The 235,131-nt window shown below is 47.8% G+C and overlaps 1 protein-coding gene across 3 annotated transcripts; it reads left to right on the top strand.

The window, feature by feature from the left end:
* Nucleotides 1–36,663: 36,663 nt before the first annotated feature.
* adgrg4a (adhesion G protein-coupled receptor G4a) lies at nt 36,664–209,481 on the top strand. Of its 3 annotated transcripts, XM_063061468.1 has the most exons (22): nt 36,664–36,798; nt 39,093–39,192; nt 112,293–112,384; nt 119,982–120,043; nt 120,634–120,673; nt 133,443–133,471; nt 133,562–133,713; nt 134,319–134,436; nt 150,706–150,815; nt 155,198–155,402; nt 156,471–156,636; nt 158,022–158,162; nt 158,818–158,940; nt 159,821–159,866; nt 160,202–160,305; nt 182,861–182,982; nt 185,878–186,146; nt 186,240–186,333; nt 187,803–188,086; nt 193,996–194,097; nt 197,822–197,962; nt 209,104–209,481. In XM_063061468.1, exons 2-22 carry the CDS (start codon nt 39,117–39,119, stop codon nt 209,433–209,435), a joined length of 2,808 nt encoding a protein of 935 aa, XP_062917538.1. In that variant the 5' UTR covers nt 36,664–36,798; nt 39,093–39,116; the 3' UTR covers nt 209,436–209,481. The 3 variants fall into 3 exon arrangements, with proteins under 3 accessions (XP_062917538.1, XP_062917539.1, XP_062917540.1); XM_063061469.1 differs by lacking the exon at nt 158,022–158,162; XM_063061470.1 differs by lacking the exons at nt 36,664–36,798; nt 39,093–39,192; nt 112,293–112,384; nt 133,443–133,471 and having other exon boundaries at nt 120,015–120,043.
* Nucleotides 209,482–235,131: the final 25,650 nt, after the last annotated feature.

Below are 235,131 nucleotides of genomic sequence, written 5' to 3'. Positions count from 1 at the left end.
TCTCTAATCGGTCCTACCTTCACTCCTGTCATCCTTTTGTTCTTCACATCATTGAAGAATGCCTTGGGGTTTTCCTTTACCCTACTCGCCAAGGCCTTCTCATACCCCATTCTTGCTCTTCTCAGCCCCTTCTTAAGCTCCTTTCTTGCTACCCTGTATTCCTCAATAGACCCATCTGATCCTTGCTTCCTAAACCTCATGTACGCTGCCTTCTTCCACCTGACTAGATTTTCCACCTCACTTGTCACCCATGGTTCCTTCACCCTACCATTCTTTATCTTCCTCAACAGGACAAATTTATCCCTAACATCCTGCAAGAGATCTCTAAACATCGACCACATGTCCATAGTACATTTCCCTGCAAAAACATCATCCCAATTCACACCCGCAAGTTCTAGCCTCATAGTCTCATAATTTGCCCTTCCTCAATTAAAAATTTTCCTGTTCTCTCTGATTCTATCCTTTTCCATGATAATGCTAAAGGCCAGAGAGCAGTGGTCACTGTCCCCCAGATGCTCACCCACTGAGAGATCTGTGACCTGACCCAGTTCGTTACTTAATACTAGATCTAGTATGGTATTCCCCCTAGTCGGCCCGTCAACATACCGTGACAGGAATCTGTCCTGGACACACTTAACAAACTCTGCCCCGTCTAAACCCTTGGAACTAATCAGGTGCCAATCAACATTGGGGAAGTTAAAGCCACCCATGATAACAACCGTGTTATTTTTGCACCTTTCCAAAATCTGCCTTCCAATCTGCTCCTCGGTATCTCTGCTGCTACCAGGGGGCCTATAGAATACTCCCAAATGTGTAACTGCTCCCTTCCTGTTTCTGACTTCCACCCATACTGACTCAAAAGGGGATCCTGCTACATTACCCACCCTTTCTGTAGCTGTAATAGTATCCCTGACCAGTAATGCCACCCCTCCTCCCCTTTCCCCCCCTCTCTATCCCTTTTAAAGCACTGAAATCCAGGAAAATTGAGAATCCATTCCTGCCCTGGTGCCAGCCAAGTCTCTGTAATGGCCACTACATCATAATTCCATGTATGTATCTAAGCTCCCAGTTTATCACCTTTGCTCCTGATGCTTCTTGCATTGAGGTACACACACTTCAGCCCTTCTACCTTACTACCTTTATGCCCTTTATTCTGCTTTTCTTTCCTGAAAGCCTCTTTATATGTTAGATCTGGCTTTACTCCATGCACTATACTTGCAGTTCTCGCATGACCTTTATCCTCCTCCACCTCACTATCTGCTCTAACACTCTGGTTCCCCTCCCCCTGCAAGTCTAGTTTAAACCCCCCGGAGCAGCACTAGCAAACTTTCCCTCAAGGTTGTTAGTGTCCCTCCAGTTCAAGTGCAACCCGTCCTGTCGGAACAGGTCCCACCTTCCCTGGAACAAGGCCCAATTGTCCAGAACCATGAAGCCCTCCCTCCTGCACCAACTCCTTAGCCACATATTTAGCTGCATTATCTTCCTATTTCTAGCCTCACTAGCACGTGACACAGGTAGCAATCCTGAGATTGCAACCCTGGAGGTCCTGTCCTTCAACTTTGCACCGAACTCCCTAAACTCTCTTTGCAAGACCTCCTCCTTCTTCCTATCCATGTCATTCGTCCCTACATGGACCAGTTTCATTCACACAGTGATTCCTGTCTTGGTTGCTCAATGATTCAAGTTTCGGTCTCACAGTGATTCCAGTCTCAGTCACAAAGAGATTACAGTTTCTGTCACATAGTGATTCCAGTCTCAGTCACTCAGTGAATCCAGTCTCGGTCTCACAGTGATTCCAGTCTCATTCACACAGTGATTCCAGTCTCAATCACACGGTGATTCCAGTCTCAGTCTCGCAGTGATTCCAGTCTTGGTCAGCCAGTGAATCCAGTCTCGGTCTCACAGTGATTCCAGTCTCAATCACACGGTGATTCCAGTCTCAGTCTCACAGTGATTCCAGTCTCGGTCTCACATTGATTCCAGTCTCATTCACACAGTGATTCCAGTCTCGGTCACTCAGTGAATCCAGTCTCGGTCTCATAGTGATTCCAGTCTCAATCACACGGTGGTTCCAGTCTCGGTCTCACATTGATTCCAATCTCATTCACGCAGTGATTCCTGTCTCGGTCGCTCAGTGATTCCAGTCTCAGTCATACAGTGATTCCTGTCGCAGTCATTCAAGGATTCGAGTTTCGGTCACACAGTGATTCCAGTCTCGGTTACACAGTGATTCCAGTGTTGGTCACACAGTGATTCCAATCTCAGTCACACAGTGATTCTCATCTGAGTCACAGAGTAATTCCAGTGTCATTCTCACAATGACTCCATTCTCGGTCACACAGTGATTCCAGTCTTGGTCACATGTTACTGGACCTAATCCTGAGGAATGAGTTTAGTGTCTTATCTTTCGATTTTTGGAGGTGGTGGATGTTTCTGAGAATTATGTGCTGGCGCAGAGGCTGGTGGGTGGTACTTGGCAGGTGAGGACAAGAGGGACCTTGGGGTAAGAGCAGATATGCCTGACCCCCCTCCATGGGATCCCACCACCAAGCACATCTTTCCCTCGCCCCCATTTTCTGCTTTCCACAGGGATCACTCTGTTCATGAATCCCTTGTCCACTTGTCCCCACTGATCTCCCTCCTGGCACTTATCCGTGCAAGCAGAACAAGTACTACATCTGCCCCCACACCTCCTCCCACCCTACCATCCAGGTCGCCAAACAGTCCTTCCAAGTGAGGTGACACTTGACCTGTGAGTCTGCTGGGGTCATCTACTGTGCTCGGTGCTGAGGAAGGCAAATTCCATGTTAGAATTCATTTCAAGAGGTCTCGAATACAGGTGCAAAGATGTGATGCTGAGGTTTTATAAGGCTTCACCTTGAGTATTGTGAACAGTTTTGGGCCCCTCATCTTAGAAAAGATGTGCTGGCATTGGAGAGGGTTCAGAGGAGGTTCACAAAGATGATCCCAGGAATGAAAGGGTCACCATACGAGGAATCTTTGATAGCTCTAAGTCTGTACTCACTGGAATTTAGAAGAATGAGTGGGGATCTCATTGAAACCTTTTGAATGTTGAAAGGCCTAGACAGAGTGGACGTGGAAAGGATGTTTCCCATGGTGGGAGAGTCTAGGGCAAGAGGGCACAGCCTCAGGATAGAGGAGCGCCCTTTCTAAACAAAGATGCGGGGTAATTTCTTTAGCCAAAGGGTGGTGAATTTGTGGAATTTTTTGCCCCATGCAGCTGTGGAGGCCAGGTCGTTGGGTGTATTTAAGGCAGAGATTGATAGGTTCTTGACTGGACATGGCATCAAAGGTTATGGAGAGAAGGCTGGGAATTGGGGTTGAGGATGAGATAGAAAAGGATCAGCCATGACTGAATGGCGGAGCAGATTTGATGGGCCAGATGGCCTAATTCTACTCCTCTGTCTTATGGTGTGGCCTCCTCCACATCGGTGAGACCTGAAGTAGATTCGGAGACCGCTTTGGCAAGCATCTACACTCCGTCTGCCCGAGCAAGCGGGATCTCCCAGTGGCCACCCATTTTAATTCCACCTCTTATTCCCATTCCGATATGTCCATCCATGGCCCCATGTTGTGATGAGGCCACATTTAGTTTGGAGGAACAACACCATGTATTCCATTTGGATAGCCTCTAACCTGATGGCATAAACATCAATTTCTCAAACTTCCAGTAATGCCCACTAACCTCCCCCTCCCCGCTTCTCCATTTCCCATCCCCTTTGCCCTCTCTCTGCTCATCTCCTGGCCTGCCCATGTTCCTTCCTCCTTTTTCTTTCTTCCATGGCCTCCTGTCTCTTTCACCAGTCAAATTCCCAGCTCTTTACTTCATCCCTCCCCCTCTAGATTTCACCTATTACCTGGTTGTTCTGTCTCCCCTCTCCCCACCTTTTAGATCTACTCCTCAGCTTTTTGTGTCCAGTCCTGCCGAAGGGTTTCGGCCCAAGACGTAGGTTGTACTTTTTTTCGTAGGTGCTGCCTGGCCTGCTGAGTTCCTTCAGCATTTTGTGTGTGTAGCTCGGATTTCCAGCATCTGCAGATTTTCTCTTGTTTTTTATTCTGGGTGGTGGGTATCCTTAATGAAGGGCGCTGCCTTTCTGAGGCACCACTCCTTGAAGATGTCTTGGAAGCTACAGAGGCTAGAGTCCCTGATGGAGCTGACTAATTTTACAACTCTCTGCCGCTTACTTCGATCCTGTGCAGTAGCTCCCACCCGCCTGCCCCCAAATACCAGACAGTGATGCAGCCTGTCAGAAAGCTCTGTCAGAAATCTATAGAAGTTTTTGAGTATTTTAGCTAACATGCAAAATCTCCTCAAACTCCTAATGAAATATAGACGCTGTCTTGCCTTTGATATGTTGGGACCAGCGGTTACCTAGGTGACAGAGCGGATAGTTCGGTCAAAAGCTTAATTATTCTATTGAAATGAAAAGAAGGCAGCATATCATAAACGGAAAATTTAAATCATAACTAATACTTTCCAGCTTTGAATGTAAAGTGAGTTGTTGGCTGTTAACTGACACTTTTAACATTTATATAATTTTCTGTGTCATAAGACAATGATGTGAGCTAATTGCTTACACAAGTAACGACAGTTTGCCACGATGATTGGTGTTGTTATCATCTATATTAAAGATCTGGATGAGAATGTGGTGAACTGGATCAGCAAATTTGCAGATGATGCCAAGATGGGGGTGTAGTGGACACTGAACAAGACTATCAAAGCTTGAAGGGGGATCTGGACCAGCTGGAAAAATGGCAGATGGAATTTAATGCAGACAAATGTAAGGTGTTGGGAGGACAAACAAGGATAGGACTTGCACGGTGAGAGGCAGGGCACTGAGGTGTGAGGTAGAACAAAGGGATCTGGGAATACAGATCCATAATTCCTTGAAAGTGGTGTCAAAGGTAATTAGGATTGTAAAGAAAGTTTCTGGCATATTGACCTTCATAAGTCATTGAAGGATAGGACCTCCAGGGTTGCAATCTCAGGATTGCTACCCATGCCACGTGCTAGTGAGGCTAGAAATAGGAAGATAATGCAGCTAAATATGTGGCTAAGGAGTTGGTGCAGGAGGGAGGGCCTCATGTTTCTGGACAATTGGGCTTTGTTACAGGGAAGGTGGGACCTGTTCCGACGGGACGGGTTGAACTGGAGGGGTCTAACATCCTTGCGGGTACATTTGCTAGTGCTGCTCCGGGGGGTTTAAACTAGATTTGCAGGGGGAGGGGAACCAGAGTGTTAGAGCAGATAGTGAAGTGGAGGAGGATAAAGGTCATGTGAGGACTGCATGTATAGACAGAAATCAAAGGTTTGTACCTGATAGAGATGTTCTCAGGTGCATCTGTTTCAATGCAAGGAGTATTGTAGGTAAGGCAGATGAGTTTAGGGCGTGGATTGGCACATGGGATTATGACATTATTGCTATTAGTGAGACTTGGTTGCAGGGGGGCAGGACTGGCAGATTAATGTTCTGGGATTCTGTTGTTTCAGATGTGACAGAGGGGAAGGGATGAAAGGGGGAAGAGTGGCATTACTAGTCAGGGAGAATATCACAGCTGTGCGTAGGCAAGACAGCCCAGAGGGCTCGTCTACAAGAGGCCATGTGGATGGAGCTGAGGAACGGGAAAGGGGTTACCACACTCAACGGGTTGTATTATAGACCGCCCAAAAGTCAGAGAGAATTGGAGGAGCAAATCTGTAGAGACTTAGCAGACCAATGTAAGAAACAGAAAGTTGTAATAGTAGGGGATTTGAACTTTCCGCATATTGACTGGGACTCCCACACTGTGAAAGGGCTAGATGGCTTGGAGTTTGTCAAATGCGTTCAGGAAAGTTTTCTATATCAATGTATAGAGGTACCAAGGAGAGAGGATGCAATACTTGATCTCCTATTAGGGAACCAGGCAGGTCAGTGACAGAAGTATGTGTAGGCCAGCATTTTGGGTCTGGTGACCATAATGTCATTAGTTTCAAGTTAATTATGGATAAGGATAGGTCTGGTCCTCGAGTTGAGGTTCTAAATTGGAGAAGCGCCAATTTTGTGGAAATGAGAAAGGATCTAGGAAGAGTGGATTGGGATAAGTTGTTTTCTGGCAAGGATGTGTTCAGTAAGTGGAAAGCCATCAAAGGTGAAATTTTGAGAGTGCAGAGTTTGCATGTTCCTGCCAGGATTAAAGGCAAGTTAACAGGCATAGGGAACCTTGGTTTTCAAGGGATATTGGCAATCTGGTTAAGAAAAAGAGAGAGGTGTATAGCAGGTATAGGCAACAAGAAACAAATGAGGTACTTGAAGAGTATAGAAAATGTAAGAAAATTCTAAAGAAGGGAATCAGGAAGGCAAAAAGAAGACATGAGGTTGCTTTGGCAGATAATGTGAAGGTAAACCCGAAGGGTTTCTACAAGTATATTAAAAGTAAAAGGATAGTAAGGGACAAAATTGGTCCCCTAGAAGATCAGAGTGGTCATCTATTTGTGGAGCCTCACGAGATGGGGGATACCTTAAACAGTTTTTTTGCATCAGTATTTACTCAGGAAACTGGCATAGTGTATATGGAAGGAAGGGAAACAAGCAGTAGTGTCATGGAATATTTAGAGATTAAAGAGGAGGAGGTGCTTGCTGCCTTACAGCGAATAAAGGTAGATAAATCCCCCGGGCCTGACATGATATTTCCTCGGACCTTGAGAGAGACTAGTGTAGAAATTGCAGGGGCCCTGGCAGAAATATTTAAAATGTCCTTAGCCACGGATGCAGTGCCAGAGGATTGGAGGGTAGCTCATGTTGTTCCGTTGTTTAAAAAAGGCTCCAAAAGTAAACTAGGTAATTACAGGCCAGTGAGCCTGACATCAGTAGTAGGTAAATTATTGGAAGGTGTTCTGAGAGATCAGATATACAACTATTTGGACAGCCAAGGACTGATTAAGGATAGTCAGCACGGCTTTGTGCGTGATAGATCGTGTTTAAAGAATCTTGTAGAGTTCTTCAACAAAGTTACCAAGAAAATAGATGAAGGAAAGGCTGTGGATGCTGTCTATATGGACTTTAGTAAGGCCTCTGACAAGGTCCCACATGGGAGGTTAGTTCAGAAGGTTCAGACACGAGGTATCCATGGAGAGGTTGTAAACTGGATTCGAAATTGGCTGCGTGGGAGAAGACAGAGAGTGGTAGTGGATGATTACTTCTCAGACTGGAGGCCTGTGACTAGTGGTGTGCCTCAGGGATCTGTGCTGGGACCATTGTTGTTTGTTGTCTATATCAATGATCTAGATGATAATGTGGTAAATTGGATCAGCAAGTTTGCTGATGACACTAAGATTGGAGGCGTTGTGGACAGCGAGGAAGGCTTTCAAAGCTTGCAGAGGGATCTGGACCAACTGGAAAAATGGGCCAGAAAATGGCAGATGGAATTTAATGCAGACAAGTGTGAGGTGTTGCATTTTGGAAGGAGAAATCAAGGTAGGACATATACAGTAAATGGTAGGGCACTGAGGAGTACGGAAGAACAAAGAGATCTGGGAGTTCAGATACATAATTCCCTGAAAGTGGCGTCACAGATAGACAGGGTTGTAAAGAAGGCTTTTGGCATCCTGGCGTTCATAAATCAAAGTATTGAGTATAGGAGTTGGGATGTTATGGTGAGGTTGTATAAGACATTGGTGAGGCCAAATTTGGAGTATCGTGTGCAGTTCTGGTTACCTAACTATAGGAAGGATTTCAGTAAGATTGAAAGAGTGCAGAGAAGATTCACTAGGATGTTGCCGGGTCTTCAGGAGTTGAGTTACAGAGAAAGATTGAACAGGTTAGGACTTTATTCCTTGGAGCGTAGAAAAATGAGGGGGGATTTGATAGAGGGTTACAAAATTATTATGGGTATAGACAGATAAATGCGAGTAGGCTCTTTCCACTTAGATTAGGAGAGATAAATACGAGAGGACGTGGCTTTAGGGTGAAAAGGGAAAGGTTTAGGGGGAACAGTAGGGGGAACTTCTTCACTCAGAGAGTGGTGGGAGTGTGGAACGAGCTGACATCTGATATGGTAAATGCGGGCTCACTCTTAAGTTTGAAGAATCAATTGGAAAGATACATGGATGGGAGAGGTCTGGAGGGTTATGGACTGGGAGCAGGTCAATGGGACTAGCGGAAAAAAGTTTCGGCATAGACTAGAAGGGCCAAATGGCCTGTTTTCTGTGCTGTAGTGCTGTCAGAATATTGAGTATAGGAATTGGGATGTTACATTGAATTTGTATAAGCTGGTGGTGAGGCCTAATTTGGAGATTTGCAACCTACAGGACAGACATCGATTAGATTGAAAGAGTACAGAGAACATTTACAAGGATGTTGCAGGGACTTGAGGACCTGAGTCACAGGGAAAGGTTGGGGCTTTATTCCCTGTGGTGTAAGAGAATACGAGGAGATCTGAGAGAGGTATACAAAATTATGAGGGGTAGAAATAGGGCAAATGCTTGCATAATTTTTCCTCTGAGGATGGTTGAGACTACAACTAAAGATCATAGGTTAAGATGAAATATTTAAGGGGAACCTGTGGGAGAACTTCTTCACTCAGAGGGTGGTGAGAGTGTGGAATGAGCTGTCAGTGGAAGTGGCGGATGCAGGTTCAATTAAAACACTTAAGAGAAATCTGGACAGGTACATGGATGGGAGGGTTATGGAGGCTATGGTCCAGGGGCAGGTAGAGGGAGTAGGAAGAAAAACAGATCTGCACAGACTAGATGGGCTGAAGGTCCTGTTTCTATGCTGTTGTGATCTTCCCTGCACATTGGCCATACCCCTCCCTACTCTCCATGTCCATATGCTGAGGGTTTAAAACTAGATTGGCAGGGGATGGCAAACCAGAGGGCCAGGTCACAGAATGGAGGGGCTGAGGCGAAGTTAGATGTCGAGAGCATCAACACTGTAAGGAAGGTTTACTAGAGCTGTCAGGAGTGGTTTAAACCAGTATGATAGAGATGAGGATGATCCAGCAAGTTTACAAGTAGATGATGTGTGTTACGTGAATGTAAGGAAGGACAAGCCAATGATTAGATACAAATGCAGACAGAGCAAAGAGTTAGATTGTACCACAGAGGTAAAATTTGAAAGGGCGAAGAATGCAGGACTGAAAGTGTTGTATTTAAATGCCTGTAGCATTTGGAATAAGGTGGACAAACTTGTGGCGCAATTACAGATTGGTCGATTTGACGTCGTGGACATCACTGAGTCGTGGCTGAAAGAAGGCCATAGTTGGGAGTTTAACATCATATACTTTGAATCAAAAAGGCAGGCAGGAAGGCATGGTGGTGGTGTGTCTCTGTTGGTAAAAGGTGGATTTACATCTGTAGAAAGAGGTGACAAAGGGTCAGAGAATGTTGAACCTTTGTGGGTGGAGTTAAGAAACTGCAAGAGTAAAAAAAGCCATAATAGGAATCATATATAGGCCTCCAAATAATATCCAAGATGTGTGGTTGAGATTACAGAGGGAGCTGAAAAAAAGCATATCATTAGGGTAATACACATCAAAGTTGCTGGTGAACGCAGCAGGCCAGGCAGCATCTCTAGGAAGAGGTACAGTCGATGTTTCGGGCCGAGATCCTTCGTCAGGACTAACTGAAGGAAGAGTGAGTAAGGGATTTGAAAGTGGGAGGGGGAGGGGGAGGGGGAGGGGGAAGATCCAAAATGATAGGAGATGACAGGAGGGGGAGGGATGGAGCCAAGAGCTGGACAGGTGATAGGCAAAAGGGATACGAGAGGATCATGGGACAGGAGGTCCGGGGAGAAAGACAAGGGGGGGGAACAGAGGATGGGCAAGGTGTATATTCAGAGGGACAGAGGGAGAAAAAGGAGAGTGAGAGAAAGAATGTACGTATAAAAATAAACTCTTAATAATTTCTCCTTTGGCTCCTCCCACTTCCTCCAAACTAAAGGTGTAGCTATGGGCACCCGTATGGGTCCTAGCTATGCCTGCCTTTTTGTTGGCTTTGTGGAACAATCTATGTTCCGTGCCTATTCTGGTATCTGTCCCCCACTTTTCCTTCGCTACATCGACGACTGCATTGGCACTGCTTCCTGCACGCATGCTGAGTTCGTTGACTTTATTAACTTTGCCTCCAACTTTCACGCTGCCCTCAAGTTTACCTGGTCCATTTCCGACACCTCCCTCCCCTTTCTAGATCTTTCTGTCTCTATCTCTGGAGACAGTTTATCCACTGATGTCTACTATAAGCCTACTGACTCTCACAGCTATCTGGACCATTCCTCTTCTCACCCTGTCTCTTGCAAAAATGCCATCCCCTTCTCTCAATTCCTCCGTCTCCGCCGCATCTGCTCTCAGGATGAGGCTTTTCATTCCAGGATGAGGGAGATGTCCTCCTTTTTTAAAGAAAGGGACTTCCCTTCCTCCACTATCAACTCTGCTCTCAAACGCATCTCCCCCATTTCACGCACATCTGCTCTCACTCCATCCTCCCGCCACCCCACTAGGAATAGGGTTCCGCTGGTCCTCACCTACCACCCCACCAGCCTCCAGGTCCAATATATTATTCTCCGCAACTTCCACCACCTGCAACGGGATCCCACCACTAAGCACATCTTTCCCTCCCCCCCTCTCTCTGCATTCCGCAGGGATCGCTCCCTACGCAACTCCCTTGTCCATTCGTCCCCCCCATCCCTCCCCACCGATTTCCCTCCTGGCACTTATCCGTGTAAGCAGAACAAGTGCTACACATGCCCTTACACTTCCTCTCTCACCACCATTCAAGGCCCCAGACAGTCCTTCCAGGTGAGGCGACACTTCACCTGTGAGTCGGCTGGGGTGATATACTGCGTCCGGTGCTCCCGATGTGGCCTTCTATATATTGGTGAGACCCGACGCAGACTGGGAGACCGCTTTGCTGAACACCTACGCTCTGTCCGCCAGAGAAAGCAGGATCTCCCAGTGGCCACACATTTTAATTCCACATCCCATTCCCATTCTGACATGTCTATCCATGGCCTGCTCTACTGTAAAGATGAAGCCACACTCCGGTTGGAGGAAAAACATCTTATATTCCGTCTGGGTAGCCTCCAACCTGATGGCATGAACATTGACTTCTCTAACTTCCGCTAATGCCCCACCTCCCCCTAGTACCCCATCCGTTATTTATTTTTATACACACATTCTTTCTCTCTCTCTCCTTTTTCTCCCTCTGTCCCTCTGACTATACCCTTTGCCCATCCTCCATTTCCCCCCCTTGTCTTTCTCCCCGGACCTCCTGTCCCATGATCCTCTCATATCTCCTTTGCCTATCACCTGTCCAGCTCTTGGCTCCATCCCTCTCCCTCCTGTCTTCTCCTATCATTTTGGATCTCCCCCTCCCCCTCTCACTTTCAAATCTCTTACTAACTCTTCCTTCAGTTAGTCCTGATGAAGGGTCTCGGCCTGGAACCTCGACTGTACCTCTTCCTAGAGATGCTGCCTGGCCTGCTGCGTTCACCAGCAACTTTGATGTGTATTGCTTGAATTTCCAGCATCTGCAGAATTCCTGTTGTTATGTTAATTAGGGTAATGTCACTATTGTAGTGGGAGTCTTCAATATGCAAGGGGATTGGGAAAATCAGGTTGGTGTCAGAAAATGCCTACGAGATGGCTTTTTAGGGCAAGCTGTGCTTGAGCCTACTAGGGGAAAGGCTATCTTAGACTGGGTGTTGTCTAATAACTCAGATTTTATTGGGGAGCTTAACGTAAAGGAACCCTAAGGAGGCAGTGATCATAATATGATTAAACTCCTACTGCAATTTGAGAGGGAGAAGTATAAGTCACATATGTCGGTGCTGAGGAAGGCAAATGCCATGTTTGGATTCATTTCAAGAGGTCTAGAATACAAGAGCAAGGATGTGATGCTGAGGCTTTATAAGGCACCGGTGAGGCCTCACCTTGAGTATTGTGAACAGTTTTGGGCTTCACATCTTAGAGAAGATGTGCTGGCATTGGAGAGGGTTCAGAGGAGGTTCACAAGGATGACTCAGGAATGAAAGGGTATCATACGAGGAACATTTGATGGCTCGGGTCTGTACTCACTGGAATTCAGAAGGATGAGAGGGATCTCATTGAAACCTTTCGAATGTTGAAAGGCCTAGACAGAGTAGATGTGAAAAGGATGTTTCCCATGTTGGGCGAGTCTAGGACAAGAGGGCACAGCCTCAGGATAGAGGGGCACCCTTTCAAAACAGAGATGTGGAGAAATCTCTTTCTTTTCTTTTCAAATCTTTTTATTATTATTATTATTCAAAAAAATAACACGAGTACATTGAAGTAAACAACACTTATAATGTCGCAAGGAAAAAAAACATTATTTTAAAGACTGAAACATTTTTGTGATAATAGGAAAACCCTACTAAGCAGAAAAGTGGGGGAAAAAACCCATTAGATGTACAACCCTAGAGCCATGCATCATACAAAAAGCTTCTAGAGATAAACATCAAACGGTCAGCAAAAAAACCCAGAAATTTACAATGAGATCATGGAGAAAATCTATCAATTAACTCAAGTGATAATAACGAGCAATGAACCCCCTCTTTTCTCAAAGTCAAATAAAGGTTCAAAGGTTTGACTTCTAATTTTCTCCAAACTAGCATCACTTGAGAGAACCATTGTGACAAAGTGGGAGCTGATGTATCCTTCCACTTCAACAATATGGCCCTCCTAGCTACCAATGTAACAAATGCAATAACATGTTGGTCAGATAAAGAGATACCACGGATATTTTGAGGAATTATTCCAAAAAGCACAGTTAATTTGTTAGGTTGTAAATTAATTTTAAGTGCTTTAGAAATTGTCAAAAAAACTGACTTCCAGAGCTGTTCCAGTATAGAACAAGACCAAAACATGTGTGTCAGTGTAGCTGTCTCCGTTTTACATCTATCACAATGACTATCAGCATTAGGGAATATTTTAGACAATCTCTTCTTCATCAGATGGTAACAATGTACAATTTTTAAAAGTAATTTCAATAAATTAAACTAAAAGGTTTAAATTTTTTAAGATTAAAAAAATTGCAGAACTGGAGCAAAATATGTAAAGAATACTTAACCACAGAGTATAGGTTTAAATTAGCAACTTTAGCTAATTGTATAGGTAAAGCAACTCCCGATAACAAGGTTAAGTAAACAGTTTCTCAGCTTTCAATTCCAAGTCTACCCAAATTGGCCGATCGTTCTTATCAACCCACTATAACCAAAAGGACATATATCGCACATTAACAGCCCAGTAATACATTCCTAAATTAGGCAAAGCAAGACCTCCATCCTTTTTCAACTTTTGTAAGTGACATTTACTAATTCTTGGTTTTTTATTATTCCAAATAAAACGTAAAATAATAGAAACAATCTGATAAAAAAAACTTAGTCAAAAAAACAGGGATATTCTGAAATAAATATAAAAGTTTTGGTAAAATCATCATTTTAACTATATGGATACGAGCAACAAGTGAAAATGTAAGTGGACTCCATCTACTAAATAAATACTTCATAGAGTCTACCAAAGGAACTAAATTGACTTTATAAAGATCCTTATATTTTTCAGTAATTATAACACCTAAATATCTAAAAGAATCCATGACTTTAAAAGGAGCATTATCATATGTAGAGGCAGATTCATTTAAAGGAAACAATTCACTTTTACTAAAATTTATTTTATATCCTGAAAAATCTTCAAATTCATTGATTAGTTTTAGCAAGGCAGGAATAGATTCTTCGGGATTAGATATATAAACCAATAAATCGTCAGCGTAAAGAGAAATCTTATGAATGGTCTCACTCACAAAAATCCCATGGATATTTTTAGCTTCACGAAGAGCAATAGCAAGGGGTTCTAATATTAAATTAAATGACTAAGAACTTAATGGACAACCTTGTCTTGTCCCCTGTGAAAGCTGAAAAAAAGATGTACAGTATAGGACCTTTATATATCATTCTAATCCAATTATTAAAATTAACACCAAAGCCAAATTTCTCTAAAACATTAAATAAATATTTCCATTCAACTCAGTCAAACGCTTTTTCAGCATCCAAAGAAACGACGCGTTGTGGAGTTTTAAAAGAGGACAAATATATAATGTTAAATGGTCTCCGAACATTTGAAAAAGAATAACGACCCTTTATAAAGCCTGTTTGATCTTTAAAAATAATTTTACCCAAAATATTCTCCAACTGATTGGCCATTTTCTTTGACAGAATCTTAGCATCGACATTCAATAATGAAATAGGTCTATATGAGGCACAATCAGTAGGATTTTTATCCTTTTTAAGAATTAAAGAAATAGAAGCATCATAGAAAGTAGAGGGTAAGTCACCTTTCACAAAAGAATCCTTAAACATTTCCAACATATATGGAGAAAGCAATTTTCCAAATTTTTTATAAAGTTCTACAGGATAGCTATCAAGTTCAGGAGCCTTACCGGATTGCATTGAAAAGATAGCTTCATGAATTTCGGCTTCAGTAATTTGGGCATCAAGAGTTTTTTGATCCTCAACAGAAATTTTAGGAAAAGCAATCTTTCGTAAGAAAGCATTCATTTCAGAAGAATCTACTGGACATTGAGATTTATAAAGTTGAGTATAAAAATCTTGAAAAATCTTATTAATTTCTTCATATTCCCAAGCCAAGGTACCATCTTTCCTACAAATTTTCAAAATTTGCCTTTTGGCTCTAGCCGTTCTTAATTGAGGTGCAAGCAGTTTGTTACTTTTATCTCCAAACATATAAAATTGGCTCTTTAACTTAAGCAAATAGCCTTCAATGGGATGAGTTAGTAATAGGTTATATTGTGATTGAAGTCCCACCCTTTGTTTGAATAAATCAATATTAGGGGAAATTGCATAAATATTATCTAAGTCTTTAATTTGTTTTGAAATCTTATCTAATTCTGCTTTAGTCTGTTTTTTAAGCTTAGCCGAATAAGAAATGATCTGACCATGTAAAAATGCTTTAAATGTATCCCATATAATTAATTTGGACGTGCCCCCTATATCATTAAAAAGAAAAAATTCTTTTATCTGGGTTTCAATGAAACTGACAAAGTCAAAATTTTGCAATAATATCTGAGACATGCGCCATGGTGGGCGGGCAAGAATGACATCATCAAATTTGAAAGACAAACTCAAATGGGCATGATCAGATATAGCAATAGCGTCATATTAACAATTTTTAACACTAGGCAAGAAGCGGGGATCGATTATAATATAATCAATCCTCGAATATTTTTATAAACTTGTGAAAAGAAAGAATATTCTCTGTTATTGGGGTGCAGATACCTCCATAATTCAGTCAATCCACAATCGGTCAAAATGGAGTTAATAAGTGATGCGGAGCGATCTGGAAGTCGCTGATTGGTTGAGTTCTTATCAATCATAGGATTTAAACAACAGTTAAAATCCCAACCCATTATCAATATATATTCATTTAAATCAGGCAGTAAAGCAAATACCTTTTTAAAAAAGGAAGGATCATCTAAATTAGGACCATACAGATTGACGAAAACAACTTTTCTGTTACAGATCACTCCTTTAACAATTAAAAATCTACCATTAGAGTCTGACTCAATATCCTCTTGAATAAATATATTGGATTTAACAAAGATGAACACACCTTTAATTTTGCTCTGAGAAGCAGAGTGGAACTGCAAAGCTCTCCACCATCCAAAAAATCTATTTTGATCTCTTGCCCCGATACGTGTCTCTTGAGCAAAAATTATTTCAGGTTGGAATCGATTGATAATTTTAGAAGTCTTTTTTCATTTGATAGGATGATTCCATCCATGTACACTCCAACCTATTACATTAATCTGTTTAAATATAATACTATAATTTTATTCTACTTAATACATGCGCGGAATACATATCAATACGGGATGATCAAAAATGGCGGGGATGAAGAATACAAACACATAGAAAACACGCATGCTCCGGAACCACCCAATGGGAAAAAACTTGTAACTCTAACCCCACCCCTTCTCTGAAAGCCCAAAGGAAAGGCAAGCAACCTATGACAGAATACAAAGCCAGGGACCGCTCTGTCTGTACAGAATAAAATTTTTTTAAGGATTTTCTTTCCCTCCCCCAGTTAGTTAAAAAAAACTGAGTGACCTTGTAAGAAAAACAATAAAGTCTAAACCAAGAAAAGTGTTTACATTCCAGCATCTATTAAACAAGAAAGAAGCAAAATAATGTTATCACTTAAAAAGAAAAACCATCACCATTTTTAAGTTTAACATTAAATCCCTGAACATTAAATCGCTTATAAGACGCTATAATAAAGCAGCAAAAAAAAACATCAAATCAGATACTAGGTTAAAGAAACAAATCCCTTTATCTTCTTTTCTCAGTTGAATGTCCGAGTAACCATTTAAACAGTCATACTTGATCCATAAATCGTCTTTCCAAAAGAAAACCGGTAGCGGCAGCAGATATGGTTTGAATGAAGTCCAGTGCAGCTCTTGGATCAAAAAATGTACGAGGAGGAGAATTAGGAGGGAAAACTTTAATTCTTTTCAGGTAACGCAAAGAAGGAAACAATTTCTTATCATATGCTTGTTTCATTACCAAAGCAAATCTTGATTTTTGTTCCATTACCTCCTTTGGATAATCTTCATAAAAACGGAGCTCAGATTCCTTAAATCTAAAAAATCTGTTTTCTTGCCTGTCGCATTATTTGATCTTTAATTTTAAAGTGATGAAAACAAACGAAAACAGATCTTGGCTTATTTGGATCTTTAAATTTCGAAGTAAAAGCTCTGTGTGCTCTTTCTATAGCAGGCGGCTGTGATACTATGATAGGAAATAAAGTATGAAAAAGCTTACCAAAGTAAGCAGTTAACTCTCTATCTTCTGCTCCTTCTTGCAGCCCAACAATTCGTATATTCCTTCTGCGAGACCTAGTTTCCAGGTCTATAATCTTGTTTTGATATCTTTCTAAATGGGTTGTAGCTTCAAACAGTTCTTTCTTAGTTATCTTCAATTCCTCTTTGTGTGTAATAACTTGAGTTTCCAGATCTTTAAGTTTTCCCAGAAATGACTTTATTTCATTACTATTCTTTTCCAGTTGATCTTTAATTGATCCACTCTGATCTTTAATTGAATTCAGTGTCTGATCGATATCTTCAGCCCATGGTGGCATTTCATCAGATCTTTCCTTTCCCATTACCTTTGTCACTAGGTTCAGACAAGTTCTTCCCACTCCTCGTAGACATAGACATATTGTTCCCCCTCAAAAATCAGCAAATAAAAATTTTAAATTTGAAGTTTAAACTAGGGGGAGAGAAACAAAATTAAGAGCAGCACAAGATTGCTTCTACTCCATTTCCAGACAGGCATGGTCTCCCAGAGAAATTTCTTTAGCCAAAGGGAGGTGAATTTGTGGAATGTGCCACATACGGCTGTGGAGGCCATGTTGTTGGGTGTTTTTAAGGCAAAGATTGATTAGTTCTTGATTGGACATGACATCAAAGGTTACGGGGAGAAGGCCTGAAACTGAGGTTGAGGAGGAGATAGTAAAACAGGATCAGCCATGATTGAATGGCGGAGCAGACTCAGTGGACCAGATGGCCTAATTCTGCTCCTACGTCTTATGGTCTTATGGTCTTATATATCAGTATCTGAATGGAATGAAGGGAATTACAGAGGCAGGAGAGAGAACCTCGTCCAGGTGGATTGGAGAAGAATACTGGCGGGGATAATGACAGAGCAGAGGTGGCTGAAGCTTCTGGAATAGTTCATAAGTTGAAGTAATGATATGTCCAACAGAAGAAGTTGTTCTCAAATGGCAGGGGTAGGCAACCATGCCTGACAAAAGAAGTTAAGGACTGCATAAAAACCAACAAAAGGGCATATAAGGTAGCAAAAGAGAGTGGTAAGTTGGATGATTGGGAAGCTTTTAAAATCCAACAAAAAACAACTGAAAAAGCTATAAGAAGGGGAAAGATGAAATATGAGGGCAAATTAGCCAATAATATAAAGCAGGATACTAATTTTTTTTCCAGTTATATAAAGAGAAAATGGGAGATGAGAGTTGATCTTGGACCACTGGAAAATGCTGTCGAGGTAGTAATGGGGGACAAAGAAATGACGGATGGACTTAATGAGTACTTTGCATCAGTCTTCACTGTGGAAGACACTAGCAAAATGCCAGAGGCCCGTAAGTGTCGGGGAGCAGGAGTGAGTGCTGTTGCTATTACAAAGGAAAAAGTGCCAGGCAAACTCAAAGGTCTTAAGGTAGATAAGTCACCTGGACCAGATGGACTACATCCCAGAGTCCTGAGAGAGGTTGCTGAAGAGATAACGGATGCATTGGTCATGATCTTTCAAGAATCACTTGATTCTGGCATGGTTCCAGAGTTTGTATACAAGAAAGATACTAGCATGGATAGAGGAATGGCAGGGGGCAGCCAGTGGGTATAAAGGGGGCCTTTTCTGGTTGGCTGCCAGTGACTGGTGGCATTCCTCAGGGGTCAGTATTGAGACTACTACCTTTCACATTGTTTGTCAATGACTTAGATAATGGTATTGATGACTTTGTGGCAAAGTTTGTGGATGATATGAAGATATGTTGTGCTGAGGAAGCAATGTGATTGCAGCAGGACTTGGACAGATTGGAAGAATGGGCAAAAAACTTACAGGGAATACAGTGTTGGGAAATGTATGATAATGCATCTTGGTTAAAGGAACAATAGTGTGGACTTCTATCTCCTATGTCTTCTTGTCTTCTGGAAGGATTGGTAGGAAGACAGAGATATAAAGAGCATGGCAGAGGGATTGTGATGTGTTTATTTCAATACAACGAGAATGAAGAGAAAGGCAATGCACCTTTCTAGCCTGGATCAGTGCATGGAACTGTGATTTTGTGGCAGTTACAGCATCTTGTTTGAGGAAGGGACGGGACAGGCTTTTCAATATGCTCAGGTTTCTCTGTATTAGAAGAGGGAGGGAGGTAAAAGGAGGTGGGGTGGGTTGCATCACCAGTCACAGACAATACACAACCTCTCTGAGGGGATAAACCGGAGGGCTCATCAACTGAATCTATATAGGTAGAACACATAAATAAAAAAGGTGACATCGTTCCAATGGGTTTATGACACAGATCTGCAAATGGCTGCAGGTACACTGAGGAGCAGATATACAGGCAGATTCTGGAAAACTGCAAGACCAACAGGGTTGACTGTGGTTGACCAAAAGCTCTCCGACACAGACTGGGAAATCCTTAGGGCAAAATGTTTAGCTGATGCAGAATGTGTCAGGTGTCCAAGGATGCTCCTGAAAGAGGTGTGGATCGTCCAGCTAGAGGGGAGGCTATACTGGAATTTGTATTGGAGTATGGGCCTGGGCAGGTGAGTGACCTTTCAGTGGGTGAACACTTGGGGAAAAGTGATCACAAGCTTTAAGGTAGCTACGAACGGACCTCACATTAAACCGTGTCCCTGATTTGGGAAAGAGGTAGTGTTAGATATCTGGAAAAACATTGACATGGATAAGTCCATAGGGCCTGATGGGATATACCTGAAGTTACTGAGAGATAAGAGATGAAATTGCTGGCACTTTGACCAAGGTCTTTGTATCTTCGCTACCTGCCCAGATCTGGCGATCAGCTAATGTTATTGAAGATGAAAGTGAGAATAATCTTGGAAACTACAGATGGGTGAGTCTCACACCACGGGGGGCGGGGGGTGGGGGGTGGAGAGAGATCTCTTGGCCAGTGGTGTAGTCACTGATAATGTCAGTGTCAGATACTCCCTTTCCCTAGTTACAGTGTCTTGTGGCCACAAATGAAGGCTGTCTCCAGGACAGACTGCAGAATCCAATCTGCTGCTGTTTGCACAAGCTTTATTGAGAAACAAGTTAAATATTTGAGTGATTTTCTACACAAATTATTTGTTTGTGTTCCTGTGTTTATACAAGCCTCTGATGTTGGGCATTGTGTCATGGCCAGCCTTTATGACTCCTCACTAATTACATTGAAGAAGGAGATAGTGATCTGCTCAAGTGCTTTGGTTAATGGGGCTCCTACTCACATCTCCTCCCTTTCCCCACGTCTGTGCTCAGCCCTCCCCAGACAGAACAGAGACAAAGATTCCCCAGTCCTAACCTTTCCCTCCACCACCCTCTGTATTCAGCACATCACCTTCACCAGGTCCCGCTAACTCCGATGTCGTCCCACCACCACTCATACCTTCCTTTCTCTGCGCCTTTCTGCTTTCTGCAGGGTCAATTCACCCCTCCCCTTCCCCAGGCGCTCACCCCACTCCCTTGCCCCTTCACCACTCCCCTCATCACCATCCAGGGTCCTAAACATCTCTCCAGCTGAGGCAGTGAATCACCTGAACCTCCTCCAACCTCCTGTCCAACATCTGGTGCAGTGATGTGGCCGTTGGTGAGAGCAGGTGCCGTTCTGAGGGGCACTGGTACTCAGCCTGCGGCAGATATCCTGAGCTTCCTGCTGCAGGTTATGTCCAATCCTCCTACCATCCCCACACTGATGGGTCCACCTCCAGAAATCTCCACTGCTCAGCTGAGGTGAAATGCTGGCTCGAATAGGTCACCTCAGCAGTCAAAGTGAAAGTAAATTAGTTATCAAAGTATGAAACCAATACAACCCTGAGATTCATTTCCCTGCAAACATTCACAGGAAATTAAAGAGAAACAATAGAACTTATGAAAAGTTTATACGAAAGGTTCAGAGAGCTAGGTTATGTTAGAGATCCAGAAGATTATAAGGCTAACGGGAATGAAATTAGGAGAGCCAGAAGGGGCCATGAGAAGGCCTTGGCGGGCAGGATTAAGGAAAACCCCAAGGCATTCTACAAGTATGTGAAGAACAAGAGGATAAGACGTGAAAGAATAGGATGTATCAAGTGTGACAGTGGGGAAGTATGTATGGAACTGGAGGAAATAGCAGAGGTACTTAATGAGTAATTAACTTCAGTATTCACTATGGAAAAGATCTTGGTGATTGTAGTGATGACTTGCAGCGGACTGAAAAGCTTGAGCATGTAGATATTAAGAAAGAGGATGTGCTGGAGCTTTTGGAAAGCATCAAGTTGGATAAGTCGCCGGGACCAGATGAGATGTACCCCAGGCTACTGTGGGAGGCGAGGGGAGAGATTGCTGAGCCTCTGGCGATGATCTTTGCATCACCAATGGGGACAGGAGAGGTTCCGGAGGATTGGAGGGTTGCGGATGTTGTTCCTTAATTCAAGAAAGGGAGTAGAGATAGCCCAAGAAATTATAGACCAGTGAGTCTTACTTCAGTGGTTGGTAAGTTGATGGAGAAGATCCTGAGAGGCAGGATTTATGAACATTTGGAGAGGTATAATATGATTAGGAATAGTCAGCATGGCTTTGTCAAGGGCAGGTCATGCCTTACGAGCTTGATTGAATGTTTTGAGGATGTGACTAAACACATTAATGAAGGAAGAGCAGTAGATGTAGTGTATATGGATTTAAGCAAGGCATTTGATAAGGTACCCCATGCAAGGCTTATTGAGAAAGTAAGGAGGCATGGAATCCAAGGGGACATTGTTTTGTGGATCCAGAAATGGCTTGCCACAGAAGGCAAAGAGTGGTTGTAGACAGGTTATATTCTGCATGGAGGTTGGTGACCAGTAGTGTGCCTCAGGGATATGTTCTGGGACCCTTACTCTTAGTAAATGACCTGGATGAGGAAGTGGAGGGATGGGTTAGTAAATTTCCTGATGCACAAAGATTGGATAGTGTGGAGGGCTGTCAGAGGTTACAGCAGGATATTGATAGGATGCAAAACTGGACTGAGAAGTGGCAGATGGAGTTCAACGCAGATAAGTGTGAAGTGGTTCATTTTGGTAGGTCAAATATGATGGCAGAATATAGTATTAATGGTAAGACTCTTGGCAGTGTGGAATGTCAGCGAGATCTTGGGGTCTGTGTCCATAGGGTCCTCAAAGCTGCTGTGCAGGTTGACAGTGTTGTTAAGAAGGCGTATGGTGTGTTGGCTGTCAACCACCGTGGGATTGAGATCAAGAGCCGTGAGGTAATGTTACAGCTATACAAGACCTTAGTTAGACCCCACTTGGAGTACTCTATTTAGTTCTGGTCACCTCACTACTGGAAGAATGTGGATGCTATAGAGAGAGTGCAGAGGAGATTTACAAGGATGTTGCCTGGATTGGGGAGCATGCCTTATGAGAATAGGTTGAGTGAACTCGGCCTTTTCTCCTTGGAGCGACGGAGGATGAGAGGTGACCTGATAGAGGTGTACAAGATGATGAGAGGCATTGATCGTCTGATAGCCAGAGGCTTTTTCAGGGCTGAAATGGCTAACATGAGGGGCCATAGTTTTAAGGTGTGGAAGTAGGTACAGGGGTGATGTCGGAGGTAAGTTTTTCAGACAGAGAGTGGTGGGTGCTTCGAATGCCACTGCCAGTGGCAATGGTAGAGGCGACAGTAGGGTCTTTTAAGAGACTCTTACAAATGTAGATATGTACATGGAGCTTAGAAAATTATACGATAGGGAAATTCCAGGCAGTTTCTAGAGTAGGTTACATGGTAGGCACAACATTGTGGGCCAAAGGGCCTGTAATGTGCTGTAGATTTCTATGTTCCATGTTTCTATGAGAGTGATTGAAAGTGAGTTTATACAGGAGCCTGATGGCTGAAGGGTAATAACTGTTCCTGAACCCAATGGTACTGACGCTGAGTTTCCAATTTCAGGTCACCCACTCCCCTGTTATTCCTTTCCTATTCCCACCTAGGTTTGAATGTAGGGAACAACAGTCCAATGATGCAGACAGGGCAGAGAGTTAATTTGTACTACAGAGGCACAAATGAAAAGGACAAAGAATGCAGGACTGAAGGTACTGTATTTAAATGTGTGTAGCATTCAGAATAAGGCGGATGAAGTCATGACGCAATTACAGATTGGTCGGTATGATGTTGTGGCATCACTGTGTCGTAGCTGAAAGAAGGTCATAGTTGGAAGTTTAACATCAAAGGATATACTTTGTATCAAAAGGACAGGCAGGAAGGCATAGACAGTGGTGTGGCTCTGTTGGTAAGAGATGGAATTACATTTTTAGAAAGTGGTGACATAGGGTCAGAGAATGTTGAATCTGTGTGGTTGGAGTTAAGAAACTGCAAAGATTAAAAAGCTTTTATGGAAATCATATATAGGCCTCCAAATAGTATCCAAGATGTGGGGCTGAGATTGCAAAGGGGGCTGGAAAAGGTATGTAATAAGGGTAATGTCACAATTGCAAGTGGAGGGGGTCTTCAATACATAAGGGGATTGGTGTCGGATCGCAAGAGAGGGAATTTGTTGAATGCCTACGAGATGGTTTTTAGAGCAGTTTGTGCTTGCGCCCACTCGGGGAAAGGCTATCTTCGACTGGGTGTTGTGTAATAACCCAGATGTTATGGGAGAGCTTAACCTAAAGAAACCCTTAGGAGACAATGATCATAATATGATTGAATTCATACTGCCATTGGAGAGGCAGAAGCACAAGTCACGTGTATCAGTATCGCAATGGAATAAAGGGAATTACAGAGGCATGAGAGAGGAACTTGCCCGGATGGATTGAAGGCGGATACTGGCGGGGATGACGACAGGGCAGAGATGGCTGAAGTTTGTGGGAATAGTTCACAAGGTAAAGGATAGATGTGTCCCACAGAAGAAGTTGTTCTCAAATGGCAGGAGTAGGCAACTGTGGCTGACAAGGGAAGTTAAGGACTGCATAAAAGCCAAGGAAAGGGCATATAAGGCAGCAAAAGTGAGTGGGAAGTTGGATGATTGGGAAGCTTCTAAAATCCAACAAAAGGCAACTAAAAAGCTATAAGAAGGGAAAAGATTACATATGAGGGCAGACTAGCCAATAATATAAAGCAGGATACCAATTTTTTTCCCATTATATAAAGACTAAAAGGGAGGTGAGAGATGATATTGGATCACTGGTAAATGATGTTGGTGAGGTAGTACTGGGGGACAAAGAAATGGCAGATGAACTTGCATCTGTCTTCGTTGTGGAGGACACTAGCAGTGTGTCAGAGGTCCATGAGTGTCTGGGAGCAGGAATGAGTTCCATTGCTATTACAAAGGAAAAAAGGGCCAGGCAAGCTCAAAGACTGAAGGTGGATAAGTCACCTGGACCAGATGGACAACATCCCAGAATCCTGAGAGAGGTTATTGAAGAGATAGTGGATGCACTGGTCATGATCTTTCAAGAATCACTTGATTCTGGCATGGTCCCAGAGGGCTGGAAGATTACAAATGTCACTCCACTCTTAAAGAAGGGAGAAAGGCAAAAGAAAGGAAACTTTAGGCCACTTAGCCTAACCTCAGTGGTTGGGAAGTGTTGGAGTCCATTATTAAGGATGAGGTCTCTCAGTGGGAGAGCATTTTGGAGATAGTGATCACAACTCTATCTCCTTTACCATAGCGTTGAAGAGGAATAGGAACAGACAAGTTAGGAAAGCATTTAATTGGAGTAGGGGGAAACATGAAGCTATCAGGCAGGAACCTGGAAACATAAATTGGGAACAGATGTTCTTAGGGGAATGTACGGCAGAAATGTGGCAAATGTTCAGGGGACATTTGAGTGGCATTCTGCATAGGTACGTTCCAATGAGACAGGGAAAGGATGGTAGGGCACAGGAGCCGTCGTGACAGGCTGTTGAAAATCTAGTCAAGAAGAAAAGCTTACGAAAGGTTAAAAAAACTAGGTAATGATAGAGATCTAGAAAATTATAAGGCTAGCAGGAAGGAGTTTAAGAATGAAATTAAGAGCGTTAGAAGGGGCCATGAGAAGGCCTTGGCGAGCAGGATTAAGGAAAACCCCAAGGCATTTGACAAGTATGTGAAGAGCAAGAGGATAAGATGTGAAAGAATAGAACCAATCAAGTGTGACAGTGGAAAAGTGTGTGTGGAACAGAAGGTGATTGCAGAGGTACTTAATGAATACTTTGCTTCAGTATTCACTATGGAATAGGATCTTGGTGATCGTAGGGATAACTTACAGCGGATTGAAAAGCTTGAGCATGTAGATATTAAGAAAGCAGATGTGCTGGAGCTTTTGGAAAGCATCAAGTTGGATAAGTGTCCAGGACCGGATGAGAGGTACCCCAGGCTACTGTGGGAGGCGAGGGAGGAGATTGCTGAGCCTCTGGCGATGATCTTTGCATCATTAATGGGAACAGGAGAGGTTCCGGAGGATTGGAGGGTTGCAGATGTTGTTCCCTTATTCAAGAAAGGGAGTAGAGATAGCCCAGGAAATTATAGACCAGTGAATATTACTTCAGTGGTTGGTAAATTGATGGAGAGGCAGGATTTTAGATTAGATTATGAGGACACGCAGTCCTCTTTTATTGTCATTTAGTAATGCATGCATTAAGAGAGTTATATCCGGTGTGATATCACAGAAACACAGGATAGACCAAGACTGAAAACCTAACAAAAACCACATAATTATAACATATAGTTACAACAGTGCAAGCAATACCATAACTTGATGAAGAACAGGCCATGGGCACGGTAAAAAAAGTTCAAAGTCTCTCGAAAGTCCCACATCTCACCAGACGGGAGAAGGAAGAAAAATCTCCCTGCCATGCCCGACCCACTTCGAGCCTGCGACCAGCCCTCCGACACCGAGTACCATCTCTGCCGAACGGTTCGACCTCAGCCTCGGTCGCCAGCAGCAGGCAAAGCCAGGGATTTTGGGGCCTTCCCTCCGGAGATTCTCAATTGCACTGTAGCAGTAGCAGCGAACCAGGCATTTCAGAAATTTCCGGATGTTCTTCTGTGCCTTCTCACGTCTGTCTCCATCAAATCAGAATTGTGCACGGTACCCTATTTAACAAATACGATATCATTTCGCCGGAGGGCTGCGCGCGCTGCGTCACGCTGCCATCTTCTCCTCCTGCCGACTATGAATATTTGGAGAGGCATAATATGATTAAGGATAGTCAGCATGGTTTTGTCAATGGGAGGTCGTACCTTACGAGCCTCATTGAATTTTTTTGAGGATGTAACTAAACAGATTGATGGAGGTAGAGCAGTAGATGTCTTGTGAGACCATGGATCTGTGCCTGGAAAGTCTTCACTCTCCAGGGCACAGGCCTGGGTAAAGTTGTATGGAAGACCGGCAGTTGCCCATGCTGCAAGTCTCCCCTCTCCACGACACCGATGTTGTCCAAGGGAAGGGCAAGGGCTGATGCAGCTTGGCACTGGTGGCGTCACAGAGCAGTGTGTGATGAAGTGCCTTGCTCAAGGATACAACACACTGCCTTGGCTGGGGCTCGAACTCACGACCTTCAGGTCGCCAGTCGAATGCCTACTTGGCCACGTGCCCACACAGATGTAGAGTATATGGATTTCAGCAAGGCATTTGATAAGATACCCCATGCAAGGCTTATTGAGAAAGTAAGGAGGCATGGGATCCAAGAGGACCTTGCTTTGTGGATCCAGAACTGGCTTGCCCACAGAAGGCAAAGAGTGGTTGTAGACGGGTCATATTCTGCATGGAGGTCGGTGACCAGTGGTGTGCCTCAGGGATCTGTTCTGGAACCCCTCCTGTTCATGATTTTTATAAATGACCTGGATGAGGAAGTGGAGGGATGAGTCAGTAAATTTGCTGATGACACAAAAGTTGGGGGTGTTGTCGATAGTGTGGAGGGTTGTCAGAGGTTACAATGGGACATCGATAGGATGCAAAACTGGGCGGAGAAGTGGCAGGTGGAGTTCAACCTAGGTAAGTGTGAGGTGGTTCATTTTGGTAGGTCAAATATGATGACAGAATATAGCATTAATGGTAAGACTCTTGGCAGTGTAGAGGATCAGAGGGATCTTGGGGTCCGAGTCCATAGGACACTCAAAGCTGCTATGCATGTTGACTCTGTGGTTAAGAAGGCATATGGTGTATTGGCCTTCATCAACTGTGGGATTGAGTTTAAGAGCCAAGAGGTAATGTTACAGCTATATAAGACCCTGGTCAGACCTCACTTGGACTACCGTGCTCAGTTCTGGTCACCTCACTACATGAAGGATGTGGAAACTATAGAAAGGGTGCAGAGGAGGTTTACAAGGATGTTGCTTGGATTGGGGAGCATGCCTTATGAAAACAGGCTAAGTGAACTTGGCCTTTTCTCCTTGGAGCGATGGAGGATGAGAGGAGACCTGATAGAGGTGTATAAATTGATGAGAGGCATTGATCGTGTGGATAATCAGAGACTTTTTCCCATGGTTGAAATGGCTAACATGAGAGGCCACAGTTTTAAGGTGCTGGAGAGTAGGTACAGAGGAGATGTCAGCAGTAGGTGTTTTTACGCAGAGAGTGGTGAGTGCGTGGAATGGGCTGCTGGTGATGGTGATGGAGTCGGAAACAATAGGGTCTCTTAAGAGATTCCTGGATAGGTACATGGAGCTTAGAAAAATAGAGGGCTATGGGTAACCTTAGGACTTAGACAATTTAGAAGAATGCACAAAAAGTGGCAGATGGGATACAGTGCTGGGAAATGTATGATAATGCATTTTGGTAAAAGGAACAATAGTTGGACTATTATTTAAATAGGGAGACGTTTCAAACATCAGGAGTCTTAGGAGTCCTCCTGCAAGACTCCCAGAAGGTTAATCCACAGGGTGAGTTTGTGGTAAAGAAGGCAAATGCAATGTTGTTACTTATTTTAACGGAAATAGAATATAAAGCAAGGAGATGCTGAGCCTTTATAAGACACTAGTCAGGCCGCACTTAGAGTATTGTCAACGGTTTTGGACTCCTTATCTAAGAAAGCATGTATTGTCTTTGGAGAGAGTCTAGCGGAGGTTCACGAGGATGATTCCAGGAATGAAAGGGTTAACATATGAGGAGCGTTTGGCAGCTTTGGGCCTGTACTCACTGGAATTTAGAAGAATGTGTGGGAATCCCATTGAAACCTACCAAATGCTGAAAGAACTAGATAGGGTGGATGTGGAGAGGATGTTTCCTACTGTGTATCCAGAGCAAGAGGGCACAGCCCAAAATTGAGGGGCGACCCTTTGGAATAGAGGCAAGAAGGAAATTGTTATCCAGAGAGTAGTAAATCTGTGGAGGTGCTCTGACACAGACTGTGGTTCTTATAATTGAGGTGGAAGTTGATCATCTCCTGATTGGTCAGGGCATCAAAGGATATGTATAGCAAGAAGGTTGAGTGGGATCCGGGATCAGCTATGATGGAATGGCGAAGCAGACTTGATGGGCTGAATGGCCTGATTCTGCTCCTATGTCTTAAGGACTTATGTTCTAGGTTCTCTCTCCCCTTGTTCAACTTTTCCATCTTTCCCTCCCTCGCGTTGTTACGGAGAGTCTTCACCCCTCCCCCTCCTGTTTACGTGCCTATCACCTGCACACCAAGCTGTCCTGATGAAGAGTCTTGGCCTAAAATGTCAAATTTTACAGATGCTTCTGCCCTGCTGAGACCCTCCAGCAAACTGTACGTGTTACATACCTAACTGCCTCTCCCTTGATTCATTCTTCCTATCCCCTCTCCTCTTCATACCTTCCATTCCGTCCTCCATACCCTCCATCCCTCCCCTTCCCCTCTTTGTATCCTCCATCCCTCCCTTCCCTTCTTCAACCTTCCATCCCCCTTCCCCTCCATACCCTGCATCCCTCCACTTCCCCTCTTTGTATCCTCCATTCCTCCCTTCCCCTCCTTGTATCCTCCATCCCTCCCTTCCCCTCTTCATTCCCTCCACCCCTCCCTTTAAAGTTCACCTCTTTATACTTCTCTTTTCCCTCCTCGTTCTTGGTGTTAGTGCAGGGGTTTGACCTGAAACGTGAATCATGCTTAGCCTCCACAGAGGCTGCTCCGCCTGCAGAGCAGTGTGTTTCTGCTGCTGGGGTTGACTTGTCTTCATGAGCTGCTTTTACACTGCTGGAGGGAGTGCTACCTTAGCTGTAGGGACAGAGTGCCCGCATTAACCCAGCGGAGACAAAATAACCACATTCTGTTTCCATGGTAGGACGGTGTGCCACTCCGAGGGGGACCTGGAGGTGGTGATCTTCTTATGTACTGTCCCAACTTCCTCTCCTTTCGGGTGATTTGGGAGGTTCTGCAGAGTAACCAGGGCAATTCACTGCTGTGTTTTGTCATGGCAGCCAGTGTTTATCATACTACAGCAGTTCAGCACAGGCCTACCTGCCATCAAGGACAGATATGCAGAAAAATGCCAGAAGAGGGCCAGTAACATCATGAAGGACCCCCTCCCCTGCCCCACCCTGCTTATGGACTGTCTGCCATCAGAGAGGATGCTACGTAGCATCCACACCGGGACCACCAGATTCAAAAACAGTTACTTCCTCCGAGCAGTAAAACTGATTAACACCTCCACACCCCAACCACCACTACTTTATCATTTCCTGTCAGTCTCCTTATGCACAGACACTCCTGTGCCTAGCGTCACTTTATGGACATACAATCAATCTATGTATATAAGCTGCCTTATGTACTTGTATTGACTGTAATTTTTACTATTGTGTTTTTTTTATCTTATTGTGAAGGTTGGTCCTTTCTTCAAGGTTCAAGATTCAAAATGTTTAATGTCATTTCCAGTACACACGTGTAAAGGAGTATTAGAACCATAGAACCATAGAAACTACAGCACAGAAACAGGCCTTTTGGCCCTTCTTGGCTGTGCTGAACCATTTTCTGCCTAGTCCCACTGACCTGCACATGGACCATATCCCTCCATACACCTCCCATCCATGTATCTGTCCAATTTATTCTTAAATGTTAAAAAAGAACCCGCATTTACCACCTCGTCTGGCAGCTCATTCCATACTCCCACCACTCTCTGTGTGAAGAAGCCCCCCCAATGTTCCCTTTAAACTTTTCCCCCCTCACCCTTAACCCATGTCCTCTGGTTTTTTCTCCCCTTGCCTCAGTGGAAAAAGCCTGCTTGCATTCACTCTATCTATACCCATCATAATTTTATATACCTCTATCAAATCTCCCCTCATTCTTCTACGCTTCAGGGAATAAAGTCCTAACCTATTCAACCTTTCTCTGTAACTGAGTTTCTCAAGTCCCGGCAACATCCTTGTAAACCTTCTCTGCACTCTTTCAACCTTATTTATATCCTTCCTGTAATTTGGTGACCAAAACTGAACACAATACTCCAGATTCGGCCTCACCAGTGCCTTATACAACCTCATCATAACATTCCAGCTCTTATACTCAATACTTTGATTAATAAAGGCCAATGTACCACAAGCTCTCTTTACGACCCTATCTACCTGTGACGCCACTTTTAGGGAATTTTGTATCTTTATTCCCAGATCCCTCTGTTCTACTGCACTCCTCAGTGCCCTACCATTTGCCTTGTATGTTCTACCTTGGTTTGTCCTTCCAAAGTGCAATACCTCACACTTGTCAGTATTAAACTCCATCTGCCATTTTTCAGCCCATTTTTCTAGCTGGTCCAAATCCCTCTGCAAGCTTTGAAAACCTTTCTCACTGTCCCCTACACCTCCAATCTTTGTATCATCAGCAAATTTGCTGATCCAATTTATCACATTATCATCCAGATCATTGATATAGATGACAAATAACAATGGACTAATAGATTGGTTAAACGTGACCTACCATGCACAAGGCCATGTTGACTCTCCCTAATAAGTCCCTGTCTATCCAAATACTTGTAGATCCTATCTCTCAGTACTCCTTCCAATAATTTACCTACTACCGACGTCAAATTTACCGGCCTATAATTTCCCGGATTACTTTTAGAGCCTTTTTTAAACAACGGAACAACATGAGCCACTCTCCAATCCTTCAGCACCTCACCCGTAGGTACTGACATTTTAAATATATCTGCCAGGGCCCCTGCAATTTCAACACTATTCTCCTTCAAGGTCCGAGGGAATACCCTGTCAGGTCCTGGGGATTTATCTACTCTGATTTGCCTCAAGATAGCAAGCACCTCCTCCTCTTCAATTTGTATAGGTTCCATGACCTCACGACTTGTTTCCTTTAATTCCATAGACTTCATGCCAGTTTCCTTAGTAAATACAGATGCAAAAAACCCGTTTAAGATCTCCCCTATTTCTTTTGGTTCTATACATAGCTGACCACTCTGATCTTCAAGAGGACCAATTTTATCCCTTACTATCCTTTTGCTCTCCTGATTTCTTTCTTAAGTATTTTTTTGCACCTTTTATACTCCTCAAGCACCTTGTTTGCTCCCTGTTTCCTATACATGTCATACATCTCTCTCTTCTTCTTTATCAGAGTTCCAATATCCCTTGAGAAGCAAGGTTCCTTATTCTTATTCACTTTGCCTTTAATCCTGACAGCAACATTCAAACTCTGCACTCTCAAAATTTCTCCTTTGAAGGCTTCCCACCTACCAATCACATCCTTGCAACAACCTGTCCCAATCCACGCTTTTTAGATCCTTTCTCATTTCTTCGAATTTGGCCTTTTTCCAGTTTAGAACCTCAACCTGATGACCAGATCTATCCTTGTCCATGATCAAGTTGAAATTAATGGCGTTATGATCACTGGAACCAAAGTGTTCCCCTATGCACACTTCCGTCACCTGTCCTAACTCATTTCCTAATAGGAGATCTAATATTGTATCCTCTCTAGTTGGTTCCTCTATATATTGATTTAGAAAACTTTCCTGAACACATTTTACAAACTCTAACCCATCTAGACCTTTAACAGTATGGGAATCCCAATCAATATGTGGAAAATTAAAATCCCCTACTATCACAACTTAATGTTTCCTGCAGTTGTCTGTTATCTCTCTGCAGGTTTGCTCCTCCAATTCTCGCTGACTATTGGGTGGTCTATAATACAACCCCACTAATGTGGCCATACCTTTCCTGTTTCTCAGCTCCACCCATATGGCCTCGGTAGACAAGCCCTCTAATCTGTCCTGCCTGAGCACTGCTGTAACATTTTCCCTGACAAGCAATGCTACTCCCCCACCTTTCATTCCTCTGCCTCGATCACATCTGAAACATCGGAACCCTGGAACATTAAGCTGCCAGTCCTGCCCCTCCTGCAGCCAAGTTTCACTAATGGCTATAATGTCGTAATTCCATGTGTTAATCCACGCTTTCAGCTCATCTGCCTTACCCACAATACTCCTTGCATTGAAATAGACACACCTCCGAAGATTATTACCACCACACACAACCCTTCTATCTGTGACTTTGCATGAACTTTTAACATCATTTATTTTCACCCCCACTCCACTATCTGCTCTGGCACTCTGGTTCCCACCTCCCTGCAAATCTAGTTTAAAGACTCCCCAATAGCACTAACAAACCTCCCTGAAAGGATATTGGTCCCCCTGTAGTTCAAGTGTAACCCGTCTCTCTTGTACAGGTCCCACCTGCCCCAGAAGAGGTCCCAATGATCCTGAAATCTGAAACCCTGCTCCCTACACCAGTTCCTCAGCCATGTGTTCATCCTCCAGAGCATCCTATTCTTACCTTCACTGGCAAGTAGCACAGGTAGCAATCCTGAGATTACCACCCTCGAGGTCCTGCTTTTCAACTTCCTACCAAGCTCTCTATACTCACTGTCCAGGACCTCCTCACTCTTCCTTACTATGTCATTGGTACCGATGTGCACCACGACATCTGGCTGATCACCCTCCCACTTCAGAATGCTGTGCACGCGGTCAGAGATATCCCTGACCCTGGCACCCGGAAGGCAACAAACCATCCAGAAATTGTTACTGCTAAACTGATGCAGCACAAAAAAAAAATAAGATAAAGGACACCATTAACCATGGGCCTCTAACTAGAATAAGTCCCATTGACTATTAACCTCTGTCTTCTGTGGCCTAGTCAGTTATGTATCCAAACAACCAATTCACTATTGATCCCATGCATGCTAATCTTCTGGATGAGCCTCCCATGAGGGACCTTGTCAAACACTTTACTAAAATCCGTTATAGACAACATCGAAGCTCTACCTTCATCAATCACCCTTGTCACCTTGTCAAAAACCTTAATCAAGTTAGTAAGACATGACTTGTCCTGCACAAAGCCATGCAGCACACACAAAATGCTGGAGGAACTCAGCAGGCCAGGCAACATCTATGGAAAAAAGTACAGTCCAGGTCTCAGGCCAAAACCCTTCGGCAGGACTGGAGCGAAAAAGCTGATGAGTAGATTGAAAAGGTGGGGGAGGGGAGAGAGAAACACAAGGTGATAAGTGAAACCTGGAGGGGGAGGGATGAAGTAAAGAGCTGGGAAGTTGATTGGTGAAAGGAACAGAAGACTGTGGGCGAAAGAAAAAGGTGGAAGGAGCACCAGAGGGAGGCGATAGGCGGGCAAGGAGATGAGGGAGGGAAAAGAGGATGGAGAATGTTGAAGGAGGTGGGGAGACATTACTGGAAGTCTGAGAAATTGATGTTCATGCCATCAGTTGGAGGCTTCCCAAACGGAATATAAGGTGTTGTTCCTCCAACCTAAGTGTGGCCTCATCATGGCAGTGGAGGAGGTCATGGATGGAGATATCAGAATGGGAAATGGAATTAAAATGGGTGGCCACTGGGAGATCCTGCTTCTTCTAGCGGATGGAGCGTAGATGCTTGGTGAAGCGGTCTCCCAGTCTACGTCGGGTCTCACCTGTAAGCCATGCTGGCCTGTCCTAATTAGGCCAGGTTTTTCCAAACACTCATAAATCCTATTGCTAAGAATTCTCTCTGGTAACTTCCCTACCACTGACGTGAGACTCACCCGTCTATAATTTCCAGGGTTATCCTTGGCTCCCTTCTTCAATAATAGAATGACATTGGCTTCTTGCCAGCCCTCTGGGACCTCGCCTGTGGCTAGAGTGGATGCAAAAGTATTGGTCAAGGTCCCAGCCATCTTTTCACTTGCCTCTCTGAAACCTGGGCTATATCCCATCAGGCCCTGGGAACTTATCCACCTCAATGCCCTTTAAGATACCAAACCCCATCTCCTCCTTTACCTCAAAATGCCCCAGCACTGATCTCCCTATCCTCCATGTCCTTCTCCTTGTAAATACTGGTACTAATATAGGACCACTCCCATATCCTCTGCCTTCAAGCACGTATTCCCCTCTTTATCCTTGAGTAGTCCTTGATACTACTTGCCAAGGACTCTTCATGGCCTTCTGCCTTTCCTAATTCCCTTCTTGAGTTCTTTTCTGACTTCTTTGTAAATCTTCTGTTTGAGCTTAGCTTCTTAAATGTTGCATGCATTTTATTTTTCTTCTTGACTAAATTTACCAATTCTCACAACAACCAATGTTCCCTGATCTTGCGTCTGCTGGTAGTGGAGAGAGTGTGGGGAGGGGATGCTAACTGAATCCTGGGTGGGTCACGAGCTTTGTAAGTTTTATTGGAGCCAGGCTGACCCAGGCAGATGGTAATTGTTCCATCACACTCCTGACTTGTGCTTCATTAATGGTGGAGCATTTGCTGTGGGCCGCCAGCTTCTACCCCTGTCCTGTAGCCACGATACATTTGCGGCTGGTCCTGTTCACCTGGTCAATGCTGAGGCTCGTGACCTGGTGATGGTAAAATCACTGTATGTGCATGAGAGGTGATTATTTTCTCCCTAGTAGCCGATGTCAGGACTGAGGGGATGTGTAAGGGACTGAGGGAACTGAGGGGATGTGTAAGGGACTGACCATCATGCAGTCACCAGTGAACATTCCCAGCTGTCAGCTGACAAGGGAGGACAGTCAGTGGGGAAGCAGCTGGAGGAACTGGCCCCGAGAAATCTTGGGGTGGAGCTGATTGACCACAACCACCTTCTCACATAAGAACCAATACCAAAGTTGTGGCATTCACCCCAGCCCGGAATAGACTTTGAGACCATGTTTGTAGCTCTGGAGACATATCCTTTAGGCTACGAAAGAGCGGATGGCTGGGGCCTGACACCTGGTGAATTGTGGCAGATCAGGTGCTAGACAGTAGGGCAAAAACCATTAAACTTGGAGCTCAGGTAGCACTGAGGGAGGCAGCACATAGAGAATACCTAGCCGGTTCGATAGCTGGGGCAAGGAAGATCATGGGAGGTCATGGTACAACTTTATAAAAGGTTAGCTGCAATCTAGCTTGAGTACTGGTCAGCATACCCGAGGAGGGACGTGACTGCATTGCAGAGGGCAGAGAGGACGTTCACCAGTTTGTTGCCAGGGATGAAGCACTGAGACTGGACGGACATGGGCCTGTTTTCTTAGTGGAGGAGGCTGAGTGGTGGGGGATGGGGGGTTGATTGGTTTGTATTTTGAACACACTCCTGAGGATGTGGTGAGGCAGAAACATTTCAGAACTATCTGTTCAAACACTTGAATCCTCAAGGCAGAGAAGCTCCGGACCCAGTGCTGGTCACTGGGATTGTCTGGGTGGGTAAATGGTTGTCATGGACATGATGAGCGAAGGGGCTGTTTATGTGCTGTGTAACCTACGACACACGAGGTGGAGCAGCATCAAAGACGAAGATGTGTTTATATCTTTACACATGGGTGTGGGTTCTGGAAAGGGTTCAAATATTATTCAAATACCATTGCAAATGTGCAGTGTTGGCTGAAAAGCATGTTTCCTGTTTCCTGTTTCTAGGGAATGACGCTGTAATTCTTCGTCAGTGGATGGTCAAAAGTGTGCACACTAAGGGCAGGTCTGGACACACATCCACCCAGACCAGTAAATGCAGGTGGACTGTGGATGGACATGAACTCACTGAGGCACGTCTGATATTCCTGGCCTAGTCTGCTTGTGAAAAGTGGGTTCAGTACATTCAAGCTTCCCCGAGGATCATCACCTTGTCACGGTAGAGAGGCTTGTGAGTTCCTGCAACCCCGAGAACAATGCTGTCTGCACTGGGAGGATCACCCAGTGATCACCCAGAACAATGCTGTCTGCAGCTTAATTCCTGGGAGGATCACCCATGGTGATAAAGTTAAGGGGAACGGTCCAGACAAACAGCGATCCAACCAAGACCTCAACGGTGGAGCTGGCAGAAGGTGATGATGCACCACGACAGCAGTGAAGGTGGGGGAAGACTGCAGCAGTGAAGGGTCCACAGTCGTCTTGCACTCCATGCCAATGGACCCCAAGCCCAATCTGTCAAGGAGCATGTGATGGCTGTTCTTACATCAGCCTCCCACTTGAACAAAGTCAAGCACAGGCCTTCTCCATGAAGGGAATAATCCCTCAGAACAGGGGTTCCTGAATTTTTCATGCCATGGACCCCTACTATTAACTGAGGGGTCCCTGGATGCCAGGTTGGGAAACCTGCCTTAGAACATTATTCTGGTCTTGAGTGATCGCACTGCTACAACTATGGGATGTAACTAGGTGCATTTGTAGGAAGGTAGATTTAGAAGGGCAGACAGACATGGGACATTTATGTTTACAGATGCGTACACTTTTATGAAAGTAAATACAGGAAATTGGAAATAGTGATTAGATTTGTGACAATAAACTGTCTGAATGATAACACAACATGGAGAGAGAAAGCTCTCACAGTAGGAGAAAATCATGTAAACTTTGGGATGTTTTATGATGTGGTGAATTGCTGTTCCATTCTGGGAACCAAGGCAACACGCTGTAATATTTACTGAGGCTGAACTGCTCTGAACAATCACGAGTAAGCCTGGGAAACACGACGGGGGCTTTTAGAATGGACAGATCTGCTGTGGTTTACACAGAGCAGCTGCGATCTTATCGCCTTGGGACTGAGAGTTATTGGAAGTGAGCAGTGAAGGAAGACGTCAGGTGTTCTTGGGCTGACTAACCTGGGCCATCAGCAAAGCAGTGAAGGTTAGTGCTGTCAGAACATTCTGGAACAAGAAACTCAGCAGGAATTTCTCTTCTTCCAAATAACCATGGAATGTTACTTGTCGTCTATATTGATGAACTCGATGATGATGTAGAAAACTGGATCAGCATATTTGTGGATGACACTAAGATTGGGGGTGTAGTGGACAGTGAGGAAGGTTATGGAAGCTTGCAGTTGGAAAGAATGGCAGATGGATTTAATGCAGACAAGTGTGAGGTGTTGCCGTTTGGGAGGACAACCCTGGGTAGGATTTACACAACGAGCAGCAGGGCACTGAGGAGTGCGTTAGAAGAAAGAGATCCAGGAATATTGATCCATAACTCCTTGAAAGTGGTGTTACAGGGAGAAAGGGTGGTAAAGAGAGCTTTTGGGGCTGACAGCCTACCTTTTGATCGCTGCTGGAGAAGGAATATGTGAGCAGCTATTGCTGTGGCTCGTGAGTAGACCCCTGCACTGGTGTGGTATCTCTCCCTCTCTCTTTCTGTGATGTCGGTGAGGTCAGAGGATGTTCTGCGTTTATGGATTGTGGACATTTTCAGACTTATGGTTTGATATTCCGTGTTATTCGCCTGTTCCTTTTCATTTAGTTGTGTGAGGGGAAGGGCTTTGGGAGTCAAGGTGCTTCTGCACCAGTGGGGAAGGGGAAGGTGCTTTGGCTGAGAGGGGGACTGGCTCCCATCCCATCATGGTGGGTGTCGGGGAGGCTTGGGAATGCAGAGGGCTCCTGGCTGCACTAACACCCAGTCAGCCCGGTCAGGCTCATCGCATCCAAGGCCTGAGATACCTCTCAGGAGAGGGTCCCACATAATGAGTGCCATCTTGCAGAGCTACCACCATGCCTTTCCATGATGCACTGATGTGCTTCTTGTACAGGCTGCTCCGCACACATTTCACTTCCTCGCCTTCGTCTGGCACCAGACTCGCCTTGGCAGTCTATTTTACCATCTGCCGGCAGGGGAGGTCCCCAGTGGAAATCTCTTTATGCTGGGGTCCTTCCCCTGTACATTGGGGACCTGGGGTGGAAGGGGTTGTATAGGACAGTACCGTGCAACAGGTTTTTAAGCAGGTCCACTGACACCCCGTCCACCTGTCCATTCTGTGGCCGGGAGGAGTCATGCTTATATGGAGTGCGAGGGGTTGTAACCTCTGTTTTAATATCAGGGGCTGCCTGTCTGGTACTGGTTACACATCAGCCTTGTGCTCCTTATATACAGTATGGGCACCCAGTACAGAAAGGGGCTGCTCACAAGGAAAATCTGCTCGAGTGTTTTCTCCAAGACCTTGCCAAGATGGCCATTCACAGGTCAAGATGGCAGGCAGTCAAAGGCTCTGCCTATCTTCTGGGAGAAGGTTTGTGCCCAGCTGTCCTTGGAGAGGGAACACGCTGTCGCACTGGGCACATTGGGGGATTTCCGGGAGTGATGGTCCCCCAGGAAATTGACTGTTTTATAGAAACTAATAATCATATTTTAATTTGAGTTTGTTTGCTGTCATGTAAATACTTGATGTTTGTATTTTGTGTAGTTTTGTGTGAATAAACATAGAAACATGGAAAACTTACAGCACAATACAGGCCCTTCAGCCCACAAAGCTGTGCCGAACATGCCTTTACCTGAGAAATTACCTAGGGTTACCCATAGCCCTCTATTTTTCTGAGCTCCATGTACCTGTCCAGGAGTCTCTTAAAAGACCTTATTGTATCCACCTTCACCACCATCGCCGGCAGCCCATTCCACACACTCACCACTCTCTGCGTAAAAAACTTATCCCTGACATCTCCTCTGTACCTACTTCCAAGCACCTTAAAACTATGCCCTCTCATGCTAGCCATTTCAACCCTGGGGAAAAGCCTCTGACTATCCACACGATCAATGCCTCTCATCATCTGATACACCTCTATCAGGTCACCTCTCATCCTCCATCGCTCCAAGGAGAAAGGCCAAGTTCACTCAACCTATTCTCATAAAGCATGCTCCCCAATCCAGGCAACATCCTTGTAAATCTCCTCTGCACCCTTTCTAAAGTTTCCACATCCTTCCTGTAGTGAGGCGACCAGAACTGAGCACAGTACTCCAAGTGGGGTCTGATCAGGGTCCTATATAGCTGTAACATTACCTCTCGGCTCCTAACCTCAATCCCACGATTGATGAAGTTTTGAAAAAACTTTTGTCGGTCTGAAAAACAGGGGCGGTATGAAGGGAGTGATTGCTCAAGAGGCTCCCAGACCCCTGAGGGAATGATGTTTCACTCTCTGACATTAGACTCTGACTTTCAGGAGGATTTTCTGTGAAGAACGGAAATGTTTGACGCACCCTATTCATCGCAGTGGCCCCTGTTCCTTGGAATTCTCATCTCAGTCCACCTACAGGTGACAGGTAACAATCAGTTTGTTAAGAGAACCAGGGAGTTCCTTTGGTTTTGAATGCAAGGCATTCTGCTATCTTTTCAAATCTTTTTATTATTATTATATTATTCAAAAATAACACGTGTACATTGAAGTAAGCAACACTTACAATGTCTCAAGAAAAAAACATTACTTTAAAGATTGAAAAAATTTTGGTGATTTAAAAAAAAGAGGGAAAAAACCCTACTAAGCAAGAGAAAGTGAGAAAAAAAAACCATTAGGTGTTCAACCCCAGAGCCATGCGTCATACAAAAAGCTTCCAAAGATAAAAAATCAAACCGCCAGCAAGAAAAAAAATGTACCAAAAATTTACAATTAGATCGTGGAGGAAATCTATCAATTAACTCAAATGATAATAATGAGCAAATGAACCCCATCTTTCCTCAAAGTCAAATAAAGGTTCAAAAGTTCGACTTCTAATTTTCTCCAAACTAAGATATAGCATCACTTGAGAGAACCATTGTGACAAAGTGGGAGCCAATGTATCCTTCCACTTCAACAAAATGGCCCTCCTAGCTATCAATGTAACAAATGCAATAACATGTTGGTCAGACAAAGAGATACCACGGATATTTTGAGGAATTATTCCAAAAAGCACAGTTAATTTGTTAGGTAGTAAATTAATTTTAAGTGCTTTAGAAATTATTGAAAAAACTGACTTCCAGAGCTGTTCCAGTATAGAACAAGACCAAAACACGTGTCAGTGTAGCTGTCTCAGTTTTACATCTATCACAATGACTATCAACATTAGGGAATATTTTAGACAATCTCTCCTTCATCAAATGGTAACGATGTACAATTTTAAATTGAATCAGTGAATGACTAGCACAGATCGAAGAAGAGTTAACCAGCTTCAGAATCCGCATCCAATCTTCTGTCGTAAAAGTCAAATTGAGTTCCTTTTCTCAATCTTGTTTAATCTTAAATAAAGGACACTTATCCCATTGTAATAGTAAATTATAAATTCTTCCAATGGAACCCTTCATTGAAGGGATCATACTCATAATAACATCTAACAGGTCGGCCTAAATATGTAAGGAAAATTACTTAAATACTTTTGTATGAAATGTCTAAATTGAAGGTATTGTAAAAAGTGTGATTATGAAAGAGAATATTTATGAACAAATTGTTCAAAAGACATCAATCTATCTTCTTTAAATAAATCAAAAAAAGAATTAATACCTTTATTTTTCCAAAGTAAAAAAATTGGATCACTCAAAGAAGGCTTAAAAAAGTAATTTCGATAAATTAAACTACAAAGTTTAAATATTTTAAGATTAAAGAATTGCGGAACTGGAGCCAGATTTGTAAAGAATACTTAATCACAGGGTATAGGTCTAAATTGGCAACTTCAGCTAATTGTATAGGTAAAGCAACTCCCAATAACGAGGTTAAACAAAACTCTTTCAATCCTAGGTCTACCCAAATTGGCCAATCATTCTTATTAACCCAATATAACCAAAAGGACATGTATCGCACATTAACAGCCCAGTAATACATTCTTAAATTAGGGAAAACGAGACCTCCATCCTTTTTCAACTTTTGTAAGTGACATTTACTAACTCTTGGTCTTTTATTATTCCAAATAAAAGATAAAATAATAGAATCAATCTGATCAAAAACTTCTTAGTCAATAAAACAGGGATATTCTGAAATAAATATAAAAATTTTGGTAAAATCATCATTTTAACAATATGGATATGATCAACAAGTGAAAATGTAAGTGGACTCCATCTACTAAATAAATACTTCATAGAGTCTACCAAGGGAATGAAATTGGCTTTATAAAGATCCTTATATTTTTTAGTAATTATAACACCTAAATATCTAAAAAGCATCTGTGACTTTGAAAGGAATATTATCATATATAGAGACAGATTCATTTAAAGGAAATTTCTACTAGAATTTATTTTATATCCTGAAAACTCTCCAAATTCATTGAATAATTTTAGCAAGGCAGGAATAGATTCTTCGGGATTAGATATATAAACCAATAAATCGTCAGCGTAAAGAGAAACCTTATGAATGGTCTCATTCACAAAAATCCCATGGATATTTTTAGCTTCACGAAGAGCAATAGGAAGGGGTTCTAATATTAAATTAAACAACAAAGGACTTAATGGACAACCTTGTCTTGTCCCCCATGAAAGCTGAAAAAAAGGAGACCTATAGTTATTAGTAATAACAGTAGCAATAGGAGCTTTATATATCATTCTAATCCAATTATTAAAATTAACACTAAATCCAAATTTCTCTAAAACTCTAAATAAATATTTCTATTCAACTAAATTGAACGCTTTTTCAGCATCCAAAGAGACGACGCATTGTGGAGTTTTAAAAGAGGACAAATATATAATGTTAAATAGTCTCCGAACTTTTGAAAAAGAATAACGACCCTTTATAGAGCCCGTTTGATCTTTAAAAATAATTTTACCCAAAATATTCTCCAACCGATTGGCCATTATCTTTGACAGAATCTTAGCATCAACATTCAGTAATGAAATAGGTCTATATGAGGCACAGTCAGTAGGATCTTTATCCTTTTTAAGAATTAAAGAAATAGAAGCGTCATAGAAAGTAGAGGGTAAGTCACCTTTCACAAAAGAATCTTTAAATATTTCCAACATACACGGAGAAAACAATTTTCCAAATTTTTTATAAAATTCTACAGGATTGCTATCAAGTCCAGGGGCCTTACCAGATTGCATTGAAAAGGTAGCTTTATGAATTTCGGCTTCAGTAATTTGGGCATCAAGAGTTTTTCGATCCTCAACAGAAATTATAGGAAAAACAATCTTTCGTAAGAAAGCATTCATTTCAGAAGAATCTACTGGACATTGAAATTTATAAAGTTGAGTATAAAAATCTTGAAAAATCTTATTAATTTCTTCATATTCCCAAGCCAAGGTACCACCTTTCATATGAATTTTCAAAATTTGCCTTTTGGCTCTAGCCGTTCTTAATTGAGATGCGAGCAGTTTGTTATTTTTATCTCCAAACATAAAATGGGCTCTTTAACTTAAGCAAATAGCCTTTAATGGGATGAGTTAGTAATAGGTTATATTGTGATTGAAGTTCTACCTTTTGTTTGAATAAATCAATATTAGGGGAAATTGCATAAATATTATCTAAGTCTTTAATTTGTTTTGAAATAACCATATAACCATATAACAATTACAGCACAGAAACAGGCCATCTCGGCCCTTCTAGTCCGTGCCCAACTCTTACTCTCACCTAGTCCTTTTCAACTTGATCATGGACAAGGATAGATCTGGTCCTAGGGTTGAGGTTCTGAACTGGAAGAAGGCCAAATTTGAAGAAATCAGAAAGGATCTAAAAAGCGTGGATTGGGACAGGTTGTTCTCTGGCAAAGATGTGATCGGTAGGTGGGAAGCCTTCAAAGGAGAAATTTTGAGAGTGCAGAGTTTGTATGTTCCTGTCAGGATTAAAGGCAAAGAGAATAGGAATAAGGAACCTTGCTTCTCAAGAGATATTGCAACTCTGATAAAGAAGAAGAGGGAGTTGTATGACATGTATAGGAAACAGGGAGTAAATAAGGTGCTTGAGGAGTATAAGAAGTGCAAGAAAATACTTAAGAAAGAAATCAGGAGAGCTAAAAGAAGACATGAGGTTGCCTTTGCAGTCAAAGCGAAGGATAATCCAAAGAGCTTTTACATGTATATTAAGAGCAAAAGGATTGTAAGGGATAAAATTGGTCCTCTTGAAGATCAGAGTGGTCGGCTATGTGCGGAACCAAAGGAAATGGGAGAGATCTTAAATAGGTTTTTTGCACCTGTATTTACTAAGGAAACTGGCATGAAGTCTATGGAATTAAGGGAAACAAGTAGTGAGATCATGGAAACTGTACAGATTGAAAAGGAGGAGGTTCTTGCTGTCTTGAGGAAAATAAAAGTGGATAAATCCCCGGGACCTGACAGGGTGTTCCCACGGACCTTGAAGGAGACTGGTGTTGAAATTACAGGAGCCCTGGCAGAAATATTTAAAATGTCGCTGTCTACAGGTGAGGTGCCGGAGGATTGGAGAGTGGTTCATGTTGTTCCATTGTTTAAAAAAGGATCGAAAAGTAATCTGGGAAATTATAGGCCAGTAAATTTAACGTCGGTAGTAGGTAAGTTATTGGAGGGAGTACTAAGAGACAGAATCTACAAGCATTTGGATAGACAGGGACTTATTAGGGAGAGTCAACATGGCTTTGTGCGTGGTATGTCATGTTTGACCAATCTATTGGAGTTTTTCGAGGAGGTTACCAGGAAAGTGGATGAAGGGAAGGCAGTGGATATTGTCTACATGGACTTCAGTAAGGCCTTTGCCAAGGTCCTGCATGGGAGGTTAGTTGGGAAAATTCAGTCGCGAGGTATACATGGAGAGGTGGTAAACTGGATTAGACATTGGCTCAATGGAAGAAGCCAAAGAGTGGTAGTAGAGAATTGCATCTCCAAGTGGAAGCCTGTGACTAGTGGTGTGCCACAGGGATCAGTGCTGGGTCCATTGTTATTTGTCATCTATAGCAATGATCTGGATGATAATGTGGTAAATTGGATCAGCAAATTTGCTGATGATACAAAGACTGGAGGTGTAGTAGACAGTGAGGAAGGTTTTCAGAGCCTGCAGAGGGACTTGGACCAGCTGGAAAAATGGGCTGAAAAATGGCAGATGGAGTTTAATACAGACAAGTGTGAGGTATTGCATGTTGGAAGGACAAACCAAGGTAGAACATATAGGGTTAATGGTAAGGCACTGAGGAGTGCAGTGGAACAGAGGGATCTGGGAATACAGATACATAATTCCCTAAAAGTGTCGTCACAGGTAGATAGGGTCGTAAAGAGAGCTTGTGGTACATTGGCCTTTATTAATCAAAGTATTGAGTATAAGAGCTGGAATGTTATGATGAGGTTGTATAAGGCATTGGTGAGGCCGAATCTGGAGTATTGTGTTCAGTTTTGGTCACCAAATTACCGGAAGGATATAAATAAGGTTGAAAGAGTGCAGAGAAGGTTTACAAGGATGTTGCCGGGACTTGAGAAACTCAGTTACAGAGAATGGTTGAAGAGGTTAGGACTTTATTCCCTGGAGCATAGAAGAATGAGGGGAGATTTGATAGAGGTATATAAAATTATGATGGGTATAGATAGAGTGAATGCAAGCAGGCTTTTTCCACTGAGGCAAGGGGAGAAAAAAACCAGAGGACATGGTTTAAGGGTGAGGGGGGAAAAGTTTAAAGGGAACATTAGCGGGGGCTTCTTCACACAGAGAGTGGTGGGAGTATGGAATGAGCTGACAGACGAGGTGGTAAATGCGGGTTCTTTTTTAACATTTAAGAATAAATTGGACAGATACATGGATGGGAGGTGTATGGAGGGATATGGTCCATGTGCAGGTCAGTGGGACTAGGCAGAAAATGGTTCAGCACAGCCAAGAAGGGCCAAAAGGCCTGTTTCTGTGCTGTAGTTTCTATGGTTTCTATGGTTTCTATGGGACGAGGAAACTGGGAACAGGAGTCAGGAGACAGGGAATGGGATGAGGAGTCTGGGAACAGGAGTCAGGAGACAGGGAATGGGACGAGGAGACTGGGAACAGGAGTTACGAGACAGGGAATGGGACGAGGAGACAGGGAATGGGGTGAGGAGACTGGGAACAGGAGACAGGGAATGGGACGAGGAGACTGGGAACAGGAGTCAGGAGACAGGGAATGGGATGAGGAGTCTGGGAACAGGAGTCAGGAGACAGGGAATGGGACGAGGAGACTGGGAACAGGAGTTACGAGACAGGGAATGGGATGAGGAGACTGGGAACAGGAGTCAGGAGACAGGGTATGGGATGAGGAGACTGGGAACAGGAGTCAGGAGACAGGGAATGTGACAAGGAGACTGGGAACAGGAGTCAGGAGACAGGGAATGGGTCGAGGAGACTGGGAACAGGAGTCAGGAGGCAGGGAATGGGACAAGGAGACTGGGAACAGGAGTCAGGAGGTAGGGAATGGGACAAGGAGACAGGGAAAGGGATGAGGAGACTGGGGACAGGAGTCAGTAGACAGGGAATGGAAGTGAGGAGACTGGGAACAGGAGTCAGGAGGCAGGGAATGGGACGAGGAGACTGGGAACAGGGGTCAGGAGACAGGGAATGGGATGAGCAGACTGGAAACAGGAGTCAGGAGGCAGGGAATGGGACGAGGAGACTGGGAGCAGGGGTCAGGAGACAGGGAATGGGATGAGGAGACTGGGAACAGGAGTCAGGAGAAAGGGAATGGGATGAGGAGACTGGGAACAGGAGTCAGGAGAAAGGGAATGGAAGTGAGGAGACTGGGAACAAAAGTCAGGAGACAGGGAATGGGACAAGGAGACAGGGAATGGGACGAGGAGACTGGGAACAGGAGTCAGGAGACAGGAAATGGAAGTGAGGAGACTGGGAACAGGAGTCAGGAGACAGGGAATGGGACGAGGAGACTGGGAACAGGAGTCAGGAGACAGGGAATGGGACAAGGAGACAGGGAATGGGACGAGGAGACTGGGAACAGGAGTCAGGAGACAGGGAAGGGGACAAAGAGACAGGGAACAGGAGTCAGGAGACAGGGAATGGGAGTGGGGACACTGCGATTAGGAGAAAGTAGAGTAGACTGGGAACAGCACAGTGGACTGGGAACGGGAGTGAAGAGTCTGGGAACAGGATGGGGAGAGTAGACTGGGAACATGAGTTTCGAGACAGGGAGCAGGAATGAAGAGGCGAGACTGCAAACAAGAGTGAGGTGAGTAAACTGGGAACAATAATGAGGACAGTTGACTGGGAATAGGAGTGGGGAGACTGGGATCGGGGGTGGGGAGACTGGGAATAGGAATGGGGAGACTGGGAACAGGAATGGGGAGACTGGCAATAGGACTGGGGAGACTGGGAATAGGAATGGGGAGACTGGGAACAGGAATGGGGAGACTGGCAATAGGACTGGGGAGACTGGGAACAGGAATGTGGAGACTGGGAATAGGAGTGGGGAGACTAGAAACAGGAATGGGGAGACTGGGAAGAGGAGTGAGGAGACTGGAAACAGGAATGGGGAGACTGGAAACAGGAATGGGGAGACTGGGAATGGGAGTGGGGAGACTGGGAATAGGAATATGGAGACTGGGAAGAGGAGTGGGGAGACTGGGAATAGGAGTGGGGAGACTGGGAACAGGAATGGGGAGACTGGCAATAGGAGTGGGGAGACTGGAAACAGGAATGGGGAGACTGGGAATAGGGGTGGGAAGACTGGGAAGAGGAGTGGGGAGACTGGGAAGAGGAGTGGGGAGACTGGGAAGAGGAATGGGGAGACTGGGAACAGGATTGGGGAGACTGGGAATATGAGTGGGGAGACTGGAAACAGGAATGGGGGACTGGAAACAGGAATGGAGAGGCTGGGAATAGGAGTGGGGAGAATGGGAACAGTTGATAGGCGAGTAGATAGGGAATGGGAGTGAGGGAGTGTCACAGACTCACGGCATCAGAGAGACAGTGTCACAGACACATGGCATCACATTGGCAGTGTCACAGACTGACGGCATCAGAGAGACAGTGTCACAGACTCACGGCATCAGAGAGACAGTGTCACAGGCTCACAGCATCAGAGAGACAGTATCACAGACACATGGTATCAGAGAGACAGTGTCACAGACTCATGGCATCAGAGAGATGGTGTCACAGACACACGGTATCAGGGAGACAGTTTCACAGACACGCGGCATCAGAGAGACAGTGTCACAGACACACGGTATCAGAGAGACAGTGTCACAGACTCACGGCATCAGAGAGACAGTGTCACAGGCTCACAGCATCAGAGAGACAGTGTCACAGACACACGGTATCAGAGAGACAGTGTCACAGACTCATGGCATCAGAGAGATGGTGTCACAGACACACGGTATCAGGGAGACAGTTTCACAGACACGCGGTATCAGAGAGACAGCGTCACAGACTCATGGCATCAGAGAGACTGTGTCACAGACTCACAGCATAAGAGAGACAGTGTCACAGACTCACAGCATCAGAGAGACAGTGTCACAGACACATGACCTCAGAGAGACTGTGTCACAGACACACGGCATCAGAGAGACAGTGTCACAGACACACAGCATCAGAGAGACAGTGTCACAGACTCACGGCATCAGAGAGACAGTGTCACAGACACACGGTATCAGAGAGACAGTGTCACAGACTCACAGTATCAGATAGACAGTGTCAGAGACACACGGCTTCAGAGAGACAGTGTCACAGACTCACAGCATCAGAGAGACAGTGTCACAGACATGGCATCAGAGAGACAGTGTCACAGACTCACGGCATCAGAGAGACAGTGTCACAGACTCACGGTATTAGAGAGACAGTGTCACAGACTCACGGTATCAGAGAGACAGTGTCACTGACTCACGGCATCAGAGATACAGTGTCACAGACACACGGTATCAGAGAGACAGTGTAACAGACTCACGGAATCAGAGAGACAGCGTCACAGACACACGGCATCACATTGGCAGTGTCACAGACTCACAGCATCAGAGAGACAGTGTCACAGACTCACAGCATCAGAGAGTCAGTGTCACAGACACACGGTATCAGAGAGACAGTGTCACAGACTCACAGCATCAGAGTGACAGTGTCACACATTCACGGTAACAGAGAGACAGTGTCACAGACACATGGTATCAGAGAGACAGTGTCACAGACTCACGGCATCAGAGAGACAGTGTCACAGACTCACGGTATCAGAGAGGCAGTGTCACAGACACACGGCATCAGAGAGACAGTGTAACAGACTCACAGCATCAGAGAGACAGTGTCACAGACACACGGTATCAGAGAGACAGTGTCACAGACTCACAGCATCAGAGTGACAGTGTCACACATTCACGGTAACAGAGAGACAGTGTCACAGACACATGGTATCAGAGAGACAGTGTCACAGACTCACAGCACCAGAGAGACAGTGTCACAGACTCACAGCATCAGAGAGACAGTGTCACAGACTCACGGCATCAGAGAGACAGTGTCACAGAGACACGGCATCAGAGAGACAGTGTCACAGACTCACGGCATCAGAGAGACAGTGTCACAGGCTCACAGCATCAGAGAGACAGTGTCACAGACTCACGGCATCAGAGAGACAGTGTCACAGACACAGGGTATCTAACCAGCAGCGTCACAGACTCACAACATCAGCTGGACAGGTTCACTGCCTCAGCATTACAGGGCCACAGCCTCAGATACTCAGCATTCAGAAGAAGTACATAATCAGTCATTATCATTGCAATGGAGTGTAGAATCGGTAAAAACAAATCCACTTCTGTACGAGGTGGAAGATGATTTTTTTCAGCATGAGAGTGATGAATCTGTGGCATTCATTTCCACTGCCAGCTCCTACAAAATGGCCCAGTCGAGGAAGGGTAAGGTCCTTTCCTCTATCAAGCTCATCTACACGGACTTCTTTTGCAGCAAAGCAGCATCCATCACCAGGGCCTCCATCGACCCGGTCATACCTCTTCTCATTTCTGCCGTCAGGAAGATGGTACGGGAGTCTCAGACTCCTCAGCACCAGGTTCAGGAAGAGTTATTACCCCTCAGCCGTCAGGCTCTTGAACCAAAGGAAATAACTTCACTCAACTTCACTTGCCCCATCACTGAAATGTTCCCACAACCTATGGTCTCACTTTCAAGAGCTTTTCATCTCGACTTCTTGATACTTACCGCTAATTTATTCATTATTGTTATTCTTCTCCATTCTATTTGCACATTTTGATGTTTTTTCACATTGATTCTATTATAGTTCCTGGATTTACTGGGTATACTGACAAGAGAATGAATCTCAGGGATGTACACAGTGACAGAATCAGAATCAGCTTTATTATCACCAGCATGTGACGTGAAGTTTTTTAACTTAGCAGTAGCAGTTCTATGCAATACATAAAATAGAAAAAAAAAGTAAATCAATCTGGGGTAGTGGAGGTATAATTTGTCCATCAGTGCTGATCACCCCATCTTTGGCCAAGCTGTTCCACTGCGAACACGATCTGTTATGAGTCAACATGATGCTTTCAGATCAGGTCATGCGACAGTGGGGCCGCTCTGCTCAGGTGTGTTTCTGGGGTACTGCTCAGGTGTGTTTCTGGGGTACCGCTCAGGTGTGTTTCTGGGGTACCGCTCAGGTGTGTTTCTGGGGCACTGCTCAGGTGTGTTTCTGGGGTACTGCTCAGGTGTGTTTCTGGGGCACCGCTCAGGTGTGTTTCTGGGGTACCGCTCAGGTGTGTTTCTGGGGTACTGCTCAGGTGTGTTTCTGGGGTACCGTTCAGGTGTGTTTCTGGGGCACTGCTCAGGTGTGTTTCTGGGGCACTGCTCAGGTGTGTTTCTGGGGCGCCGCTCAGGTGTGTTTCTGGGGTGCCGCTCAGGTGTGTTTCTGGGGCACCGCTCAGGTGTGTTTCTGGGGTACTGCTCAGGTGTGTTTCTGGGGCACTGCTCAGGTGTGTTTCTGGGGTACTGCTTAGGTGTGTTTCTGGGGCACTGCTCAGGTGTGTTTCTGGGGTACTGCTCAGGTGTGTTTCTGGGGTACGGGGGCTAGCGACCCTTGCGCCTGTTCTATGTACTTGCTACATATGATTTTTTGTGTTCTATCGCTGAACGGCAGTGAACCATCTGATTGGCCTATCTGAGTTCTCTTTGGGAACTAGTTAACTTTATCAGCATTTCCGGTCTGGCTATTGTTCACGATTGCACTTAATTAAAAAAAAAAATTACAGTATATGTATATTGGCTAGATTAAAAATTGTGCAAAAAACAGAGATACTGTATATTAAAAAAAATAAGGTAGTGTCCAAGGGTTCAATATCTATTTAGGAATTGGATGGCAGAGGGGAAGAAGCTGTTCCTGAATCACTGAGTGTGTGTCTTCAGGCTTCTGTACCTCCTACCTGATGGTAACAGTGAGAAAAGGACATGCCCTGGTGCTGGGGATCCTTAATAATGGACGCTGCCTTTGAGACACCGCTCGTTGAACATGTCCTGGGTACTTTGTAGGCTAGTACTCAACATGGAGCCGACTAAATTTACAAACCTCTGCAGCTTCTTTCGGTCCTGTGTAGTAGCCTCCCCAATACCAGACAGTGATGCAGCCTGTCAGAATACTCTTCACGGTACAACTATAGAAATTTTTCAGTGTATTTGTTGACATACCAAATCTCTTCAAATTCCTAATGAAGTATAGCCACTGTCTTGCCTTTGTTGTGACTACATCAATGTGTTGGGACTAGGATACATCCACAGAGATCTTGACAGCCAGGAACTTGAAACTGCTCACTCTCTCCACTTCTGATCCCTCTATGAGGATCGGTATCTGTTCCTTCGTCTTACCCTTCCTGAAGTCCACAATCAGCTCTTTTTTCTTACTGACGTTGAGTGCCAGGTTGTTGCTGCAGCACCATTCCTGTACCCCAGCTCATCACCACCTGAGATTGATAATAAATTTACTCTGAGGTTTGACCTGCCCTCCTGTATCACACCTGTAGGTAGTGAAAATGCAAGTATCTTTGTTATGGTCCCAGCGATCTAATGTCTCATCTCTTTCAGTAACCTCAGGTATATCTCATCAGGCCCTGGGAACTTATCCATTTCAATGTTTTTCTAGATATCTAACACTGTTTCCTTCTTCAATAACATTAGCTGCTCGCCAGATCTCCAGCACCACGTCTGCAGGTAGTGAAGATGCAAAGATCTTGGTCAAAGTGCCAGCAATTTCACCTCTTATCTCTCAGTAACCTCAGGTATATCCCATCAGGCCCTACGGACTTATCCATGTCAATGTTTTTCCAGATATCTAACACTACCTCTTTCCCAAATCAGGGACACGGTTTAATACTTTACTGTGAGGTCCATTCATAGCTACCTTAAAGCTTGTGATCACTCTTTGCCAAGTGTTCACCCACTGAAACGCCACTCACCTGCCCAGGCCCATACATAGGACATAGAACATAGAATAGTACAGCACAGTACAGGCCCTTGGGCCCACAATGTTGTGTCGACCCTCAGACTCTGCCTCCCATATAAGCCCCCAACTTAAATTCCTCCATATACCTGTCCAGTAGTCTCTTAAACTTCACTAGTGTATCTGCCTCCACCACTGACTCAGGCAGTGCATTCCACGCACCAACCACTCTCTGAGTAAAAAACCTTCCTCTAATATCCCCCTTGAACTTCCCACCCCTTACCTTAAAGCCATGTCCTCTTGTATTGAGCAGTGGTGCCCTGGGGAAGAGACGCTGGCTATCCACTCTATCTATTCCTCTTATTATCTTGTACACCTCTATCATGTCTCCTCTCATCCTCCTTCTCTCCAAAGAGTAAAGCCCTAGCTCCCTTAATCTCTGATCATAATGCATACTCTCTAAACCAGGCAGCATCCTGGTAAATCTCCTCTGTACCCTTTCCAATGCTTCCACATCCTTCCTATAGTGAGGTGACCAGAACTGGACACGGTACTCCAAGTGTGGCCTAACCAGAGTTTTATAGAGCTGCATCATTACATCACGACTCTTAAACTCTATCCCTCGACTTATGAAAGTTAACACCCCCTAAGCTTTCTTAACTACCCTATCCACCTGTGAGGCAACTTTCAGGGATCTGTGGACATGTTCCTCGAGATCTCTCTGCTCCTCTACACTACCAAGTATCCTGCCATTTACTTTGTACTCTGCCTTGGAGTTTGTCCTTCCAAAGTGTACCACCTCACACTTCTCTGGGTTGAACTCCATCTGCCACTTCTCAGCCCACTTCTGCATCCTATCAATGTCTCTCTGCAATCTTTGACAATCCCCTACACTATCTACAACACCACCAACCTTTGCGCCGTCTGCAAACTTGCCAACTCACCCTTCTACCCCCACATCCAGGTTGTTAATAAAAATCACGAAAAATAGAGGTCCGAGAACAAGTACTCCAATACAAACTCCAGTGTAGCCTCCCCTCTAGCTGGACGATCCACATCTCTTTCAGGAGCCTCTTGGACATCTGACACATTCTGCATCAGCTAAACATTTTGCCCTAAGGATTTCCCAGTCTGTGTCGGAGAGCTTTTGGTCACCCACAGTCAACCCTGTTGGAAAAATGAGGGTGGGTCTCATTGAAACCAATCAAATATTGAAACATATAAAATCCTAAAGGGATTGGACAGGCTAGATGCAGGAAGATTGTTCCCGATGTTGGGGAAGTCCAGAACGAGGGGTCACAGTTTGAGGATAAAGGGGAAGCCTTTTAGGACCGAGATTAGGAAAAACTTCTTCACACAGAGAGTGGTGAATCTGTGGAATTCTCTGCCACAGGAAACAATTGAGGCCAGTTCATTGGCTATATGTAAGAGGGAGTTAGATATGGCCCTTGTGGCTAAAGGGATCAGGGGGTATGGAGGGAAGGCTGGTACAGGGTTCTGAGTTGGATGATCAGCCATGATCATACTGAATGGCGGTGCAGGCTCGAAGGGCCGAATGGCCTACTCCTGCACCTATTTTCTATGTTTCTATGTTTCTATGAGACGCCTAGACAGAACGGATGTGGAGAGGATGTTTCCCAGAGTGGGACATTCTAAGACCAGAAGGAACAGCTTCAGAATAGAGGGACATGCATTTCGAACAGAGCTGAAGAGGAATTTCTTTTGCCAGAGGGTGGTGCATCTGTTGAACTTATTGCCATGTAGACATCTGCGGGGGCTAGTCATTGGGTGTATTTAAAGAGGAGGCTGATAGGTTTTTGGTAAGTCAGGGTTATGGGGGGATGCAGGAGAATGGGGTTGGGAGGAATGATAAATCAGCCCTGATGGAATGGTGCAGTAGACTCGATCAGCTCAGCTGCTTGATTCTGCTCCGATGACTCATGGGGATTGTTGGAAAGTCGGGGTAGTGCGAGGTTCTGGGACGACGCTGACAATCCTTTTGCTTTTACGGACGGTGTCTCCCTGAGCGGACAGAAGGCTAGTTTCAGCACAGTGTCCAGATACGGCCAGCTGCAGGAAGGAGTATGGGTGCCACACCTCCACAGCCTCACCGCCTGCATTGACATCCGCTGGACGACCAACCGCAGCAACTGGGCGGCCTTCACCTACAAGGCAACTGCAGCGGGCGCCGGCCAAGAGCTAGGCATTGGTGGTTACGGCAGCGGCCTGCGGGTGTGGCTGGCCGGAGCGGAGATCGACGTGCGCTGTTCGCTGCCGCTCCACACCTGGCACGATTGTGTGTTAGCTGGAGCGGAGCTGCCGCCCGTCTTGACATCTATCTCAACCACTTGATCATCCTAAGGGAGCAGTGGGCTGCAGTACGGCCGCTGCGGGCCGGGGGCTACCTCACCCTGGGCCAGTACCAGCTGTGGGCGCCTTGCGCCTCGCGGCCTCTCTTTGATGCGTCCTAGGCCTTCCCGGGTGAACTCTACTACTTCAGGCTGTGGGATGCAGCATTGAAGCCGGCGCCTTCCTGCGCTCCCGGCTCCGTCCTCCACTGGTCTGACAGGCACCTCAACTTCACTGGCAACACCCTGAGGACCAACCCCACACTTCGCTGTGGTGAGGTGGTGGGGTGTGATGGGGAGGGAGGGAGGAATGGGTGGGATTGGAGGGTGGGGGGTTTGGTAGGAGGAGTGGGGGTGTATTGGGGAGGAGCTGAGGGATTAGGGTGGGGTAGGGCAGGCAGAGGGTGGGGTCAGTTTGGTGGGGGTGTGTTGGGGAGCTGGGGGGAGTGAGAGGGTGTGACTGGGTTCGGGGGTGACGGGAGGGGTCTCATCGGATCGGGGGGGGAGAGAACAAGATGAGTAAAGTAAACCCAGGGCTCACTGATCAGGGTGGGGGAAGGACTGCATATCCCACAACCCCTTCCAGAGGGGTTGGAGGGAGATGAGGGTGGAGAGGTGATTAGGGAGGGGGAGTGTCCCCAGCCTCGACAGCACTGTCTGGGACCGGGAGAGATCTGAAGCCGAGGATGTTGCTGAGTCAGGTCAACACCTGATGCTGCGTTTCGGTGATGATTTAACACAACCTGTCCCTCTGAGCGTCCCTACAGATGGCTGTGTCCGTGGAATGGGGCAAAGCTAAGCACAGGCTTTCTGCATTGCTGCTGTCTAACACGTGTCATTTAATGGTTTCATGGTCTTCTCTTTGACACCAGATTTTGCTTCAGGCAGCCAGAACCTGGTCCCACCCACAGGTAAATGCACCCTGAACCCTGTTTCTCCCACAGGTAAATACAGATTTCTCTTAACCCCATCTCTCCCCCAGTAAATGCACCCTGAACTGTGTCTCTTATAGAAAGAAACACAGAAAACATACAGCACAATACAGGCCCTTCGGCCCACAAAGCTGTGCCCAACATGTCCCTACCTTAGAACTACATGGGCTTTACCCATAGCCCTCTATTTTCCTAAGCTCCATGTAGCCATCCAGGAGCCTCTTAAAAGACCCTATTGTTTACGCCTCCCACTGCCGACACTGTCAGCCCATTCCACGCACTCACCACTCTCTGCATAAAAAACTTACCCCTGACATCTCCTCTGTACCTACTTCCAAGCACCTTAAAGCTATGCCCTCTCATGCAAGCCATTTCAGCCCTGGGAAAAAGCCTCTGACTATCCACACGATCAATTCCTCTCATCATCTGATACACCTCTATCAGGTCACCTCTCATCCTCCATCGCTCCAAGGAGAAAAGGCCGAGTTCACTCAACCTATTCTCATAAGGCATGCTCCCCAATCCAGGCAACATCCTTGTAAATCTCCTCTGCACCCTTTCTAAAGTTTCCACGTCCTTCCTATAGTGAGGCGACCAGAATTGAGCACAGTACTCCAAGTGGGGTCTGACCAGGGTTCTATATAGCTGCAACATTACCTCTCGGCTCTTAAAGTCGATCCCACGGTTGATGAAGGCCAATGCACAGTCTTCCTTCTTAACTAGAGAGTCAACCTGCGCAGCAGCTTTGAGTGTCCTATGGACTCGAACCCCAAGATCCCTTTGATCCTCCACACTGCCAAGAGTCTTAAACCATTAATACTATATTCTGCCATCATTTTTGACCTACCAAGATGAACCAGCTCACACTTATCTGGGTTGAACTCCATCTGCCACTTCTCAGCCCAGTTTTGCATCCTATTGATGACCCGCTGTAACCTCTGACAGCCCTCCACACTATCCACAACACCCCCAACCTTTGTGTCATCAGCAAATTTACTAACCCAACCCTCCACTTCCTCATCCAGGTCATTTATGAAAATCACAAAGTGTAGGGTTCCCAGAACAGATCCTTGAGGCACACCATTGGTCACCAGCGTCCATGCAGAATATGACCCGTCTACAACCACTCTTTGCTTTCTGCGGGCAAGCCAGTTCTGGATCCACAAAGCAATGTCAACTTGGATCCCATGCCTCCTTACTTTCTCTATAAGCTTTGCATGAGGTATCTTATCAAATGCCCAAATCTCCCACAGGTAAATGCAGACTTCCCTTAACCCCATCTCTCCCCCAGTAAATGCACCCTGAACTGTGTCTCTCCCACAGGTAAAAACAGACTTCTCTTACCTGTCCTCCCATTGTGACCACCCTTCATCTGTTCATCTTCTCCCACTGTGACCACCCTTCGTCTGTTCATCTCCTCCCACAGTGACCACCCTTCAATCTGATCATCTCCTCCCACTGTGACCACCCTTCATCTGATCAACTTCTCCCACTGCGACCACCCTTCGTCTGTTCATCTCCTCCCACAGTGACCACCCTTCATCTGATCATCTCCTCCCACAGTGACCACCCTTCGTCTGTTTATCTCCCCCCACTGTGACCACCCTTTCCCAGGGGCGTCCCCCCCAACCATGACCACCAATTTGCAGGGACATTATTACCCACCATGACCAACATTCCAATGGGACATCTCCCACCTTGACCACCCTCTCCTGGGACACCTGCTTCCTTTATGACCATCTTTAGCCTGAACATCTCCCATCGTGACCACTATACCGCTGGGTCATCACTTCCACTGTGACCATCTTTCCTATGGGACAAGTCCACTGTGACCATCCTTTCCCTGGGGTATCTCCTGCAACTGTGACCACCCTACCCCTGGGTGATGAACATCCTTCCCCTGTATCGTCACCTCCCACCGTAACTACACTTGCCCTGGCACCTCCTCCCACAATGCCTGCACTTCTCCTGGACATTTCCCCCCAACGTGACCATCCTTCTCCTGGAACATCACCTTCCACCTTGACAGCCCTTCACCTGAGTGATGTCCTCCCGTTGTGACCACCCTGCCCCAGTGCATGGAACATAAAACATAGAAAGCTACAGCACATTGCAGGCCCCTCAGCCCACAGTGTTGTGCCAACCATGTAACCTACTCGAGACACTGCCTAGAATTTCCCTACTGCATAGCCCTCTATATTTCTAAGCTCTATGTACCTATCTAAGAGTCTCTGAAAAGACCCTGTTGTATCCACTTCCTCCACTGCTGCTGGCAGTGCATTCTACACACCCACCATTCTCTGTGTAAAAAACTTATGCCTGACGTTCCCCCTGTACCCACTTCCAAGCACCTTAAAAGTACATCCCCTCATCCTAGCCATTTGAGCCCTGGGAAAAAGCCTCTGACTATCCACACAATCAATGCCTCTCATCATCTTACAGACCTCTATCAGGTCACCTCTCATCCTCCGTTGCTCCAAGGAGAAAAGGACGAGTTCACTCAACCTATTCTCATAAGGCACATTCTCTAATCCAGGCAACATCCTTGTAAGTCTCTTTCTTTTTTCTTTTTAAATCTTTTTATTAATTATTATTGAAAATCAACAACAGAAAAAAAATACATCAAAATAATCAAGACAACATATCCACATATAGAATAAGAGTTAAACTATCAACCAGGCTGAACAGTACATCAATAATAATCAAAAAACAAAGTATTAAAGCTTTTTTTATGGAAAAAAGGAGAGAAAGAAAAAAAAGAACCCCTACTAACTAAAACAGAAAACCCCTAATAACTAAAAAAAAGGGGAAAAGCCCATTTGGAGCACAACCCCGGAGCTATACGCCATACAAGCTTCCATAAAAAAAAGCCATCAAACCGCCAAAAAAATCCATATACCCAAGCATCAGAAAAGGACCATCTTTATTAACTCAAATCAAATGATAATAACGGGCAAAAGAACCCCACCTTTTCTCGAAGTCAAATTTAAGATCAAAAGTTCAACTTCTAATTTTTTCCAAACTAAGACATTAACATCACCTGAGAGAACCATTGTATCAAAGTGGGAGCAGAGACATCTTTCTATTTTAATAAAATAGCCCTTCTAGCCAATAATGTGACAAATGTAATTACGTATTGGTCAGATATAGAAATACCATGAATATGTTGAGGAATTATACCAAACAAAACCGTCAATTTATTAGGTTGTAAATTGATTTTTAAAACTTTAGAAATTACAAGAGGACATGGCTTTAAGGTAAGGGGTGGGAAGTTCAAGGGGGATATTAGAGGAAGGTTTTTTACTCAGAGAGTGTTTGGTGCGTGGAATGCACTGCCTGAGTCAGTGGTGGAGGCAGATACACTAATGAAATTTAGGAGACTGCTAGACAGGTATATGGAGGACTTTAAGGTGGGGGTGTTATATGGGAGGCAGGGTTTAAGGGCCGGCACAACATTGTGGGCCGAAGGGCCTGTACTGTGCTGTACTATTCTATGTTCTACGGAGGTAATTTTTTAGCCAGAGAGCAGTGAATCTGTGGAATGCTGTTCCAGAGACAGTAGTGGAGGCCAGGTCCGTGCGTATATTTAGGACAGAAGTTCATAGTTTCCTGATCAGTCTGGACATCAAAGAATATGATGAGAAGGCAGGTATATGGGATTGAGTGGGATCCAGGATCAGCCATGATGAATTGGCAAAGCAGACTTGATGGGCTGAATGGCCTAATTCTGCTGTTATGTCTTAAGTCTTCAGCATCATATTCATCGTACCGCTGTCTAACGTCTCATCACCGTACCGCTGTCTGCCATCTCACTCTCACCATACCGCTGTCTGCTGTCTCATTCTCACTGCACTGCTGTCTGCTGTCTCATTCTCACCGTATCGCTGTCTACTGTCTCATTGTCACCATACCGTGTCTGCTGTCTCATTCTCACCGTACTGCTGCCTGCTGTATCATTCTCACCATACCGTGTCTGCAGTTTCATACTCACTGTACTGCTGTCTGCCGTCTCATCACCGTACCGTGTATGCTGTCTCATTCTCACCATACCGTGTCTGCTGTCTCATTCTCACAGTACCGCTGTCTGCTGTCTCATTCTCTCCGTACCGTGTCTGCTGTCTCATTCTCACCGTACCGCTGTCTGCTGTCTCATTCTCACTGTACTGCTGTCTGCTGTCTCATTCTCACCGTACCGTGTCTGCTGTCTCATTTCACCATACCGTGTCTGCTGTCTCATTCTCACCGTACCGCTGTCTGCTGTCTCATTCTCTCTGTACCGTGTCTGCTGTCTCATTCTCACTGTACCGCTGTCTGCTGTCTCATTCTCACCATTACGTGTCTGCTGTCTCATTCTCACTGTACCGCTGTCTGCTGTCTCATTCTCACCATACCGTGTCTGCCGTCTCATTCTCACTGTACCGCTGTCTGCTGTCTCATTCTCACCGTACCGTGTCTGCTGTCTCATCACCGTACCACAGACTGCTGTCTCATTCTCACCGTACTGTGTCTGCTGTCTCATTCTCACCGTACTGCTGTCTGCTGTCTCATTCTCACCGTACCGTGTCTGCTCTCTCATTCTCACCGTACTGCTGTCTGCTGTCTCATTCTCACTGTACCGTGTCTGCTGTCTCATTCTCACTGTACCGCTGTCTGCTTTCTCATTCTCACGGTACTGTGTCTGCTGTCTGATTCTCACGATACCGTGTCTGCTTTCTCATTCTTACTGTACCGCGGTCTGCTGTCTCATTCTAACCGTACCGGGTCTGCTGTCTCATTTTCACCATACCGTGTCTGCTGTCTCATTCTCACTGTACCGCTGTCTGCTGTCTCATTCTCACCATACCGTGTCTGCCGTCTCATTCTCACTGTACCGCTGTCTGCTGTCTCATTCTCACCATACCGTGTCTGCTGTCTCATCACCGTACCACTGCCTGCAGTCCCATTCTCATCATACCGCGTCTGCTGTCTCATTCTCACTGTACTGCTGTCTGCTGTCTCATTCTCACTGTACTACTGTCTGCTGCCTCATTTTCACCATACCGTGTCTGCTGTCTCATTCTCACTGTACCGCTGTCTGCTGTCTCAATCTCACCGTACCGTTTCTGCTGTCTCATCACCGTACCGCAGACTGCTGTCTCATTCTCACTGTACCATGTCTGCATTCTCATTCTCACCGTACTGCTGTCTGCCGTCTCATCACCGTCCCGTGTCTGCAGTCTCATTCTCACCGTACCGTGTCTGCTGTCTCATTCTCACGATACCGTGTCTGGTTTCTCATTCTTACTGTACCGCGGTCTGCTGTCTCATTCTAACCGTACCAGGTCTGCTGTCTCATCACCGTATCACTGTCTGCTGTCTCATTCTCACCATACCGTTTCTGCTTTCTCATTCTTACTGTACCGTGGTCTGCTGTCTCATTCTAACCGTGCCATGTCTGCTGTCTCATTCTCACCGTACCGCTGTCTGCTGTCTCATTTTCACTGTACTGCTGTCTGCTGTCTCATTCTCACCGTACCATGTCTGCTGTCTCATTCTCACCATACCGTGTCTGCTGTATCATTCTCACCGTACCGCTGTCTGCAGTCTCATTCTCTCCGTACCGTGTCTGCTGTCTCATTCTCACCGTAACGTGTCTGCTGTCTCATTCTCACAATACCGTGTCTGCTGTCTCATTCTCAACGTACCGTGTCTGCTGTCCCATTCTCACCAAACCATGTCTGCTGTCTCATTCTCACCGTACAGCTGTATGCTGTCTAATTTTCACCATACCGTGTCTGCTGTCTCATTCTCACCGTACCGCTGTCTGCTGTCTCATTCTCACTGTACCGCTGTCTGCTGTCTCATTCTCACCATTACGTGTCTGCTGTCTCATTCTCAATGTACTGCTGTCTGCTGTCTCATTCTCACCATACCATGTCTGCCGTCTCATTCTCACTGTACCGCTGTCTGCTGTCTCATTCTCACCGTACCGTGTCTGCTGTCTCATCACCGTACCACAGACTGCTGTCTCATTCTCACCGTACCGTGTCTGCTGTCTCATTCTCACCGTACTGCTGTCTGCTGTCTCATTCTCACCGTACCGTGTCTGCTCTCTCATTCTCACCGTACTGCTGTCTGCTGTCTCATTCTCACGGTACTGTGTCTGCTGTCTGATTCTCACGATACCGTGTCTGCTTTCTCATTCTTACTGTACCGCGGTCTGCTGTCTCATTCTAACCGTACCGGGTCTGCTGTCTCATCACCGTATCGCTGTCTGCTGTCTCATTCTCACCATACCGTGTCTGCTGTCTCATTCTCACCGTTCTGCTGCCTGCTGTCTCATTCTCACCATACCGTGTCTGCTGTCTCATACTCACTGTACTGCTGTCTGCCGTCACATCACCGTACCGTGTCTGCTGTCTCATTCTAACCATACCGTGTCTGCTGTCTCATTCTCACCGTACCGCTGTCTGCTGTCTCATTCTCACTGTAACGCTGTCTGCTGTCTCATTCGCTCCGTACCATGTCTGCTGTCTTATTCTCACCGTACTACTGTCTGCTTTCTCATTCACACCGTACCGTGTCTGCTGTCTCATTCTCACTGTACCGCTGTCTGCTGTCTCATTCTCACCATACCGTGTCTGCTGTCTCATCACCGTACCGTGTCTGCTGTCTCATCACCGTACCGTGTCTGCTGTCTCAATCTCACCGTACCGTGTCTGCTGTCTCATTCTCACCATACCGTGTCTGCTGTCTCATTCTCACCGTACCGCTGTCTGCTGTCTCATTCTCTCTGTAGCGTGTCTGCTGTCTCATTCTCACTGTACCGCTGTCTGCTGTCTCATTCTCACCAATACGTGTCTGCTGTCTCATTCTCACTGTACCGCTGTCTGCTGTCTCATTCTCTCTGCACCGTGTCTGCTGTCTCATTCTCACTGTACCGCTGTCTGCTGTCTCATTCTCACCATACCGTGTCTGCCGTCTCATTCTCACTGTACCGCTGTCTGCTGTCTCATTCTCACCATACCGTGTCTGCTGTCTCATACTCACTGTACTGCTGTCTGCCGTCACATCACCGTACCGTGTCTGCTGTCTCATTCTAACCATATCGTGTCTGCTGTCTCATTCTCACCGTACCACTGTCTGCTGTCTCATTCTCACTGTAACGCTGTCTGCTGTCTCATTCTCTCCGTACCATGTCTGCTGTCTTATTCTCACCGTACTACTGTCTGCTTTCTCATTCATACCGTACCGTGTCTGCTGTCTCATTCTCACTGTACTGCTGTCTGCTGTCTCATTCTCACCGTACAGTGTCTGCTCTCTCATTCTCACCGAACTGCTGTCTGCTGTCTCATTCTCACTGTACCGTGTCTGCTGTCTCATTCTCACTGCACCGCTGTCTGCTTTCTCATTCTCACGGTACTGTGTCTGCTGTCTGATTCTCACGATACCGTGTCTGCTTTCTCATTCTTACTGTACCGCGGTCTGCTGTCTCATTCTAACCGTACCGGGTCTGCTGTCTCATTTTCACCATACCGTGTCTGCTGTCTCATTCTCACTGTACCGCTGTCTGCTGTCTCATTCTCACCATACCGTGTCTGCCGTCTCATTCTCACTGTACCGCTGTCTGCTGTCTCATTCTCACCATACCGTGTCTGCTGTCTCATCACCGTACCACTGCCTGCAGTCCCATTCTCATCATACCGCGTCTGCTGTCTCATTCTCACCGTACTGCTGTCTGCTGTCTCATTCTCACTGTACTACTGTCTGCTGCCTCATTCTCACCATACCGTTTCTGCTGTCTCATTCTCACTGTACCGCTGTCTGCTGTCTCATTCTCACCGTACCGTTTCTGCTGTCTCATCACCGTACCGCAGACTTCTGTCTCATTCTCACTGTACCATGTCTGCATTCTCATTCTCACCGTACTGCTGTCTGCCGTCTCATCACCGTCCCGTGTCTGCAGTCTCATTCTCACCGTACCGTGTCTGCTGTCTCATTCTCACGATACCGTGTCTGGTTTCTCATTCTTACTGAACCGCGGTCTGCTGTCTCATTCTAACCGTACCAGGTCTGCTGTCTCATCACCGTATCACTGTCTGCTGTCTCATTCTCACCATACCGTTTCTGCTTTCTCATACTTACTGTACCGTGGTCTGCTGTCTCATTCTAACCGTGCCATGTCTGCTGTCTCATTCTCACCGTACCGCTGTCTGCTGTCTCATTTTCACTGTACTGCTGTCTGCTGTCTCATTCTCACCGTACCATGTCTGCTGTCTCATTCTCACCATACCGTGTCTGCTGTATCATTCTCACCGTACCACTGTCTGCAGTCTCATTCTCTCCGTACCGTGTCTGCTGTCTCATTCTCACCGTAACGTGTCTGCTGTCTCATTCTCACAATACCGTGTCTGCTGTCTCATTCTCAACGTACCGTGTCTGCTGTCCCATTCTCACCAAACCATGTCTGCTGTCTCATTCTCACCGTACAGCTGTATGCTGTCTAATTTTCACCATACCGTGTCTGCTGTCTCATTCTCACCGTACCGCTGTCTGCTGTCTCATTCTCACTGTACCGCTGTCTGCTGTCTCATTCTCACCATTACGTGTCTGCTGTCTCATTCTCACTGTACCGCTGTCTGCCGTCTCATTCTCACCATACCATGTCTGCCGTCTCATTCTCACTGTACCGCTGTCTGCTGTCTCATTCTCACCGTACCGTGTCTGCTGTCTCATCACCGTACCACAGACTGCTGTCTCATTCTGACCGTACCGTGTCTGCTGTCTCATTCTCACCGTACTGCTGTCTGCTGTCTCATTCTCACCGTACCGTGTCTGCTCTCTCATTCTCACCGTACTGCTGTCTGCTGTCTCATTCTCACGGTACTGTGTCTGCTGTCTGATTCTCACGATACCGTGTCTGCTTTCTCATTCTTACTGTACCGCGGTCTGCTGTCTCATTCTAACCGTACCGGGTCTGCTGTCTCATCACCGTATCGCTGTCTGCTGTCTCATTCTCACCATAACGTGTCTGCTGTCTCATTCTCACCGTTCTGCTGCCTGCTGTCTCATTCTCACCATACCGTGTCTGCTGTCTCATACTCACTGTACTGCTGTCTGCCATCACATCACCGTACCGTGTCTGCTGTCTCATTCTAACCATACCGTGTCTGCTGTCTCATTCTCACCGTACCGCTGTCTGCTGTCTCATTCTCACTGTAACGCTGTCTGCTGTCTCATTCTCTCCGTACCATGTCTGCTGTCTTATTCTCACCGTACTACTGTCTGCTTTCTCATTCACACCGTACCGTGTCTGCTGTCTCATTCTCACTGTACCGCTGTCTGCTGTCTCATTCTCACCATACCGTGTCTGCTGTCTCATCACCGTACCGTGTCTGCTGTCTCATCACCGTACCGTGTCTGCTGTCTCAATCTCACCGTACCGTGTCTGCTGTCTCATTCTCACCATACCGTGTCTGCTGTCTCATTCTCACCGTACCGCTGTCTGCTGTCTCATTCTCTCTGTAGCGTGTCTGCTGTCTCATTCTCACTGTACCGCTGTCTGCTGTCTCATTCTCACCAATACCGTGTCTGCTGTCTCATTCTCACTGTACCGCTGTCTGCTGTCTCATTCTCTCTGCACCGTGTCTGCTGTCTCATTCTCACTGTACCGCTGTCTGCTGTCTCATTCTCACCATACCGTGTCTGCCGTCTCATTCTCACTGTACCGCTGTCTGCTGTCTCATTCTCACCATACCGTGTCTGCTGTCTCATACTCACTGTACTGCTGTCTGCCGTCACATCACCGTACCGTGTCTGCTGTCTCATTCTAACCATATCGTGTCTGCTGTCTCATTCTCACCGTACCGCTGTCTGCTGTCTCATTCTCACTGTAACGCTGTCTGTTGTCTCATTCTCTCCGTACCATGTCTGCTGTCTTATTCTCACCGTACTACTGTCTGCTTTCTCATTCACACCGTACCGTGTCTGCTGTCTCATTCTCACTGTACCACTGTCTGCTGTCTCATTCTCACAGTACCGTGTCTGCTGTCTCATTCTCACCATACCGCTGTCTGCTGTCTCATTCTCACCGTACCGTGTCTGCTGTCTCAATCTCACCGTACCGTGTCTGCTGTCTCATTCTCACCATACCGTGTCTGCTGTCTCATTCTCACCGTACCGCTGTCTGCTGTCTCATTCTCTCTGTAGCGTGTCTGCTGTCTCATTCTCACTGTACCGCTGTCTGCTGTCTCATTCTCACCAATACGTGTCTGCTGTCTCAATCTCACTGTACCGCTGTCTGCTGTCTCATTCTCTCTGCACCGTGTCTGCTGTCTCATTCTCACTGTACCGCTGTCTGCTGTCTCATTCTCACCATACCGTGTCTGCCGTCTCATTCTCACTGTACCGCTGTCTGCTGTCTCATTCTCACCGTACCGTGTCTGCTGTCTCATCACCGTACCGCCGACTGCTGTCTTATTCTCACTGTACCGTGTCTGCGTCTCATTCTCACCGTATTGCTGACTGCTGTCTCATTCTCACTGTACCGTGTCTGCTGTCTCATTCTAACCGTACCGTGTCTGCTCTCTCATTCTCACCGTACTGCTGTCTCCTGTCTCATTCTCACGGTACTGTGACTGCTGTATCATTCTCACGATACCGTGTCTGCTTTCTGATTCTTACTGTACCGCGGTCTACTGTCTCATTCTAACCGTACCAGGTCTGCTGTTTCATCACCGTATCGCTGTCTGTTGTCTCATTCTCAACATACCTTGTCTGCTGTCTCATTCTCACCGTACTGCTGCCTGCTGTCTCATTCTCACCATACCGTGTCTGCTGTCTCATTCTCACCGTACCGTGTCTGCTGTCTGATTCTCTCCGTACCGTGTCTGCTGTCTCATTGTCTCCGTAACGCTGTCTGCTGTCTCATTCTCACTGTAACGCTGTCTGCTGTCTCATTCTCTCCGTACCGTGTCTGCTGTCTTATTCTCACCATACTGCTGTCTTCTTTCTCATTCACACCGTACCGTGTCTGCTGTCTCATTCTAACTGTACCGCTGTCTGCAGTCTCATTCTCACCATACCGTGTCTGCTGTCTCACCAGCGTACCGTGTCTGCTGTCTCATCACCGTACTGCTGTCTGCTGTCTCATTCTCACCGTACTGCTGTCTGCTGTCTCATTCTCACCGTACCGTGTCTGCTCTCTCATTCTCACCGTACTGCTGTCTGCTGTCTCATTCTCACGGTACTGTGTCTGCTGTCTGATTCTCACGATACCGTGTCTGCTTTCTCATTCTTACTGTACCGCGGTCTGCTGTCTCATTCTAACCGTACCGGGTCTGCTGTCTCATCACCGTATCGCTGTCTGCTGTCTCATTCTCACCATAACGTGTCTGCTGTCTCATTCTCACCGTTCTGCTGCCTGCTGTCTCATTCTCACCATACCGTGTCTGCTGTCTCATACTCACTGTACTGCTGTCTGCCGTCACATCACCGTACCGTGTCTGCTGTCTCATTCTAACCATACCGTGTCTGCTGTCTCATTCTCACCGTACCGCTGTCTGCTGTCTCATTCTCACTGTAACGCTGTCTGCTGTCTCATTCTCTCCGTACCATGTCTGCTGTCTTATTCTCACCGTACTACTGTCTGCTTTCTCATTCACACCGTACCGTGACTGCTGTCTCATTCTCACTGTACCGCTGTCTGCTGTCTCATTCTCACCATACCGTGTCTGCTGTCTCATCACCGTACCGTGTCTGCTGTCTCATCACCGTACCGTGTCTGCTGTCTCAATCTCACCGTACCGTGTCTGCTGTCTCATTCTCACCATACCGTGTCTGCTGTCTCATTCTCACCGTACCGCTGTCTGCTGTCTCATTCTCTCTGTAGCGTGTCTGCTGTCTCATTCTCACTGTACCGCTGTCTGCTGTCTCATTCTCACCAATACGTGTCTGCTGTCTCATTCTCACTGTACCGCTGTCTGCTGTCTCATTCTCTCTGCACCGTGTCTGCTGTCTCATTCTCACTGTACCGCTGTCTGCTGTCTCATTCTCACCATACCGTGTCTGCCGTCTCATTCTCACTGTACCGCTGTCTGCTGTCTCATTCTCACCATACCGTGTCTGCTGTCTCATACTCACTGTACTGCTGTCTGCCGTCACATCACCGTACCGTGTCTGCTGTCTCATTCTAACCATATCGTGTCTGCTGTCTCATTCTCACCGTACCGCTGTCTGCTGTCTCATTCTCACTGTAACGCTGTCTGCTGTCTCATTCTCTCCGTACCATGTCTGCTGTCTTATTCTCACCGTACTACTGTCTGCTTTCTCATTCACACCGTACCGTGTCTGCTGTCTCATTCTCACTGTACCACTGTCTGCTGTCTCATTCTCACCGTACCGTGTCTGCTGTCTCATCACCGTACCGTGTCTGCTGTCTCATCACCGTACCGTGTCTGCTGTCTCAATCTCACCGTACCGTGTCTGCTGTCTCATTCTCACCATACCGTGTCTGCTGTCTCATTCTCACCGTACCGCTGTCTGCTGTCTCATTCTCTCTGTAGCGTGTCTGCTGTCTCATTCTCACTGTACCGCTGTCTGCTGTCTCATTCTCACCAATACGTGTCTGCTGTCTCAATCTCACTGTACCGCTGTCTGCTGTCTCATTCTCTCTGCACCGTGTCTGCTGTCTCATTCTCACTGTACCGCTGTCTGCTGTCTCATTCTCACCATACCGTGTCTGCCGTCTCATTCTCACTGTACCGCTGTCTGCTGTCTCATTCTCACCGTACCGTGTCTGCTGTCTCATCACCGTACCGCCGACTGCTGTCTTATTCTCACTGTACCGTGTCTGCAGTCTCATTCTCACCGTATTGCTGACTGCTGTCTCATTCTCACTGTACCGTGTCTGCTGTCTCATTCTAACCGTACCGTGCCTGCTCTCTCATTCTCACCGTACTGCTGTCTCATTCTCACGGTACTGTGACTGCTGTATCATTCTCACGATACCGTGTCCGCTTTCTGATTCTTACTGTACCGCGGTCTACTGTCTCATTCTAACCGTACCGGGTCTGCTGTTTCATCACCGTATCGCTGTCTGCTGTCTCATTCTCGACATACCTTGTCTGCTGTCTCATTCTCACCGTACTGCTGCCTGCTGTCTCATTCTCACCATACCGTGTCTGCTGTCTCATTCTCACCGTACCGTGTCTGCTGTCTGATTCTCTCCGTACCGTGTCTGCTGTCTCATTGTCTCCGTAACGCTGTCTGCTGTCTCATTCTCACTGTAACGCTGTCTGCTGTCTCATTCTCTCCGTACCGTGTCTGCTGTCTTATTCGCACCATACTGCTGTCTGCTTTCTCATTCACACCGTACCGTGTCTGCTGTCTCATTCTAACTGTACCGCTGTCTGCAGTCTCATTCTCACCATACCGTGTCTGCTGTCTCACCAGCGTTCCGTGTCTGCTGTCTCATCACCGTACTGCTGTCTGCTGTCTCATTCGCACTGTACTGCTGTCTGCTGTCTCATTTTCACCATACCGTGTCTGCTGTCTCATTCTCACTGTACCGCTGTCTGCTGTCTCATTCTCACCATACCGTGTCTGCTGTCTCATTCTCACCGTACCGTGTCTGCTGTCTCATTTTCACTGTACTGTTGTCTCATTCTCACCGCACCGTGTCTGCTGTCTCATTCTCACCATACCGTGTCTGCTGTCTCATTCTCACCGTACCGTGTCTGCTGTCTCATTCTCACTGTACTGCTGTCTGCTGTCTCATTTTCACCATACCGTGTCTGCTGTCTCATTCTCACTGTACCGCTGTCAACTGTCTCAATCTCACCATACCGTGTCTGCTGTCTCATTCTCACCATACCGTGTCTGCTGTCTCATTGTCACCGTAACGCTGTCTGCTGTCTCATTCTCTCCGTACCATGTCTGCTGTCTTATTCTCACCATACTGCTGTCTGCTTTCTCATTCACACCGTACCGTGTCTGCTGTCTCATTCTCACTGTACCGCTGTCTGCTGTCTCATTCTCACGGTACTCTGTCTGCTGTCTCATTCTTACGATACTGTGTCCGCTTTCTCATTCTTACTGTACCACGGTCTGCTGTCTCATTCTAACCGTACCGGGTCTGCTGTCTCATCACCGTATCGTTGTCTGCTGTCTCATTCTCACCATACCGTGTCTGCTTTCTCATTCTTACTGTACCGCGGTCTGATGTTTCATTCTAACCGTACCGTGTCTGCTTTCTCATTCTCACCATACCGTGTCTGCTGTCTCATTCTCACCGTACAGCTGTCTACTGTCTCATTCTCTCCGTACCGTGTCTGCTGTCTCATTCTCACCGTACCGCTGTCTGCTGTCTCATTCTCACTGTACTGCTGTCTGCTGTCTCATTCTCATTGTACCGTGTCTGCTGTCTCAATCTCACCGTACCGTGTCTGCTGTCTCATTCTCACCATACCGTGTCTGCTGTCTCATTCTCACCGTACCGCTGTCTGCTGTCTCATTCTCTCTGTACCGTGTCTGCTGTCTCATTCTCACTCTACCTCTGTCTGCTGTCTCATTCTCACCATACCGTGTCTGCTGTCTCATTCTCACTGTACCGCTGTCTGCTGTCTTATTCTCACCATACCGTGTCTACTGTCTCATTCTCACTGTACCACTGTCTGCTGTCTCATTCTCACCATACCGTGTCTGCTGTCTCATCAGCGTACCGCAGACTGCTGTCTTATTCTCACTGTACTGTGTCTGCTGTCTCATTCTCACCGTACTGCTGTCTGCTGTCTCATTCTCACCGTACTGCTGTCTGCTGTCTCATTCTCACCGTACCGTGTCTGCTCTCTCATTCTCACCGTACTGCTGTCTGCTGTCTCATTCTCACGGTATTGTGTTTGCTGTCTGATTCTCACGATACCGTGTCTGCTTTCTCATTCTTACTGTTCCACGGTCTACTGTCTCATTCTAACCGTACCGGGTCTGCTGTCTCATCACCGTATCGTTGTCTGCTGTCTCATTCTCACCATACCGTGTCTGCTGTCTCATTCTCACAGTACTGCTGTCTGCTGTCTCATTCTCACCGTACCGTGTCTGCTGTCTCATTCTCACTGTACTGCTGTCTGCTGTCTCATTTTCACCATACCGTGTCTGCTGTCTCATTCTCACTGTACCGCTGTCTACTGTCTCAATCTCACCATACCGTGTCTGCCGTCTCATTCTCACTGCACCGCTGTCTGCTGTCTCATTCTCACCGTACTGTGTCTGCTGTCTCATTCTCACCATACCGTGTCTGCCGTCACATTCTCACTGTACCGCTGTCTACTGTCTCATTCTCACCGTACCGTGTCTGCTGTCTCTTCACCGTACCGCAGACTGCTGTCTTATTCTCACTGTACCGTGTCTGCAGTCTCATTCTCACCGTACTGCTTTCTGCTGTCTCATTCTCACCATACCGTGTCTGCTGTCTCAATCTCACCGTACTGCTGCCTGCTGTCTCATTCTCACCATACCGTGTCTGCTGTCTCATTCTCACCATACCATGTCTGCTGTCTCATTCTCACCGTTCCGTGTCTGCTGTCTCATTCTCACTGTACTGTTGTCTTATTCTCACCGCACCGTGTCTGCTGTCTCATTCTCACCATACCGTGTCTGCTGTCTCATTCTCACCGTACCGTGTCTGCTGTCTCATTCTCACCGTACCGTGTCTGCTGTCTCATTCTCACTGTACTGCTGTCTGCTGTCTCATTTTCACCATACCGTGTCTGCTGTCTCATTCTCACTGTACCGCTGTCAACTGTCTCAATCTCACCATACCGTGTCTGCCGTCTCATTCTCACCGTACCGCTGTCTGCTGTCTCATTCTCACCGTACCGTGTCTGCTGTCTCATTCTCACCATACCGTGTCTGCCGTCTCATTCTCACTGTACCGCTGAATATTGTCTCATTCTCACTGTACCGTGTCTGCTGTCTCATCACCGTACCGCAGACTGCTGTCTTATTCTCACTGTACCGTGTCTGCAGTCTCATTCTCACCGTACTGCTGACTGCTGTCTCATTCTCACCGTACCGTGTCTGCTGTCTCATTCTCACCGTACCGTGTCTGCTCTCTCATTCTCACCGTACTGCTGTCTGCTGTCTCATTCTCACGGTACTGTGACTGCTGTATCATTCTCACGATACCGTGTCTGCTTTCTCATTCTTACTGTACCGCGGTCTACTGTCTCATTCTAACCGTACCGGGTCTGCTGTCTCATCACCGTATCGCTGTCTGCTGTCTCATTCTCACCATACCTTGTCTGCTGTCTCATTCTCACCGTACTGCTGCCTGCTGTCTCATTCTCACCATACCGTGTCTGCTTTCTCATTCTCACCATACCGTGTCTGCTGTCTCATTGTCACCGTAACGCTGTCTGCTGTCTCATTCTCTCCGTACCATGTCTGCTGTCTTATTCTCACCATACTGCTGTCTGCTTTCTCATTCACACCGTACCGTGTCTGCTGTCTCATTCTCACCGTACTGCTGTCTGCTGTCTCATTCTCACCGTACGGTGTCTGCTGTCTCATTCTCACCGTACCGTGTCTGCTCTCTCATTCTCATCGTACTGCTGTCTGCTGTCTCATTCTCACGGTACTGTGTTTGCTGTCTGATTCTCACGATACCGTGTCTGCTTTCTCATTCTTACTGTACCACGGTCTACTGTCTCATTCTAACCGTACCGGGTCTGCTGTCTCATCACCGTATCGCTGTCTGCTGTCTCATTCTCACCATACCGTGTCTGCTGTCTCATTCTCACAGTACTGCTGCCTGCTGTCTCATTCTCACCATACCGTGTCTGCTGTCTCATTCTCACTGTACTGCTGTCTGCTGTCTCATTTTCACCATACCGTGTCTGCTGTCTCATTCTCACTGTACCGCTGTCTACTGTCTCAATCTCACCATACCGTGTCTGCCGTCTCATTCTCACTGCACCGCTGTCTGCTGTCTCATTCTCACCGTACTGTGTCTGCTGTCTCATTCTCACCATACCGTGTCTGCTGTCTCATTCTCACTGTACCGCTGTCTACTGTCTCATTCTCACCGTACCGTGTCTGCTGTCTCATCACCGTACCGCAGACTGCTGTCTTATTCTCACTGTACCGTGTCTGCAGTCTCATTCTCACCGTACTGCTTTCTGCTGTCTCATTCTCACCATACCGTGTCTGCTGTCTCATTCTCACCGTACTGCTGCCTGCTGTCTCATTCTCACCATACCGTGTCTGCTGTCTCATTCTCACCATACCATGTCTGCTGTCTCATTCTCACCGTTCCGTGTCTGCTGTCTCATTCTCTCCGTACCGTGTCTGCTGTCTCATTTTCACTGTACTGTTGTCTCATTCTCACCGCACCGTGTCTGCTGTCTCATTCTCACCATACCGTGTCTGCTGTCTCATTCTCACCGTACCGTGTCTGCTGTCTCATTCTCACTGTACTGCTGTCTGCTGTCTCATTTTCACCATACCGTGTCTGCTGTCTCATTCTCACTGTACCGCTGTCAACTGTCTCAATCTCACCATACCGTGTCTGCCGTCTCATTCTCACCGTACCGCTGTCTGGTGTCTCATTCTCACCGTACCGTGTCTACTGTCTCATTCTCACCATACCGTGTCTGCCGTCTCATTCTCACTGTACCGCTGTATACTGTCTCATTCTCACCGCACCGTGTCTGCTGTCTCATCACCGTACCGCAGACTGCTGTCTTATTCTCACTGTACCGTGTCTGCAGTCTCATTCTCACCGTACTGCTGACTGCTGTCTCATTCTCACCGTACCGTGTCTGCTGTCTCATTCTCACCGTACCATGTCTGCTCTCTCATTCTCACCGTACTGCTGTCTGCTGTCTCATTCTAACGGTACTGTGACTGCTGTATCATTCTCACGATACCGTGTCTGCTTTCTCATTCTTACTGTACCGCGGTCTACTGTCTCATTCTAACCGTACCGGGTCTGCTGTCTCATCACCGTATCGCTGTCTGCTGTCTCATTCTCACCATACCTTGTCTGCTGTCTCATTCTCACCGTACTGCTGCCTGCTGTCTCATTCTCACCATACCGTGTCTGCTGTCTCATTCTCACCGTAACGCTGTCTGCTGTCTCATTCTCTCCGTACCATGTCTGCTGTCTTATTCTCACCATACTGCTGTCTGCTTTCTCATTCACACCGTTCCGTGTCTGCTGTCTCATTCTCACTGTACCGCTGTCTGCTGTCTCATTCTCACCATACCGTGTCTGCTGTCTCACTAGCGTACCGTGTCTGCTGTCTCATCACCGTACCGCTGTCTGCTGTCTCATTCTCACCATACCGTGTCTGCTGTCTCATCACCGTACCTCTGCCTGCAGTCTTATTCTCACCATACCGCGTCTGCTGTCTCATTCTCACCGTACTGCTGTCTGCTGTCTCATTCTCACCGTACTGCTGTCTGCTGTCTCATTCTCACTGTACCACTGTCTGCTGCCTCATTGTCAGCGTACCCTTGTCTGCTGTCTCATTCTCACTGTACCGCTGCCTGCTATCTCATTATCACCTTACCGTGTCTGCTGTCTCATTCTCACCGTACCGTGTCTGCTGTCTCATCACCGTACCGCAGACTGCTGTCTCATTCTCACCGTACCGTGTCTGCTGTCACATTCTCACCGTATCGTGTTCGCTCGCGCATTCTCACCGTACTGCTGTCTGCTGTCTCATTCTCACGGTACTGTGTCTGCTGTCTCATTCTCACGATACCGTGTCTGCTTTCTCATTCTTACTGTACCGCGGTCTGCTGTCTCATTCTAACCGTACCGGGTCTGCTGTATCATCACCGTATCACTGTCTGCTGTCTCATTCTCACCATACCGTGTCTGCTTTCTCAGTCTTACTGTACCGCGATCTGCTGTCTCATTCTAACCGTACCGGGTCTGCTGTCTCATCACCGTATCGCTGTCTGCTGTCTCATTCTCACCATACCGTGTCTGCTGTCTCATTCTCACCGTACTGCTGTCTGCCGTCTCATCACCGTACCGTGTCTGCTGTCTCATTCTCACCATACTGTGTCTGCCGTCTCATTCTCACTGTACCGTAGTCTGCTGTCTCATTCTCACCATACCGTGTCTGCTGTCTCATTACCGTACCACTGCCTGCAGTCTCATTCTCACCATACCGTGTCTGCTGTCTCATTACCGTACCACTGCCTGCAGTCTCATTCTCACCGTACCGTGTCTGCTGTCTCATTCTAACCGTACCGGGTCTGCTGTCTCATCACCGTATCGCTGTCTGCTGTCTCATTCTCACCATACCGTGTCTGCTGTCTCATTCTCACCGTACTGCTGCCTGCTGTCTGATTCTCACCATACCGTGTCTGCTGTCTCATCCTGACTGTACTGCTGTCTACCGTCTCATTCTCTCCGTACCGTGTCTGCTGTCTCATTCTCACCGTACTGCTGTCTGCTTTCTCATTCACACCGTACCGTGTCTGCTGTCTCATTCTCACCATACTGCTGTCTGCTTTCTCATTCACACCGTACCGCTGTCTGCTGTCTCATTCTCACTGTAACGCTGTCTGCTGTCTCATTCTCACCATACTGCTGTCTGCTGTCTCATTCACACCGTACCGTGCTGCTGACTCATTCTCACCGTACTGCTGTCTGCTGTCTCATTCTCTCCGTACTGTGTCTGCTGTCTCATATTCACCGTACCGCTATCTGCTGTCTCATTCTCACCGTACCGTGTCTGCTGTCTCATTCTCACCATTCCGTGTCGGCTCTCTCATTCTCACCGTACTGCTGTCTGATGTCTCATTCTCACGGGACTGTGTCTGCTGTCTCATTCTCACGATACCGTGTCTGCTTTCTCATTCTTATTGTACCGCGGTCTGCTGTCTCATTCTAACCGTGCCGTGTCTGCTGTCTCATTCTCACCGTACCGCTGTCTGCTGTCTCATTCTCACTGTAACGCTGTCTGCTGTCTCATTCTCTCCGTACCGTGTCTGCTGTCTTATTCTCACCGTACTGCTGTCTGCTTTCTCATTCACACCGTACCATGTCTTCTGTCTCATTCTCACAGTACCGCTGTCTGCTGTCTCATTCTCACCATACCGTGTCTGCTGTCTCATCACCGTACCGTGTCTGCTTTCTCATCACCGTACCCCTTTCTGCTGTCTCATCACCGTACCGCTGTCTGCTGTCTCATTCTCACCATACCGTGTCTGCTGTCTCATTCTCACCGTACTGCTGTCTGCCGTCTCATCACCGTACCGTGTCTGCTGTCTCATTCTCACCATACTGTGTCTGCCGTCTCATTCTCACTGTACCGTAGTCTGCTGTCTCATTCTCACCATACCGTGTCTGCTGTCTCATTACCGTACCACTGCCTGCAGTCTCATTCTCACCATACCGCGTCTGCTGTCTGATTCTCACTGTACTGCTGTCTGCTGTCTCATTCTCACTGTACCACTGTCTGCTGCCTCATTCTCACCGTACCGTGTCTGCTGTCTCATTCTCACTGTACCGCTGTCTGCTGTCTCATTATCACCGTACCGTGTCTGCTGTCTCATTCTCACCGTACTGCTGTCTGCCGTCTCATCACCGTACCGTGTCCGCTGTCTCATTCTCACCGTACCGTTTCTGCTCTCTCATTCTCACCGTACTGTCTGCTGTCTCATTCTCACGGTACTGTGTCTGCTGTCTCATTCTCACGATACCGTGTCTGCTTTCTCATTCTTACTGTACCGCGGACTGCTGTCTTATTCTAACCGTACCGGGTCTGCTGTCTCATCACCATACCGTGTCTGCTGTCTCATACTCACTGTACTGCTGTCTACCGTCTCATCACCGTGCCGTGTCTGCTGTCTCATTCTCACCATACCGTGTCTGCTGTCTCATTCTCACTGTACTGCTGTCTGCTGTCTCATTCTCTCCGTACCGTGTCTGCTGTCTTATTCTCACCGTACTGCTGTCAGCTTTCTCATTCACACCGTACCATGTCTTCTGTCTCATTCTCACAGTACCGCTGTCTGCTGTCTCATTCTCACCATACCGTGTCTGCTGTCTCATTCTCACCATACTGTGTCTGCCTTCTCATTCTCACTGTACCGTAGTCTGCTGTCTCATTCTCACCATACCGTGTCTGCTGTCTCATTACCGTACCACTGCCTGCAGTCTCATTCTCACCGTACTGCTGCCTGCTGTCTGATTCTCACCATACCGTGTCTGCTGTCTCATCCTGACTGTACTGCTGTCTACCGTCTCATTCTCTCCGTACCGTGTCTGCTGTCTCATTCTCACCGTACTGCTGTCTGCTTTCTCATTCACACCGTACCGTGTCTGCTGTCTCATTCTCACCATACTGCTGTCTGCTTTCTCATTCACACCGTACCGCTGTCTGCTGTCTCATTCTCACTGTAACGCTGTCTGCTGTCTCATTCTCACCATACTGCTGTCTGCTGTCTCATTCACACCGTACCGTGCTGCTGACTCATTCTCACCGTACTGCTGTCTGCTGTCTCATTCTCTCCGTACTGTGTCTGCTGTCTCATATTCACCGTACCGCTATCTGCTGTCTCATTCTCACCGTACCGTGTCTGCTGTCTCATTCTCACCATTCCGTGTCGGCTCTCTCATTCTCACCGTACTGCTGTCTGATGTCTCATTCTCACGGGACTGTGTCTGCTGTCTCATTCTCACGATACCGTGTCTGCTTTCTCATTCTTATTGTACCGCGGTCTGCTGTCTCATTCTAACCGTGCCGTGTCTGCTGTCTCATTCTCACCGTACCGCTGTCTGCTGTCTCATTCTCACTGTAACGCTGTCTGCTGTCTCATTCTCTCCGTACCGTGTCTGCTGTCTTATTCTCACCGTACTGCTGTCTGCTTTCTCATTCACACCGTACCATGTCTTCTGTCTCATTCTCACAGTACCGCTGTCTGCTGTCTCATTCTCACCATACCGTGTCTGCTGTCTCATCACCGTACCGTGTCTGCTTTCTCATCACCGTACCCCTTTCTGCTGTCTCATCACCGTACCGCTGTCTGCTGTCTCATTCTCACCATACCGTGTCTGCTGTCTCATTCTCACCGTACTGCTGTCTGCCGTCTCATCACCGTACCGTGTCTGCTGTCTCATTCTCACCATACTGTGTCTGCCGTCTCATTCTCACTGTACCGTAGTCTGCTGTCTCATTCTCACCATACCGTGTCTGCTGTCTCATTACCGTACCACTGCCTGCAGTCTCATTCTCACCATACCGCGTCTGCTGTCTGATTCTCACTGTACTGCTGTCTGCTGTCTCATTCTCACTGTACCACTGTCTGCTGCCTCATTCTCACCGTACCGTGTCTGCTGTCTCATTCTCACTGTACCGCTGTCTGCTGTCTCATTATCACCGTACCGTGTCTGCTGTCTCATTCTCACCGTACTGCTGTCTGCCGTCTCATCACCGTACCGTGTCCGCTGTCTCATTCTCACCGTACCGTTTCTGCTCTCTCATTCTCACCGTACTGTCTGCTGTCTCATTCTCACGGTACTGTGTCTGCTGTCTCATTCTCACGATACCGTGTCTGCTTTCTCATTCTTACTGTACCGCGGACTGCTGTCTTATTCTAACCGTACCGGGTCTGCTGTCTCATCACCGTATCGCTGTCTGCTGTCTCATTCTCACCATACAGTGTATGCTTTCTCATTCTTACTGTACCGCGGTCTGCTGTCTCATTCTAACCGTACCGTGTCTGCTGTCTCATTCTCACCATACCGCTGTCTGCTGTCTCATGCTCACTGTACTGCTGTCTGTGGTCTCATTCTCATCATACCGTGTCTGCTGTATCCCTCTCACCGTACCGCTGTCTGCTGTCTCATTCTCTCCGTACCGTGTCTGCTGTCTCATTCTCACCGTACCGTGTCTGCTGTCTCATTCTCACCATACTGTGTCTGCTGTCTCATTCTCACCGTACCGTGTCTGCTGTCCCAATCTCACCATACCGTGTCTGCTGTCTCATTCTCACCTTACTGCTGTCTGTTGTCTAATTTTCACCATACCGTGTCTGCAGTCTCATTTTCACTGTACCGCTGTCTGCTGTCTCATTCTCACCATACCGTGTCTGCTGTCTCATCACCGTACCGTGTCTGCTTTCTCATCACCGTACCATTGTCTGCTGTCTCATCACCTTACCGCTGTCTGCTGTCCCATTCGCACTGTACTGCTGTCTGCTGTCTCATTTTCACTATACTGTGTCTGCTATCTCATTCTCACTGTACCGCTGTCTGCTGTCTCATTCTCAGCATACCGTGTCTGCCGTCTCATTCTCACTGTACCGCTGTCTGCTGTCTCATTCTCACCGTACCGTGTCTGCTGTCTCATTCTCACTGTACCGCTGTCTGCCGTCTCATTCTCACTGTACCGTAGTCTGCTGTCTCATTCTCACCATACCGTGTCTGCTGTCTCATTACCGTACCACTGCCTGCAGTCTCATTCTCACCATACCGCGTCTGCTGTCTCATTCTCACCGTACTGCTGTCTGCTGTCTCATTCTCACTGTACCACTGTCTGCTGCCTCATTCTCACCGTACCGTGTCTGCTGTCTCATTCTCACTGTACCGCTGTCTGCTGTCTCATTATCACCGTACCGTGTCTGCTGTCTCATTCTCACCGTACTGCTGTCTGCCGTCTCATCACCGTACCGTGTCCGCTGTCTCATTCTCACCGTACCGTTTCTGCTCTCTCATACTCACCGTACTGACTGCTGTCTCATTCTCACGGTACTGTGTCTGCTGTCTCATTCACACGATACCGTGTCTGCTTTCTCATTCTTACTGTACTGCGGACTGCTGTCTTATTCTAACCGTACAGGGTCTGCTGTCTCATCACCGTATCGCTGTCTGCTGTCTCATTCTCACCATACCGTGTCTGCTTTCTCATTCTTACTGTACCGCGGTCTGCTGTCTCATTCTAACCGTACCGTGTCTGCTGTCTCATTCTCACCATACCGTGTCTGCTGTCTCATTCTCACCATACTGCTGTCTGCTGTCTCATTCTCACTGTATCGCTGTCTGCTGTCTCATTCTCACCATGCCGCGTCTGCTGTCTCATTCTCACCGTACCGTGTCTGTTGTCTCATACTGACTGTACTGCTGTCTGCCGTCTCATCATCGTACCGTGTCTGCTGTCTTATTCTCACCATACCGTGTCTGCTGTATCATTCTCACCTTACTGCTGCCTGCTGTCTCATTCTCACCGTACCGCTGTCTGCTGTCTCATTCTCACTGTAACGCTGTCTGCTGTCTCATTCTCTCCGTACCGTGTCTGCTGTCTTATTCTCACCGCACTGCTGTCTGCTTTATCATTCACACCGTACCGTGTCTGCTGTCTCATTCTCACTGTACCGCTGTCTGCTGTCTCATTCTCACCATACCTTGTCTGCCGTCTCATTCTCACTGTTCCGCTGTCTGCTGTCACATTCTCACCGTACCGTTTCTGCTGTCTCATCACCGTACCGCAGACTGCTGTCTCATTCTCACCGTACCGTGTCTGCTGTCTCATTCTCACCGTACTGCTGTCTGCTGTCTCATTCTCACTGTACCGTGTCTGCTGTCTCATTCTCACCATTCCGTGTCGGCTCTCTCATTCTCACCGTACTGCTGTCTGATGTCTCATTCTCACCGTACTGCTTTCTGCCGTCTCATCTCTGTACCGTGTCTGCTGTCTCATTCTCACCATACCGTGTCTGCTGTCTCATTCTCTCCGTACCGCTGTCTGCTGTCTCATTCTCTCCGTACCGTGTCTGCTGTCTCATTCTCACCGTACTGCTGTCTGCTTTCTCATTCACACCGTACCGTGTCTGCTGTCTCATTCTCACTGTACCGCTGTCTGCTGTCTCATTCTCACCATACCGTGTCTGCTGTCTCATCACCGTACCGTGTCTGCTATCTCATCACCGTACCGCTGTCTGCTGTCTCATCACCGTACCGCTGTCTGCTGTCTCATTCGCACTGTACTGCTGTCTGCTGTCTCATTCTCACCATAACGTGTCTGCTGTCTCATCATCGTACCACTGCCTGCAGTCTCATTCTCAACGTACCGCGTCTGCTGTCTCATTCTCAACGTACTGCTGTCTGCTGTCTCATTCTCACTGTACCACTGTCTGCTGCCTCATTCTCACCGTACCGTGTCTGCTGTCTCATTCTCACTGTACCGCTGTCTGCTGTCTCATTCTCACCGTACCGTGTCTGCTGTCTCATTCTCACCGTACTGCTGTCTGCCGTCTCATCACCGTACCGTGTCAGCTGTCTCATTCTCACCGTACCGTTTCTGCTCTCTCATTCTCACCGTACTGTCTGCTGTCTCATTTTCACGGTACTGTGTCTGCTGTCTCATTCTCACGATACCGTGTCTGCTTTCTCATTCTTACTGTACCGCGGACTGCTGTCTTATTCTAACCGTACCGGGTCTGCTGTCTCATCACCGTATCGCTGTCTGCTGTCTCATTCTCACCATACCGTTTCTGCTTTCTCATTCTTACTGTACCGCGGTCTGCTGTCTGATTCTAACTGTACCGTGTCTGCTGTCTCATTCTCACCATACCGCTGTCTGCTGTCTCATTCTCTCCGTACCGTGTCTGCTGTCTCATTCTCACCGTACCGTGTCTGCTGTCTCATTCTCACCATACTGTGTCTGCTGTCTCATTCTCACCGTACCGTGTCTGCTGTCCCATTCTCACCATACCGTGTCTGCTGTCTCATTCTCACCTTACTGCTGTCTGCTGTCTAATTTTCACCATACCGTGTCTGCTGTCTCATTCTCACCGTACTGCTGTCTGCTGTCTCATTTTCACCATACCGTGTCGGCAGTCTCATTCTCACTGTACCGCTGTCTGCTGTCTCATTCTCACCGTACCGTGTCTGCTGTCTCATTCTCACCATACCGTGTCTGCCGTCTCATTCTCACTGTACCGCTGTCTGCTGTCACATTCTCACCGTACCATTTCTGCTGTCTCATCACCGTACCGCAGACTGCTGTCTCATTCTCACCGTACCGTGTCTGCTGTCTCATTCTCACCGTACTGCTGTCTGCTGTCTCATTCTCACTGTACCGTGTCTGCTGTCTCATTCTCACCATTCCGTGTCGGCTCTCTCATTCTCACCGTACTGCTGTCTGATGTCTCATTCTCACCGTACTGCTTTCTGCCGTCTCATCTCCGTACCGTGTCTGCTGTCTCACTCTCACCATACCGTGTCTGCTGTCTCATTCTCATATTACCGCTGTCTGCTGTCTCATTCTCTCCGTACCGTGTCTGCTGTCTCATTCTCACCGTACTGCTGTCTGCTTTCTCATTCACACCGTACCGTGTCTGCTGTCTCATTCTCACTGTACCGCTGTCTGCTGTCTCATTCTCACCATACCGTGTCTGCTGTCTCATCACCGTACCGTGTCTGCTATCTCATCACCGTAACGCTGTCTGCTGTCTCATCACCGTACCGCTGTCTGCTGTCTCATTCGCACTGTACTGCTGTCTGCTGTCTCATTCTCACCATAACGTGTCTGCTGTCTCATCACCGTACCACTGCCTGCAGTCTCATTCTCAACATACCGCGTCTGCTGTCTCATTCTCACCGTACTGCTGTCTGCTGTCTCATTCTCACTGTACCACTGTCTGCTGCCTCATTCTCACCGTACCGTGTCTGCTGTCTCATTCTCACTGTACCGCTGTCTGCTGTCTCATTCTCACCGTACCGTGTCTGCTGTCTCATTCTCACCGTACTGCTGTCTGCCGTCTCATCACCGTCCCATGTCTGCTGTCTCATTCTCACCGTACCGTGTCTGCTCTCTCATTCTCACCGTACTGTCTGCTGTCTCATTCTCACGGTACTGTGTCTGCTGTCTCATTCTCACGATACCGTGTCTGCTTTCTCATTCTTACTGTACTGCGGACTGCTGTCTTATTCTAACCGTACCGTGTCTGCTGTCTCATTCTCACCATACCGCTGTCTGCTGTCTCATTCTCACTGTACTGCTGTCTGTAGTCTCATTCTCATCATACCGTGTCTGTTGTATCACTCTCACCGTACCGCTGTCTGCTGTCTCATTCTCTCCGTACCCTGTCTGCTGTCTCATTCTCACCGTACCGTGTCTGCTGTCTCATTCTCACCATACTGTGTCTGCTGTCTCATTCTCACCGTACCGTGTCTGCTGTCCCATTCTCACCATACCGTGTCTGCTGTCTCATTCTCACCTTACTGCTGTCTGCTGTCTCATTCACACTGTACTGCTGTCTGCTGTCTCATTTTCACTATACTGTGTCTGCTGTCTCATTCTCACTGTACCGCTGTCTGCTGTCTCATTCTCAGCATACCGTGTCTGCCGTCTCATTCTCACTGTACCGCTGTCTGCTGTCTCATTCTCACCATACCGTGTCTGCTGTCTCATCACCGTACCACTGACTGCAGTCTCATTCTCACCATGTCGCGTCTGCTGTCTCATTCTCACCGTACTGCTGTCTGCTGTCTCATTCTCACTGTACCACTGTCTGCTGCCTCATTCTCAGCGTACCCTTGTCTGCTGTCTCATTCTCACTGTACCGCTGCCTGCTGTCTCATTCTCTCCGTACCGTGTCTGCTGTCTTATTCTCACCGTACTGCTGTCTGCTTTGTCATTCACACCGTACCGTGTCTGCTGTCTCATTCTCACCATTCCGTGTCGGCTCTCTCATTCTCACCGTACTGCTGTCTGATGTCTCATTCTCACGGGACTGTGTCAGCTGTCTCATGCTCACGATACCGTGTCTGCTTTCTCATTCTTATTGTACCGCGGTCTGCTGTCTCATTCTAACCGTGCCGTGTCTGCTGTCTCATTATCACCGTACCGCTGTCTGCTGTCTCATTCTCACTGTAATGCTGTCTGCTGTCTCATTCTCTCCGTACCGTGTCTGCTGTCTTATTCTCACCGTACTGCTGTCTGCTTTCTCATTCACACCGTACCATGTCTTCTGTCTCATTCTCACAGTACCGCTGTCTGCTGTCTCATTCTCACCATACCGTGTCTGCTGTCTCATCACCGTACCGTGTCTGCTTTCTCATCACCGTACCACTGTCTGCTGTCTCATCACCGTACCACTGTCTGCTGTCTCATTCTCACCATACCGTGTCTGCTGTCTCATTCTCACCGTACTGCTGTCTGCCGTCTCATCACCGTACCGTGTCTGCTGTCTCATTCTCAACATACTGTGTCTGCCGTCTCATTCTCACTGTACCGTAGTCTGCTGTCTCATTCTCACCATACCGTGTCTGCTGTCTCATTACCGTACCACTGCCTGCAGTCTCATTCTCACCATACCGCGTCTGCTGTCTGATTCTCACCGTACTGCTGTCTGCTGTCTCATTCTCACTGTACCACTGTCTGCTGCCTCATTCTCACCGTACCGTGTCTGCTGTCTCATTCTCACTGTACCGCTGTCTGCTGTCTCATTATCACCGTACCGTGTCTGCTGTCTCATTCTCACCGTACTGCTGTCTGCCGTCTCATCACCGTACCGTGTCCGCTGTCTCATTCTCACCGTACCGTTTCTGCTCTCTCATTCTCACCGTACTGTCTGCTGTCTCATTCTCACGGTACTGTGTCTGCTGTCTCATTCTCACGATACCGTGTCTGCTTTCTCATTCTTACTGTACCGCGGACTGCTGTCTTATTCTAACCGTACCGGGTCTGCTGTCTCATCACCGTATCGCTGTCTGCTGTCTCATTCTCACCATACCGTGTATGCTTTCTCATTCTTACTGTACCGCGGTCTGCTGTCTCATTCTAACCGTACCGTGTCTGCTGTCTCATTCTCACTGTACTGCTGTCTGTGGTCTCATTCTCATCATACCGTGTCTGCTGTATCCCTCTCACCGTACCGCTGTCTGCTGTCTCATTCTCTCCGTACCGTGTCTGCTGTCTCATTCTCACCGTACCGTGTCTGCTGTCTCATTCTCACCATACTGTGTCTGCTGTCTCATTCTCACCGTACCGTGTCTGCTGTCCCAATCTCACCATACCGTGTCTGCTGTCTCATTCTCACCTTACTGCTGTCTGTTGTCTAATTTTCACCATACCGTGTCTGCAGTCTCATTTTCACTGTACCGCTGTCTGCTGTCTCATTCTCACCATACCGTGTCTGCTGTCTCATCACCGTACCGTGTCTGCTTTCTCATCACCGTACCATTGTCTGCTGTCTCATCACCGTACCGCTGTCTGCTGTCTCATTCGCACTGTACTGCTGTCTGCTGTCTCATTTTCACTATACTGTGTCTGCTGTCTCATTCTCACTGTACCGCTGTCTGCTGTCTCATTCTCAGCATACCGTGTCTGCCGTCTCATTCTCACTGTACCGCTGTCTGCTGTCTCATTCTCACCGTACCGTGTCTGCTGTCTCATTCTCACAGTACCGCTGTCTGCCGTCTCATTCTCACTGTACCGTAGTCTGCTGTCTCATTCTCACCATACCGTGTCTGCTGTCTCATTACCGTACCACTGCCTGCAGTCTCATTCTCACCATACCGCGTCTGCTGTCTCATTCTCACCGTACTGCTGTCTGCTGTCTCATTCTCACTGTACCACTGTCTGCTGCCTCATTCTCACCGTACCGTGTCTGCTGTCTCATTCTTACTGTACCGCGGACTGCTGTCTTATTCTAACCGTACCGGGTCTGCTGTCTCATCACCGTATCGCTGTCTGCTGTCTCATTCTCACCATACCGTGTCTGCTTTCTCATTCTTACTGTACCCCGGTCTGCTGTCTGATTCTAACCGTACCGTGTCTGCTGTCTCATTCTCACCATACCGCTGTCTGCTGTCTCATTCTCACTGTACTGCTGTCTGTAGTCTCATTCTCATCATACCGTGTCTGTTGTATCACTCTCACCGTACCGCTGTCTGCTGTCTCATTCTCTCCGTACCGTGTCTGCTGTCTCATTCTCACCGTACCGTGTCTGCTGTCTCATTCTCACCATACTGTGTCTGCTGTCTCATTCTCACCGTACCGTGTCTGCTGTCCCATTCTCACCATACCGTGTCTGCTGTCTCATTCTCACCTTACTGCTGTCTGCTGTCTCATTCACACTGTACTGCTGTCTGCTGTCTCATTTTCACTATACTGTGTCTGCTGTCTCATTCTCACTGTACCGCTGTCTGCTGTCTCATTCTCAGCATACCGTGTCTGCCGTCTCATTCTCACTGTACCGCTGTCTGCTGTCTCATTCTCACCATACCGTGTCTGCTGTCTCATCACCGTACCACTGACTGCAGTCTCATTCTCACCATGTCGCGTCTGCTGTCTCATTCTCACCGTACTGCTGTCTGCTGTCTCATTCTCACTGTACCACTGTCTGCTGCCTCATTCTCAGCGTACCCTTGTCTGCTGTCTCATTCTCACTGCACCGCTGCCTGCTGTCTCATTCTCACCGTACCGTTTCTGCTGTCTCATTCTCACCGTACCGTGTCTGCTGACTCATCACCGTACCGCAGACTGCTCTCTCATTCTCACCGTACCGCTGTCTGCTGTCTCATTCTCACTGTAACGCTGTCTGTTGTCTCATTCTCTCCGTACCGTGTCTGCTGTCTTATTCTCACCGTACTGCTGTCTGCTTTGTCATTCACACCGTACCGTGTCTGCTGTCTCATTCTCACTATACCGCTGTCAGCTGTCTCATTCTCACCATACCGTGTCTGCCGTCTCATTGTCACTGTACCGCTGTCTGCTGTCTCATTCTCACCGTACCGTGTCTGCTGTCTCATCACCGTACCGTGTCTGCTGTCTCATTCTCACCATTCCGTGTCGGCTCTCTCATTCTCACCGTACTGCTGTCTGATGTCTCATTCTCACGGGACTGTGTCTGCTGTCTCATTCTCACGATACCGTGTCTGCTTTCTCATTCTTACTGTACCGCGGTCTGCTGTCTCATTCTAACCGTACCGGGTCTGCTGTCTCATCACCGAATCGCAGTTTGATGTCTCATTCGCACCATACTGTGTCTGCTTTCTCATTCTTACTGTACCGCGGTCTGTTGTCTCATTCTCACCGTACCGCTGTCTGCTGTCTCATTCTCACTGTAACGCTGTCTGCTGTCTCATTCTCTCCGTACCGTGTCTGCTGTCTTATTCTCACCGTACTGCTGTCAGCTTTCTCATTCACACCGTACCATGTCTTCTGTCTCATTCTCACAGTACCGCTGTCTGCTGTCTCATTCTCACCATACCGTGTCTGCTGTCTCATTCTCACCATACTGTGTCTGCCTTCTCATTCTCACTGTACCGTAGTCTGCTGTCTCATTCTCACCATACCGTGTCTGCTGTCTCATTCTCACCATACCGCGTCTGCTGTCTCATTCTCACCGTACTGCTGTCTGCTGTCTCATTCTCACTGTACCACTGTCTGCTGCCTCATTCTCACCGTATCGTGTCTGCTGTCTCATTCTCACTGTACCGCTGTCTGCTGTCTAATTCTAACCGTACCGGGTCTGCTGTCTCATCACCGTATCGCTGTCTGCTGTCTCATTCTCACCATACCGTGTCTGCTGTCTCATTCTCACCGTACTGCTGCCTGCTGTCTGATTCTCACCATACCGTGTCTGCTGTCTCATACTCACTGTACTGCTGTCTACCGTCTCATCACCGTGCCGTGTCTGCTGTCTCATTCTCACCATACCGTGTCTGCTGTCTCATTCTCACTGTACTGCTGTCTGCTGTCTCATTCTCTCCGTACCGTGTCTGCTGTCTTATTCTCACCGTACTGCTGTCAGCTTTCTCATTCACACCGTACCATGTCTTCTGTCTCATTCTCACAGTACCGCTGTCTGCTGTCTCATTCTCACCATACCGTGTCTGCTGTCTCATTCTCACCATACTGTGTCTGCCTTCTCATTCTCACTGTACCGTAGTCTGCTGTCTCATTCTCACCATACCGTGTCTGCTGTCTCATTACCGTACCACTGCCTGCAGTCTCATTTTCACCATACCGCGTCTGCTGTCTCATTCTCACCGTACTGCTGTCTGCTGTCTCATTCTCACTGTACCACTGTCTGCTGCCTCATTCTCACCGTACCGTGTCTGCTGTCTCATTCTCACTGTACCGCTGTCTGCTGTCTAATTCTAACCGTACCGGGTCTGCTGTCTCATCACCGTATCGCTGTCTGCTGTCTCATTCTCACCATACCTTGTCTGCTGTCTCATTCTCACGATACCGTGTCTGCTTTCTCATTCTTACTGTACCGCGGTCTGCTGTCTCATTCTAACCGTACCGGGTCTGCTGTCTCATCACCGAATCGCAGTTTGATGTCTCATTCGCACCATACTGTGTCTGCTTTCTCATTCTTACTGTACCGCGGTCTGTTGTCTCATTCTCACCGTACCGCTGTCTGCTGTCTCATTCTCACTGTAACGCTGTCTGCTGTCTCATTCTCTCCGTACCGTGTCTGCTGTCTTATTCTCACCGTACTGCTGTCAGCTTTCTCATTCACACCGTACCATGTCTTCTGTCTCATTCTCACAGTACCGCTGTCTGCTGTCTCATTCTCACCATACCGTGTCTGCTGTCTCATTCTCACCATACTGTGTCTGCCTTCTCATTCTCACTGTACCGTAGTCTGCTGTCTCATTCTCACCATACCGTGTCTGCTGTCTCATTCTCACCATACCGCGTCTGCTGTCTCATTCTCACCGTACTGCTGTCTGCTGTCTCATTCTCACTGTACCACTGTCTGCTGCCTCATTCTCACCGTATCGTGTCTGCTGTCTCATTCTCACTGTACCGCTGTCTGCTGTCTAATTCTAACCGTACCGGGTCTGCTGTCTCATCACCGTATCGCTGTCTGCTGTCTCATTCTCACCATACCGTGTCTGCTGTCTCATTCTCACCGTACTGCTGCCTGCTGTCTGATTCTCACCATACCGTGTCTGCTGTCTCATACTCACTGTACTGCTGTCTACCGTCTCATCACCGTGCCGTGTCTGCTGTCTCATTCTCACCATACCGTGTCTGCTGTCTCATTCTCACTGTACTGCTGTCTGCTGTCTCATTCTCTCCGTACCGTGTCTGCTGTCTTATTCTCACCGTACTGCTGTCAGCTTTCTCATTCACACCGTACCATGTCTTCTGTCTCATTCTCACAGTACCGCTGTCTGCTGTCTCATTCTCACCATACCGTGTCTGCTGTCTCATTCTCACCATACTGTGTCTGCCTTCTCATTCTCACTGTACCGTAGTCTGCTGTCTCATTCTCACCATACCGTGTCTGCTGTCTCATTACCGTACCACTGCCTGCAGTCTCATTTTCACCATACCGCGTCTGCTGTCTCATTCTCACCGTACTGCTGTCTGCTGTCTCATTCTCACTGTACCACTGTCTGCTGCCTCATTCTCACCGTACCGTGTCTGCTGTCTCATTCTCACTGTACCGCTGTCTGCTGTCTAATTCTAACCGTACCGGGTCTGCTGTCTCATCACCGTATCGCTGTCTGCTGTCTCATTCTCACCATACCTTGTCTGCTGTCTCATTCTCACGATACCGTGTCTGCTTTCTCATTCTTACTGTACCGCGGTCTGCTGTCTCATTCTAACCGTACCGGGTCTGCTGTCTCATCACCGAATCGCAGTTTGATGTCTCATTCGCACCATACTGTGTCTGCTTTCTCATTCTTACTGTACCGCGGTCTGTTGTCTCATTCTCACCGTACCGCTGTCTGCTGTCTCATTCTCACTGTAACGCTGTCTGCTGTCTCATTCTCTCCGTACCGTGTCTGCTGTCTTATTCTCACCGTACTGCTGTCAGCTTTCTCATTCACACCGTACCATGTCTTCTGTCTCATTCTCACAGTACCGCTGTCTGCTGTCTCATTCTCACCATACCGTGTCTGCTGTCTCATTCTCACCATACTGTGTCTGCCTTCTCATTCTCACTGTACCGTAGTCTGCTGTCTCATTCTCACCATACCGTGTCTGCTGTCTCATTCTCACCATACCGCGTCTGCTGTCTCATTCTCACCGTACTGCTGTCTGCTGTCTCATTCTCACTGTACCACTGTCTGCTGCCTCATTCTCACCGTATCGTGTCTGCTGTCTCATTCTCACTGTACCGCTGTCTGCTGTCTAATTCTAACCGTACCGGGTCTGCTGTCTCATCACCGTATCGCTGTCTGCTGTCTCATTCTCACCATACCGTGTCTGCTGTCTCATTCTCACCGTACTGCTGCCTGCTGTCTGATTCTCACCATACCGTGTCTGCTGTCTCATACTCACTGTACTGCTGTCTACCGTCTCATCACCGTGCCGTGTCTGCTGTCTCATTCTCACCATACCGTGTCTGCTGTCTCATTCTCACTGTACTGCTGTCTGCTGTCTCATTCTCTCCGTACCGTGTCTGCTGTCTTATTCTCACCGTACTGCTGTCAGCTTTCTCATTCACACCGTACCATGTCTTCTGTCTCATTCTCACAGTACCGCTGTCTGCTGTCTCATTCTCACCATACCGTGTCTGCTGTCTCATTCTCACCATACTGTGTCTGCCTTCTCATTCTCACTGTACCGTAGTCTGCTGTCTCATTCTCACCATACCGTGTCTGCTGTCTCATTACCGTACCACTGCCTGCAGTCTCATTTTCACCATACCGCGTCTGCTGTCTCATTCTCACCGTACTGCTGTCTGCTGTCTCATTCTCACTGTACCACTGTCTGCTGCCTCATTCTCACCGTACCGTGTCTGCTGTCTCATTCTCACTGTACCGCTGTCTGCTGTCTAATTCTAACCGTACCGGGTCTGCTGTCTCATCACCGTATCGCTGTCTGCTGTCTCATTCTCACCATACCGTGTCTGCTGTCTCATTCTCACCGTACTGCTGCCTGCTGTCTGATTCTCACCATACCGTGTCTGCTGTCTCATACTCACTGTACTGCTGTCTACCGTCTCATCACCGTGCCGTGTCTGCTGTCTCATTCTCACTGTACTGCTGTCTGCTGTCTCATTCTCTCCGTACCGTGTCTGATGTCTCATTCTCACTGTACCGCTGTCTGCTGCCTCATTCTCACCATACCGTGTCTGCTGTCTCATCACCGTACCGTGTCTGCTTTCTCATCACCTTACCGCTGTCTGCTGTCTCATCACCGTACCGCTGTCTGCTGTCTCATTCGCACTGTACTGCTGTCTGCTGTCTCATTTTCACTATACCGTGTCTGCTGTCTCATTCTCCCTGTACCGCTGTCTGCTGTCTCATTCTCAGCATACCGTGTCTGCCGTCTCATTCTCACTGTACCGCTGTCTGCTGTCTCATTCTCACCATACCGTGTCTGCTGTCTCATCACCGTTCCACTGCCTGCAGTCTCATTCTCACCATACCGCGTCTGCTGTCTCATTCTCACCGTACTGCTGTCTGCTGTCTCATTCTCACTGTACCGCTGTCTGCTGTCTCATTCTCACCTTACCGTGTCTGCTGTCTCATTCTCACCGTACCGTGTCTGCTGTCTCATCACTGTACCGCAGACTGCTGTCTCATTCTCACCGTACCGTGTCTGCTGTCTTATTCTCACCATACCGTGTCTGCTCGCTCATTCTCACCGTACTGCTGTCTGCTGTCTCATTCTCACGGTACTGTGTCTGCTGTCTCATTCTCACCATACCGTGTCTGCTTTCTCAGTCTTACTGTACCGCGATCTGCTGTCTCATTCTAACCGTACCGGGTCTGCTGTCTCATCACCGTATCGCTGTCTGCTGTCTCATTCTCACCATACCGTGTTCTGTCTCATTCTCACCGTACTGCTGTCTGCCGTCTCATCACCGTACCGTGTCTGCTGTCTCATTCTCACCATACCGTGTCTGCTGTCTCATTCTCACCGTACCGCTGGCTGCTATCTCATTCTCACCATACCGTGTCTGTTGTCTCATACTCACTGTACTGCTGTCTGCTGTCTCATTCGCACCGTACCGCTGTCTGCTGTCTCATTCTCACTGTAACGCTGTCTGCTGTCTCATTCTCTCCGTACCGTGTCTGCTGTCGTATTCTCACCGTACTGCTGTCTGCTTTATCATTTGCACCGTACCGTGTCTGCTGTCTCATTCTCACTGTACCGCTGTCTGCTGTCTCATTCTCACCATACCGTGTCTGCCGTCTCATTCACACTGTACTGCTGTCTGCTGTCTCATTCTCACCATACTGCTGTCTGCTTTCTCATTCTCATAGTGCCGTGTCTGCTGTCTCATTCTCACCGTACCATGTCTGCTTTCTCATTCTCACCATACTGTTTCTGCTGTCTCATCACTGTACCTCTGTCCGCTGTCTCATTCTTACCGTACTGCTGTCTGCTCTCTCATTCGCACCGTACCGCTGTCTGCTGTATCATTCTCATCATACCGTGTCTGCTGTCTCATTCTAATCGTACCGCGTCTGCCTTCTCATCACCGTATCGCTGTCTGCTGTCTCATTTTCACCATACTGCTCTCTGCTTTCTCATTCTCACTGTACCGTGTCTGGTGTCTCATTCTCATCATACCATGTCTGCTGTCTCGTTCTTACTGCACCGTGTCTGCTGTCTCATTCTCACCATACTGTGTCTGCCTTCTCATTCTCACTGTACCGTAGTCTGCTGTCTCATTCTCACCATACCGTGTCTGCTGTCTCATTACCGTACCACTGCCTGCAGTCTCATTCTCACCATACCGCGTCTGCTGTCTCATTCTCACCGTACTGCTGTCTGCTGTCTCATTCTCACTGTACCACTGTCTGCTGCCTCATTCTCACCGTACCGTGTCTGCTGTCTCATTCTCACTGTACCGCTGTCTGCTGTCTAATTCTAACCGTACCGGGTCTGCTGTCTCATCACCGTATCGCTGTCTGCTGTCTCATTCTCACCATACCGTGTCTGCTGTCTCATTCTCACCGTACTGCTGCCTGCTGTCTGATTCTCACCATACCGTGTCTGCTGTCTCATACTCACTGTACTGCTGTCTACCGTCTCATCACCGTGCCGTGTCTGCTGTCTCATTCTCACTGTACTGCTGTCTGCTGTCTCATTCTCTCCGTACCGTGTCTGATGTCTCATTCTCACTGTACCGCTGTCTGCTGCCTCATTCTCACCATACCGTGTCTGCTGTCTCATCACCGTACCGTGTCTGCTTTCTCATCACCTTACCGCTGTCTGCTGTCTCATCACCGTACCGCTGTCTGCTGTCTCATTCGCACTGTACTGCTGTCTGCTGTCTCATTTTCACTATACCGTGTCTGCTGTCTCATTCTCCCTGTACCGCTGTCTGCTGTCTCATTCTCAGCATACCGTGTCTGCCGTCTCATTCTCACTGTACCGCTGTCTGCTGTCTCATTCTCACCATACCGTGTCTGCTGTCTCATCACCGTTCCACTGCCTGCAGTCTCATTCTCACCATACCGCGTCTGCTGTCTCATTCTCACCGTACTGCTGTCTGCTGTCTCATTCTCACTGTACCGCTGTCTGCTGTCTCATTCTCACCTTACCGTGTCTGCTGTCTCATTCTCACCGTACCGTGTCTGCTGTCTCATCACTGTACCGCAGACTGCTGTCTCATTCTCACCGTACCGTGTCTGCTGTCTTATTCTCACCATACCGTGTCTGCTCGCTCATTCTCACCGTACTGCTGTCTGCTGTCTCATTCTCACGGTACTGTGTCTGCTGTCTCATTCTCACCATACCGTGTCTGCTTTCTCAGTCTTACTGTACCGCGATCTGCTGTCTCATTCTAACCGTACCGGGTCTGCTGTCTCATCACCGTATCGCTGTCTGCTGTCTCATTCTCACCATACCGTGTTCTGTCTCATTCTCACCGTACTGCTGTCTGCCGTCTCATCACCGTACCGTGTCTGCTGTCTCATTCTCACCATACCGTGTCTGCTGTCTCATTCTCACCGTACCGCTGGCTGCTATCTCATTCTCACCATACCGTGTCTGTTGTCTCATACTCACTGTACTGCTGTCTGCTGTCTCATTCGCACCGTACCGCTGTCTGCTGTCTCATTCTCACTGTAACGCTGTCTGCTGTCTCATTCTCTCCGTACCGTGTCTGCTGTCGTATTCTCACCGTACTGCTGTCTGCTTTATCATTTGCACCGTACCGTGTCTGCTGTCTCATTCTCACTGTACCGCTGTCTGCTGTCTCATTCTCACCATACCGTGTCTGCCGTCTCATTCACACTGTACTGCTGTCTGCTGTCTCATTCTCACCATACTGCTGTCTGCTTTCTCATTCTCATAGTGCCGTGTCTGCTGTCTCATTCTCACCGTACCATGTCTGCTTTCTCATTCTCACCATACTGTTTCTGCTGTCTCATCACTGTACCTCTGTCCGCTGTCTCATTCTTACCGTACTGCTGTCTGCTCTCTCATTCGCACCGTACCGCTGTCTGCTGTATCATTCTCATCATACCGTGTCTGCTGTCTCATTCTAATCGTACCGCGTCTGCCTTCTCATCACCGTATCGCTGTCTGCTGTCTCATTTTCACCATACTGCTCTCTGCTTTCTCATTCTCACTGTACCGTGTCTGGTGTCTCATTCTCATCATACCATGTCTGCTGTCTCGTTCTTACTGCACCGTGTCTGCTGTCTCATTCTCACCGTACTGCTGTCTGCTGTCTCATCACCGTACCGTGTCTGCTATCTCATTCTCACTGTACCGTGTCTGCTGTCTCATTCTCAGCGTACCGCTGTCTGCGGTCTCATTCTCAGCGTACTGCTGTCTGCTGTCTTATTTTCACCGTGCCGTGTCTGCTGTCTCATTCTCACCATACTGCTCTCTGCTTTCTCATTCTCACTGTACTGTGTCTGCTGATTCATTCTCACCGTACTGCTGTCCGCTTTCTCATTCTCAGTGTACCGTGTCTGGTGTCTTATTCTCATCATACAATGTCTGCTGTCTCATTCTCACCGCACCGTGTCTGCTGTCTCATTCTCACCGTACTGCTGTCTGCTGTCTCATTCTCACCGTACTGCTGTCTGCTGTCTGATTCTCACCGTACCGTGTCTGCTGTCTTATCACCGTTCCGTGTCTGCTGTCTCATTCTCACCATACTGTGTCTGCTGTCTCATCACTGTACTGTGTCTACTGTCTCATTCTCACTGTACTGCTGTCTGCTGTCTCATTCTCACCGTACTGCTGTCTGCTGTCTCATTCTCAACGTACCGTGTCTGCTGTCTGATTCTCACCGTATTGTGTCTGCTGTCTCATTCTCACCGTTCCGTGTCTGCTGTCTCATTCTCACCGTACCGTGTCTGCTGTCTCATTGTCACTGTACCGCTGTCTGCGGTCTTATTCTTACCGTACCGTGTCTGCTGTCTCATTCTCACCGTACCGCTGTCTGCTGTCTCATTCTAACCGTACCGCGTCTGCTGTCTCATCACCGTACCGCTGTCTGCTCTCTCATTCTTACCGTACCGTGTGTGCTGTCTCATTCTCGCCGTACTGCTGTCTGCTGTCTTATTTTCACCGTACCGTGTCTGCTGTCTCATTCTCACCGTACTGCTCTCTGCTTTCTCATTCTCACCGTACTGTGTCTACTGTCTCATTCTCACCGTACTGCTGTCCGCTTTCTCATTCTCACTGTACCGTGTCTGCTGTCTCATTCTCATCATACCGTGTCTGCTGTCTCATTCTCACTGTACCGCTGTCTGCTGTCTCATTCTCACCGTACCGTGTCTGCTGTCTCATTCACACCGTACTGCTGTGTGCTGTCTGATTCTCACCGTACTGCTGTCTGCTTTCTCATTCTCATTGTGCCGTGTCTGCTGTCTCATTCTCACTGTACCATGTCTGCTTTCTCATTCTCACCATACCGTTTCTGCTGTCTCATCACTGTACCGCTGTCTGCTGTCTCATTCTCACCATACCGTGTCTGCTGTCTCATACTCACCGTACCGCTGTCTGTTGTCTGATTCTCACCGTACCGCTGTCCGCTGTCTCATTCTCACCGTACTGCTGTCTGCTCTCTCATTTGCACCGTACCGCTGTCTGCTGTATCATTCTCATCATACCGTGTCTGCTGTCTCATTCTTACTGTACCGCTGTCTGCTGTCTCATTCTAACCGTACCGGGTCTGCTGTCTCATCACTGTATCGCTGTCTGCTGTCTCATTCTCACCATACTGCTCTCTGCTTTCTTATTCTCACTGTACCGTGTCTGGTGTCTCATTCTCATCATACCATGTCTGCTGTCTCATTCTTACCGCACCGTGTCTGCTGTCTCATTCTCACTGTACTGCTGTCTGCTGTCTGATTCTCACCGTACTGCTGTCTGCTGTCTCATCACCGTACCATGTCTGCTGTCTCATTCTCACCGTACCGTGTCTGCTGTCTCATTCTCAGCGTACTGCTGTCTGCTGTCTTATTTTCACCGTACCGTGTCTGCTGTCTCATTCTCACCGTACTGCTGTCTGCTTTCTCATTCTCAGTGTACCGTGTCTGGTGTCTCATTCTCATCATACAATGTCTGCTGTCTCATTCTCACCGCACCGTGTCTGCTGTCTCATTCTCACCATACTGTGTCTGCTGTCTGATTCTCACCGTACCGTGTCTGCTGTCTTATCACCGTTCCGTGTCTGCTGTCTCATTCTCACCATACCGTGTCTGCTGTCTCATCACTGTACCGTGTCTACTGTCTCATTCTCACTGTACCGCTGTCCGCTGTCTCATTCTCACCGTACTGCTGTCTGCTGTCTCATTCTCAACGTACCGTGTCTGCTGTCTGATTCTCACCGTATTGTGTCTGCTGTCTCATTCTCACCGTTCCGTGTCTGCTGTCTCATTCTCACCGTACCGTGTCTGCTGTCTCATTGTCACCGTATCGTGTCTGCTGTCTCATTCACAGTGTACTGCTGTCTGCTGTCTCATCACCGTACCGTGTCTGCTGTCTCATTCTCACTGTACCGCTGTCCGCTGACTCATTCTCACCGTACTGCTGTCTGCACTTCTCATTCTCACCGTACCGTGTCTGCTGTCTCATTCTCACCGTATCGTGTCTGCTGTCTCATTCACAGCGTACTGCTGTCTGCTGTCTCATTCTCACCGTACCATGTCTGCTGTCTCATTGTCACCATACCGTGTCTGTTGTCTCATTCTCACTGTACCAGTGTCTGCTGTCTCATTCTTACCGTACCGTGTCTGCTGACTCATTCTCACTGTACTGCTGTCTGCGGTCTCATTCTTACCGTACCGCTGTCTGCTGTCTCATTCTTACCGTACCGTGTGTGCTGTCTCATTGTCGCCGTACTGCTGTCTGCTGTCTTATTTTCACCGTACCGTGTCTGCTGTCTCATTCTCACCGTACTGCTCTCTGCTTTCTCATTCTCACCGTACTGTGTCTACTGTCTCATTCTCACCGTACTGCTGTCCGCTTTCTCATTCTCACTGTACCGTGTCTGCTGTCTCATTCTCATCATACCGTGTCTGCTGTCTCATTCTCACCATACCGTGTCTGCTGTCTAATTCTCACTGTATTGTGTCTGCTGTCTCATTCTCACCGTAGCGCGTCTGCTGTCTCATTCTCACCGTACTGTGTCTGCTGTCTCATTCTCACCGTATCATGTCTGCTGTCTCATTCTCACCATACCGTGTCAGCTGTCTCATTCTCGCCGTACTGTGTCTGCTGTCTCATTCTCACCATACCGTGTCTGCTGTCTCATTCTCACCGTACTGCTGTCTGCTTTCTAATTCTCTCTGTTCCGTGTCTGCTGTCTCATTCTCACTGTACCGCTGTCCACTGTCTCATTCTCACCGTACCGTACTACTGTCTGCTTTCTCATTCTCACCGTATCGTGTCTGCTGTCTCATTCTTACCGTACTGCTGTCTGCTGTCTCATTCTCACCGTACTGTGTCTGCTGTCTCATTCTCACTGTACCGCTGTCTGCTGTCTCATTCTCACCGTACCGCTGTCTGCTGTCTCATTCTCACCGTACCGCTGTCTGCTGTCTCATTCTCACCGTACCGTGTCTGCTGTTTCATTCTTACTGTACCGCTGTCTGCTGTCTCATTCTCACCGTACCGTGTCTGCTGTCTCATTCTCACTGTACCGTTGTCTGCTGTCTCATTCTCACCGAGTTCAGTGGAGGTTAACTGCAAGACTACTTTCTGCCTTAGATTTGTTCACACCAACCTCCTTGGATTGCACCACCTTATGAACATAATCCCCTGACTGGGCGAACTCATCGACCTCATCCTCTGACTGGTCCAACTCATCGACCCATCCTCTGACTGGGCCAACTCACCGACCACATCCTCTGACTGGGCCAACTCATCGACCTCATCCTCTGACTGGGCCAACTCATCGACCTCATCCTCTGACTGGGCCAACTCATCGACCCATCCTCTGACTGGGCCAACTCATCGACCTCATCCTCTGACTGGGCCAACTCATTGACCTCATCCTCTGACTGGGCCAACTCATCGACCCATCCTCTGACTGGGCCAACTCATCGACCTCGTCCTCTGACTGGGCCAACTCATCGATCTCATCCTCTGACTGGGCCAACTCATCGACCCATCCTCTGACTGGGCCAACTCATCGACCTCATCCTCTGACTGGGCCAACTCATCGACCTCGTCCTCTGACTGGGCCAACTCATCGATCTCATCCTCTGACTGGGCCAACTCATCGACCTCATCCTCTGACTGGAGCACTTCATCATCAGCGATCTCAGGAATGGTCACTAGTGCCAGCCTATCTTCGGGTTTGGTCCCTAACTCCTCAACCGTGATATCATTACAGTATCTCCCAGTGTCAGTGTCTCTATGGAAGTTGTATCTTACCAATACATCTGGGTTACGCGGCATGGTACTGGTATGAAGGTTCTGATACTTTCCATCCCAACTCTGCACTGATGCATGAATACACAGGGGTCAGTCATCAATGGTTCTGACAGGAGATTGATGACAATGTCCCATTAGTGACACTGGGGCTAGCACTTTGCGGAATGCCTGATGAAAAACAGGTAGAGCTGGAAATGTTCAGCAGCTTCAGACTGAATCAATGTGGGAAACAGACTCAATGTCCGGTCACAGGTGCCTCCAACAATACAATGACTTGTGGTCCATGCAGGTACCAATGACGTGGGTAGAAAGAGTGATGAGATTCTGCATAGGGAGTCCAGGGAGTTAGATGCTAAGTTAAAGGGCGGGATCTCCGGGGCTGTGATCTCAGGATTCCTATCCATGCCACGTGCTAGTGAGGCCAGAACTAAGAAGATTGTACAGTCTAATACGTGGCTAAGGAGTTGGTGTAGGAGGGAGGCATAAGGATTTTACATTATTGGGATCTTTTCCCAGGGAAGGTGGGACCTGAACTGGAGGGGGACTAATATCCCAGCAGGAACGTTTGTTAATGCCGCATGGTGGGGTTTAAACTAGAGTTGCAGGGGGGTGGGAACCAGAATGCCAGAACAGATCGTGGAGAGGTTGTGGAGGCAGATGTTGGTAACACCTCAAACAAAGTCAGGAATCAAAAGGTTGAGCATGGAGCAACTAGTGTCCTCAGCTGAGTATATTTCAATGCAATAATTATCGGAGGAAAGGCGGATGACAGTGCTGAAGATGAGGTGGCTGGTTTACAGACAGACAAGGAGGACAGGCTGTTGATTGGCAAAATTGCAGTTAACAGGATGAGTCGCAACGTAAAAGGTGGACAAAATCGAAAAGGGTGAAAACAGGACTGATGGTGTTGCATTTGAGTGTGTGCAGAGTACAGAATAAAGTAGATGAACTTGCAGCACAGTTGCAGATTGGCAGGCATGATGTTGTAGGCATCACTGAATCATGGCTGAAAGATTATAGCTGGGAGCTTAATGTCCAAGGATGGGCAGGAGGGCAGAGGGGGCTGTGTTGCTCTGTTGGTAAAAAATGAAATCAAATCATTAGAAAGAGGTGACATAGGGATGGTGTTGAATCATTGTGGGTAGAGCAAAGGAACTGCAGGGGTAAGAAGACTCTGATGGGAGCTGTATACAGACCTCTGAACAGCGGTAAGGATGTGGTCTACAAATTACAATGGGAGATAGAAAATGCATACCAAAAGGGCAATGTTACAATAGTCATGTGGGACTTCAATGTGCAAATAGATTGGGAAAATCAGGTTGGTGCTGGATTCCAGGAGGGGAAATTTCTGGAATGCCTATGAGAATAGGAAGTTAAAGGAATGGGAAGCCTTTAAAAACAGAGACAATTAAAAAATTATTAAGGAGATAAAAATGGAATATGAAAGTAAGCTAGTCAATCATTTTAAAGAGAATGCCAAAAGTTTCTTCAGATACATAAAGTGTAAAAGAGAGGCAAGAGTGGAAAATGATGCTGAAGAGGTAGTAATGGGGATGATGAAATGGTGGACAAACTGAATAAATACTTTGTATTGGTCTCCACTGTGGAAGGCACTAGCAGAAAGGTGGAAGTTCCAGGTGTCGGTGGCATGAAGTGTGTAAAGTTATCATAACTAGAGAGAAGGTTCTTGGGAAACTGAAAGGTCTGAAGGTAGATAAATCACCTGGACCAGATGGTATACACCCCAGGGTTCTGGAAGAGGTGCTGAAGAGATTGTGGAGGCATTAGTAATGATCTTTCAAGAATCACTAGATTCTGGAATAGTTCTGGAAGACTGGAAAATTGCAAATGTCACTCCGCTCTTCAAGAAGGGAGAGAGGCAGAAGAAAGGAAACTATATGTCAGTTCGTCTGACCTCAGTGGTTGGGAAGAACTTGGAGTCAATTATTAAGGATGAGGCCTCAAGTACTTGGAGGCACATGATAAAATAGGCTGTAGTCAGCATGGTTTGCTCAAGAGAAAATCTTGCCTGACAAATCTGTTGGAATTCTTTGAAGAAATAACAAGCAGGATAAACAAAGGAGAGTCGGTTGATGTTGTGTACTTGGATTTTCAGAAGACCTTTGACAAGTTGCCACACATGAGGCTCCTTAACAGGCTTTGAGCCCATGGAATTACAGGAAAGATTCTAGCATGGATAAAGTGGAGGCTGATTGACAGGAGGCAAAGAGTGGGAATAAAAGGATCCTTTGCTGACTGACTGCCAGTCACTAGTGGTGTTCCACAGGTGTCTGTGTTGGTTGACTTTTTTCTCAATGGAGAGAAAATACAAAAAACTGAGGCACAAAGGGACTTGGGAGTCTTTGTGCAGGATTCCCTAAAGGTTAATTTGCAGGTTGAGCCTGTGGTGAGGAAGGCAAATGTGATCTTAGCATTCATTTCAAGGAAACTAAAATATAAAAGCAAGGATGTAATGTTGAGACTTTATAAAGCGCTGGCGAGGCTTCACGAGGAGTATTGTGAGCAGGTTTGGGCCCCTTACCTTAGAAAGAATGCACTGAAACTGGAGCGGATTCAAAGGAGGTTTACGAAAATGATTGCAGGATTAAATGGCTTGCCATATGCAAAGCGTTTGATGGCTCTTGGCCTGTATTCAGTAGAATTCAGAAGAATGAGGGGTGACCTCATTGAAACCTAATGAATGGTGAAAGGCCTTGATAGAGTGGTTGTGGAGAGGATGATTCCTATGGTGAAAGTGTCTAAGACCAGAGGGCACAGCCTCAGAGTAGAGGGGCGTCCCTTTTAGAACGGGGATGAGGAGGAATTTCTTTCCCCAGAGAGTGGTGAATCTGTGGAATTCTTTGCCATGGACAGCTGTGGAGGCCAAGTCTTTATGTATATTTAAGGCAGGAGTTGATAGATTCTTGATTGGTCAGGGCATGAAGGGATGCGGGGAGAAGGCAGAAGACTGGAACTAAGAAGAAAGTTGTATCAGCTATGATAAAATGGTGGAGCAAACTTGATGGTACAAATGGCCTAATTCTGCTCCTATATCTTATGGACTCCACTCAATGTCAGGTCCCCAGTACAAATTCTCCTTCAGAATCATCCTGCCACCACACTTTCTTCCCAAATGTTTTCACCGCTTTGCCCTACTTTCTCCCCTACCCACGCCTGCCCCATGATGATTAATCTTTAGTGAGTCATTCCACTTTGTCATCTTATTCCCACATCCAAATGCTGAAATCTCCAGCCGTCAGCCTATGTATGGACCACGACCCTCATCTTCAGTGCTCCCCTCCGCCCATCAGAGTCTGCTCTCCATCCAAGTCAAGTTTATTGTAATTTAACGATATACATGTACGTAACATATATAACCATATAACGTATATAGAATCATAGATCATAGAATAGTACAACACAGTACAGGCCCTTTGGCCCACAATGTTGTGCCGACCCTCAAACCCTGCCTCCCATATAAGCCCCCACCTTAGATTCCTCCATATACCTGTCCAGTAGTCTCTTAAACTTCACTAGTGTATCTGCTTCCACCACTGACTCAGGCAGTGCATTCCATGCACCAACCACTCTCTGAGTAAAAAACCTTCCTCTAATATCCCCCTTGAACTTCCCACCCCTTACCTTAAAGCCATGTCCTCTTGTATTGAGCAGTGGTGCCCTGGGGAAGAGGTGCTGGTTATCCACTCTATCTATTCCTCTTATTATCTTGTACACCTCTATCATGTCTCCTCTCATCCTCCTTCTCTCCAAAGAGTAAAGCCCTAGCTCCTTTAATCTCTGATCATAGTGCATACTTTCTAAGCCAGGCAGCATCCTGATATATCTCCTCTGTACCCTTTCCAATGTTTCCACATCATTCCTATAGTGAGGTGAACAGAACTGGACACAGCACTCCAAGTGTGGCCTAACCAGAGTTTTATAGAGCTGCATCATTACATCGCGACTCTTAAACTCTGTCCCTCGACTTATGAAAGCTAACACCCCATAAGCTTTCTTAACTACCCTATCTACCTGTGAGGCAACTTTCAGGGATCTGTGGGACATGTACCCCGAGATCCCCCTGCTCCTCCACACTACCAAGTATCCTGCCATTTACTTTGTACTCTGCCTTGGAGTTTGTCCTTCCAAAGTGTACCACCTCACACTTCTCCGGGTTGAACTCCACCTGCCACTTCTCAGCCCACTTCTGCATCCTATCAATGTCTCTCTGCAATCTTTGACAATCCTCTACACTATCTACAACACCACCAACCTTTGTGTCGTGAGACAACTTTACTTTGAACCAGGGTGTAAAGCACATAACACACATAATACACAATAACATGAATGCAAGGATAAAATCTGCAGAAATCTACATAAATAACAAACTAAAGTGCATTAATTTAAAATACTGGAAGGTATGGAACGGATTAACCAATGACACTTTGAATTTGATGTGGCCGGGAGTTCAGAAGCCTAATGGCTGGGGGGAAGAAACTGTTTCCCATCGTGACTGTTCTTGTCTTTATGCATCGCAGTCTCCTGCCTGATGGTAGAAGGTCAAAGAGGATGATGGATGGATGGGTGGGATCCTTAATAACCCTCCGTACGCAGAGCTCCTGATAAATGTCCCCGATGGACCCCTATGATCCTCCCAGCTGTCCTCCCAGTTCTTTGTAGGGACTTCTGGTCTAGTGCTTGACTGTTCCTGTACCAGATGGAGATGCAGCTTGTCAGCAAGCTGTCAATGGTACTCATGGAAAACACAGTTAAGCTGGAAAGGGGATGGGGTGTGGGAGCCTTGCTTGCCTCAATCACTACTGTGCCTTCTTGTTTCGGGAGGTGATATTAAGGGACCAGGTAAGTAATTTGTGATGTGAACTCCGGGAACTCGGTGTGTTTAACTCTCTCTACAGAGGAGCCATGTATTGGCCTACGGGATGGTTTACCTACACTTTTCTGAATTCCACAAAGATTTCCTTTGTCTTCTCCAAAATCAGGCTTAGGTTGTTCTTCTCACACCAGTCCATTTTCCAGTTGGGACAGGACAGAGTGGAGGGAAGAGGCTATTAGATCATAAAACCATAAGACCTAGGAGTAGAATTAGGCCATCTGGCCCATCGAGTCTGCTCCGCCATTTAATCATGGCTGATTTTTTTTTGTTCTCCTCAACCCCAGTTCCTGGCCTTCTCCCTGTAACCATGTAACCTGTAACCATGTCCAGTGAAGAACCTATCAATCTCTGCCTTAAATACACTCAATGACCTGGCTGCCACAGGTGGGCGTGACAACGAATTCCACAAATTCACCACCCTTTGGCTAAAGAAACTCCTCTGTATCTGTTTTGAAAGGGTGCCCCTCTATCCTGAGGCTGTGCTCTCTTGTCCTAAGCTCTCCCACCATGGGAAACATCCTTTTCACATCTACTCTGTCTAGGCCTTTCAACATTCTAAAGGTTTCAATGAGATCCCCCTCATCCTTCTAAATTCCAGTGAGTACAGACCCAGAGCCATCAAACGTTCCCGTATGATGATACTTTCATTCCTGGAATCATCCTTGTGAACCTCCCCTGGACCCTCTCCAGTGCCAGCACATCTTTTCTAAGATGAGGGGCCCAAAACTGTTCACAATACTCAATGTGAGGCCTCACCAGTGCCTTATAAAGCCTCAGCGTCACATCCCTGCTCTTGTATTCTAGACCTCTTGAAACTAATGCTAACATAGTCACCACCAACTCAACCTGCAAGTTAACCTTTAAGGTGTTCTGCACAAGGACTCCCAAGTTCTTGCAATCTCAGATTTTTGGAGTTTCTCCCTGTCTAGAAAACAGTCTGCACTTATGTTTCTACTATCAGAGTGCATGCCCATGCATTTTCCAACATTGTATTCCATTTTCAACCTTCTTGCCCATTCTCCGAATCTGTCCAAGTCTTTCTGCATCCTACCTGTTTCCTCAACACTACCTGTCCCTCCACCAATCTTCATATCATCTGCAAACTTGGCAACAAAACCATCTATTCTATCATCTAAATCATTTATATATAGCATAAAAAGGAGTGGTCCCAACACCAATCCCTGCGGAGCACCACTAGTCACTGGCAGCCAACCAGGAAAGGATCCTTTTATTCCCACTCACTGCCTCCTACCAATCAGCCAATGCTCTAACTATGTTAGTAACTTTCCTGTAATACCATGGGCTCTTAACTTGGTAAGCAGCCTCATGTGTGACACCTTGTCAATGGCCTTCTGAAAGTCCAAATGTACAACATCCACTACATCCCCTTTATCTATCCTGCTTGTAATCTCCTCAAAGAATTCCAACAGGTTTGTCAGGCAGGATTTTCCCTGAAGGAAACCATGCCGAATTTGTACTGTCTTGTCCTGTGTCACCAAGTACTCCATCACCTCATCCTTAACAACTGACTCTAACATCCTCCCAACCACTGAGGCCAGGCTAACTGGTCTATAATTTCCTTTCTGCTGCCTTCCTCCTTTCTTAAAGAGTGGAGTAACATTTGCAATTTTCCAGTCCTCTGTCACCATGCCAGAGTCCAATGATTTTTGAAAGATCATTTCTAATGCCAGCACAATCTTTAACGCTACCTCTTTCAGAACCCTAGGGTGCAGTTCATCTGGTCCGGGTGATTTATGTACCTTTAGGTCTTTCAGCTTTTCGAACACCTTCTCTGTTGTAACAATAACTGCACCCACTTCTCTTCCCTCACACCCTTCAACATCAGGCACACTGCTAGTGTCCTCCACAGTGAAGACTGATGCAAAATACTCATTTAGTTCATCAGCCATTTCCTTGTCCACCGTTATTATTTCTCCTGCCTCATTTTCTAGTAGTCCTATATCCACTCATTTCTCTTTTATTCTTAACTTTTACAATCCATTTTGATATTATTTGCTAGCTTGCTTTCATATTTCATCTTTTCTATTCTAATGATTTTTTTAGTTGTTCTCTGTAGGTTTTTAAAAACTTCCCAATCCTCTATCTTCCCACTAATTTTTGCTTTGTTGTATGCCCTTTCTTTTGCTTTTACAATAGCTTTGACTTCCCAAGTCAGCCACAGTTGAACGATTTTGCCATTTGAGTATTTCTTCATTTTTGGAATACACATGTCCTGCACCTTCCTCATTTTTTCCAGAAACACACACCATTGCTGCTCTGCTGACGTCCCTGCCAGCAGCTCCTTCCAATTTACTTTGGCCAACTCCTCTCTCATACCACTGTAATTTCCCTTACCCCACTGAAATACTGCTACATCGGACTTTACTTGCCCCCTAACAAACTTCAAGTTGAACTCAATCACATTGTGATTACTGGTTCCTAAGGGTTCTTTTACCTTCAGCTCCCGAATTGCCTCTGGTTCATTACATAACATCCAATCCAGTATAGTTGATCCCCTTGTAGGCTCAGCGTCAAACTGCTCAAAAAAGCTCTCTCTTAGGCATTGAACAAACTCTATTTCCTTCTCTATTTCCTGTTGTAATCTGTGGTCCACCTCCCAGCCGCTGTTATGATAATTGTGGGGGATTTTAACATGCGAGTGGATTGGGAAAATCAGGTGGGCATTGGATCTCAAGAGAGAGAATTTGTGGAATATCTACGAGATGGCTGGATTAGGTATTGTGTAATGAACTGGAGGTGATTAGAGAGATTGAAGTGAAGGAACCCTAAGGACGCAGTGATCATAACATGATTGAGTTCACTGTGAAATTTGAAAAAGAGAAGCCAAAATTGGATGTGTTGGTATTTCAGTGGAGTAAAGGAAATTATAGTGGCATGAGAGAGGAACTGGCCAAAGTTGACTGGAAAGAGACACTGGTGGGAAGGATGGCAGAGCAGCAATGGCTGGATTTTATGCGAGAAGTGAGGAAGGTGCAAGACAGGTATATTCCAAAACAGAAGAAATTTTCGAATGGAAAAAGGATGCAACCGTGGCTGACAGGAGAAGTCAAAGCCAAAGTTAAAGCAAAGGAGAGGGCATACAAGGAAGCAAAAATTAGTGGGAAGATAGAGGATTGGGAAGTTTTTAAAAGCTTACAAAAGGAAACTAAGAAGGTCATTAAGAGGGAAAAGATGAACTATGAAAGGAAGCTAGCAAATAATATCAAAGAGGATACTAAAAGCTTTTTCAAGTATATAAAGAGTAAAAGACAGGCGAGAGTAGATATAGGACCGACAGAAAATGATGTTGGAGAAATTGTAATGGGAGATGAGGAGATAGCAGAGGAACTGAACAAGTATTTTGCATCAGTCTTCACTGAGGAAGACATCAGCAGTATACCGGACACTCAAGGGTGGCAGGGAAGAGAAGTGTGCGCAGTCACAATTACGACAGAGAAAGTACTCAGGAAGCTGAATAGGCTAAAGGTCGATAAATCTCCTGGACCAGATGGAATGCACCCTCGTGTTCTGAAGGAAGTAGCTGTGGAGATTGCAGAGGCATTAGCGATGATCTTTCAAAAATCAATAGATTTTGGCATGGTTCCGGAGGACTGGAAGATTGCAAATGTCACTCTGCTAATCAAGAAGGGGGCAAGGAAGCAAAAAGAAATTATATAGACCTGTTAGCTTGACATCGGTGGTTGGGAAGTTGTTGGAGTTGATTGTCAAGTATGAGGTTACGGAGTACCTGGAGGCAGAACTCAGCAAAGGAAAATCCTGCCTGACAAACCTATTACAATTTTTTGAGGAAATTACAAGTAGGCTAGACAAGGGAGATGCAGTGGATGTTGTGTAATTGGATTTTCAGAAGGCCTTTGACAAGGTGCCACACATGAGGCTACTTAACAAGATAAGAGCCCATGGAATTACGGGAAAGTTACATACGTGGATAGAGCGTTGGCTGATTGGTAGGAAACAGAGTGGGAATAAAGGGATCCTATTCTGGTTGGCTGCCGGTTACCAGTGGTGTTCCGCAGGGATCAGTGTTGGGGCCGCTTCTTTTTACGTTGTACATCAACGATTTGGGTTATGGAATAGATGGCTTTGTGGCTAAGTTTGCTGATGATACAAAGATGGGTGGAGGGGCTGGTAGTGCTGAGGAACCAGAGAGTCTGCAGAGAGACTTGGATAGATTGGGAGAATGGGCAAAGAAGTGGCAAATGAAGTACAATGTTAGAAAGTGTATGATTATGCACATTGGTAGAAGAAATAAACGGGCAGACTATTATTTAATTGGGGAGAGAATTCAAAGTTCTGAGATGCAACAGGACTTGGGAGTCCTCATGCAGGATACCCTTAAGGTTAACTTCCAGGTTGAGTCAGTAGTGAAGAAGGCGAATGCAATGTTGGCATTCATTTCTCGAGGAATAGAGTATAGGAGCAGGGATGTGATGTTGAGGCTCTATAAGACGCTGGTGAGACCTCACTTGGAGTACTGTGGGCAGTTTTGGTCTCCTTATTTAAGAAGGGATGTGCTGACATTGGAGAGGGTCCAGAGAAGATTCACTAGAATGATTCCGAGAATGAGAGGGTTAACATATGAGGAACGTTTGTCCGCTCTTGGACTGTATTCCTTGGAGTTTAGAAGAATGAGGGGGGCACCTCATAGAAACATTTAGAATTTTGAAAGGCATGGACGTGGCAAAGTTGTTTCCCATGGTCGGGGAGTCCAGTACGAGAGGGCATGACTTAAGGATTGAAGGGCGCCCATTCAGAACAGAGATGCAAAGAAATTTTTTTAGTCAGAGGGTGGTGAATCTATGGAATTTGTTGCCACAGGCAGCAGTGGAGGCGAAGTCATTGGGTGTATTTAAGGCAGAGATTGATAGGTATCTGAGTGGCCAGGGCATCAAAGGTTATGGTGAGAAGGTGGGGGAGTGGGACTAAATGGGAGAATGGATCAGCTCATGATAAAATGGCGGAGCAGACTCGATGGGCCGAATGGCCTACTTCTGCTCCTTTGTCTTATGGTCTTGTCTTATATAACCGCCATCAACATTCTTTTATCTTTGCAGTTTCTTTACTCAGCCTACAAGTATTCCACATCTTCTGATCCTATGTCAATCTTTCTACTGATTTGATGCCATTCTTTACCAGTAGAGCCACACCACCCCCTCTGCCTACCTTCCTATCCCTCTGATATAACGTGTAACCTTGGACATTCAGCTCCCAACTACAACCAACTTTCAGTCACGATTCAGTGATGGCCACAACATCATACCTGACAACCTGTAACGGTGCAACAAGATCATCCACCTTATTTCTGATACTACACACATTTAGATGCAACACCTTGAGAACCATATTTGCTATACTTTCTGATTCTGCATCCATAATTATTTGATACTCAGCCTGTTGGCTGTAACTAAGTCCCATCACCTGCCTGCCCTTCCTGACAACCTGACTGCACACTAAATTTACTTTTTTACCATCCGTTCTATCTTGAGTCCCTTCACTCCGGTTCCCGCCCCTCTAACAAGTTAGTTGAAATCCTCCCCAACAGCTCTAACAGACCTGCCGTGAGAATATTCGTCCCCCTTGAGTTCTGGTACAACCCGTCACTTTCAAACAGGTCATACCTCCCCCCCAAGAGATCCCAATTATCCAAGAACCTGAAGCCCTGCCCCCTGCACCAGCTTCCCAGCCACGCATTTATCTGCCAAATCATCCTGTTTCCACCCTCACTGGCGCGTGGCACAGGCAGCAATCCAGAAATTACTACCCTGGAGGTCCTGCTTCTCAGCTTTTTACCTAGCTTTCTAAATTCTCATTTCAGGACCTCATTGCTTTTCATTCCTATGTCATTGGTACCTTTATGTACCAAGACATCTGGCTGCTCTCCCTCACTCACCAAAATGTTGTGGGTGCGATCTGAGACATCCCTGACCCTGGCACCTGGGAGGCAACTGACCATCTGGGTGTGCCGTTCACATCCACAGAATCTCCTGTCTGTTCCCCTCACTATCAAATCCTGTACCACTAGCACTTCCTTCTCTCTCTTTCCCTTCTGCACCACGGCCCCATGCTCAGTGCCTGTAACCCGGTCTCCGTGGCATTCTCCCGGGAGGTCATTCCCCACTAAAGTATCCAAAGCAGTATACAGTACTTGTTTCTGAGGGGAATGGCCACAGGATGCTCTGCTTTAACTGCCTATTTCCATTTCTCCTGACAGTCACCCAGCTACTCGCCTCCTGCGACTTCGGGGTGACTACCTCCCTGTAACTTGATCAATTATCTCCTCACTCTCCTGTACAAGCTGAGAGTTGCTGCTCCAAATCTCTAACATGGTCCTCAAGCAGCTGCAGATGGATGCACTTCATGCTGATGTAGTTCCCTGGGAGACTCTGAGTCCCAGTTCTCCAACATCCAGCACGAAGAGCACACAACAACCATTTAAATGGTATGGTAAGAGAGGGGAAAAAACAAGAAGGAAACCTTAACAGATGCTTTACACAGAGCTGCACCTATTCAGAGCCCACTGTCCCACGCTCTCCCCACGGTCTGTGTCAGACCCCACACCAATCCCACTGTCCCACGCTCTCCCCACGGTCTGTGTCAGACCCCACACCCATCCCACTGTCCCACGCTCTCCCCACGGTCTGTGTCAGACCCCACACCAATCCCACTGTCCCACGCCCTCCCCACGGTCTGTGTCAGACCCCACACCAATCCCACTGTCCCACGCTCTCCCCACGGTCTGTCAGACCCCACACTAATCCCACTGTCCCACTCTCTCCCCACAGTCTGTCAGACCCCAAACTAATCCCACTGTCCCACTCTCTCCCCACAGTCTGTCAGACCCCACACTAATCCCACTGTCCCACTCTCTCCCCACAGTCTGTGTCAGACCCCACACGAATCCCACTGTCCCACTCTCTCCCCACAGTCTGTCAGACCCCACACTAATCCCACTGTCCCACTCTCTCCCCACAGTCTGTCAGACCCCACACTAATCCCACTGTCCCACTCTCTCCCCACAGTCTGTGTCAGACCCCACATTAATCCCACTGTCCCACTCTCTCCCCACAGTCTGTCAGACCCCAAACTAATCCCACTGTCCCACTCTCTCCCCACAGTCTGTCAGACCCCACACTCATCCCACTGTCCCACTCTCTCCCCACAGTCTGTCAGACCCCACACTAATCCCACTGTCCCACTCTCTCCCCACAGACTGTCAGACCCCACTCTAATTCCACTGTCCCACTCTCTCCCCACAGTCTGTCAGACCCCACACTAATCCCACTGTCCCACTCTCTCCCCACAGTCTGTCAGACCCCACACTAATCCCACTGTCCCACTCTCTCCCCACAGTCTGTCAGACCCCACACTAATCCCACTGTCCCACTCTCTCCCCACAGTCTGTCAGACCCCACACTAATCCCACTGTCCCACTCTCTCCCCACAGACTGTCGGACCCCACACTAATCCCACTGTCCCACTCTCTCCCCACAGTCTGTCAAACCCCACACTAATCCCACTGTCCCACTCTCTCCCCACAGTCTGTGTCAGACCCCACACTAATCCCACTGTCCCACTCTCTCCCCACAGTCTGTCAGACCCCACACTAATCCCACTGTCCCACTCTCTCCCCACAGTCTGTCAGACCCCACACTAATCCCACTGTCCCACTCTCTCCCCACAGTCTGTGTCAGACCCCACACTAATCCCACTGTCCCACTCTCTCCCCACAGTCTGTGTCAGACCCCACACTAATCCCACTGTCCCACTCTCTCCCCACAGTCTGTGTCAAACCCCACACTAATCCCACTGTCCCACTCTCTCCCCACAGTCTGTCAGACCCCACACTAATCCCACTGTCCCACTCTCTCCCCACAGTCTGTCAGACCCCATACTAATCCCACTGTCCCACTCTCTCCCCACAGACTGTCAGACCCCACACTAATCCCACTGTCCCACTCTCTCCCCACAGTCTGTCAGACCCCACACTAATCCCACTGTCCCACTCTCTCCCCACAATCTGTCAGACCCCACACTAATCCCACTGTCCCACTCTCTCCCCACAGTCTGTCAGACCCCACACTAATCCCACTCTCCCACTCTCTCCCCACAGTCTGTCAAACCCCACACTAATCCCACTGTCCCACTCTCTCCCCACAGTCTGTGTCAGACCCCACACTAATCCCAGTGTCCCACTCTCTCCCCACAGTCTGTGTCAGATCCCACACTAATCCCACTATCCCACTCTCACCCCACAGTCTGTGTCAGACCCCACACTAATCCCACTGACCCACTCTCTCCCCACAGACTGTGTCAGACCCCACACTAATCCCACTGACCCACTCTCTCCCCACAGTCCTATATGATTCCCCACACTAATCCCACTGTCCCACTCTCTCCCCACATTCTGTGTCAATCCCACACTAATCCCACTGTCCCACTCTCTCCCTATAGTCTGTGTCAGTCCCCACACTAATCCCACTGTCCCACTCTCTCCCACAATCTGTGTCAGAACCCACACTAATCCCACTGTCCCACTCTCTCCCCACATTCTCTGTCAGACCCCACACTAATCCCACTGTCCCACTCTCTCCCCACAGTCCTGTATGATTCCCCACAATAATCCCACTGTCCCACTCTCTCCATACAGTCTGTGTCAGACCCCACCCTAATCTCACTTTCCCACTCTCACCCCACAGTCTGTGTCTGACCCCACACTAATCCCACTGACCCACTCTCTCCCACACTGTGACAGACCCCACACTAACCCCACTGTCCCACTCTCTCCCCATAGTCTGTGTCAATCCCACACTGATCCCACTGTCCCACTCTCTCCCACAGTCTATGTTAGTCCCCACATTAATCCCTCTGTCCCAATCTCTTCCCACAGTCCTGTATCATTCCCCACAGTAATCCCACTGTCCCACTCTCTCCCCATAGTCTGTGTAAGACCCCACACTAATCCCACTGTCCCACGTTCTCTCCCACAGTCTGTGTCAGAACCCACACTAATCCCATTGTCCCACTCTCTCCCCACAGTCTCTGTCAGACCCCACACTCTCCCACTTTCCCACTCTCTCCCCACAGTCTGTCAGACCACACACTAATCCCACTGTCCCAATATCTCCCAACAGTCTGTCAGACCACACACTAATCCCACTGTCCCACTCTCTCCCAGTCTTTTTCAGAACCCACACTAATCCCACTGTCCCACTCTCTCCCCACAGGCTGTGTCAGACCCCACCCTAATCTCACTTTCCCACTCTCACCCCACAGTCTGTGTCTGACCCCACACTAATCCCACTGACCCACTCTCTCCCACACTGTGACAGACCCCACACTAACCCCACTGTCCCACTCTCTCCCCATAGTCTGTGTCAATCCCACACTGATCCCACTGTCCCACTCTCTCCCACAGTCTATGTTAGTCCCCACATTAATCCCTCTGTCCCAATCTCTTCCCACAGTCCTGTATCATTCCCCACAGTAATCCCACTGTCCCACTCTCTCCCCATAGTCTGTGTAAGACCCCACACTAATCCCACTGTCCCACGTTCTCTCCCACAGTCTGTGTCAGAACCCACACTAATCCCATTGTCCCACTCTCTCCCCACAGTCTCTGTCAGACCCCACACTCTCCCACTTTCCCACTCTCTCCCCACAGTCTGTCAGACCACACACTAATCCCACTGTCCCAATATCTCCCAACAGTCTGTCAGACCACACACTAATCCCACTGTCCCACTCTCTCCCAGTCTTTTTCAGAACCCACACTAATCCCACTGTCCCACTCTCTCCCCACAGGCTGTGTCAGACCCCACTCTAATCCCACTGTCCCACTCTATCCCACAGTCTGTGTCAGACCCCACAATAATCCCACTGTCCCACTCTCTCCCCACAGTCTGTGTCAGACCCCAGACTAACCCCACTGTCCCACCGTTTCACTGCAGCCGAACATCAGTTGAATACTGATCCTAACACCCCATTTTGTCTGTAACGAATGTAGTTACAGAACACCAGTATAGATCACGTTTGTGTTAGCCCAGAGAGCACTGTGTCAGCGGCTGAGGTCTATGTGGGAAAGGGGTTATGGAATTGCAGTGGGAGAGCTGTGAGCCTGTGTTATTAATTTTTCCTGTTGGTTTTACAGAGAATTTCTTCCGTGCCTCAATGGTGATGGTGGTGACCCCTGCAGCTGATGGACTCAATAAAACACTGGTGCACAATGAGACCGATACCTGGGTGAGTGGTTCAGTCAGAGGGTAGACGTGTGGTTCAGTCACTGGGACAGTGTTTTTTTTCGGTCGGTGTGCCAGTGTGTGGTTCGGTCGGTGTGTCAGTGTGTGGTTCGGTTGGTGGGTCAAAGTGTGGTTCGGTCGGGGGGGTGAGTGTGTGGTTCGTACAGTGTGTCAGTGTGTGGTTCGGTCGGTGTGTCAGTGTGTGGTTCGGTCAGTGTGACAGTGTGTGGTTCGGTCAGTGGGTCAGTGTGTGGTTCAGTCCGTGTGTCAATGTGAGTTTCAGTCGTTGTGTCAGTGTGTGGTACGGTCGGTGTGTCAGTGTGTGGTACGGTCGGTGTGTCAGTGTGTGGTTCGGTCGGTGTGTCAGTGTGTGGTTCAGTCGGTGTGTCAGTGTGTGGTTCGGTCGGTGTGTCAGTGTGTGGTTCAGTCAGTGGGTCAGTGTGTGGTTCGTTCGGTGTGTCAGTGTGTGGTTCGTTCGGTGTGTCAGTGTGTGGTTCGGTCAGTGTGTCAGTGTGTGTTTCGGTCACTGGTCAGTGTGTGGTTCGGTCAGTGGGTCAGTGTGTGGTTCGGTCGGTGTGTCAGTGTGTGGTTCGGTCACTGGTCAGTGTGTGGTTCGGTCAGTGGGTCAGTGTGTGGTTCGGTCGGTGTGTCAGTGTGTGTTTCGGTCACTGGTCAGTGTGTGGTTCAGTTGGTAGGTCAGTGTGTGGTTCAGTCGGTGGGTCGGTGTGTGGTTCAGTCGGTGGGTCAGTGTGTGGTTCGGTCAGTGGGTCAGTGTGTGTGGTTCGGTCAGTGGGTCAGTGTGTGGTTCGGTCGGTGGGTCGGTGTGTGGTTCGGTCAGTGGGTCAGTGTGTGTGGTTCGGTCAGTGGGTCAGTGTGTGGTTCGGTCGGTGGGTCGGTGTGTGGTTCGGTCAGTGGGTCAGTGTGTGTGGTTCGGTCAGTGGGTCAGTGTGTGGTTCGGTCGGTGTGTCAGTGTGTTGTTCGGTCAGTGTGTCAGTATGTGGTTCAGTTGGTAGGTCGGTGTGTGGTTCGGTCAGTGGGTCAGTGTGTGGATTGGACAGTGGGTCAGTGTTTGGTTCAGTCAGTGAGTCAGTGTGTAGTTTGCTCACTGGGTCAATGTGTGGTCCGGTCGGTGTGTCAGTGTGTGGTTCAGTCGGTGTGTCAGTGTGTGGTTCGGTCAGTGTGTGTTTCGGCAAGTGTGTCAGTGTGTGGTTCGGTTGGTGTGTCAGTGTGTGGTTCGGTCACTGGTCAGTGTGTGGTTCGTTCAGTGGGTCAGTGTGTGGTTCGGTCAGTGGATCAGAGTGTGGTTCGGTCACTGGGTCAGTGTGTAGTTCGATCTGTGTGTCAGTGTGTGTTTCGGTCGGTGTGTCAATGTGTGGTTTGGTCGGTGTGTCAATGTGTGGTTTGATCAGCGTGTCAGTGTGTGGTTCGGTCAGTGTGTCAGTGTGTGGTTCAGTCAGTGGGTCAGTGTGTGGTTCAGTCGGTGTGATGGTGTGTGGTTCGGTCGGTATGTCAGTGTGTGGTTCGGTCAGTGGGTCAGTGTGTGGTTCGGTTGGTGGGTCAGTGTGTGGTTCAGTCGGTGTGTCAGTGTGTGGTTCGGTCGGTGTGTCAGTGTGTGGTTCAGTCAGTGGGTCAGTGTGTGGTTCGGTTGGTGGGTCAGTGTGTGGTTCGGTCAGTGGGTCAGTGTGTGTTTCGGTCGGTGTGTCAATGTGTGGTTTGGTCAGTGGGTCAGTGTGTGTTTCGGTCGGTGTGTCAATGTGTGGTTTGGTCGGTGTGTCAGTGTGTGGTTCGGTCAGTGGGTCAGTGTGTGGTTCGGTTGGTGTGTCAGTGTGTGGTTCGGTTGGTGGGTCAGTGTGTCAATGTGTGGTTCGGTCAGTGGGCCAGTGTGTGGTTCGGTCGGAGTGTCAGTGTGTGGTTCGGTCAGTGGGTCAGTGTGTGGTTCAGTCAGTGGGTCAGTGTGTAGTTCGATCTGTGTGTCAGTCTGTGGTTCGGTCCGTGGGCCAGTGTGTGGTTCGGTCGTTGTGTCAGTGTGTGGTTGGGTCACTGGGTCAGTGTGTGTTTCATTTGGTGGGTCAGTGTGTGGTTCGTTCGGTGTGTCTGTGTGTGGTTCGGTCGGTGGACCTGTGTGTGGTTCGGTCAGTGGGTCAGTCTGTGGTTCGGTCGGTGTGTCAGTGTGTGGTTCGGTCTGTGGGTCAGTGTGTGGTTCAGTCAGTGGGTCAGTGTGTGGTTCGGTCAGTGGGTCAGTGTGTGGTTCGGTCGGTGTGTCAGTGTGTGGTTTGCTCGGTGGGTCAGTGTGTGGTTCAGTCAGTGGGTCAGTGTGTGGTTCGGTCAGTGGGTCAGTGTGTGGTTCGGTCGGTGTGTCAGTGTGTGGTTTGCTCGGTGGATCAGTGTGTGGTTCAGTCAGTGGGTCAGTGTGTGGTTCGGTCGGTGTGTCAGTGTGTGGTTTGCTTGGTGGGTCAGTGTGTGGTTCAGTCAGTGGGTCAGTGCGTGGTTCGGTGGGTGGGTCAGTGTGTGGTTCGGTCAGTGTGTCAGTGTGTGGTTCAGTCGGTGTGTCAGTGTGTGGTTCGGTTGGTGTGTCAGTGTGTGGTTCAGTCAGTGGGTCTGTCTGTGGTTCAGTCAGTGGGTCAGTGTGTGGTTCGGTCGGTGTGTCAGTGTGTGGTTCGGTCAGTGGGTCAGTCTGTGGTTCAGTCAGTGGGTCAGTGTGTGGTTTGGTCAGTGTGTCAGTGTGTGGTTCGGTCTGTGGGTCAGTCTGTGGTTCAGTCAGTGGGTCAGTGTGTGGTTTGGTCAGTGTGTCAGTGTGTGGTTCGGTCTGTGGGTCAGTGTGTGGTTCAGTCAGTGGGTCAGTGTGTGGTTCGGTCGGTGTGTCAGTGTGTGGTTTGCTCGGTGGGTCAGTGTGTGGTTCAGTCAGTGGGTCTGTCTGTGGTTCGGTCAGTGGGCCTGTGTGTGGTTCGGTCAGTGGGTCAGTCTGTGGTTCGGTCGGTGGGTCAGTGTGTGGTTCGGTCGGTGTGTCAGTGTGTGGTTCGGTCTGTGGGTCAGTGTGTGGTTCAGTCAGTGGGTCAGTGTGTGGTTTGGTCGGTGTGTCAGTGTGTGGTTTGCTCGGTGGGTCAGTGTGTGGTTCAGTCAGTGGGTCAGTGTGTGGTTCGGTCACTGGGCCAGTGTGTGGTTCGGTCACTGGGTCAGTGTGTGGTTCGGTCGGTGTGTCTGTGTGTGTTCGGTCAGTGAGTCAGTGTGTGGTTCGGTCGGTGGGTCGGTGTGTGGCTCGGTCGGTGGGTCGCTGTGCGGCTCGGTCAGTGTGTCAGTGTGTGGTTGGTTCGGTGGGTCAGTGCGTGGTTCAGTTAGTGTGTCAGTGTGTGATTCGGTCAGTGTGTCAGTGTGTGGCTCGTTCAGTGGGCCAGTGTGTGGTTCGGTCAGTGGGTCAGTGTGTGGTTCGGTCACTGGGTCAGTGTGTGGTTTGGTCGGTGTGTCAGTGTGTGGTTCGGTCGGTGTCTCAGTATGTGGTTCGGACAGTGGGTCAGTGTGTGGTTCGGTCAGTGGGTCAGTGTGTGGTTCGGTCGGTGTGTCAGTGTGTGGTTTGCTCGGTGGGTCAGTGTGTGGTTCAGTCAGTGGGTCAGTGTGTGGTTCGGTGGGTGGGTCAGTGTGTGGTTTGGTCGGTGTGTCAGTGTGTGGTTTGCTCGGTGGGTCAGTGTGTGGTTCAGTCAGTGGGTCAGTGCGTGGTTCGGTGGGTGGGTCAGTGTGTGGTTCGGTCAGTGTGTCAGTGTGTGGTTCAGTCGGTGTGTCAGTGTGTGGTTCGGTTGGTGTGTCAGTGTGTGGTTCAGTCAGTGGGTCTGTCTGTGGTTCGGTCAGTGGGTCAGTGTGTGGTTCGGTCGGTGTGTCAGTGTGTGGTTCGGTCAGTGGGTCAGTCTGTGGTTCAGTCAGTGGGTCAGTGTGTGGTTTGGTCAGTGTGTCAGTGTGTGGTTCGGTCTGTGGGTCAGTGTGTGGTTCAGTCAGTGGGTCAGTGTGTGGTTCGGTCGGTGTGTCAGTGTGTGGTTTGCTCGGTGGGTCAGTGTGTGGTTCAGTCAGTGGGTCTGTCTGTGGTTCGGTCAGTGGGCCTGTGTGTGGTTCGGTCAGTGGGTCAGTCTGTGGTTCGGTCGGTGGGTCAGTGTGTGGTTCGGTCGGTGTGTCAGTGTGTGGTTCGGTCTGTGGGTCAGTGTGTGGTTCAGTCAGTGGGTCAGTGTGTGGTTCGGTCGGTGTGTCAGTGTGTGGTTTGCTCGGTGGGTCAGTGTGTGGTTCAGTCAGTGGGTCAGTGTGTGGTTCGGTCACTGGGCCAGTGTGTGGTTCGGTCACTGGGTCAGTGTGTGGTTCGGTCGGTGTGTCTGTGTGTGTTCGGTCAGTGAGTCAGTGTGTGGTTCGGTCGGTGGGTCGGTGTGTGGCTCGGTCGGTGGGTCGCTGTGCGGCTCGGTCAGTGTGTCAGTGTGTGGTTGGTTCGGTGGGTCAGTGCGTGGTTCAGTTAGTGTGTCAGTGTGTGATTCGGTCAGTGTGTCAGTGTGTGGCTCGTTCAGTGGGCCAGTGTGTGGTTCGGTCAGTGGGTCAGTGTGTGGTTCGGTCACTGGGTCAGTGTGTGGTTTGGTCGGTGTGTCAGTGTGTGGTTCGGTCGGTGTCTCAGTATGTGGTTCGGACAGTGGGTCAGTGTGTGGTTCGGTCAGTGGGTCAGTGTGTGGTTCGGTCGGTGTGTCAGTGTGTGGTTTGCTCGGTGGGTCAGTGTGTGGTTCAGTCAGTGGGTCAGTGTGTGGTTCGGTGGGTGGGTCAGTGTGTGGTTCGGTCGGTGTGTCAGTGTGTGGTTTGCTCGGTGGGTCAGTGTGTGGTTCAGTCAGTGGGTCAGTGCGTGGTTCGGTGGGTGGGTCAGTGTGTGGTTCGGTCAGTGTGTCAGTGTGTGGTTCAGTCGGTGTGTCAGTGTGTGGTTCGGTTGGTGTGTCAGTGTGTGGTTCAGTCAGTGGGTCTGTCTGTGGTTCGGTCAGTGGGTCAGTGTGTGGTTCGGTCGGTGTGTCAGTGTGTGGTTCGGTCAGTGGGTCAGTCTGTGGTTCAGTCAGTGGGTCAGTGTGTGGTTTGGTCAGTGTGTCAGTGTGTGGTTCGGTCTGTGGGTCAGTGTGTGGTTCAGTCAGTGGGTCAGTGTGTGGTTCGGTCGGTGTGTCAGTGTGTGGTTTGCTCGGTGGGTCAGTGTGTGGTTCAGTCAGTGGGTCTGTCTGTGGTTCGGTCAGTGGGCCTGTGTGTGGTTCGGTCAGTGGGTCAGTCTGTGGTTCGGTCGGTGGGTCAGTGTGTGGTTCGGTCGGTGTGTCAGTGTGTGGTTCGGTCTGTGGGTCAGTGTGTGGTTCAGTCAGTGGGTCAGTGTGTGGTTCGGTCGGTGTGTCAGTGTGTGGTTTGCTCGGTGGGTCAGTGTGTGGTTCAGTCAGTGGGTCAGTGTGTGGTTCGGTCACTGGGCCAGTGTGTGGTTCGGTCACTGGGTCAGTGTGTGGTTCGGTCGGTGTGTCTGTGTGTGTTCGGTCAGTGAGTCAGTGTGTGGTTCGGTCGGTGGGTCGGTGTGTGGCTCGGTCGGTGGGTCGCTGTGCGGCTCGGTCAGTGTGTCAGTGTGTGGTTGGTTCGGTGGGTCAGTGCGTGGTTCAGTTAGTGTGTCAGTGTGTGATTCGGTCAGTGTGTCAGTGTGTGGCTCGTTCAGTGGGCCAGTGTGTGGTTCGGTCAGTGGGTCAGTGTGTGGTTCGGTCACTGGGTCAGTGTGTGGTTTGGTCGGTGTGTCAGTGTGTGGTTCGGTCGGCGTCTCAGTATGTGGTTCGGACAGTGGGTCAGTGTGTGGTTCGGTCAGTGGGTCAGTGTGTGGTTCGGTCGGTGTGTCAGTGTGTGGTTTGCTCGGTGGGTCAGTGTGTGGTTCAGTCAGTGGGTCAGTGTGTGGTTCGGTGGGTGGGTCAGTGTGTGGTTCGGTCGGTGTGTCAGTGTGTGGTTTGCTCGGTGGGTCAGTGTGTGGTTCAGTCAGTGGGTCAGTGCGTGGTTCGGTGGGTGGGTCAGTGTGTGGTTCGGTCAGTGTGTCAGTGTGTGGTTCGGTTGGTGTGTCAGTGTGTGGTTCAGTCAGTGGGTCTGTCTGTGGTTCGGTCAGTGGGTCAGTGTGTGGTTCGGTCGGTGTGTCAGTGTGTGGTTCGGTCAGTGGGTCAGTCTGTGGTTCAGTCAGTGGGTCAGTGTGTGGTTTGGTCAGTGTGTCAGTGTGTGGTTCGGTCTGTGGGTCAGTGTGTGGTTCAGTCAGTGGGTCAGTGTGTGGTTCGGTCGGTGTGTCAGTGTGTGGTTTGCTCGGTGGGTCAGTGTGTGGTTCAGTCAGTGGGTCTGTCTGTGGTTCGGTCAGTGGGCCTGTGTGTGGTTCGGTCAGTGGGTCAGTCTGTGGTTCGGTCGGTGGGTCAGTGTGTGGTTCGGTCGGTGTGTCAGTGTGTGGTTCGGTCTGTGGGTCAGTGTGTGGTTCAGTCAGTGGGTCAGTGTGTGGTTCGGTCGGTGTGTCAGTGTGTGGTTTGCTCGGTGGGTCAGTGTGTGGTTCAGTCAGTGGGTCAGTGTGTGGTTCGGTCACTGGGCCAGTGTGTGGTTCGGTCACTGGGCCAGTGTGTGGTTCGGTCGGTGTGTCTGTGTGTGTTCGGTCAGTGAGTCAGTGTGTGGTTCGGTCGGTGGGTCGGTGTGTGGCTCGGTCGGTGGGTCGCTGTGCGGCTCGGTCAGTGTGTCAGTGTGTGGTTGGTTCGGTGGGTCAGTGCGTGGTTCAGTTAGTGTGTCAGTGTGTGATTCGGTCAGTGTGTCAGTGTGTGGCTCGTTCAGTGGGCCAGTGTGTGGTTCGGTCAGTGGGTCAGTGTGTGGTTCGGTCACTGGGTCAGTGTGTGGTTTGGTCGGTGTGTCAGTGTGTGGTTCGGTCGGTGTCTCAGTATGTGGTTCGGACAGTGGGTCAGTGTGTGGTTCGGTCTGTTGGTCAGTGTGTGGTTCAGTCTGTGTGTCAGTGTGTGATTTGGTCAGTATGTGAGTGTGTGGTTCGGTCAGTGGGTCAGTGTGTGGTTCGGTCACTGGGTCAGTGTGTGGTTTGGTCGGTGTGTCAGTGTGTGGTTCGGTCGGTGTCTCAGTATGTGGTTCGGACAGTGGGTCAGTATGTGGTTCGGACAGTGGGTCAGTGTGTGGTTCGGTCTGTTGGTCAGTGTATGGTTCAGTCTGTGTGTCAGTGTGTGATTTGGTCAGTATGTGAGTGTGTGGTTTGTTCAGTGGGTCAGCATGTTGTTCAGTGAAGTGGTCAGTATTTGGTTCAGTGTGTGGTCAAGGTGTAGTTGATATGGTGGATATGTGGGTGGTTTGTTTAGTTGTTCGGTGGGTCAGTGTGTGGTTCAATCAGGTGGTCAGTGTTTGGTTTGTTCATTGGTTATGTTGTGGTTCAGTCAATTATTCAGTGTGCTCTCTGGTCAGTGTGTCAGCGTGTGCTTTGTTGGGTGTGTCCGAGTGTGGGTCGGTCAGTTGGTCAGCCTGTGGGTTTGTCAGTGACCTGTCAGATTTTGGCCATCAAGTCCCATGTGTGTGCATTTGTCCGTGAATTGCTCAGTTTCTGTTTCCCCTCCTCCCAACAGCTGAAGAGCCTCTTCCATACTGACATCGTCCTGCTGGACCTGAAAGTGACAGACCAACACAGGTGGGCCAGACGTGCAGTGGGGAGTGTCTGTGGGGCCAATACAGCATTGTCCTTCTCCCAGCCATTCCCATGTGCAAGCTCCTTTCTCACTCCGCCCCATCGATGCTTCTCTGTGTCTTGGGCCGGAGGGATTTGTGTGCTCTTGATCCTGGTCCTGTCCACTGACTCCGTTTCCTGTGCCACACAGTGGGACACAAGCCCCAGAAATGAGGTCTGGTCCGCAACTCCCAGAATACACAGTTCTGATGACCCAGTGCGGTCCATCGCAGAGAAACACCTTCGCCCCGCCGCTGACCAGTTCACTGGGTCTTTTCAGATCTCCCTCAGAAGAGTCCAGCATCCCCAAGACAGGACATCCGTCCACACGGACCACTCCACCCCCACCCCCCGATGGCCCACCCACCTTGTATCTCCACAGTTCAGGTGTGCTCTCATGCTGTTCCACACTTCCTCCACTCCAACTTGGATCCCTCAGGCCTTTAACCTCGAGTTTCGGTTGTCCCTTGTTCCAGTGTAGTTGCTGAAGTATGGCAGTGGTATGGCACCTCCAGGCAAACAGCCCCAATAACTAAACCTATGGTTTCTTCCAGGGACTCCAGGGTCCGAGGGATAACCAGCAACTGTCTCATGGTGAGTTCCAACCCCACCCACACAACACTGCCGGGTAGCTCAGGGCCACGCACATTACTGACTCCTACACCACACACGGCAGGTCTGAGAACACACGCACATCCTCCCACACTCCCTCTCCTCTTCTCCCAAAACTACAAAAGTACACAAAATACAAACATCAGGTATTTACAAGACAGTGAACAAAGTCTATAAAACTGTTGCCGTAAATCCCCCACTGTAGCCATCGTGATGGCAAGCTCGCTCTCCAAGGACAGCTGGACATGAACTTATCCCTGGAAGAGAGGCAGGCAGTCGGCTCCAGCAGAGCCCACGACTTTCTGCCTCCTGGACCCTCGACTAGTCGTCTTGGCCAGACCCAGGTACAAGCCCACCAGTCGACCCTGCAAAAGACCTTCCCCCTTCAGTACTGAGTGCCTCTTTGCAACCTGCCCGCTTTTGGACTGAGTGTCCATTGTTACGTACCCCGTAACTGGGTTGCCAAACCAGCAGAAATGGACCACTCAGTTGGAGTCTGGATTACTGGAACTAAGAAAGCTTTATTAAAGAAATAAGCAACACAGTACTCTAATCAAAAGGATAATAAATGCAACAGTTCAGCAATGAATAAACACACATGTACACAGAACTAGGATAATAGGATCAATCAAGCTCTATCGCCGTCTTGACCAGTTTCAAGTGACGCAAAGTTCAGTTCAATTGAGTTCAGTTCAGTTCACAGTAATCACTGTTGTGCCGTTGGGGGTGGGGGGGGCGGTGGAGAGAGAGAACGAATGAATATTCAAATCGGATTCCAAACAGACCTTCGATATTCCTCGCAGTCAGCTTTTGGGCGAGCCCTTTGTAATGTCTTCTGAGGTCACCGACTGTGACCCCTCCGTTCCAGACACGATCGTTCTTCAGCGGTGAACCCAGCACCCAGGCAAGGGCGGACACACACCAGGTTCCCGCCAACCGTATCTTTCTACCCTGTGCGTCTATGGCTGGTCCCGTGACCAGACCTCCAAAATACTCCCACCAACTAGTGGGGGGAGCTCACTGCTTCCAGGGTCTCGTTACCTCGTGGTGTCGTGTGTCGTGTCTTAGCGAACCTGCCCCTTTTTATCCCCCTGCTGGGGTATCGCCTGTTCATCACACTTCAAACAGTTCAGGGTTCAAAAGGAGCCGGTCTTGACAATACTCAGACTGGTGTCTCCTTCTGTTAAACTCTCTTGTCTCTTCATTAACATTTCCAAATGCTGCTCCATTGTCTTACTTACCTCTCTCTCCTGAAGGCAGGTGGCAGATCAACTGTTGATCCCACTGGTGCTAGCACAGGACAGTTAACATCTTAATCTATGTGTACTTTTGTAACCCTCTTTCGTCACACCATATATAAGGAGTGCGGGTTTGAAGTGCAACCAGAGTCTGAGGAACAGCCCCTTCAGGTGTTCAAACCCGGGCTGCAGCCTCTCACACTCCATATATGCATGGTACACTGACTCCCCCCGGACACAGACTGGACAGGTGGACGGGGTGTCAGACAACCTGCTTAAAAACCTGTTGCACGGTACTGTCCTATGCAACACCTTCCACCCCAGGTCCCCAGTGTACAGGGGAAGGACCCCAGCATAAAGAGATTTCCACTGGCGACCTCCCCTGCCGGCAGATGGTAAAACAGACTGCCAAGACGAGTCTGGTGCCAGATGAAGGCAAGGAGGTGAAAGGTGTGCAGGAGCAGCCATACAAGGAACACTTTGGAGCTTCACAGCAGGAGACATTATGTGAGACCCTGTTGCGCAAAGGTACAATGAGCCATTCCAGCCATTCATGTGGTAGCACAGCCAGGTTCCCTCCAAACCCCCAAGCTTCCTCAGCACTTGCTGTGACAGGATGGGACAGCCAGAACACTATCCCCTGCCTGCACAGGAGCACCCTGTTTGGACGTAACTAAATCCCGTACACAGAGCCGCATTCAATAAAACCGGTGCAGTTCACACCTGCCACCTGCCGCTGGAAGCTGCGTGCCCTCTGACAGGCAGCGTCCCCCGCAGAGAAAGGGTGTTGCCAGCTCATGCCAGCTCAGAGAGAGGTCTATATAGGTATCTCTGCCGCTTCCTGAGGTGGAGAGCCACCAGCTGGGTACATACGCACACCAGGACTGCAGGAGACCCGATGCCTGTTATTGTCCCAGAAGAAATCCACCAGCCTCTGCTGGGTCCTGGAGACAATAGCAGAGGATGGAACTGAACTAACCAGCCAGTACCATTTCATGGAGGCAACCAGCTGATTTTTTAACCAATATCCTTCTCCAGTACAAGATTGCACAAAGCATGCCCTACCAGCATCCAAGCTGTGGAGAGATTTTTGACTGCAAGCCCCACCAGCTCGCCAGCCAGGCCTCCTCTGCCAACCTCCAGTAGACCCCCCCCCCCCACAAGTAGAGGAGGCACTCAACACAAAAGGTCTCAACCCTTCCAGTCGGGATCCGCCTGCCACGGGCCCACTGAGAGGCCTGCACATTTTTCCCAGTTGACCTCTGCAGAGGACGTGGCCGAGAAGATCTACTGACAGTCTCGAATCCTCTACAACATGGTCAGTGGCCATGAGGACATCATCAACGTAAGCCAAAAAGACAACCTCCATGTCTGGGTAACCTCTTACAGAGAAGGCACAGGAATATTCCATGCAGACAGAGTACAACTGCCCCGACAACACACAAAATGCTGGAGGAACTCAGCAGGCTAGGCAGAGAGTTCTTCGACGTTTCAGGCTGAGACTCTTCAGCAGGGACAGGGCAACCCTTGACACACTCCCCTCCCAAAGCAAAAGGACCTATTACCTTTAATGAGGCACTCCTCAGCAGTGTAAAACAGTCGGGTATGGGCCACAAAATGTGGCCTGAGCTTGAATGTGTGCAGAGACCCAAAAAGAACTCATGGTCCATCCTGTCAAATGCCCTTTCCTGATCGAGGGAGAGAAAGGTAGCTGACAGACCAGCCTCTCGGCACAGGTGAATCAGATCCCAACCAAGGTGGGTATTGTCCTGGATTGACCACGCTCAGACTGTGTGGGACTGGTCAGGATGGACCACTTGAGCCAGCACGGACCCCAGACAATTGGCCATTGACCAGGCAAAGATCTTGAACTCCACACTAAGGAGGGAGACTGGGTGCCAATTCCACAGGCAATGGAGATCCCCCTTCTTTGGCAGCAGGGCCACGACTGTTCTTCCCCAACAGAGGGGCATCTCAACCGTTGCCAGGATTTCCCCCTGTTCCCTGGTATAATCAAGCCCCAGGATGTCCCAGAAGGCCCGGAGAAATTCAATGGTCAACCCGTCTAGTCCTGGGACTTGCCTCTCTGCAGCTGGTTGAGGGCACTGGTCAGCTCCTCCAAAGATAGTGAAGCATCTAACCGCTCAGCACCCCCAGGGCTAACCCTTGGCAAGTCCTCCCAGAGTCCTGCATGCATCCTCACTGCACAGGTCCGGCAAGAAGAGAGCCTCACAAAAGGAATGGAATTCTCACTGGATCCATGATGGAGCAGCAACTCCACAAGTTACCTGCAAACACCCCTCTCCTTCTCAAGAGAGTAGAAGAACGGCGAGGCACGGTCCAGATCCTGCAGCATCTGGACCCGCAACCTCACATAAGCGCCTCGGGACCTCTCCAGCTGCAGGAGCCTCAGCACCTCCTTCTTCTGCAGCTACTCATCCCAGAGGGGCTGGTCACCATTGGTCAGCCCAAGCCAGGACTCCAGATCCATCAGTTTCTTCTTGATCCCAGACATCTGCCGCTTAGTTGATCCATAAGCGTATTCCTAGCAGAATAGTCAGATGCCCACAGCCCACCAGAGTCTCAGGGAGGAGAAACTCCCCTTTCCTTCCCACCAGGTCCTTCAAAGGTGACAGAACGAATTCTGGAATCGGCCATCCTCCAGCAGTCAGTTGTTGGAATGCCAGTGTGCAGGCAGGGCACTGAGCTCTGCCCACACCAGCAGGAGGTCTAAGCACAAAGCACAAAACCAATGCCTGGAGGTGGCTGACACTCGGAAAACTTGCAGCCTGGATCGATCGATCAGCAATTTTCCACCCCCTCTATACCTCCTTGAGAGAGCACAGGAGGGTGAGGGAAACACACCCGTGGACCAAGTCGAAGGCGGCAACTATCTCCCTTAATCTCTGCGCTAATGCTTGGCTACCCTGGAGACCAGATTGAACCCTCTCCTCAAAGGTGCAATTGATGATGTACCTGCTATGGTCAACAGACCCCAGCAAAGCAGGCTGGGCTCAGGACCCTTCACATTGACAAAGTGCATCAGCACAGCATCTTGGTGCATGGCCAGGTGAAGCAGGTGGCCTGGCACGTTCCTGAATGCAATATCTCAGGCTGGGAAGAAAGGGCCAACAAGATGCCCATTCCGCTGGAACTGGAGCTGAGGTGGCTCGTGTGGACACCCCGCCCCCCGCAGCCATTCCAGTGCCAAGCGGATTCATCTCCAGGAACGGCACTGGCTCCTGCAAGAAGCTCACTGTATTTCTCCCATCCGGGAAGAAACAGAGATGATGGAATCTGTGCAGCGACACCTGCCACCATTGATGTTAAGAGTTGCTATATAGAAACATAGAAACATAGAAAATAGGTGCAGGAGTAGGCCATTCGGCCCTTTGAGCCTGCACCGCCATTCAGTATGATCATGGCTGATCATCCAACTCGGAACCCTGTACCAGCCTTCCCCCGATACCCCCGATCCCTTTAGTCACAAGGGCCATATTTAATTCCCTCTTAAATATAGCCAATGAACTGGCCTCAACTGTTTCCTGTGGCAGAGAATTCCACAGATTCACCACTCTCTGTGTGAAGAAGCTTTTCCTAATCTCGATCCTAAAAGGCTTCCCCTTTATCCTCAAACTGTGACCCCTCGTTCTGGACTTCCCCAACACCGGGAACAATCTTCCTGCATTTAGCCTGTCCAATCCCTTTAGGATTTTATATGCTTCAATAAGATCCCCCCTCAATCTCCTAAATTCCTGAGAGTATAAGCTTAGTCGATCCAGTCTTTCATCATATGAAAGACCTGCCATCACAGGAATCAATCTGGTGAACCTTCTTTGTACTCCCTCTATGGCAAGAATGTCTTTCCTCAGATTAGGGGACCAAAACTGCACACAATACTCTAGGTGTGGTCTCACCAAGGCCTTGTACAACTGCAGTAGTACCTCCCTGCTCCTGTACTCGAATCCTCTTGCTATGAATGCCAGCATACCTATGCAAAGTTTTATGAAGCACTATACTACAACCTCTCACTGGTGCCCTTGGAAGAATGAGGAGAGCTCCCCTTCGAGCCCTGGATTGTCTTCATGGAGACCAGGAGTCTCTGAAATTGGCGCTTCTCTTTGTGGGTCATCTTGGCCCCCATCCCATTCTTTTGGAGTTAGTGTGTGTGGACTGAACAACCCTTTGTAGACCTGACCAGTGTCAGTGGCCAGTTGGATCTTAAACAATTTCCTCCAGTAGTCCTCCATGAACTGCTGGAATTCCTTCACAGAAATGGCTGTGATTCAGTTCTGGGGTCAAAGGAGTCTGCCGTTCGCTTTAAAAGAGTCCGTCTCCTCCTCCCTGCACCGTATCCCACCACCTCGTTGCCCTCCAGGCAGTCATCGCCAATGGGAGACCCCACCATAATCAGTACTCCATCCCTACAAAGTGATAGGGGGAGGCCCTGCTACCCCTGAATCCAGAATCTGTCCCAGATGTGGAGTAGGGCAGGTCCCCTGCTCACCACCACCTCTCAGAACTGTACTTTCTGAGCTTGGAGCAATCAACCTGCTAACTCTCCTGAAGATTAGGTGCAGCACGTGGAGCATCTGGGCCGTGCTCACCTCCACACCCTCATCACACTCCCTGCAAGCAGCACTAAGAGAGTCCTCTCCCTTCCCACCCGTTGGGACACTCTCTCTCTGAATATCTATGTGGAATGGCGATGCAAGGGTGTTCCGGTTCCCCTCGTGCACCAGAGCTGGCCGCTCCACAGTAGGGCATTTGGCTTTAATTGAGGCAACAATCTGGGAAACTAATTGCCCTGGTGAACCTCTACCCACAGGTGACGTGACCCCTTTTCTTCAGGGCTTTTCCTCTTCCCAGGGAATACACGCTCTGGGTATGCAGCCTCAGTCAAAGACAAGTCTGCCTCCTCACACAGACCCTCTGCTATGGAGCTGCTCACTAGCCCAGAGGGTCCCTTTTAGACTGAAGATATGCTGGGGCATGCTGACCCCTCCTGAGGCATCCTCAGTCTCCTGCACCCTCTGCTATGGATGCCTGTTTCGGAGATGTCACCCCAGCAGAGGGCACCTGTAAGACAAGGCTATCCTCCAGCTTGGGTGGGGGATATACTCCAAGAATACAGCCTTAACCGGACATATATCCTCCTCCTTGTGTGGCCCCTGGTCTTCATGCTCAAGGGCCACACCGTCTGTGCAACACCTCCCACCCCAGACTGCTAATGTGTGGGGAAGCACTCCTGAATAACAAGATTTCCGCTGGGGGCCTCCCCTGCCGCCAGATGGTAAAACAGACCGCCAAGGCGGGTCTGGTCGGCAGACGAAGGCAAGGAAGTGAACAGTGTGCAGGAGCAGCCCGTACAAGAAACGCTTTGGAGCATCACAGAAGGGCACAGTGGGCATCCCCGCGAGACTGCCAGCATTCTGTGAGACCCTGGCCCGTGAGGTATCTCAAGGCCTGGGTCTGACAAGTGTTGCTGCAGCTGGAACCCTCCACTTCCTCAAACCCTCAACAGCCACCATGATGTGATGGAATGAGGACCAATCCCTCTTGCAGCTGGAGCACTGTCCTCCACCTGTCTGGATGAGACCAGGCCCATACACTCAACAGCTCTCGAGAAAACCAATGCAGCTCCCTCAAAGCAGCATGACTGCTGCTTGCCATCGGAAGCCATGTGCCTTCCATCAGGCGATGTCTCTGGCACAGAAGGTACGTCGCTAGCGCACATCTCGAAGGGTGGCCGCTATACAGGTATCTGCAGGGTACTGAGGCACAGAGCACCCAGCTGGGTATGTATGCACACCAATGACTGACCGCCCTCCACGATCAGAAGTCCCAGCACTGCAGCAGACACCCAGTGCTCTATTGCCCCAGAGACCCAATGCCCCCATTGCCCCAGAGACCCAATGCCCCCTATTTCCCCAAAGACCCAATGCCCCCATTGCCCCAGAGACCCATTGCCCCATTGCCCCAGAGATCCAATGCCCCCATTGCCCCAGAGACCCAATGCCCCCATTGCCCCAGAGATCCAATGCCCCCATTGCCCCAGAGACCCAATGCCCCCATTGCCCCAGAGACCCATTGCCCCATTGCCCCAGAGACCCAATGCTCCCATTGCTCCAGAAGAAGTCCAGCAGCCTCTTCTGGGTCCTGGAGCCAAAAGCAGTGGGCAGGACTAAGATAACCAGTCAGTACCATATCATATCGGTGACCAGCTGATTTATACCCAATGCCTTACCCCAGTATGTCTCTCCATTCTTTAAGAAGGGAGGAGGGAAGCAGAAAGGAAAATATAAGCCAGTTAGCCTAACCTCAGTGATTGGAAAGTGTTGGGGTCTTTTATTAAGGATGAGGTTTTGAGGTACGTGGAAAATAATAAAATAAATCAAAGTCAACATGATTTCTGTCAAGGGAAATCTTTCCCGACAAATCTGTTAAGAGTTCTTCAAGGAAGTAACAAGCAGGGTGAACAAAGGAGAGGTAGTGGATGTCATTTACCTGGATTTTCAGTTGGTGTTTGATAAGGTGCCACACATGAGGCTGCTTAACAAGATAACACACTGTTGTGCAAATTTACATGTGGTAAAGAAGGTAAAAGCAATGTTGGCATTTATTTCAAGGGGGATAGAATAAAAAGAGCAAGGAGGTAATGCTGAGGCTTTATAAAATGCTAGTCATACCACACTTGGAGTATTGTCAACAGTTTTGGGCCCCATATCTCAGAAAGGATGTGTTGTCATTGGAGACAGTCCAGAGGAGATTCACAAGGATGATTCCAGGAATGAAGGGGTTAACATATGAGGAGCGTTTGAGAGCTTAGGGCCTGTTCTCACTGGAATTTAGAAGAATGTGTAGGGATCTCATTGAAACCTACTGAATGTTGAAAGGACTGGATAGGGTGGATGTTTCCTATGGTTGGGGTATCCAGAACTGGAGGGCAGATCATCAAAATTGAGGGGCGACCTTTAGGAACAGAGGTAAGGAGGAATTTTTTTTTAAGACAAAGAGTGGTGTATCTGCGGAATGCTCTGCCACGGACTGCAGTGGAGGCCAAGTCCGTGGGTATATTTAAGGCAGAGGTTGATGGTTTCCTGATCGGTCAGGGCATCAAAGGTTATGGTGAGAAAGCAGGTGTATGGGGTTGAGTGATGATACAATGACAGAGCAGACTCGATGGGCTGAAAGGCCTAATTCTGCTCCAATGTCTCATGTTCTTATAAGCGCCCCAGGACCTCTCAAGCTGCAGGCACCCCTCTGTTTCCTTCGGCACTCATCCTCAAGGGTGGATCGCCGTTGGTCAGCCCCAGCTGGGGTTCCAAGTCGACCAGCTGCTTCTCAAACTGATCGACCCCGGACATCTGCCACTTGGTCGACCTGCGAGTGTATTCCTGGCGGAACGGTCAGATGTGAGCTTTGCCCACATCCCTCCAGAGCCTCTGAGAGGGGAAACTCCTCTGTTCTTCCTGCAAAGTCTGCCAAATTGGACAGAATAAATCCTGCAGCAGCCGGTTGTTGAAATGCCAGTGTGTGGAGCCCACCCGCTCTGCCCGCACCAGCTGGTTGTACAAGCACACAACTGGCTACGTGGAGGTGGCTGACATCCCGGAGGTGAGCACCCTGGAGATGTAACGTTGATCCTCCACCTATAAGAAAGCACAGAGGTCGGGGTGAAGGCTCCGCCAGTCATTGACCAAGTCAGAGGATACAACCAACTCCCTTAACCTCCTAACTGATGTTTGACCACCCCTGGGACCAGTGCGATCCCTCTCCTCGAGGGTGCAATTGAAATCACCTCCAAAGATAATGCGTTCTCTATGACCTATGGACCCCAGCGATGCAAACACGTCTCGGAATAGACTCGCCTGCATTGGGCTAGGCTCAGAGGCATACACGTTTACAAAATGCACTGCACACCATCTTGGCACTCGCGAGGTGAAGCCGGTGGCCTGGCATGAGTTCCTTAACTTGCAATATCTCAGGCCGACAAGATGACCACAAGGATGGAAGTGGAGCTGAGGTGGCTCACGTGGACACAGAGGACAGAGAGATGATGGGATATGGAGGGAGTCCCCCTACCACCATTAACATGAACTTTATGATGCATCTTATTGAGAGCCCTAGGGAGAGACCCAGGCAGAGCCCTAGGGAGAAGGAGCAGAGCTCTCTCTCAAGCCCTCTCCCGTCTTCGCCTTACAGCCCTTCACCAAGGACTGGAGGAGCCTCTGAAATTGGCGCCTCACTTTACAGTCACTTCAACTCTCAGACTGAGAGCCAAAAACACACCCCTCGCCAACTTCAAACAGAAAACGGTCTTCCCGTTCGAAATCACCGACGCAACGGAACCCCACGGCCTCCAACAGCTTTTATAGCGGCGTTCCTACCGACTGAAGAAGTACAGAGCACTGTACAGCGCCCTTAAAAGTCAGTCATTTGAACGGGTCCTCTTCGAGAACTGCAGTTGCCGACCCCGCAGGCTTCGCAAACGACTACGGTGCGCACACTTAGCAGCGGCAGCCCCAGCCCACCATGACGCACAGAATTCAAAAGTTCAACACCACCACCGTGATATTACACAGTCTACACTCAGTGGAAAGGAAACGGTTCAGACAGGAGGGGGGAAAGGAGAATGGATAGGCATGGGAGTCCATGCGAAGTTAAAACCTCAGCGCCTTCCATACCGCTATGAACAGCAACGGCATCTCCTCTTCCTCTGACTGCTTGAAAGTCCGAATTTCTCTTCGCCCGGTCGCCCCGGGACAGACACCCCGAACGGGAAGGGTTTCCGCTGTCAAAAACGAAATAAAGCCGTCCCAGCTCCCGGCAAAGTTTTGACAGTCCGCCGGCTGCACTCACTGCTCAACGACGAAGAGACACGGATCTAAAACTTCACCAAGCAGGATCCTTTCAGGAAAGCAAACTGTTTCAGTCCGCTGCCGAGAAGATGTATTCTCCACAATCCCAAAGCCTTCTAGCCGTCTCCAAAACTGTTCTTTGGTCACTTTTCCGCGAGTTTTCAACTTAAGGAGAGAGATCTCCAACAGCGTGAGCATCTCCCAGTACACCCCTTTGGTTTCACAAAACTATAAAAGTTTATTTACATTGCAATCACATTAGGTACAGAATTCAGTATTTTCAAGACAGTGAAGACACTCAGATTAAAATATCATTACTACTGTCTAGAACTAGGGGACATAGCCTCAAGATTCGGGAGAATAGAGTTAAGATGAAGATGAGGAGGAACTGCTTTTCCCAGAGAGTGGTGAATCTGTAGAATTCTCTGCCCAATGAAGCAGTGAAAGTTACCTCAGTAAATATTTAAGACAAGATTGGATAGATTTTTGCACAGTAGGTGGAGATGAGTCCATGGCCAGATCAGCCATGATCGGGCCATGGCAGAGCAGATTCAACGGACCAGATGGCCGACTCCTGCTCCTATTTCTTATGTTCTTACGTTCTTATGTTAATTCTCCGGGGGGGGGGGGCACCACTCCGAGAAATCTCTCAATGTACCTGTGGTGAACACATAGAGCAGGACAGTTGAGCACAAACATATCCTGGGACCGTAAATGGCCATCTTGGCCAAGCCCAGGAGCCAAGCCTACTAGGAGATCCTCCTCACGACCCATCCCTTTTCGAACGGAGTGCCCGTGTATGGGGAGCGCGGGGCTAAAATTCAGCTAGAACCTCAGCAGCTGCCCCTTAAGAAACAAAGAGGGGCTGCAACCTCCCACATTCCGTGTAAGCATGGTACACTGACTCCTCTACACCCTTTCTATGGTTGAATGGACAGGTGGACGGGATGTCAGTGAACTTGCTCAGGAATCTGTTGTACAGGCCTGCCCGATGCAACACCTTCCACCCCAGGCCCCCAGTGTACAGGGGAAGCACCCCTGCATAAAGAGATTTCCACTGCAGACCTCCTCTGCTGCCGGATGGTAACACAGACCCCCAAGGCGAGTCCGGTCGGCAGACGAGGGCGAGGAAATGGAAGATGTGCAAGAGCAGCACGAACAGAAAACGATTTGGAGTGTCACGGAACGGCACGGTGGGTACCCCCACGAGATTGCTCACATTATGCGGGACCCTCTCCTGCAAGGTCTCCCGACGCCTGGCTCTAACGAGTACATTAGGTGGTGGTGCAGCCACAAGCCCTCCGTGTGCCAGCGCGTCAACACGACACCCGCGGTAATAGGGTCAGGACCAGTCTCCCCCAGTGCAGTGTGTCCCTCCCCCAGTACAACCCCTCTCATAGTGTGTCCCTCCCACGGTACAACCCTCCCCCCCCCCCACATAGTGTGTCCCCCCATGGTAGAACCCCTCACACGGTACAACCCCTCCCATAGTGTGTCCCTCCCACGGTACAACCCTCCCGTAGTGTGTCCCTCCCACGGTACAACCCTCCCACGGTACAACCCCTCCCGTAGTGTGTCCCTCCCTTTTACTGTCCCTTTTATGTTACAAAACTACAAAAGTTTATTCACATAAAAATACACAAAATAGAAGATCAAGACAGTGAACAATTTCAAATTAAATTGTGGTTATTACTGTCTGTAAGACTCTTGGCAGTGTTCAGGATCGGTGAGATCTTGGGAATCTGCTATGCAGGTTGACAGTGTGGTTAAGAAGGCGTATGGTGTGTTGGCCTTCATCAGCCGTGGGATTGAGATCAAGAGTCGTGAGGTAATGTTACAGCTATATAAGACCTTAGTTAGACCCCACTTGAAGTATTGTGTTCAGTTCTGGTCACCTCACTATAGGAAGGATGTGGAAACTATAGAAATGGTGCACAGGAGATTTACAGGGATGTTGCCTGGATTGGGGAGCATGCCTTATGAGAATAGGTTGAGTGAACTTGGCCTTTTCTCCTTGGAGCGACGGAAGATGAGAGGTGACCTGATTGAGGTGTATAAGATGATGAGAGGCATTGATCGTGTGGATAGTCAGAGGCATTTTCCCAGGGCTGAAATGGCTTCCACAAGAGGGCACAGGTTTAAGGTGCTGGGGAGTAGGTACAGAGGAGATGTCAGGGGTAAGTTTTTTACGCAGAGAGTGGTGAGTGCGTGGGATGGGCTGCCGGCAACGGTGGTGGAGGTGGATCCGATAGGGTCTTTTAAGAGACTTTTGGATCGGTACATGGAGCTTAGAAAAATAGAGGGCTACGGTTAACCCTAGCAATTTCTAAGGTAGGGACATGTTCAGCAAAAATTTGTGGGCCGAACGGCCTGTACTGTGCTGTAGGTTTTCTATGTTCGTAACTCAACGGGTCAGGCAGCTTCTAGGAAAAGAGTACAGTTGACTTTTCGGGTTGAAACTCTTTTCCTAGAAGCTGCCTGGCTCACTGAGTTCCTTGGAATTCCTTTCGTGTGTTGCTTGGATTTCCAGCATCTGCAGATTTTCTCTTGTTTGTGAGCCTCTCTCAGTACTGTCCCTCCCACACCAGTGGGTTTAATGTCCATCTCCCTGCGGAAAGTCTGTCCTAATTCCACTCTGATCTTTATTGGCAGGTCCCACCGACACGTGCCTCATCCCACAGGTAGGCTGAAGGGTTTACCTGGTGAACATGCTGAGACTACAGTTTGAGTTGAGTGATTTCAGGAGGACTGACTCTCCCTCGATCCTGCAGGTATGGGTGTGAGTTCTGGCTGCAAGCAACATGCCCAGAAGATGAATCTTGGATCAGGGCGGAGATCGAAGCCCAACTGAAGAATGCAAGTTATGTTGGAGCAATAATGTCGCTGGAGGCTGAACCTGGAACCATCCTCGTCCATCACTTGGGTAAGACCCAGGCTGCTGGTTTAGTCACACAGCGATTCCACACCCCAGCCTCGACCGTCACTGGGGTACGGATCAGAATCAGAATTAGTTGTAATGTCTCTGCCATATGTTGTGAAATTTATTATTTTTTTGCAGCAGTACATTTCAATGCATAACAATAAAAAACTGTAAATTCCAGTAAATATATATAAAAATAATTAAAAAGTGCAAAAAGAGAGCAATAAAAATAGTCAGGCAGTGTACGTGGGATCGTCGTCTGTTCGGAAATCTGACGGCAGAAGTGACAGAAGCTGAGTCTGGAGAATTACGTGTGTCTCCAGTATCCTGTCAGGGAGAAGAGGGCAGGTCCTGGATATCGGGATCCTTTACGGTGGACGCTGCCTTCTGAGGCATCGCCTTCGACGATGGGGAGTCTAGTACAGGCAGCAGACTGGAACGATGGCCGATTCCTGCCCCCATCTGCTCTCTCAGTCACTGTGAGCAACAGCCGTTCAGGCTGTTCATCCAGTGTTTGGGTGAAGGAAATTTCTCCCACACACCTCGCTTCTGACGGTCCTTGTGTTGTGTTTAAACATCAATTATGTTTTCTGTCCCTGACCCACTAGTGCCTGGCAAGTGTCCGCAACACCACTGCGGGACGTATATCTGGCCGTCCACGCTGCCCTTGGAGACAGCTCAGCTGCATCGTGAAGGGTTCTCAGCTGCCCTCTGCCACAGGAAATGGTGAGGAGTTTCACAGCATCTGGGCTCCCGGGTACAAGCAGGAAACCGTATGATTGTAAAAATTACCCGATCACAAGCTGCTTACAGTCAATGCTGACAGATGTCAGCTCCTTCGTAACACTCATTTCCCGAGGAAGACACTATAAAAGTCCCATTATAGGAGAAAATCTGGGTGGGGCGGGGTGGAGGGTAACACCATTTTCATCGCCAGCAGGGTATTACAGAGCTAACCAATGCTAACTGGTTCCCTGATCCAGATAGTTTCAGCTTGCGATGCTGCTTGTAGTACCCTGGTTGTAATCTTCCGAACATCCTCCGAGTATGCAAGAGTTCAAGCGGTTTGGAAATTGTCATGTTCCACTCAGACACAGGAGGCCAGTTGCATGTTCTGTGAACAGGGATTTGGGATCCCTGTACATTATGCACAGGTCACCAGGCAGTATGGAGGAGATGGGCTTTTCATTCAAAGCAGCTGAAGAGTCAAAGTTCTGAAGCTTTACCTGAGGTCGTGGTTACAGGTGAGGGGTGTAGCCATGGATCTCAGGTACAGGTGAGGGGTGTAGCCATGGGTCTCAGGTACAGGTGAGGGGTGTAGTCATGGGTCCCAGGTACAGGTGAGGGGTGTAGCCATGGGTCTCAGGTACAGGTGAGGGGTGTAGTCATGGGTCCCAGGTAGAGGTGAGAGGTGTAGTAATGGGTCTCGGGTACAGGTGAGGGGTGTAGCCATGGGTCTAAGTTATAGGTGAGGGGTGTAATCATGGGTCTCAGGTACAAGTGAGGGTGTGTCTATCTTCAGGTCTCAAGTACAATTGAAGAGGTGTAACCACAGGTCTCAGGTACAGGTGAGGAGGTGTTACCACAGGTCTCAGGTACAGGTGAGGGGTGTAGCCATTGGTCTCAGGTACAGGTGAGGGATGTAACCATGGATCTCAGATACAGGTGAGGGATGTAACCATGGGTCTCAGGTACAGGTGAGGGATGTAACCATGGGTCTCAGGTACAGGTGAGGGGTGTAACCATGGGTCTCAGGTACAGGTGAGGGGTGTAACCATGGATCTCAGGTACAGGTGAGGGATGTAACCATGGATCTTAGGTACAAGTGAGGGATGTAACCATGGGTCTCAGGTACAGGTGAGGGATGTAACCATGGGTCTCACGTACAGGTGAGGGATGTAACCATGGGTCTCAGGTACAGGTGAGGGGTGTAACCATGGGTCTCAGGTACAGGTGAGGGGTGTAACCATGGATCTCAGGTACAGGTGAGGGATGTAACCATGGATCTTAGGTACAAGTGAGGGATGTAACCATGGGTCTCAGGTACAGGTGAGGGATGTAACCATGGGTCTCAGGTACAGGTGAGGGGTGTAACCATGGATCTCAGGTACAGGTGAGGGGTGTAACCATGGGTTGCAGGTAAAGACCAGGGTGTATAGCCATGGGTCACAGGTACAGGATAGGGTGTGTTATTTCTTATTCAACTCTATAGAGAATAATGGGTTAGTCTACAGAGCCAGTGTTCTATTTTGGATGTCAGATGTGGGATTTCCGGGAGATTCCAGCCTCCCTGATGGCCACATCTGCTCCAGGTGTGTGGACTTGCAGCTCATCAGAGACCACGTTCGGGAACTGGGGCTGCAGCTCGATGACCTTCGGCTTGTTCGGGAGGGTGAAGCAGTGATAGACAGGAGCTACAGGGAGGTGGTCACCCCAAGGCTACAGGAGACAGATAAACGGATGACTGTCAGGAGACGGAAGGGAGAACATCAGATAGTGGAGAGCACCCCTGCGGCCATCCCCCTGAACAATAAGTACCCCCTTTTGAATATTGTTGGGTGTAGGCGATCAGCCTGGGGAAACAACAGTGGCTGTGCCTCTGGCACAGAGTCTGGCCCTGCGGCTCAGAAGGGGAAGCAACTGAAGAGGTTGGCAGCAGTAAAAGGGACTCTCTAGTCAGGGGGGCAGGTAGGCAGTTCTGTGGATGTAAAAAGGAAACACGGATGGTAGTTTGCCTCCCAGGTGCCGGGGTCTGGGATGTTTCTGGCCGTGTCCACAATATCTTGAAAAGGGAGGGTGAGCAGCCAAGGTCGTGATACATATTGGTACCAACATCATCGGGAGAAACAGGAAGGAGTCCTGAAAACAGACTACAGGGAGTTCGGAAGGAGGCTGAGAAGCAGGACCTCAAGGGTAATAATTTTAGGATTACTGCCTGTGCCACACGACAGTGAGGATAGGAATAGAATGAGAAGGAGATAAATGCGTGGCTGAAGAATTGAACTGGGGGCAGGGATTCAGATTTCTGGATCATTGGAACCTCTTCTGGGGCAGGTGTGTGCTGAACAGAAGGGACAAGTTGCACTTGAATCTGAGGGGGACCGATATCCTTGCAAGCAGGTTTGCTAAAGCTGTTGGGAGTGTTTTAAACTAATATGACAGGGGGATGGGGACCAGTATGATAGAACTGAGGATGAGCCAGTGGGTTTACAAGTAGATGATGTATGTTACATGAATGTAAGGAAGGACAAGCCAATGATTGGGTACAAATGTAGTCAGAGCAAAGAGTTCAATTGTATCACAGAGACAAAACTCAAAAGGGTGAAGAACGCAGACTGAAGGTGCTGTATTTAAAAGTGTGTGGTGTTCAGAATAAGGTTGATGAACTCATAGTGCAATTAGAGATTGGTCGATTTGATGTGGCCATCACTGAGTTGTGGTCGAAGAAGGCCATAGTTGGGAATTTAACATCAAAGGATATACTTTGTATCAAAAGGACAAGCAGGAAGGCATAGGCGGTGGTGTGGCTCTGTGAGTAAGAGATGGAATTCCATCTTTAGAGAGAGGTGACAGGGTCAGAGAATGTTGAATCTTTGTGGTTGGAGTTAAGTAATTGCCAGGGTGAATAAAACCATAAAAGTCATAGTCATAGTCATACTTTATTGATCCCGGGGGAAATTGGTTTTCATTACAGTTGCACCATAAATAATAAATAGTAATAGAACCATAAATAGTTAAATAGTAATCTGTAAATTATGCCAGTAAATTATGAAATACGTCCAGGATCAGCCTATTGGCTCAGGATGTCTGACCCTCCAAGGGAGGAGTTGTAAAGTTTGATGGCCACAGGCAGGAATGACTTCCTGTGACACTCAGTGCTGCATCTCGGTGGAATGAGTCTCTGGCTGAATGTACTCCTGTGCCCACCCAGTACATTATGTAGTGGATGGGAGACATTGTCCAAGATGGCATGCAACTTAGACAGCATCCTCTTTTCAGACACCACTGTCAGAGAGTCCAGTTCCATCCCCACAACATCACTGGCCTTACGAATGAGTTTGTTGATTCTGTTGGTATATATGGGAATCATATATAGGCCTCCAAATAGTCACCAAGATGTGGGGTTGAGATTGCAAAGGGAGCTGGAAAAGGCATGTAATAAGGGTAATGTCACAATAGTAGTGGGGGTCTTCAATATGCAAGGGGATTGGGAAAATCAGTTTGGTATCGGATCGCAAGAGGTGGAATTTGTTGAATGCCTACGAGATGGCTTTTTAGAACAGCTTGTGTATGAACCTACTCAGGGAGAGGGTATCTTAGATTGGGTGTTGTGTAATAACCCGGATCTTATTCGGGAGATTAATGTAAAGGAACCCTTGGGAGGCAGTGATCATAATATGATTGAATTCATACTGCAATTTGAGAGGGAGAAGTACAAGTTAGATGTATCAGTATCACAATGAAATAAAGGGAATTACAGAGGCATGAGAGAGGAGCTTGCCCAGGTAGATTGGAGGAGGATACTGGCGGGGAGGTTGGCGGAGCAGGAACGACTGAAGTTTCTGAGAATAGTTCACAAGGTGCAGGGTAGATACGTCCCACAGAGGAAGAAGTTCTCAAATGGCAGGGACAACAATGGCTGACAAGGGAAGATAAGGACTGCATAAAAGTCAAGGGAAGGGCATATAATGTAGCAAAAGTGAGTGGGAAGTTGGATGATTGGGAAGCTTTTAAAATCCAACAAAAGGCAACTAAAAAAGCTGTAAGAAGGGAAAAGATGAAATATGAGGGCAGATTAGCCAGTAATATAAAACAGGATTTCAAAAGTTTTTTCAGTTCTATAAAGAATAAAATTGAGGTGAGAGTTGATTTTGGACCACTAAAAAATGATGTTGGTGAGGTAGTAATGGGGGATAACAAAATGGCAGATGAACTTAATGGGTACTTTGCATCAGTCTTCACCGTGGAAGACATTAGCAATGTGCCAGAGAGCAGGAGAGAGTGCCATTGCTATTACAGAGGAAAAAGTGCCAGGCAAATGCAAAGGTCCTAAGGTGGATAAGTCACCTGGACCAGATGGACGACATCCCAGAGTCCTGAGAGAGGTTGCTGAAGAGATAATGGATGCATTGACCATAATCTTTCAAGAATCACTGGATTATAACCATATAACCATATAACAATTACAGCAGGGAAACAGGCCATCTCAGCCCTTCTAGTCTGTGCCGAACTCTTACTCTCACCTAGTCCCACCGGCCTGCACTCAGCCCATAACCCTCCATTCCTTTCCTGTCCATATAGCTATCCAATTTAACTTTAAATGACAACATCGAACCTGCCTCAACCACTTCTGCTGGAAGCTCGTTCTACACAGTCACCACTCTCTGAGTAAAGAAGTTGCCCTTCATGTTTACCCCTAAACGTTTGCCCTTTAACTCTCAACTCATGTCCTCTTGTTTGAATCTCCCCCACTGTCAATGGAAAAAGCGTACCCACATCAACTCTATCTATCCCCCTCATAATTTTAAATACCTCTATCAAGTCCCCCCTCAACCTTCTACGCTCCAAAGAAAAAAGATCTAACTTGTTCAATCTTTCTCTGTAACTTAAGAGATGAAACTCAGGCAACATTTTAGTAAATCTCCTCCGTACTCTCTCAATTTTATTGACATCTTTCCTATAATTTGGTGACCAGAACTGTACACAATACTCCAAATTTGGCCTTACCAATACCTTATACAATTTCAACATTACATCCCAACTCCTATACTCAATGCTTTGATTTATAAAGGCCAGCATACCAAAAGCTTTCTTCACCACCCTATCCACATGAGATTCCACCTTCAGGGAACTATGCACCATTATTCCTAGATCCCTCTGTTCTACTGCATTCCTCAATGTCCAACCATTTACCATGTATGTCCTATTTTGATTAGTCCTACCAAAATGTAGCACCTCACATTTATCAGCATTAAACTCCATCTGCCATCTTTCAGCCCACTCTTCTAACTGGTCTAAATCTCTCTGCAAGCTTTGAAAACCTACTTCATTATCCACAACTCCACTTATCTTAGTATCATTTGCATACTTACTAATCCAATTTACAACCCCATCATCCAGATCATTAATATATATGACAAACAACTTTGGACCCAGTACAGATCCCTGAGGCACACCACTAGACATCGTCCTCCAATCTGCCACACAGACCTACCACTACTCTCTGGCGTCTCCCATCCAGCCACTGCTGAATCCATTTTACTACTTCAATGCTAATACCTAACAATTGAACCTTCCTAACTAACCTTCCGTGTGGAACCTTGTCAAAGGCCTTACTGAAGTCCATATAGACAACATCCACCGCTTTACCCTCATCAACTTTCCTAGTAACCTCATCAAAAAAATTCAATAAGATTTGTCAAACATGACCTTCCACGCACAAATCCATGTTGACTGTTCCTAATCAGACTCCATCTATCCAGATAATTATATATACCATCTCTAAGAATACTTTCCATCAATTTACCCACCACTGATGTCAAACTCACAGGCCGATAATTGCTAGGTTTACTCTAAGAAACCTTTTTAAACAATGGAACATCATGAGCAATACGCCAATCCTCCGGCACCATCTCTGTTTCTAATGACATTTGAAATATTTCTGTCAGAGCCCCTGCTATTTCCACACTAACTTCGCTGAAGGTCCTAGGGAATATCTTGTCTGGGCCTGGGGACTTATCCACTTTTTTATTCCTTAAAAGCACCAGTACTTCCTCTTCTTTAATCATCATACTTTCCATAACTACCCGACTTGTTTCCCTTACCTTACACAATTCAATATCCTTCTCCTTAGTGAATACCGAAGAAAAGAAATTGTTCAAAATCTCTTTTGGCTCTGCACATAGCCATCCACTCTGATTCTCTAAGGGACCAATGTTATCCCTCACTATCTTTTTGCTATTAATATAGCTATAGAAACCCTTTGGATTTATTTTCACCTTACTTGCCAAAGCAGCCTCATATCTTCTTTTAGTTTTTTAAATTTCTTTCTTAAGATTGTTTTTACATTCTTTATATTCCTCAAGCACCTCATTTACTCCAAGCTGCCTTTATTTATTGTAAGTCCCTCTCTTTTTCCGAACCAAGTTTCCAATATCCCTTGAAAACCATGGCTCTCTCAAACTCTTAACTTTTCCTTTCAACCTAACAGGAACATAAATATCCTGTACCCTCAAAATTCCACCATTAAATGACCTCCATGTCTCTATTACATCCTTCCCATAAAAAAAATTGTCCCAATCCACTCCTCCTAAATCCTTTCGCATCTTCTCAAAGTTGGCCTTTCTCCAATCAAAAATCTCAACCCTGGGTCCAGTCCTATCCTTCTCCATAATTATATTGAAACGAATGGCATTCTGATCACTGGACCTGAAGTGCTCCCCAACACATACCTCCGTCACTTGACCTATCTCATTCCCTAACAGGAGATCCAACACTGCCCCTTCTCTAGTTGGTACCTTTATGTATTGCTGCAAAAAACTATCTTGCACACATTTTACAAAGTCCAAACCATCCAGCCCTTTTACAGAATGGGCTTCCCAGTCAATGTGTGGAAGATTAAAATCTCCCATAATCACAACCTTGTGCTTACTACAAATATCTGCTATCTCCTTACAAATTTGCTTCTCCAATTCTTGCTACCCATTAGGTGGTCTATAATACACCCTTATAAGCATCACTACACCTTTCCCATTCTTCAATTCCACCCAAATAGCCTCCCTAGATGAGCCCTCTAATCCATCCTGCCAAAGCACCGCCGTTATATTTTCTCTGACAAGCAATGCAGCGCCTTGCCCTCTTGTCCCTCCGGATTCTATCACACCTGATGCAATGAAATCTAGGAATATTTAGTTGCCAATCACACCCCTCCTACAACCATGTTTCACTAACAGATCTAATTCTGGCATGTTACAGATCTAATTCTGGCATGTTCCCGGAGGACTGGAAGATTGCAAATATCACTCCACTCTTTAAGAAGGAAGGAAGGCAAAAGAAAGGAAATTATAGGCCAGTTAGCCTAACCTCAGTTGTGGGGAAGTGTTGGAGTCTATTATTAAGGATAAAGTTTTGAGGTACTTGGAGACTGATGATAAAATAAGTCAAAGTCAGCATGGTTTCTGTAAAGGGAAATCTTGCCCAACAAATAGAAACATGGAAACAGAGTAATCTATAGCACATTACAGGCCCTTCGGCCCACAATGTTGTGCCGACCATGTAACCTATTCTAGAAACTGCCTAGAATTTCCCTACCTCACAGCCCTCTATTTTTCTAAGCTCCACGTAACTATCTCAGAGTATCTTAAAAGACCCTGTTGTATCCGCCTTCACTGGTAGTGCATTCCACGCACCCACTCTGTTAGAGTTCTTTGAGGAAGTAACCAGCAGGGTGGACACCTCACTACAGGAAGGATGTGGATACTTTTGAGAGATTTACATGGATGTTGCCTGGATTGGAGGGCGTACCTTAAAATAGGTTGAGTGAACTCAGCCTTTTTTCCTTGGAGCGACGGAGGATGAGAGGTGACCTGACAGAGGTGTATAAGATGATGAGAGGTATTGATCGTGTGGATAGTCAGAGGCTTTTTCCCAGAGCTGAAATGACTAACACAAGGGGGCTTAGTTTTAATCTGATTGGAAGTCAGTACAGAGGAGATGTCAGGGGTAAGTTTTTCCACACAGAGAGTGGTGGGTGCGTGGAATGGGCTGCCGGCAACGGTGGTGGAAGCGGATACAATAGGGTCTTTTAAGAGCCTCTTAGGTAGATACATGGAGTTTAGAAAAGTAGAGGGCTATGCGCTGGAGAAATTCTAGGCTGTTTCCAGAATAGGTTACATGGTCAACACAACATTGTGGGCCGAAGGGCCTGTAATGTGCTGTAGATTTCTATGTTCTCTGAGAAATGAGAGACAGTGGATGTCATTTACTTGGATTTTCAGAAGGCATTTGGTAAGGTGCCACACATGAGGCTGCTTAACAAGATAGAATCCTATGATGTTACAGGAAAGGTACTGACATGGATAGAGGAATGGCTGATGGCAGGAGGCAGCGAGTGGGAATAAAAGGGGTCTTTTCTGGTTGGCTGCCAGTGACTAGTGGTGTTCCCCGGGGGTCAGTATTGGGACCGCTGATTTTCACATTGTTTGTCAATGATTTAGATAATGCAATTGATGGCTTTGTAGCAAAGTTTGCAGATGATAGGAAGATAGGTGGAGGGGCAGGTAGTGCTGAGGAAGCAATGTAATTGCAGCAAGATTTAGACAAATTGGAAGAATAGGCATAAAAGTGGTAGATGGAATACAGTGTTTGGAAATGTATGATAATGCATTTTGGTAAAAGGAATAATAGTGCAGACTATTATCTAAACGGGGAGAAGGTTCAAACATCAGAGATGCAGAGGGACTTGTGAGTCCTCGTGCACACTTCCGGAAGGTTAATTCACAGGTTGAGTGTGTGGTAAAGGTAAATGCAATGTTGGCATTTATTTAAAGAGGAATAAAATATAAAAGCAATAAGATACTGCTGAGCCTTTATGAGACACTAGTCAGGCCGCACTTGCAATATTGCCAACAGTTTTGGGCCCCATATATTGCGGATAGGATTGGGTCTTTTAAGAGACTTTTGGATCGGTACATGGAGCTCAGAAAAATAGAGGGCTATGGGTAATCCTAGGATATTTCTAAGGTAGGGACATGTTCGACACAGCGTTGTGGGCCGAAGGGCTTGTATTGTGCTGTAGGTTTTCTATGTTCCTAAATCTCAGAAAGGATGTGTCGTCTTTGGAGTGAGTCTGGAGGAGGTTCACTAGGATGATTCTGGAAATGAAGAGGTTAACATATTAGGAGCGTTTGACAGCTTTGGACCTGTACTCACTGGAATTTAGAAGAATGCCGGGGGATGGGTTGGGGTAGTGGGATCTCATCTGTGGGAGTATCCAGAACTAGAGGGCACCAGCCTCAAAATTGAGAGGTGACTCTTTAGGATGGAGAGGTGACCCTTTAGAATAGAGGTAATCAGAAAGATTGTTAGCCAGAGAGTAATGAAGCTGTGGAATGATTTGCAATACAGACTGCGGTGGAGGCCAAGTCTGTGTGTATATTTAATGCAGAAGTTGATAATTTCCTGACTGCTCAGAGTATCAAAAGATATGGCAAGGGGGCAGGGGTTTGGAGTTGAGTGGGATCTGTGATCAGCTATCATTGAATGGCAGAGCAGACTCGATGGGCTGAATGTCCTAATTCTGCTCCTATGTCTTATGGTCTTATGGTACAGGACAGGGTGTGTAGCCATGAGTCGTAGGTACAGGTGAGGGTGTGTAGCCACGGATCTCAGGTACAGATGAGACTGTGTAACCATGACTCACAGGTACAGGTGAGGGTGTGTAACCATGACTCACAGGTACAGCTGAGGGGTGTAGCCACGGATCTCAGGTACAGGTGAGGGTGTGTAGCCACGGATTTCAGGTACAGGTGAGAGTGTGTAACCATGACTCGCAGGTACAGGTGAGAGTGTGTAACCATGACTCACAGGTACAGGTGAGGGGTGTAGCCACGGATCTCAGGTACAGGTGAGGGGTGTAGCCACGGATCTCAGGTAAAGGTGAGGGGTGTAACCATGAGTCACAGGTACAGGTGTGGGGTGTAGCCATGGCTCAGAGGTACAAGTGAGGGGTGTAGCCATGGATCTCAGATACAGGTGAGGGGTGTAGCCACGGATCTCAGGTACAGGTGAGGGGTGTAGCCACAGATCTCAGGTACAGGTGAGAGTGTGTAACCATGACTCACAGGTACAGGTGAGAGTGTGTAACCATGACTCACAGGTACAGGTGAGGGGTGTAGCCACGGATCTCAGGTACAGGTGAGGGGTGTAGCCATGACTCACAGGTACAGGTGAGGGGTGTAGTCATGACTCACAGGTACAGGTGAGGGGTGTAGCCACGGATCTCAGGTACAGGTGAGGGGTGTAGCCACAGATCTCAGGTACAGGTGATAGTGTGTAACCATGACTCACAGGTACAGGTGAGGGTGTGTAACCATGACTCACAGGTACAGGTGAGGGGTGTAGCCATGACTCACAGGTACAGGTGAGGGGTGTAGCCATGGATCTCAGGTACAGGTGAGAGTGTGTAACCATGACTCACAGGTACAGGTGAGGGGTGTAGCCACGGATCTCAGGTACAGGTGAGGGGTGTAGCCACGGATCTCAGGTAAAGGTGAGGGGTGTAACCATGAGTCACAGGTACAGGTGTGGGGTGTAGCCATGGCTCAGAGGTACAGGTGCGGGGTGTAGCCATGACTCACAGGTACAGGTGAGGGTGTGTAACCATGACTCACAGGTACAGGTGAGGGGTGTAGCCACGGATCTCAGGTACAGGTGAGAGTGTGTAACCATGACTCACAGGTACAGGTGAGAGTGTGTAACCATGACTCACAGGTACAGGTGAGGGGTGTAGCCACAGATCTCAGGTACAGGTGAGGGTGTGTAGCCACAGATCTCAGGTACAGGTGAGAGTGTGTAACCATGACTCGCAGGTACAGGTGAGAGTGTGTAACCATGACTCACAGGTACAGGTTAGGGGTGTAGCCACGGATCTCAGGTACAGGTGAGGGGTGTAGCCACGGATCTCAGGTAAAGGTGAGGGGTGTAACCATGAGTCACAGGTACAGGTGTGGGGTGTAGCCATGGCTCAGAGGTACAGGTGAGGGGTGTAGCCATGGATCTCAGATACAGGTGAGGGGTGTAGCCACAGATCTCAGGTACAGGTGAGGGGTGTAGCCACAGATCTCAGGTACAGGTGAGAGTGTGTAACCATGACTCACAGGTACAGGTTAGGGGTGTAGCCACGGATCTCAGGTACAGGTGAGGGGTGTAGCCACGGATCTCAGGTAAAGGTGAGGGGTGTAACCATGAGTCACAGGTACAGGTGTGGGGTGTAGCCATGGCTCAGAGGTACAAGTGAGGGGTGTAGCCATGGATCTCAGATACAGGTGAGGGGTGTAGCCACGGATCTCAGGTACAGCTGAGGGGTGTAGCCACAGATCTCAGGTACAGGTGAGAGTGTGTAACCATGACTCACAGGTACAGGTGAGAGTGTGTAACCATGACTCACAGGTACAGGTGAGGGGTGTAGCCACGGATCTCAGGTACAGGTGAGGGGTGTAGCCATGACTCACAGGTACAGGTGAGGGGTGTAGTCATGACTCACAGGTACAGGTGAGGGGTGTAGCCACGGATCTCAGGTACAGGTGAGGGGTGTAGCCACAGATCTCAGGTACAGGTGATAGTGTGTAACCATGACTCACAGGTACAGGTGAGGGTGTGTAACCATGACTCACAGGTACAGGTGAGGGGTGTAGCCATGACTCACAGGTACAGGTGAGGGGTGTAGCCATGGATCTCAGGTACAGGTGAGAGTGTGTAACCATGACTCACAGGTACAGGTGAGGGGTGTAGCCACGGATCTCAGGTACAGGTGAGGGGTGTAGCCACGGATCTCAGGTAAAGGTGAGGGGTGTAACCATGAGTCACAGGTACAGGTGTGGGGTGTAGCCATGGCTCAGAGGTACAGGTGCGGGGTGTAGCCATGACTCACAGGTACAGGTGAGGGTGTGTAACCATGACTCACAGGTACAGGTGAGGGGTGTAGCCACGGATCTCAGGTACAGGTGAGAGTGTGTAACCATGACTCACAGGTACAGGTGAGAGTGTGTAACCATGACTCACAGGTACAGGTGAGGGGTGTAGCCACAGATCTCAGGTACAGGTGAGGGTGTGTAGCCACAGATCTCAGGTACAGGTGAGAGTGTGTAACCATGACTCGCAGGTACAGGTGAGAGTGTGTAACCATGACTCACAGGTACAGGTTAGGGGTGTACCCACGGATCTCAGGTACAGGTGAGGGGTGTAGCCACGGATCTCAGGTAAAGGTGAGGGGTGTAACCATGAGTCACAGGTACAGGTGTGGGGTGTAGCCATGGCTCAGAGGTACAGGTGAGGGGTGTAGCCATGGATCTCAGATACAGGTGAGGGGTGTAGCCACGGATCTCAGGTACAGGTGAGGGGTGTAGCCACAGATCTCAGGTACAGGTGAGAGTGTGTAACCATGACTCACAGGTACAGGTGAGGGTGTGTAACCATGACTCACAGGTACAGGTGAGGGGTGTAGCCACGGATCTCAGGTACAGGTGAGGGGTGTAGCCATGACTCACAGGTACAGGTGAGGGGTGTAGTCATGACTCACAGGTACAGGTGAGGGGTGTAGCCACGGATCTCAGGAACAGGTGAGGGGTGTAGCCACAGATCTCAGGTACAGGTGAGAGTGTGTAACCATGACTCACAGGTACAGGTGAGGGTGTGTAACCATGACTCACAGGTACAGGTGAGGGGTGTAGCCACGGATCTCAGGTAAAGGAGAGGGGTGTAACCATGAGTCACAGGTACAGGTGTGGGGTGTAGCCATGGCTCAGAGGTACAGGTGAGGGGTGTAGCCATGGATCTCAGATACAGGTGAGGGGTGTAGCCACGGATCTCAGGTACAGGTGAGGGGTGTAGACACAGATCTCAGATACAGGTGAGAGTGTGTAACCATGACTCGCAGGTACAGGTGAGAGTGTGTAACCATGACTCACAGGTACAGGTTAGGGGTGTAGCCACGGATCTCAGGTACAGGTGAGGGGTGTAGCCACGGATCTCAGGTAAAGGTGAGGGGTGTAACCATGAGTCACAGGTACAGGTGTGGGGTGTAGCCATGGCTCAGAGGTACAGGTGAGGGGTGTAGCCATGGATCTCAGATACAGGTGAGGGGTGTAGCCACGGATCTCAGGTACAGGTGAGGGGTGTAGCCACAGATCTCAGGTACAGGTGAGAGTGTGTAACCATGACTCACAGGTACAGGTGAGGGTGTGTAACCATGACTCACAGGTACAGGTGAGGGGTGTAGCCACGGATCTCAGGTACAGGTGAGGGGTGTAGCCATGACTCACAGGTACAGGTGAGGGGTGTAGTCATGACTCACAGGTACAGGTGAGGGGTGTAGCCACGGATCTCAGGAACAGGTGAGGGGTGTAGCCACAGATCTCAGGTACAGGTGAGAGTGTGTAACCATGACTCACAGGTACAGGTGAGGGTGTGTAACCATGACTCACAGGTACAGGTGAGGGGTGTAGCCACGGATCTCAGGTAAAGGTGAGGGGTGTAACCATGAGTCACAGGTACAGGTGTGGGGTGTAGCCATGGCTCAGAGGTACAGGTGAGGGGTGTAGCCATGGATCTCAGATACAGGTGAGGGGTGTAGCCACGGATCTCAGGTACAGGTGAGGGGTGTAGCCACAGATCTCAGGTACAGGTGAGAGTGTGTAACCATGACTCACAGGTACAGGTGAGGGTGTGTAACCATGACTCACAGGTACAGGTGAGGGGTGTAGCCACGGATCTCAGGTACAGGTGAGGGGTGTAGCCATGACTCACAGGTACAGGTGAGGGGTGTAGTCATGACTCACAGGTACAGGTGAGGGGTGTAGCCACGGATCTCAGGAACAGGTGAGGGGTGTAGCCACAGATCTCAGGTACAGGTGAGAGTGTGTAACCATGAATCACAGGTACAGGTGAGGGTGTGTAACCATGACTCACAGGTACAGGTGAGGGGTGTAGCCACGGATCTCAGGTAAAGGTGAGGGGTGTAACCATGAGTCACAGGTACAGGTGTGGGGTGTAGCCATGGCTCAGAGGTACAGGTGAGGGGTGTAGCCATGGATCTCAGATACAGGTGAGGGGTGTAGCCACGGATCTCAGGTACAGGTGAGGGGTGTAGACACAGATCTCAGATACAGGTGAGAGTGTGTAACCATGACTCACAGGTACAGGTGAGGGTGTGTAACCATGACTCACAGGTACAGGTGAGGGGTGTAGCCACGGATCTCAGGTACAGGTGAGAGTGTGTAACCATGACTCACAGGTACAGGTGAGGGGTGTAGCCACAGATCTCAGGTACAGGTGAGAGTGTGTAACCATGACTCACAGGTACAGGTGAGGGGTGTAGCCATGACTCACAGGTACAGGTGAGGGGTGTAGCCACAGATCTCAGGTACAGGTAAGAGTGTGTAACCATGAGTCTGAGGTACAGGTGAGAGTGTGTAACCATGAGTCACAGGTACAGGTGTGGGGTGTAGCCTTGACTCACAGGTACAGGTGAGGGGTGTAGCCATGGATCTCAGGTACAGGTGAGAGTGTGTAACCGTGACTCACAGGTACAGGTGAGGGTGTGTAACCATGACTCACAGGTACAGGTGAGGGGTGTAGCCACGGATCTCAGGTACAGGTGAGGGGTGTAGCCACGGATCTCAGGTACAGGTGAGGGGTGTAGCCATGGATCTCAGGTACAGGTGAGAATGTGTAACCATGAGTCTGAGGTACAGGTGTGGGGTGTAGCCATGACTCACAGGTACAGGTGAGGGGTGTAGACATGGATCTCAGGTACAGGTCAGAGTGTGTAACCATGACTCACAGGTACAGGTGAGGGGTATAGCCACAGATCTCAGGTACAGGTAAGAGTGTGTAACCATGAGTCTGAGGTACAGGTGACAGTGTGTAACCATGAGTCACAGGTACAGGTGTGGGGTGTAGCCATGGCTCACAGGTACAGGTGAGGGGTGTAGCCATGGATCTCAGGTACAGGTGAGAATGTGTAACCATGAGTCTGAGGTACAGGTGTGGGGTGTAGCCATGGCTCACAGGTACAGGTGAGGGGGTGTAGCCATGGATCTCAGGTACAGGTGAGAGTGTGTAACCATGACTCACAGGTACAGGTGAGGGGTGTAGCCACGGATCTCAGGTACAGGTGAGAGTGTGTAACCATGACTCACAGGTACAGGTGAGGGGTGTAGACACGGATCACAGGTACAGGTGAGGGTGTGTAACCATGAGTCTCAGGTACAGGTGAGAGTGTGTAACCATGACTCACAGGTACAGGTGAGGGGTGTAGCCACAGATCTCAGGTACAGGTGAGAGTGTGTAACCATGAGTCTCAGGTACAGGTGAGAGTGTGTAAGTAACCATGAGTTGCAGGTACAGGTGTGGGGTGTAGCCATGGCTCACAGGTACAGGTGAGGAGTGTAGCCATGGATCTCAGGTACAGGTGAAAGGTGTAGCCATGACTCACAGGTACAGGTGAGGGGTGTAGCCACGGATCTCAGGTACAGGTGAGGGGTGTAGCCACAGATCTCAGGTACAGGTGAGAGTGTGTAACCATGAGTCTCAAGTACAGGTGAGAGTGTGTAACCATGACTCACAGGTACAGGTGTGGCGTGTAGCCATGACTCACAGGTACAGGGAGGGGTGTAGCCATGGATCTCAGGTACAGGTGAGAGTGTGTAACCATGACTCACAGGTACAGGTGAGGGGTGTAGCCACGGATCTCAGGTACAGGTGAGGGTTTGTAACCATGACTCACAGGTACAGGTGTGGGGTGTAGCCATGGCTCACAGGTACAGGTGAGGGGTGTAGCCATGAATCACAGGTACAGGTGAGAGTGTGTAACCATGACTCACAGGTACAGGTGAGGGGTGTAGCCACGGATCTCAGGTACAGGTGAGAGTGTGTAACCATGACTCACAGGTACAGGTGAGGGGTGTAGCCATGACTCACAGGTACAGGTGAGGGGTGTAGCCACAGATCTCAGGTACAGGTAAGAGTGTGTAACCATGAGTCTGAGGTACAGGTGAGAGTGTGCAACCATGAGTCACAGGTACAGGTGTGGGGTGTAACTATGACTCACAGGTACAGGTGAGGGGTCTCGATTACAGGTGAGGGTGTGTAATCACTGGTCCAGATATGGCTGAAGGGGTGTTCCCTCCTTGTCTTGCTGTTTCTCTCCCTCATTCCCCCACCCCTCTGTCCCTTGCTTCAGGGTGCTTGTGTGTAAGTCTGTGCTGTGTTTGGCAGTGAGCTGTGTGAAGCGACTGGTCTAGCTGTGTGCTTAGACCTGGATATGATCGGCTGCCTCACCATTCCCAGCAGCATCTGTGATCTCAAGTCTCTGCAGGTCACTGCCGGTGAGTGCTGGGGGAGTCCTTGACCCTCAACCCTCGACCCCCGACCCTTACCCCATGGAGGGCAGTAACACTCCCGTACCACCGGCCTCCGTAATGGTTACGGTGGGGGTGGGGATTCCCAGGGTGACAGTAGGGGTAGAGGATTCTAGGAGTGACCGTGGGGGCGAGGAGATCCCTGTTGTGATGGTGTGGGTGGGAGGATTCCAGAGGTGACGATGATGGAGGGGGGTTCATGGAGTGACAATGGGGGCAGGGAGAGTGGATTCCTGGGGTGACGGTGAGGGTGGGGGAGGGGATCCCTGCTGTGTTTGTGGGCGAGGGTAGGGGATTTATGGGGTGATGGTGGGGGCTGAGGAGGTGGTTCCTGGGGTAAGGGTGAGGGTGAGGGTGGGGGAAGGGGGTTTGTGGGGGGTGAGTGGACGAGTTTTGCGGGATGACGGTGGGCTTGGAGGAGGGTGATTCCTGGGGTGACAGTGGTGTTGGGGTGGAGTTGCGTGAAGACATAGAAACATAGAAACATAGAAAATAGGTGCAGGAGTAGGCCATTCGGCTCTTCGAGCCTGCACCGCCATTTATTATGATCATGGCTGATCATCCAACTCAGAACCCCGCCCCAGCCTTCCCTCCATACCCCCTGACCCCCGTAGCCACAAGGGCCATATCTAACTCCCTCTTAAATATAGCCAATGAACTGGCCTCAACAGTTTCCTGTGGCAGAGAATTCCACAGATTCACCACTCTCAGTGTAAAGAAGTTTTTCCTAATCTCGGTCCTAAAAGGCATCCCCTCTATCCTCAAACTGTGACCCCTCGTTCTGGACTTCCCCAACATCGGGAACAATCTTCCTGCATCTAGCCTGTCCAATCCCTCTAGGATCTTATACGTTTCAATCAGATCCCCCCTCAATCTTCTAAATTCCAACGAGTACAAGCCCAATTCATCCAGTCTTTCTTCATATGAAAGTCCTGCCATCCCAGGAATCAATCTGGTGAACCTTCTTTGTACTCCCTCTATGGCAAAGATGTCTTTCCTCAGATTAGGGGACCAAAACTGCACACAAACTCCAGGTGTGGTCTCACCAAGGCCTTGTACAACTGCAGTAGTACCTCCCTGCTCCTGTACTCGAATCCTCTCGCTATAAATGCCAGCATACCATTCACCTTTTTCACCGCCTGCTGTACCTGCATGCCCACTTTCAATGACTGGTGTATAATGACACCCAGGTCTCGTTGCACCCCCCCTTTTCCTAATCGGCCACCATTCAGATAATAATCTGTTTTCCTATTTTTGCCACCAAAGTGGATAACTTCACATTTATCCACATTAAATTGCATCTGCCATGAATTTGCTCACTCACCCAACCTATCCAAGTCACCCTGCATCCTCTTAGCATCCTCCTCACTGCTAACACTGCCACCCAGCTTCATGTCATCCGCAAACTTGGAGATGCTGCATTTAATTCCCTCATCCAAGTCATTAATATATATTGTAAACAACTGGGGTCCCAGCACTGAGCCTTGCGGTACCCCACTAGTCACCGCCTGCCATTCTGAAAAGGTCCCGTTTATTCCCACTCTTTGCTTCCTGTCTGCTAACCAATTCTCCACCCACACCAATACCTTACCCCCAATACCGTGTGCTTTAAGTTTGCACACTAATCTCCTGTGTGGGATCTTGTCAAAAGCCTTTTGAAAATCCAAATATACCACATCCACTGGTTCTGCCCTATCCACTCTACTAGTTACATCCTCAAAAAATTCTATGAGATTCGTCAGACATGATTTTCCTTTCACAAATCCATGCTGACTTTGTCCGATCATTTCACCGCTTTCCAAATGTGCTGTTATCACATCCTTGATAACTGACTCCAGCAGTTTCCCCACCACCGACGGTAGGCTAACCAGTCTATAATTCCCCGGTTTCTCTCTCCCTCCTTTTTTAAAAAGTGGGGTTACATTAGCCACCCTCCAATCCTCAGGAACTAGTCCAGAATCTAATGAGTTTTGAAAAATTATCACTAATGCATCCACTATTTCTTGGGCTACTTCTTTAAGCACTCTAGGATGCAGACCATCTGGCCCTGGGGATTTATCTGCCTTCAATCCCTTCAATTTACCTAACACCACTTCCCTACTAACATGTATTTCGCTCAGTTCCTCCATCTCACTGGACCCTCTGTCCCTTACTATTTCTGGAAGATTATTTATGTCCTCCTTAGTGAAGACAGAACCAAAGTAATTATTCAATTGGTCTGCCATGTCCTTGCTCCCCATAATCAATTCACCTGTTTCTGTCTGCAGGGGACCTACATTTGTCTTTACCAGTCTTTTCCTTTTTACATATCTATAAAAGCTTTTACAGTCCGTTTTTATGTTCCCTGCCAGTTTTCTCTCATAATCTTTTTCCCCTTCCTAATTAAGCCCTTTGTCCTCCTCTGCTGAACTCTGAATTTCTCCCAGTCCTCAGGTGAGCCACTTTCTCTGGCTAATTTGTATGCTTCTTCTTTGGAATTGATACTATCCCTAATTTCTCTTGTCAGCCACGGGTGCACTACCTTCCTTGATTTATTCTTTTGCCAAACTGGGATGAACAATTGTTGTAGTTCATCCATGCAACCTTTAAATGCTTGCCATTGCATATCCACCGTCAATCCTTTAAGTGTCATTTGCCAGTCTATCTTAGCTAATTCACGTCTCATACCTTCAAAGTTACCCCTCTTTAAGTTCAGAACCTTTGTTTCTGAATTAACTATGTCACTCTCCATCTTAATGAAGAATTCCACAATATTCTGGTCACTCTTACCCAAGGGGCCTCTCACGACAAGATCGCAAATTAACCCTTCCTCATTGCTCAAAACCCAGTCCAGAATAGCCTGCTCTCTAGTTGGTTCCTCGACATGTTGGTTCAAAAAACCATCCCGCATACATTCCAAGAAATCCTCTTCCTCAGCACCTTTACCAATTTGGTTCACCCAGTCTACATGTAGATTGAAGTCACCCATTATAACTGCTGTTCCTTTATTGCACACATTTCTAATTTCCTGTTTAATACCATCTCCGACCTCACTACTACTGTTAGGTGGCCTGTACACAACTCCCACCAGCGTCTTCTGTCCCTTGGTGTTACGCAGCTCTACCCATATCGATTCCACATCTTCCCGGCTTATGTCCTTCCTTTCTATTGCGTTAATGTCTTCTTTAACCAGCAACGCCACCCCACCTCCCCTTCCTTCATGTCTATCCCTCCTGAATATTGAATATCCCTGAACGTTGAGCTCCCATCCCTGGTCACCCTGGAGCCATGTCTCTGTGATCCCAACTATATCATAATCATTAATAACAATCTGCACTTTCAATTCATCCACCTTATTACGAATGCTCCTTGCATTGACACATAAAGCCTTCAGGTGCTCTCTTACAACTCTCTTAGCCCTTATACAATTATGTTGAAAAGTGGCCCTTTTTAATGCTTGCCCTGGATTTGTCGGCCTGCCACTTTTACTTTTCTCCTTTGTACTTTTTGCTTCTACCCTCACTTTACACCCCTCTGTCTCTCTGCACTGGTTCCCATCCCCCTGTTGTGAACTAACCTCCTCACGCCTAGCCTCTTTAATTTGATTCCCACCCCACAACCATTCTAGTTTAAAGTCACCTCAGTGGCCCCCGTTAATCTCCCTGCCAGGATATTCGTCCCCCTAGGATTCAAGTGCAACCCGTCCTTTTTGTACAGGTCACGCCTGCGCCAAAAGAGGTCCCAATGATCCAAAAACTTTAATCCCTGCCCCCTGCTCCAATCCCTCAGCCACGCATTTATCCTCCACCTCATCGCATTCCTACTCTCACTGTCGCGTGGCACAGGCAGTAATCCTGAGATTACTACCTTTGCAGTCCTTTTTCTCAACTCCCTTCCTAGCTCCCTATATTCTCCTTTCAGGACCTCATCCCTTTTCCTACCTATGTCATTGGTACCTATATGTACCACGACCTCTGGCTCCTCACCCTCCCACTTCAGGATATCTTGAACACGATCAGAAATATCCCGGACCCTGGCACCAGGGAGGCAAACTACCATCCGGGTCTCTGGACTGCGTCCACAGAATCGCCTATCTGACCCCCTTACTATCGAGTCCCGTATTACAACTGCCCTCCTCTTCCTTGCCCTACCCTTCTGAGCTACAGGGCCAGACTCTGTGCTGGAGGCACGGCCACTGTCGCTTCCCCCAGGTAAGCTGTCCCCCCCAACAGTACTCAAACAGGACTGGGACTGCCCTCCTCTGGGGCAAGCGGGTCGCCACTCCCTCAGAGATGTCAGAGCGAAGGTGGATCGTCAATGCCAAATCCGACCGTTGTCCGATAACGCCGGTTGCGTCTCCTGCTTGTTAGAGAACAGAGGACAGGTGGCCACATACATTCTCCGGCTGACTGAGCAGGCGGAGAGCCTCTCGTACGAGCAGCTGCTGATCATCGTGGCCAAGATTGTCGACATCGTGGGAGAAGTGCAGCTCAGTGTGGATCTGGGCAGCGATATCCTGCACATCGTCAACAACCTGCTCGGCAAGGCGCAGAGCGTGGGCCCTCTCTCTGCCAGGTCAGTGACGCCTCAGCTCCCCGGCCCTGCCCGCAGGTGGCATTGGTGGCGAGGAAGGCAAATGCAATGTTAGCATTCAGTTGAGAGGACTAGAATAGAAAAGCAAGAATGTAACTCTGAGGTTTTTCAGGCAACACTTGGAGTACTGCAAGCAGTTCTGGGCCCTTATCTAACAAATTGTGTACTGGCGTTGAAGACAATTCAGAGAAGATTCATGTCAATGATCCCAGGAATGAAGGGGTTAGCACATGAGGAGCATTTGATGGCTGTGACTCTGTTCCCGCTGGAGTTTAGAAGAATCGGGGGGGGGGGGATCTCCATTGAAACCCATTGAATGTTGAAAGGCCTAGATAGAGTGGACGTGGAGAGGATGTTTCCTGTAGTAGAGGAGTCTAGGACCAGAGAATACAGCCGCAGAATAGAGGTGAGGAACAGGACAGAGATGAGAAGAGTTTCTTTAGCTAGAAGGAGGTGAATCTGTGGAACATGTTGTCACAGATCGCTGTGAGGGTCAGATCACTGGGTATATTTAAAGCAGAGGTTGATGGGCTCCTGATTAGTCAGGACATCGAAGGTTACAGGGAGAAGGCAGGAGATAGGGTTGAAAGTGATAATAGATCAGCCATGATGGAATGGGGGAGAACATTCGATGGGCTGAATGGCCCATCCCTGCTCCTACGTGTTGTGGTCTGCCAAGCCCATCCATACTGACTGCGCTGCCCAGTCAGACGTTCCCCTGCCCACAATCCTCTGAGGTGGTCTCGTCTGACCCTGGGCAATGGTTTTGGTGGGGAGGGTTCTCTCAAAGCATGGGGTGAATGGGGATCACAACCTGGTGATAAGTGTGTGATATTGGGGTGCTAGTCAAACTCGTCCCTATCTGGCAATGTGTGCAATATCGGGGTGCCAGTCAAACTGGTCCATATCTGGTGATAAGTATGTGCTATCGGGGAGCCAGTGCCCCAGTGTCCTGTGTGGTGGGTGGGTAATTCTTGAATACCTCCCGCCTCTGCTTGCTAATCAGTGACAGCCAGATTCGGACTGTTGAAAGGTGACTTTGTGTTTCAGGATCCTGAAGCTGATCGAGAGAGTGGGGAATCAGCTGGAGTTCCCAGGCAACCAGTTCAACATCAGCACCAACACGGTGTCCCTCAACGTGGTCAACATCACCCTGGTCCAGCTCTGGGACATCGCCTTCGGGGTGCTGTCCTATATCCATGGGTTCATGCAACAGGTAGCAGTGCGGGGCAGGTTGGGCAGGACGGGGCGGGATGGGGCGGGGTGTGACGGGGCGGGACAGGACAGGACGGGGCGGGGCAGGACGGAGCAGGACAGGACAGGACGGAGCAGGATCCCTAGATGTGCAGGCTAAGTGATGGGTAAGGAGTGTGAGGGTCGAACCTTAGTGAGTAAGTAGGAAAGAGCTGGGGAAGTGTGGAAGTTTGATGGACAGAGGGTAAATCTATATAGGTGTGGGGGGAGGGCAATAATCAGACATTTTGGGGGGTGGGAATGGGTTGCAGAGGGATTGTAGAAGGTGCGGGAATATGGGGGAGAGAGAGGGGAGGCAGAAAACAGAAAATTGTAGAACTACACACACGGCGCTTGAGGAATAAGCATCTATGTGTAGGAATAAACAGTCGATGTTTCAGGCAGGGACACTTCATCAGAGAGAAGGAATAGTTGGGTCCATTCTGCTTTGGTATGGCTTGGGTCAGACTGGGGAGGAAGCTGTAACCCAAAGAGAGCTGGAAGCAGGGTTGTGGACTCAGTCATCTTGGTTTTGGTTTACTACAGCCCAGGCTCACGGACGTGTTCAGATGGTTTGTGAAATGCCCCGGCACCGCCGGTTGTGTTATCGCTATTGTAACCCGCATTCTGGCTCCCCTCTTACAACTTCTCTTCACCTGTCTTATCACCTCCCTCTGATTTTCTTTCTCCTTCCCTTTCTCCCAAGCTCCACTTCCTCAACTATCAGATTCCTTCCTCTTCAGCCCATTACCTTTTCCACCTATCCCCTGCCAGATTCTCACTTCCTCACCCTCTCATCTGGTCTCACCTTTCCCCTGTCAGCTTCTCACTTCCTCACCCTCTCATCTGGTCTCACCTATCCCCTGTCAGCTTCTCACTTCCTCACCCTCTCATCTGGTCTCACCTATCCCCTGCCAGCTTCTCACTTCCTCACCCTCTCATCTGGTCTCACCTTTACCCTGCCAGCTTCTCACTTCCTCACCCTCTCATCTGGTCTCACCTTTACCCTGCCAGCTTCTCACTTCCTCACCCTCTCATCTGGTCTCACCTTTCCCCTGCCAGCTTCTCACTTCCTCACCCTCTCATCTGGTCTCACCTTTACCCTGCCAGCTTCTCACTTCCTCACCCTCTCATCTGGTCTCACCTTTCCCCTGCCAGTTTGGATTCCTCCCACCCCCCCCTGCGTTTTTCCGGCTTCTGTTCTCTTTCTTTCTGTTTCTGATGAAGGCTCTGGGCCTGAAACGTTGACTGTTTATTCCCCTTCTCAGACGCCGCCCGGCCTGCGGAGTTTCTCCCGCATTTTGTGTGTGTTGCTCTGCATTTCCAGCATCTGCAGAATCTTGTGTCAATGCAATGTGTTGCTCACAGGTTTACCTGAACGAGACGACCCCAGATAACCCTGTGGCATTTATTTCATTGCCTGCCACACTGCAAACGGGTTGGTCGATCACCAGAGTTCACATTTCCCGGGTACATTTCCAGTTTTATGGAGAAACATCACTCTTTAACGTGAGTACCCAGCTTAGATACAACCCGGGCTTGGACACTGCCAGTGTTTTTAACACAACACATAACCCGTGCTGTTATCTTCTTACAGTCAGTCACTGATGGAGACTACCGCGCCTTGCATATCTGTAAGGTTGTCAGGACCTGCAGAGGAGGCTTGACCCAAAATTAGAGTAGCAGAGACGATTCAGCAGTGAGTGATAACTTTAATAATACAGTAGACCACAAAATAACAAACCATGAGGGACCACGGCACAAGACAAAAGGGAAACTAAACACAAAGTAGGGAGAGTGAAAGCTGGGAGCAGCTGGTTGAGGCCGGCTGGTTCAATGAGTGAGCCAGGACGGTAGACGGGAACTGGGGTTAAACAGGCTGCAGGTGATGTGTCTGGAACAAGCAGCAGGTGAATCCTATTGGCTGGGTGGAAACTGGGAGGTGCCTGACAAAGGTATATCTGTAAGGTCGTGCAATGGGGTTACTGATTAACGATGAGATGAATGTGAAATGACATTAAAGGGGCACTCAGCAGGTCAGGCAGTGTCTGGAGAGGAAGATGGTCAACGTTCCTGGTGGTGGCGGTCAGTGTTATGGGTCTCATCTCCCTCTGGATGTGGGGTGTGTCACACTTTCTGACGGTTCTCCTCACCCCATCCCCAGGACACACAGCTCAGCGGGCAGGTCCTGAACAGTTACGTGGTGTCGTGCAGTGTCACAGGGGTCAGTGTGGAAAATCTCAAGGACCCGGTTCGAGTGACCCTGCGCCACTTAAAACCCAAGCAGGTAAATCCACCTGGTCCGATGACCGCAATCTCAGATCGGGGTGTGCAAGTGGCAGGGGACGTGTAATGGGCAGTGTGTTGCATGCAGGGTGTCTGGTCTGCGATAGGTGGGGTGTGTAATACGAGTTGTGGAGCAGATTCTATGAAAGGGCAGGTGTTAGTTGATGTCCCAGCTGAGATCTTGGTCCACACTTCCCTGTTCACTGCTCGGGTACTGATTGGGGATGCCCTCCCCCTCCACAGAGCTGACTGTGATGTAGTCTCTGATGCACTCTTCCAGCTCGCAGGGCAGGCTGCCATCCTGTGTCAGTGCATGGGGAAAGGATGGCAGAGGTCCCAGCTATGAGCTGTGGGGAAGGACGTGGCTTCAGAGGTCTGGCATGTATGTGGGATTATGGGGGGGCAGGGGTGGAAGCAGAGATCTGGGATGTGGAAGGAGTGCAAGGCACTGGGACGACTTCTGAAGGATATCTCAGATCTCAGACTGTCAGGCTCCTCCACGGGGAGTGGTGGTGATCCCTCGCTCCCCAAACCTTGACCCACTGCCTGTTGGAGGGAGATTCCAGGGTCAATGCAGGGATGGGAGTTGGGTAGGTGAGGCAAGCCCAGTGTGAAATGGGTGGTGACGGAGTGTGAGGTACAGAAGGTGCAGGGGAGAGGGAAGGAGAGGTGAATAGTGCAGGGGAGGGAAGGAGAGGTGAATTGTGCAGGGGAGGGAAGGAGAGATGAATAGTGCAGGGGAGAGGGAATGAGGGGTGTGAATAGTGCAAGGGCAGGGATGTGTGTCAGGGTTTGCTGTGTGAGATATGGGGAGTGCAGTGAAGTTTGGGTGTGGGTGGGGAGGTCTGGACCAACTCTAATGCCATTTTTCTCTCTGGCAGAGCGGTCAAAAGGTCACCTGTGTCTTCTGGGATTTCCAGCAGCACTGTGAGTTTCCCCTCTATCATCCCAACCCCAACCCAGTCTGCTCCCCCTCCTCCATCATGGGACTAGCCACACCTCGTAGACAGACAGTGGTTCTCCGTGTATCTCCCCTCCTTCCACCTTCGTGAGAAGCCCTGACTTGCTACAAAGAATTGTGCTGAGAACCCCGGCTCATTCCTTCTGCCTTCTCCTCCACCCCATTGCTCTCCTACCCTTCCCTAAGGTCACTGTCCTCTCTCCTCCCGTTGTTCCCTAGCTCTCCCATCTTCGCTGTCCCTCCCCCCTGCCCCCCCCGCCCCCCTGTGACTGCTCTCACCCATCACTGTCTGTCTCTGCAGGGGGAGCCGGTGGGTGGAACACGTCCGGGTGCCAAGTTGCGAACACCGGTGTCCTGTTCACGAGCTGCTCCTGTGACCACCTTACTCACTTCGGCATCCTACTGGTGAGGGTCTGTAACCACCCGCCTCCTCTCTCCTCTACCGTCCCTCCCTCCCTCTCACATCCCCTTCTCTCCTCCACCTTACCACCCTCCCTTACTCATTCTCTCCATTCCCTACCCTCTCCCTCAGACTTAACACCATCCCTTCCCCACTCTCCACACTTCCTACCCTCTCTCTATGCCTTAACACCCTCACTTCCCCATTCTCTCCATTCCCTACACTCTCCCCCAACTTACCACCCTCCCTTCCCCATTCTCTCCATTCCCTACCCTCCCCCTCAGCCTTAACACCTTCCTTTCCCCATTCTCTCCATTCCCTACCCTCTCCCCCACCTTACCACGCTCCCTTCCTCATTCTCTCCATTCCCTACCCTCTCCCTCAGACTTAACACCATCCCTTCCCCACTCTCCACACTCCCTACCCTCTCCCTATGCCTTAACACCCTCCCTTCCCCATTCTCTCCATTCCCTACACTCTCCCCCAACTTACCACCCTCCCTTCCCCATTCTCTCCATTCCCTACCCTCTCCCTCAGCCTTAACACCTTCCTTTCCCCATTCTCTCCATTCCCTACCCTCTCCCCCACCTTACCACGCTCCCTTCCCCATTCTCTCCATTCCCTACCCTCTCCCCCACATTACCACCCTCCCTTCCCCATTCTCTTCATTCCCTACCTTCTCCCCCACGTAACCACCCACCCTTTCCCATTCTCTACACTCCCTACCCTCATCCCCACCTTACCACCCTCCCTTCCCCATTTCTACACTCCCTACACTCTCCCCCACCCTACCACCCTCCCTTCCCAATTCTCTACACTCTCTACCCTCTCCCCCCACCTTAACACCCTCCCTTACCCATTCCCACTATTTCCTACCCTCTCCCCCACCTTACCAGCCGCCCTTCCCGATTTTCTCCATTCCCTACCCTCAGCCCCAACTTACCACCCTCCCTTCCCCATTCTCTACATGCCCTACCCTCTCCCCACCTTACCACACTCCCTTCCCCATTCTCTACACTCTCTACCCTCACCCCCACCTTACCACCTTCCCTTCCCCATTCCCTCCATTCCCTACCCTCTCCCCCACTTTACCACCCTTCCCCATTTTCTACACTCCCTACCATCTCCCTCAACTTACCACCCCATTCCCCATTTTCTACACTCTCTATCCTCTCCCCCACCTTACCACCCTCGCTTCCCCATTCCCTCCATTCCCTAACCTCGCCCCCACCTTACCACCCTCCCTCCTCCATTCTGTACACTCCCTACCCTCTCCCACCACATTTCCACCCTCCCTTCCGCATTCCCTCCATTCTCTACCCTCTCCCCCACCTTACCACCCTCCCTTCCCCATTCTCTACACTCCCTACCCTCACCCCCAACTTACCAGCCTCCCTTCTCCATTCTCTACACTCCCTACCCTCTCCCTCCACCTTACCACCCTTCCTTCCCCATTCTCTACACTCCCTACGCTCTCCCACCACCTTTCCACACTCCCTTCCCCATTCCCTCCATTCCCTACCCTCTCCCCCACCTTACCACCCTCCCTTCCCCATTCTCTCCATTCCCTACCCTCTCCCTCCACCTTACCACCCTCCCTTCCCCATTCCCTCCATTCCCTACCCTCTCCCACCACCTTTCCACCCTCCCTTCCCCATTCCCTCCATTCCCTACCCTCTCCCCCCACCTTACCACCCTCCCTTCCCCATTCTCTCCATTCCCTACCCTCTCCCCCACCTTACCACCCTCCCTTCCCCATTCTCTCCATTCCCTACCCTCTCCCTCCACCTTACCACCCTCCCTTCCCCATTCTCACCATTCCCTACCCTCTCCCCCACCTTACCACCCTCCCTTCCCCATTCTCCTCCATTTCCTACCCTCTCCCCCACCTTACCACCCTCCCTTCCCCATTCTCTACACTCCCTACCCTCTCCCCCACCTTACCACCCTCCCTTCCCCATTCTCTACACTCCCTACCCTCTCCCCCACCTTACCACCCTCCCTTCCCCATTCCCTTCATACCTACCCTCTCCCACCACCTTTCCACCCTCCCTTCCCCATTCCCTCCATTCCCTACCCTCACCCCCACCTTACCACCCTCCCTTCCCCATTCCCTCCATTCCCTACCCTCTCCCACCACCTTACCACCCTCCCTTCCCCATTCTCTCCATTCCCTAACCTCTCCCCCCACCTTACCACCCTCCCTTCCCCATTCTCTCCATTCCCTACCCTCTCCCTCCACCTTACCACCCTCCCTTCCCCATTTTCTACACTCCCTACTCTCTCCCCCAACTTACCAGCCTCCCTTCTCCATTCTCTACACTCCCTACCCTCTCCCTCCACCTTACCACCCTCCCTTCCCCATTTTCTCCATTATCTACTCTCTCCCCCCACCTTACCACCCTCCCTTCCCCATTCCCTCCATTCCCTACCCTCTCACACCACCTTTCCACCCTCCCTTCCCCATTCCCTCCATTCCCTACCCTCACCCCCACCTTACCACCCTCCCTTCCCCATTCTCTCCATTCCCTACCCTCTCCCCCACCTTACCACCCTCCCTTCCCCATTTTCTCCATTCCCTACCCTCTCCCCCCACCTTACCACCCTCCCTTCCCCATTCTCTCCATTCCCTACCCTCTCCCCCACCTTACCACCCTCCCTTCCCCATTCCCTCCATTCCCTACCCTCTCCCCCACCTTACCACCCTCCCTTCCCCATTCCCTCCATTCCCTACCCTCTCCCACCACCTTTCCACCCTCCCTTCCCCATTCCCTCCATTCCCTACCCTCTCCCCCACCTTACAACCCTCCCTTCCCCATTCTCTCCATTTTCTACCCTCTCCCTGCACCTTACCACCCTCCCTTCCCCATTTTCTACACTCCCTACCCTCTCCCCCACCTTTCCACCCTCCCTTCCCCATTCTGTACACTCCCTTTTCTCTCCCTCACCTACCACCCTCCCTCCCCATTCTCTACACTCCCTACCCTCTCCCTCACCTTTCCACCCTCCCTTCCTCATTCTCTCCATTTCCTACCCTCTCCCCCCACCTTAACACCCTCCTTTCCTCATTCTGTCAATTTCCTACCCTCTCCCTCCACCTTACCACCCACCCTTCCCCATTTTCTACACTCTCTACCCTCTCCCTCAATTTACCACCCTCCCTTCCCCATTCTCTACACTCCCTATTCTCTCCCTCACCTACCACCCTCCCTTCCCCATTCTCTACACGCCCTACCCTCTCCCCCACCTTACCACACTCCCTTCGCCATTCTCTACACGCCCTACCCTCACCCCCACCTTACCAACCTCCCTTCCCCATTCCCTCCATTCCTTACCCTCTCCCCCACTTTACCACCTTCCCTTCCACATTTTCTACACTCTCTATCATCTCCCTCAATTTACCACCCCCATTCCCCATTTTCTACACTCTCTATCCTCTCCCCACCTTACCACCCTCGCTTCCCCATTCTCTCCATTCCCTACCCTCTCCCCCACCTTACCACCCTCCCTCCTCCATTCTGTACACTCCCTACCCTCTCCCACCACATTTCCACCCTCCCTTCCGCATTCCCTCCATTCCCTACCCTCTCCCCCACCTTACCACCCTCTCTTCCCCATTCTCTACACTCCCTACCCTCACCCCCAACTTACCACCCTCCCTTCCCCATTCTCTACACTCCCTACCCTCTCCCCCACCTTACCACCCTCCCTTCTCCATTCTCTCCACTCCCTACCCTCTCCCTCCACCTTACCACCCTCCCTTCCCCATTCTCTCCATTCCCTACCCTCTCCCCCACCTTACCACCCTCCCTTCCTTATTCCCTCCATTCCCTACCCTCTCCCCCACCTTACCACCCTCCCTTCCCCATTCCCTCCATTCCCTACCCTCTCCCCCACCTTACCACCCTCCCTTCCCCATTTTCTCCATTCCCTACCCTCTCCCCCACCTTACCACCCTCCCTCCTCCATTCTGTACACTCCCTACCCTCTCCCACCACATTTCCACCCTCCCTTCTGCATTCCCTCCATTCCCTACCCTCTCCCCCACTTTACCACCCTCTCTTCCAGATTTTCTACACTCTCTACCATCTCCCTCAACTTACCACCCCCATTCCCCATTTTCTACACTCTCTATCCTCTCCCTCCACCTTACCACCCTCCCTTCCCCATTTTCTACACTCCTTACCCTCTCCCTCACCTACCACCCTCCCTTCCCCATTCTCCTCATTTCCTACCCTCTCCCCCACCTTACCACCCTCCCTTCCCCATTCTCTACACTCCCTTTTCTCTCCCTCACCTACCACCCTCCCTTCCCCATTCTCTACACTCCCTACCCTCTCCCTCCACCTTACCACCCTCCCTTCCCCATTCTCTCCATTCCCAACCCTCTCCCCCACCTTACCACCCTCCCTTCCTTATTCCCTCCATTCCCTACCCTCTCCCCCACCTTACCACCCTCCCTTCCCCATTCCCTCCATTCCCTACCCTCTCCCCCACCTTACCACCCTCCCTTCCCCATTCTCTCCATTCCCTACCCTCTCCCCCCACCTTACCACCCTCCCTTCCCTATTCTCTCCATTCCCTACCCTCTCCCCCAACTTACCACCCTCCCTTCCCCATTCCCTCCATTCCCTACCCTCTCCCCCCACCTTACCACCCTCCCTTCCCCATTCTCTGCATTCCCTACCCTCTCCCCCAACTTACCACCCTCCCTTCCCCATTCTCTACACTCCCTACCCTCTCCCACCACCTTTCCACATTCCCTTCCCCATTCTCTACACTCCCTGCCCTCTCCCCCACCTTACCACCCTTCCTTCCCCATTCTCTCCATTCCCTACCCTCTCCCCCCACCTTACCACCCTCCCTTCCCCATTCCCTCCATTCACTACCCTCTCCCCCACCTTACCACCCTCCCTTCCCCATTCCCTCCATTCCCTACACTCCCCCACCACCTTTCCACCCTCCCTTCCCCATTCCCTCCATTCCTTCCCCTCACCCCCACCTTACCACCCTCCCTTCCCCATTCCCTCCATTCCCTACCCTCTCCCCCACCCTTACCACCCTCCCTTCCCCATTCCCTCCATTCCCTACCCTCACCCCCACCTTACCACCCTCCCTTCTCCATTCTCTACACTCCCTACCCTCTCCCTCCACCTTACCACCCTTCTTTCCCCATTCTCTACACTCCCTACGCTCTCCCACCACCTTACCACCCTCCCTTCCCCATTCTCTCCATTCCCTACCCTCTCCCCCACCTTACCACCCTCCCTTCCTTATTCCCTCCATTCCCTACCCTCTCCCCCACCTTACCACCCTCCCTTCCCCATTCCCTCCATTCCCTACCCTCTCCCACCACCTTTCCACCCTCCCTTCCCCATTCCCTCCATTCCCTACCCTCTCCCCAACCTTACCACCCTCCCTTCCCCATTCTCTACACTCCCTACCCTCTCCCCCACCTTACCACCCTCCCTTCCCCATTCTCTACACTCCCTACCCTCTCCCTCCACCTTACACCCTCCCTTCCCCATTCTCTACACTCCCTACCCTCTCCCTCCACCTTACCACCCTCCCTTCCCCATTCTCTCCATTCCCAACCCTCTCCCCCACCTTACCACCCTCCCTTCCTTATTCCCTCCATTCCCTACCCTCTGCCCCACCTTACCACTCTCCCTTCCCCATTCCCTCCATTCCCTACCCTCACCCCCACCTTACCACCCTCCCTTCCCCATTCTCTCCATTCCCTACCCTCTCCCCCACATTACCACCCTCCCTTCCTTATTCCCTCCATTCCCTACCCTCTCCCCCAACTTACCACCCTCCCTTCCCCATTCCCTCCATTCCCTACCCTCTCCCCCCACCTTACCACCCTCCCTTCCCCATTCTCTGCATTCCCTACCCTCTCCCCCAACTTACCACCCTCCCTTCCCCATTCTCTACACTCCCTACCCTCTCCCACCACCTTTCCACATTCCCTTCCCCATTCTCTACACTCCCTGCCCTCTCCCCCACCTTACTACCCTCCCTTCCCCATTTTCTCCATTCCCTACCCTCTCCCCCCACCTTACCACCCTCCCTTCCCCATTCCCTCCATTCTCTACCCTCTCCCCCACCTTTCCACCCTCCCTTTCGCATTCCCTCCATTCCCTACACTCCCCCACCACCTTTCCACCCTCCCTTCCCCATTCCATCCATTCCCTACCCTCACCCCCACCTTACAACCCTCCCTTCCGCATTCCCTCCATTCCCTACCCTCTCCCCCACCTTACCACCCTCCCTTCCCCATTCCCTCCATTCCCTACCCTCACCCCCACCTTACAACCCTCCCTTCCCCATTCTCTACACTCCCTACCCTCTCCCCCACCTTACCACCCTCCCTTCCCCATTCTCTACACTCCCTATTCTCTCCCTCACCTACCACCCTCCCTTCCCCATTCTCTCCATTCCCTACCCTCTCCCCCACATTACCACCCTCCCTTCCTTATTCCCTCCATTCCCTACCCTCTCCCCCACTTTACCACCCTCCCTTCCCCATTCCCTCCATTCCCTACCCTCACCCCCACCTTACCACCCTCCCTTCCCCATTCTCTGCATTCCCTACCCTCTCCCCAAGTTACCACCCTCCCTTCCCCATTCTCTACACTCCCTACCCTCTCCCACCACCTTTCCACATTCCCTTCCCCATTCTCTACACTCCCTACCCTCTCCCCCACCTTACCACCCTTCCTTCCCCATTCTCTCCATTTCCTACCCTCTCCCTCCACCTTACCACCCTCCCTTCCCCATTTTCTACACTCCTTACCCTCTCCCTCAACTTACCACTTTCCCTTCCCCATTCTCTACACTTCCTACCCTCTCCCCCCACCTTACTGCCCTCCCTTCCCCATTTTCTCCATTCCCTACCCTCTCCCCCGACCTTACCACACTCCCTTCCCCATTTCCTCCATTCCCTACCCTCTCCCCCACCTTACCATCCTCCCTTCTCCATTCTCTACACTCCCTACCTTCTCCCTCCACCTTACCACCCTCCCTTCCCCATTCTCTCCATTCCCTACCCTCTCCCACCACATTTCCACCCTCCCTTCCCCATTCCCTCCATTCCCTACCCTCACCCCCACCTTACCACCCTCCCTACCCCATTCTCTCCATTCCCTTTCCTCTCCCCCACATTACCACTCTCCATTCCTTATTCCCTCCATTCCCTACACTCTCACCCACCTTACCACCCTCCCTTCCCCATTCCCTCCATTCCCTACCCTCTCCCACCACCTTTCCACCCTCCCATCCCCATTCCCTCCATTCCCTACCCTCACCCCCACCTTAGCATCGTCCCTTCCCCATTCTCTCCATTCCGTACCCTCTCCCCCACATTACTATCCTCCCTTCCTTATTCCCTCCATTCCCTACCCTCTCCCCCCACCTTACCACCCTCCCTTCCTTATTCCCTCCATTCCCTACCCTCTCCCCCACCTTACCACCCTTCCTTCCCCATTCTCTCCATTTCCTACCCTCTCCCTCCACCTTACCACCCTCCCTTCCCCATTTTCTACACTCCTTACCCTCTCCCTCACCTACCACCCTCCCTTCACCATTCTCCTTATTTCCTACCCTCTCTCCCACCTTACCACACTCCATTTCCCATTCTGTACACTCCCTTTTCTCTCCCTCACCTACCACCCTCCCTTCCCCATTCTCTACACTCCCTACCCTCTCCCTCACCTTTCCACCCTCCCTTCCTCATTCTCTCCATTTCCTACCCTCTCCCCCCACCTTAACACCCTCCTTTCCCCATTCTGTCCATTTCCTACCCTCTCCCTCCACCTTACCACCCTTCCTTCCCCATTTTCTACACTCTCTACCCTCTCCCTCAACTTACCACCCTCCCTTCCCCATTCTCTACACTCCCTACCCTCTCCCTCATCTACCACCCTCCGTTCCCCATTCTCTGCACTCCCTACCCTTTCCCCCCACCTTACCACCCTCCCTTTCCCATTCTCTACACGCCCTACCCTCTCCCCCACCTTCCCACACTCCCTTCCCCATTCTCTACACTCTCTACCCTCACCCCCACCTTACCACCTTCCCTTCCCTATTCCCTCCATTCCTTACCCTCTCCCCCACTTTACCACCTTCCCTTCCACATTTTCTACACTCTCTATCATCTCCCTCAATTTACCACCCCCATTCCCCATTTTCTACACTCTCTATCCTCTCCCCACCTTACCACCCTCGCTTCCCCATTCTCTCCATTCCCTACCCTCTCCCCCACCTTACCACCCTCCCTCCTCCATTCTGTATACTCCCTACCCTCTCCCACCACCTTTCCACCCTCCCTTCCGCATTCCCTCCATTCCCTACCCTCTCCCCCACCTTACCACCCTCCCTTCCCCATTCTCTACACTCCCTACCCTCTCCCCCACCTTACCACCCTCCCTTCCCCATTCTCTACACTCCCTATTCTCTCCCTCACCTACCACCCTCCCTTCCCCATTCTCTACACTCCCGACCCTCTCCCTCCACCTTACCACCCTCCCTTCTCCATTCTCTACACTTCCTACCTCTCTCTGTTTCCCACCCTCTCTCACCTTTGACGTTAAATGTACTATCTTTTAATATTGCAATATCAAATGCATTTTGCAAATGCAAATATACTACATCTACTGGTTCTCCCACATCCACCCTTGTCATTTCATTCCCAAGGATTTCTATGAAACCTATCAAACATAAATTAGAACCAGAAGTGCAAACACGAGGAATTCTGGAGATGCTGGAATTTCAAGCAACACACATAAAAGTTGCTGGTGAACGCAGCAGGCCAGGCAGCATCTCTAGGAAGAGGTACAGTCGACGTTTCAGGCCGAGACCCTTCGTCAGGACTAACTGAAGGAATAGTTAGTAAGAGATTTGAAAGTGGGAGGGGGAGGGGGAGATCCAAAATGATAGGAGAAGACAGGAGTGGGAGGGATGGAGCCAAGAGCTGGACAGGTGATAGGCAAAACGGATATGAGATGATCATGGGACAGGAGGCCCAGGGAGAAGGAAAAGGGGAAGGTGGGGAAAACCCAGAGGATGGGCAAGGTGTATAGTAAGAGTGACAGAGGGAGAAAAAGGAGAGAGAGAGAGAAAAAAATTAATAATAATAATAAGTAAATAACGGATGGGGTACGAGGGGGAGGTGGGGCATTAGTGGAAGTTAGAGAAGTCAATGTTCATGCCATCAGGTTGGAGGCTACCCAGACGGAATATAAGGTGTTGTTCCTCCAACCTGAGTGTGGCTTCATCTTTACAGTAGAGGAGGCCGTGGATAGACATGTCAGAATGGGAATGGGATGTGGAATTAAAATGTGTGGCCACTGGGAGATCCTCTTCACACCGATCTCCCTCCTGGCACTTATCCGTGTAAGCGGAACAAGTGCTACACATGCCTTTACACTTCCTCCCTTACCACCATTCAGGGCCCCAAACAGTCCTTCCAGGTGAGGTGACACTTCACCTGTGAGTCGGCTGGGGTGATATACTGCGTCCGGTGCTCCTGATGTGGCCTTCTATATATTGGCGAGACCCGATTCAGACTGGGAAACCGTTTCACTGAACACCTACGCTCTGTCCGTCAGAGAAAGCAGGATCTCCCAGTGGCCATGCATTTTAATTCCACATCCCATTCCCATTCTGACATGTCTATCCACGGCCTCCTCTACTGTAAAGATGAAGCCACGCTCAGGCTGGAGGAACAACACCTTATATTCCGTCTGGGTAGCCTCCAACCTGATGGCATGAACATTGACTTCTCTAACTTCCGCTAATGCCCCACCTCCCCCTCGTACCCCATCTGTTACTTATTTTTATACACACATTCTTTCTCTCACTCTCCTTTTTCTCCCTCTGTTCCTCTGTCTATACCCCTTGCCCATCCTCTGGGTTCCTCCCCTCCCCCTTTTCCTTCTCCCTGGGCCTCCTGTCCCATGATCCTCTCATATCCCTTTTGCCAATCACCTGTCCAGCTCTTGGCTCCATCCCTCCCCCTCCTGTCTTCTCCTATCATTTTGGATCTCCCCCTCCCCCTCCCACTTTCAAATCTCTTACTCACTCTTCCTTCAGTTAGTCCTGACGAAGGGTCTCGGCCTGAAACGTCGACTGCACCTCTTCCTAGAGATGCTGCCTGGCCTGCTGCGTCCACCAGCAGTTTTTATGTCTGTTGCTTGGAACCCAGAGGCCTTTGGTTCTGTCAGAGTCCTGTTGTTACCCCTCACTGATGGACTGCAGTGTGGAGTCTGGGCCCAGCATCGAAGCCTCTCCATATAAAGCAACACTTGAAGCCCCGCTATCAGAGTGATAAAGCTGCTGTTCCTACCCTAGGTGTCTGGCCAGTGATGAGAGGAACGCACTGGCTGACTGCTCCTGTCTGATGCTGTCAGCCTGCCTGTTGATGACAGGGGCTCTCTCAGACTGTGACTATGCTGTGAGGTTTGGCACTTCATCTCCTCACAGCTCAGGGTTAGCAGGAGCCCTGGGCCAGAGTTAGAGATTGTGAGGTTAAGCGTTCATCTCCTATACACAGGGCTCTGACTGATGAAGTCCAGCATGCCAAACACCACCTTCACTGTCCTGTCTACCTGTGACTCCATTTTCTGTGATACATAGAAACATAGAAAACCTACAGCACAATACAGGCCCTTCAGCCCACAAAGCTGTGCCGAACATGGCCCTACCTTCGAACTACCTAAGCTTTACCCATAGCCCTCTATTTTTCTAAGCTCCATGTACCTGTCCAGGAGTCTCTCAAAAGACCCTATCGTATCCGCCTCCACCATTGTCGCTGGCAGCCCATTCCACGCACTCACCACTCTGCGTAAAAAAAACTTACCCCTGACATCTCCTCTGTACCTACTTCAAAGCACCTTAAAACTGTGCCCTTTCATACTAGCCATTTCTGCCCTGGGAAAAAGCCTCTGACTATTCACAAGATCAATGCCTCTCATCATCTTATACACCTCTATCAGGTCACGTCTCATCCTCTGTTGCTCCAAGGAGAAAAGGCCGAGTTCACTCAACCTATTCTCATAAGGCATGCTCCCCAATCCAGGCAACATCCTTGTAAATCTCCTCTGCACCCTCTCTATGGTTTCCACATCCTTCCTGTAGTGACCAGAATTGAGCACAGTACCACGTACCCCTAGGCCGCTCTGTTCTACAACACTTCCCAGGACCTGGCATTCACTGTGAAATCCTTCCCTGGTTTGACTTGCCAAGATACACCTCGCATTCATCTGAATTAAACTCCATTTGCCGTTTCTTGGCCCACTTTCCAGCTAATCAAGGACTCACTGTAGCTTCTGAGCACATGCATTGTCTACACCACCACATAAATACGGGGAAAACACAGGCGGGGGCAGGGGGCATTGAATGGAGAAGTGATTCTGCAGATTCTGGAATCTGGGGTGAAAACCAGACTGCTGAGTTAGGCAGTATCTGTGGGGGAAGGAGACTTATAATTCAAGATTGAAGATTTTAGATCCAGATCACAATCGTAAAGGAGGCTGAAATAATTGTTCGTCCGGATCGGATACAGCACAAAAAATGCAATAAGATAAAAAAAACACATTGTTTTTTTGTTGATCTTCAATAATAATTAATAAAAAAAGATTTAAAATGAAATGAAAATGAAAAACACAATAATAAAAAAGCACAATAAATATAAATACATAAAATACTATACACATACATTGATTGCATGTCCATAAAGTGATGCTAGGCACAGGAGTGTCTGACAGGAAATGACAAAGTAGTGGTGGTTGGGGGTGTGGAGGGGTGGGTTAGTGGCTGGAGGTGTTAATCAGTTTTACTGCTTGGGAAAGTAAATGTTTTTGAGTCTGGTGTTCCCGGTGTGGATGCTACATAGCATCCTCCCTGATGGGAGACAGTCCATGAGCAGGGTGGGTGGGATCCTTCATGATGCTACTGGTCTTCTTCTGGCACCTTTCTGCATCAATGCCCTTGCCAGCATGTAGGCCGGTGCCGGTGATGCGTTGGGCAGTTTTGACCATCTGTTATAGAGCCTTCCAGACCATTTGCGAACATACCAACTGTGCCTCATACACTTCTGGTATGGCACAGAAGAGAAGAGAGCTGGTGTAGGACAGTGTTTACTTTGTTTTACTTTACTTTATTGTCGCCAAACCATTGATACCAGAGTGTATAATCATCACAGCGATATTTGATTCTGCGCTTCACACTTCCTGGAACACAAATTGATAGTAAATATTAAAAATTTAAATTATAAATCATAAATAGAAAATAGAAAAATGGAATGTTAGGTAGGGCAAAAAAAAAACCGAGAGGCAGGTCCGGATATTTGGAGGGTACGGCCCAGATCCGGGTCAGGATCCGTTCAGCAGAATTATCACAGTTGGAAAGAAGCTGTTCCCAAATCTGGCCGTACGAGTCTTCAAGCTGCTGAGCCTTCTCCCAGAGGGAAGAGGGACGAAAAGTGTGTTGGCTGGGTGGGTCGTGTCCTTGATTATCCTGGCAGCACTGCTCCGACAGATAGAAGATTCAATAATCAGAGGAACAGAGATGAGATTCTGTGGGAGTGATAGAGACAGCTAGATGGTATATTGCCTCCCAGGTGATTTCAAATGATATTGAAAGCTAGAAAGCTGAAAAACAGGACTTCCAGGTATTTATCGTTGGATTGCTGCCTGTGCCATGTGCAAGTGAGGACAAGAATGGGATGATTTGGCAGATAGATGTGTGGCTGACAAACTGGCACAGGGGGAAGGGGTTCAGATTTCTGGATCATTGGGATCTCTTCTGGGGAAGGTATGACTTGTACAAAAGGGATGGGTTACACCTGAACCTGAGGGAGACCGATGTCCTTGCGGGTAGGTTTACGAGAGTTGTTCGGGATGGTTTAAACTAATTTGGCAGGGGGTTGGGAAGCAGAGTGATAATGCTGAGGATGAGGTAGCTGGTTTACAAACAAAGGCCATGTGTAGTGAGACTGCTAGCAAGGAGAGTCTGATGATAGGGCAAAATTGCAGTCAGCAGGATGAGTTGCAGTGTAAAAGGTGGATAAAGGGTGAATACAGGAGTGAAGGTGTCATATTGACTGTGTGCTGTATACGGAATAAGGTAGATGAACTTGTAGCACCGTTGCAGGTTGGCGTGTATGATATTGTGGGCATCACTGGATCGTTGCTGAGAGAAGGTTATAGCTGTGAGCTTAATGTCTAAGGGTACATATTGTATTGAAAGGACAGACATGTAGGCGGGGGGATGTAAAAAATTAAATTAAATCATCGGAAAGAGCTGACATACCATGGGAAGTTATAGGTCATTGTGGATAGAGCTAAGGAACTGCAAGGGTTAAAAAACCATGATTGGAGTTATATACTGGCCTCTGAATAGTAGCAAAGATGTCATCTACAAATTACAATGGGAGATGGAAAATGCATGTCAACAAATTACAATAGTCATGGGGGATTTCAATATGCAGGTAGATTGGGAAAATTAGGTTGGTGCTGGATCTCAAGAGGGGGAATTTCTAGAATAGCTTCAAGATGGCTTTTTAGAGCAGCTCATGATTGAGCCCACCAGAGGATCAGCTATTCTGGGTTGGGCGATGTACAATGAACCAGAATTGATTAGAGAGCTTAAGGTAAAGGAACCCTTAAGTGATCATAATATGATAGAATTCACCCTGAAATGTGAGAAGGAGAAGCTAAAGTCAGATGTATCAGTATTACAGTGGAGTAAAGGGAGTTACAGGGGCATGAGAGAGGAGCTGGCCAAAATTGATTGGAAAAGAACACTGGTGGGGATGATGGCAAAGCAGCAATGGCTGGAATTTCTGGGAGCAATTTGAAAGGCACAGGATATATACATTCCAAAAAGGAAGTATTCTAAAGGCAGGATGACACAACTATGGTTGACATGAGAAGTCAAAGCCAACATAAAAGCCAAAGAGAGGGCATAGAATAGAGCAAAGTTGAGTGGGAAGTTAGAGGATTTTCTTTTAAAACCAAGAAAAGGCAACTAAAGAAGTCAAAAGAAGATGGAATACAAAGGTAAGTGAGCCAATAATATCAAAGAGGATACCAAAAGTTTTTTTCAGATACATAAAGAGTGTAAGAGAGTTGAGAGTGGATATTGGATCGCTGGAAAATAATACTGGAGAGGTAGTAATGGTGGACAAGGAAATGGTGGATGAACTGAATAAGAATTTTGTATCAGTCATCACCGTGGAAGATACCAGCAGTATGCCAGAAAATTGAGAGTGTGTGAACTTGCCATTACTAGGGAGAATTTTCTTGGGAAACTGAAAGGCCTGTAGGTAGATAAGTCACCTGGACCAGATGGTGTACACCCCAGGGTTCTGAAAGAGGCGACTGAAGAAATCATGGAGGCATTAGTAATGATCTTTAAAGAATCAATTGATTCTGGCATGGGTTTGGAGGAGTGGAAAATTGCAAATGTCACTTCAGTCTTTAAGAAGGGAAGGAGGCAGATTAAAGGACATTATAGGCCAGTTAGTCTGATCTCTGGTTGGGAAGATGTTGGAGTTGATTTTTAAGGATGTGGTTTTGGGGTACTTGGAGGCACAAGATAAAATAGACTGTAGTCAGCATGGTTTCCTCAAGGGAAAATTTTGCTTGGCAAATCTGTTGGAATTCTTTGAAAAAGTAACAAGCAGGACAGACAAAGGAGAATCGGTAGATAATGTGTTCTTGGATTTTCAGAAGACCTTTGACAAGGTGCCACACATAAAGTTGCTTAACAAGCTCTGAGCCCATGGTATTACACTGATAGAGCATTGGCTGATTGGCAGGAGGCAAAGAGTGGGAATAAAGAGAGCTTTTTCTGGTTGGCTGATGGTGTCCAGTGATGTTCCACAGGGGTCTGTGTTGGGACCGCTTCTTTTTATCTTATATGTCAATTATATGGAAATTGTAATTGATGGCTTTGTGGACAAGTTTGTAGATGATTTGAAGATAAGTGGAGGGACTGGTTGTTTTGAGGAAGTAGAGATGCTATACAAGGACAGACAGATTCAGAGAATGGGCAAAAAAGTGGCAGATGGGATACAGTGTTGGGAAGTGAATGGTCACACACTTTGGTAGAAGGGATAAAAGCATAGATCATTTTCTAAATGGAGAGAAAATTCAAAAATCTGAGGTGCAAAGGGATTTGGGAGTTCTTGTGCAGGTTGAGTCTCTGGTGAGGAAGGCAAATGTGATGTTAGCGTTCATTGCAAGAGGACATAGAAACATAGAGACATAGAAAATAGGTGCAGGAGTAGGCCATTCGGCCCTTCGAGCCTGCACCACCGTTTATTATGATCATGGCTGATCATCCAACTCAGAACCCTGCACCAGCCTTCCCTCCATACCCCTGATCCCCGTAGCCACAAGGGCCATATCTAACTCCCTCTTAAATATAGCCAATGAACTGGCCTCAACTGTTTCCTGTGGCAGAGAATTCCACAGATTCACCACTCTCTGTGTGAAGAAGTTTTTCCTAATCTCGGTCCTAAAAGGCTTCCCCTTTAACCTCAAATTATGACCCCTCATTCTGGACTTCCCCGACATCGGGAACAATCTTCCTGCATCTAGCCTGTCCAATCCCTTTAGGATCTTATACGTTTCAATCAGATCCCCCCCTCAATCTTCTAAATTCCAACCAGTATAAGCCTAGTTCATCCAGTCTTTCATCATATGAAATTCCTGCCATCCCAGGAATCAATCTGGTGAACCTTCTTTGTACTCCCTCTATGGCAAAGATGTCTTTCCTCAGATAAGGGGACCAAAACTGCACACAATACTCCAGGTGTGGTCTCACCAAGGCCTTGTACAACTGCAGTAGTACCTCCCTGCTCCTGTACTCGAATCCTCTTGCCATAAATGCCAGCATACCATTTGCCTTTTTCACCGCCTGCTGTACCTGCATGCCCACTTTCAATGACTGGTGTATAATGACACCCAGGTCTCGTTGCACCTCCCCTTTTCCTATTCGGCCACCATTCAGATAATAATCTGTTTTCCTGTTTTTGCCACCAAAGTGGATAACTTCACATTTATCCACATTAAATTGCATCTGCCATGAATCTGCCCACTCACCTAACCTATCCAAGTCACCCTGTATCCTCTTAGCATCCTCCCCACTGCTAACACTGCCACCCAGCTTCGTGTCATCCGCAAACTTGGAGATGCTGCATTTAATTCCCTCATCCAAGTCATTAATATATATTGTAAACAACTGGGGTCCCAGCACTGAGCCTTGCGGTACCCCACTAGTCACCGCCTGCCATTCTGAAAAGGTCCCGTTTATTCACACTCTTTGCTTCCTGTCTGCTAACCAATTCTCCACCCACACCAATACCTTACCCCCAATACCGTGTGCTTTAAGTTTGCACAATAATCTGCTGTGTGGGACCTTGTCAAAAGCCTTTTGAAAATCCAAATATACCACATCCACTGGTTCTGCCCTATCCACTCTACTAGTTACACCCTCAAAAAATTCTATGAGATTCGTCAGACATGATTTTCCTTTCACAAATCCATGCTGACTTTGTCCGATCATTTCACCGCTTTCCAAATGTGCTGTTATCACATCCTTGTTAACTGACTCCAGCAGTTTCCCCACCACCGACGTTAGGCTAACCGGTTTATAATTCCCCAGTTTCTCTCTCCCTCCTTTTTTAAAAAGTGGGGTTACATTAGCCACCCTCCAATCCTCAGGAACTAGTCCAGAATCTAACGAGTTTTGAAAAATTATCACTAATGCATCCACTATTTCTTGGGCTACTTCTTTAAGCACTCTAGGATGCAGACCATCTGGCCCTGGGGATTTATCTGCCTTCAATCCCTTCAATTTACCTAACACCACTTCCCTACTAACATGTATTTCGCTCAGTTCCTCCATCCCACTGGACCCTCTGTCCCTTACTATTTCTGGAAGATTATTTATGTCCTCCTTAGTGAAGACAGAACCAAAGTAACTATTCAATTGGTCTGCCATGTCCTTGCTCCCCATAATCAATTCACCTGTTTCTGTCTGCAGAGGACCTACATTTGTCTTTACCAGTCTTTTCCTTTTTACGTATCTATAAAAGCTTTTACAGTCCGTTTTTATGTTCCCTGCCAGTTTTCTCTCATAATCTTTTTTCCTCCTCCTAATTAAGCCCTTTGTCCTCCTCTGCTGAACTCTGAATTTCTCCCAGACCTCAGATGAGCCACTTTCTCTGGCTAATTTGTATGCTTCTTCTTTGGAATTGATACTATCCCTAATTTCCCTTGTCAGCCACGGGTGCACTACCTTCCTTGATTTAGTCTTTTGCCAAACTGGGATGAACAATTGTTGTAGTTCATCCATGCAACCTTTAAATGCTTGCCATTGCATATCCACCGTCAATCCTTTAAGTGTCATTTGCCAGTCTATCTTAGCTAATTCACGTCTCATACCTTCAAAGTTACCCCTCTTTAAGTTCAGAACCTTTGTTTCTGAATTAACTATGTCACTCTCCATCTTAATGAAGAATTCCACCATATTCTGGTCACTCTTACCCAAGGGGCCTCTCACGACAAGATCGCAAATTAACCCTTCCTCATTGCTCAAAACCCAGTCCAGAATAGCCTGCTCTCTAGTTGGTTCCTCGACATGTTGGTTCAAAAAACCATCCCGCATACATTCCAAGAAATCCTCTTCCTCAGCACCTTTACCAATTTGGTTCACCCAGTCTACATGTAGATTGAAGTCACCCATTATAACTGCTGTTCCTTTATTGCACACATTTCTAATTTCCTGTTTAATACCATCTCCGACCTCACTACTACTGTTAGGTGGCCTGTACACAACTCCCACCAGCGTCTTCTGCCCCTTGGTGTTACGCAGCTCTACCCATATCGATTCCACATCTTTCCGGCTTATGTCCTTCCTTTCTATTGCGTTAATCTCTTCTTTAACCAGCAACGCCACCCCAACTCCCGTTCCTTCATGTCTATCCCTCCTGAATATTGAATATCCCTGAACGTTGAGCTCCCATCCCTTGTCACCCTGGAGCCATGTCTCTGTGACCCCAACTATATCATAATCATTAATAACAATCTGCACTTTCAATTCATCCACCTTATTACGAATGCTCCTTGCATTGACACATAAAGCCTTCAGGCGCTCTCTTACAACTCTCTTAGCCCTTATACAATTATGTTGAAAAGTGGCCCTTTTTAATGCTTGCCCTGGATTTGTCGGCCTGCCACTTTTACTTTTCTCCTTTGTACTTTTTGCTTCTACCCTCACTTTACACCCCTCTGTCTCTCTGCACTGGTTCCCATCCCTCTGTTGTGAACTAACCTCCTCACGCCTAGCCTCTTTAATTTGATTCCCACCCCCCAACCATTCTAGTTTAAAGTCACCTCAGTAGCCCCCGCTAATCTCCCCGCCAGGATATTGGTCCCCCTAGGATTCAAGTGTAACCCGTCCTTTTTGTACAGGTCACGCCTGCGCCAAAAGAGGTCCCAATGATCCAAAAACTTGAATCCCTGCCCCCTGCTCCAATCCCTCAGCCACGCATTTATCCTCCACCTCATCGCATTCCTACTCTCACTGTCGCGTGGCACAGGCAGTAATCCTGAGATTACTACCTTTGCGGTCCTTTTTCTCAACTCTCTTCCTAGCTCCCTATATTCTCCTTTCAGGACCTCATCCCTTTTCCTACCTATGTCATTGGTACCTATATGTACCACGACCTCTGGCTCCTCACCCTCCCACTTCAGGATATCTTGGACACGATCAGAAATATCCCGGACCCTGGCACCAGGGAGGCAAACTACCATCCGGGTCTCTGGACTGCGTCCACAGAATCGCCTATCTGACCCCCTTACTATCGAGTCCCCTATCACAACTGCCCTCCTCTTCCTTGCCCTACCCTTCCGAGCTACAGGGCCAGACTCTGGGCCGGAGGCACGGCCACTGTCGCTTCCCCCGGGTAAGCTGTCCCCCCCAACAGTACTCAAACAGGAGTACCTGTTGTTAAGGGGCACAGCCACTGGGGTACTCCCCATCACCTGACTTTTCCCCTTCCCCCTCCTAACCGTGACCCACTTGTCTGCCTCCCGTGGCCCCGGCGTGACCACCTGCCTTCCACTCCTCTCCAGAAATAGTAAGGGACAGAGGGTCCAGTGAGATGGAGGAACTGAGCGAAATACATGTTAGTAGGGAAGTGGTGTTAGGTAAATTGAAGGGATTGAAGGCAGATAAATCCCCAGGGCCAGATGGTCTGCATCCCAGAGTGCTTAAGGAAGTGGCCCAAGAAATAGTGGATGCATTAGTGATAATTTTTCAAAACTCGTTAGATTCTGGACTAGTTCCTGAGGATTGGAGGGTGGCTAATGTAACCCCACTTTTTAAAAAAGGAGGGAGAGAGAAACCGGGGAATTATAGGCCGGTTAGCCTAACGTCGGTGGTGGGGAAACTGCTGGAGTCAGTTATCAAGGATGTAATAACAGCACATTTGGAAAGCGGTGAAATGATCGGACAAAGTCAGCATGGATTTGTGAAAGGAAAATCATGTCTGACGAATCTCATAGAATTTTTTGAGGATGTAACTAGTAGGGTGGATAGGGGAGAACCAGTGGATGTGGTATATTTGGATTTTCAAAAGGCTTTTGACAAGGTCCCACATAGGAGATTAGTGTGCAAACTTAAAGCACACGGTATTGGGGGTAAGGTATTGGTGTGGGTGGAGAATTGGTTAGCAGACAGGAAGCAAAGAGTGTGAATAAACGGGACCTTTTCAGAATGGCAGGCGGTGACTAGTGGGGTACCGCAAGGCTCAGTGCTGGGACCCCAGTTGTTTACAATATATATTAATGACTTGGATGAGGGAATTAAATGCAGCATCTCCAAGTTTGCGGATGACACGAAGCTGGGTGGCAGTGTTAGCAGTGAGGAGGATGCTAAGAGGATGCAGGGTGACTTGGATAGGTTGGGTGAGTGGGCAAACTCATGGCAGATGCAATTTAATGTGGATAAATGTGAAGTTATCCACTTTGGTGGCAAAAATAGGAAAACAGATTATTATCTGAATGGTGGCCGATTAGGAAAAGGGGAGGTGCAACGAGACCTGGGTGTCATTATACACCAGTCATTGAAAGTGGGCATGCAGGTACAGCAGGCGGTGAAAAAGGCGAACGGTATGCTGGCATTTATAGCGAGAGGATTCGAGTACAGGAGCAGGGAGGTACTACTGCAGTTGTACAAGGCCTTGGTGAGACCACACCTGGAGTATTGTGTGCAGTTTTGGTCCCCTAATCTGAGGAAAGACATCTTTGCCATAGAGGGAGTACAAAGAAGGTTCACCAGATTGATTCCTGGGATGGCAGGTCTTTCATATGAAGAAAGACTGGATGAACTGGGCTTGTACTCGTTGGAATTTAGAAGATTGAGGGGGGATCTGATTGAAACGTATAAGATCCTAAAGGGATTGGACAGGCTAGATGCAGGAAGATTGTTCCGGATGTTGGGGAGGTCTAGAACGAGGGGTCACAGTTTGAGGATAGAGGGGAAGCCTTTTAGGACCGAGGTTAGGAAAAACTTCTTCACACAGAGAGTGGTGAATCTGTGGAATTCTCTGCCACAGCAAACTGTTGAGGCCAGTTCATTAGCTATGTTTAAAAGGAAGTTAGATATGGCCCTTGTGGCTACAGGGGTCAGGGGGTATGGAGGGAAGGCTGGGTTCTGAGTTGGATGATCAGCCATGATCATAATAAATGGCGGTGCAGGCTCGAAGGGCCGAATGGCCTACTCCTGCACCTATTTTCTATGTTTCTATGTTTCTATCACCTCCTCACTCTCCCTGACCAGACGAAGGTCATCGAGCTGCAGCTCCAGTTCCGTAACGCGGTCCCTTAGGAGCCCTTTGTCCTTCTCTGCTGAACTCTGAATTTCTCCCAGTCCTCAGGTGAGCCACTTTTTCTGGCTAATTTGTATGCTTCTTCTTTGGAATTGATACTATCCCTAATTTCCCTTGTCAGCCACGGGTGCACTACCTTCCTTGATTTAGTCTTTTGCCAAACTGGGATGAACAATTGTTGTAGTTCATCCATGCAACCTTTAAATGCTTGCCATTGCATATCCACCATCAATCCTTTAAGTGTCATTTGCCAGTCTATCTTAGCTAATTCACATCTCATACCTTCAAAGTTACCCTTCTTTAAGTTCAGAACCTTTGTTTCTGAATTAACTATGTCACTCTCCATCTTAATGAAGAATTCCACCATATTATGGTCACTCTTACCCAAGAGGCCTCTCACGACAAGATTGCTAATTAACCCTTCCTCATTGCTCAATACCCAGTCTAGAACAGCCTGGTCTCTAGTTGGTTCCTCGACATGTTGGTTCAAAAAACCATCCCACATACATTCCAAGAAATCCTCTTCCTCAGCACCCTTACCAATTTGGTTCACCCAATCTACATGTAGATTGAAGTCACCCATTATAACTGCTGTTCCTTTATTGCACACATTTCTAATTTCCTGTTTAATACCATCCCCAACCTCACTACTACTGTTAGGTGGCCTGTACACAACTCCCACCAGCATTTTCTGCCCCTTAGTGTTATGCAGCTCTACCCATATCGATTCCACATCTTCCCGGCTTGTGTCCTTCCTTTCTATTGTGTTAATCTCCTCTCTAACCAGCAACGTCACCCCACCTCCTTTTCTTTCATGTCTATCCCTCCTGAATATTGAATATCCTTGAATGTTGAGCTCCCATCCTTGGTCACCCTGGAGCCATGTCTCTGTGATCCCAACTATATCATATTCATTAATAACAATCTGCACTTTTAATTCATCCACCTTGTTACGAATGCTCCTTGCATTGACACACAAAGCCTTCAGGCGCGCTTTTACAACTCTCACGAGAATATAAAAGCAAGGATGTAGTGTTGAGGCTTTAGAAAGCACTGGTGAGGCCTCATGTAGAGTATCGTGAGCAGTTTTGGGCCCCTTATCTCAGAAAAAAATATCCTGAAACTGGAGAGGCTGCAAAGGAGGTTCACGAAAATGATTCTGGGATTGAAAGGCCTGTCATATGAGAAGCCTCCACTCACTGGAATTCAGAAGAGTGAGGAGCAATCTCATTGAAACCTACTGAATGTTGAAAGGCCTCGATAGAGTGGATGTGGAGAGGATGTTTCCTTTGGTGTGGGAGTCAAAGACCGGGAAACACAGCCTCAGAATTAAGTTGTGTCTTTCTAGAATGGAGATGAGGAGGAATTTCTTTAGCCAGAGAGTGGGCAATCTTTGGAATTCATTGCCACAATAGCTCTGGAGGCCAAGTCAGTGGGTATAGTTAAAGCAGAGGTTGATAGATTTTTGATTAGTCAGGGCATGAAGGGATATGGGGAGAAGGCAGGAGATTGGGGCTGAGAGGAAAATTTGATCAGCCATGATGAAATGGCGGAGCAGACTCGATGGACCAAATGGCCTGATTCTGCTCCTATATCTTATGGTTTTAATTCTCATCCAAGTTGTTGCTATAAATGATGAACACCTCTTCCCTCAGGATATCTCTGGACAAACACTGGATCCCCTCAACATGTGGGTCCTCACCATCATCACTTACGTTGGCTGCGGAGTTTCATCCTTCTTCCTGGGGATTATTCTGGTGACCTACCTGACCTTTGGGTAAGGAGACACCCTCATTCTCTCCCCGTGGGACAGAATTGCCCTGGAACCATCAGGGATGGAGTGATGCACGAGGCATGACCGCACCACGGTAGTCCATGTGGAAGGGTGAAATGTGTGACCTGGAACAACTTCATCCCTCAGGGCACTGGTGACAAAGGAGACACATTCTTAGCAAAGGCCATTTTACAGGTCATGCTCAGAGTTGGACTAGGGTCAGGGAAAGGTCAGTTCAGGGTGCAGTCAGGGTCATGGTCTCGGAGAGAGCAGGGCCAAGGGTTAGTTGGATAACAGCCACAGGCAGTGATGTTCCATTGAGCCAGATGTGGGGTTTAAACCTGGGCCGACCCCCTTCAGGAGGAGCGGTACTGAGGGAGAGTCATATTGTGGGAGGCGGCAGTACTCTGGGAGGATCACACTGTGGGAGACCTATAGAGAACAGACGAGGCTTCTCACTGGGTGTCTTTTGGAGAGATATTTTTAATATTATTTCTAAGATATTAAATATAGATATCTCTCCTCACCCTATTACTGCTATCTTTGGACTACCTAAAATTTCTAGTAATCTTTCCCCTTCAGCCCGTAGAATGATTGCATTTCTTACTTTAATGGCGAAAAGATGTATTTTACAACATTGGAAAGAGCTTAATGCTCCAACTACCTTTTTTTGGTTCTCTCAGACGATTTTATGTTTGAATCTGGAGAAAATTAGAAGTAACCTTTATGATTCTTCATGTAAATTTGAACAGATTTGGGGACCTTTTATTCGATATTTTCATTTAATGTAATATATACCCTTCTTGTTTTTTTTTTCACTGTTTTTAATGGAGGTCGGGATTGAGGACGTGATTTTAAGTTTAACTCTGTTTGGTTTCAAGTTAGCCCATTGCTTTGCTTTGCTTTTAGTTAGTTGCACGGTGGGTTTTTTTTGGGGGGGGGGTTTTCTTTTTTTCTATTGATATATATAAAATTTAGTATACTATTATGTTACCTTGGTTTCTTATGTTTAAATTACATTGTTTGTAGTATTTTTTTTGGTATTGATACCTTCTGGAATTTTATTATATTTTAACATTGTATTAATGTTTATATGGCTTACCTTTTTGTATACTTATTCAATAAAAAGATTTAAAAAGAAAGAAAGAAAGAGGCTTCTCACTGGGTGTGAATGTGGGGAATTCACCCTAGTGTCCTCTGATATACTGTGCCTTGAAAAAGTATTCAACCCCCCAGACCTTTGTTCGCACAAATGAATATCATAATCAGGTTTTGCTCAGTTTAACTGAGCATTTTGTTGTGAAACACATGTTCCTTTTTTCATAGTAGAGCCCAAAAAACGGGAAAATTGTAAAGCATGAAAAATCAAAAATTTAAAACTGTGGTATGTGTGGCATAAATCTAATACTGCACATCAGCTAGGTTACACCATCCCGACTGTAAAATACAGTGGAGGTAGCATTGTGCTATGGGGGTGCTTTTCAGCAACAGGACTGGTCAGACTGATGGGAAGATGAATGTTGCTAAATACAGAGATATCCTGGATAGAAATCTGCTAGCCTCTGCCAGAGAGTTTAAACTGGGGAGGAAATTTATCTTTTAGCAGGACAACGACCCAAAGCACACTATTAGAGCAACCATGGAGTGGCTTCAAATGAAGAAAATTGATGTCCCTCAGTGGGCCAGTCGGAGTCCTGACCCTAACCTGATCAATAATCTCTGGCAAGATCTCCAGACTGCTGTCCACCGCTCTTCCCCAACTAACCTGGCACAGCTTGAGCAATTCTGCAAGCAGGAATGGGTAAATTTTGCTCCATCACATTGTGCAAAGCTGATAGAGACTTATCCAAAAAGACTACTGGCTGTAGTAGCCGTGAGAGTACTGAGCAAAGGGGATGAATACTTTTGAAATGCTGACATTTCAGTTTTAATATTTTTGGTTGTATATGTTTTACAATTTCCCCTGTTTTGCTGGCATCTACTGTGAAAAAAGGAGCATGTGATTCACAAATAAAAATTCTCGGTTAAATTGACCAAAATCCTTGGGTGTCATATTTACATGAACAAAGGTTTGGGGGCTGAATACTTTTTCAAGACACTGTATAAGCATAGGTTGAATGGGTGACAGTGCTGACCCACCCAGTAACCTCAGTGTAGTGCCCACCCTAAAATGCAACTGGTCTTTGTGGGGCTAGTTCCAGGGTCATTCCTATACCAGGAGGTAGTGGTGTTGAGTGTGTTGCTGGGGTTGAGTGGTTGTCACCGCTGTCCGAGCTGAGAATGGACAGCATGAAACATTTTTGCTTTCCCTCACTGCGTAACCATCGCTACCTCACCTGTAATGGGACCCCACACTGCCCCACAGTAGTAGAAATGTGGCATGGTAGAAAGGTGGTTAGTATAACACTTCGAGCACCAGTGACCCGATGTCTGTAAGGACAACATGTGGGTTCCCTTCGAGTGCTCTGGTTTCCTCCCGCATTCCAAAGATGCACAGGTTAGGGTTAGTAAGTTGTGGGCTTGCTATCTTGGTGCCGGAAGAATAGTAACACTTGTGGGCTGCCAGCACATCCTCAGATTATATTGGTCATTGACACGTTTCACTGTGTTTTGATGTTTCTATGTATGTGACAAATAAATGGGTGCCACGATAATGTAGTGTTTAGTGTGACGCTGTTGCAACTTGGGGTATCAGGTTTCAACTCTGGCATCCTTTGTAAGCAAGTTTGTATTTCCTCCCTGAGGAATGTGAGATGTACCTGTTAGTCGGCTAACTGGTGATTGTAGTTGGGCGAGAGTTAAATGGGTGAGTGTCTGAGCATCGTAGCCTGTTGAGCTGGAAGGCCCAGTTCCATGCCGTATATGGAAACAAAATAAAGCTTATCTAATCATCCCCAGAGATCTGCGTCAGGATTACCCATCCAGGATCCTGGTTAACCTGTGTGCTTCGCTCTTCCTGCTGAACATGGCCTTCCTGACAAACTCCTGGCTATCCACGTTCCAGCAGCGGGCGGTGTGTGTGTCTGCGGCCGTAGCTCTCCACTACTTCACGCTGACCTCCTGTAGCTGGATGTGTGTGGAGGCTGTGCACATGTATCTCGCCCTGGTCCGCGTCTTCAACATCTACACCCCCCACTACATCCTAAAGCTCTGCCTCATTGGCTGGGGTGAGTAAAACACATTCTGATTAGGTGAGGGTTAAATGCCAGTGCCTGGACCAATCAGCTGGCACTAATCTGAGCACTGTGACCTTTCCACAGGACTCCCAGCAACGGTTGTCATCACTGTGCTGTCCGTCAACACCGTTTCCTATGGCTACCAGGAGATGAGATCAGTGGGACCACTGGACAAGTTGTAGGTGGACTGTCTGCCCTCACCCATAACAGCCTGCCACATGTCTGACCCAGTACTCCGAGTCTTCCCAGTGACTGAACCAAGAATACTGACACAAACCCCACTGCAGTCAGTCCAGTGTCTGACCCAACACACCCCGTCAGCCCAATGTCTGACCCAACATCCCCGTCAGTCCAATGTCTGACCCAACATCCTCATCAGTCCAATGTCTGACCTAACACACTCCTGTCAGTCTAATTTCTGACCCAACACCCCTCCTCTGCCCAATGTCTGTCCCAGCACCCTGGTTGGTCCAATGTCTGTTCATCATTTGCAACCTGTCCTGATCAGTGTCTGAACCTCCCGTCTGACCAGTGTCTGTTCTTTCACCTGATCAGTGACTGTCTCCCCATTCAGATCAGCATCTGTCTCCCCAGTCTGACCAGCATCCATACACCCAGCTTATCACCATCTGTTACCCCCACTCGCCCGTCTGGCTTGTGTTTGGTTTCCCTGCCTGGCCAGTGTCTGTCCCTATGACTGGCTGGCCACAGTCATTCCCCTGCTCCCATCTTTCCAGCCACAGTATCAGCTGTTGAGCAGCAACTGTCCATCCATCACTTATTTCTGCCAAGTGTTTGTTCCATCCACCACTACTCTCCCTCTCTCTGCACTGACAAACCTGTCTCTGTGCATCTACTCTCCCCTCTCCCTCTACTGACACTTGCCTTCTCTCCCCACTGACACTCCCCCTCTCTCTGCGCTAACATTCCTCTCTTCTCTGAGCCGACATTCCCACCCCCCCACCCAAGCCGACACATCCCCCCTTTCGGCGCCAACACACTCTTACAGTATTCCTGTTTCTCCCCCCCCCCCCAAGCCGACACATCCCCCATCTCTGCACCGATACACTCTTACAGTATTTCCTGTTTCTCACCCCCCCACCCAAGCCGACACATCCCCCCTCTCGGTGCCAACACACTCTTACAGTATTCCTGTTTCTCACCCACCCCCCAAGCCGACACATCCCCCCTCTCGGTGCCAACACACTCTTACAGTATTTCCTGTTTCTCACCCCCCCACCCAAGCCGACACATCCCCCCTTTCGGCGCCAACACACTCTTACAGTATTCCTGTTTCTCCCCACCCCCCCCAAGCCGACACATCCCCCATCTCTGCACCGATACACTCTTACAGTATTCCTGTTTCTCCCCCCCCCCAAGCCGACACATCCCCCATCTCTGCACCGATACACTCTTACAGTATTCCTGTTTCTCACCCCCCCACCCAAGCCGACACATCCCCCCTCTCGGTGCCAACACACTCTTACAGTATTCCTGTTTCTCACCCACCCCCCAAGCCGACACATCCCCCCTCTCGGTGCCAACACACTCTTACAGTATTCCTGTTTCTCACCCCCCCACCCAAGCCGACACATCCCCCCTCTCGGTGCCAACACACTCTTACAGTATTCCTGTTTCTCCCCCCAGTTGCTGGTTACGGAACGGCCCTGCGTTTTACACCTCAGTTCTGATGTACTGTGGCCTGGTGTTCCTGGTCAACCTGGCCCTGTCACTGGTAGTGCTGCGACACATCTCGGCAACGTGCTTGGCTCAGCGAGGAAGTGGCTCCCAACATCGTATCCGGCAACACCTTCGAGCCACAGCTAGCCTCACCGTCCTGCTCGGCCTCAGCTGGGGCTTCGCCTTCTTTGCCTGGGGTCCTGCAAAACTCCCTTTCTCTTATCTGTTCACCGTCCTCAACACACTGCAAGGTGATGTGTGGAATGTACCTTCCGTGTCCCACAATAGAACTTTCTGAATCTCCTCCCTCGCTGTGCCACACTGGACATCCCGAATGTCCCATCTCCCACCTCTCTATCCCACACTGTATTTCCCAAATGTTCCCACTCCCACCTCATTGTCCCACACTGGACATCCTGAATGTCCCATCTCCCACCTCTCTGTCCCACTTAGGACATCCCAAAGATCCCATCTCCCACCTCTCTGTCCCACAGTAGACATCCCAGGTATTGTACCTACCCAATTCACACTGGATGTCCTGAATGTCCTGCATCCCTGTCCCACAATGGAGGTCCCGAATGTCATCAACACTGGATGACCTTCCCTTTCCCTTTGCATGTGAAGCAGTGACAGACAGGAGCTACAGGGAGGTAGTCTCCCCAGGGCTACAGGAGACAGATAAATGGATGTCTATCAGGAGAGGGAAGGGAGAATATCAGATAATGGAGAGCATCCTCGTGGCCTTCCCTCTCAATAATAGTACCCCATTTTGAATACTGTTGGGGAGACAATCTACCTGGGGGAATCAACAGTGAACCTCCCTGACTCTGGCACCGAGTCCGGCCTTGTGGCTCAGAAGGATAGGGAATTGAAAAGGATGGCAGGAGGAACAGGGTACTCTGTAGTCAGGGGGACAGATCGGCAATTCTGTGCACAGAGGAAATGCCTCCCAGGTACCAAGGTCTGAGATGTTTCTGGATGCATATCCTGATAAAGGAAGGTGAGCAGCCAGACATCGTGGTACACATTGGTACCAATGACAAAGGAAGAAAAAGGGAGGTAATTTTGAAAAAAGAATACAGGGAATTAGGAAGGAAGCTGAGTAGCAAGTTCTCGAGGGTAGTAATCTGGGAATTGCTGCCTGTGCCATGTGACAGTGAGGATAGGAATAGAATGAGGTGGCTGAAGAATTGGAATGGGGAAAGGGATTCAGATTTCTGGATAAATGGGACCTCTTCTGGGGCAGGTGGGACCTGTATAAAAGGGGTGGGTTGCACTTGAATCAGGGGAGGATGGATATTATTGGGGCAGATTTACTGGAGCTGTTGGGAGTGGTTTAACCTAATATGGCAGTGGGATGGGAACCAGGATGATGGAGCTGAGCATCAGCCAGCAGATTCACAAGCAGATGATGAGAGTAGTATGAATGTAAGTTAGGAGAAGCCAATGATTACGTACAAATGCGGGCAGGGCAAAGAGTTAAGTTCTACCATAGAGACAAAATTCAAAAGGGCGAAGAATGCAGGACTGAAGGTGTTGTATTTAAATGAACGTAGCATTCGGAATAAGGTGGACAAACTCGTGGCACAACTAGAGACTGGTCAGTACGACGTTGTGGGCATCACTGAGTCGTGGCTGAAAGAAGGCCATAGTTGGGAGCTGAACATCAAAGGATATACTTTGTATCAAAAGGACGGGCAGGAAGGCACAGGCGGTGGTGTGGCTGTTGGTAAGAGATGGAATTACATCTTTAGAAAGGGGTGAGATTTGAGATTGCAAAGGGAACTGCAAAAGGCACGTAATAAGGGCAATGTCACAATTGTAATGGGGGACCAATATGCAAGGGGATTAAGAAAATCAGGTTGGTGCTGGATCACAGTAGAGAGAATTTGGTGAATGCCTGCGAGATGGCTTTTTAGAGCAGCTTGTGTTTGAGTCTACTCGGGGAAAGGCTATCTTCGAATGTGTGTTGTAAATCTGTAGTATTCTCTGCCACAGATTGTGGTGGAGGCCAAGTCAGTGTGTGTATTTAAGGCAGAAGTTGATCATTTCCTGATCAGTCAGGGCATCAAGGAATACAGTGAGAAGGCAGGTGTTTGGGGTAAAGTGAGATCTGGGACTAGCCATCATGGCACAGCAGACTCGGTGGGCTGAATGGCCTAATCATGCTACTATGTTTTCTGGTCTTACGGTAGAGGCAAATACATTAGAGGCTTTTAAGAGAAGTTTGGTTAGGCACATGGATGCAAGGAAGATAGAGGGTTATGGATTAGTGTTTTTGGCTTGCTTTTTTGCTGGTTCAGCACAACACTGGGCCGATTGGCCTCTTCCTGTGCTGTGCTGTACTGTTCTATGTCCATAGCATAGCACAGTTTCAGGCACGCTAGTTGGCCGACCATCTTTTACATCCCTTTTCACTTGTGCCTATATTACAGCTTACTCCCTGAGAAGCAGTGATCGGAGATGGATTGACCCACTCCATCAGTAGTACCACTTCACCTGGAAGTTCTGACTCACAAGGATATTCACATAATGGAAGACGGCTTCAAGCACCTAGAGTGTAGTTGCCTCATCTGGGAACTTAAGATATCATGTACTGATGAGCGGGCAGGCATAGGACCCACTGTTACGTCCTTGGTGATGCCATCTGCAGCACGGTGTTGTTCTCACCAAGCAAACCCATACATGGTCCATATGAATCTCAAAATGTTGGCCGTCCGTACATGGGATGGTATAAATGCATGACCCTAACAACTGCCAACGCTTCCTTGTCCAACTGTGCATAGTTTTGTTCGGTTGTGTTAAGGGTGCATTACACATGAAAGCGACAGGCTTTTCATCACCTTCTGTGTCCTTCTGTGTTAGCAACACATCAACACCATCCTGGGGGCATCACAGAACAGAACTATTAGTGCCCCAGATTTGAGGGGCATTAATGATTGGGACTCCGTCAGCATCTGTCTTGTTCTCTGAAAAGCAGACTCCTCTGCCCGCTCCCAACGCCACCTCGTACCTTTTTAAAATAGATCGTTAAGCGAGCAGGAAGTGTGGCTGTATGAGGCAAAAGTCTGGCACAATGATCGAACATGCCCAAAAAGGACATGATATTGATATTCTTTGGTGTTGGAGATCCAAGCGAAAACCCGGGTATTCTACATGATCTGCCAGAAGGGTGCATTTCTCGCGCTTCACTTGTACACCAGGTTCCACCAGTTGGGAGAAGGTTTTATTAAGATTATTCAGGTGTTCTTCTAGGGTTGACCCAGTAATCAGAATATCATCTAAGTAAGCTATTGTTTTGGGTTGGTCGTTAATGCAGGATTCGATGGTGCATTGGAGTATTGCTGGAGATGAATTTAAGCCGAACGGGAGCCTTGTATGCCGGAACAAGCCTTTCTGGGTTGCAATAGTGGTGATGCTCTGGGCTGCTCCAGCTCGAACAGTTAGTATGCATGTGCGAATTTCCCGACTTCTGGTGTTGAAAGCTCTTCTATCTTTGGAATCGGGTATGTCTCGGTGGGTGGCATAAATTCTTTGTGACCTTGTAATCTCCACATGTTCTTACACACCCATCACTCTTGACTACCGGCACAATAGGGGTTGCCTAGTGTGAAAATCTCACAGGTCCAATGATCCCGTTTTCTTGTAATCACGTAAACTCTGCCTCAACTTTGGGACGAAGCATACCTGGCAGGGAACGTGCCTTGAAGCACTTTAGTTTGCCTGTGCCTGAATCTGGAAGATGTACTTTGGTACCCTTGAGCCTACCTCCATCAGGGTTTCTGAAAAGAGGTTTATACCACTTGAGTAAGCTTTCGACTGACATGTCGATTTTCATCTACTATGTCTACAGGACAGGCACTTGCTGTAGCCAACCGCTGGTTCCTTCCTTCTCCCTCAGTGATATGCACTGGTAATTGGTGCGATTGATTTTCATGCTCAAGAAGAACGCTGTCACGAACAGTGGCTGTAACTGCTTCCCGGTGTAAGTCTTCAGTCTGCAATGCAGTTGCGAGAGTGGAGTCAAGGCCAGACTTATCCACGCGTGTCTTTTCACTGCATAAAGTAATAGCACATCCAGTGACAAGTTCAAAGGGAATGGGTCTGTCGTTAATCTTTAAAACCATCCGTATAGGGGGATTTTGCCCCAGACTATCTAAATGCATTACAAATATTTCCAGCTCTGTAACTGCGTACCATGTCATTGTGCAACATTTTGGTTTGAAAGGAGGCCAAGACTGACAGACTCTTGTCAAGTGTCCTTTTTTTTAGGAAGTGTGGCAGATGGAGGCTCGGTGTTGACAGGCGGTAGGCTTCTAGTGAAATTCACTGCAATAGTAATATCGGAAAACTGGAGTATAATTTGTTTTTTCCTAGCTAGGAACACTTTGTTAACGGCAGTACCAACTGCGGCAGGCCTAGGTGATGGGCACCTCGCCTCTCTTTGTACTTTGCAACAAAACTACATTCTTTTCTGCCACTCCTGTACCATTTGCATGGAAGGCTGACATAGTGAGAGCTCTGATTCTGCCAAGAGGCGATGTTGAATGCGAACATCACCTACGCTGACGAACAAGCGATCTCATATCATAGCTTCTCGAGCAGCGCCAAAATCTCAAAATTCAGTCAGTTTTCTAAATTCAGCAACAAATGTTGCTACTGATTCATCTCCTAACGGAATACGAGTGTTGAATCTAAAGCGTGCACAATAACGAATGCTTTCGGAATGTAATGATACCAATTAATCTCACAAGTTCCTCATAAGATTTTGAAGAGGGCAAATCAAGGTTCACCAAACTTCGGATGATGTTGTGTGTTTTCGGACCGCATGCATTGAGCAAGATGCTGGCTTTTTAAAATTGGGATCAGTGATGTCAGTTGCCACCAAAAAAAAATCCAAACGTTCAATGCCTTTTATCATCTTGTACACCTTGATTAAGTCACCTCTTATCACTCTTCACTCCAAAGAGAAGTATCCTAGCTTGCTCACCCTATCCTCATAAGACATGCATCTTGCTTTCCCTTTTCTCTTAAAATCAGCTGTCGGTACGGAGCCGTAAGCTGTTAGCTGAGTTCCTCAGACAAAATGCTGCCCGGGTTTCCAGCATCTGCAATATATCTTTTGTCTCTGTGAGACTTCTAGCCGTGTAAACATACCACAGTGGTACTGTGAGCCACAGTAATCCTCAACTTTTCCAATTCAGTTTATTGTTCAAATGTGAACATGTATTGCAAAAGTGTGAGTGTCACAGATTTAATCCTCATCACCATTGTTGCAATTAAGGAAACACCCGGAGGCTGGAACAGAGAGTCTATCAGGTACAGTGCAGCCGAATAGCTCTGTTTAACTTGTCATACCGAAGCAATGAACACATTCACATGCACAGGGTTGGTGTGTCAAACGTTTGTTGATAGATGGACAAGCCCGTGAAATCTGGTAATCATGTGATGTCACATGACAAACCGATAAACATTCATACGGTGGACAGGATTATCCCAAGTGTCCCCCCTCTCTGTCAACACCGGACGTCAATGTCTCACCTATCTATCACACACTAGATATCCAGAATGCCCACCCTCCCTATAGCACACTGGCATTCTGAATGTTTACCCTCTCCGTTACTCACAGGACATCCCAAATGTCCCCTGTATCGGTCACACTCTGATGTCCCAAGTATCTTCCCTCACCGAATCACACAATGTCCCAACTGTCTATCCATTGTTGATGCACGCTGGACATCCCAAATGTCCTGAATGTCCACCTTCCCTGTCACACACTGGATATTCCAGTTTTCCACCCTCCCCATCATACACTGGATGTTCCGAATGTCCACCCTTCCCGATGCACACTGGAGAGTTGGAATGCCCACCCTGAAGTCCACCCTTCAGTTTCGGGTCTGGACGTATCAAATGCCCCCTCCCCTCTCCACTGCACACCGGCCATCCTGAATGTCTTCCTTCCCTGTTGTGCTTTGAACATCAAGTATGTCCATCTTCCCTGTCCAACTCTGATCGTCCTGAATGTCCACTCTCCCCGAAGCACACTGGGGAATCACAATGTCCTCATCGCCCCACACTGGACGTCCCAGTTCATTTGCTGTCCTTGATCCCCACTCACAGTCTTGGAGAGGACCTTCAGCACCTTTGTTTTTGTCTGCAGGGTTCTTCATCTTCGTGTTCCACTGCCTGATGAAGGATAGCGTCCGCACTCAGTGGAGAATTCACCTGTGCTGTGGTCGCCTGCAACTCACCCCGTATTCTGGTATGTGCCTTTCCTCCATATCCGGGACTTCTAGTATTGCTGCTGCGGGGAAGAGCTGATGAGCCCAGTCACGGACCCTCCACCTGCAGTCTCCTGGGCGCCGCTGTGGTGGGTGTTGCTGGCTGCTCGGTCATTTACTGTGGCCCTGAGTGAGGTGTGGAGCCTGCTGCCTCAGCCATCAGTTGCTGCACACTGGCTCTCTGTAGGAGGCTGCAGCACAAGGACCCCATGTGTGTCCATGCGTGAAACACCAGTTCTTATCTGGCAGGACTGGCACTAACTTGGGAAGGTTGGCCAGTGGTGCAAGGGGCAGGAGAATGAATGTCAGGGGGGACCTGTCTAGGATTGTTCCATACAGATTGCTCTCTGTACTTTGAGATTGGTTTATTTTAATGAGATACAGTGAAAAACTTGCCTTGCAGACTGTTCATACAGATCAGATCATAGCCTAAGAGTCAGCTTTTTAGAGTAGTTTGTCGTTGTGCCTACACGGGGATCAGCTATACTGGATTGGGTGTTATGTAATGTACCAGGGGTGATTAGGGAGCTTAAGGTAAAAGAACCCTTAGAAACCAGTGATCACAATATGACTGAGTTCAACTTGAAATTTGATAGGAAGAAAGCGAAGTCTGATGTAGTAGTATTTCAGTGGAGTAAGGGAAATTTCAGTGGTATGAGAGAGGTGTTAGCCAAAGTAAATTGGAAGGAGCTGCTGGCAGGGATGTCAGCAGAGCAGCAATGGTGTGTGTTTCTGGGGAAAATGAGAAAGTGTATTCCAAAAATGAAGAAGTACTCAATCGTACAAATCATGGCTGACATGGGAAGTCTAAGCTAATGTAAAAGGAAAAGAAAGGGCATACAACAAAGCGAAAAATAGTGGAAAGACAGAGGACTGGGAAGTTTTTAAAAAACTACAGAGAGCAACTAAAAAAATCATTAGAAGGGAAAAGATTAAATATGAAAGCAAGCTGGCAAATAATATCAAAGTGGATAGTAAAGATTTTTTCAAGTATGTTAAAAGTAAAAGAGAAATGAGAGTGGATATAGGACTACTAGAAAATGAGGCAGGAGAAATAATAACAGGGACAAGGAGATGGCTGATGAACTAAATTAACATTTTGCTTCAGTCTTCACTGTGGAAGACACTAGCAGTGTGCCTGATGTTGTAGTGAGTGAAGGAAGAGAAGTGGGTGCAGTTACTGTTACAAGAGAGAGATGCTCACAAAACTGAAAGACCTGAGTGTACATACGTCACCCACACCAGAGGAACTGCACCCAAGGGTTCTGAAAGAGGTAGCGTTAGAGATTTTGGTGGCATTAGAAATGATCTTTCAAAAATCTTTGGACTCTGGCATGGTGCCAGAGGACTGGAAAATTGCAAATTTCACTCCACTCTTAAAGAAAGGAGGAAGGCAGCAGAAAGGAAATTATAGACCAGTTAGCCTGGCCTCAGTGGTTGGGAGGATGTTAGAGTCAGTTGTTAAGGATGAGGTGATGGAGTACTTGGTGACACAGGACAAGACAGTACAAATTCAGCATGGTTTCCTTCAGGAAAAATCCTGCCTGACAAACCTGTTGGAATTCTTTGAGGAGATTACAAGTAGGATAGATAAAGGGGATGCAGTGGGTGTTGTATATTGGGACTTTCAGAAGGCCTTTGACAAGGTGTCACACATGAGGCTGCTTACCAAAATAAGAGCCCATGGCATTACAGGAAAGTTACTAACATGGTTAGAGCATTGGCTAATTGGTAGGAGGCATCGAGTGGGAATAAAAGGATTGTTTTCTGGTTGGCTGCCAGTGACTAGTGGTGCTCCGCAGGGGTCGGTGTTAGGGCCACTTGTTTTTATGCTTTATATAAATGATTTAGATGATGGAATAGATAGCTTTGTTGTCAAGTTTGCAGATGATACGAAGATTGGTGGAGGGGCAGGTAGTGTTGAGGAAACAGGTAGGATGCAGAAGAACTTAGACAGATTAGGAGAATGGACAAAAAAGTGGCAAATGAAATACAATATTGGAAAATGCATAGTCATGCACTTTGATAGTAGAAATAATTGTGCAGACTATTTTCTAAACAGGGAGAAAATCCAAAAATCTGAGATTCAAAGGGTCTTGGGAGTCTTTGTGCAGAACACCCTGAAGGTTAATTTGCAGGTTGAGTCGGTGGTGAGGAAGGAAAATGCCATGTTAGCATTAGTTTCCAGAGGTCTAGAATACAAGTGCAAGGATGTGATGCTGAGGCTTTATAAGGCACTGGTGAGGCCTCACCTTGAGTATTGTGAACAGTTTTGGGCCCCTCATCTTAGAAGAGATGTGCTGGCATTGGAAAGAGTCCAGAGGAGGTTCACAAGGATGATTCCAGGAATGAAAGGGTTATCATATGAGGAACATTTAATAGCTCTGGGTCTGTACTCACTGGAATTCAGAAGGGTGAAGGGACATCTCATTGAAATCTTTGGAATTTTGAAAGGCCGAGACAGAGTAGATGTGGGAGAGTCTAGGACAAGAGAGTACAGCCTCAGGATAGAGGGGCACCTTTTCAAAACAGAGATGCGGAGTAATTTCTTTAGCCAAAGAGTGGTGAATTTGTGGAATTTGTTGCCACATGCAGCTACATGCACCCAGGTCGTTGGGTGTATTTAAGGCAGAGATTGATAGGTTCTAGATTGGACATGGCATCAAAGGTTACGGGGAGAAGGCAGGAACTGGGGTTGAGGAGGAGAAAGGTAAAAGGATCAGCCATGATTGAATGGCGCAGCAAACTTGTTGGACTGGATGGCCTAATTCTGCTCTTCCGTCTTAGTACACAGTGCAGTGAGGTTGTACACGATAAAACAATGACAATGCGGGATAAAGTAAAATAGTTACAGAGAAAGTGCAAGATCATAACAAGGTGGATTGTGAGGCCAAGAGTCCATCTTATCGTCCTAGGGAGCCATTCAATAGTCTTATGATGGTGGGATAGAAGCTGTCCTTGAGACTGGTGGTAAGTGCTTTCAGGCTTTTGTATCTCTGCCAGATGGGAGGGGCGAGCAGACAGAATGTGCGGGATGGTGGGGTCTTTGATTCTGCCGGCTGCTTTCCCAAGGCAACAAGAAGTGTAGATGGAGTCCATGGAGAGGAGGCTGGTTCCCGTAACGTGCTGAGCTGTGCCCCATTTCTCACAGAGATGGGCAGAGCAGTTGCCGTACCACCTGGATAGGATACTTCCTGTGGTGCATCGATAAAACTTGGCAAGGGTTGATGGGGACGTGTCAGATTGCTTTAGCCTCCTGAGCAAGTGGAGGTGTTGCTGGGCTGTGACGCCAATGTGACTGGACAAGAATATGCTATTCGTGATGCTCACTCCAAGAAACTTGGAGGTCTCAGCCATCTCAACCTCAGCGTTCTTGTCGTGGACGGGAACATGTGCACCACCCCCACCCCCTTTCTGAAGTCAGTGACCAGCTCTTTTGACATTGAGCGAAAGGTTTTTGCCATGACAACATGTCACTAGGGTCTCTATCTGCTTCCTGTACAACGAGTCATCGCAGTTTGAGACGCAGCCACCGTGGTGGTGACATCTGCGAATCTGAAGATGGAGTTCAGGCAGAACCAGACCTGACAGGGAGTAGATGAGGGGGCTGAGGAGTACAAGTGTTTGGAATAATCTTGGTGGAGAAGGTTCACATCTCCTGTGGGGAATATCAGCAGCTGTGTAATTCTGGCTGTCTGTCTGCAGCTTGGAGCAAGGCCAGCCTGGGAATGTCTGTGAGGAACCAGCACGGGGACTCATGGACTTACTCCAACAAGTCCCGCTCCACTGCCACCTTGTGCTCCGGATCCAGGAAGAACCTGATTCTGCCGCAGGACTTTGAAACTGGTCAGTTCTCCTGGAGGTGTCGGGCGGGCTGGTGTGTGACACTGAGACTGGTCAGGTTCTCCTGGGGATCTGAGGGTGGGGGACTCTGATCGATTTTCCCAGGGACAGTGGGCTGGGGCACTTTGAGAGTGGTAAGTTCTCCCAGGAATTGCAGTGGGCAGGGTGTGTAGGTGAAGGGTGGGATGAGAGATTTAGAGTCATAGAGAAGTACAACGCAGAAACGGGCCCTTCAGCCCATTAATCCATGCTGAAACTATTTAAGCCACCTACTCGCCTCGACCTGCACCGAGACCATAGCCCTCCATATCCCTACGATCCATGTACCATAGCTTCTCTTAAACAGTGAAATCAAGCTCACCTGCACCACTTGAGCTGGCAGCTCATTCCACACTCTCATCATCCTCCGAGTGAAGAGATTTCCCCTCATGTTCCCCTTAAACTTCTCACCTTTCACCCTCAGCCCACGACCTCTGGTTGTAGTCCCACCCAACCACGGTGGAAAAACCGTGCTTACATTTACCCTATCTACACCCCTCATCATTTTGGATACCTCTATCAAAACTACTTTCAATCTTCTACATTCTAAGGAATACAGTCCTAACCTACTCAATCTTTTCTTATAACTCAGGTCCTCCAGACCCGGCAACGTCCTTGTAAATTATCTCCGCACTCTTTCAAACTTGTTTACATCTTCGCTGTAGGTAGGTGACCAAAACTGCACACAATACCCCAAATTAGGCCTCACCAAAGTCTTATACAACTTCAACATAACATCCCATCTTCTGTACTCAATAGTCATAGTCATACTTTATTGATCCCAAGGGAAATTTGGTTTTGTTACAGTTGCATCAACCAAGAACAGAGTATAAATATAGCAATATAAAACCATAAAAAAATAAATAATAATATGTAAATTATGCCAGGAAATAAGTCCAGGACCAGCCTATTGGCTCAGGGTGTCTGACCCTCCAAGGGAGGAGTTGTAAAGTTTGATGGCCACAGGCAGGAATGACTTCCTGTGACGCTCTGTGCTGCATCTCGGTGGAATGAGTCTCTGGCTGAATGTACTCCTGTGCCCACACAGTACATTATGTAGTGGATGGGAGACATTGTCCAAGATGGCACGCAATACATTTATTTATGAAGATCAATGTGGTAAAAGCTTTCTTTACAACCTTATCTACCTGTGACACCACTTACAATGAATTATGGACCTGTATTCCCAGATCCCTTTGTTCTACCTCATTCCTCAGTGCGTTCGCTATGTAAGACCTACTCTGGCTGGTCCTGCCAAAGTGCAAAACTTGTCTGCATTAAATTCCACCTGCCATTTCTCAGCCTATTTTCCCAACTGATGCAGATCCCACTAATGCAAGCCATGTTAGCCTTCCTCACTGTCCACTATACCCCTAATCTTGGTGTCACCCACAAATTTGCTGATCCAGTTAACCACATTCTCACCTGGATCATCGATTTAGATGACAAACAACAAAGGACTGAATTAAACTCTTCTCACTCTTCCAGCTGGGTACAGGTATCAATTTTAACCAAATTTCGATGACAAACTCTGCCATCTTCCCACAGATCTGTCATCTTTGACCTGCATGAACTGTGATTTGCACTTCCTTATGGGTTTGTAGGTGGTATTAATCTGGTATTTCTTCAGGATTTTGGTGATCCTTCCAGAAACCGTGGAAATATAGGGAAGACCGTCAGAAGTGATGGGTTCCTCCTCGTTGTTAGGCTTCCTGGTTCAGCTGGATGTTGGTTATCATTTTAACGGTCGGTTAAAGTCACTGAATTTTACCAGCGGGCAAAGAAAATACAAGAGTCCTGATGTCCTTGGAGGAATATCACAGAAAAATCCAACAGATTCTGGAAGATTCCACCTACAGAGTTCTACAGTGGGGTCCCACGGATTCGATTGTGAGGATGAGCTCAACTTCACTGAAGAAATCCGGAGTGCTAGCAGACACGTGCAAATCACTCCTGCCTCCTGCCTCCTGCCTCAGGCACTGGTACCACCAACACTTTACAGGCTCCCGAAGATTCACAAGGAGGGTCCCCCCCCCCACAACCCAAGCCTATGATCAGTGGGATAGATTCTCCAACTTACTACCTTGCTTAGCGTTTAACAACCATGCTCTGTCTTCTTTTGTTGGGGACTGTGAACATCACATGATGAATTTGACTGACTGCGTTAAAATGATAACCAACATCCAGCTGAACCCAGAGGACATAACAGGCAGTTTTGATGTGGTGTCCCTGTTCATCAGAGTTCCCATTAAGAGAAACTGTTCTTTCTGCAGTCAAGATTTGATAAGGGTACCCTTGACCTATTTGAACACACCCTTACATCGACACACTTCCTCTAGAAGGGGAACTACTATGAACAAACAAACATTTGAACACTAGAACATCAAAGCCTCCCCTACTCCTCCTCCCAAGTACAAGCAGCAAAGCATTGACTCTCACCAACTTCCACAAAAATGCATCAGCATCCTCCACCCACACACCAAGCAAGCAATAGCAAGGGCCCCAGTAAAGACAGTGATCTGCAGTACAACACAAACTAATCGTTCATCCGACCATTGGACATGCCACAGGCTTTCTCTATCCTTAATAAAGGGAAAAAGAGGTGTCCCCTTTTACATAACAAACAACTCACTGATATATGATGTTAAAAGTCTGTTGTGCCACTCTTTTTCCTGATTTTTGTGACTCAAGAATCGGCAGCAATCTCTCACCCAAAATGAGAGCGAGTGCTTTCTGAGCACCTTCATTCCTTTCACCACAACAAGCAGGATCTCCCAGCGGCCACCTATTTCAATTCTACTTCCTACCCCCATTCCGACATGTCTGTCCAAGGCCTACTTGACTGCCGTGATGAGGCCACACTGGACTGGAGAAGCAAAACCTTATATTCTGTCTGGACAGCGTCCAACCTGATAATATCAACATCAATTTCTCAAACTTCTGGTAATTGCCCACCCCACTCCCCCTCCTTCACCATTCTTCATTCCATAAGATATAGGAACAGAAGTAGGCCATTCAGCCCATCCAGTCATCCCCACTCCCCTGCCTTCTCCCCATACCCTTTGATGCCCTGGCTAAAGAGCCTATCTATCTCTGCCTTAAATACACCCAGTGATTTGGCCTTCACAGCCACTCGTGGCAACAAATTCCACAGATTTACTACCCTCTGACTAAAGTAATTACTACACATCCCAGTTCTAAATGGATGTCCTTCAATCCTGAAGTCGTGCCCTCTTGTCCTAGACTCCCCAACCATGGGAAATAACTTTGCCATATCTAATCTGTTCAGGCCTTTTAACATTTGGAATGTTTCTATGAAATCCCCTCTCATTCTCCTGAACTCCAGGGAATACAGCCCAAGAGCTGCCAGACATTCCTCATACGGTAACCCTTTAATTCCTGGAATCATTCTTGTGAATCTTCTCTGAACCCTCTCCAATGTCAGTATATGCTTTCTAAAATAAGGAGCCCAAAACTGCACACAATATTCCAAGTGTGGTCTCACGAGTGCCTTACAGAGCCTCAACATCACAGCCCTGCTCTTATATTCTATACCTCTAGAAATGAATGCCAACATTGCATTCACCTTCTTCACCACCGACTCAACCTGGAGGTTAATGTTTAGGGTATCTTACACAAGGACTCGCAAGTCCCTTTGCATCTCTGCATTTTGAATTTTCTCCCCATCTAAATAATAGTTTGCCTGTTTATTTCTTCCACCAGAGTGCATGACCATACACTTTTCTTTTTTTCTGTTTCTTTTGGCGTGTGCATGCATGCGTTCATGCATGTGCGATGTTGGCGTGACGATGTCTTTTCCATGCCTTTACAAGGCGCAGAGCGAGAGAGAGAGACTGTGTGGTGCACCGCTCCTCACACAGATATTTCGCAGTATTTTTCCCTTTATTTTACGAGGTCGAGTTGCAATCTCGACACTCAACCCGGCACGGATGTAAAGCGTACTCGGGAACGGCTCCGATGGGGTTCAAACCCATGAACCTCCATTCCAGAGTCTGGCACTGATGTCATTGTGCCACCAGCCGGCCCAACCATACACTTTTCAACATTGTATTTCATTTGCCACTTCTGTGCCCATTCCCCTAAACTATACAAATCTCTCTGCAGGCTCTCTGTTTCCCCAACACTACCCACTCCTCCACCTATTTTTGTATCATCGGCAAATTTAGCCACAAATCCATTAATCCCATAGTCCAAATCACTGACATACATCGCAAAAAGCAGCAGTCCCAACACCAACCCCTGGGGAACTCCAGTTGTAACTGCCAGCCAGAATAGGATCCCTTTATTCCCACTCTCTGTTTTCTGCTGATCAGCCAATGCTCCACCCATGCCAATAACTTCCCTGTAATTCCATGGGCTCTTATCTTGCTAAGCAGCCCCATATGCGGCACCTTGTCAAAGGCCTTCTGAAAATCCAAGTACACCACATCTACTGCATCTCCTTTGCCTACCCTGCTTGTAATTTCCTCAAAAAATTGCGGTAGGTTTGTCAGGCGGGATTTTCCTTGCAGGAAACCATGCTGGCTTTGGCCTATCTTGTCACGTGCCTCCAGGTACTCCGTAATCTCATCCCTAACAATCGATTCCAACAACTTCCCAACCACTGATGTCAGGCTAACAGGTCTAAAGTTTCCTTTCTGCTGCCTCCCACCCTTCTTAAATAGCAGAGTACTATTTGCAATTTTCCAGTCATCTATCGATTCTTGAAAGATCATTGTTAATGCCTCCGCAATCTCTCCAACTACTTCCTTCAGAACCCATGGGTGCATTCCATCAGGTCCAGGAGATTTATCCACCCTCAGACCATTAAGCTTCCTAAGCACCTTCTCAGTCATAATTTTCACTGCACATACTTCACTTCCCTGACACTCTTGAATGTCCGGTATACTGCAGATGTCTTCCACTGTGAAGAATGATGCAAAATACACAACTAGTTCCTCTGCCATCTTTCTGTCTCTCAATATAATATCTCCAATGTCATTTTCTATTGGTCCTATATGTACCCTCAACTCCCTTTAACCTTTATATACTTAAAAAAGTTTTCAGTATCTTCTTTGATATTAGTTGCCAGCTTCCTTTCATAATTCATCTTTTCCTTCCTAATGATCTTCTTAGTTTCCTTCTGCAAGTTTTTAAAAGCTTCCCAATCCCATATCTTCCCACTAGCTTTGGCTTCCTTGTATGCCCTCTCTTTTGCTTTTACTTTGGCTCTGAATTCACTTGTCAGCCATGGTTGTGTCTTTCTTCTATTCAAAAATTTCTTCTGATTTGGAATATATCTGTCATGCACCTCCCTCATTTTTCACAGCAACTCCAGCCATTGCTGCTCTGCTGTCCTTCCTGCTAGTGTCCCTTTCCAGTCAACTTTGGCCAGTTCCCCTCTCATGCCATTGTAACTTCCTTTATTCCACTGAAATACCGACACATTGGATTTTAGTTTCTCCTTCTTAAATTTCAAAGTGAACTCGATTATATTGTGATCACTGTTTCCTAAGGGTTCCTTAACCTTAAGCTCTCTTATCCCCTTTGGATCATTGCACAACACCCAATCCAGCTCAGCTGATCCCTTAGTGGGGTCAACAACAAGCTGTTGTAAAAAGCCATCCCATAGACATTCTACAAATTCTCTCTCTTGAGGTCCAGTACTGACCTGGTTTTCCCAATCCACTTTCATGTTAAAATCCCCAATGATTATCATGACATTGCCTTTCTGACACGCCTTTTCTATCTCCTGCTGTAATTTGTAATCCACATCCCAGCTACGGTTTGGAGGCCCGTATACAACTGCCATTAGGGTCCTTTTACGCTTGCCATTTCTTAACTCAACCCAGAGACTCTACACCTTCCAATCTTATGTCATCCCTTTCTAATGATTTAATATTATATCTTATACACAGGGCCACAGCACCCCCTCTGCCTATTAACCTATCTTTCCGATACACCGTATATCTTTGGACGTTCAGCTCCCAAAGGCAGCCATCCTTTAGCCAAGTTTCAGAGATGGCCACAATTTCATATTTGCCAATCTGTAGCTGAATTTCAAGATTGTCCATTTTATTTATTATGCTGTGTGCATTCAAATATAACACTTTCAGTCCAGTATTTCTTGTTTCTGTTTTAACTGCACCACACCTCTATTGCCCTGTAACTCATCTCACTGGCTGTGATTATGCCTCATCTCCTGCCTGTCCTTTCTATCAACTCTGTTGCACGCTATCTTTGATTTATTTCTGTTTTCCCCTTCCACTCTGGTTCCCATCCCCCTGCCAAATTAGTTTAAACCCTCCCGAACAGCTCTATTAAACCTGCCTGCTGGGATATTGGACCCTCTGGGTTCCGGTGTACAGGTTGTAATACCCCCAGAAGAGGCCCTAATGATCCAGGAACCCGAAGCCCTACCCCTACACCAGTCTCTTACCCACGCATTAATATGCCTGATCACGCTATTCTTGCGCTCGCTAGCACGTGGCACAGGCAGCAATCCTGAGTTGAAGGCGGATACAACAGGGTCTCCTGGGCAGGTACATGGAGCTTAGAAAAATAGAGGGCTATGGGTAGCCCTAGGTAGTTTCTAAGGTAAGGACATGTTCAGCACAGCTTTGTTGGCCAAAGAGCCTGTATTGTGCTGTAGGTCCTGCTTTTCAGCTTCCTACCCAACTCCATGAATTCTCTCTTCAGCACCTCCTCCCTTTTTCTACCTATGTCATTAGTACCAATGTGTCCCAAAACTTCTGGCTATTCACCTTCTCCCCTCAGAATACTCTGCACCCGATGCGATACATCTCTTACCCACACAACACACCATGCGGGTATCTCCATCAGGATAGAACCTCCTGTCTATTCCCCTCACTATGGAATCCCCTGTGACTACTGCATTCCTCATCTTCTCCTCTCCCCTCTGCACCACAGAACCAGGCTCAGTGCCAGAGACCCGATCACCATGGTCGTCCTCTGTCCTCTCAACAGCATCCAAACCGAGATAACGATTACTGAGAAGGATGGCCACAGGGTGCTCTGTACTATCTGAGCTCTTCCCATCTCAGTCACAGTTTCCCTCTCACCTTATCTCCTTACCTGCTCATCACCTCCCTCTGGTACTCCTCCCCCTTCCCTTTCTTCCATGGTCTTCTATTCTCTCCTATCAGTTTCGCCCTTCTCCAGCCCTTAATATCTACCACCAATCAACTTCCCAGCTCTTTTCTTCACCCCCTCCCTCTGCCGTCTCGTACTTCCTCCTCCCCTCCGACCACCTAATGCTAACTCTTCTCTTCCTTTCCGGTTCTGATGAAGGGTCTCAGCCCAAAACATCCAATGTTTTCTCTTTTCTACAGATGCTGGCTGGCCTGCTGAGTTCCTCCAGCATTTTCTGCGTGTTACTCACTTTATTGGCTATGTCCTGTACCTAATAAAGTGGACACAGAGTGTATGTTCGTGGTCTTCTGCTGCCGTAGCCTGTCCACTTCAAGGTTCAAAATATTGTGCATTCAGAGATGCTCTTCTGCACACTACTGTTATAACTGGGGATTATTTGAGTTACTCTTGCCTTCCTGTTAGCTTAAACCAGTCTGGCAAATCTCTTCAGACCTCTCTCATTAACAAGGCTTTTTCATCCACAGAATGGCTGCACACTGGATATTTTATTTTGTGTTTCACATCATTCTCTGTAAATTCTAGAAGCTGTGTGCCTGAAAATCCCAGGAGATCAGCAGTTTCTGAGATACTCAAACCACCCCATCTGGCACCAACAATCATTCCATGATCAAAGTTACTTTGGTCATATTTCTTCCCCATTCAGATGTTTGATCTGAACAACAACTGAACCTCTTAACCATGTCTGTATACTTCTCTTTTCTTTTTCAATATTTTATTGATGTTTACATAAAAGAATACAGATATATAATATGTCGATTACAATATACTGAAATCACAAATATAGTTCCATTACCCCATATCCATATAAATTAAATTTAAACATAATATTGAAAAGAGATTATTTTATTATACAAAGAAATCTAAACCCACTACCAGAAAAAAAAACAGCTGTTTGGTTAAAAAAAAGGAAAAAATCCTTATCATATAGCAAAACATATTATTAGCCAACATCTGTGCTTAATAGCAAATCAAAGAGTTTGAAAATAATTCAAAAAGGTCCCCACAATGTTAAGAAATCTTCCCCAGGTTCAAACTTATTAAAAAAAACCTCATGAAAGAATATAGTATAAAATATTAAAAAGAACTAAAAAAAATCAGAACATGTTAACTTGGAAAGTATTAACTCAATGAAAACTTACTGATGTTAAATCCTTAATTTTCTAAGCAAAGAAATAAAGTACAAAAAAAAGATACAAAGGTATACCAAAAGTAAAAAAAAATTGTTCATAAAAGTAATAAACAGTTAGACTGCTGATTCTAAAAAAGAGGATCCATCAGGCAGCCGCAACATAGAATTATGTAGGGAATTATTGAACAGTTAAACTTCTGATACTGATTCAGAAATTTAAAAATCCTGCACCTCTCGAGTCGAACGGAACTATTTCTGAGAGCCATTTTTCAAAATGGTTGTAAGACGAGCGGGGTAACGAAGAGAGAGTTTAAAAACGTTATTATACAATTCCGACATAACCTTTTTAAACTTGAAACGTTCAGTCAACACCTCGGGTGAAAAATCCTCTACAATTGTGATCTTCTGGCCTTCATAATCAATCCGACGAGATTCACGAATTAAAAGTCCTCTTGTTTGAAAGTCGTGAAGACAAATTATCACTGAACGGGGTTGTTCTCCTGGAGGAGGTCTTGATACTGGCGATCTATGAGCTCGGTCTATTTTAGGTGGAGATTTTAAAATATTCGGAAATAAGTTAGCCAAAAGGTTTGCAAAAATTTCCGAAGGCTGATGGCTCTTTAGACCCAGAATTCGTAAATTATTTCTTCTATTTCTATTTTCTAAGATCTATTCCAGGTTATCAATCTTCGCATCCAACATCGTCAAAGTGTCTTCATTCTCTTTTAACAACAGGAATTCTGCAGATGCTGGAATTCAAGCAACACACATCAAGGTTGCTGGTGAACGCAGCAGGCCAGGCAGCATCTGTAGGAAGAGGTGCAGTCGACGTTTCAGGCCGAGACCCTTCGTCAGGACTAACTGAAGGAAGAGTGAGTAAGGGATTTGAAAGTGGAGGGGGAGGGGGAGATCCAAAATGATAGGAGAAGACAGGAGGGGGAGGGATGGAGCCAAGAGCTGGACAGGTGATTGGCAAAAGGGATATGAGAGGATCATGGGACAGGAGGCCCAGGGAGAAGGAAAAGGGGGAGGGGGGGAACCCAGAGGATGGGCAAGGGGTATAGACAGAGGAACAGAGGGAGAAAAAGGAGAGTGAGAGAAAGAATGTGTGTATAAAAATAAATAACGGATGGGGTACGAAGGGGAGGTGGGGCATTAGCGGAAGTTAGAGAAGTCGATGTTCATGCCATCAGGTTGGAGGCTACCCAGACGGAATATAAGGTGTTGTTCCTCCAACCTGAGTGTGGCTTCATCTTTACAGTAGAGGAGGCCGTGGATAGACATGTCAGAATGGGAATGGGATGTGGAATTAAAATGTGTGGCCACTGGGAGATCCTGCTTTCTCTGGCGGACAGAGCGTAGGTGTTCAGCAAAGCGGTCTCCCAGTCTGCGTCAGGTCTCGCCAATATATAAAAGGCCACATCGGGAGCACCGGACGCAGTATATCACCCCAGTCGACTCACAGGTGAAGTGTTGCCTCACCTGGAAGGACTGTTTGGGGCCCTGAATGGTGGTAAGGGAGGAAGTGTAAGGGCATGTGTAGCACTTGTTCCGCATACACGGATAAGTGCCAGGAGGGAGATCAGTGGGGAGGGATGGGGGGGACGAATGGACAAGGGAGTTGCGTAGGGAGAGATCCCTGCGGCATGCAGAGAGAGGGGGGGATGAAAGATGTGCTTAGTGGTGGGATCCGGTTGGAGGTGGTGGAAGTTACAGAGAATAATATGTTGGACCCGGAGGCTGGTGGGGTGGTAGGTGAGGACCAGGGGAACCCTATTCCTAGTGGGGTGGCGGGAGGATGGAGTGAGAGCAGATGTATGTGAAATGGGGGAGATGCGTTTCAGAGCAGAGTTGATAGTGGAGGAAGGGAAGCCCCTTTCTTTAAAAAAGGAACAACACCTTATATTCCGTCTGGGGGGGGAACAACACCTTATATTCCGTCTGGGGGAGGAACAACACCTTATATTCCGTCTGGGTAGCCTCCAACCTGATGGCATGAACATCGACTTCTCTAACTTTTGCTAAGGCCCCAGCTCCCCCTCGTACCCCATCTGTTACTTATTTTTATGCACACATTCTTTCTCTCACTCTCCTTTTTCTCCCTCTGTCCCTCTGAATATACCTCTTGCCCATCCTCTGGGTCCCCCCCCACTCCTTGTCTTTCTTCCCGGACCTCCTGTCCCATGATCCTCTCATATCTCCTTTTGCCTATCACCTGTCCAGCTCTTGGCTCTATCCCTCCCACTCCTGTCTTCTCCTATCATTTTGGATCTCCCCCTCCCCCTCCAACTTTCAAATCCCTTACTCACTCTTCCTTCAGTTAGTCCTGACGAAGGGTCTCGGCCTGAAACGTCGACTGCACCTCTTCCTACAGATGCTGCCTGGCCTGCTGCGTTCACCAGCAACTTTGATGTGTGTTGCTTGAATTTCCAGCATCTGCAGAATTCCTGTTGTTTTTGTCTAAACAACTGTAAGATCCTGCAGAATGACTCCACAATATGCTTTGTTCCAGTTCAGGACATTAATCAGTGAACTGGCCATCTCCTCCAGCTTTCTTGGGGCTTTCAATCTTCTGCCCAATGGGATTGGGGAAGAAGAGAGTGCCGGGGGGGGGGGAATAACTCCTTGATTTTGGTTGCTTTGGAGGGGAGATGGTGGAGGGAGTCTTGTCAGGACAATGGTGTTGATGGGTTAGGCTCTCCCATCACTCTGATCCTAACCCCACCAGTGAGTTTTACTGCATGTCCTTATCTCATTACTTATATACGTGACGCTAAAATCAACTCCATTTTGACCTCCCCAGGTTTTGATTATAGTAACCAGTGGAACGACCAGAATAATTCTTGGAGTGACCAGTGTAACCAGAACTTCAGTTGGACTGACCGGTATAACCAGCGTACTGGTTGGAGTGACCAGTATAACCAGTGCTCTGGTGGTGGAGACCAGTGGCGATGGTCAGTGGGGTTAGACCTGACCCGTGGATGGGGATGGGAGATGGGGGCTGACGTGCCAACTTGCCTTGGGCAGGTGAGGGGGGAGACCCAAGGGGGTGGCAACAAGAGCGGACGAGAGTTGACCCCACCCCGAATAGGTGGGTGGGAGTCTGCCATGCAGGCTGCGATTGCCAGAGAATGAGACCCTGGTTGACACCCCACCTGTGACTCAGGGCTGGGGATTGAGGAGTGGGTGTGAAGGACGTGTGAGGGGTGGGAGGGTTGGTGTGGGGAGATACGTGACATTGTGACCATTACAGGTGAATCTCAATAAATTCCGCTTAAATTCGCCTGATTGTGGAATCTTTGCTGAGTCCTGAGTCCTGACTCCAGAGCAGAATTAGCCCATTTAGCCCATCGAGTATGCTGCTCCATTGCATCATGGGGTTATCGCTCTCAAGCCCATTCTCCTGCCTTCTCCCCATAAACTTTGTTGCCCTGACTAACCAAGCACCTATTAACCTCTGCCATAATTATACCCGATGACCTGGCCTCCACAGCCACACGTGGCAGTGAATTCCACAGATTCAGCACCCTCTGGTTAAAGAAATTCCTCCTCATCTCTGTTCTAAATAGACACCCCTCTAGTCTGAGGCCGTGCCCTCTGGTACGAGACTCTCCCACTATAGGAAATACCCTCTCCATGTAGGCCATTCAAAATTGTATAGGCTTCAACGAGATCTCCACTCACTCTTCCAAACTCCAGTGAGTACAGGCCCAGAGCCACCAAATGGTCCTCATATGTTAACCCTTTTCAGAGGAGATTTACCAGAATGTTGCCAGGACTCAGTACTGAGATATGGAGGAAGGCTAGAAACTAGAAAACCTACAGCACAATACAGGCCATTCGGCCCACAATGCTGTGCCGAACATGTACTTACTTTAGAAATTACCTCCGGTTACCCATATCCCTCTACGGGTTGGGCAGGTTTGGACTGTTTTAATCAGGGTATACGAGACTGAGGGCTGATGTTATAGAAGCATACAAATCACGAGGGGCAGAGATGGGGTAAATGGGCACAGGATACCAAAAGATACATGAAGTGTAAAAGAGGTGGAAGTGGATATTGAACCATTGAAAAACACTGCTGCCGAGGTGGTAATGGGGGACAATGAAATGGCAAACAATCTGAATAAACATTTTGCATCAGTCTTCATGCTGGAAGACACTAACAGTATGGTGGAAGGTCTAGGTGTCAGGGGTCATAAAATATGTGAAGTTACCATAGCTAGAGAGAAGGTTCTTGGGAAACTGAAAGGTCTGAAGATAGATAAGTCATCTGGACCAGATGGTATACACCCAGAGCTCTGAAACAGGTGGCTGAAGAGATTGTGAAGGCATTAGAAATGATCTTTCAAGAATCACTAGATTCTGGAATGGTTCCGGAAGAAGGAAAATTGCAAATGTCACTCCACTTTTCAAGAAGGGAGAGAGGCAGAAGAAAGGAAACTATAGGCCAGTTAGTCTGACCTCAGTGTTTGGGAAGATGTTGGAGTTGATTATTAAGGACGAGGTCTCAGGGTACTTGGAACCACATGGTATAATAGACTGTGGTTTCATCAGGGGAAAACCTTGCCTGACAAATCTGTTGGAATTCTTTGAAGAAATAACAAGCAGGACAGACAAAGAAGATTCAGTTGATGTTATGTTCTTGGATTTTCAGAAGGCCTTTGACAAGGTGCCACACATGAGGCTGCTTAACAAGCTATGAGCCCATGGAGAGAATCTAGCATGGATAAAGTGGTGGTTGATTGGCAGGAGGCAAAGAGTGGGAATAAAGGGAGCCTTTTCTGGCTGGCTGCCGGTGACTAGTGGTGTTCCACAAGGGTCTGTGTTGGGATTGATTCTTTTTCATTAAATGTCAATAATTTGGATGATGGGATTGATGGCTTTGTTGCAAAATTTGTTGACAATATGAATATATGTGGAGGGACAGGAACTTGTTTTGAGGAAGTAGAGTCTGAGACCAGAGGGCACAGCCTCAGAATAGAGGGACGTCCTTTTAGAATGGAGATGAGGAGGAATTTCTTTAGCCAGAGAGTGATGAGTCTGTGGAATTCTTTGCCACAGGCAGCTGTGGAGGCCAAGTCTTTATGAATATTTAAGGCAGAGGTTGATAGATTCTTGATTGGTCAGAGCATGAAGGGATACGGGGAAAAGGCAGGAGACTGGAGCTGAGAGGAAAATTGGATCAACCATGAAGAAATGGTGGAACAGACTCGATGGGCCAAATGGCCTAATTCTGCTCCAAAATCCTATTGTCTTTTCTACAGGGATGGGGAATCACAAACTGGAGGGCGCAGGTTAAGGTGAGAGGGGGTAGACTGACAGGATCATGACGGTCAATTCACCTAGAGAGTGGTTCACGTATGGGAGGAGCTTGGGGTTGGTGTTGGCTCTGGATGAGGAGTGAAAGAGGATACTGGTAATAAGGTGGATGAATTGAAAGTGCAGATTGTTATTAATGATTATGATATAGTTGGGATCACAGAGGCATGGCTCCAGGGTGACCAGGGATGGGAACTCAACGTTCAGGGATATTCAATATTCAGGAGGGATAGACATGAAGGAAGGGGAGGTGGGGTGGCGTTGCTGGTTAAAGAAGACATTAACGCAATAGAAAGGAAGGACATAAGCCGGGAAGATGTGGAATCGATATGGGTAGAGCTGCGTTACACCAAGGGGCAGAAGACGCTGGTGGGAGTTGTGTACAGGCCACCTAACAGTAGTAGTGAGGTCGGAGATGGTATTAAACAGGAAATTAGAAATGTGTGCAATAAAGGAACAGCAGTTATAATGGGTGACTTCAATCTACATGTAGACTGGGTGAACCAAATTGGTAAAGGTGCTGAGGAAGAGGATTTCTTGGAATGTATGCGGGATGGTTTTTTGAACCAACATGTCGAGGAACCAACTAGAGAGCAGGCTATTCTGGACTGGGTTTTGAGCAATGAGGAAGGGTTAATTAGCGATCTTGTCGTGAGAGGCCCCTTGGGTAAGAGTGACCATAATATGGTGGAATTCTTCATTAAGATGGAGAGTGACATAGTTAATTCAGAAACAAAGGTTCTGAACTTAAAGAGGGATAACTTTGAAGGTATGAGACGTGAATTAGCTAAGATAGACTGGCAAATGACACTTAAAGGATTGACGGTGGATATGCAATGGCAAGCATTTAAAGGTTGCATGGATGAACTACAACAATTGTTCATCCCAGTTTGGCAAAAGAATAAATCAAGGAAGGTAGTGCACCTGTGGCTGACAAGAGAAATTAGGGATAGTATCAATTCCAAAGAAGAAGCATACAAATTAGCCAGAGAAAGTGGCTCACTGAGGACTGGGAGAAATTCAGAGTTCAGCAGAGGAGGACAAAGGGCTTAATTAGGAAGGGGGAAAAAGATTATGAGAGAAAACTGGCAGGGAACATAAAAACGGACTGTAAAAGCTTTTATAGATAGGTAAAAAGGAAAAGACTGGTAAAGACAAATGTAGGTCCCCTGCAGACAGAAACAGGTGAATTGATTATGGGGAGCAAGGACATGGCAGACCAATTGAATAATTACTTTGGTTCTGTCTTCACTAAGGAGGACATAAATAATCTTCCAGAAATAGTAAGGGACAGAGCGTCCAGTGAGATGGAGGAACTGAGCGAAATACAGGTTAGTAGGGAAGTGGTGTTAGGTAAATTGAAGGGATTGAAGGCAGATAAATCCCCAGGGCCAGATGGTCTGATCCTAGAGTGCTTAAAGAAGTAGCCCAAGAAATAGTGGATGCATTAGTGATAATTTTTCAAAACTCGTTAGATTCTGGACTAGTTCCTGAGGATTGGAGGGTGGCTAATGTAACCCCACTTTTTAAAAAAGGAGGGAGAGAGAAACCGGGGAATTATAGACCGGGTAGCCTAACGTCGGTGGTGGGGAAACTGCTGGAGTCAGATCAAGGATGTGATAACAGCACATTTGGAAAGCGGTGAAATGATCGGACAAAGTCAGCATGGATTTGTGAAAGGAAAATCATGTCTGATGAATCTCATAGAATTTTTTGAAGATGTAACTAGTAGAGTGGATAGGGGAGAACCAGTGGATGTGGTATATTTGGATTTTCAAAAGGCTTTTGACAAGGTCCCACACAGGAGATTAGTGGGCAAACTTAAAGCACACGGTATTGGGGGTAAGGTATTGGTGTGGGTGGAGAATTGGTTAGCAGACAGGAAACAAAGAGTGGGAATAAACGGGACTTTTTCAGAATGGCAGGCGGTGACTAGTGGGGTACCGCAAGGCTCAGTGCTGGGACCCCAGTTGTTTACAATATATATAAATGACTTGGATGAGGGAATTAAATGCAGCATCTCCAAGTTTGCGGATGACACGAAGCTGGGTGGCAGTGTTAGCAGTGAGGAGGATGCTAAGAGGATGCAGGGTGACTTGGATAGGTTGGGTGAGTGGGCAAATTCATGGCAGATGCAATTTAATGTGGATAAATGTGAAGTTATCCACTTTGGTGGCAAAAATAGGAAAACAGATTATTATCTGAATGGTGGCCGATTAGGAAAAGGGGAGGTGCAACGAGACCTGGGTGTCATTATACACCAGTCGTTGAAAGTGGGCATGCAGGTACAGCAGGCGGTGAAAAAGGCGAATGGTATGCTGGCATTTATAGTGAGAGGATTCGAGTACAGGAGCAGGGAGGTACTACTGCAGTTGTACAAGGCCTTGGTGAGACCACACCTGGAGTATTGTGTGCAGTTTTGGTCCCCTAATCTGAGGAAAGACATCTTTGCCATAGAGGGAGTACAAAGAAGGTTCACCAGATTGATTCCTGGGATGGCAGGACTTTCATATGAAGAAAGACTGGATGAATTGGGCTTGTACTCGTTTGAATTTAGAAGATTGAGGGGGGATCTGATTGAAACGTATAAGATCCTAAAGGGATTGGACAGGCTAGATGTAGGAAGATTGTTTCCGATGTTGGGGAAGTCCAGAACGAGGGGTCACAGTTTGAGGATAGAGGGGAAGCCTTTTAGGACCGAGATTAGGAAAAACTTCTTCACACAGAGAGTGGTGAATCTGTGGAATTCTCTGCCACAGGAAACTGTTGAGGCCAGTTCATTGGCTATATTTAAGAGGGAGTTAGATATGGCCCTTGTGGCTACGGGGGTCAGGGGGTATGGAGGGAAGGCTGGGGCGGGGTTCTGAGTTGGATGATCAGCCATGATCATAATAAATGGCGGTGCAGGCTCGAAGGGCCGAATGGCCTACTGCTGCACCTATTTTCTATGTTTCTATGTTTCTATGAAATCAGTGTGGGCACAGGGAGATGGAGCAATGGGAGGCGACAGAGAAACATCTCCCTACCCACTCTGAGTAGAGGACGGGGGGGAGCGCGGGTCTGAGGGTCTCACTCCAAATTGTGACCCACCCTCCTGACTGCCATCCCTCTGGCTCCCCTAGACCTGGCCCGGGAAACACGGCGGTGACTGGGTTAGTCTGGACTCTCAGCTGGTGAACAAAACTGAGGGGAAGGGTGCAGCAAGGGGTGGTGTACTCTGTTGCCATACCTGCCCCTCCACCGATCTTCACATCATACATGATGGCGGCTAGGTATGGGTTGAGATGTGAAGAAATGGAGGATGCACAGATGATGTTGGACATCCCTGAAGGTCTGAGGAGTGAAGGAAGCACGCAGGGTATGTCTTCATTGGCTGAGAAGACGGGGCAAGAATGTTTAAAACTATACTGTAGTTTGCCCAGGTTGGAACACTGTGTACAGTTCTGTTCAGATTCAGATGCATTTATTTATCCTGTGTACATGGAAATATAAAATGAAATGTATCATTTGCATTAACAGCCAACACACCCGAGGACGAGCTGGGGGCGGCCCACAAGCGTCACCCACATTCCGGCGCCAAAATAGCAATCCCTCAATGTTCGACAAAACAAGCCCATTTCCCACTTATTACACACACAATGCTGGAGGAACTCAGCAGGTCAAGCAGCATCTATGGGAGTGAATAAATAGTCGCTGTTTCAGACCGAGACCCTTCCACACTCAATGACCACCTTACACACTTCGGTGTCCTTCAACCCCGACACAGGCCACTCTGGGCTGTGACCCCAGAGTCTCGGATGTCAGACCTTCAAACTCCCGTCTCCGGCTCGAATTCTCAGACACTGGGCCTCTGACCGCCAGGCGTGCTGGCCCAGGGGTTTTGACTTTCAGTCCTCACCCTCTGGATCACCAGCTTCAGTCTTTGATCTCCGGTATTCAGTCAGCACGCTGTTGAGGGGAATGTGGAACATACTGCATGAAAGTGTGGCTGAGAGCCTGCCCTCGCATTCACAACTGTTCCTGGGTGTGGCGGGCACAGATCAATGAATCAAAGGTATACTTTCCCAGTACAGACACAATGGGCTGAAGGGTCTCTGAGTCACCAGTGGGTGGTCTCTCTGAGACATTGTGGATTGGGTTATAAATACTCAGCGAGTGGACACAGGGTGGTCAGGGTGAACCAGGGTCCCAGCAGCTCTGGAACAGCTGCCACCCTGAAGAAGATGGGTGGTGGGCGGTAGTGGAGGGATGCTGGTAGTGCAGGCACACAGTCAGTAAGGGTGAGTGGGGCTGAGGAGGTGGTAGAAACTACATTTCCCCCTACAGAAATTGAGTACTTTTCTGTACCTGCAGAAACTGAGAAATTCAAAAGTATTGAGCACGGGAGTTGGGATGTTATGTTGAAGATGTATAAGATGTTGGTGAGGCCTAATTTGGAGTATTGTGTATAGTTTTGGTCACCTACCAACAGGAAAGATGGTAACTAGGTTGAAAGAGTGCAGGGAAAATTTACAAGGAGGACTTGAGTTATAGGTAAAGATTGAATAGGTTAAGACTTCATTCCTGGAGTGTAGGAGAATGAAGGGAGATTTGATAGAGGTATCCAGAACTCTGAGGGATATAGTCAGGGTAAATGCAAGCAGGCTTTCCCCATGGAGGTTGGGTGAGACGACAACTAGACATCATGGGTTAAATGCTCCCGATGGCGTGCACCTCAAATGACCTCCGACAACCAGGTCCAGCTCTTGGCCGTCACGTGTGGCTTAGCTATTAAGCCCGTTGGAACTGTTTAGTACTGACATGAGTTGAAAGTTGAAGGGCAAAAGTTTAGGGGTAACATGAGGGGAACTTCTTTACTCAGAGAGTGGTAGCTGTGTGGAACGAGCTTCCAGCAGAAGTGGTTGAGGCAGGTTCGATGTTGTCATTTAAAGTTAATTTGGATAGATATATGGACAGGAAAGGAAAGGAGGGTTATGGGCTTGAGTGCAGGTCGGTGGGACTAGGTGAGAGTAAGAGTTCGACATGGACTAGAAGGTCTGAGATGGCCTGTTTCCATGCTGTAATTGTTATATGGTTATATGGTATGTGTGGGGAACAGGGCAAAGCCTGTGTGTGTATGTCTGAGGAACAGGGAAAGTCCCAAACGGTTCTGTTTGGGATGTACCCTAAACCTGGATCCCTGCATCACTTCCCAAAGCCTCTCGGCAAATGTGCAGCTCACCCAGAGATTGGCAATCATCTCATCTTTTATTTCAAGAATAAACATTATTTATAAAATATAAATAAAAATACAAAAACCTGTTCATGGCTCTCTACTTTCATGGTGTTGTTCAGTGTGCACATTCACCGTTTAGATTTCAGATTCAGATTCAATATTTTTTTATCACACATACAGTGGCATGCAAAAGTTTGTGCACCCCGGTCAAAATTTCTGTTACTGTGAACAGCTAAGCGAGTATAAGATGACAAAAGGCATAAAATTAAAGATGACACATTTCTTTAATATTTTAAGCAAGATTACTTTCTTATTTCCATCTTTTACAGTTTCAAAATAACAAAAAAGGAAAAAGGCTCGATGCAAAAGTTTGGGCACCCTGCATGGTCAGTACTTAGTAACACCCCCTTTGACAAGTATCACAGCTTGTAAACGCTTTCTGTAGCCAGCGAAGAGTCTTTCAGTTCTTGTTTAGGGGATTTTTGCCCATTCTTCCTTGCAAAAGGCTTCTGCTCTGTGAGATTCTTAGACTGTCTTGCATGCACTGCTCTTTTGAGGTCTATCCACAGATTCTCGATGATGTTTAGGTTGGGGGACTGTGAGGGCCATGGCAAAACCTTCAGCTTGTGCCTCTTGAGGTAGTCCATTGTGGATTTTGAGGTGTGTTTAGGATCATTATCCTGTTGTAGAAGCCATCCTCTTTTCATCTTCAGCTTTTTTACAGACGGTGTGATGCTTGCTTCCAGAGTTTGCTGGTATTTAATTGAATTCATTCTTCCCTCTACCAGTGAAATGTTCCCCGTGCCACTGGCTGGAACACAAGCCCAAAGCATGATCGATCCACCCCCGTGCTTAACAGTTGGAGAGGGGTTCTTTTCATGAAATTCTGCACCCTTTTTTCTCCAAACATGCCTTTGCTCATTGCGGCCACGAAGTTCTATTTTAACTTCATCAGTCGTCAGGACTCGTTTCCAAAATGTATCAGGCTTGTTTAGATGTTCCTTTGCAAACTTCTGATGCTGAATTTTGTGGTGAGGACGCAGGAAAGGTTTTCTTCTGATGACTCTTCCATGAAGGTCACATTTGTGCAGGTGTCGCTGCACAGTAGAACAGTGCACCACCACTCCAGAGTCTGCTAAATCTTCCTGAAGGTCTTTTGCAGTCAAACAGGGTTTTGATTTTCCTTTCCAGCAATCCTACGAGCAGTTCTCGCGGAATGTTTTCTTTGTCTTCCAGACTTCAACTTGACCGCCACCATTCCTGTTAACTGCTACCGGAGGAAACAGCTACCTGAAAACACTTTGCTATCTTCTTATAACCTTCTCCTGCTTTGTGGGCATCATTTATTTTAATTTTCAGAGTGCTAGGCGGCTGCTTAGAGGAGCCCATGGCTGCTGATTGTTGGGACAAGGTTTGAGGAGTCAGGGTATTTATAAAGCTTTTAAATTTGAATCACCTGACCTTTCCTAACAATGACTGTGAACAAGCCATAGCCCTAACAAGCTATTACCCTAACAAGGTCTGAGACCTTGGTAAAAGTTACCTGAGAACTCAAATCTCTTGGGGTGCCCAAACTTTTGCATGGTGCTTCTTTCCTTTTTTTCACTCTAAAATTGTACAAAACAAAAATAGTACACTAATCTTGCTTAAAATGTTGAAAAGAATGTTTCATCTTTAACTTTACGACTTTTGGAGATCAGTTCATTTTCTCCTCACTTAACTATTCACAGTAACATAAATTTTGACCAGGGTTGCCCAAACTTTTGCATGCCACTATACATATAACCATAAAGCAATTACAGCACGGACACAGGCCATCTCGGCCCTTCTAGTCAGTGCCAAACGCTTACTCTCACCTAGTCCCACTGACCTTGACTCAGCCCATAACCCTCCATTCCTTTCCTGTCCAGATACCTATCCAATTTTTCTTTAAATGAGAATATCGAACCTGCCTCTACCACTTCTACTGGAAGCTCGTTCCACACAGCCACCACTCTCTGAGTAAAGAAGTTTCCCCTCGTGTTACCCCTAAACTTTTGCCCCCTAACTCTCAACTCATGTCCTCTTGTTTGAATCTCCCCTACTCTCAATGGAAAAAGCCTATCCACGTCAACACTATAGAAACATAGAAACATAGAAAATAGGTGCAGGAGTAGGCCATTCGGCCCTTCGAGCCTGCACCGCCATTTATTATGATCATGGCTGATCATCCAACTCAGAACCCAGCCTTCCCTCCATACCCCCTGACCCCTGTAGCCACAAGGGCCATATCTAACTTCCTTTTAAACATAGCTAATGAACTGGCCTCAACAGTTTGCTGTGGCAGAGAATTCCACAGATTCACCACTCTCTGTGTGAAGAAGTTTTTCCTAACCTCGGTCCTAAAAGGCTTCCCCTCTATCCTCAAACTGTGACCCCTCGTTCTAGACCTCCCCAACATCCGGAACAATCTTCCTGCATCTAGCCTGTCCAATCCCTTTAGGATCTTATACGTTTCAATCAGATCCCCCCTCAATCTTCTAAATTCCAACGAGTACAAGCCCAGTTCATCCAGTCTTTCTTCATATGAAAGACCTGCCATCCCAGGAATCAATCTGGTGAACCTTCTTTGTACTCCCTCTATGGCAAAGATGTCTTTCCTCAGATTAGGGGACCAAAACTGCACACAATACTCCAGGTGTGGTCTCACCAAGGCCTTGTACAACTGCAGTAGTACCTCCCTGCTCCTGTACTCGAATCCTCTCGCTATAAATGCCAGCATACCGTTCGCCTTTTTCACCGCCTGCTGTACCTGCATGCCCACTTTCAATGACTGGTGTATAATGACACCCAGGTCTCGTTGCACCTCCCCTTTTCCTAATCGGCCACCATTCAGATAATAATCTGTTTTCCTATTTTTGCCACCAATAATCTGTTTTCCTATTTTTGCCACCATAATTTATCCCCCTATCTATCCCCCTCATAATTTTAAATACCTCTATCAAGTCCCCCCTCAACCTTCTACGCTCCAAAGAATAAAGACCTAACGTGTTCAACCTTTCTCTGTAACTCGGGTGCTGAAACCCAGGTAACATTCTAGTAAATTTTCTCTGTACTCTCTCTATTTTGTAAACATCTTTCTATAATTTGGTGACCAGAACTGTACACAATACTCCAAATTTAGCCTTACCAATGCCTTGTACAATTTTAACATTATATCTCAACTGCTATACTCAATGCTCTGATTTATAAAGGCCAGCATACCAAAAGCTCTCTTCACTACCCGATCCACATGAGATTCCACCTTCAGGGAACTATGCACCATTATTCCTAGATCCCTCTGTTCTACTGCATTCTTCAATGCTCTACCATTTACCATGTATGTTCTATTTTGATTAGTCCTACCAAAATGTAGCACCTCACACTTATCAGCATTAAACTCCATTTGCCATCTTTCAGCCCACTCTTCTAACTGGCCCAAAGAGGTATTTAAAATTATGAGGGGGATAATGAAGCAGCTTTGAAAACCTGCTTCATTATCCAGAATGCCACTTTTCTTAGTATCATCTGCATACTTACAAATCCAATTTACCCCCCCATCATCCAGATCATTAATGTATATGACAAACAACATTGGACCCAGTACAGATCCCTGAGGCACACCACTAGTCATCGGCCTCCAACCCGACAAACAGTTTTCCACCACTACTCTCTAGCATCTCCCATCCAGCCACTGTTGAATCCATTTTACTACTTCAATATTAATACCTAATGATTGAACCTTCCTAACTAACCTTCCGTGTGGAACCTTGTCAAAGGCCTTACTGAAGTCCATATAGACAACATTCACTGCTTTACCCTTGTCAACTTTCCTAGTAACCTCTTCAAAAAATTCAGTAAGATTTGTTAAACATGACCTTCCATGCACAAATCCATGTTGACTGTTCCTAATCAGACCCTGTTTATCCAGATAATTATATGTACCTGGGAGACCTGGGTGTCATTATACACCAGTCATTGAAAGTGGGCATGCAGGTACAGCAGGCGGTGAAAAAGGCGAATGGTATGCTGGCATTTATAGCGAGAGGATTCGAGTACAGGAGCAGGGAGGTACTACTGCAGTTGTACAAGGCCTTGGTGAGACCACACCTGGAGTATTGTGTGCAGTTTTGGTTCCCAAATCTGAGGAAAGACATCTTTGCCATAGAGGGAGTACAAAGAAGGTTCAACCAGATTGATTCCTGGGATGGCAGGACTTTCATATGAAGAAAGACTGGATGAACTGGGCTTGTACTCGTTGGAATTTAGAAGATTGAGGGGGGATCTGATTGAAACGTATAAGATCCTAAAAGGATTGGACAGGCTAGATGCAGGAAGATTGTTCCCGATGTTGGGGAAGTCCAGAACGAGGGGTCACAGTTTGAGGATAGAGGGGAAGCCTTTTAGGACCGAGATTAGGAAAAACTTCTTCACACAGAGAGTGGTGAATCTGTGGAATTCTCTGCCACAGAAAACAGTTGAGGCCAGTTCATTGGCTATATTTAAGAGGGAGTTAGATATGGCCCTTGTGGCTACGGGGATCAGGGGGTATGGAGGGAAGGCTGGGGTGGGGTTCTGAGTTGGATGATCAGCCATGATCATAATAAATGGCGGTGCAGGCTCGAAGGGCCGAATGGCCTACTCCTGCACCTATTTTCTATGTTTCTATGTTTCTATATACGATCTCTAAGAATACTTTCCATTAATTTACCCACCACTGACCTCAAACTTACAGGCCAATAATTGCTAGGTTTACTCTTAGAACCATTTTTAAACAATGGAACCACAAGAGCAATACGCCAATCCTCTGGCACCATTCCCGTTTCTAATGACATTTGAATTATTTCTGTCAGAGCCCCTGCTATTTCCACACTAACTTCCCTCAAGGTCCTAGGGAATATCCTGTCATTATCCGGATACATATCCACTTTTATACTCCTTTCAATTGCCAATACTTCCTCCTCTTTAATCATCATAGTTTCCATTACTTCCTTACTTGTTTCCCTTACCTTACACAGTTCAATATCCTTCTCCTTAGTGAATACCAAAGAAAAGAAATTGTTCAAAATCTCCCCCATCTCTTTTGGTTCCACACATAGCCGTCTACTCTGATTCTCCAAGGGGCCAATTTTATCCCTCACTATCCTTTTGCTATTAATATAACTTTAGAAACCCTTTGGATTTATTTTCCCCTTACTTGCCAAAGCAACCTCATAACCTCTTTTAGCTTTTCTATTTTCTTTCTTAAGATTCTTTTTACATTCTTTATATTCCTTGAGCACCCCATTTACTCCATGCTGCCTATATTTATTGTAGATATCTCTCTTTTTTCCGAACCAAGTTTCCAATATCCCTTGAAAACCATGGCTCTCTCAAACTTATATCTTTTCCTTTCAATCTAACAGGAACATAAAGATTCTGTACCCTCAAAATTTCACCTTTAAATGACCTTCATTTCTCTATTACATCCTTCCCATAAAACAAATTGTCCCAATCCACTCCTTCTAAATCCTTTCACCTCTCCTTTCTCCAATCAAAAATCTCAACCCTGGGTCCAGACCTATCCTTCTCCATAATTATATTGAAACTAATGGCATTATGATCACTGGACCCGAAGTGCTCCCCAACACATACCTCCGTCACCTGACCTATCTCATTCCCTAACAGGAGATCCAACACTGCCCCTTCTCTAGTTGGTACCTCTATGTATTGCTGCAAAAAACTATCTTGCACACATTTTACAAACTCCAAACCATCCATCCCTTTTACAGTATGGCCTTCCCAATCTATGTGTGGAAAATTAAAATCTCCCACAATCACAACCTTGTGCTTACCACAAATATCTGCTATCTCCTTACAAATTTGCTCCTCTAATTCTCGCTCCCCATTAGGTGGTCTATAATACACCCCTATAAGTATTACTGCACCTTTCCCATTCCTCAATTCCACCCAAATAGCCTTCCTAGACGAGCCCTCTAATCTATCCTGCCAGAGCTGTAATACTATCTCTGACAAACAATGCAACCCCTCCTCCTCTTGTCCCTCCGACTCTATCATACCTGAAGCAACAAAATCCAGGAATATTTAGTCTACATCCCAACATTGGCAAAATTGAAATGACTTTATTTCTTACATCCTTCACATACATGAGGAGTAAAAATCTTTACGTTACGTCTCTGTCTAATTGTGCAATGTGCAATCATAGTAATTTATAATAAATAGAACAGTCAATGTAATATAGAGCACACTCAAATTAGTCTGATGGCCTGGTGGAAGAAGCTGTCCCGGAGCCTGTTGGTCCTGGCTTTTATGCTGCAGTACTGCTTCCCGGATGGTAGCAGCTGGAATAGATTATAGTTGGGATGGTTTGGGTCCCCAATGATCCTACAGGCCCTTTTTACACACCTGTCTTTGTAAATGTCCTGAATCATGGGAAGTTCACAACTACAGATGCACTGGGCTGTCCAAACCACTCTCTGCAGAGTCCTGTGATTAAGGGAGGTACAGTTCCCATACCAGGCAGTGATGCAGCCCATCAGGATGCTTTCAATTGTGCCCCTGTAGGAAGTTCTTAGGATTTGGGGGCCCATACCAAACTTCCTGAATCGTCTGAGGTGAAAGAGGTTTGTTGTCGACGTTTCAGGCCGAGACCCTTCGTCAGGACTAACTGAAGGAAGAGTGAGTAAGGGATTTGAAAGTTGGAGGGGGAGGGACGAAGGGTCTCGGCCTGAAACGTCGACTGCAGCTCTTCCTACAGATACTGCCTGGCCTGCTGCGTTCACCAGCAACTTTGATGAGTGTTGCTTGAATTTCCAGCATCTGCAGAATTCCTGTTGTTTAGAGGTTTGTTGTGCCTTTTTCACCACACAGCTGGTGTGTACAGGCCACGTGAGGTCCTCAGTGATGTGGATGCCGAGGAACTTAAAGCTGTTTACCCTCTCAACCCCAGATCCATTGATGTCAATAGGGGTTAGCCATTTCCATTCCTCCTGTAGTCCACAACTAGCTCCTTTGCTTTTGCGACATTGAGGAAGAGGTTGTTTTCTTGACACCACTGTGTCAGAGAGATGATTCCTTCCCTGTAGGCCACCTCATTATTGTTTGAGCTAAAGCCAATCAATGTAGTGTCGCAAACAGGTGGTCTACTTCCTATCCTAGACAGAAGCAAAACAGACAGTCTGCATCCCAACAACGGCAAAACAGACAGTCTACATCCCACCCCAGACAGACAGAAGCAAAACAGACAGTCTACACCCCACCCCAGACAGACAGAAGCAAAACAGACATTCTACACCGCACTTCAGACAGACAGCAACAAAACAGACAGTCTACACCCCACTCCAGACAGACAGAAACAAAACAGACAGTCTACATCCCACCCCAGACAGACAGAAGCAAAACAGACACTCTACATCCCACCCCAGACAGACAGAAGCCTGTGTTCAGTGAAAATATTCGGTGGATACTCAGAGGTCCTTTTCATCATTGCTAATGTCTTCAACCAGACCGACTTAAAGAATGTTTGTCAAAATACCAACAGCTCGTCTTCTGTCCGAGGGGTGCTGGTAGAGGCAAAAAACATTAGGGGCATTTAAGAAACTCTTAGCTAGGTATGTGGATGAAAAATGGAGGGCTATATGAGAGGGAAGGGTTAGGTTTATCTTGGAGTAGGTTAAAAGATCAGCACAATATAAAGGATCTGTACGGCGATGCAGTGCTCTGTGTTCTGTGTTCTGTATTCTTTAAGACACCTATATCAGACTCCAGTTCACTGACCACAGTTCTGCCTTCAATACTATAATTCCAAGAAAATTTGTCACCAAACTCTGGGCTCTGGAGTCAATGTCTCCCTCTGCTACTGAACTCTTGACTTTCTAACCAACAGAACACAGTCAGTGAGGAGAGGCACAATAATTCTAAACACGGTTGTGTCCTCAGTCCCCTACTCTACTCCCTGTACACTCATGACTGTGTAGACAGAACCTGCTCTAACTCCATCAAGCTTGTTGATGATACTACAGCAGTGGTTGGAGTACAGGAAGAAGATAGAGAGCTTAGTGACAAGTGTCATGACAACAACAACACAAAAGAGCTGCCCACTCAGGAAAGGGGGGCAGTGCACACTCTCCCGTCGACTTCAATAGTGTTGAGTTTGAGAGGACTGAGAGCTTCAAGTTCCTGGGATTGATCATCACCAATAATCTGTCCCGATCCAACCATGTAGATGCAATGGCGAAGAACGCTCGCCAACTTCTCCAGGAGACTACAGAAATTTGGCATGCCCCGCTGACTCTCACTATTTCCTCTCACTGCACCAGGGAAAGCATCCTATCTGGTTGCATCATTGCTCGATACGGAAATTCCTCTGCCCTAGATCACAAGAAACTGCAAAGAGTTGTGGACACGTCACAGAAATCATCCTGCCCTCTATGGACCATTTACACTTCTCGCTGCTTCAGTAAAGCGGCCAACATAATAAAAAATACTTCTCCCATGCCAGTTACCCTCTTTTCTCCCCTCTCCCATCAAGCAGAAGGTATAAAAGCTTGAAAGCACTTCTCACCAGGCTCGAGGACAGCTTCTACCCCACTGTTAATAGACTCTTGAATGATTCCCTAGTACAATAAGATCATGTCTTGACGTGGCAATGTACCTCGTTGTCATCTTGCTATCTGCTCTGTAATTCTTCTATGCCTGTGGCTCTTTATTTTGTGCTGTTGTAATGAATTGATCTGAATGAACACTGTGCAAGACAAGCTCAGTACATGTGACAATAATAAACCAATTTTGTAGTTTTGGCTGGGCGTTGTAGGATGCCTGACGTTTCATACATGCGTAAGAATTGAGTACTCGAGTGCTGGCTCTGAATAAACCTGATAAACCAGTCCCTCGTCACACCCTGCACTCAGACGCTGAAACTTCGAATTGGTTTCAGTCTGCTCCCAAAACTGGTTTCAGTCACTGACTTCCCCTGCTTTCCCCTTTCACACAGCCCAGACAAACAGTTCAATGGATCTCCTCTTCCTTGTGGTAACCTTTCCTTCAGTCCTTGTTGAAGCAGGCCTTGCTGTCCTGGGGAGACGGAACCCTTGCCACCCCCTCCTCTGTATGTACTTATTGTGGCTCAGCAGGGTTGGTAAAATTTCAACGTCCTCAGAACCCTTACTCAGTGGAATTCAGACAAATGCGGGATGACCTTATTGAAACATATCAAATGTTGAACAGCCTTGACAGAGGGGATGTGGAGAAGATGCTTCCTCTGGTGGGAGATTCTAAAACCAGAGGGCACAGCCTCAAAATAGAGGGACATGGTTTAGAATGGAGATGAGGAGGAATTTCTTTCGCCAAAGAGTGGTGAATCTTTGGAATTTGTTGCCATAGGCAGCTGTGGAGGTCAAGTCCGTGTGCATATTTAAGGCAGAGTTTAATGGATTCTTGATTAGTCAGGGCATGGCAGGAGATTGCGGCTGAAAGGGAAACTGGATCGGCCATGATGAAATGATGGAGCAGACTTGATGGGCCAAATGGCCAAATTCTGCCCCTATATCTTATGGTCTCTAGTCTTATACCAATGCAATGCTACACTGCCATCATAGACAGCGTCCTCACATCAGCCATTGCTGTCTGGTCTGGTCTGATGCAGCATCCTCTCACAATACACAAGAACTACAGTGAACTGTCAGGTCAGCAGAAATAATAATTGGCTGCAGTCTAGCATCACTGCAGGACTTGGAATTGTCTAGGACAAAGAAGTGGACACCATACACACTGCAAACTTCCTGTTCTGAAAGCACCCTTCTGCGAAGTGCTATAGGTTTATTAAAACCTTCATGTTAGCTTAAAAGACTTTCCCCAGAAGTTAATTTGATCAACCATACTAGCTAGCCCCACCCCCGTCCCCTCTATTACCTCAATCACTGCACTGCACTGTAAACACATTAAACTACATTTTATAATGCAATTTACAGGATAGTATTTATTCACGTTTTATTCCATATCCATACTTTAACCTCAAGTTAATAGGTAATATAATGATGAAATAATGTTGTACTTTGTTGCATGTTGCGCAGCAAATTGCTGTGTGTATATGGTGAATAAGGCTGATCTTTGAGCCTAATCTGCTGCCTCTGGAAGAGCTTCAGTGTGATCCCAACTCCTGTCTGTGCCTGCTCCCTCTCACCGTCACCCCCCTCTCCTCTTCCTGCAACAGACTGCTGCTCACAATGCGTCACTGACCTGAGACATAGAAACATAGAAACATAGAAAATAGATGCAGGAGTAGGCCATTCGGCCCTTCGAGCCTGCACCGCCATTTATTATGATCATGGCTGATCATCCAACTCAGAACCCCGCCCCAGCCTTCCCTCCATCCCCCCTGACCCCCGTAGCCACAAGGGCCATATCTAACTCCCTCTTAAATATAGCCAATGAACTGGCCTCAACTGTTTCCTGTGGCAGAGAATTCCACAGATTCACCACTCTCTGTGTAAAGAAGTTTTTCCTAATCTCGGTCCTAAAAGGCTTCCTCTTTATCCTCAAACTGTGACCCCTCGTTCTGGACTTCCCCAACATCGGGAACAATCTTCCTGCATCTAGCCTGTCCAATCCCTTTAGGATTTTATACGTTTCAATCAGATCCCCCCTCAATCTTCTAAATTCCAACGAGTACAAGCCCAGTTCATCCAGTCTTTCTTCATATGAAAGTCCTGCCATCCCAGGAATCAATCTGGTGAACCTTCTTTGTACTCCCTCTATGGCAAGGATGTCTTTCCTCAGATTAGGGGACCAAAACTGCACACAATACTCCAGGTGTGGTCTCACCAAGGCCTTGTACAACTGCAGTAGTACCTCCCTGCTCCTGTACTCGAATCCTCTCGCTATAAATGCCAGCATACCATTCACCTTTTTCACCGCCTGCTGTACCTGCATGCCCACTTTCAATGACTGGTGTATAATGACACCCAGGTCTCGTTGCACCTCCCCTTCTCCTAATCGGCCACCATTCAGATAATAATCTGTTTTCCTATTTTTGCCACCAAAGTGGATAACTTCACATTTATCCACATTAAATTGCATCTGCCATGAATTTGCCCACTCACCCAACCTATCCAAGTCACCCTGCATCCTCTTAGCATCCTCCTCACAGCTAACACTGCCACCCAGCTTCGTGTCATCCGCAAACTTGGAGATGCTGCATTTAATTCCCTCATCCAAGTCATTAATATATATTGTAAACAACTGGGGTCCCAGCACTGAGCCTTGCGGTACCCCACTCGTCACCGCCTGCCATTCTGAAAAGGTCCCGTTTATTCACACTCTTTGCTTCCTGTCTGCTAACCAATTCTCTATCGACATCAATAGCTTACCCTCAATACCGTGTGCTTTAAGTTTGCACACTAATCTCCTGTGTGGGACCTTGTCAAAAGCCTTTTGAAAATCCAAATATACCACATCCACTGGTTCTCCCCTATCCACTCTACTGGTTACATCCTCAAAAAATTCTATGAGACTCGTCAGACATGATTTTCTTTTCACAAATCCATGCTGACTTTGTCCGATGATTTCACTGCTTTCCAAATGTGCTGTTATCACATCTTTGATAACTGACTCCAGCAGTTTCCCACCACCGACGTTAGGCTAACCGGTCTATAATTCCCCGGTTTCTCTCTCCCTCCTTTTTTAAAAAGTGGGGTTACATTAACCACCCTCCAATCCTCAGGAACTAGTCCAGAATCTAATGAGTTTTGAAAAATTATCACTAATGCATCCACTATTTCTTGGGCTACTTCTTTAAGCACTCTAGGATGCAGACCATCTGGCCCTGGGGATTCATCTGCCTTTAATCCCTTCAATTTACACAACACCACTTCCCTACTAACATGTATTTCGCTCAGTTCCTCCATCTCACTGGACCCTCTGTCCTCTACTATTTCTGGAAGATTATTTATGTCCTCCTTAGTGAAGACAGAACCAAAGTAATTATTCAATTGGTCTGCCATGTCCTTGCTCCCCATAATCAATTCACCTGTTTCTGTCTGTAGGGGACCTACATTTGTCTTTACCAGTCTTTTCCTTTTTACATAGCTATAAAAGCTTTTACAGTCAGCTTTTATGTTCCCTGCCAGTTATCTCTTATAATCTTTTTCCCCCTTCCTAATTAAGCCCTTTGTCCTCCTCTGCTGTACTCTGAATTTCTCCCAGACCTCAGATGAGCCACTTTCTCTGGCTAATTTGTATGCTTCTTCTTTGGAATTGATAATCTTAGCTAATTCACGTCTCATACCTTCAAAGTTCAGAACCTTTGTTTCTGAATTAACTATGTCACTCCCCATCTTAATGAAGAATTCCAACATATTATGGTCACTCTTACCCAAGGGGCCTCTCACGACAAGATTGCTAATTAACCCTTCCTCATTGCTCAAAACCCAGTCTAGAATAGCCTGCTCTCTAGTTGGTTCCTCGACATGTTGGTTCAAAAAACCATCCCGCATACATTCCAAGAAATCCTCTTCCTCAGCACCTTTACCAATTTGGTTCACCCAGTCTACATGTAGATTGAAGTCACCCATTATAACTGCTGTTCCTTTATTGCACACATTTCTAATTTCCTGTTTAATACCATCTCCGACCTCACTACTACTGCTAGGTGGCCTGTACACAACTCCCACCAGCGTTTTCTGCCCCTTAGTGTTATGCAGCTCTACCCATATCGATTCCACATCTTCCCGGCTTATGTCCTTCCTTTCTATTGCGTTAATCTCATCTTTAACCAGCAACGCCACCCCACCTCCTTTTCTTTCATGTCTATCTCTCCTGAATATTGAATGTCCCTGAACGTTGAGCTCCCATCCTTGGTCACCCTGGAGCCATGTCTCTGTGATCCCAACTATATCATAATCATTAATAACAGTCTGCACTTTCAATTCATCCACCTTATTACGAATGCTCCTTGCATTGACACATAAAGCCTTCAGGCGCTCTTTTACAACTCTCTTAGTCCTTATACAATTATGTTGAAAAGTGGCCCTTTTTGATGCTTGCCCTGGATTTGTCGGCCTGCCACCTTTACTTTTCTCCTTTGTACTTTTAGCTTCTACCCTCACTTTACACCCCTCTATCTCTCTGCACTGGTTCCCATCCCCCTGTTGTGAACTAACCTCCTCACGCCTAGCCTCTTTAATTTGATTCCCACCCCCCCCAACCAGTCTAGCTTAAAGTCATCTCAGTAGCCCTCGCTAATCTCCCTGCCAGGATATTGGTCCCCCTAGGATTCAAGTGTAACCCGTCCTTTTTGTACAGGTCACGCCTGCTCCAAAAGAGGTCCCAATGATCCAAAAACTTGAATCCCTGCCCCCTGCTCCAATCCCTCAGCCATGCATTTATCCTCCACCTCATCGCATTCCTACTCTCACTGTCGCATGGCACAGGCAGTAATCCCGAGATTACTACCTTTGCAGTCCTTTTTCTCAACTCCCTTCCGAGCTCCCTATATTCTCCTTTCAGGACCTCATCCCTTTTCCTACCTATGTCATTGGTACCTATATGTACCACGACCTCTGGCTCCTCACCCTCCCACTTCAGGATATCTTAAACACGATCAGAAATATCCCAGACCCTGGCACCAGGGAGGCAAACTACCATCCGGGTCTCTGGACTGCGTCCACAGAATCGCCTATCTGACCCCCTTACTATCGAGTCCCCTATCACAACTGCCCTCCTCTTCCTTTCCCTACCCTTCTGAGCTACAGGGCCGGACTCTGTGCCAGAGGCACGGCCACTGTCGCTTCCCCCAGGTAAGCTGTCCCCCGCAACAGTACTCAAACAGGAGTACCTATTGTTAAGGGGCACAGCCACCGGGGTACTCTCTATTACCTGACTCTTCCCCTTCCCCCTCCTAACTGTGTCCACCTGTCCACAGGGACTGTCTGACCCGTCAGACCATAAGACATCGGAGCAGAATTAGGCCAGTCTGCTCCACCATTCCATCATGGCTGATTCATCTGTTTTTGCTCCTCAGCTCCCTGCCTTCTCCCCATAACCATTGATGCTGTGTCCAAACAAGAACCCATCAATCTCCACCTGAAATATACCCAACGACCTGGCCTCCACCGCTGGCTATGGTAATAAATCCCACAAATTCACCACCCTTTGGCTAAAGAAATTTCTCCGCATCTCTGTTTTAAATGGACACCCCTCTATCCTGAGGAAGTGCCCCCTTGTTCTAGACTCCCCCACCAGGGGAAATATCCTTTCCACATCTACTCTGTATAGGCCTTTCAACATTTGGTTTCAATGAGATCCCCGCCACCCCCCCACCCCCTATTCTACTAAATTCCGACAGTATAAGCCCAGAGCCATCAAACGTTCCTCATATGATAAACTTTTCATCCTGGGAATCATCTTTGTGAACCTCCTCTGAACCCTCTCCAATGCCAGCACATATTTACTTAGATAAGGAGCCCAAAACTGTTCACAATATTCAAGGTGAGACCTCACCAGTGCTTTATAAAGCCTCAGCATCACATCCCTGCTCTTGTAGGGATAAATGGCAGGATACTTGGTAGTGTGGAGGAGCAGAGGGATCTCGGGGTACATGTCCACAGATCCCTGAAAGTTGCCTCACAGGTGGATAGGGTAGTTAAGAAAGCTTATAGGGTGTTAGCTTTCATAAGTAGAGGGATAGAGTTTAAGAGTCACGATGTAATGATGCAGCTCTATAAAACTCTGGTTAGGCCACACTTGGAGTACTGTGTCCAGTTCTGGTCACCTCACTATAGGAAGGATGTGGAAGCATTGGAAAGAGTACAGAGGAGATTTACCAGGATGCTGCCTGGTTTAGAGAGTATGCATTATGATCAGAGATTAAGGGAGCTAGGGCTTTACTCTTTGGAGAGAAGGAGGATGAGAGGAGACATGATAGAGGTGTACAAGATAATAAGAGGAATAGATAGAGTGGATAGCCAGCGCCTCTTCCCTAGGGCACCACTGCTCAATACAAGAGGACATGCCTTTAAGGTAAGGGGTGGGAAGTTCAAGGGGGATATTAGAGGAAGGTTTTTTACTCAGAGAGTGGTTGGTGCATGGAATGCACTGCCTGAGTCAGTGGTGGAGGCAGATACACTAGTGAAGTTTAAGCGACTACTAGACAGGTATATGGAGGAATCTAAGGTGGGGGCTTATATGGGAGGCAGGGTTTGAGGTTCAGCACAACATTGTGGGCCGAAGGGCCTGTACTGTGCTGTACTATTCTATGTTCTATGTTCTATTATAGACCTCTTGAAATGAATGCTAACATTGCATTTGACTTCCTCATCACCGACTCTACCTGCAAGTTAACCTTCAGGGTGTTCTGCACAAGGACTCCCAAGTCCACTTGTATCTCAGATTTTTGGATTTTCTCCCCGTTTAGAAGGTGGTCTGCACATTTATTTCTTCAACCAAAGTGCATGGCCATGCATTTTCCAACATTGTATTTCATTTGCCACTTTCTTGCCCATTCTCCTAATCTGTCTAAGTCCTTCCATTTCAATGGGTACATTTAATGTCAGAGAAGTGTATACAAAAGACATCCTGAAATTCTTTTTCCTCAACACTACCTGCCCCTCCACCAATCTCCATATCATCTGCAAACTTGGCAACAAAGCTATCTATTCTATCATCTGAATCATTTATATACAGCATAAAAAGAAGTGGCCCCAACACCAATCCCTGTGGAACACCACTAGTCGCTGGCAGCCAACCAGGAAAGGATCCTTTTATTCCCACTCACTGTCTCCTACCAATCAACCAATGCTCTAACCATGTTAGTAACTTTCCTGTAATGCCATGGGCTCTTAATTTGGTAAGCTGCCTCATGTGTGCTACCTTGTCAAAGGCCTTCTGAAAGTCCAAATATACAACATCCACTGCATCCCCTTTATCTATCCTACTTGTAATCTCCTGAAAGAATTCCAACAAGTTCATCAGGCAAGATTTTCTCTTAAGAAAACCATACTGACTTTGTTCTATCTTTCCTGTGTCACCAAGTACTCCATAAACTCATCCTTAACAACTAGTCTATAATTTCCTTTCTGCTGCCTCCTTCCTTTCTTAAAGAGTGGAATGACATTTGCAATTTTCCAGTCCTCCAGAACCATGCCAGAGTCCAATGATTCTTAAAAGATCATTATTATTGCCTCCACTATCTCCACTGCTAACTCTTTCAGAACCCTGGGGTGCAGTTCAGCTGGCAACTTATGTACCTTTAGGTCTTTCAGCTTTTTGAGCACCTTCTCCCTTGTAATAGTAACTGCACTCACTTCTCTTCCCTCACACCCTTCAACATCTGGCTCTCTGCTAGTGTCTTCCACAGAAAAGACTGATGCAAAATACTCATTTATTTCATATGCCATCTCTTTGTCCCCCACTTTTATTTCTCTGGCCTAATTTTCAAACAATCTTATATCCACTCTCAACTTTCTTTTATTTTTTACTTACCTGAAAAAGCTTTTTCTATCCACCTTGAAACCCACACAAGGGCTGGAGGAACTCTGCAGGCCAGGCAGCATCTAAGAAAAGGGTACAGTCGACGCTTCAGGCTGAAACCCTTTGACAGGGAGGTTTTAGTTTGCTGAGTTCCTTCAGTATTTTGTGTGTGTTGCCTGGATTTCCAGCATCTGCAGATTTTCTCTTGTTTGTGACCTATCCACCTTGATATTGTTTACTAGCTTGCTTTCATATTTCATCTTTCACCTACTAATGATACTTGTAATTGCTTTCTGTAGGTTTTTAAAAGCTTCCTAATCCTCTATCTTCCTGCTAATTTTTGCTTTGTTGTATGACCTCCCTTTTGCTTTTACATTAGCTTTGACTTTTCTCGTCAGCCACAGTTGTAATCTTTTGCCATCTGAGTATTTTTTTTAAAGACATCTATCCTGCATCTTCCTCATTTTTCCCAGAAACACGCACCATTGCTGCTCTGCTGACATCCCTGCCAGCAGCTCCTTCCAGTTTACTTTGGCCGACTCCTCTCTCATACCACTGTAATTTCCCTTACCCCACTGAAATACTGCTACATCAGACTTTACTTTCTCCGTATCAAATTTCAATTTGAATTCAATCATATTGTGATCTCTGCCTCCTAATGGTTACTTAACCTTAAACTCCCTAATCGGCTTTGGTGCATTACATAACCCCCAATCCAGTATAGCAGATCCCCTAGTAGGCTCAACGATGAACTGCTCTAAAAAGCCAGCTCATACACATTCAACAAATTCACATCCCCCCCAGAAGTGTCCAAATGGGTCTACCTGTCGCCGAGGGGCATGGCCACAGGGGAACCCTGCACTGACTTCTTAATCCTCTTACCTCTCTGGTAGTCACCCATCTACTGTCCGAAGCCTGTACTCTGGGTGTGACCACCTCTCCAAAAGTCTCATCTATTATATCCTTAGCCTCCCGAATGATCCTGTGTACGTCCAACTCCAGCTCCAAATCCTTGACCCGGTCAGTCAGGTGCTGAAGTTGTGCGCACTTCCCACAGATGTAGTCATCAAGTATTCTGAATTCCCACATCTGACAGAAGGACCATTCCATCCTGTCTACTCTACACCAAAAAAGAAAAGGTCTTGCTTCTTAACTGTGCCTTCATCTGTTCACACCAAAGACATCACACTCTATCACTGGCACACTCAAACAATGGCCGCTCTGCATGAGCCTATCCTCCTTTTATTTGCCAGTGAAGATAGGCCTCTGAGGTCAACACTTCCAAAAAGACCAGCCTTGCCCAAATCTGCTCCTTTCATCCTCTCTTCTGATTTCCGTAGGGCTCTGACCCAATACACTTGCCTGAGCTGCCAAAATAAAGAGAAGCTGGGGAGAGAAGAATTGGAGTCGAGCCTGCTCCGCCATTCAACAAGATCATGGCTGACCTGGCCATGGACTCAGCTCCACCTCCCTGCCTTTCCCCCATAACCCTTAATTCCCCTATTGTGCAAAAATTTATCCAACTTTGTCTTAAATGAATTAGTCTCTACAGCTCCCCTGGGCAGAGAATTCCACAGATACACTATTCTCTGGGAAAAGCAGTTTCTCCTCATCTCTGTCCTCAATATTTTCTCCCAAATAATGAGGCTATGTCCCCTAGTTCTAGTCTCACCCACCAGTGGAGACAACTTTCCTGCCTCTATCATATCTATTCCTTTCATAATTTTATATGTTTCTTTGAGATTCCCTCTCATTCTTCTGAATTCCAGCAAGTACAGTCCCAGGCAATTCAACCTCTCCTCATAGTCTAAT

Source organism: Mobula hypostoma, chromosome 10 (genome assembly GCF_963921235.1).
Source record: "Mobula hypostoma chromosome 10, sMobHyp1.1, whole genome shotgun sequence".
NCBI classification, from domain to species: domain Eukaryota; kingdom Metazoa; phylum Chordata; class Chondrichthyes; order Myliobatiformes; family Myliobatidae; genus Mobula; species Mobula hypostoma.
This window is presented reverse-complemented; position numbering and strand designations above follow the sequence as displayed.

What these genes read in the sequence shown, in the direction of transcription:
- adgrg4a (XM_063061468.1), top strand. Translation starts at nt 39,117, where the DNA reads ATGTTTGACGCACCCTATTCATCGCAGTGGCCCCTGTTCCTTGGAATT. An exon ending in TAACCAGCAACTGTCTCATG is followed by an intron (nt 120,674 to 133,442) that starts GTGAGTTCCAAC and finishes CTTTATTGGCAG; the next exon opens with GTCCCACCGACACGTGCCTC. An exon ending in GTGGGACCACTGGACAAGTT is followed by an intron (nt 186,334 to 187,802) that starts GTAGGTGGACTG and finishes TTCTCCCCCCAG; the next exon opens with TTGCTGGTTACGGAACGGCC.